The sequence below is a fragment of the Nomascus leucogenys genome, chromosome 23 (assembly GCF_006542625.1).
Source record: "Nomascus leucogenys isolate Asia chromosome 23, Asia_NLE_v1, whole genome shotgun sequence".
NCBI lineage: Eukaryota > Metazoa > Chordata > Mammalia > Primates > Hylobatidae > Nomascus > Nomascus leucogenys.
The window spans coordinates 12,908,889-13,124,305 of NC_044403.1; the positions used below are offsets into that span (position 1 = coordinate 12,908,889).

A 215,417-nucleotide genomic window follows, 5' to 3' on the forward strand; every position below is an offset into this window, starting at 1 on the left:
TCAAAAATCTCTCCATTATCAACTTCATGAATTCTGAACATGTCTGGCACACAGAAAGAGATCTGGCATCTCCTCTTCTATCTTAGCTATTAATCTTCTATTCCAGTGGCCTTCAATGTGAGATATTCACTCAGAAATATGAGAAGGCTTTCCAAAGGATGGGAAAGCACAGATAATGGTTTTCAAAAAATTCAATTTTATTTTTTCAAAGAACCAGGTTTTTGTTTCATTTATCTTTTGTATATTTTTTGTTTCAATTTCATTTAGTTCTGCTCTGGTCTTTGTTATTGCTTTTCTTCCACTGGTCTTGGGTTTGGTTTATCCTTGTTTCTCTAGTATCTTGAGGTGTGATGTTATATTGTCTATTCGTGCTCTTTCAGACTTTTTGATGTAGGCATTTAATGATATGTGCTTTCTTCTCAACACCACTTTTGCTGTATTCCAGAGGTTTTGTTAGGTTGCATCACTATTATTATTCAGTTCAAAGAATCTTTAAATTTCCATCTTAACTTCATTGTTGACCCAAAGATTATTCAGGAGCAGATTATTTAATTTCCGTGTATGTGCATGGCTTTGAGAGTTCATTTTGGAGTTGATTTAGAATTGTATTCCACTGTGACCTGAGAGAGTACTTGATATAATTTTGATTTTTCTAAATTTATTGAGACTTTGTGTCCTATCATATTGTCTATTTTGGAGAATGTTCCATGTGCAGATGAGTAAAACGTATATTCTGCAGTTGTGTAGAATGTTCTCTAAATGTCTGTTAAGTCCAGTTTTTAGGTTTGGTCATTTGACATAAATATTTGTTCTAGGGTATAGTTTAAGTCCTTTTTTTTTTTGTTGATTTTCTGTCTTGATGACCTTTCTAGTGCTGTCAGAGAAGTACTGAAGTCTCCCAATATTATTGTATTGCTGTCCATCTCATTTCTTAGGTCTAGTAGTAATTCTTTTATAATTTTGGAAGTTCCAGTGTTAGGTGAATACATACTTCTGATTGTAATATTTTCCTGTTGGACTATTTCTTTTATCATTATATAATGTCCCTCTTTGTCTTTTTTAACTGCAGCTGCTTTAAAGTCTGTTTTGTCTGATATAAGAATAGGTACCTCTGCTCACTTTTGGGGTCCATTTGCATGGAACATCTCTTTTTACCCTTTTACCTTAAGTTTATGTGAGTCTTTATGTGTTAGGTGAGTCTCTTGAAGACAGCAGATGCTTGGTTGGTGAATTGTTATCCATCCTGCCATTTTGCATCTTTTAAGTAGAGCATTTAGGCCATTTACATTCAACATTAGTATTAAGATGTGAGTTATTATTCTATTCATCATGCTAGTTGCTGCCTGAATACCTTATTTTTTTCTTTATTGTGTATTGTTGTATAGACCCTGTGAGATTTATGCTTTAGATAGGTTCTATTTTGATGTATTTTGAGGTTTTGTTTCAAGATTTAAAATGTCTTATTGACATTTCTTGTAGAAATGTCTCGGTAGTAGCAGATTCTCTCAGCATTTGTTTGTCTAGATAAGACTTTATCTTTTCTTTATTTGTAGAGCTTAGTTTTGCTGGATACAAAATTCTAGGCTGATAATTATTTTGTTTAAAGAAGCTGAAGATAGAATCCCAATCCCTTCTAGCTTGTAGGGCTTCTGCTAAGAAATACGCCATTAATCTGATAGGTCTTCCATGATAGGTTACCTGATGCTTTTACCTCACAGTTCCTGAGATTCTTTCCTCTGTCTTCACTTTATGTAACCTGATGACTGTGTGCCTAGGTAATGATGTTTTTGTGATACATTTCCAAGGTGTTCTTTGAGCTTTTTGTATTTGGATGTCTGGATCTCTATCAAGGCCAGGAAAGTTTTCCACAATTAATTCCTCAAATAAATTTTCAAAACATTTAGATTTTCCTTCTTCCTCAGGAACACTTACTATTTTTAGGTTTGGTCATTTAACATAGTCCCAAACTTCTTGAGGGCTGTTCATTTTTTAAAATTCTTTTTTGTCTTTATCAGATTGGGTTAATTCAAAAGTCTTATTTTCAAGCTCTAAAGTTCCTTCTTTTACTTGTTTAGTTATATTGTTGAAACTTTCCAGTGTATTTTGCATTTCTCTGTGTCTTTAATTTTCAGAAGTTGAGACTGTTCTTTAATTTATGTTATCTATTTCTCTAGAGAGTTTTTCATCCATATCTTATAATATTTTAATTTTTTAAAGTTGATTTACATCTTTCTCTGGTGCCTCCTTGAGTAGCTTAATAATCAACCTTCTGAATTCTTTTTCTGGCAATTCACATTTGCTTGCTTTGGATGCTAGTGAGCTAATATAATCTTTTGGGTTGTTATAAAAACTTGTTTTTTATATTTAATGTGTTATAAAAATTATTAGGCAGCTATAGATATCCAGTGTGTCCAAGAGGATATCAGAAGGCTTACAGTCCACAGAACAGGGAACACATTTTTAGAGGTCTAAGGCAGATGAGCAAGATGATCCAAGCAGGTCACAACTGAATTTCAGGAGACACTTAATTAGCAGGAGTTGAGGACAGGAGAATGCTGTTGCTCCAAAGAAAATCTGAGGTATTGTGATTGGTCTTTGTTATATCATGTGAGAATATATGACTTTAGAATTCTATGAGAAAGTTGAAATTTTCAGAAAACAATCTATCTTGTTTTCTATATTATTGAGCATATATCAGAAAACTGAGCACTAATTAGAATTTCTATTAGAGTAAACCAATGTCACACTGGTGCTATTCAAGAGGACACACACTTTTTAGCCATTGAGTATAAAAAATATTATTCCAGACTTGAGCCCAAGAGAACTAGAAAGAGTTAAGAAAAGTTTCTATCATGCAAAATATTTTAGAGGACTCTGTCATAAATTCCTGCCGAATTAGCATAAATGCCATCTATAATCAGATATATAAAAAATGAATAAACAATGAGATACCACTTTGGAATAAAGTATTGAATACTGAAAAAACCCTATGTCTGATAAATATGAATAAGCAGGGGCAATCTGTATGGAAAAACTATTTTTGGTAAAATCTTTTTGAAAAGAAACTTGAAAAGTGAACTTCAAAAAGTTTAAATTCTTTGATTCAGTAATTTTGGTTCCAAGATGATTTACTGTAGAAAACTACAGATGTATTCAAATAATTACATAAAAAGTTTATTACAGTATTGTCTATACCTTGATAAAAACTATTATGACAGACACAATGCATTGAATGATTATAATGTTTCTGACATTGTGCTTAGTGATTGAACCTGAGAAGGGGAAATAAAGGGGGGGGAAATAAAGGGGAGAGAAAAGAGGGGAAAAAGATAATATAACAGAACAGAAGTAATAGAGCATTGCCTACTCCCTCTATTTCCTAAAAGCCTGATGATTTGGTACTTCAGGATTTGAAAAAAGCTAGTTTAAAAGTGAAAGAGGCCGGGCACGGAGGCTCACACCTGTAATCCCCGCACTTTGAGAGGCTGAGATGGGCAGATCACGAGGTCAAGAGTTCGAGACCAGCCTTGCCAGTATGATGAAACCTTGTCACTACTAAAAATACAAAAATTATCTGTCTGTGGTGGCGATGCCTGTAGTCCCAGCTACTCGAGAGGCTGAGGCAGAAGAATCGCTTGAAACCAAGAGTCGGAGGTTGCAGTGAGCCAAGATCATGCCACGGCACTCCAGCCTGGGTGACAGAGCGAGACTGTCTCAAAAAAAAAAAAAAAAAGGTAGAACAACCGGATAAATAATTCAATAATTACATATTGAAATATTTTCTATCTCAAATAAGAATAATTGGTACAATATGTTTTTAAAATTCCACAGGGACATATCTATGTTCAAAGACAATATAAACATTGTCCTTGACATCTGGTTTTCCAGAAATTAAACAGAAACATAAAGGAGTAAACAGAACAGAATTCACAGGCTGAATTCACAGGCTCTAAGTCTATAAATGGGCAATGGTTTCTGGGATATCAGTTTCCAAAGGGAAAATAACGTGTCTATATGGAATGAAGAGATTAATCCAGATTCATAATTTCAATCTAATTAATGAGATAGAACACCTTGTACTGTGTTGAGTCGTGTTCCTCAAAATATTCATATTCATTCAGAAGTTCACAATATTACCTTATTTGAAAACAAGGTCTTTGCAAATGGAATTAGTTAAAAGTTAAAATGAGGTTATGTTGGATTATAGTATGACTTAACTCTAATCATCAATGTCTTTTCTATATTACAGAAATGATTCATAATAAAATAAAATTTTAAAAATAAAAAGCAGAATTTAATAAATAGATTATGTACAACAGAGGTAACAAAAAATAAAACACTATGTTTTTGAAAAGGTAAAACATAATAACAATAAAAAAAATCTAGAAAGGCAAGTAAAGAAAGAGAGGAAGCACAAATAAACTCTATTAAAATTAAAAAGGCAGGGAGGGGCCAAGATGGCCGAATAGAAATAGCTTCGGTCTGCAGCTCCCAGTGAGATCAGTGCAGAAAGCAGGTGATCTCTGCATTTCCAACCAAGGTACCCAGTTCATCTCATTGCAACTGGTTGGGCAGTGGATGCAACTCACGGAGAGAGAGCTGAAGCAGGGTGGGGTGTCGCTTCACTGGGAAGTGCACAGAACTGGGGACCTCTCTCTCCCAGCCAAGGAAGCAGTTAGGGACAGTGCTACCCACCCTGGATAATAGGCTTTTCCCATGGATTTTTGCAATCCGCAGATCAGGAGATTCCCTCATGAGCCTACACCACTAGGGCCCTGAGTTTCAAGCACAAAACTGGGTGGCTGTTTGGACAAGCACTGAGCTGTGGGAGTTTTTTTGTACTCCAGGGGCACTTGGAACTCCAGTGAGACAGGAGAACCATCCACTATCTTGGAAAGAGGGCTGCAGCCAGGGAGCCAAGTGGTCTCACTCAGCGGGTTCCACTCCCATGGAGTCCAGCAAGCTAAGAACCACTAGCTTGAAATTCTCACTTCCAGCACAGCAGTCTGGAGACACCTGGGATGATAGAGCTTGGTTGGGGGTGGGGCGACCGTCATTACTGTGGGTTTAGTAGGCAGTTTTTCCCGGACAGTGCTAAGGAAACAGGGAGGTTTGGACTGGGCAGAATTTACTACAGCGTAGCAAAGCAGCGGTGGCCAGACTGCTTATTTAGCTTCCTCCTCACAGGGCAGGGCATTGCTACAAGAAACGCAGCAGCTGCTGTGAGGGGCTTACAGATAAAATTAATCATTCCTGCCTGCCAGCTCTGATCCTGACAAGGGGAATTCTCCCAGCACAGTGCACCACTGTGCTAACAGACAGACAGCCTCCTCCACTGGGTCCCTGATGTCCGTGTCCCCTGAATGGGAGAGACCTACCAACAGGGATTGCCAGACACCTCATATAGGAGAGTTCTGGCTGGCATCAGGCCAGTGCCCCTCTAGGATGAAGCTTCTGGAGGAAGCAGCAGGCAACAATCTTTGCCATTCTGCATCCTCCGCTGGTGATACCCACGTGAACAGGGTCTGGAGTGGACCTCCAGCAAACTTCAGCAGATCTGTATAAGAGGGGCCTGACTGTTAGAAGAAAAACTAAAAAACAGAAAGCAACAACAACAACATCTACAAAAAAGACCTGCCCACAAAAACCCCATCTTTGGATGGTCAACAGCCTCAAAGATCAAAGCTAAATAAATCCATGAAGATGAGGAAAAACCATTGAAAAAACCCTGAAAATTCCAAAAGCCAGATGCTTCTTCTCCAAAGGATCACAACACTGCTGCAGCAAGGACACAAATCTGGATGAAGAATGAGATTGATGAATTGACAGAAGCAGGCCACAGAAGGTGGATAATAAAAAACTCTTCTGAGCTAAAGGAGTATGTTCTAATCCCATTCAAGAAAGCTAAGAGCCTTAATAAAAAGTTACACTAAATTCCAACTAGAATAACCAGTTTAGAGGGGAATATAAATGACCTGATCTAGCTGAAAAGCACAGCAAGAGAGCTTCGTGAAGCATACGCAAGCATCAACAGCTGAATTGAACAAGCAGAAGAAAGGATATCTGAGATTGAAGACTGCCTTGCAGAAATAAGGCACACAGAGGAGATTAAAGAAGAAAGAATGAAAAGGAATGAGCAAAGCCTCCAAGAAATATGAGACTATGTGAAAAGACCAAACCTATGATTGATTGGTATACCTGAAAGTGACGGGGAGAATGGAACCAAGCTGGAAAACACACTTCAGGATATTATCTAGAAGAACTTCCCCAAGCTAGAAAGACAGGCCAACATTCAAATTCAGGAAAGACAGAGAACACCACTAAGATACTCCACGAGAAGATCAAACCCAAGACACATAATCACCAGATTCTCCAAGGTCAAAATAAAGGAAAAAATGTTAAGGGCAGCCAGAGAGAAAGGTCAGGTGACCTACAAAGGGAAGCCCATCAGACTAACAGTAAATGTCTCAGCAGAAACCTTACAAGCCAGAAGATAGTGGGGGCCAATATTCAACATTCTTAAAGAAAAGAATTTTCTACCCATAATTTCATATAAAGCCAAACTAAGCTTCATAAGCAAAGGAGAAATAAAATCCTTTCTACACAAGCAAGTGCTAAGGAATTTTGTCACAACCTGGTCTGCCTTGCAAGAGCTCTTGAAAGAAGCACTAAATATAGAAAAGAAACTGGTACCAGCCACTGCAAAAACACACCAAACATAAGGACTAATGACACCATGAATAAACTGCATCAACTAGTGTGCAAAATAACCAGCTACCATCATGATGACAGGATCAGATTCACACATAACAACATTAACCTTAAATGTAAATGGGCTAAATGTCCCAATTAAAAGACACAGACTGGCAAATTGGATGAACAGTCAAGATCAATCTGTATGCTGTGTTCAGAAGGCCCATCTCATGTGCAAAGACATAGGCTCAAAATAAAGGGATTGAAAAATATTTACCAAGCAAATAAAAAGCAAAAAGCAAAAAGCAAAAAAAAAAAAAAAAAAAGAAAGCAGGGGTTACAATCCTAGTCTCTGGAAAAGCAGACTTTAAACCAACAAAGATCAAAAAAGACAAAGAAAGGCATTACATGAAGGTAAAGGGATCAACTGAACAAGAAGAGCTAACTATTCTAAATATATATGTACCCAATACAGGAGCACCCAGATTCATAAATCAAGTTCTTAGAAACCTACAAAGAGACTTAGACAACACACAATAATAGTGAGAGACTTTAACACCCCACTGTCAATATTAGACAAATTAACAAAACAGAAAATTAACAACAATATTCAGGACTTGAACTCAGCTCTGGAGCAAGTGGATCTAGTAGAGATCTACAGAACTCTCCAACCCAAATCAACAGAATATATATTCTTCTCAGAACCATGTGGTACTTATTCTAAAATCGGCCCCATAATTGGAAGTAAAACACTCCTTAGCAAATGAAAAAGAACTGAAATCATAACAAACAGTCTCTCAAAATACGAGGTAATCAAATTAGAACTCAGGATTAAGAAGGTCCCTCAAAACTGCACAACTGCATGGAAATTGAACTCCTGCTTCTGAATGACTCCTGGCTAAATAACATAATTAAGGCGGAAATAAAAAAGTTCTTTGAAACCAATGAGAACAAAGAGACAACAAACCAGGATCTCTGAGACACAGCTAAAGCAATGTTAAGAGGGAAATTTATAGCACTAAATGCCCACATCAGAAAGCTGGAAAGATCTCAAATCAACACCCTAACATCACAATTAAAAGAACTAGAGAAGTGAGAGTGAGAGCAAACAAATTCAAAAGCTAGCAGAAGACAAGAAATAACTGAGATCAGAGTAGAACTGAAGGAAATAGAGGCACAAAAATCCCCTTCAAAAATCATTGAATACAGGAGCTAGTTTTTTGAAAAAATTAACAAAATAGACCTCTAGCTAGTCTACCAAAAGAAGAAAAGAGAGAGGAATCAAATGGGCACAATAAAAAATGATAAAGGGGATATCACCACTGACCACACAGAAATACACACTACCATCAGAGAATACTATAAAGACAGAAATCTAGAAAGAATGGATGAATTCCTCAACACATACACTTTCCCAAGATTGTATCAGGAAGAAATTGAATCTCTGAATAGACCAACAACAAGTTCTGAAATTGAGGCAGTAATTAATAGCCTACTAACCAAAAAAAGCCCCAAACCAGACAGATTCACAGCCGAATTCTACCAGAGGTACAGAGGAGCTGGACCCATTCCTTCTGAAACTAAACAATGGAAAAAGAAGGACTCCCCCCTAATTCATTTTACAAGGCCTTTACCATCTTGATGCCAAAAACTGGCAGAGACACAAGAAAAAAAGAAAACTTCAGGCCAGTATCCCTGATGAACACTGGATGTGAAAATACCAATAAAATACTGGCAAACTGAATCCAGCAGCACATCAAAAGCTTATCCACCATGATCCACCATGATCAAGTTGGCTTCATCCCTGGGATGTAAGGCTGGTTCAACATAGGCAAATCAATAAATGTATTCCATCACATAAACAACCAATGTCAAAAACCACATGATTATCTCAATAGATGCAGAAAAGGCCTTTGATAATGTTCAACATCCCTTCATGTTAAAAACTTTCAATAAACTAGGTATTGATGGGATATATCTCAAAATAATAAGAGCTATTTATGACAAACCCATAGCCAGTATCATACTGATATTTCTCATGGATACATAGAATCAGTATCGTGAAAATTGCCACTTTGCCCAAAGTAGTTTATAGATTCAATGTTATTCCTATCAAACTAACCTTGATTTTCTTTACAGAATTAGAAAAAACTACTTTAAATTTTATGTGGAAACAAAAAGAGCCCATATAGTCAAGACAATGCTAAACAAAATGAACAGAGCTGGAAGCATCATGCTATCTGACTTCACACTATACTGCAAGGCTACAATAACCAAAACAGCATGGTACTGGTGCGAAGACAGACATACAGACCAATGGAACAGAATAGAGACCTCAGAAATAACACCACACATCTACAACCATCTGATCTTTGACAAACCTGACAAAAAACAAGCAATGGGGAAAAGATTCCCTATTTGATAAATGGTGCTGGGAAAGCTGGCTAGCCATATGCAGAAAACTGAAACTGGACCCTTTCCTTACACCTTATACAAAAACTGAATCAAGATGGATTAAAGACTTAACTGTAAAACCCAAAACCCTAGAAAAAAAACCTAGGCCATGCCATTCAGGACATAGGCATGGGCAAAGACTTGGTGACCCAAACACCAAAAGTAATTACAACAAAAGCCAAAGTTGACAAATGGGATCTAATTAAACTAAAATATACTGCTGTATATTTACAAAGTTTTAGCCAGACTAAGAAAAAGAAAAGACACAAACAAAATCAGAGATGAAAAAGGAGACATTACATCTGATACTACAGAAAGCCAAAAGATCATTAGAGGCTGCTATGAGCAAATATATGGCAATAAATTGGAAAATCTAAAATAAACAAATGCATTTCTAGACACATACAACCTACCAAGACGGAACCTTGAAAAAATCCAAAATCCAAAGAGATCAATAAGAAGTAATGAGATTGAAGCCATAAATAGTCTCCCAGCAAAAAAAAGCCTAAGACTCAATGGCTTCGCTGATGGATTTTTACCAAACTTTTTTTTTAAATCACTCCTATTCAAACTACTCCAAAATATACAGCAGCAGGGAATATTTTCAAAATCATGTGAAGCAAGTATTATCCTGATAACCAAACCAGACAAAGACACATTAAAAAAGGAAACTATAAGCCAATATCTCTCATGATCATTGATGTAAAAATGCTCACCCAAGTAATAAGAAATTGAATTCAACAATACATTAAAAATATTCATCACAACCAAGTGGGATTTACTTCAGGGATGCAAGGATGGTTTGACATATGCAAATTAATCAATGTGATGTATCACATCAATAGAATGAAGAACAGAAACCATATGATCATTTCAATACATGCTGAAAAAGCATGTGATAAAATTCAACATCCCTTCATGATAAAAACTTTAAAAAGTAAGAGTATAGTTCAACACAATAAAATTTGAATATCACAGACTCACAGCTAATATCATACCAAATTGGGCAAAACTGAAAGCCTTTTCTCTGAGATATGAAACATGAGAAGGATAATCACTTTCACCACTGCTATTAAACATAATATTGGAAATCATATCTAGAACAATCAGACAAGAGAAAGTAATAAAGGTCATGACAATTGGAAAAGAAGAAATCGAATTATCATTGCTTGCAGATGATATTATCTACTTTGAAAAACCTGAAGACTCAACCAGAAAAACTATTAGAACAGATAAACAAATTCAGTGAAGTTTCAGGATACAAAATCAACATGCAAACATCAGTATTATTTTTACAACCCAACAATAAAAATCTGTAAAAGAAATTTTAAAAATCTCATTTACAATAGCTATAAGTAACATTAAATATCTAGGAATTAACTTGACCAAGTAAGTGAAGTATCTTTACAATTGAAACTATATGACATTGATGAAAACAATTGAAGAGGATACCAAAAAAAAAATGAAAAAAATCAAGGATTGGATGGATCAATATTGTTAAAATTTCTATACTACCGAAAGCAATCTATAGATTCAGTGTAATCCTTATGAAAATACCAATGACATTCTTCACCAAAATAGGAAAAACAATCCTAAAATTTATATGAAACCACCAAAGACCCAGAAGAGCCAAAGATATTCTGAGTAAAAAGAATGAAACTGAAGGAATCACATTACCTGACTTCAAATTATACTACAGCTATAGTAACCAAAACAGCATGATACTGGCATAAAAACATACATATAGACCAATGCCACAAAATAGGGAACCCAGAAACAAATCCATACATCTTCAGTGAACTCATTTTCAACAAAGTTTCCAAGAACATATATTGGAAAGGAAAGGACAGTCTCTTCAGTAAATGGTGCTGGGAAAACTAGATATCCATATGCAGAAGTGTGAAACTAGACTCCTGTCTCTTGACGTCTACAAAAATGAAATAAAAAATACATTAGGAACTTAAATCTAAGACCTCTAACTATGAAGTTACTACAAGAAAACATCATGGAAACTCTCCAGGACATTGGAGTGGTCAAAGATTTTTTTGAATAGTACCCCAAAGGTACAGCCAATCAAAGTTAAAGTGGACAAATGGGATCACATTAAGTTAAAGGACTTCTGTACAGAAAAAAAAAAACCTGTAGAAACAACCAATAAAAAAGAAGAAAGTATTTGCAAACTATCCATCTGAAAAGGGATTAATAACAAGAATATATGAAGACCTTAAATAACTCTACAGGAAAAAAATGTAACAACCTAATTAAATAATGGGCAAAATATCTGAATAGACGTTTCTCAAAAGAAGACATAAAAATGGCAAACAAAAAAGTGCTCAACCTCACTGATCATCAGAGAAATGCACATCAAAAGTACAATGAGATGTCATCTCACCATGGTGAAAATGGCCGTTATCCAAAAGAAAGCAATAACAAATGCTGGCAAAGATGTGGAGAAAAGGTAACCTTCATATAGTGGTGGGAATGTAAATTATTAATACAATCACCATGGAGAACAGTTTGGAGAGTCTTCATAAAACTAAAAATTGAACTACCACAAAATCCAGCAATTCCACTACTGAGTATATACCCAAAAGAAAGCAAATCTGTATATTGAAGAGATATCTAAACTCCCATGCTTGTTGCAGCACTATTTACAACAGCTAAGATTTGAGAGCAACCTAAGTGTCCAGCAACAGACTAATGGTTAAAGAAAATCTGGTAGTTATATGCAATAGAGTACTATTCAACCATATAAAAGAATGAGATCCTGTCTTTTGCAACAAAATGGATGGAACCGGAGGTCATCATGTTAAGTTAAATAAATGAGGCACAGAAAGACAAACTTTGTTTGTTCTTACTTATTTGTGGGAGGGGAAAATAAAAACAAATTGAACTCATAGAGAGTAGAGGATACTTACCAAAAGCTTGAGAGGTTAGTGAGGTGGCACTAAGGGGATGTGGGGATGGTTATTCGTCACAAAAAGATAGAAGGAATAAGACCTAGCACTTGGTAGCAGAATGGAGTTACCATAATAAGCAGTAATTTATTGTACCTTTAGAAATAACTAAAAGAGTAAACCTGGGTTGTTTATAACACAAAAAGGATAAATGCTTGAAGTGATGTCTACCCCACATTCTCTGATGTGATTATTATGTGTAGTACGCCTGTATCAAAATATCTCATGTACTCCATAAATATGTATACACCTAACATGTACACAAGAAAATTTAACATAAAAATGTTTATTTTTAAAATAGACAGGTGACTACATCAAAGTATATAAGAACAATATTAGAAAAACTGTAGTATTTAAAGGCTGTTTGTAGTGTCAGATATTGCCAAAGGACTACTTTCCTGGGTTTAGGAGAGGCCTTAAGACCAATGTTTACACCACCCATTGTGTCTTAATTTAGAACACAAACATTACATTTCCAAAAATAATCTCAGAGAATGAAACTTTTAAAAAGTAGCTTCTATGATAAAACTGGGTTTAATAAAGGTCGAGGTACATATTAAAAACTAAATCTACTCATATTATTTAGTAACATATGGATAAAATAAAAAAGCAAAGGATTTTAGAGCTAGAAGAAGACTTACTGATTGATACAGGGCTTCTGGTACAAGAGGGTAGAATGAACAGACATATTTATATTTACTCCTGCTTCTCCCTCCTATTGAAATGACAGTCAATGTATACAAATGATATAAATCCCTAATGCTGAAGAGAATGGAGGAAGGAAGGGTGGGAAGGAGGGTGTCAATACCCTATGTTTATTTATGTGTTCTATAAGCAGGGGTCCCCAAAGGCCGCAGACTGGTACTGGTGGGTGGCCCGTTAGGAACTTGGCCACACAGCAGGAAGTGAGTGGCCTGTGAGCAAGAATTACCTCCTGAGCTCTGCTCCTGTCAGATCAGTGGCAGCATTAGATTCTCATAGGAGCACGAAACCTATTGTGAACTGCACGTGTGAGCGATCTAGGTTGTGCGCTCCTTAGTAGAATATATCTAATGCCTGATGAACTGAGGTGTAACAGTTTAAACTCGAAACCATCCCCCCAACCACCCATGGTGTGTGGAAAAATTGGTGCCAAAAAGGTTGGGGACTGCTGCTATAATAAAGGGAGTGAGAGTGTCTGCAGGGATACAACAGAGTGGAGGAAGCTGTAACACAGAATGCGCTTAGAAGGAGCCTGGATTGGAGGTGGAAAACTGAGTTGCCAGTCCAGAGTGTGAGTTGGTAGCTGGGTAGAAAGCGGGCCAGTTAATTGAAGGACTTTGTACAGATTCTTTATAGGCTAATATGATTTCCCAAATGATTGGATGCATTATATAAAAAAGAAAGCAACTGAAATGAAAAAGAACGTGTAGAACAGGTTTAGGGGGAAGAATTATGGGTTAAGTTTTAGGTTCATGAAGTTTGAAACTTTATCTCTGAGGGTATTAAAAATAACCAAGATTCAAGATGAGGGTAGCCTTGAAACAAGAGAGAGGAGCTCAAATCATTGGAAAAGAGGAATGCAACTTTGACATAGGTATCGTGTTAAGGTCTAAGGACATGAAATGTGAAGCTGCTCTTTGTGGGGGACAAGGAGAGAGCGAGAATAATGTTCTGGAAGCTAAAATGAGAAGCAAGGTCTTCCCTTTATCCACAGAGTTGTAAGACAAAGTAAACACCCATTGTATGATAAGGTTTTGGAGGAAGCAGATTTTGCTGAGTGTGCAGTGGTGAACAGAATACTGATTTATGAACTGGAAACTGGGAGAAAAGGTGGAGCATAGGGTACATGGAGGTTAGAGTTATGGAAATTATAAAAGAATGAAAACTAACTTGCAGTTCTGGAGCTTTTCAGGTGACTGACATAAATGGGAGCAAATGACATAATGAGATTAATTCTTATGGATTCAAGGCAGACAGTATTGGTGAGACAGTGAGTGTCAGTATTAGGGTAAGTATGCCTGGACTACTTGGCAACCCCTTGCCATGGAGGCAAATTGGAGAAGTAGTAACTCATTCAAGCATCTGTGGCCCCTTTTTTGACCACTATTGATAGGTTTGAGGTGATTGGAGAAAGCTGAGTCTTTCTCTGCGCACAATTCACCCACTTAAACTCCTCCCTCAATGCAGCAATGTAGGCCCAGAGGGATGTGATTGTGGACTTAGTACCGTGGGCTCACTCTTACTCCCTTATGGAGGAGATGGCATTTTAGTCTGAAAGCATAGGTTTCTCCTTTGACACTTCTTGGTGGGGGAAATATTTTCTACAGGACAGATCATATGTTAGTCTACCAAAAAAGTCTTAACAAATTCAAAAAATTAAAATCATATCAACTATTATTTTTCATGAAAATGAATTAAACGAGGAATCAACTATAGGAGGAGCTCTGAAATGCTACAAATACATGGAAATTAAACACCATGCTTCTAAACAAGCAATAAATTGATGAATAAGTCAAAGGAAAAATTTAAAAAATTTCTAGAGACAAAAGAAAATAAAAACAAAATACTAAAACTTATGAAATACAGCAAAATCAGCCATTAGGAGGAGGTCTATAGCAATAGATATCTACATCAAAAAAAGTAAAAAGCTCTCAAATGAACCACCAAATGAAGGATCTCAAGGATAGAAAAGCAAGAATAGACCACACTCACAATTAGGAGAAGAAAAGATATAATAAAGATCAGAGTACAATAGAGACTTAAAAACAATAGAAAAGATAAATAGAAAGCTGATTTTATGAAAAGATAAATGAAATTGACAAACTTTTAGCAAGACTAACCAAGAAAAAAAGAGAGGAGTAAAATAAATAAAAGCAGAAATAAAAAAGAAGGCATTACATCTGATACCACAGAAATACAAAAGATCGTAAGAAACTACTATGATATGTCAACAATATGAGTAATCTAGAAGAAATGAATAAGTTCCTAATCGCAAAAACCTACCAAGGGTGGGGCAGGTTGGGAGGAGGGGTGAGAGATAAAGACTACATATTGCATACAGTATATACCACTCAGGTGACAGGTACATGAAAATCTCAGAAATCATCACTAAAGAAATTATCCATGTAACCAAAACTGTCTGTAACCCAAAAACTATAGAAATACAAACAATTTATCAAGCCTGCCAAGATTGTATTAAGAAGTAGAAAATATGAACCAACAAATAATGAGATTTGAAGCAGTAATAAACTCTTCCATTAAAAGAAAGTCCAGGACACGATGGCATCATTGATGAATTCTAGAAAATATTTTTAAAAGAACTAATACAATTTTTCACAAACTATTCCAAAAAAATTGAAAAGGAGGGAACTCTTTCAAACTTATTATATGAAGCCATAATTACACTGATTCCAAAACCAGAGAAAGACATAGCAGCAATACAAGTACTTGAGGTCAATATCCCTGATGAACTTAAATGTAGAAATTGTCAAAAAAATACTAGTAAACCAAGTTTAACAACATATTAAAAAAATTCAGTGGGATTCATATCAGGGATGCCATGATATTTCAACATATGTAAATCAATAAGCATGATACATTACATCAATAGAATCAGATAAAAATTATATGATCATTTCAATAAATGCAGATGCATTTGACAAAATTTAACACCTCTTCATAATAAAAACTCTCAACCAATTAGGTATAGAAATAACATACTTCAACACAGCAAAGGCCATATGTGACAAATCCACAGGCAGCATAATGCTGAATGAGGAATTGTTGAAAGCTTTTCCTCTAAGATCAGGAACAATATGAAGCTCCCCACTCTTACCAGACCTATTCAACATATTACTGGAGGTCCACAAAGGACTCTGAATAGCTAAAGTAATTCTGAGCAAAAGGACAAAGCTAGAGACATCACAGTACTTGCCTTAAAAATATACTACAAAGCTATAGTAATCAAAACAGCATTGTATTGGCCAAAAAAATATTAGAAAAGACAAAAAGATCAGTGGAACCAAACAGAGATCCCAGAAATAAATTAATGCATTTACAACGAAAAGATTCAAAAAAGATGCCAAGAACACAAATTGAAGAAAGCTCGTTCTCTTCAATAAATGGTGTTAGGAAAACTGAATATCCACATACAATAGAATAAAGCTAGACTTCTATTTCTCACCACATACAAAATTCCATTCAAAACAGACTAAAGAGTTAAATGTAAGATCTGAAACTATGAAGGTACTAGAATAATGCAAGAAGAAATGCTACATAACTTTGGTCTGGGCAAGGATTTATTAGGCGAGATCTCAAAAACACAGGCAACAAAAGCAAAAATAGAGTAATTACATCAAACTAAAAAATTTCTGCATGGCAAAAGAAGCAGTCAACAGACTAAGGAGAAATCCTACAGAATGGGAGAAAATATTTGCAAATTTACATCTGACAAGAGATTAATATCAAGAATTTATAAGGAACTCAAACAATAGGAAAAACCTAATTTAAAAATGGGCAAAGACATTTCTCCAGGGAAGATATAGAAATGGCCAACAGTTATATGAAAAAAATGCTCAATATTATTAACAATCAGCGAAATGCAAATAGAAGCCAAAATGGGATCTCACCTCACCCCAGATAGAATGGATATCATGAAAAAGGCAAAAAAAAAAAAAAAAAATGCTGGCAATACTGTGGAGAATGGGAAAGTTTTATACACTGTTGGTAATGTAAATTAGTACAGGGGTTATGAAAAACAGTATGGAAGTTCCTCAAAAATTTAAAAATAGATCTATCATATGATCCAGCAATCCCACTACTGGGTATAGGGCCAAAGGAAATGAAATAAATATGTTGAAGAGTCATTCTGCACTTTCATGTTTATTGCAGCACTATTCATATTATCCAAGGCATGGAATCAACCTAAATGCCATCAACAGAGAAAAGGATAAAGAAAATGTGATGTAGATATACATAATGAACTCCATTCGGCCACAAAAATAGATGAAATCCTGTCATTTTCAATAAAATAGTTGAGCCTGGAGAACATTATGTCAAGGGAAATAAGCTAGGTACAGAAAGAAAAATACTGCATGATATCATTCATGTGAAGAATCTAAACAAATTGATCTCAAAGACATTGAGAATGGAATAGTGGTTACCAAAGATGGGAAAAACAGGGGAAGTGGAAGATGGGGAGAGGTTAACGGGTAAAAAGTTACAGTTAGGTAGGAGGAATAAGTTGCTGTATATAGTAGTGTGACTATAGCTAACAATAATGTATCTTTCAAAAAGCTAGAAGAGAGGATTTTGAACATACTCACAATAAAGAAATGATAAATGTGTAAGGTGATCAATAAGCTAATAACCATGATTTGATCATTACACAATGTATACATGTACTAAAACATCACATTGTATTCCACAAATATGTAAGATTATATGTGTATGTGTGTTTATGTGTGTGTGTGTGTATGATCCCATCAGATTTGTTATATGACACCTACAAACCTGGCAAATGTGTGGTTTTCCCCAAGTTTCTGTTTGTGTGATTAACGTATCTTTTCTCTAGTTTACAGACTGGGGAAACATTAATACATATATTAATTATGTATATTAAGACTTTTTATATATGTGTGTATGTATATGTGTGCGTGTATATATACATATACACACACACTGGAAGTTACATATATATGTGTGTGTGTATATATATGAAGTTACATATGTGTGTGTGTATATATATATAGGAAATTACATATATACGTATTTGTGTGTGTGTGTGTATATATATACATACATATATACATATATATATGTATATATATATAAAATTTTCAGGCCATTTCCCAGATTCTAGTAATATTTATTTTGTGTAATTTTGCTACACTCAGGTATACCTTGTTTTATCACATGGCTTTCTGTCTATCAAGGAATACTAACATCATGCGGAATTTTTTAAAGATATCCAAGCTATATCACAAGTGCTTGAATTCAGAATCTCTGAAGTAGGTCTATAATTATATTTGTTGAAAATATATTTTTACACTTGGCTCTGATACAAAAAAATTTTTTAAATCAATTAAGAAAAAGAAACTACAACCTCTAGCATTCATTACAGTAGAGTTGTTCCTACTAGAAGATTCAATATTTAAATATTTAATCTCATTTTCCCTATTTCTTGCCTGGCTTGTAGAAATGTAGAAGATATCTTTTTGTGTATGATGAACCAACAAACAAGTATGCAAGAGAGTGACACAGATTTTATTTCTCCCAGAGAATAGACAGATGCAATGAAGACACATCTTATCAATGGGTTTTGTTTCTCAAGTCAAAGTCAGCTTTTCTTAAACCATTTCCTTATGCAAGAAGATGGGGAGCTGAATGTGGAAAAATGCTATTCAAACAAATAATTCGATAATCGCCAATGAAGAGTGTTCTTTCTTCTCACTACAGATGAAATACAAGAGATGTATCTAAGACCAGAGCTTTTACTTTCTCTAACTGGAGTGAAATTAAAATTGATGGATATTTTATTTTTATTTTTTCTTCTTTTTTTTCTTCTGATTGTCCTTTTTATTTTAGCCATTTAAGTACATCAAAAAAAAAAAAAACAGGCAACACTTCCTCAAAGTGAATAAAAATGGAATCAAAAATCAAAATTAAAAAAAAACATTTCCATAGGCCTAGCAGAAACTTAACACATGCTGTAATATGTTGCCTGACAATTGCACCTTGCAAATATTTGACTATTTCTATTTTTTCAGTAGTATCTTAATGGGAGGTTGGAAGAAAATACATCAAGGTGGCTAGCAAACACAATTTCAAATTATAAAGTAATAATATTTATAATTTCTGAGTAATGTATAATTAAACATGAAAAATAGATATCATTATAGCATAAATCCAGGCTAGATTTTAGGCCTAAGTAAAATGTCTAAACGGTTTTGTTTTGTTTTAAAAAAAGGCATAAGGCTTTTCTCCTTATTTAGGCTATTAATCTATCTCCGCCTTTTTACTTCCACTTGTATTCTAGTCATTGGTTTTATTAAGAGTTACAACTACCTGAGCAAGTACTTTTTCTTCTATTACATATTAACTATTCCTCTCACTTTAAATTTTTATGAATTATATATTCTAAACTACAAATGCTTGTGTAGCTATGTCCTAACCATGGGTACCATTTTTTATAGTTTGTTTCATTATAAATTCATAGGCTTATTCATTGTTGCATCATAAGTGAAGAATGTGGGAATTCTCAGTGAAAAGACCCAGAACACCACAAAAATAACATCTTACTGAATCAATACATTAGTTGGAAACAGCAGCAAAATTATTTTTTTTCCTCCTCTTAATTACATGCTTTACTGTTCTTCAGCAGAAGGTACAAAATGTTCACTGTTATTTAAGAATTCTAAGTTTGCTTCATCCATTACTCGTCTTTCATTTTCTGATACTTTGGTATCCTTTCCATGGAATTTTTTCTTTACAACAAAAATAAATACAGTAAGTAAAACAAGTACTGGGAATAGTAGGGCTACCTTCAAGCCGAAGAAGGCTCTTCTGTGAAAACAGAATAAAGAAAGTAGATTATTAAATTGTGTAAAATATTTTATATTTTTTTCTCCCCAGTATGCAGACCTTAAAAGAAAAAAATAAACAGAAGTTATATATACAAATATCAAGAAAGCAATTCTGTTTATTCTTTTCATTGGGGAATAAAAAACTTTCCTATTGTTATTTTTTCTTTTTAAATATGATGCTACAGAAACTAAACTTTGGCTTTCTCTAGCCTTCCTCTGGGAGGGAGAAAAATATGCATCTCCAGCCGCCTCAAACCATCTCATTCTACCTAAGGGTGGAAGAGAGAAACTGAGAAGCAAGTTTTAAGTTCACAATCCACAGGTACAGGCTCGCTAAAAGATTGAGACCTTATCATAGAACTGTTGAATGCTACTTTTTCTCCAGCACCTTATACCACATTAATAAACCCTTATATACAACCGTTCCTTTTACCCAGTACATTTTGTCTGGCTATCATGAAAAAATTGCAAGTCTCATACTAAAAGGCAAGAAACACAGTCTGAAAAGAATAAGACTTAAAGCCAGATCCAGGTATATAAGGGATGTTGGAATTATCAAAATGGAAATTTAAAACAACTATATTATTAATTTGCTAAGGGCTCTAATGAATAATGTAGACAGCATGCAAGAACAGGTGAGCAATGTAAGCAAGGAGATAAAAATTCTAAGAACCAAAAAGAATCACTAAATATTAAAAAATACTGTAACAGATATGACAAATACCTTAATTTTTTTGTTATTAGATGGAGCACAGCTGAGGAAACTATCTCTAAGTATATCCCAATACAAACCTCCAAAATTAAAAGCAAAGAAAAGTAAGACTAGAGGAAAAAAAAAAAAGGATAGCCAAGAACTTTGTGATAACTACATATGTATAATGGAAATACTTGAAGCGGAGAAAGAAAGGAACAAAAGAAATATTTGAACTAACAAGCAGTGAAAATTTTTCTTGAATGAATGTCAGACACTAAACAACAGACCCAGGAAGCTCAGAAAACACCAAGAAGGGAAATTGCTGGAAAAACTATGCATAGGTTTGTTATTTTCAGATTGTAGAAAATCAAAGAAGAAGAAAACATCCTGTAAGAAGCCAGAAAAAAAAAAAAACAAAAAACATGTATAGAGGAGCAAAAGATTACATCAGACTTCTCTGCAGAAACCATGCACTCCAGAAGAGAGTGGACTGAAATATTTAAAGTGCTAAGAGAAAAACACCTCCAACTTAAAATTCTGTACCCTGTGCAATTATCTCTCAAAAGTTAAGTTGAAATAAAGACATTGTCACACAATAAAAAACTGAGGGACTGTTTTGCCAGTACATCTGTCTTTCAAGAAATGTTAAAAGAAGTTTGTAAGAGAGAAGGAAAAGGATATAGGCCAGCAACTTGGTTATACATAAAGAAGGAAGAAGATCAGAGAAGAAATCAGTTAAGGTCAAATAAAAATATTTTTATTCTAAATTGATTTAATAGAAAATAGTTTGTTCCAAACAATAATGGCAACAATGTGTTTAATAGTATTTAATTTACATGCTTATTCATATGTTTATGTATGATTACACATAAGTGGAGTAAATGACAGCAATGACACAATGGATAGGAAGGAAGAATGAGGGTTATTTTGGTATTATTAGGTACTCTTATTATCTGTGAATTTATAAAGTGTTATTTAAATGTAAACTTGAATTTGTTCTAAATGTATATTGCAAACTCTAGGAAAACCACTAAATGTTTTAATTAAAATGGTACAACTAATAAACTAAGAAATAAGACAAAATAAAATTATATAAAATGCTCAAAACAACAGGAAGACAAAAAGTGGAAGAAAAAAATAGGATCAATTAACAAGGGCAGCAAATAGAAAATAGTAACAAATATGATAATATTCATTCAATTGCACTGGTAATCACTTTTAATGTCAATGATCAAAATGCATCAATTAAAAGACCAAAATTAGCTGGGCATGTGGCTGATGTCTGTAATCCTAGCATTTTGGGAGGCCAAGAAAGGAAGATTGTATGAGTCCAGGAATTTGAAACCAGACTGCGCAACAAAGTCAGACCCCATCTCTACAAAAATTCAAGTATTAGCCAGGCATGGCGGTGCACACCTGTGGTCCCAGCTACATGGGAGGCTGAGGCAGGAGGATCCCTTCAGCCCAACAGGTTGAGGCTACAGTGAGTCATGTTCAAGCCACTGCTCTCCAGCCTGGGTGGCAGAGTGAGACCCTGTCTCAAAAAATATTAATAATAAGATTGTTGGTGGATTAAAACAAGGGACCAAATGATATAGTTCATAAAAAAACTCACTTTAAATATGAGAACATATAGATTAAAAATAATTAAACTGTACTATATAGTTCATAAAAAACTCACTTTAAATATGAGGACATATAGGTTAAAAATAATTAGACTGAGGAATTAATGCTAACATTAATCAAAAGAAAGTGGGAGTTACTATATTAATTTAAAAAAAGAGCACTCTTCAAAGCAAGAAAATTGATCAAGGATTTTAAAAAGGCATTACGTAATAACAAAGGGATCAATTCTCTCATTGTCCCTTGAAAAACATAACAATTCTTAATATGTAAGCTTGTAAGAATGGAGTGTCAAAATATGTTAGGAAAAAATAATAGAACTACAAAAAGAAATGAAGTCCTCAACATCGTCAACAGGTTCCTGGAAACTAGTAAATTTAAGTGAAATTTTGTATTGTATAATGAAACCAATTTTACCACAGATAATTGGTGTAAACAAGAGTTAAGTTCCTATGGCACACAGTATATTGTTTTGCTTAATGTCAGTTTCTAGGAACCTGTTGATAATAAGTAGAGAATTAATGTAAATGAATCCATAATTGTGTTTGGAGACTTCAAAATGCCTCTATCAGAAATGGACAGATCTAGCAGGCAAAAATCAGTAAGGACATAGTTTAACTCAATGACACTATCAATCAACAGCATATAATGAACATCTGTAGACTACTCCATCAAACAGCAACAGACTACAAAGCCTTCCCAAGCTCACATAGATTATTCATTGAGATAGACCACATTCTGAGCTATAAAACATGTCTTACAAAATTTAAAAGAATGGAAATCACGCAATGTCTTTCCTCAGACCACAATGGAATTAAACCAGGGATCAGTAACAGAAAGGTAACTGGAAAATCTTAATATATGTGAAGATTAAACAATACACTTCGAAGAAACATATGAGTCAAGGTGAAATCTCATGAGAAATTTAAAAATATTTGAAATAAGAGAAAATAAAGTTATAGTATCAAAAGTTATGGGATGCCACAAAGCAGGCTTAGAGAAAAATTGGTAGCATTAATGTGTACATTTAAAATATCTGAAATCTATGGCTTAATCTTTTACCTTAACAAAGTAGAAAAAGAAGAATAAATTAAATTCAAAGTAAGCAGAAGAAAAGAAATAATAAAAAGCAGAGCACATATCAATGAAATTTAAAACAGAACACGAACAGAGAAAAATCAACAGAAACAAAAGCTATTCCACTGAAAAAAAAAAAGTAGTAAAATTGATGAGCCCCTTGCCAGGCTAATTGAGATAGGAAGGAAAACAAGATTTACTAATCAGAATTGAAAGAGGGAACATCACTGGAGATCACATTTACCTTGAAAGGAATATCATGAACAGCACTATAGCCCTAATTTTAATAACCTCAGTGAAATGGACCAATTCCTTGATAGATACGATCTACCTAAATTCACACAAGAAGAAACAGACCATCTGAATAGGCCTATATATGTTAAAGAAATGAATCAATAATTAATAACCTTCTAAAACAGAAATCACCAAACCAAGATGGGCTCATGGGTGAGTTCTATCAAACAGTCACATAAGAATTTATACCAATTCATTATAATCTCCTTCACAGAATAGAAGCAGCAGGAATAGTTCCTGTCTCATCCCATGAGGTCAGCATTATCCTAATACAGAAAGCAGACAAACGTATTACAAGAAAAGAAAACTACAGAGCAATACATCTCACAAATATAGATGCAAAGAGTCTCAAAAATAGCTAATTGAATCCAACATTATATAAAAAATTATATGCAACAACAAAGTGGAATGAATCTCAGGTTTACAAGCTTCAAAAACGAATTATATAATTCGTTATAGCAACGGGCTAAAGATGAAAAAAATCACATGATCACATGAGAAAATGCAGAAATGCATTTGACAAAACCAAACATACATTAGTGACTAAAACTCTCATTAAACTAGGAATAGAGAACTTTATCAACCTGATTAAAAGAAAATCTGCCAAAATCCTACACTTATCATACTTAATGTCAAAGAACCCAAAGATTTCCTGCCAAGGTCAGGAACAAGGCAAGGATGTCGCCTCCCACGACTGATTTTCAACATGGTACCGGAAATCCTAGCTAATGTGATTAAAAAAAAATGAAAAGGGAATGAAATGTATACAGGTTGAAAGGAAATGTATACAGGTTGAAATGTATACTAGTACTGGAAATCCTAGCTAATGTGATTTAAAAAAAATTGAAAAGGGAATGAAATGTATACAAGTTGAAGGGAAGAAACAAAACTGTCTTTTTTTTTTACATATGTGTATGTAGGAAAGTCTCAAATAATAGACAAAAATGCTCCTGGAACTAATTAAGCTATTATAGTAAGGTTGCAGGATACAAGATTAATATAACAAAATGAAAAGTTTTCCTATATATTATCAATGACCCAGTGGAATTTGAAATTAAAAACACATTACCATTTAAATTGGCACCCCTGAATATGAAACATGAGATAAAAATTTAATAAAATATATATAAAAGCTGCATGCAGAACACTATAAAATTCTGATTAAATAAATCAAAGAAGAACTAAAAAAAGTGATATTCCATGTTCATGTACAGTACAGACTCAATATTGTCAAGATGTCAGTTCATCCCAGCTTGATATACAGATTCAATGCAATCCCAATCAAAATCTTCATTAATTATGTTGTGGATATTGACAAACTAATTCTAAAGTTTATATGAAGAGGTAAAAGATACTGAACAGCCAAGACAATACTCAAGGAGAAGAACAAAATAATAGTGTTGATACTACCTGACCTTAAGACTCATTATAAAGCTGCAGTAATCAAGACAGTGTAATTTTGGTAAAATAATACGCAAATATATCAGTGGAAAGAACAAACAGCCCAGAAATAGACCCACTTAAATATAGTCAACTGATCTTTAATAAAGAACAAAGGCAATACAATGGAGAAAGGGTTAATATTTTCAATAAATTGTGCAGGAATAACTAGATATCCACATGCAAAATAGTGAATTTATGCTTCACAAAAATTAACTCAAAATGACAAATGTAAAATGTAAAACTATAAAAATGTAAAATGTAAAACTATAAAACTTCTATGAGATAACACAGGAGAAAACAACCTAGGATTGGTTTATGACTTTTTAGATGCAACAGCAAAAGCACAATTCATTAAATAAATCATTGATAAGCAGGGCTTCATTAAAATTAAAACCTTCTGAATAGAACAGTTATCCAGGCATGTATCTCAGGTTTGCAAGACTGGTTCAACATTTAAATATCAATTTGTCTTGGCTATTCAGTATTCAACTGTCTTGGCTATTCAGTATTCAAATATCAATCGTATAATTCATTATATTAATATACTAAATAAGATAAACAATCACATAATTACATCAATAGGAGGCTAAAGCAGGAGGATCGCTTGAGCCCAGGAGTTCAAGACTACAGTGAGCTAAGAAGGTACCACTGCACTCTTGTTTGGGCAATAGAGCAAGACCCATTTCTGAAAAAAACAAAACACAAAAAACAAATTTTTCTCTGAGTAAGTGAGAAATACACTGTCAAGATGATAAAATGAGAGTCAGGGGACACAGACTGAGAGAAAATATTCACAAAAGACATCCAAATAAATGTTTTCTAAAATATACAAAGAATTCTTAAAACCAAACAATTTTAAAAAACCCAGTTAAAAAATGGGCCAAAGACCTTAACAGATACTTCTCCAAAGAAAATATAGAGGTGGTAAATAAGCATTTAAGAAGATGCTTCACATCTGTCATCGAGGAAATGCAAATTTAATGCAAATTTAAACAACAATGAGATACTACTATATACCTATTAGAATGGCCAAAATACAGAACATTAAATGTGGATAAGGAAGTGGAGCAACAGAAACTCTCATTCATTGTTGGTGAAAATGCAAAATGATACTGACAATTTTGAAGCCAGTCTGCCTTTTTTTTTATAAAATATACATATTTTTGCCATATGATTAAGTAATTGCACTTTGCTGTTGATCCAAAGGAGTTGATATCTGTATCTACACAAAAACCTATACACACATATCTATAAAACTTTTAATTATAATTGCCAAATCCTGGAAGCAATCAAGATGTCCCTCAGTAGACAAAACTGTGGTATATCTAGACAACAAATTATTGTTCAATGCTAAAAAGAAATAACCTATCAAGTAAACACCTAGATGAAACTTCAATGCATATTACTGAGTAAAGAAGCTACTCCAAAAAGGCTACATAATGTATGATTACTACTATGTGATCTGAAACAGACAAAACTATGGAAGCAGTGAAAAGACTAGTGGTTTCCAGGGATTAGAGGGAAAGGAGGGATGAATTGGCAGAGCAAAGAGGGTTTTTTAGGGCAGCAAGACTAGTTTTTATGATAGTGTAATAGTGGATTATATATCATTATACAGTCATGCAAACCCATTGAAAGTTCCACAACAAAAGTGAAACCTGATGTAAACTATGGATCATGACTGATAAAGATATGTCAATATGGGTTGTCAATTGTAACAAATCTACCACCCTGATGGGAGATGTTGATAATGGGGAAGGCTATGCATGTGTGGGAGCAGGCAGGATATGGGAAATCTCTGTGCTTTCTCCTCAATTGTACTGCGACTCTAAAACTATTCTAAAAAATAAAGTCCTTTAATAATCATGATAATCATTTAATTGTGTATTAATTGGCAAATAACTGCTCTTTTAAAAATTTCCACTTTAAACAATCCAGCAGTGAACACAGGTGACTAAAATAAAAGTAGTAAGGGCCATGTGTGAGCTACAATATGCCAGGAGAGTTGTAAAGAGGGATGGTTATTTCTAGCTGGCTGAAGTGGTGCAAACTTTTGAAGAAAGGGTGTATGAGATAAGCTGGAAGCATGCACTGGATGTTAGAAGCCTAACACTTGCCTTAAATGGCTAAAATCAAGGTATTGGTAGAGCTGCATCTTTTTATTTTATTTTATTGTTTATTTATTTTTGAGATGGAGTCTCACTCTGTTGCCCATGCTAGAGTACAGTAGCAAGATCTCGGCTCACTGCTACGTCCACTTCCAAGGTTCCAGTGATTCTTCTACCTGAAGGCCTCCTGAGTAGTTGGGATTACAGGCACCTGCCACCACGCCAGGCTAATTTTTGTATTTTTTAGTAGAGACGGGGTCTCACCATGTTGGCCAAGCTGGTCTCTAACTCCTGACCTCAAATGATCCACCTTCCTTGGCCTCCAAAAGTGCTGGGATTACAGGCATAAGCCACCGCCCTGGCCCTGCATTATTTTTCTGTAAGCTCTAGAATCTGTTTCCTTGTCTTTTCCCACTTCTAGAGGCGACCTACATTCCTTGGCTTCTGGGCCCTTTCCTCCAACTTCAAAACCGGCAACAATATTGCATAGTCGTTCTCACATCACATCCCTCTGACTTATTGATCATTGCTTTGGGGAGATTCTGAGGAGCATCTTGCCAGTTGTCCTTAAAATGAGTTATAATTCCAATTAAAAATAAATACTTTTGGCTGGGCGCGGTGGCTCACGCCTGTAATTCCAGCACTTTGGGAGGCCGAGGCAGGTGGATCACGAGGTCAGGAGATCAAGACCATCCTGGCTAACACAGTGAAACCCTGTCTCTACTAAAAATACAAAAAATCAGCCAGGTGTGGTGGCGGGCGCCTGTAGTCCCAGCTACTCGGGAGGCTGAGGTAGGAGAATGGCATGAACCCGGGAGGCGGAGCTAGCAGTGAGCTGAGATCGCACCACTGCACTCCAGCCTGGGCAACAGAGCAAGACTCCGTCTCAAAAAACAAACAAACTTTCTTAAAATAATGTCATTAAAGTAAATTTAGTAAGTGTCGCTTTTTTATTTCTTTCCATACTTTTATTCATGGAAATAAAATCTACCAATTAGGAAGACATTTTGTATAATAAGACTTAAAGTTAGTGAATGCTGCTTTACTAGAATTCCAGGAAAAGCTGGATCATTACTTGTTGGGAATGTTGGATAGTGAATTTACACATTAAGTGAGAGAAAGTTCTAGTAAATTTGACCCAGGGAGTTTTCTCCAGAGATTTAACCTGAACTAAGAAACATTCCCCACTTTACATAAATAATAGCATGCTCCACGTATTCTTCATGCTTTCTCTTTTTTTAATGTAACAATATATTGTGAATAGGGTCCATATTAGAAAATACATATCTTCTTTCTTCTTTTTTTAAGAACTCAGAATATTCATTTGCCTGCATGTGTCATTTTATTTGATACCTTATTGATTGATATTTACATTGTTTTCAGTATTTTGGGAATATAGCTTGCTAGAGGATAAATTCCTAGAAGTACTCCCACTTGGCTCAAAGTCATTTACTTTGCAAACACAATCTGCAATCAACACCTTTGTTAACAATCTGGGTGACTTTTAATTGCAATTCTGTTATTGTCAATGAATAAAAAAGAGATGTTCATCTTTTCATGTTTCAAAACCTCTAGTGACTTTTTTGGAAAATGTTTGATGATTTTTTTTCTTTACTAGTTCCTATATTTTATAGCAATTTTAGTTTTACAGAAAAACTGTACAGAAAGTATGGAGGGCTCCTTGCCCAGCATACGCACAGTTTCTCCTATCATTAACCCCTTATATCAGTACAGCACATTTGTTCCAAATGATGAAAGAATACCGATACATTATTAAGTCCATATTTTACATTAGAGTTCGCTTTTTATGTTGTAAATTTCCAAAGGTTTGGCAAATGCATATTATGATGCAACATTATAATACCATATAGAATAGTTTCACTAGCCCCAAAAATGTCTTGTGTCAGACCTATTCATCCATCCCTTCTCCCCACTGAGCCCCAAGAAACAACTGGTCTTTTCATTGCCCATTGTTTTGCCTTTTCTACAAAGTTATACAGTTAAAATTATACAATCTGAAGCTTTGTAGGCTGCCTTCTTTTATTTACACATTTAATTTTCCTTTCTTTTTGTAGATTGATAGCTCATTTTTTTAATTGATTGATATGATTAGGATTTGTGTCTCTGCCCAAATATCCTGTCAAATTGGAGGAGGGGCCTGGTGGGAGATGATTGGATTATGGGGGTGGATTTCCCCCTTTCTGGTCTCAAGATAGTGAGTGAGTTTTGAGATCTGATGGTTTAGAAGTGTGTGGTACTTCCACCTTTGCGCTCTCTCCCTCTCTCTCTCCTGTTGCCATGAGAAGATATGCTTTGTTTCCCCTTTGCCTTCTGCCATGATTGTAAGTTTCCTGAGGCCTCCCAGTCATGCTTCCTCTAAAGCCTGTTGAAGTGTGAATGAATTAATCCTGTTTTCTTCATAAATTACCCAGTCTCAGGTAGTTCTTTATAGCATCCTGAGAATGGACTCATACATTGATGACTAATATTCCATTGTATGAATGTACCACAGTTCAATTATTTGTTTAACTATTAAAGGACATCTTAAATGCTTCCACTTTTTAACATTCAAATGCAGGTTTTTTTTGTGGACATGTTTCCAATTAATTTAGGTAAATATCTGGGAGCATGATTGCTTAATCATACAGTAAATCTATCCTTTGCTTTGTAAAAAACTTTGACTCTGTCTTCCAACATGGCTGTCCCATTTTATATTACCTCCAGCAATGAAAGAAAATTCCTGTTATCTCATTCTTGCCAGCATTTGGTGGTGTTTTTGTTAATTTTTAAGAGCTTTTTATATACATAGGACATTTGCCTGTGTCTGTGTCTGACTTAGAAATTCTTCTAATTTATCTTTTGTTGTTGAATTTCACTTAAAATAAGCTCTGGTGATGTAGTTTTTAAAATATTTTATTATTTGTTCCTTTTCTTTATCTTCTTTGTTTTAACATTTATTTTAGGTTCATGGGTACATGTGCAGGTTTGTTATATAGGTAAATTGTATGCTATGCAGGTTTGGTGTACAGACTTTTTGTCACCCAGGTAACAATCATAGTCACTTATAGGTAGCTTTGTATCTTCACCCTCCTCTCACCCTCCACCCACAAGTAGACCCCAGTGTCTCTTGTTCCCTTATTTGTGTCCGTATGTACTCAATGTTTAGCTCCCACTTAAAAGGGAGAACATGTGGTATTTGATTTTCTGTTCCATAGGCTCACTTATGAGTCAACATCACTAATTATTAGAGAAATACAAATCAAAACTACAATGAGATACCATCTCACACCAGTTAGAATGGCTATTGTTAACAAGTAAAAAAATAACAGATACTGACAAGGTGGTGAAGAAAAGGGAACACTTATACATTACTGGTGGGATTGTAAATTAGTTCTGCCATTGTAGAAAGCAGTCTGGTGATTTATCAGAGAATGTAAAACAAAATTACCATTCAGCCCATTAATTGTATTACTGGGTATAAACCCAAAGCAATAAAAATCCTCCCACCATTTTTTTTTTTAAATTATCATTTGGGGAATTTGGATCATACTTAGTGTTATGGTTTCTTTGTGTCCCCATCCAAATCTCATCTTAAACTATAGTTCCCATCATCCCCAAATGTCGTGGAAGGGACCGACCCAGTGAGAAGTAACTGAATTATGGGGATGGTTACCTCCATACTGTTCTCGTAGGGAGTGAGTTCTCTTGAGATCTGATGGTTTTATAAGGTGCTTTTCTCCCTCTGCCTGGCACTTCTTCTTGCTGCTGCCATGTTAAGAAGGATGTGTTTGCTTCCCCTTCTGCTATGATTTTAAGTTTCCTGAGGCCTCCCCAGCCCTCCAGAACTATGAGTCAATTAAACCTCTTTCCTTTATAAATTACCCAGTCTTGAGTATGTCTTTGTTAGCAGTGTGAGAATGGACTACTACAGTAAATAGGTACCAGGTAAGGGGGCACTGCTATAAAGATATCCCAAAATGGGGAAGCACCCTTGGAATTTGGTAACAGGCAGAGGTTGGAATTGTTTGTACGGCTCAGAAGAAGACAGAAAAATGTGGGAAACTTTGGAACTTCCTAGAGACTTGGAGGGCTCAGAAAATAGGAAGATGTGGGAAAGTTTGAAACTTCCAAGAGTCTTGTTGAATAGCTTTGAACAAAATGCTGATAGTGATATGGATGATAAAGTCCAGGCTGACGTGGTCTCAGATGGAGATGAGGAACTTGTTGGGAGCTGGAGTAAAGGTCACTGTTGCTATGCAAAGAGTGGGGTGACATTTTGCCCCTACCTGGAGATCTGTGGAACTTTGAACTTGAGAAAGATAATTTAGGGCATCTGGTGGAAGAAATTTCTAAGCGGCAAAGTGTTCAAGAAGAAGCGGAGCATAAAAGTTTGAAAAATTTGCAGCCTGATGATGCAGTAGAAAAGAAACCCATATTCTGGGGAGAAATTCAAGCCAGCTGCAGAAATTTACATAAGTAATAAGAAGACAAACGTTAATTGCCAAGATAATGCGGAGAATGTCTCCAGGGCATGTCAGAGACCTTTGCGGCAGCCCCTCCCATCACAAAATAAAAGGCCTAAGAGAAGTACTGGTTTTGCGGGCTAGGCCCAGGGACCCGTGCTGTGTGTAGCCCAGAAACTTGGTGCTACAAGTCCCAGCCACTCCAGCCATTTTTAAAAGAGGCCATGGTACAGTTTGGCCCATGGCTTTAGAGGTTGCAAGCCCCAAGCCTTGGCAGCTTCCATGTGGTGTTGAACCTGTAGATGCACAGAAGTCAAGAATTGAGGTTTGGGAACCTCCACTAAGATTTCAGAACATGTATGGAACTGCCTGGATTTCTAGGCAGAAGCTTGCTGCAGGGATGGGGACCTTATGTAGAACCTCTGCTAGGACAGTGTGGAAGGGAAATGTGGGGTTGGAACCCTCACACAGAGTCCCCACTGGGGCACTGCCTAGTGTGGCTGTTAGAAGATACCCACCATCCTCTATACCCCAGAATGGTAGACCTAGCAACACCTTGCTCTGTGTGCCTGAAAAAGCTGCAGACACAATGCCAGCCCATAAAAGCAGCTGAAGGAAAGCTGTACCCTGCAAAGCCACGGTGGTAGAGCTGCCCAAGACCATGGGAGCCCACCTCTTGCATCTGTGTAACCTGGACGTGAGACATGGAGCCAAAGGAGGTCATTTTGGAACAATAAGGTTTAATGACTGCCCTATTAGATTTTAGGCTTGCATGGGGCCTGCAGCCCCTTTGTTTTGGCCAATTTCTCCCATTTGGAATGGGTGTACTAACCCAATGCCTGTACTCCTCATTGTACCTAGGAAGCAACTTATTTGCTTTGATCTTACCAGCTCATAGGCAGAAGGTACTTGCTTTGTCTCAGATGAGACTTTGGACTTGGACTTTTGAGTTAATGCTGAAATGAGTTAAGACTTTGGGGGCCTGGTGGGAAGGCATAATTCTGTTTTGAAATGTGAGGACATGAGATTTGAGAGGGGCCAGGGACAGAATGATATGGTTTGGCTGTGTCCTCACCCAAATCTCATCTTGAACTGCATTTCCTATAGTCCCCATGTGTCATGGCAGGGACCCAGTGGGAGGTAATTGAATCATGGAGATGGTTACCTCCATGCTTTTCTCATGAAAGTGAATGAGTTCTCATGAGATCTGATGGTTTTATAAGCGGCTCTTCTTTTCCTTCACTCTGCACTTCTCTTTGCTGCTGCCATGTAAAGAAAGATGTATTGGCTTCCCTTTCTGCCATAATTGTAAGTTTCCTGAGGCCTCCCCAGACCTGAAGAACTGTCAGTCAATTAAACCTCTTTCCTTTATAAATTATCCAGTATCGGGTATGTCTTTATTAGCAGTGTGAAAATCAACTAATACACTTAGAAACACATTTTTTTCTTCCTAGATAATTAAAAGAAATCCTGTGTGAGTAAGTCTAATACTTACAAGTTCACATGAAAAATTTGTGTATTTGGTCAATATATAAATTTCAAATTAATGTTTCTATAATTGGTAAGGTAAAATTGCAGCAGCTTCTTTTCTTACAGATGATCATCCAGTTATCTTAATGTCACTAAGAGAATACCTTTGCCTATGAAGAGTAATGAAACATTTTTTTCCCACATTTTCCTCAATGACCATATAACCAGGAGCCCAGCTGGTCATTCTCTGTCTTCCTGGAGAAGCCAGAGGAGGAGAATTTTGTAATAAAAAGGGATTCAAGTACAGATCCCAGCTGTATTTCTTTCAGTTGTGCTATTTTGGACAAGTTATTTATTATTCTTGAAACTTATTTTCTTCATATTTAAAGAAGGAGAAAATAGCGATTTTCTACAATTTCTGTAATTATTAAAATGAGATACCAGAATGCCTGATACAATACTAAATACAAAGCAAGTGTTCACTATATGGTAGCTATCATTACTAATATTATAATTGTCAGGCCTCTGAGCCCAAGCCAAGCCATTGCATCCCCTGTGACTTGCACGTATACATCCAGATGGCCTGAAGTAACTGAAGATCCACAAAAGAAGTAAAAATAGCCTTAACTGATGACATTCCACCATTGTGATTTGTTTCTGCCCCACCCTAACTGATCAATGTACTTTGTAATCTCCCCCACCCTTAAGAAGGTACTTTGTAATCTCCCCCACCCTTAAGAAGGCTCTTTGTAATTCTCCTTACCCCTGAGAATGTACTTTGCAAGATCCACCCCCTGCCCCCAAAACATTGCTCTTAACTTCACCACCTATCCCAAAACCTATAAGAACTAATGATAATCCATCCCTTCACTGACTCTCTTTTCAGACTCAGCCCGCCTGCACCCAGGTGATTAAAAGCTTTATTGCTCACACAAAGCCTGTTTGGTGGTCTCTTCACACGGACGCGCATGAAAATAATCACACTAAAATGATAGACTTATGAATTAACATAGTCAAAGAAAAAACCTATTAATAAAATATATTTATGACAACTTACCCCAAAACTGTGGAATTATATATCCTACAAGCCCCTCGTGCTCCACAGCTGTTGGTGGACCACTTCATACATGTTGTATCAATCACAGCCCCAAAATATATTGGAACTAGAATACCTCCTGCAACATGAGATAAGAAGATATCAATCCAAGGAAAATGTTTCAAATGTAACTGGGTGATATTCTACATGGATACATTTTGAGTTAAAAAAGTTTAAAATTTTGGAAAATTATTCCATTGTTTTCGCCTACATCCACCCAGGAATCAAAATTATTAGGAATCTCAAAGTCTTAAATCATAATGGTAACGTTATAGACATATTTGATCTATCTTCTCTCCTATACTCATAAGGAAGAAGGAGGATTATATAAATGTATACTCTGTTCTTCCTATAACATCAATTAACTTAAACCAAAGGGGAATGTAATTAGTAAAACATGGAAATCTTGTTGATTCATATAAAATTTTTCTTAGTCAAGAAAGACTGGATTACTGGGAGTCAATTTACAACCTTATGGGAAAAGAAAAAAGCTCTCACCTCAACTGCTGTAAAGTCAAAGATTTTTAATACTATTTTAAGAAAATTAAAAAGTGAATGCTTACATCAGGACTCCCTCCCCCAGAGACGTTCAGGCCCGGTTTCGAAGAGTGCTCAGCAATTGGCGAGTTTTACTTCTTTCTGGGCTCAGAACCCCACTTCTTCCTTCTTGGTGCTCTTAAAGACTACAGTCCACATTTTCTTTCCATTGGTTTAATGCTTTTCTTAATATCTCCTAAAGCAGCCTAGGCTGTACAGGTTAGGGTCGCTGCTAAATTTTGTTTCTATTAGTGGTCTTATCACAATGGTGCATACATTTCAGTGGTCTGTCCCTAAGTTAATTTTTATTTGTAGTGCATGATTTCACAGAAGGTACAGCATTCCAGGAATACATACATTGGTTATAGGAGAAGTATACATTCTGAGATTAACTCCTAGTTTTAAGCATAGGTAATTTGGTCAAAATTTTGAAGGACATCATAGTAGAGAGCTATCCTTCAGATGTTAGAACTGAAGCATACAAGATTTTACTTTGTTCTTGTTCTTTTTTGTGACTCACATTTTTCAGATTTTATTTCATCACAAAACATGACAGTGATTTATATATGACAGTTTACTGATTCTGCTTATTTTTAATCATCCTCAATTTTCTGAGAGTAAGAAATATTAGAATCACAAGGGAATGGTGTCTGAGGCCAATGTATCTGAAGCAATCTAGTGCTGACAAAATGGGTGAGAAATTTGCAGATTTCAAAAACTCAGGAGCACCTTTGAAAAATAAAAAATAGATGCCAACAATTTATTTTCTTCACATTATGCCACTGGTTTAAACAAACTTTATGAAGTAAATGTGTTAACTAACAAACTAGGACTTAATTACTGGAATTAAAAGCCTCTGATGACCTATTTTCTAAATAACTTTTTCAGTTTAATACACTATATATTATAATAGGCCTTCCACAATTTACACACATATCATATTTAAGACGATTGTTTGTGAATTGGAAGTTTGGTACTAAGTGTGGATTTTTCTCATAGAGGCATTTGAGCTTCACTGTGGCATATGGTGGACACATGGAAATTGGATGTTCACAATTAGGATGGCCAGATTTATTTATTTCTATTTTACGTTGTTAAAATAATTTCTATTTTCATAGTCTCATTTCAACATATCAGAAGAAATACTAACTACCCAGGACTATTTTCAGCCTCTGTGTTCAGGTTCCAGGAGTGAGGTATCTTCACTGAATCTGAAGGTAGAGAACTGCCAAGATTACAGAGGCTGGAAGATTAGGGACACAGAAAGGGAATACTGGGAGGAGAACCGATGTAACCCTGCAGCATCTCCATCTTCTCTCTCCTATTCTCTTTGCACTTCTTTTTACCTTTCAGGATCAGTGACCTTCTCGCCAAATACACTTCATGACAACTCCATTGTAATTTGGCCATACTTTTTCCTTTGCTTGCAAGGGTCCCAGAAACTGACCCCTCCCACTTCCTTTTCCTTTTGCCATCAGTGGTTACCTATGGGCCATAATCAGTCCTCTGCACCAATCCCTAGATGAATGATGCCCTTTTGCTACTTCCCAGGAATAAGTATATAAGGTTTACAGTTCTCACGAAGGAGCACTCACAGAGGTTAGGCTAGACATTGTTTAACAACAGGCATCTGTGCAGTAAAAAAGGCAAATGGCAACAAGGGAGACAGGGTAATTTTCTAAATCTTTTCTAATCAACTTTGAATATTTAAAATATAGGCCTCTAAAAGGTGGCAGATAGGAGGCAGGACTAGCTTGCAACTCTCACTTGGACAAACAGAACAGCATGTGGAGACTCACACTGTGAACTTTTTCTGCAAGAACTACCACATCAAAATAGTGGGAAAGCTGAGAGAATCCACAAACCCTCTGAAGAAACTGAATCACCAGCTGCAGGCTCCCTGAGATGCCAAAAAACTGAGTCAGCTTCCTTTCTCTGCAGGGAGGCTGGTGGTTAGGGGCAAGTTTTTAGCCTTCATCACCAAATACCTGGTAATAGACTCAGTGCTGTTGGGGGTCACAGTGGCAGTGAGATCAGCCTGTAGGACTGCATGCTAGATAGAAGCAGAGTAAGGCCTGTTACTGCCAGTCCTCCCACACCCCTCTGCTGCTCACCTGGCCCCCCACCACTTCTTTTGAAATCTGTGTGACTCAGCAGAGGCAGCCATAATTCCCTTGGGAACATAACTTCATTAGCCTGGGAACCACACCCTCATCCCCCACAGCAGCCACAGCAAGCCCTACCCAACGAGAGTCTGAGCTCAGACATGTCTATCTCTGCCCCCACCTGATGATCTTTCTCTGCCTACTCTGGTTGCCGATGACAAGAACATAATCTCTTAGGAGCTCTATGGCCCTGCCCACCAACTAAGAAACCTGAATACTTAACCAGGTGATCCTAGGGCAAGTTTGCTTCCTCTCTATAGTACTGCAGCTGATGTACTCTTGAAGGCACCACCGCCTGGCTGGAGGCCAACCAACACAAAACCAGTGAACTAAACAAAAATACAACCAAGGACCCTCACACAGTCCACTTCACTCTCCTGCTACCTCCGCCAGAGCAAATGCTGGTATCTATGGCTGAAAGACCTGAAGATGGATCACATCACAGGGACTCTTTGCAGACACTCCCTAGTACCAATCCAGAGCCCAGTAGCTCCACTGGGTGGCTGGACCCAAAAGAGTAAAAACAACCACTGCAGTTCAACTATCAGGAAGCCCCACCCCTAGGGGAATGGGGAGAATGCACATCAAAGGAGCACCCTATGGGAAAAAAAAATCTGAACAGCAGCCCTTGAGCCCCAGATCTTCCCTCTGCCATAATCTACAAAATGAGCAGGAACAATAAAAACAATTCTGATAATATAACAAAACAAAGTTCTTTAACACCCTCAAGAGTCACACCAGTTAACTAGCAGTGGATCTAAACCAAGACAAAACCTCTGAATTCCCAAGAAAATAATTCAGAAGGTCCATTATTAAGCTAGTCAATGAGGCGCCAGAGAAAGGTGAAGTCCAACTTAAGGAAATAAAAAACATGATACAAGATATGAAGGGAAAATTTCTCAGTGAAATAGATAAGATAAATCAAAAACAATCACAACTTCTGGAAGTCAAGGACACACTTAGAGAAATGCAAAATGTACTGGAAAGTCTGAGCAATAGAATCAAACAAGCAGAAGAAAGACCTTCAGAGCTGGAAGACAAGGTTTTCAAACCAAATCAATTCATCAAAGAGAAAGAAAAAAGAATTTTTAAAAAGCCTCCAGAAAGTTTGAGACTAGGTTAAGCATCCAAACCTAAGAATAATTGGTGTTCCCAAGGAAGAAGAGAAATCTAAAAATCTGGAAAGCATATTTAAGGGAATAATCAGGGAAAACTTTCCCAGACTTGCTACAGATCCAGACATCCAAATACAAGAAGCTCAAAGAACACCTGGGAAATTCATCACAAAAAGATTATGACCTAGGCACATATTCATCAAGTTATTTAAAGTCAAGATGAAGGAAAGAATCTTAGGAGCTATGAGGCAAAAACATCAGCATCAGGTAACCTACAAAGGAAAACCTATCAGAATACCAGCAGATTTCTCAGCAGAAACTGTACAGGCCAGGAGGGACTGAGTTCCTATTTTTAGCCTCCTTAAACAAGAAAGTTATCAGGGAAGAATTTTGTCTCCAGCAAAACTAAGCTTCATAAATGAAGGAAAGATACAGTATTTTCCAGACAAACAAATGCTGAGAGAATTTGCCACTACCAAGCCAGCACTACAAAGACTGCTAAAAGAGCTTTAAATCTTGAAACAAATCCTCAAAAGACACCAAAATGGAACTTCCTTAAAGCATAAATCTCACAGGACCTGTATAACAATAACACACACACACACACACACACACACACACACACACACACACACACACACACCCCAAGGTATTCTGGCAGCTAGCACGATGAATAGAATAGTACCTCACATCTCAATACTAACATTGAATGTAACTGACCTAAATGCCCCACTTAAAATATATAGAATGGCAGAATGGATAAGAACTCACCAACCAAGTTTCTGCTGTCTTCAGGAGAGACTCACCTAACACAAAAGGATTCACATAAACTTAAAGGAGTGGAAATAGATATTCCACATAAATGGACACTGGAAGTGAGCAAGAGTAGCTATTCTTATATTAGACAAAACAAACTTTAAAGCAACAGCAGTTTAAAAAGACAAAGGGGCACATTATATAATGATAAAAGAACTAGTCCTATAGGAACATATCAGAGTCTTAAATATATATGCACCTAACACTGGAGCTCCCAAATTTATAAAAAAAAATTACTACTAGACCTAAGAAATGAGATAGATGGCAACTGAATAATAGTGGGGGACTTTAATACGCCACTCGCAGTGCTAGACAGGTCATCAAGACAGAAAGTCAGCAAAGAAACAATAGACTTAAACTATACCCTAGAATAAATGAGCTTAACAGATACTTACCGAACATTCTGCCCAATGACTGCAGAATATACATTCTATTCATCAGCACATGGAACATTGTCCAAGATAGACCATATGATAGGCCACAAAACATGTTTCAATGAATTTAAGAAAGTGGAAATTATATCAAGTACTCTCTCAGACCACAGTGAAAGAAAATTGGAAATTAACAGAAAAAGGAACACCAAAAACCATGCAAACACATGGAAATTATATAACCGTCTCCTGAATGATTGTTGGGTCAACAATGAAATCAAAATGGAAATTTAAAAAAGTTTTGAATGGAACAAAAATAGTGACAAAACTTATCAAAACTTCTTGGATACAGCAAAAGTGGTGCTAAGAGGAAAGTTCATAGCTTTGAATGCCTACATCAAAAGGTCTGAAAGAGCACAAATAGACAACATAAGGTCACATCTTATGGAACTGGAGAAACAAGAGCAATCCAAACCCAAAACCAATTGAAGAAAATAAATAACAAAGATTAGGGCAGAACTAAGTGAAATTGAAACAACAGCAACAAAAAAATACAAAATATAAATGAAACAAAAATCTGGTTCTTTGAAATGATAAATGAAATTAATAGACCATTAGCAAGCTTAACCAAGAAAAAAAGAGAGAAGATCAAAATAAGCTCAGTTGAAAACTAAATGGGAGATATTACTACTGATACCACAGAAATACAAAAGATTATTCGAGGCTACTATGGACAGCTTTAAGTGCATAAACTAGAAAATCTAAAGGTGATGGATAAATTCCTGGAAATAAAAAACCAGGAATAAATAGAAACTCTGAACAGACCAATAAAAACCAGTGAGATTGAAATGGTAATCTAAAAACTGTCAACAAAAAAAAAAGTCCAGAACCAGACAGATTCACAGCTGAATTCTATCAGGAATTCAAACAAGAATTGTTACCAATCCTATTGACACTATTCCACAGGATAGAGAAGGAAGGTGTTCCTACTAAATTTTCTATAGAACCAGCATCACCCTAATATCCAAACCAAGAAAGGACATAACAGAAAAGAAAACTACAGACTGATATCCCTGATGAACATAGAAGCAAAAACCCTCAACAAAATACTAGCTAACTCAATCTAACAGAAGATCAAAAAGATAATACACCATGATCAAGTGGGTTTCATACCAGGGATGTAGGGATGATTTAACATCCACAAGTCAATACACCATGATACACCACAAAAACAGAATTAAAAACAAAAATCACATGATCATCTCAATAGATGCAGAAAAAGCATTTGACAAAATCAGGCATCATTTTATGATTAAAACCCTCAGTAACATTGGCATAGAAGAGACATGCCTTAAGGTAACAAAAGCCATCTATGGCAAACCCACAGCTAACATTTTATTGAATGAAGAAAAGTTGAAAGCATTCCCCCTGAAAACTGAAACAAGATAAGGACGCCTACTTTCACCACTTCCATTAAACATAGTACTGGAAGTCCTAGCCAGAGAAATCAGACAAGAAAAAAAAAATCAACGGCATCCAAATTGGTAAAAAGGAAGCCAAACTGTCACTGGTGATGGTATGATTGTAAACATAGAAAGCCCTAAGGACTCATCCAAAAAGCCCCTAGAGCTGGTGAATGAATTCAGCAAAGTTTCAGGATACAAAAATCAATGTATACAAATCAGTAGCTCTGCTATACACCAACAGTGACTAAGTGGAGAATCAAATCAAGAACTCAACCCCTTTCACAATAGCTGCAAAAATATAAAATAATTCTTAGGAATATACCTAACAAAGGAGGTGAAAGACCTCTAAAAGAAAAACTACAAAATACTGCTGAAAGAAATCATAGATGACAAAAATAAATTGAAACACATCCCATGCTCATGGATGGGTAGAATCAATATTGTGAAAATGGCCATACTGCCACAAGCAACCTACAAATTCAATGCAATTCCTGTCAAAATTCCACCATGATTCTTCATAGAACTAGAAAAAATAATCTTAAAATTCACATGGAACCACGTAAGAGCCTGCATAGCCAAAGCAAGAGTACGTAAAATGAAAAAATCTGGAGGCATCACATTATCTGACTTCAAACTATACTATAAGGCCATAGTCACTAAAACAGCATGGTACTGGTATAAAAATAGGCACATAGATCAATAGAACAAAATACAGAACCCAGATATAAAGCCAAATACTAACAGCCAACTGATCTTTGACAAAGCAAACAAAAATATAAAGTGGAGAAAGAATACCCTAGTCAACAAATTGTGCTGGGATAATTGGCAAGTCACATGTAGAAGAATGAAACTGGATCCTCATCTCTCACCTTATATGAAAATCAACTCAAGATGAATCAAAGACTTAAATACAAGACCTGAAATCATAAAAGTTCTGGAAGATAACATCAGAAAAACCATTCTAGACATTGGCTTCGGCAAAGACTTCATGACCAAGAACCCGAAAGCAAATACAACAAAAACAAAGATAAATAGATGGGACTTAATTAAACTTAAAAGCTTTTGCACAGCAAAAGAAATAATCAGCAGAGTTAATAGCCAATCCACAGAATAGCAGAAAATCTTCACAATCTATACATCTGACAAAGGACAAATATTCTGAACCTACAAACAACTCAAACAAATCAGCAGGACAAAAACCAAACAATCTCATCAAAAAGTGGGCTAAGGGCATGCATAGACAATTCTCAAAAGAAGATACACAAATGGCCAACAAGCATATGAAAAAATGCTCAACATCACTAATTATCAGGGAAATGAAAATCAAAACCACAATGTGATACCACCTCACTCCTCCAAGAATGGCCATAATCAAAAAATTAAATAAATGTTGATGTGGATATGGTGAAAAGGTAACACTTTTACACTGTTTGAGGGAAGGTACACTAGTACAACCACTATGGAAAACAGGGTGGAGATTTCTTAAAGAAATAAAAGTAGATCTACCATTTGATCCAGCAACCCCATGCTAGGTATATAGCCAGAGAAAAAGAAGTAATTATATGAAAAAGATATTTGCACATGCATGTTTATAGTAGCACAATTTGCAATTGCAAAAATATGGAGCCAGCCCAAATGCCCATTAATCAATGAGTGGCTAAAGGAAATGTGGTCTGTATATATCATGGAACACTACCCAGCCATAAAAATGAATGAAATAATGGTATTCACAGCAACCTGGATGGAATTGGACACTACTATGCTAAGAGAAGTAACTCAGGAATGGAAAACCAAATATCACATGATCACACTCATAATTGGGAGATATGTTATGAGGATGCAAAGGCATAAGAATGATACAATAGTCTTAGGGGACTCAGGGGAAAGGGTGGGATGTGGGTAAAGGATAAACAACTACACACTGGGTACAGTGCACACTTTGGTTGATGGGTGCACCAAAATCTCAGAAATCACTACTGAGAATTTATTCATGTAAGTAAACATCGCCTATTTTCCAACAACCTACTGAAATAACAAAAAATAAATTTAAAAACAATTTAAAAAGGCCTTTAGCCTCTGGAGTCTATAATCTTACTCTTCGCCAATAATAAACCACAATTTTCTGATCTTTCTTTTACTCAGAGCATGCTCTTAATCTAAGATGCCCAGTTCTAGAGTCTGAATTCTCATTCCCTTTTGCATTAACTTCTGCTAGTGGTTAGCTGCTCAGCCTTACAGGACCAGGTAGTAGGAAGTGGCACAGTTAATGTTATCTCCTGTTGTTTTATGCAACTTCAGCCTGACCAGATTCCTAGGGCTCCTAAGCTAATTGAGGCCTGTCCTAAATAATGCCTCCATTTAGAAGGAAGACTCTCCACTCTGCCTATACCTAGAAGAAATATTCTTATTTTTCTGAAAGAAGGAAGATTTCAAGTACTACCTATCTTTCTGTTAGAAAAAGTATAATAAATATGATGATTCTTTGCTCTTAACAGATTGGCTTTAACAAGAATTAACAATCAAATTCTCTGCTAGGCCACTCAATTTTCCTCTTATTATTTTCATTTATCACAACAATGGAAATGATTCTCACTTATTCCTTTTTTATACATTCTCATAGTTGAAAATTAATTACATTGTCTTTAAGCCTTAACATGAATATTTACATGTTAAATTTCTAATCTGTATATTTATCATACCTAGCAATCGCATAATCATTGAATGGAAGCCGATTGCAAGTGCTTTCAATTCAGGTTGAACAATCCTGTAATATGATTAAAGCAAAGAAACAATACACATCATTAAAATATCAAACTAATATCAAAACATTTATCAGTATCATTTTTCTTCATGATAGAATGAGAACCCTTAAGTGAATGGCCCACAATAAATATGGTTATAGCTTCAATTGTTTTAAAAGGCAAACACCTGGGTGGTAATAATAATTATTTTTATTTCTTATTTATTCTATGCTTTATGATTTCAGGACAGTCTAACAAATATTTTCATATTTGATCCTTATGAAAATCCTATAAAAAGGTGATGAACAGACTTGTTATGTTTATGAGGAAAATGATTTTGTGTGGACTATTTAGTTAAGGTAGCTCACATGAAAATATTATATACCTTTATCCAAAAGTAATTCTTAGCAGTCCTCTTTTTGCCATCTTATTTCTGTCATCAGTGTTAACAGAGTAGTTTACTAATATGATTCATAAATTATATAATACAACCAGAAGGGTCAAAAAACCTTTCTGTATTCTAGTGTCTTGTGTATTTAACTGTCATATTAAAGGTAAAGACTATACTTGTATCCTCACTTAGAAACTAACTCACTCTTACATTTCCCCAATTCCATTTTTCTGTGTTCAATAAACTGATTACACTACCAACCCTGTGATAACTTAGTATATACCAAGTGAAATAAAATTATTTTGCATTAGTGGAGGGGGTGGATTGGGATAAGGGAGGGTGACTGCGGCTCAAAAAACCCAGTTTTGCTGAAAGAGTAAATTAACTGATGAAAAAGGTGTTTTTTTCTTGAACTCTTGGATGGTTATTCTTTCAGAGACCTATGTAGCTGTCATCAATCAACAAACATTCACTGAGCACCTAATAACAGATACTATGCTAGTTAATGTTCTTGGGAGTAAATAGACAAATTATGCTTCTTCTCATCTAAGTGACTTGGAGAAGTATATCACTTAATTTCTCTTAGCCTTAGTTTCCTTGTTGGTTAAGTGAGGATAATAATGCTTATCTCATAAGAATCCAATAAAATGAGCTAGCACTCTAAACTTCAATTTAATTTACACATAATCACCTCTATACTTTACAGAACAGCTACCACTTATTGAGATTCTGAAAAGAATTCAACAGAATTTATAAACTTTTAAAAGGCAAAAGTTAAATTAAACACAATATATTAAAAGTTAAACATAAGATAGTTATATATTAGGAGAGACAATAAATGGAAAGTGTGTTTTGGCTCTCCTTTCACCAAGTACAGCAGTACTTTGCTAGCCCAGTTGAGGGCACAACACCACACTGAGGACAATGAATCCATGTCTGCTATATAAGGAGGAAATTTATTTCATAAAGAGATGGTCAGGAGAAAATCACCAGGAAGGGTAGGTTAGCTTTTCTGTGGAGATGTTACTCTCAAATATCAGATTTCTCAAAGGAGATTTGGGGAAGGGAGAGATTGCACTTCACCCCTGGTTGAGTTCTCTGACAATTGCCTGACAGGCATTTTTCACTGTAACTCATTTTCAAAAGTTGCAGTTTGTATACTATACGCACAAGGCAAACTGACATTTGTTATCAACGTGTATTTTCCCAGGGAAAGGGTTAGCATGCAGGAGAATTGGGGGACTTGCAGATAGGGTGAATATTTTCCTAAGAGTGGGCCTGAAATCTTCAACTCAGTGGAAATGATGGATGCGTGTGATATAGTAACATACATATACAATAACAATCATACACATTCACTCCTACATTTACATGCATGCACACTCACACTACTCCTTGCATGCTCATACTCACATGCTCACTTGCATGTACACACTCACACACTGTTATCATGAAAGATATTTTTCACTGTAGATTAATGCTTTGTTTGTCATCAGCTTACATCACGCCTCACACCGTTGTCACCAGCAGAATGCCAAGATTTTTAGATCTTCTCTGGGTACCAAGACTCTCATTCCACATGGTTTAATATACATTCCTTAATCCAACTCACTCTCCTACTCTTTTCCCATCACTCAAACCCTGTTATTTTGCCCATGGAAACTCTTGTTTCTTACCAGCAAAATGTTTACTTTTTTCTTTTTTTTTTTTTTTTCAGACGGATTCTCACTCTGTGGCCCAGGGTGGAGTGCAGTGCTGTGACATCAGCTCACTGCACCCTCCACCTCCTGGGTTCAAGCAATTCTCCTGCCTCAGCCTCCCCAGTAGCTGGGATTACAGGCGCCTACCACCACGACTAGCTAATTTGTTTGTATTTTTAGTAGAGATGGGGCTTCACCATGTTGGCCAGGCTGGTTTTGAACTCCTGACCTCAAGTGATCCGCCTGCCTCGGCTTCCCAAAGTGTTAGAATCATAGGCGTGAGCCACCGTGACTGGCCAACTTCCTACGTTCTTTTTAGCTCTTTTACTTTCTTGTTCTAAATGAAATCTAACTCCCATTAACACTCTTTCCTTGCAACTCTATCAAGTTTTCCTTCCACCGCCTCCCTATCAATGGGGCTGAAATGTAGAAGTCCTTATTGATCTTTTGTTTTTACCACTTCCATACCTGAGTCTCTCCTCTGAAAGACCTCTAGATCCCAGTAAGAGGTGCACCACCCTAATATACTATTTTCTAACCTCCTTGTTGAAGTTAGCTGTAGACTGGCACACCACAACTCTCATCATTTCTTGACAATTTTCATTCTAGGCTCTCTGTCGTTTTCGTCAAAATGATTTCTGCCCCTTTTCCTAGTTATTTTAATATTCATATAGATTATGCTTCCAATGCTCTGCCCTTCCAGTTTCTTGGCCTTTTCTCTGGAAAGTCGTATTTCTTTCACCCACAACCAGTTCATCAGTACCCACTTTTAAAATTCTCCATTTTGAGCATCCCACTCCTCATGACCACTTCTCAAATTTTAAAATTACTCCCTTTCATACATCTGCTGCAATATGCCCCAGCCCTAGCTCTTTAGGCTTATGACTCTGACCTCTTCACAGGCCATCTCTAGTTTCACCTCTTCATGTCCTCTCTCATCATGATCTTTTGTTATAATGAATCCTTTGCATATATCTTGAACATTTTGTCTATCTCATCCTTTATTGTATTGGACAAGCAAAAATGCTTTTATCTAAACCTCTGCCTTCTCTACACATATGTACAGTGTGCTGCATGGCTGGAGGAAATAATTCAACCATGCTGGTTAGGCTCACTTTAAATTCTTAAGCCAAAATATTCAGGAGACCTGCAGTGCAATTGTCCAATATTTTACCAGTCCATTTTGCCAGTCAGTATATTTCTCCAATCTTCAAGATTACTAGGTAACATTTTCTGATATGAATACTCTTTCTTTTCTTTATCTTCCTTCTCATCTGATTACATTGCTTTTTTATAACAAAGAAAGTAGAAGCAATTAGATAAAAAAACGTTTAATACTATTCATCACTACAGGTACACATTTACCGGCTTTTTACCCACATAGACAATTTTCCCTTCTACAGAGAAAAACTCTGTCCTTGTTAACGTCTCTTTTCACCTTCCCCTGTAATTACTTTCCCTCTCTTCTGCATTATCAGTTTCCTTCATCTGTACTGCTAATTCTCATTAGTATGCAAGCATGGTATGATTTCTAGCACTGAACATAAACAGAACTCTTGATGACAGAATCATGCTAACTACCACATCTTTTCTCTGCTTCTTCTTATAACACTTCTCCTGAAAAGAACTTTCCATACTGACTGTTTAACACTTTCCTTTCTAGCATTTTTTCTTGATCCTCTTCAATACAGCCTTTCAGATTCTACGCAGCACACATTATAGTCACATTTTCAAAGGGAGAAAAATCCTGTTAAAACAAAATAAATTCAAAATAAGGAGAGATAGCTTATCTAAATGAGGAAGAACCAGATAAACGATTTTGGAAGTATAAAGAAGAAAGAGTGTTACAACATCTCCAAAGGACCACACTAACCTCCAGCAGTGGATTCTAAGCAAACTAAAATCTTTAATATAGTCAAAGAATGCACACCTGTAGTCCCAGCTACTCAGGAGGCTGAGGTAGGAGAATCGCTTGAAGCCAGGAGGTGGAGGTTGCAGTGAGCCGAGATTGTGCCACTGCACTCCAGCCTGGTGACAGAGTGAGACTCCAACTCAAAAAAAAAAAAAAAAAATCCAAAATATTGATTCTAAAGAAGCCTCCAAGAAATAAGGGCTTCAAGAAATACAGGATTATGTAAAGGTTGAGATCCAAAGTTGAAAGCCATCACAAATACACCAGAAAAATGATGTAGCGTATAAAAGAAAATATAGATTTTATCAAGAAAAACAGACACAACTTCTGAAAATGAAAAATATTTTGATGGAATTGCAAAATGGTTTTGAAAGCTTCAACAATGGGCTGAACAAGCAGCATAAACCATTTAAGAGCTGGAAAACAGGTCTTTTAAGTAAACCCAGTAAGACAAATATAGAAAAATAAATCGCGAAACTTAACAAAGCCTTCAAGCACTAGGTTATCATGTAAAGCATCCAAACCTATGAATTATAGGCGTTCCATGGGGAGAAGAAGAGAAAGTAAAAAGTGTGGGTAACTTGTTTGAATAAATAACTCAGGAAAACTTCCCTGGTCTTGCTGCAGACCTAGACATCCAGATATAAAAATCTCAGATGATTCCTGGGATATGTATTTCAAGAATAACCTAAGAAAAACATATAGTCCTCAGACTATCCAAAGTCAACATAAAAGAGGCAAGAGAGAAGTGTCTAATCATCTATAAAAGAAATCTCATCAAAGTCATACCAGAGTTTGCAGGAACCTTGTAAGCAGGAACCTTAACAAGCCAAAAGAAACTGGGGTCCTATTTTGGGTCTTCTTAACAAAATAAGGCCAGACAATAATTTTTTTTTATCCCCCTCAACTAAGATTCATAATTCAAAGATAAATAAGGTATTTACTAGATAACAAGTATCTCTGATGAATATTGATTCAGAAGTCCTCAGCATAATATTAGCAAACCAAATTAAGTAATACATTAAAAAGATCACTCATCATAACCAAGTTGGATTTATCCCAGGGATGTAAGAATGGTTTAACACATGCAAATCAATCATGACACAGATATCAACAGAATGAAGGATAAAATCCATATAATCATTTCAATTAAAGCTAAAAAATTTTTTGATAAAATTCAACAATGCTTCATGGTAAAAGCCATCAAAAAGCTGAGTATACAAGGAATATACCCAAATGTAATAAAAGCCACATATAACAGGCCCACAGAGCTAGTAGCATACTGAGTGGGCAAAAACTGAAATCTTTTTTCTAATATCTGGAATATGACCAGGACACCCAGTTTCACCACTGTTATTCAACATAGTAGTGGAAGACCTAGCTAGAGCAATTAGACAAGTGAAAGATATAAAGGGCATCCAAAAGGAAAGGAAGTCAAATTCACCTTGTAATCATATATTCAGAAAAACCTAAGACCCCACCAAAAAAAAGAAAACTATTAGAACTGTTAAAAAAATTTAGTCAAATTGCAGGATACAAAATCAACATATAAAAATTAGTACCATTTCTATATGTCAGTAGTGAACAATCTGAATAAAATAATTAAATCCCATTTACAATGGCCACAAAAAAATTAAATGTGTGGAGGTGAACTTAACTAAAGGGAAAGATCTCAATAATGAAAACTTTAAAAACATTGAGGATAGAAATGGAAATCAAGACACAAAAATGGAATTATATTCCATGTTCATGGATTGGAAGATTCAATGTGGTTAAAATGTCCATACTACCCAAAACAATCTACAGATTCAATGCAATCTCTATTATAATGTCGATGACATTCTTCACAGAAACAGAAAGAAAAATCTTAAAATTTGCATGGAATCACAAAAGACACAGAATAGGCAAAGCTATCCTGAGCAGAAAAGAACAAAACTGAAGGAATCACATTATCTCACTTCAAATTATTCTACAGAGCTACACTAACCAAAACAGCACGGTACTGGCCATAAAAGCAGATACATGGACCAATGGAAAAGAATAGATAACCCAGAAACAAATCCAGACACATAGAGCAAACTCATTTTTGACAAAGGTGCCAAAGAACATACACTGGGGGAAAAGATAGGCTCTTCAATAATGGTGCTAGGAAAACTGCATATCTATATGCAGAAGAATGAAACTAAACCCCTATCTCTTGCCACATAAAAAAATCAAACCAAAATGCATTAAAGATGTAAATCTAAGACCTCAAACTGTGAAACCATTATAAGAAAATCTTAAGGACAATCTTCAGAACATTAGGCTGGGCAAAGCATTTTTGAGTAATACTTCGCAAGCACAGGAAATACAAGCAAAAATGGCCAAATGGGATTCTATCTAGTTAAAAGCAACTGTAAAGCAAAGGAAACTATCAATTAAGTAAAGGGACAACCCACAGAGTAAGAAAAAATATTTGTATACTACCCATCTGGCAAGAGATTAATCACCAGAATATATAAGAAGTTCAAACAATGCTATAGGAAAAAATCTAATAATCCATTTAAAAAATGGGCCAATGGTTTGAATGGACATCTCTCAAAAGAAGGCATACAAATGATAAGCAAACATACGAAAAGGTACTCAACATCATTGATCATCAGATAAATGAAAATTAAAACTACAATAAGATATCTTACCAAAGTTAAAATGGCTTATATCCAAAAGAAAGGCAATAACAAATGCTGATGAGCATGTGGAAAAAAGGCACACTGTTGGTGGGAATGTAAATTAGTACAACCATGCTGGAGAAGTGTTTGGAGGTTCCTCAAGAAACTAAAAAGAAAGCTACCATACAATCCAGCAATTCTACTGCTTAGAATAAACCCCAAAGAAAATAAATCAATATATTGGAGAGATATCTGCACTCCTACATTTGATTTAGCACGATTTACAATAGCCAAGATTTGGAAGCAACCTGCGTCTAACACCAGATGAAGTGAAAATATTATACATATACACAATGGAGTGCTATTCAGCCATAAATATGAATGAGATCCAGTCATTTGCAACACAATGGATGGAACTAGAGATCATTACATTAATGTAATTTCTGTGCTTCTGGGAGCACTTCCAGCATCACTAGTGGCACTTCATATGGCTCACACAGTGTTATTTAAGGTTGATGGTATTGCACTAAACGAAATGAAAAATACACAGAAACCACAGGAGTTCACTTTTTAAAGTGATTCATCACTTGACAGTGATGAAAACCACTCACATGGAGATGATGAATGACACGTGGCATTTTAAGTAAATACTCTCAACACTTGAGCTAACTGCAGTAATAACAGGAGATGGTTACATAATTTTTACAGCAGTAAAGTATGCACTACAGTTAATTTTATTCAGTTATGACTTAATACTGTATCGTTATGTTTGGTTGCATTTCTCTTGACTGCAAGTGGCATCATGTAAAATCTATAAGAGTTTTTCTGTGTAAAGTTTGACAAATTTTAACTTTTAATAATAGATTTGTGAATATTTTATTGTAGTAAATTATAAAGTAGTTTAGCATCTATATATATTTTATTTATTCATGATATATTTGTATCTTAACATTTTCTAATTTCTAAGCTGTGTAGTTTATCTGCAGGTTTCTTCATATTGTCACAAATCTCAAAAACTGTTTCCAATACATTTATTGAAAGATCTATGTATAAGTGGATCTGCACAGTTCAAACCTGTGCTGTTCAAAGGTCAACTCTACTTTTAAAAATCTGTTAAGAAGGTAGATTTTAATTTAGTTTTTCTTACCACAATAAAATAATAAAATAATAAGAATTGAGAAAACACACAAACGGAAAAACACAAACCATAGAAATTCGAAGCACAATTGAATGATGCCATTACTCTGATCTATAAGGAAACTCATTGACATAAGATAGTATTGACATAATAAAATATTGACTTGATTTAAAACTATTTACAAATAAATTATTTTCCATGATGAATCTGTCTTTAAAATTGATTTGTGTGACATATGTATCCATGTGCCATGTTGGTTTGCTGCACCCATTAACTCATGGATACATATGTAACAAACCTGCACATTGTGCACATGTACCCTAAAACCTAAAGTATAATAATAAAAAAAAAGAATTGTTTCAAATTAGATAAAATAAAGTTAAAATTTCAAACAAAAAAAATAAAATAAAAAAGAAAATTGATTTATGTGATCATATTGTTTTATAATCATATTGTTTTATAATTAACAACACAGACTGAATTCAGGAAATGATTGGTTAAATCAATAACTCCATATACATGCCAAGTATTTATTTACGCCTATCAGAAATGTAATTTTGAGGACTTTTTTGGTTCTTTCATTGGTCTTTGTATAGGAACTAAAGAACATAACCTAGCTAGATACTGTCTGACAGTGTTTCCCTTGGGTAACATACCGTGTTAAAAGGTGGAAAATTCTACCAAAAAAAAAAAAAAAAGTCTTAGTTTCTGGATGTTCTAGAAAACCAACCAGAAGGTCTTTCCAATGCTGGGTACAAAATTCTGCATGAAAAGTACAGGCCAGAGCTGGGCGGCACCCGAGCTTTTGGGTGTGTGGTGATAGCAGTTTACCAACAACAACCCTTCCCATTCTAACCATCAAACCCTAATTTCCGGTCTTTGACCCTCTTTACTCATTTGTATTATCTCTTTGGCTTGTGTAGGAATTGGAGTTTGCCAAAGTATACTTTATAATAAGTGCACTTCATGCTTCTCACTGAGTAGAGAAGATGTGATAATATTTGAAGAGCCAGGAGTAGAAACTGAATAACCATGAATTCTAAAATGCTGTAATTATTTCTGAATAGAGTAGAGAGACCGCAAAACTATTACCCTAAAGACCTAAAGCCCTTCACCACTTATTTTGCACTCAGTGATAAAAGCAATTAGGAAACTGGAATCAAATGACTAAATATAATATATAATGTGTAGCTACAGTAAGTCACATTTCTAAAATGGAAGATATAAATCATCATCAAGTATTTGCTTTCGTTTTATATTAGAAAGCACTTTCAAATTTGTTGGCCTACTGTGATGTCTATTCCTCCCAGAATGAATCCTTTGGTCTCATTGGAGTGATCTATTTAAGTCCTGGTGAGATAGAAAATCATATTCATTTATTCACAAACACTAATCAGTTATTATTTATTAAGACAGACACCATTCTGTCATGTTCTCAAAGAGATGGTGGGTAAGTACACACATATTTACAGATTGTTGTGAGAAGGTTTACAATAAAGACATGCTCTTGGTCATTAATAGGGGCACGGAATTTGAGACCAATGGAAAATGATTAAGTAAGGGTTATCTGAGGAAAGCTACAGGTTGAAAGAGACTTTAAGAACTATGAAAATAAAAGAGAGAAAAGATTTTCCAATTTTAAATAAAGGGGAGTGTGAGATTACAGGGTACAGAAATTCAGTCAATCATTGAATTAAGGTACAGATACTCAGCAAGAGAGGGAATATAGGGAACAAAGTGGGTTTGGAAATAAAATGAGACCAGCATTTGACAGGTTGAGTTTTAGGTAGTTATTTTAAAAAATCGAAGAAAAAAATGAATAAATAGTAGAAACATATATTTAAACAAATTATAGGCCGGGTGCGGTGGCTCACACTTGTAATCCCAGCACTTTGGGAGGCCGAGGCGGGCGGATCACGAGGTCGGGAGATCGAGACCACGGTGAAACCCCGTCTCTACTAAAAATACAGAAAAAAAAATTAGCCGGGCGTGGTGGCTGGCGCCTGTAGTCCCAGCTACTCGGAGAGGCTGAGGCAGGAGAATGGCGTGAACCCAGGAGGCGGAGCTTGCAGTGAGCCGAGATCGCGCCACTGCACTCCAGCCTGGGCGACAGAGCGAGACTCCGTCTCAAAAAAAAAAAAAAAAAAAAAAAAAAAAAACAAGATAAATATTGATATAGTACAGGTACATCTGTAGGAAGGAGGGCATGAAGTCGAGGCAGATATTACAACATGGGCTCTCATTCTTCTATGAGAGGAGAAATAAAGCCTCCGAGAGTGAAGATAAAAGTCATAAATTTTATTTATGTATCCTCTCCTTCATTCATTTGTTCTACAAGCACTCATTAAATGTTGCCATAGGCCAAGGCCTCAGTGAGAGCCAGGAAAAATGACCATAACCAAAGCGCACTCTGTCGTCTCTTAAACCACCCACACCATAAGCCAATGAAGCAGCCACAAGGGGATGTTGGCAAAGCAAACTCTGAATTCTCCACATCCACCAAGTCATCATCAACTGAAAAATAAAATGTACTGGACTTGGCAGTCAGTTTTCAGAGAGGGACATTTTAAGTAATCTAAAATAAGTTTGTTAAAAATCTCTATTTACACGTAGTTTTATAAGCAAAGTATAAAAAGGAGCTGAATTTCATTTTTATTCTGATTATTAATGCATTTATTTCCTACCTGTAACTTTTGGAAAATAGTAAGCAAAGTACTATTGAAAAAGTAAATTTAATTATTTGGAAGAATGGTGTCCTGCACTTAAAAGGCACTATCACGGTACCTTGTTCCGATTGTACTTACTCAGATCCACATACCCGATATCCACATACATTTTAGCAAACAGAGATCCCAGCATAAAGGCAAAAACTAGACCAGTCATTCCCATTGCATTCACAGTACCTGTCGGTATTACAAAACAATTTAATCAGATACCGCAAATACTTGGTTTTTAGTCAACATGTTTTTAAAAGTAATATTACACAATACATTTCTCCAAATATTTTTTCTAATAAAGAATACAATTAATGATACTATTATTTCAAAGGTAGACCTAGGGATTAACCATGCAATTTAATATTTTCTGTTTATTACCTAAATACAAGGAAGAATGTCCTTCTTTTGCAAAATCATCAATGTAAGAAATCCCCAGTGGTACTATGGGGGTTTCCCCTATCCCACGAAGCATATTACCCATGAAGACATAGATCCACATGTGTGACCCAGATTCCTTCACACAACCTATCGAGACAAGAGAGTGTTTTATTTTAAACATTATTTTTAACATTCTTATTAGAAATTTAACTACTTTAAACCCTTTGCTATTCTATTTTTTTTCTAATTACAAGTGATTCATATTCACTTTGCAAAGTTTGCAAATAAGGAAGGGCACAAAGAAAACAAGTAAAAAATATCTATAATCACACTACACACAGAAGATCATTGCAAATGTTACTCTAGATCTTCTACATTTTTGGTGCACAAAATATGCATAATATTCATTATGTACAATATATAATTAAATATCTAGGTTATTTTTAAGCTGCATACATAGTTATCGTTATATTATCACAATTTACCCATGTTGTTAAGATTTCTTCTATGTGAAAATGTTAATGACTATATAGCAGTGTGTTGAATAACAGTTCCCTCATTTGTTTAAACCATCTCTTCTTTTTTAGTTACAAAATCCATTTTTTATTCTGTTAAACACAGATGTCATGGCTATAATTGTAAATAAGTCCTTGTGCATATTCCTGATTATTTTCTTAAGATTTATCACTAAAGTAGGTAAGTATATTTTTGTTCTTTAACATATATTAAAAATTAATCTCCAGAAAAAGTTACAAATTTACACACCTCCAGAAGTATATAAAATGTGAAATCTTATATTTCCTCCTTTCCATTTCTTTTCATTAAACTTTTGGGTCATAATTATAATTTATTATTTGTGTTATGATGGGCACAAAATCATCAAATGCTATAATATTTTGCATTTTTTATGAAGAGCAAAGTTACATTATTCACATATTTCTGCCACTTCCTGCTCTTTAAATTTTAAATGTGTACATTTTTTGCGAGTTACCGACTAAATTTGTTCTCTTTCCTCATCTACTTATAAATATCCTTCATATATATTACAGTCATCTCTTGACATATATAGTAGGATATTTGTTCCAGGACAACTTATGTGTACCCAAATTCATGCATACTTAATTCCTCTGGTTGGCCCTGTGGAAACTACCTGTAGAAGTAAGATCTCCATATGGGGGGGTTTCTCCTTCTGTTTGGTTGGACAAAAGCCACATATAAGTGAACAGATGCAACTACTATCTACGTTGTTCATGGGTCAACTGTGTATATTAACAGTATGATTTTGTCTGTATGTAAGGGTTAAAAATTTTTCCTATTTGTTCTTAAATCAATTTTGCTAAAAAATCACATTTTATAGATGTAATTAGATATACAAATTTTATACTTTTTAACGGTCAGTATTAATTCTTACCTCTTTCTATTATCTCAGATGGTGTTCTATTGAGTGTTAACATTTGATTAATTAAACAGTTTGATAAGTTTGATGTTGAACTTTCTGATGGATCAATACTGGTTTCTTTAGAATACCTGTAACTATAAGAGTAACACTGGATTGAACATTTTGCTTATCTGCTGAATATTTTCACCTTTCCCAAAAATGCAGAAAAATTTTCCCCTTTATTGACACTGTCTTCGAATTACCAGACTTCTCTTTGTCAATTTCCCAGCATGTATGTCAGAAGAGGTGATAAGTGGGGGTGGGGGTGGGGTGGGAATGGGAGCATCTACTAAGACAGATAATTCAACACACCATGGATAAAGTGGGTTATCACTTTTCTATAATCCTAGGAGTGTTTATATTCTGCTCAAGATGTAAAATATCCTGTTTCGCCTGTTTTTTTTTTTTAAATCTGTTAACTATATCTATTTATCCCTTTGAGTTATCGCCAAAGATAGTAAGTCTGTCTGATTTTCTTTCATGGACACACACGCACTAATGCTTGACTCTTCAAAACTCAATTAAAAATTTCTAACCTATTTTAACTTTATGAGGGAGAACTTAATAAGAACAAAAGAGATGGTGCTGAATTAGGGACAGATACTGATATCCAAAAGTACTAAGGAGCTCTGGTGAGTTCTGAGGGCAGCACATAGTGTGCCAGGTATTATGTTCAGCTACAATGAACTAGAAATAAAGCTCAATTTTTGTACTTTAGAGATTTCACACTCTCTGAGATAAAAGCATATGATCAAAGACACAATAAGTTTAATATGCAAGGTCCCAAGTTGTCACATACACACACAAAAGAGATGATCAGCTGTGCTTGGAGGTGGTGGTAGATCAAAGAAGACTTCGCAATGTGAGTGACAGATAAAATGAATATTGAAGATGGATAGAAGTTTAACTGGTAGACAAAGGAAGAAAAGCATTCAAGGCTGTAGAAACAACAGGTCCAAAGAGATGACATACTCTGGCACATTTAGAGAACGTAAGCCTGGAATGTGGTCCTCAAATGTGGAGAGCAATGGAAGATGAAGCTGTTTTGGTTGCATCTAAGCATGTTCTCCATAAAAATCATGAAGAAGAAGATAGTAAGAAGATTAGAAGGAATTATGGGACACTGAAATTATGGTGTCAGAAGTAGAGAAAAAGGACGGGCATGATGAAGAGGCCACAAAGGTAGAAAAATGAATCAAGATTATGGACTATGATGAGTATTAGAGCAGTACCATTAAGAAAAAAAATTCTTATAAGTGTCAAATATAGGAAAAGAACAGAATTAATATGATGACCAAAAGACATGATTGCTGGATATGGCAATGAGTAGTAATTGGCGTCTCTAACAGGGACTGCTCATTGTCTCTCGGTATCCTTTTTTCTCTCCTTCCATAGTAAAAGAAGTTGGCGGCTGGGTGCGGTGGCTCAAGCCTGTAATCCCAGCACTTTGGGAGGCCGAGGCGGGCAGATCACCAGGTCAGGAGATCGAGACCATCCTGGCTAACACGGTGAAACCCCGTCTCTACTAAGAATACAAAAAAAAAAATTAGCCGGGCGTGTTGGCGGGCGCCTGTAGTCCCAGCTACTCGGGAGGCTGAGGCAGGAGAATGGCGTGAACCCGGGAGGCGGAGCTTGCAGTGAGCTGAGATTGCGCCACTGCACTCCAGCCTGGGGCACAGAGAAAGATTCCGTCTCAAAAAAGAAGTTGGGATTTTTAGCTGGAAACTGCGTCCTGGAATAAAGCCTTTCCCCCTCCAATATCTATATATCTATGTGTAAAATGTAACCAATTTCTGGTAAATGTGAAGCCAGTGGAAACATTTTGCTTCCGAAAATGCTCCTTTAAGCCTCAGTCTGTGTGCATTTTTGGTTCTTCTCCTTGTTCTTCTTCCCTTCTTCTATCCTGCTGCCAGAAAATACATTGCCACAATTTGTACCATGAGGCCAAGGCCATGCAAGGCATAGCACTATGATGAAAAGAATAGAATCATATCATCCTTGGACTAACTACATTAACTTTTATGTAAAAAATAAGCTTCTGTCTTATTTAAGTTTTAGCTATTTCCAGTTTTCTCTTATGAATACCTTACTCTAATCATAACTACACAGTTACCTTAGAAAGAACAACTTTGGTGAAATGCTGTTAGGAAAACTTATATACAGCTGGTGAAGCTGTGAAGTCTTACTATTATTAAAATCTTACAGGCAAAGACATGAAGTACACGTGTTATACTAAAATGTAATAAATAGCTTATTTATTTCATTTGAAACTTTACACCTTATGTAATATTATTCTTATTTCAAAGTCTATGAAAGCCATGATGAATAAAGCAATACATTAACTATCATATAAAAGAAATATACTCAATTTCTAGACATACTTAGTGAATATTCTCAAAAGATAACTATTTAAAGGATAAAAATAAAATTCTACTGCTAATTTACAAGTTGCTGATAATGAATGGCTCAGTGCTGTTTAACACTTACTATCCCATGAAGAAATGTGGTAAAGCCATCAAAATACTTCCAGTTCCCATAAGAAAACAACCAATTCCAATTAACTTCGGTCTGTGTAGTTTAGATCCAAAGTAACTTACAAATACAATCACAAGCAAATTTCCTAGAAAGAGAACAAAATTATGTTGACATGACTTAGTTCAATTTTGTATCTAGTAGAACTGAATGCCCCAGAATGACTGCAAATAAAGCCCAAGACATCATACCTTCCCTCAAAGACCATGTAATTTAATTGTGAAGATGAGCTCTCCTGCATTAAACCACTAATTGAAATGTATACAGTACTAATGATAAGTAGAATAGGTTTTATACGCAAACAAAACACTTAAGTAATTTGGCAATATGAGAGAAGCAAAATATTATTGAAAGTTTGGAGTTTACCACATTGCATTGGGATGGAAAAATGTCTTCCTAATCTGAGAAATCTTGTGATCATCATTCATGCATTATTAAAATTTATTTCCAGCATTCTTTAAATTTATACTATGTACCTACCATGGTGCTCAGGGTCAGAAATATAAAAAAAGAATAAACCACGGTACCTGTTCTCTGGAAACACATTAGTAATAAAGTAAAACAGATGAATAGAGGTACTATTAGGTTACGGAAATAGCTTAAATTAGGGGCTTTGTGAAAATCTCCTGGAGGAGACATCATTTGAGATTTAATGTTGAGTATAAATTATTTAGATTAAAAAGTGGAAGAAGAGCAATCAGAGCAGACCAATTCGGATTTATCTGTAGCCTGATATATAACAATTAACAGACAACAATCAATAATTATTGAACATTGATGGAAAATAGTAGCATGAAAGAAGAGCATCAAAACAGACCAGCAGATAAAGCAACATAAGAATAAGTACTTAAACAAGATTAAACTAAAAACAGTAAAAACATTTTTAAAAAAATTCTGTTAGCATATTTAGAGTTACAAGGGCATGTAGTATCCATAAACTCAGAATGGCAGACTAAAAGTAACAAAAAAATGGGCCGGGCGCGGTGGCTCACGCTTGTAATCCCAGCACTTTGGGAGGCAGAGGCGGGCGGATCACGAGGTCAGGAGATCGAGACCACGGCGAAACTCCGTCTCTACTAAAAAAAAATACAAAAAATTAGCCGGGCATGGTGGCGGGCACCTGTAGTCCCAGCTAATCAGAGAGGCTGAGGCAGGAGAATGGCGTGAACCCGGGAGGCGGAGCTTGCAGTGAGCCGAGATTGCGCCACTGCACTCCAGCCTGGGTGACAGAGCGAGACTCCGTCTCAAAAAAAAAAAAAAAAAAAAAAAAAAAAAAAAAAAAAAAAGATAAAGTATTGTTATAAATTTAAAATATTATTAAAAATTTACAAATTAGAACTTGATATAATAAGATGGCATCAGAGAAGATTGATGAAACATAAGGAAACTAGGCAGAAATTTAGAAGAAAAAAATTTAAAAGCAAAAATACCCAGAAAATATATTATTTGTATTATATATGTTACAGAATACAATAGAAAAAAACAAATAGTAAACAGAAAATAAACTCGCTGGCCAGGTGAGATGGCTAACACCTATAATCCCAGCACTTTGGGAGGCCAAGGTGGGTGGATAATCTGAGGTCAGGAGTTTGAGACCACCCTGGACAATATGGTGAAACCCGGTCTCTACTAAAAATACAAAATTAACCGGGCATGCTAGTGCATGCCTGTAATCCCAGCTACTTGGGAGACTGAGGCAGGAGAATCTCTTGAACCCGGGAGGCGGAGGTTGTAGTGAGCTGAGATCATGCCATTGATCTGCAGCCTGGGTAGCAAGAGAGAAAAACTGTTTCCCCTCCTCCCCCCGCAAAAAAAGAAAATATTGGGAGGCCGAGGAGGGTGGATCACGAGATCAGGAGGTCGAGACCACGGTGTAACCCCGTCTCTACTAAAAATACAACAACAACAACAACAACAAAATTAGCCGGGCGTGGTGGCGGGCGACTGTAGTCCCAGCTACTCGGGAGGCTGAGGCAGGAGAATGGCGTGAACCAGGGAGGCGAGCTTGCAGTAAGCCGAGATTGCGCCACTGCACTCCAGCCTGGGCGACAGAGCGAGACTCCGTCTCAAAAAAAGGAAGAAAAAAAAAGAAAAGAAAAGAAAGAAAAAGAAAATAAATTCCCTGTGTTAGAGGAAGACTTCAGATGAAAGTTTCTGCTTTTGTCCAGCAGAATTAATATAGAAAGAGACAGTCTCAGATATATGCTGGTATATTTTCAGAGATTTAGAGATAAAAAAAATCAGTGCATAAAAATTACAATGGCATTAATTTCTTATATACAACACTGAATGTTATAAAACAGTAGATAAATAATGTAAACGTTTTGAGAGAAAGGGTTTTTGAATGTTTAATTCCATATCCAGACAAATTATCACTTAAATATGATAGTCAAATAAGCACATTTTCCAAAAGGCAAGGGCTTAGAAAATATGCTATATTTTAAATTCTTCCTAAAAAAAAATTACAGTCATCCCTTAGTGTCCATGGGTTATTGCTTCTAGGATGCTCTGTAGATACCAAGGTTTGTGGATGTTCAAGTATTCAAGTTCCTTAAGTAAAAAGGTGTAATATTGCATATAACCTATCCCCTATCCATACCCTCTTGTATACTTTATATCATATCTAGATAATGTCTAATACTTAATATAATGTAAATACTATGTAAATAGTTGTTATTCTGTGTTGCTTTTATTTGTATTATTTTTACAATTGTATTGCTACTTTTTAATTTTTATATTTTTTGAATATATCTTGCATCCACCATTGGTTGAATCCATGGATGTGGGAACTGTGTATACAGAAGGTCATCTGTACATGAAGATATATTCCAGAAAGACTAAAGATGAGATTTGAAATCACAAGATGCAAGAAACAGAGGTAAGCAAAGAAACAAAACTGATAATGATGTTCAAATAAGTGCTGTTAAACAGCTGCAAAGTTTAACAAAAATATGAAGGATCAATTTCTTAACAAAAGGAGACATTCAGTGAATTAAATTTTAAAACTAATAACATTCTAATTCTAAAATCCTTGATGATTTCATTGAACCTGAGAGGTAAAAGAGTGAAGGACATGTAGAGTGTAATATCTTTGAATCACAAATATTTTGAATCGATTTAAAGAGATGTCTTCCTTTGACAATTACTTTTTAAATATTATTTAGTTAAGCATATTGTAAATACAGTTACATGAGAAAGAAAAATCGTATAAAATATTTGCAGTTCATATAATAGACAATTGGGAGGTCCCTCTAAATAATTAGAAAGTGAAAAGAAGAGGGAAATTTAGCAGAGACTGGGAGCTAGCAATACATAAGAGAAAAATTTCAATTATTATTTAAAACTTCACTATTGTTGCAGAAATACAAATTAAAATGAAGGCAACAAAGCAATATCTTCAATGTTCCCCCAAAAAGACTTTAACCCCTCAATTGTGTACCCCGTTAAACACTAGAATCTAGTGTAGGTTGCTCCTATACAGTCCCTCCCTCCTAAAACCATAAGAATTATAGTCCTCCCTCAGCCTTTCTTCACACTGGGGCACCTTGAGACAAGGAAGGTAAAGCTTCACAAGGCATTAATTTGCAAACAATGAGTTTGTGTAGGATTAGAGTTTTTCAACATCATCACTATAGACATTTTGGGAAGGATTGTTCTTTGTTGGTAAGTCTGTTCTGTGCATTGCACAATGTTTAGCAGCATCCCTGGCCTCTACCCTGGGTACCAGTAGCATCCTCCCTTCCTCAGCTTATTTATGGCAACTAAAAATGTCTTCAGATATTGCCAAATTGCTCATGAGGGACAAATTTAGAACTGGCTGAGAGCCAAGCGTTAAAAACAGTTTGTTTTTTTAACATATGCAAGTATGGTTATTAAAATAGAAAAGAAAAGCTACCTATTTCGAAGCTTCCATCAATTAAACCAGCAAGAGAAGAGGATATTTCAAATCTCCTTTCTATTTGAGTGCTTGGTATTTTCATAAAAATTCCAGCTAGTGCTTTAGCAACATAGCTGAATGACAGGAGTGTCAAGAAGATCTGAAAAACAGCAGAAAGAAAAGAGAAAATTGATTAAAGAACTATGTAATGTTTATAGGTACGTGGAATTAAAATAGTTTTTTTCTTTACTTACAAACATTATTTTTATCTTAAAAAGCATACTCATCTTTTTTCCTACACAAGTTGGAACTTGTCAGCCCTGTAACTTTTTTTTTAGTGATTTTTTTTTATTTCATGAGTTTTGGGGGTACAGGTGGTTTTGGTTACATGGAGAGAGAGGTTCTTTAGTGGTGATTTCTGAGATTTTAGTACACTGTCACCCAAGCAGTGTACACTGTACCCCATATGTAGTCTCACCCTCATATCCCTCCCAACCATTCCCCCGAGTCCCCAGAGTCCATTATACCACTGTTATGCCTTTGCATCCTCATTGCTTAGCTCCCTCTTATAAGTGAGAACATACAATATTTGGTTTCCCATTCCTGAGTTACTTCACTTAGAATAATGGTCTCCAGTTCCATCTAAGTTGCTGCAAAAGACATTATGTCATTCCTTTTTATGGCTGAGTAGTATTCCAAGGTGTATATATGCCACATTTTCTTGTTTTTATTTTTTATTATTTATTTTTTATTTTACTTTAAGTTCCAGGATACACGTGCGGAAAATGCAGGTTTGTTACATAGGTATATGTGTTCCATGGTGGTTTGCTGCACCTACTGACCCATCCTCTCTGTTCTCTCCCGTCGCCCCCCAACTGCCAACAGGCCCTGGTATGTGTTGTTCCCCTCACTGTGTCCATGTGTTCTCACTGCTCACCTCCCACTTATGAGTGAGAATATGCGGTGTTTGGTTTTCTGTTCCTGTGTTAGTTTGCTGAGGATGATGGCTTCCAGCTTCATCCATGTCCTTGCAAAGGGCATGATCTCATTCCTTTTTATGGCTGTGTAGTATTCCATGATGTATATGTACCACATTTTCTTTATCCAGTCTAACATTGATGGGCATTTAGGTCGGTTCCATGACTTTGCCATTGTAAATAGTGTTGTAATAAACATACTTGTGCATGTGTCTTTAGAGTAGAATGATTTATAATCCTTTGGGTATATACTCAGTAATGGGATTGCTGGGTCAAATGGTATTTCTGATTCTAGATCCTTGAGGAATTGTCATACTGTCTCCCACAATGATAGAAGTAATTTACTTTCCTATCAACAGTGTAAAAGCGTTCCTATTTCTCCACAGCCTCACCAGCATCTTTTGTTTCTTGACTTTTTAATAATCGCCATTCTGACTGGCATGAAATGGTATCTCATTGTGGTTTTGATATACATTTCTCTAACAATCAGTGATGTTGAGCTTTTTATCATGTTTGTTGGCCATATAAATGTTTTCTTTTGAGAAGTGTCTTTCATATTCTTTGCTCACTTTTTGATGAGTTTTTTATTTTTTTCTTGTACATTTTTGGAATCTACCCATCTGACAAAGGTCTAATATCCTATAACAGTATTATCACTGCAGTAGTAAAGCATGATTTTCTAACTTGCTTACAATATTCGATTGTTAGAGGAGTATAATCAGGGTTATTTTAAAATTAATATTGTTAACTGATTTATAGGAAGCTAGACACTGTTCTCAGATAGCCACAATGGTGAGCTATTTTTTATTTCCACGTGAATAGCATAGGCTAACTGGGAGGGGGTGGTGGTACATTCGCAAAGGTAGCATTTCCAGGAGCAAGCTAAAATACTGAACTTTGTGGAGGCAAAGAGGAATTTTATGACCAACAGAAGTGACTATATCAATGTGAGATGTAGTGGTTATAGATGTTTTAATTTCCAATTTTATTTTAACAAAATGTATTGATTCATCCTTTCTCTTAAAGCTCACATCTACATTCTTAACCCCACTATTAAAATATTACCCGCTTCTTTCTCTTAAAGCTCACATCTACATTCTTAACCCCACTATTAAAATATTACCTGCTTCTGAACTGCAGGTTTGTGTTTCCCCCCAAATTTCTATGTTGAAACCCAAATTTCCAGTGTGGTGATAATTGGAGATGGAGCCTTTTAGGGGTACTTGGTCACAAGGGTAGAACACCCTAATAAGAGAAATAAGAGATTCTCGCCCTCTCTCTATGCCATATGAGGACACAGTGAGAAGATAGCCATCTGCAAACCAGAAAGAAGCCCTCATCAGAACTCAGTTATGCTGGCACCCTGATCTCAGACTTCCCAGCCTTCAGAAATGTGAGAAATAAAGTTCTGTTCTTTAGTTACCAATCTTTTCTATTCTACCATTCTAAACCAAGAGACCCCTTCTTATCACCTTCTATATTCCCAGTGGTTTGCACCACCACGTCTTGCCTCAATTACTACAATAGCCTCTTGATACATCTTTCCAGTTCTGCACAAGTCTGCCCAATGGCATCTTCTCAAAACAGTAGCTAGAGAAATCCTTTCAAAATAATTTAAAACTAAATAGATCATGCTGCCACTCAGTGTCTTCCCATGTGCCTTATAGCAATATCAAGCCTTTCCAATGACCTACAAGACCATGAATAATCTATCTTCTCATCTGAGAGGAGTCAACTCTGACAGCTTGTACATACAGAAGTACATACAGTCTTTGTGTCAGAGAATAGTAATGAAAATTTTTCAATCGTAATCATTTCAGAGACTATTATGGGCACCTCTTTTCACACAAACTAGAAAACCAAAACAAAACAAAACAAAAACAAAAACAAAAAACAGATGGATTCCTGGAAATGTACAACCTCCCAACATTAAACCAGAAATAAATTGAAATCCTTTTTTTTTTTTTTTGAGATGGGGGTCTCACTCTGTTGCCCAGGCTGGAGTGCAATGGCGTGATCTCAGCTCCTGAAACCTCCACCTCCTGGGTTCGAGCAATTCTCCTGCCTCAGCCTCCTGAGTAGCTGGGATTATAGGCATGCACCACCACTCCCGTCTAGCTTTTGTATTTTTAGTAGAGACGGGGTTTCACCTTATTGGGCAGGCTGGTCTCGAACGTCTGACCTCGTGATCCGCCTGCCTCGGCCTCCCAAAGTACTGGGATTACAGGCATGAGCCACCGCGCCTGGCCCTGAAATATTAAATAAGACTGATAGACAACTAGCTAGATTAATAAAAAAAAAATAAGAGGGAAGATCCAAATAAACACAATAGGAAATGACAAATGACACCAACCCCAGAGAAAAACAAAAAAGCCTCAGAGACTATTATGAGCATCTCTTTTCACACAAACTAGAAAACCAAAAAAAAAAAAAAAAAAAAAGGATGGATTCCTGGAAATACACAACCTCCCAACATTAAACCAGGAGAAATCCTAAATAGACCAATAACATGGCAAATATTAAATTATTAATAAAAATCCTGCAATCTAAAATAAAAACTGGACCAGAGAGATTCACAGTCAATTTCTATCAAATGTATAAAAAAGAGCAGGTACCAATCCTACTAAAATTATTCCAAAAAGTTGAGGAGCAGGGACTCCTTCCTAACCTATGCCATGACAAAATGGATGTTCGCTAGGTTGTCAAGAAAAGGGAACATTTAAACACTGTTGGTGAGTATGTAAATTAGTTCTTCCACTGTGGAATACGGTTTAGAGATTTCTCAAACAACTTAAAACAGTACTACCATTTGACTCAGCAATCCCACGATTGGGTATATACCCAGAGAAATACGAATTATTCTCCTGAAATGATATACATATTTGTATGTTCATTGCAGCTTTATTCACAATAGTAAATATATAGGAGCTAGATGTCCATCAAGGGTGGACTGGATAAAGAAAATACGTTACATACATACTGTGAAATACTGTGTAGCCATAATAAATAAAACAATGTTATTTGCAGCAATGTGGATTGAACTGGAGGTCATTATCCTAAGCAAATTAATGCAGCAACAAAAAAACAAATGCTGCATGCCCTTACTTACAAGTGGTGCTAAACATTAAGTACACATGGATGCAAAGAGGGAAACCATAGTCACCAGGGCCTACTTGAGGCTGGAGGCTGGGAGGAGAGTAAGGGTTAAAAGCTACCACCTATGGAGTACTGTGCTCTCTACCTGGGTAATGAAATCATTTGTATATCAAACCCCAGGAACATGTAATTTACCCGTGAAAGTAAGCTGTGCATGTACACACGAACTTAGTATAAACATTAAAAAAAAACTTATAAAAAAAAAGAAAAAATGTAGGAGGGAGTGATTTCAGCCAAATGACAGAATAAGAAGCCTGGGACCCTCATTCTCCCGTAAGACAGATTTAACAACAAATAAACTAAATGCCTTTGTGGGAACTCCAGAAACCAATTACAAGGTTTCTGCACCAATAAGCATAAATACAACATGGAAAGAAACATCATGATTCTCATTATTCTGTCTCACTAGAGACCCTCCCATCCCACACTGTGCCATGCAGTGGGGAGGAAGCATCTAAATTCCCTATGTCCAATGTTTCCACCTTTAGGGTGACTGTGACTGCCAAAGGTCTAGTCTCTGTCTTGCCTATATTCAAGTACTGATAGAAATGAAGAAGCAGGATGGGTATCTCTCAGAACAAAGACAATAAATGTGCATCAGAATCTGCACTACTACAGAAAGACTAGGTGCAATGCCAGTACCATAATTTACTGTGATGCTAGAGAGGTCACAGTATCACAGAAATGAGAGAGATGAGAGAAGGTTTTTTTTGTTTTGTTTATTGTTTTATTGTTTTTGTTTTTTTAAGACGGAGTCTCGCTCTGTCGCCCAGGTTGGAGTGCAGTGGCGCGATCTTGGCTCACTGCAAGATCTGCCTCACGGGTTCACACCATTCTCCTGCCTCAGCCTCCCGAGTAGCTGGGACTACAGGCATCTGCCACCACGCCCGGCTTTACTTTGTGTTTTTTTAGTAGAGACGGGCTTTCACCATATTGGCCAGGCTGGTCTTGAACTCCTAACCTCAGGTGATCTGCCAGCCTTGGCCTCCGGAAGTGCTGGGATTATAGGCGTGAGCCACCTCTCCCGGCCAGAGAGAGGGTCTTGAGTAGAAACCAGAAAATATTTTCAAATAGAAGATTACACATGAGCCAAAGCACAGAAAGAGGAATGCATACCCAGAAAAGCCTGAAAGGGCTCCAGAATCTCTCTAGCCATGTAGAATGGAAAAAGTTCTCCCTATGGAAAACTGGACTACAAAGTCTGAAAAGTTGTTGGATTTATCAAATGCAGACTTTTTTTCATGAAAAAATAACAAGGCATATAAAGAAAAAGAGGACCCCCCCCAACAAATTCAAGGTAGTAAATTAAATCTTCAGAAAATGACCTGAAAGAAATGAAGATACAGAAATTGCCATATGACAAATTCAAAATTACTGTCAAGTATGCTCAATAAATTACAAGAGAGCACATATAGACAACTAAATGAAGTTAGAAAAATAACCAGTAAACAAAATGAGAATATCAACAAAGATAGGGTAACTATGAAGAACCAAACAGAAACTCTGGAATCAAAAATAAAATAACTGAATTAAAAAATCTACTAGAGGCTTAACAAAAGACTTGACCAAATGTAAGAATCAGTGAAACCAAAGAAAAAACTTTGAAAATTACTGTGGCAGAGATGAAAAAGAAAAAAAACAATGTGAAGAACTAAAGGAATGATGAAACACCATTGATCAGAACAACACGTGCATTATGAGAATACTAGAGGAGAAGAAAAAAAAAGGTGCAGAGAATTTATTTGAATAAATTATATCCCCCAATTTTTCCAATCTGCGGAAAGTAATGAACCTAAAAATTTAAGAATCTCAAAAAATTCCAAATAGAATAAACCTAATGAGATCCACACCAAGACATTTTGTTGTCAAACTGTCGAAAGTCACAGACAAACAGAATCTTAAAACCAGCAACAGAAAAGCTACCTATGAAATATAAGAAGCTTCTTGCCGGGCGCGGTGGCTCTCGCCTGTAATCCCAGCACTTTGGGAGGCCGAGGCGGGCAGATCAAGAGGTCAGGAGATCAAGACCATCCTGGCTAACATGGTGAAACCCCGTCTCTACTAAAAAAATACAAAAAAATTAGCTGGGCCTGCTGGCAGGCGCCTGTAGTCCCAGCTACTCGGGAGGCTGAGGCAGGAGAATGGCGTGAACCAGGGAGGCGGAGCTTGCAGTGAGCCAAGATCGCACCACTGCACTCCAGCCTGGGTGACAGAGCGAGACTCCATCTCAAAAAAAAAGAGCTTCTTATAGAGTATCAGCAGATTTCTTACAATAATTCTTTCAGGATACAAGGGAATGAGATAATATATTTAGTGAACTGTCGGGGGAAAATCCTACAGACCAAGAATACATATTTTTGTTTATTTTTTGTTTGCTGTTTATCATCCTTTTCCTTCAACTTTTAGTACCCACTTCAGCATTCCATTTTTCAAATATTAGTTCCCTGTCTACTCTCTATTCTTCTGGAATTCCTAGAATTTGTGTGTTAGTTCACTTGATGGTATATCACAGGTGCTTAAGTTTTGTTTATTTTTCTTCATATATTTCTTTTTCTACTTACCAGACTGAAATGTTCAGTTGGCCTATCTTAAAGTTTGATGATTCTGTGTTCTGCCTGCTTAAATTTTCCACTGAACTCTTGTCTTGGTCAGTTCAGGCTGCTATAACAAATTACCACAGACTGGATGGCTTGAAAAACAAACACATATTTCTCATAGTTTTGAAAGCTGGGATGTCGCAGATCAGGGTGCAAACATAATTGAGTTCCGATGAAGGCCCTCTTTTAGGTTACAGGCAGCTAACTTCTCCTTGTATCTTCACAGGGAGGAAAAAATTTAGTTAGCTCTCTGGCAGTTTCTGTTTTTATTGTTATTAAATGTTAAGTTCAGGGATACATGTGCAGAATGTACAGATTTGTTACATAGGTATACACGTGCCATGGTGGTTTGCTGCACCCATCAACCCATCATCTACATTAGGTATTTCTCCTAATGCTATCCCTCCCCTAGTCCCCCACCCCCCAACAGGCACCAGTGTGTGGTGTTCCACTACCTCTGTCCATGTGTTCTCACTGTTTAACTCCCACTTATGAGTGAGAACGTGTGGTGTTTGGTTTTCTGTTCCTGTGTTAGTTTACTGAGAATGACGGTTTCTAGATTCATCCATGTCCCTGCAAAGGACATGAACTCATCCTTTTTTATGGCTGCATAGTATTCCATTGTGTATATGTGTCACATTTTCTTTATCCAGTCTATCATTGATGGGCATTTGGGTTGGTTCCACGTCTCTGGTATTGTGAATAGTGCTGCAATAAACATGCATGTGCAGTGTCTTTCAGTGGAATTATTTATAATCCTTTGAGTATATACCCAGTAATGGGATTGCTGGGTCAAATGGTATTTCTGGTTCTAGATCCTTGAGGAATCACCACACTATCTCCCACAATGGTTGAACTAATTTACACTCCCACCAACATATAAAAGTGTTTCCATTCTCCACATCCTCTCCAGCATCTGTTGTTTCCTGACTTTTTAATGATTGTCATTCTAACTGGCATGAAATGGTATCTCACTGTGCTTTTGATTTGCATTTCTCTAATGACCAGTATGATGAGCATTTTTTCATGTTTTTTGGCAACATAAAATGTCTTCTTTTGAGACATGTCTGTACATATCCTTCACCAGATTTTTGATAGGGTTGTTTCTTTTTTTCTTGTAAATTTGTTTAAGTTCTTTGTAGATTCTGGATATTAGCCCTTTGTCGGATGAATACATTGCAAAAATTTTCTCCCATTCTGTAGGTTGCCGGTTCACTCTGATGATAGTTTCTTTTGCTGTGCAGAAGCTCTTTAGTTTAATTAGATCCCATTTGTCAATTTTGGCTTTTGTTGCTATTGCTTTTGTATTTTAGTCATAAAGTCTATGCTCATGCCTATGTCCTGAATGGTATTGCCTAGGTTTTCTTCTAGGGTTTTTATGGTTTTAGGTCTTATATTTAGGTCTTAAATCAATCTTGAGTTAATTTTTGTATAAGGTGTAAGGAAGGAGTCTAGTTTCAGTTTTCTGCACATGGCTAGCCAGTTTTGTCAACGCCATTTATTAAACAGGGAATTCTTTCCCCATTGCTTGTTTCTGTCAGGTTTGTCAAAGATCAGACGGTTGTAGATATGTGACATTATTTCTGAGGCCTCTGTTCTGTTCCATTGGTCTATACATCTGTTTTGGTACCAGTACCATGCTGTTTTTGGTTACTGTAACTTTGTAGTATAATTTGAAGTCAGGTAGCATGATGCCTCCAGCTTTGCTCTTTTTGCTTTGTTTTTCTTGGCTATACAAGCTCTTTTTTGGTTCTATATGAAATTTAAAGTAGTGTTTTCTAATTCTGTGAAGAAAGTGAAAGGTAGCTTGATGGAGATAGCATTGAATCCACAGATTACTTTCTTCAGTATGGCCATTTTCACAATATTGATTCTTCCTATCCATGAACATGAAATGTTTTTCCATTTGTTTGTGTCCTTTCTTATTTCCTTAAGCAGTGGTTTGTAGTTCTTCTTGAAGAGGTCCTTCACATCCCTTGTAAGTTGTACTCCTACGTATTTTATTCTCTTCGTAGCAACTGTGAATGGAAGTTCACTCATGATTTGGCTCTCTCTTTGTCTACTATTGCTGTGTAGGAATGCTTGTGATTTTTGCACATTGATTTGGTATCCTGAGACTTTGCTGAAGTTGCTTATCAGCTTAAGGAGATTTTGGGCTGAGACGATGGGGTTTTCTAAATATTCAATCATGTCATCTGCAAACATAGACAATTTGACTTCCTCTCTTTATATTTGAATACACTTTATTTCTTTCTCTTGCCAGATTGCCATGACAAGAACTTCCAATACTGTGTTGAATAGGAATGGTGAGAGAGGACATGCTTGTCTTGTGCCAGTTTTCAAAGAGAATGCTTCCAGTTTTTGCCCATTCAGTATGACATTGGCTGTAGGTTTGTCATAAATATGTCTTATTATTTTGAGATATGTTCCATCGATACCTAGTTTATTGAAAGCTTTTAGCATGAAGCAGTGTTGAATTTTATTGAAGGCCTTTTCTGCATCTATTGAGATAATCATATGTTTTTTGTCGTTGGTTCCATTTATGTGATGGATTATGTTTATTGATTCACGTATGTTGAATCAGCCTTGCATCCCAGGAATGAAGCCGACTTGATCATGGTGGATAAGCTTTTTGATGTGCTGCTGGATTCAGTTTGCCAGTATTTTATTGAGGATTTTCATATCAACGTTTGTCAGGGATATTGGCCTGAAATTTTCTTTTTTTGTTGTGTCTCTGCCAGTTTTGGTATCAACATGATGCTGGCCTCATAAAATGAGTTAGGAAGGATTCCCTCTTTTTCTATTGTTTGGAATAGTTTCAGAAGAAATAGTACCAGCTCCTCTTTGTACCTCTGGTAGAATTTAGCTGTGAATCTGTTCTGGTCCTGGGCTTTTTTTGGTTGGTAGGCTATTAATTACTTCCTCAATTTCAGAACTTGTTATTGTTCTATTCAGGGATTCAACTTCTTCCTGGCTTAGTCTTGAGAGGGTTTATGTGCCAGGAACTTATCCACTTTGTCTAGATTTTCTAGTTTATTTGCATAGAGGTGTTTATAGTGTTCTCTGATGATAGTTTCTATTTCTGTGGGATCAGTGGTGATATCCCATTTATCATTTTTTATTATGTCCGTTTGATTCTTCTCTTTTTTCTTCTTTATTAGTCTGACTAGCAGTCTATCTATTTTGTCAATCCTTTCAAAAAACCAGCTCCTGGATTCATTGATTTTTTGAAGGGTTTTTTTTGTGTGTGTTTCTATCTCCTTCAGTTCTGCTCTGATCTTAGTTATTTCTTGTCTTCTGCTAAGTTTTGAATTTGTTTGCTCTTGCTTCTCTAGTACTTTTAATTGTGATTTTAGGATGTTGATTTTAGAGCTTTCCTGCTTTCTCCTGTGGATATTTAGTGCTATAAATTTCCCTCTACACACTGCTCTAGCTGTGTCCCAGAGATTCTGGTACATTGTGTCTTTTTTCTCATTGGCTTCAAAGAAATTATTCCTGCTTTCATTTTGTTATTTACACAGTAGTCATTCAGGAGCAGGTTGTTCAGTTTCCATGTAGTTGTGGAGTTTTGAGTGATTTTCTCAATCCTGAGTTCTAATTTGATTGCACTGTGGTCTGAGAGACTGTTTGTTATGAATTCTGTTCTTTTGCATTTGCCGAGGAGTGTTTTACTTCTTATGTGGTCAGTTTTAGAATAAGTGTGATGTGGTGTTGAGAAGAATGTATATTCTGTTGATTTGGGGTGAAGAGTTCTGTAGATGTTTATTAGGTCTGCTTGGTCCAGAGATGAGTTCAAGTCCTGAATATCTTTGTTAATTTTCTGTCTCATTGATCTGTCTAATATTGACAGTGGGGTGTTAAAGTCTACCACTATTATTGTGTGGGAGACTAAGTCTCTTTGTAGGTCTCTAAGAATTTGCTTTATGAATGTGGGTGCTCCTGTACTAGGTACATGTATATTGAGGTTAGTTAGCTCTTCTTGTTGCATTGATTCCCTCACCAATATGTAATGCCCTCCTTTGTCTCTTTTGATCTTTGTTGGTTTAAAGTCTGTTTTATCAGAGACTAGGATTGTAACTCCTGCTTTCCATTAGTTGGTAAATATTCCTCCATCCCTTTATTTTGAGCCTATGTGTGTCTTTGCACATGAGATGGGTTGACTGAATCCAGCACACTAATGAATCTTGACTCTTCAACCAATTTGCCAGTCTGTGTCTTTCACTGGGGCATTTAGCCTGTTTACATTTAAGGTTAATTTTGTTATGTGTGAATTTGATCCTTTCATTATGATGATAGCTGGTTAATTTGCCCTTTAGTTGATGCAGTTTCTTCATAGTGTCGATGGTCTTTACAATTCGGTAATTTTTGTTGTTGTTGTTGTTGTTTTTTTGCAGTGGCTGGTACCAGTTTTTCCTTTCCATATTTAGTGCTTCCTTCAGGAGCTCTTGTAAGGCAGGCCTGGTGATTACAAAATCTCTCAGCATTTGCTGGTCTGTAAAGGATTTTGTTTCTCCTTTGCTTATGAAGCTTAGTTTGGCTGGATATGAAATTTTGGGTTGAAAATTCTTTTATTTAAGAAAGTTGAATATTGGCTCCCACTCTCTTCTGGCTTATAAGGTTTCTGCCAAGAGATACTAATTTATGATATAGACTGAAACAATTTTAAAAGAAAATATGTGGTAAAAAAAATTGAGTTTAGAAAATTTTTTGAAGTATTTGTTCATCAATTAATTGAACCCTATTCACACTCTCCATTTACACATTTTTTTTCTTGTCATTTCAGGAAGAGCAGTAACAGAATTAAGGGCCAAGGCCCTTCCCACTATTTCTGTAAGATACATTAAGGCTGAGTTTAAGGTATGCATTATAGAGTGAAATATTATAAATCTTGGATTGGGTACCCTTACACAAAGATTTAAATCTGTGTTAACTATCAGCCTTGTGCCTTAAAAAATAAAGTTCTTGTGTTTGTAAATCTACATCGGTTTTATTTAATTTTACTTTACATCATTTTATTACATTATGACAACCACTTATAAAATTTTTGATGTTGTTTTTTTTCTGTATTAGCTAATGACAAACAATTATATGCTTGTCAGTAGTCACTCTGGCATAATAAATTTCTTATGTTTAATTCCTCTTACATTTTTACAGAGTTTGTCATTTGTATTTTCTGTGCTTTTTAATTTGATTAGGATCAAATTTACTGTCATAATCCCATCCTTTTGTGATATCCTAGCAGTTGTCTGTGTCATTAGATTTAGTTGCTGACAAAGTTTAAAGTGCTTTATTTAAAAAACACACTCTTTGTTTATAAGTTGTTTTCTTAAATTATTATAATACATTGTTTTAAAGTACACTAGAGTTTTCAAAATGGTAGACTTTGACATAATTTTTAAATCACTCACCTGTACTGTGTTTAAAGACATGAGGTGTAAGCTCCTAGCACTCAAAGCACTCTGACCTGAAATCTTCACAAACATGTCTTCAACTTTACTTTTGTCTCTTGGAACCAATACTTCTGGTATTAGTCTTGGTATCCCTCTTCAGCTATTATATACTCATTCTATTAAAATTCACATTTTTTCCCCAAAGCTTTTTTTCTTCCCCAAGATGGCAGATTAAAGGCAGTGTTAGCATGCCTCTACCACTTGGAAAGAAAAAATAGTGTACGGAGATTCACATTGCGATTTTTTTTTCCCAAAAAGCAACGCAGGAACTTAACAGGAAAATGAAATCCACAGAACCTTTGAAAGCAGCAGCAGGCTGCAGCATACAGCCTGAGCCAGGTAAAAAACTGTAAGTCCCTAGAGTGACACTACCTGTAGTGTATATACTCCCACTGGGGAACCTAGAAATTCAGGGCATGCAGGAAGATCATAACCCTACACAGCACTGGAATTGATTTGGGGAGCAATGAGAAATAGAAAAGTAGGAGTGGCAGCGGGAAGTGCCTTGCATGCATTCCCAGTATCCAGTGTGTACTAAGGAAGCCATCCCATATTGTGCCTCACAGGGGCCCCTGTGGAAGTCTCTTAACTAATCCAGCCAGTGGTCACAGGTTGAAAGAAGCTCCCAATTGAATTTTGTGATATACCCTCAAGCGGAGAACTCCCTGGGCTGGAATTGGGCGGCAGGGGTGGGGGCAAGTTGGAAGTGTGATGCAGCCATGAGCAAAGGAGCTGGGCTCCCTAGCTGTGTGGACAGACTGGGAGGGGCGTGGCCTGAAAGCTTCAGTTGCTATCTCTGTGGGGAAAGTTTATGGTTGGAGGCAGTTTTGACAAGATGGCCTTAATTTCTGCTATCAGCAGAAAACTTTTGGTGTGAAATCTGCCTTACCAAGTGCCTGGAAGCAGGGTGGAGATTGCTGCTGCCTTGCCTGCTACTTCCTGCTAGCTTTGCAAACTCTTCCGTGCAGCAGAGGCAGCTACACTCCTCTCTGGAACATTACCCGAGTGGCCAAGGAACCACCCTCTTACTCTTACAATGGCTGCTGTTTGCCTAACACACCAAGAGCCGTAGTGTTAACCTGCCCCAATCAGCCCCTACCTTGCGTGGCCCCTCCACTCACCTTGGTAGCTTAACACAAAGAATAGGCACTTTTGAGAGCTTTATGGCCTCACCTATCACATAAGAAACCACAGTACCTCCCTTCAGTAACATAAGGCAAGTACAAATCCCACCACTACTAGCATAGCTAGTGCTTGTTTCTAAGTGCCACCTCCTGACTGGAAGCCAACCAACATAGTCCCTTACAGCATCTCCAGGCAGAATAGCACCGCACCCAGGAAGGAGAAAACTTGTGCATGACCTCAGCTATCACCATTTTCTGCACCACCCTGGCTAACCAAGAGGGTGAGTCTGTCCATGTGGCCAGCTTTTTACTACTACAACCTGCATTTGAGAAAGCCAACACAGTGAGACTACTTATAACCAAGGAGTCTATGTTATTTCCCTGCACTCCCATCAGAGCTGGTGCTGGGATCCACTGCTGAGAGGCAGGTCATATTGCTGGTTCCCTTGCAGACATTCCGCAGCATCAGCCTGGAGTATAAGAGCCCCACTGGGTGGCTAGACCCAGAGGAGTTACAGCATTCACCCTAGTCTGTCTCTCAAGCACTCCTCCTAGGGGAGGGGAAGTGCACCACATCAAGGGAACACCCCATGGGACAAAAGAACCCAGACAGCAGGCCTTGAGTCCCAGATCTTTCAACTGTTGGGAAGTTTCTTTCAGCAGCAGAACAGTTGCAGTGCAGGGCTCAGCAGAGAAAGTCTGCAGCTCTAACCTAACAGTCAGGCAGTCCTGGTACTTATGAAGAATCTTGGAGAAGGGGCTTCTTTTGCCTCTCATCCACTACTGCAGATATAGCTAGGGCTGTTACCACAGGAGCTTGGTATGGATACACCTATAGACAGCCTTTCTGGAACACTTCAGGGTGATTGCATCCCCACAGGAGGAATACCTCCAGGCACAGGTTTGCAGAAGAGGTAGAGTCACAATTATTCTCTATGTAGAATATCAACATTCTTGCAGATGAGAAGAGGTAACTGTCTGATATAAATAGCCAGAACACTGAGTCAAGGGTGTGTCTGGAATGGGAATGGCTTTCCTGTAGACCTGACAGAGCTGCTGAGGTGGATATGGTCCTTCTCTCTGTTAAGACCTCAGTGAGTTTCACTGAGATCACCCTCACCCACCTTTGTCAAGAATAGGACCTCTGCCCACCATCAGGTATTGCAATTACCCACCCAATTTAGCCACAGCTGGTTTTTAAACATGGACACCTCCCACACTGGACTGAAGCCTGAACTATTTAACCCAGTAACTAAAATACATAGAAAAAAATAAACAAAAAAGTGCACACCAGAGTGGAATGAGATAAGCTTCAAGAGACCTCTGTCATTCCAACTCTATAGGAGATTGTGAACTTGCTTACACACTGAGCACATTACTACTACAAGTAGCATCAGAGAAAGCCATCATACAAAGACTCTCTATAACCAAGGAATTCATACAGAGTTTTTACCCATTAAAGTACAAAGAGCCAAATTAAGCTATAATAAACTACAAACATTAAAGTCACATACTTAGGGGAGGGGAAAGAAATTTAAAAAAAAACACAGTCAAATTAAAAATAAATTTAATAATAATTAGGCCATGTGCAGTGGCTCACACCTGTACTCCCAGCACTTGGGAGGCCGAGGCGAGTGGATCATGAGGTCAGGAAATTGAAATCATCCTGGCCAACATGGTGAAACCCCGCCTCTGCTGAAAATAGAAAAATTAGCTGGGCGTGGTGGCGAGCACCTGTAATCCCAGCTACTCGGGAGGCTGAGGTAGGAGAATCGCTTGAACCCAGGAGGCAGAGGTTGTAGTGAGCCGACATCATGCCACTGCACTCTAGCTTGGCGACAGAGCAAAACTCCAAAAAAAAAAAAAAAAAAAAAAAAAAAGAATAATTAGAAGAAATACTCTACCCAAATGAGAGAAAAACAAACAGAAAGACAATTTTGTTAATATGACAAAATAGGGTTCTGTAACACCCCAAGAGATTATACTAGCACTCCAGCAATTGATTCAAACCTAGATGAAATCTTTGGAATACAAAATAAAGAATTTAATAGGTTGATTGTAAAGCTACTCAAAGAGATACCTGAAAAAGGTGAAAACCTACATTAAGAAATGAAAAAAGCAATTCAGGATATGAAGGAAACATTTTATAAAGTGATAGATATCTTAAAGATAAACCAATCAGAACTTTTGGAAATGAAAGACAAATTTAGAAATTATAAAATGCAGTGAAAAGTTTCCACAATAGACTAGAACAAGTAGAAGAAAAAAAATCAAAGCTCAAAGACTAGGCTTTTAAATTTACCCAAACAGACAAAAATAAAGAAAAAGAATAAAAATAAATGAAGTTTTCAAGATCTATGGGATTATGGAAAAGGGCCAAACCTAAGAATAATTGGTGTTCCTGAGGGAGAAAACAAAAAGTCTTGGAAGCATATTCCAGGGAACAATTGAGGAAAACTTCCCTGGCCTTGCAATAAATTTAGATATTCAAATATGAGAAGCTCAAACAATTCCTGGAGATTCACTGCAAAAAGGTCATCACCAAGGTCATCAGGCTACATAAAGTCTGTATGAAAAAAAGACTTCTGAGAGCACTAAGTCAAAAGCATTAGGTAACTTATAAAGGAAAACCTATAAGACTAACAGCAGACTTCTCAGCACAAACCTTACTAGCCAGAAGGGATTAGGGTCCTATCTTCAGGTTCCTTAAACAGAATAACTGTCAGACAGAAATTTTGTATCCAGTAAAACTAAGTTATATAAATGAAGGAGAAATAAAGTCATTTTCAGACAAACAAATGACAAGGGAATTTGTTACTACCAGACCAGCCTTACAAAAAATTCTGAAAAGGGTTTTAAATCTTGAAACAAAAGCTTGATACGCACCAAAACAGAATTTTGAAAGCATAAAACTCAAAGGCCTCTAAAAAAATTAGATGATTTAAAAAAATATCTAAGTAACAATTAAAATGATGAGCGGGAAAATACCTTACATCTAAATATTAATGTTGAATGTAAGTATCCAAAATGCTTCACTTAAGAGATACTGATCAACAGAACGTATAAAGAATCACAAACCAAATGTCAACTTTCTTCACATGACTCACACAATACATAAGCATTCATAAAACTCAAGGTAAAGGGGTGAAAAAAGATATTGCATGGAAATGGAAATCAAAAGTCAGCAGAAGTAGCTATTCTTACATCAAATAAATCAGACTTTAAAGCAACAGCAGTAAAAAAAAAAAAGACACAGAAGATTATTATATAATGAAAGAAGGACCAATCCAACAAGAAGATATTAAATTTATATGCACCAAACAATGGAGCACCTAGATTCATAAAACAACTACTGGACTTAAGAAATGAGATAAACGGCAATACAATAATAGTGGATGACTTGAAAACATCACTGACAGCACTAGACAGATTATCTAGCCAGAAAAGCAATAAAAAATGGACTTAAACTACATTCTAGAACAAATGAACCAAATAGATACATATGAATCTTACAAAACATTTTGTCCAAGAACTGCGGACTAACATTCTTGTCGTCAGCACTTGGAAACATTCTCCAACATAGATAATACAGTAAAACAGAAAACAAGTCTCAGTAAATATTTGGAAACTCAAAATTATATCAAATATTTTCTCAGACCACAGCGGAATAAAACTAGAAATTAACTCCATAAGGAATCCCCCAAATTATGCAAATACATGAAAATTAGACAATATGTTCTGGAATAATTTTTGGGTTAACAATGAAATCAAGGTGGAAATTAAGCTTCTTTGAAATAAATGATAATACTGACACAAGTTATCAAAACCCCTTGGATACAGCAAAAGAAGCTCTAACAGAAAAGTTTATAATACTACATTCCTACATTAAAAGTCTGAAAGATCACAAATTGGCTGAGCACAGTGACTCTCCCCTGTTAATCCCAGCACTATGGGAGGTTGAGGTGGGTGGATCACTTGAGACCGGGAGTTTGAGACCAGCCTGGCCAACGTGGTAAAACCCTGTATCTACTCAAAATACAAAAGTTAGTCCAGTGAGGTGGCAGGTGCCTGTAATCCCAGGTAATCAGGAGGCTGAGGCAGGAGAATTGCTTGAATCAAACAGGCGTACATTGCAGTCAGCCAAGATGGCGCCACTGCACTCCAGCCTGAGCAACACAGCAAGTCTCTAACTCAATAAATAAATAAGAATAAAAATAAAAATAAAAAAATCACAAAAAGATAACCTAAAGTCACACCTCAAGGAACTACAGAAACAAGAACAAACTGAACCCAAAGCTAGCAGAAGAAAAAAACAAACAAAAACAAAGATAAAAGCAGGACTAAATAAAATGGAAACAAAAAAATATAAAAAAATCAGTGAAACAAAAGGATGGTTCTTTGAAAAGATAAACAAATTTGATAGAACATTAACTGGATTAAATAAGAAAGGAAGACAGAAGATTCAAATTAGCTCAATTAGAAGTGAAACTGGAGACATTACAATCAATACCACAGAAATACAAAAGATCATGCAAGGCTACTATAAGCACCTGCATGCACACAAACTAGAAAATCTAGAGAAAATGGATAAATTCCAGAAAAAATACAACCATCCTAGATTAAATCAGGATAAAATACAAACCCTGAACATATTAATAACAAGCAGCAAGACTGAATCAGTAATTTAAAAAATTATCAACGAAGAAAAGACCAGGGCCAGATAAATTCACAGCTGAATGCAACCAGATATTCAAATAAGGACTGGTATAAACCCTACTGAAACAATTCCAAAAGATCAAGAAAGAAGAAATTCTCCTTAAATCATTCTATGAAGCCAGTGTCACCCTTACACCAAAATCAGGAAATTATATAATGAAAAAAGAAAACTACATACCAGTATCCCTGATGAATATAGATGTAAAAATCCTCAACAAAATACTAGCTAACTGGATGCAACAGAAGATCAAAAAGATAATACACCATGATTATGTGGGTTTCATCCCAGAAATGCAGGGATGATTTAACATACCAAGTCAATAAATGTGATACATCACATTAACTGAATTAAAAATAAATATCATATAATTTATCTCAATAGATGCAGAAAGAGCATTTCATAAAATTCACCATTCCTTTATGATAAAAACCCATAGACAAACTACGTGTAGAAGGGACTTGCCTCAAAATAATAAAATCCATACATCACAAACCAATAGCCAACATTGTATTGAATGGGGAAAATTCAAAAGCTTTCCCCCTAACAAGAGAAAGACGACAAGGATGCCCACAATCACCAATCCTATATGACATATTTCTGAAAGTCCTAGCCAGAGCAATTAGGCCAGAGAAAGAAATAAAAGACAACCAAGTTGGAAAAGAGGAAGTCAAAGTATCGCTCTTCACTGATGATATGATTGTATACCTAGGAAAACTCTACAGACTCATCCAAAAAACTCCCAGACTTGATAAAACAATTCAGTCAAGTCTGAGGTTACAAAATCAATGTACGCAAACCAGTAGCAGTGCTATACACCAACAAGGACTAAGCTGAGAATCAAAGCAAGAAATTAATCATTTTTACAACAGCTGCAAATATATATACACACACACACACACACACACACACACACATATATATATATATATATATATATATATATATATATATATAAAATCTAAGAATATACTTAACCAAGGAAGTAAAGATCTCTACAAGGAGAACTACAAAACACTTCTGAAAGAAATCACAGATGACACATATATATTCCATGCTCATGGAACGGAAGAATCAGTATTCTAAAAATGACCTTACTACCCAAAGCAATCTGCAGATTCAGCGCAGTTCCCAACAAAATGCCAGCATCATTTTTCACAGAATTAGAAAAAGCAATCTCAAAATTCATATGGAACCAAAAAAGAGCTCAAATAGCCAAGGCAATCCTAAGCAAACAGAAGAAATCTGGAGGCATCATATTACCAGACTTCAAGTTATACTGCAAGGCGGTAATTACCAAAACAGCTTGATACTGGTATAAAAGTAAGCCTACAGAAAATGGAACAGAATAGAGAACCCAGAAATAAAGTCAAATATTTAATATCAACTGATCTTAAAGCATACAAACACATACGTTGGTGAAAGTACACCCTATTTAATAAATGATGCTAGGAAAACTGGCCAGGCACATGTAGAAGAATAAAACCAGATCCCTATTCCTTACCCCATATGAACATCAAGTCAAGAAAAATTAAAGACTTAAATCTAAGACCTGACTCCATAAAAATTCTGGAAGACAACTTTAGGAAACTCTTCCAGACATTGATTTAAGCAAAGAATTCATGACTAAAACCCCTAAAGTAAATGCAACAAAAACAATAAATAAATGAGACCTAATTAAACTAAAATGTTTCTGCACAAGAAAAAAAATTCATCAGAGTAAACAGACAACCTACCAAAATGGAAGAAAATATTTACAAACTTTGCATCTGACAAAGGACTAGTATTCACAATCCATAAGGAACTCAAACAAATAAGTAAGAAAACATCAAATAATCCCATTGAAAAGTGGGAAAATGACATGAATAGGCATTTCTCAAAAAAATGCAAATGGAGAACAAACATGAAAAAATGCTCAAAACCACTAATCCTGAGGGAAATGCAAATTAAATCCACAATGAAATACAACCTTACTACTGCAAAAATGTGACGCATGCACGAGCTTCAATAGCTGATTCAATCAAGTGGAAGAACAGGTATCAATGATTGAAGATCAAATTAATAAAATAAAGTGAGAAGACAGGTTAGAGAAAAAACGAGTAAAAAGAAATGAACAAAGCCTCCAAGAAATATGGGACTATGTGAGAAGACCAAATCTACATTTGATTAGTGTACCTGAAAGTGATGAGGAGGATGGAACCAAGTTAGAAAACACTCTTCAGGATATTATCCAGGAGAACTTCCCCAATCTACAAATGCAGGCCAACATTCAAATTCAGGAAATACAGAGAACACCAAAAAGATACTCCTTGAGAAGAGCAACCCCAAGACACATAATTGTCAGATTCACCAAGGTTGAAATGAAGGAAAAAATGTTAAGGGCAGCCAGAGAGAAAGGTCGAGTCACCCACAAAAGGAAGCCCATCAGACTAATAGCAGATCTCTCTGCAGAAACCCTTCAAGCTAGAAGAGAGTGGGGGCCAATATTCAACATTCTTAAAGAAAAGAATTTTCAACCCAGAATTTCATATCCAGCCAAACTAAGCTTCATAAGTGAAGGAGAAATAAAATCCTTTACAGACAAGCAAATGCTGAGAGATTTTTGTCACCACCAGGCCTGCCTTACAAGAGCTCCTGAAGGAAGCACTAAACATGGAAAGAAACAACAAGTACCAGCCACTGCAAAAACATGCCAAATTGTAAAGACCATCAATGCTATGAAGAAATTGCATCAATTAACAGGGAAAATAACCAGCTAACATTATAATGACAGGATCATATTCACACATAATTATATTAACCTTAAATGTAAATGGGCTAAATTCCCCAATTGAAAGACACAGACTGGCAGATTGGATAAAGAGTCAAGACCCATCAGTGTGCTATATTCAGGAGACCCATCTCATGTGCAAAGACGCACATAGGCCCAAAATAAAGGGATGGAAGAAAATCTGCTAAGCAAATGGAAAGCAAAAAAAGGCAGGGGTTGCAATCCTAGTCTCTGAAAAAAACAGACTTTAAACCAACAAAGATCAAAAGAGACAAAGAAGGCCATTACATAATGGTAAAGGGATCAATTCAACAAGAAGAGCTAACTATCCTAAATATATGTGCACCTAATACAGGAGCACCCAGATTCATAAAGCAAGTCCTTAGAGACCTACAAAGAGACTTAGACTCCTACATACTAATAATGGGAGAATTTAACACCACACTGTCAATGTTAGATCAATGAGACAGAAAGTTAACAAGGACATCCAGGACTTGAACTCAGCTCTGCACCAAGCAGACCTAATAGACATCTACAGAACCCTCCACCCCAAATCAACAGAATATACATTCTTCTCAGCACCACATTGCACTTATTCTAAAATTGACCACATAATTGGAAGTAAAGCACTGCTCAGCAAATGTAAAACAACAGATACCACATCAAACAGTCTCTCAGACCACAGTGCAATCAAATTAGAACTCAGGATTAAGAAACCCACTCAAAACCACACAACTACATGGAAACTGAACAACCTGCTCCTGAATGACTACTGCGTAAATAACAAAACGAAGGCAGAAATAAAGATGTTCTTTGAAACCAATGAGAACAAAGACACAATGTATCAGAATTTCTAGAGCTAGAGCAGTGTGTAGAGGGAAATTTATAGCACTAAATGCCCACAAGAGAAAGCAGCAAACATCTAAAATTGACACTCTAACATCACAATTAAAAGAACTAAAGAAAACACAAGCAAACAAATTCAAAAGCTAGCAGAAGGCAAGAAATAACTAAGATCAGAGCAGAACTGAAAGAGATAGAGACACAAAAAACCCTTCAAAAAAAAATCAGTGAATCCAAGAGCTGGTTTTTTTTTTTTTTTTTTTTTTTTTTTTTTTTTTTTTTTTGATCAACAAAATTGGTAGACCACTAGCAAGACTAACAAACAAGAAAAGGGAAAAGAATGAATCAAATAGATGCAATAAAAAATGATAAAGGTGATATCACCACCGATCCCACAGAAATACAAACTATCATTAGAGCATACTATAAACACCTCTATGTGAATAAACTAGAAGATCTAGACAAAGTGGATAAATTCCTGGACACATACACCCTCCCAAGACTAATCCAAGAAGAAGTTGAATCTCAGAGTAGACCAATAATGGCTCTGAAATTGAGGCAATAGTTAATAGCCTAGTAACCAAAAAAAATCCAGGAACAGACAGATTCACAGCCCAATTCTACCAGAGGAAGAAAGAGGAGCTGGTACCATTCCTTCTCAAACTATTCTAATTAATAGAAAAAGAGGGACTCTTCCCAAACTCATTTTATGCGGCCAACATCAACTTGATACCAAAGCCAGGCAGAGACACAACAGAAAGAGAGAATTTTTGACCAATATCCCTGATGAACATCAATATGAAAATCTTCAATAAAATACTGGCAAACTGAATCCAGCAGCTTATCCACCATGATCAAGTCAGCTTCATCCCTGGGATGCAAAGCTCGTTCAACATATGCAAAACAATAAATGTAATCAGTCACATAAACAGAACCAAAGACAAAAACCACATGATTATCTCAACAGATGCAGAAACGGCCTTTGACATAATTCAACAGCCACTCATGCTAAAAACTCTCAATAAACTAGGTATTGATGGAACATATCTCAAATTAATAAGAGCTATTTATGACAAACCCACAGCCAATATCATACTCAATGGGCAAAAACTGGAAGCATTCCCTTTGAAAACCAGCAGAAGACAAGGATGCCCTCTCTCATCAATCCTATTTAACATAGTGTTGGAAGTTCTGGCCAGGGCAATCAGGCAAGAGAAAGAAATAAAGGGTATTCAATTAGGAAATGAGGAAGTCAAATTGTCCCTGTTTGCAGATGACATGATTGTATATCTAGAAAACCCCATCATCTGAGCCCAAAATCTCCTTAAACTGATAAGTAACTTCAGCAAAGTCTCAGGATACAAAATCAATGTGCAAAAATCATGAGCATTCCTATACACCAATAACAGACAGAGAGCCAAATCATGAGTGAACTCCCATTCACAACTGCTACAACGAGAATAAAATATCTAAGAATCCAACTTACAAGGGATGTGAAGGACCTCTTCAAGGAGGACTACAAACCACTGCTCAACAAAATAAAGGAGGACACAAACAAATGGAAGAATATTCCATCCTCATGGATAGGAAGAATCAACATTGTGAAAATGGCCATACTGCCCAAAATAATTTATAGATTCAATGCCATCCCCATCAAGCTACCAATGACTTTCTTCACAGAATTGGAAAAACCTACTTTAAATTTCAGATGGAACCAAAAAAGAGCCTGCATTGCCAAGACAATCCTAAGCAAAAAGAACAAGGCTGGAGGCATCACGCTACCTGACTTCAAACTATGCTACAAGGCTACAGTAACCACAACAACATGGTACTGGTAGCAAAACAGATATATAGACCAATGGAACAGAACAGAGGCCTCAGAAATAACATCACACATCTACAACCATCTGAACCTCGACAAACCTGACAAAAATAAGCAATGGGGAAAGGATTCCCTATTTAATAAAAGGTGCTGGGAAAACTAGCTAGCCATATGTAGAAAGCAGAAACAGGATCCCTTCCTTACACCTATGACAAAAATTAATTCAAGATGTATTAAAGACTTAAATATTAGACCTAAATCCATAAAAACCCTAGCAGAAAACCTAGGCAATACCGTTCAGGACATAGTCTCCACCTAGGACTTATTTATTTTTTGTTATACTTTAAGTTCTAGGGTACATGTGCACAACGTGCAGGTTTGATAAATAGGTAAACATGTGTCATGTTGGTTTGCTGCACCCATCAACTCGTCATTTACATTAGGTATTTCTCCTAATGCTATCTGCCCTACCATTTGCTTCATTAGGACTTCATGACTAAAACACTAAAAGCAATGGCAACAAAAGTCAAAATAAACAAATGGGATCTAATTAAACTAAAGAGCTTCTGCATGGTAAAAGAAACTACCATCAGAGTGAACAGGTAACCTACAAAATGGGAGAAAATTCTTGCAATCTACCCATCTGACAAAGGGCTAATATCCAGAATCTAGAAGAACTCAAACAAACAACCCCATCAAAAAATGGACAAAGGATATGAACGACACTTCTCAAAAGAAGACATCTATGCAGCCAACAAACACATGAAATAATGCTCATCATCACTGGTCATCAGAGAAATGCAAATCAAAACCAAAATGAGATGCCATCTCACACCAGTTAGAATGGCAATCATTAAAATGTCAGGAAACAATAGGTGCTGGAGAGGATGTGGAGAAATAGGAACACTTTTACACTGTTGGTGGGAGTATAAATTAGTTCAACCATTGTAGAAGACAGTGTGGCAATTCCTCAAGGATCTAGAACTAGAAATACCATTTGACCCAGCCATCCCATTACTGGGTATATACCCAAAGGATTATAAATGATGCTGCTATAAAGACATATGCACGCATATGTTTATTGCGGCACTATTCACAATAGCAAAGACTTGGAACCAACCCAAATATCCATCAATGATAGACTGGATTAAGAAAATGTGGCACGTATACACCATGGAATACTATGCAACCATAAAAAAGGATGAGTTCATGTCCTTTGCAGGGACATGGATGAAGCTGGAAACCATCATTCTCAGCAAACTATCACAAGGATAGAAAACCAAACACCGCATGTTCTCACTCATGGATGGGAACTGAACAATGACAACACTTGGACACAGGGCAGGGAACATCACACACCGGAGTCTGTTGGGGGGTGCGGGGCTGGGGGGGATAGCATTAGGAGAAATACCTAATGTAAATGATGAGTTGATGGGTGCAGCAAACCAACATGACACGTGTATATCTATGTATCAAACCTGCACGTTGTGCACGTGTACCTTAGAACTTAAAGTATAATAAAAAATAAATAAATAAAAATAATATATTTGCCAGGTGCAGTGGCTCACACCTGTAATCTCAGCACTTTGGGAGGCCGAGGTGGGTGCATCACGAGGTCAGGAGATCGAGACCATCCTGGCCAACATGGTGAAACCCTATCTCTACTAAAAATACAAAAAATTAGCTGGGCATGGTGACACGTGCCTGTAATCCCAGTTACGAGGCTGAGGCAGGACAATCACTTGAACTAGGGAGTCAGAGGATGCAGTTAGCCAAGATCACATCACTGCACTCCAGCCTGGTAACAGAGCAAGCCTCTGTCTCAAAAAGAAAAGAAAAAAAAAAAGAATGCATTATTTACAATAGTCTTAAATAACATCAAGTATTTAGAAATAAATCTAACAAAACATATAAAATCTTTACATGGATAATTCTAAACCATTTTTAGTGACATTTTATAAAATCCAAATAACTGGAGAGTTATATTCATGGGCAGTAGACTTAATATTTGAAATTTTTTAATTATTTCCAAATCAATCTATGAATTCAATGAGTTTAATCAAAATCTTAACAAGGTTTTCATCAAACTTAATAAGCTTATTTGAAAAGTCTATTAAAAAGCTTAAAAACACCAAGAATACTGAAGTCATATCTGAAGAAAAGTAAAAACAGATTATCTACTCTACCAAACATAATGCTTAATATGAAGCTTTAGGCAATATTAGGCAATATCTATCCCTGCCACAGGAATAAGTTAATGGCCAAATGAATAGGTAATAGAGCTCCAAACAGACTGATACAAACAAACAGATTCATGCCACTTCGATATAGAACAGAAGGCTCAACAGATAAATTGGAAAAATAGGGGCTAGTCAACAAACAGAGCTTAAAATAGTTATCCATAAGGGGGAATACTGGAATTAAATTTCTGCTTCATATTCCACATAAAAATTAATTTCATATGAATCAAAGATTTTAATTTCAAAAGCAACATGTGTAGATATAAATCTTTCTCACTTTGGAAGAACAAGGTATTCATTAAAAAAACTTTTATTACTTGTGTAAGTGCTCAATTATAAAATTATAGATAGGCTCAAATATGTTAAAATTAAAGACTTTTTTGTCAAAAGTTCATTAAGAAAGTGAAAAACCATTTAAAAGCCTACAAGATGTTCTTCTCGCATATAATAATGAATTCATATTACAATATTTTCTTGGTATAAATAACTCATATAAATAAAAAAGACAAATAATCTAATATAAACATAGGCAAATATATGCACAGGTTTTCACAGAAGAGAAAACATATATGGATAATAAACATATGGAATGATGTTCAAACTCATTAGATATCAAGGAATACAAACCAAGACAAAAATGAAAAGTCATTGCTTATTTAAATTGCAAAAATCAAGAAGTCAGAAAACACAAAGTGTTGGAGAGCACATACACTTAGATTTTCACTTCTATGTTGCTGGTAATCAAGTAAATCCACATAGCCACTTTAAAAAGAAACAGCATTATCTTCTAAAATTGAACATTTATACATTCCATGTTCTAGCAATTTTGATTCTAAGTATTATCAAGAAAAGCTGGGTAGAAGGTAAAACAATGCATTAGTCCATTTAAAAGAAAAGAGGTTAATTAACTTATGGTTCTGTGAGTTGTACAGGCTTCTGCTTCTGGGGAGACGTCAGAAAACTTACAATCATGGTGGAAGGTGAAGGGGAAGCAGGCATGTATTCCTACGGCTGGCAGAAGAGAGAACAAGAGAGTAAGGACGTACTACACACTTTTAAACAAACAGATCACAGGAGAACACTGTCAAGTAACAGCAAGGAAGAAGTCCGCCCACATGATTTAAACATCTCTCACCAGGCCTTTCCTCCAACATTGAAGATTACTTGAGATTCTGGCAGACACCAGAGAGCCAAACCATATCATTCCACCCTGGAATCTTCCAAATCTCATGACTTTCTCAAATTTCAAAACACAATCATGCCTTCCCAGCAGTCTCCCAAAGTTTTAACTCATTACAGCATTAACTCAAATGTCCAAATCCAAAGTTTTATCTGAAACAAGGCAAGTCCCTTCCACCTATGAGCCTGTAAAATAAAAAACAAGTTATTTATTTCCAAAATACATTGGGGGTACAGGTAAACACTCCCATTCTAAAAGGGAGAGATTGGCCAAAACAAAAGGGTGTGGTTTAGACATGTAGAGAAACATCTTTGTAACAAAGTGCACTGTAAAAGCATTATATGGCCTACTCTTAGGATACCTCTGTCTTTCTGGAGACCCAGGGTACAGTGTGGGCTCTGTGCAGAGCTCAGAGATCCAGTTAAAAGATAGAAACTAAATTTAAAACTACCTATCTAAATACAATTGGTCTCCTAAACAATTCTAAGGTACATTTCTACAATTTTGTGTTTGACTTGGCATCCATTTTTAATCTTCCTCTAGCACACCAGACTCTCTCTTTGTACCTTGAGATGTAAATTTTGCTATCTGATTTTCACTTGAGTTGTTCCTTTAGTATGCAAATTTAAGGCTATCTAGCTAACAATTGCCTAGGGTAATGAAACAGTTTATAAGAAATTGAAAGTCTAAAATATCTAAATTGGAAGTTTAAAATATCTAAAATATGAATCTGTAAGTTCTACTTTTATCTGCATGACTAATATGTCTATTTATTTGTTATGTGTATAATGCTTGCTATTGTTAACTACTGAAAATATATGAGTTCCAATAATAAGATTTTAAAAAGCACTTAAATCAAATACTTTATCAGAAAACTAGAAAATAGAAAAGCCCAAACACTTTTTCCAAGTTCACGTGACTTCAGCAAATCCTTAATAAATAATGTGTTTTTAAATTGTTGGTAAAATAATATTAGAAATGTGTTAGAATTGTCAACACACATTATTGTTTTGATTTCTTGGCCATGCAGTTTAATATTTATCTCTGCTAGATATTATAAGGTGGCCAAATTTGGCATGAGGTTTATAAAGCTTGCAGCCCAAAAGAAAATTATCTTTGTTTGTATAATTTTTTGTATACATAAGGCTTTGAATATTGTTGGTTTAATAAAATGGCTAACTTTTGAGTTATTGGCAAAACAAACAAAAACATTTATCTAACCTTAAGGTTCTTTCTTACATAAACACCAGAGATCACAGCCTACAAAAATGATTAACAGATAAATAACATTAAATGTTGACTATCGCAGTTTTCTTGAGTAAACTAGGTAAACTATACTTTTAAAAAATTAGTGAATTAGGTAAATGTAATGGAATAAATGCTTATAAATAAACTTGTCATATGATTTGTAATCTAAAGTTATGATATTAAATAATAAATATTAATTAAATATCTAAATCATTCCTAATTTTTTTTTAATTTTAGGAAAATATTTTTCTAGAAAATGTGTTCTTATTTAAAGGAAAGTTATTTTTGTCTAACGCAAAGGTTATTTAAAGTTTACAAAACCAAGTAGTAGGATCTAGAGAAATGTTTAAAAAGTTGTGGATACAAAGAGGTATTTTTGATAAGAAAACTTAAAGAGAAAATAATTTTATATGAGAAATAATCGCATGGTTTTTTTTAAATAAAATGAGAGAGATGTTTAAGAAAAAACAGAGAGGGATGTTTAAAATAAAATAAAATAAAATAAAATAAAATAAAATAAAATAGAGGGATGTTTAAGATAAACAGAAAGTCCAAGCATGTCATAAATTATTTGTATAAGTTGTAATAAAATTTGTAAAAAGAGGATTTATGAGAAAAAAAACTACATGTTATCATGTTTTCTGTAATTCAAAGGCAATTATTTATAAAGTGATTCTAGAGATTGGGCTTTAATATAAAAAATTAATACACTAAAGAATTGGTTAGAACAACAAATTTTTCTTAAGGTTTTGATTTACCCAATAAAATTGTGAGATATTTTACTTTTTAAACCCAAAAGTTTGACTTTTATTTTGTCTCACTGTTTTCAGTTTTCTCTTCCTTTGAGAAGGACTGAGATAACTGTTTTCTTCAAATTTTATCAGCTTCTGTAATTTTTTTCCCTCAGATTCTACTGCTATTGTGGCCCAATGATAAAAAACATGTAAATGAAATGTTTTCTTCTAATCTAACATTCTGTGCTCTTGGCTTTAAATTGTTCTATGAAACAAAAAGTTTCCATTTATGACACAGGACACATTCTTTCTATGCCTAAGTAATTCAAGTGCAGTTTACATTGGTTTTGACTTGCAGGTTTTATAAATGGACTCCTCACAGGGAAAAGCAAGCATACTGCAGAAGGTCTTTCATTTATTTATTTATTTACTTACTTTTTGTCTTTTGGTAACTGACCTAACAAACAGATTTTACATTTTATTTAAAAAAATGCCTATGTCATTAAGTTTTGACTTGCTTAGAAAAACAGATTTTTTTTCTTAATTAAGGTGGTTACATCCATGTAACTTCCTGTATGTTTTTAAAGTCCTTATTCTGTTAAGCAGCAGGGCTTTTAATTCTGGGTCTAAAAGGGACACCAAGTCCTGCTAAATTTTAAACCCTAACAGCAGTTAAACCTTCATCTTCTGATGCAGGAAAAGATGACAATCAAAATTAACTGCATTCATTAGACACGGGGCCAGAAATTAAAGCTGTTAAACACCTCTGGGCTCAGGAACTGTCACAGAAGACATGGGTCTGTGAGATTGTAAGGGTCAATTTTGAGAGAGATAAACTTAGTTCAGAGTTTCTCTATAAATTAAACATTGATATTACAGGCACACTGATGAAAGACCAGCATCAGGGCCCATGTGTCTGATTTGCTATAACAAGTTTCTTGGGGCATTAATCCATTTTTTAATATAAAAAAAAGAACACCATGAAAAAGTGTATGAAAACTATTTCCTATGGTCAACATGATTAAAATTTAATAGATTTGTTTATAAGACTTGAGAAACACATTTAATTGGTCTTATGCTGTCTTTAATAGGTCTTATTGTTTGGGAAATTCAGTCTTCTTAGTTAAACAATAAAGATTTTTGCCTTTATTTTTTAGATCTTTGAGTTACCACTTTGGCTAAATGAATGACTCATTTTGCAATAACTTGCAATCCTATTTTGTGATATTAAGTATTTTAAACTTTTGATATTTGACAGACTTTCCAAAATCAAATTCTAAAATTAGTACTTTTGACTTCATTAATTTGTTGATATTAGGTCTCCTGAAGTCCAGAAGAGATGTATTTGGCTTGTTTGATATAATAAAGTTATACAGAAAATATCGTCAAATAAAAAATGGTGTTTAACCTTCTTTGAATTATACTATACTTATATAAATGTGTTATGAGAATGTGTTCCAAAAATGTGTGATATTCCTGTGATTCTGATATGTCTTAGTGTTATCAGTAGTCATTATGATTATTATGTAAAACTGCTGTATGCCACAAAGGTAATCAAATTTGTCAATTTTGTCTTTAACCATGGCTGTTCTAAGACTTTTGTCATCCACAACTGTTTTATTTTCATTCTTTTATAGGACAGTTTATAATCAGCTATAGAATTCTGAGGACTATTCTTAAATATAGATTTCTAATAAATTTAGATATTGTGCCATTCAAATAGAAAAATTTCCAGGACTTTCATGGAGTACTGATGTATTCATAAAGTTTGGTGATCCGATATTGAATGGAACATGGAGTTAACTGCATGAACAAAAATAATAGAAGACTGAAATAATCCTTTATGATTTTTGTTTAAAATATTTGCTGATTGTTTTTGTTTTCTTTTTCAGAGTCAAGAAAACTTTCCTTTTAAGCTACTTACAGCTTTAACAGTTTAGTAAAGTATACTCTTAAGAACAAAATTTAGAATGTAATTCATTTCTGTAAACTTGGTTACTCCAAAACTTGGAAACTATTTTGTAAGTATCCTTAATTTATGAGGATATTTGCATACATTTACTGAGAATCTGTTTTCTTTTATTACTGGGAATAACTGAAGACACTGGTTATTTTATCAAGGCTTTCACTGAAATAAAATTTTCAGATTGCCTTGAGAAAATGAGGCTGATCTGTGGAGCCAATGAAAGCCCCTTGTATAAACCAGCCCTGTGTCTTGTTCTTTACAGGGTCATGACCTGTGGTAATTAAAGAATGTAACTTTCTGACAGGCCCAGGAACCCCAAGTTTCCTTGAGACCTCAGAAAGAGAAGAATTCACACAGCTATTTGTAGGCACAGATAAATCCTTGGCTAGGTTTCAAGACTTTACGAAAGTCTAATTTTAGATTCCTTGTGAAAAAGATTCCAGCAAAGCCAATTTTACAACAAAAGAGAGACAGCCTATATGCCAAATGATTATTCTTGTTGCACTTTATCAAATAATCAAACCAAGTGTAATAGTACTAAAAATTATTTTACAAATAAATTGGTCTTACTATAATTTTGTTTTTAATAAAACTGGAGAATTGAAGGAGAAAAATTATTTTTTTATAAACTATAGTATGTCTGATATTCAATTCTATTCTTCCCTGAGGTTTATCTATTTTTATTTTCTACAATTTGGACTAAATTTTAAAATTATTTCTTGCTACAAGTCTCCAAAATAATGTTTTTAATTGTTTTCCCTCTTTTTCTTTTTTCTCTCATGTTTCCAATTCAAAATTACTAAATATTAAGCTGTGATTTCTATTAAAGCCCTGTGGATGCAAACTAGACAACTTAAACTTCAGAAGAAAATAACAAGACCCTGTTTATAGACATAAATCACCTTCTAACTGCCTACTGACAATAGACTTCAGAGTAATATTGCCTATATCAGTTTACCAAGATTGTTCTCCATTTTGCTATTTGTTTGTTGTTTTTTTCTCTCTTCCTCCTATTTTTTCTTCTAAAATGCTTTTTTTTATATTTGTTTACAGAAAAGGGAGCAGAAACATAAAGAAAATAAAAACTTGGGACTCCAATTCACTACGCCCACAGAAACAAAATTAAGCTAAAAGCTGAGTCCTGCAAGAAGCAGTCTTTCCTTTTGTTCCTAAGCATATAGCAACAGATAAAAGGTTAAATATTTCCACAGGTAGCTACTCTGTGTTCACCTTATTTTGTGTAAAGTGCCAATTTACTGAGCCTAAGGCAAGTAAATGATTGACTATTCCCTTACCTGCTCCTTTTTCTGTGGCAACACGTGGATTCAGTAATGTGCCCATACATTCCCACTTTTCCATCCAGCCTGCTTTTCTCCTTTAAATATTGAAGCCCTCAAAATCATCTTTGGAGAAATGCCCAGGTCTGCCTCTCAGGTGCATCCTTAACCTGGGTAAGGTAAATTTCTAAATTGATTGAGACTCGGCCTCAGGTACTTTTTGGTTTACAATCCAATCTCTGTGGTCTTTATTAAACTAGATACGACTACAAATTTGACTAAATAAAAATATGTATCTGAGGAAATCAACTAATTTCTTGATTTCCTCAAGACTCCCCTATGGAGATTTAAAGGCTTTGACTTGGGTTCCAGAGTTTTCAATTCACAATGTAGGTTACTTCAGGCAAATTTGTCAAATTGGCTGAGTCTTGGCTTCCCCATTTAGCACTGTACTTAGGAGTACTTGCTCCTGTTTCTAAAATTAGCAGTATAATTTAATACCTCACAGTTTTGTGTCAAAAGCAAAAGGCAGAATTACTACATTTACCAACTTGTAAATGGAAAAACTAAGTGGCTTTTCTACGTTATCAACTAGATTTTTGTCCCAGGTCTTTTGACTATTATTATAGATCTCTCTTTCATCAGCCTAAATTACTTAACGGAGTTATTTAAAATACTGGGTTTTTTTTTTAAGGAATATTTAAATAGGTCAGTATCACAATGTAATTTTGGCAAAATATTAATATTCTATGTTTATAGGTTAATTCTATTTTTTAACATATTATTCATTGCACATTTTTTATTTTAATCACATTCATAAGTCTCTTTTGATCTATCCAAAAACCAAAGAGAAGCTATCAAAATATTTCTAAATTTTTCACATTGATAAACTACAAAGCATCAAAAATTTCACCAAATAAATTCTTTATCAGATTAAAAGACTGATTTAATTCAAGACATAGATAATTTCATTAATATTTGAATATATGCTTCCATTAAAAACTATAATTTGAAATATAATGTTCTAACAACTTGCCTATCTATAAAGTTCCCCATCTACTTATTTTATTTCAAAAACACAAAACTTTTCACCTTGAACCCATCACAGTGTCTTGTTTTCTTATTCTCTCAAGATCGTGCCTCTGCTGTCTTATTCAAATGTTGACTTTAGTCCATGTTTGAACTACAGATATCAGTGTTTTTAATTGTTTTTGTTGCTTACTTTGAAACAATCACTTATTCAGCATGAAAAACTATAATTTATTTTATTTTTACAATATATAATTTAGAAATAAGAAAAGCCAAAATGTCATCATCAATCAACCACTCACTAATATTAATTCAGGGTCTACTATGTTCTGACTATTGGGCTAGGTCAATGCTGGACATAAAAGGAGAAAAGAGAGACACAAACTCTGAGCCTAAGCGCATTATAATTAAATGGAGAAATAAATTTATGGAGATAAGTTTGAACAAGTAAGTAACATAGAATCACACACTAGATTACATGAACAAACATTTAATAGTTTTAAAAAGTGCCAATTAGTCCCTTGCACAAATTAGATACTCAAAATAGGTAGAAAAATAGTGTAAATAATTAAATTAGAATAACCTCAGAGAGTTTTATAAAGGAAATACCTCTGGAATAAGACTAAAAAGATAGAATTTGGATTTGTTAAAGCAGGCAAAGTCTGCTCCAAGTACCTCTCAGAGCAATTCTGGTGATGCCTGACCTTGACACCATGATGCTCTTGCTTTATTTTAATCTTGTTCATTTCTTTTTCAAGAGAAAATGCATGTAGTTGAAATATAAATTTAAAAAAAGCAAAGATTTTTTCTTTAACCATTGTCCCCTTATCCAGAAACATAATATGTATTTTATTAATTAAGTACATAATATTGTCTTTTTTTTAACACAAATAGCATACTATTAACACTATTCTCTATCTTTGTATTAACAAAAGTCCTCCTTATTTTTCTTATGGTAGCAGGATATTAATTTGTCCATAATATATGTTACTAGTTCTATATTGGTAAGCATTTAGGTTGTATCTATTTCATATTAGAAAATGTTTTTTTAATTATTTTAAGTTCTGAGATACATGTGCAGGACATGCAGTTTTTTTGCGTAAACAAACATGCCATGTGGGTTGCTACACCTATCAACCCATCACCTAGGTATTACACCCCACATGGATTAGCTATTTGTCCTGATGCTCTCTCTTCTCCTGTTCCCTGACAGATCCCAGGGTGTGTTGTTCTCCTCTGTGCGCCCATGCATTCTTATTGTTCGGGTCCCACTTACAGTGAGAACGTGTGGGATTTGGTTTTCTGTTCCTATTTCAGTTTGCTGAGGATTATGGCTTCCAGCTCCATTCATGTCCCTTCAAATGACATAATCTCATTCATTTTTATGGTGGCATAGTATTCCGTGGTATATATCCACCACATTTTCTTTATCCAATCTATCTTTTGTGGGCATTGGGGTTGATTACATCTTTGCTATTATGAACAGTGCTGCAGTGAACATACATGAGCATGTGTCTTTGTAATAGAATGATTTATATTCCTTTGGGTATATACCCAGTAATGGGACTGCTGGATCAAATGGTATTTCTGGTTCTAGGTCTTTGAGGAATTGCCACACAGTCTTTCACAATGGTTGAACTAATTTACATTCTCATCAACAGGGTTTAACTATTCCTATTTCTCCACAGCCTCGTCAGCCTCTGTTGTTTCTCAGCTTTTTAATAATTGCCATTCTGACTGGTGTGAGATGGTATCTCATTGTGGTTTTGATTTGCATATCTCTAATGGTCAGTGATATTGGGATTTTTTTCATGTTTGTTGGCTGCATAAAGTCTTCTTTTGAGAAGTGTCTGTTCATGTCCTTTGCCCAATTTTTTTTTTTTTTTTTTTTGTCTCACTCTGTTGCCCAGGCTGGAGTGGAGCACGGTGGTGAGATCTCGGCTCACTGCAAGCTCCGCCTCCCAGGTTCACGCCATTCTCCTGCCTCAGCCTCCTGAGTAGCTGGGACTACAGGTGCCCACCACCACACCCGGCTAACTTTATTTTTTTAGTAGAGACAGGGTTTCACCATGTTAGCCAGGGTGGTCTCAATCTCCTGACCTCGTGATCCACCCACCTCAGCTTCCCAAAGTGCTGGGATTACAGGTGTGAGCCACTGCACCCAGCCTCCTTTGCCCAATTTTTAATGGGGTTGTTTTTTTCTTTTAAATTTGTTTAAGTTCCTTGTCAATTCTGGATATTTGACTTTTGTCAGATGGATAGATTGCAAAAATTTTCTCCCATTCTGTAGATTGTCTCTTCACTCTGATGATAGTTTCTTTTCTTGTGCAGAAGTTCTTTAGTTTAATTAGATTCCATTTGTCAATGTTTGCTTTTGTTGCAACTACTTTTAATGTTTTTTTTTGTCCTGAAACCTTTGCCCATGCCCATTGCCTGAATTGTATTGCCTAGATTTTCTTCTAGGGTTTTTATAGCTTTGGGTTTTACATTTAAGTCTTTATCTTGAGTTAATTTTTGTATAAGGTTTAAGGAAGATGTCCAGTTTCAATATTCTGCATATGACTAGCTAGTTCTCCCAACACAATTTATTAAATAGGGAATCCTTTCCCCATTTCTTGGTTTTGTCAGGTTTGTCGAAAATTAGATGGTCATAGATGTGTGGTCTTATATCTGAGATCTCTATTCTGTTCTACTGGTCTGTGTTTCTGTTTTTGTACCAGTACCATGCTGTTTGGGTTACTGTAGCCTTGATATACTTTGACATCAGATAGTGTGTTGCCTCTAGTTTTGTTTTTTTGCTTAGGATTGTCTTGGCTATATGGACTCTTTCTTTGGTTTCATATGAATTTTAAAGTAGTTTTTTTCTAATTCTGTGAACAATGTCAATGGTAGTTTAACAGGAATAGCATTAAATCTCCAAATTACCTTGGGCAGTATGGCCATTTTCATGCTATTGATTCTTCCTGTCTGTGAGTATAGAATGTTTTTCCATTTGTTTGTGTCCTCTATTATTTCCTTGTGCAATGGTTTGTAGTTATCCTTGAAGTGATCCTTCACTTCCCTTGTTAGCTGTATTCCTAGGTATTTTATTCTCTTTATAGCAATTCTGAATGAGGGTTTATTTATGATTTTGCTCTCTGCTTGTCTATTCTTGGTGTATAGGAATGCTTGTGATTTTTGCACATTGATTTTGTATCCTGAGACCTTGCTAAATTGCCTATCAGCTTAAGGAGGTTTTGGGCTAAAAGGATGGGGTTTTTCAGATATAGGATTATGTCATCTGCAAACAGACAGTTTGACTTCCTCTCTTCCTATTTGAATACATCTTGTTCATTTCTCTTGCCTGATTGGGCCAGAACTTCCCATACGATGTTAAATAGGAGTGGTGAGAGAAGGCATACTTGTGCTGGTTCAAAAGAAGTGCTTCTAGATTTCACCCATTCAGTATGATATTGGCTGTTTTTCATAAATGGCTGTTATTATTTTGACATATGTTCCATCAATACCTAGTTTATTGAGAGTTTTTAACATGAAGGGATGTTGAATTTTATAAAGGCCTTTTTTTGCATCTAGTGAGATAATCATGTGGTTTTTGTCTTTAGATCTCTTTATGTGATGACTTACATTTATTGATGTTCATATGTAGAAACAGACTTTCACCCCAGGGATGAAGCCATCTTGACCATGGAGGATAGGCTGTGTGTGTGTGTGTGCGTCTGTGTGTGTGTGTGTAAAAAGCTTTATTTCCTTCTAGTGTTTAAAAAAAGTCACTGTTAATAAAAGATAAATACCATTTCCACAATTTACAGTACTTGGCTTCTGGATTCACTTTGCCTATATTTTACTGATGATTTTTGCATCAATATTTGTCAGAAATATTAGCCTGAGATTTTGTTGTTGTTGTTGTGTCTCTGCCAGGTTTTGGTATCAGGATGATTCTGGCCTCATTAAATGAGTCAGGGAGGAGACTCTCTTTCCAATTGCTTGGAATAGTTTGAATTCAGCTTTAAATGCATCTGTTCTTCGGGTTTTGTTTGTTTGTAGGCTATTTATTACTGCCTCAAATTCAGAACTTGTTATTGGTCTACTCAGGGATTCAACTTCTTTCAGATTTAGTCTTAGGAGGGTGTATGTGCCCAGGAATTCATCCATTTCTTCTAGAATTTCTAGTTTATTTTCATAGAGGTGTTTATAGTATTCTCTGATGGTTTTTTGTATTACTGTGCGGTCACTGGTGATATACCCTTATTATTCCCTCTTCTTTATTAGTCTATCTAACGACCTATCTAGTTTATTATTTTTTCTCAAAAAACACCTCCTGGATTTATTAACTTTTTGAACTATTTTTGGTGTTTCTATCTCCATTTCTGTGATCTTGGATATTTCTTGTCCTCTGCTAGCTTTTGGGTTTGTTTGCTCTCAGTTCTGTGGTTCTTTAGTTGTGATATTAGAGTGTCAATTTGAGATCTTTCTAGCTTTTTGATGTGGGCATTTGGTACTGTAAATTTCCCTTTTAACATTGCTTTAGCTGCATCCCAGAGATTCTGGTACCTTGCCTCTTTGTTCTCATTGGTTTCAAAGAACTTCTTGATTTCTGCCTTAATTTCATTATTTACTCAGGAGTTCTTCAGAAGTAGGTTGTTCAATTTCCATGTAGTCGTGTGGTTTTGAGTGAGTTTCTTAATCTTGAGTTCTAATTTGATTGCACTGTGGTCTGAGAGAATTTGGTATGATTTCAGTGTTTTTGCATTTACTGAGGAGTGTTTTAGTTCCAATTATGATATTGATTTTAGAGTAAGTGTCTTGTGGTGCTGAGAAGAATGTATATTCTGTTATTTTGGGGTGAAGAGTTCTGTAGATATCAATTCATGTCCACTTGATCCTGAATATCCATGTTAATTTTCTGTCTCAAAGATCTGTCTAATATTGATAGTTGAGTGTTAAAATCTCTATTATTGTGTGGAATTTTAAGTCTGTTTGTAGGTCTCTAATAATTTGTCATATGAATATGCGTGCTCCTGCATTGGGTGCATAGATATTTAGGATAGTTAACTCTTCTTGTTGAATTGATCCCTTTCCCATTATGTAATGCCCATTTTTTTGTCTTTTTGACTTCTGTTGATTTAAAGTCTGTCTTGTAAGAAACCAGGATTGAAACCCCTGCTGTTTTCTATTCTTCATTTGCTTGATAACTTTTCCTCTATTTCTTTATTTTGAGCTTACTTCTGTCTTTGCATGTGAGATGTATCTCTTGAATACAGGACACCAATGGGCTTCACTCTTTATCCAGTTTTTCATTCTGTCTTTTAATTGGGGTATTTAGCCCATTTACATTTAAGGTTAACATCCTTATGTGTTAATTTAATCCTGTCATCATGATGCTAGCTGATTATTTTGCAGACTTGTTGGTGTAGTTGCTTCATACTATCATTGGTCTTTGCACTTCAGTGTGTTTTGGCAGTGGCTGGTAAACTTTTTTTTAACACATATAGACCTTTGTGTTTTATGTCTAATAAAACCACATGATGTTAGAATTAGAGAGCTAATCTCATATAGCCCCATAAGTCATATTTTTAAAATCAATTTTTAAAAATATATAGCATTTTTTATTGTACTTTAAGTTCTAGGATAAATATGCAGAATGTGCAGGTTTGTTACATAGGTATACACGCACAATGGTGGTTTGCTGCACCCATTAACCCGTCATCTACATTAGGTATTTCTCCTAATACTGTCCCTCCCCTAGCCCCTCACCCCCCAACAGGCCCCAGTGTATGATGGCCCCCTCCCTGTGTCCATGTGTTCTCATTGTTCAACTCCCACTTATGAGTGAGAACATGTGATGTTTGGTTTTCTGTTCTTGTGTTAGTTTGCTGAGAATGATGGTTTCCAGTTTCATCCATGTCCCTGCAAAGGACATGAACTCATCATTTTGCATAGTACTCCATGGTGTATATGTGCCACATTTTCTTCATGCAGTCTATCATTGATAGGCATTTGAGTTGGCTCCAAGTCTTTGCTATTGTAAACAGTGCTGCAGTAAACATACACGTGCATGTGTCTTTATAGTAGAATGATTTATAATCCTTTGGGTATATACCCAGTAATGGGATTGATGGGTCAAATGGTATTTCTGTTTCTAGATCCCTGAGGAAATGATGACACACTGTCTTCCACAATGGTTGAACTAATTTACACTCCCAACAGTGTAAAAGCATTCTTATTTCTCCACATCCTCTCCAGCATCTGTTGTTTCCTGACTTTTTAATGATCACCATTCTAACTGGCATGAGATGGTATCTCATTGTGCTTTTGATTTGCATTTCTCTAACGACCAGTGATGATGAGCTCTTTTTCATGTTTGTTGGGTGCATAAATGTCTTCTTTTGAGAAGTGTCTGTTCATATCCTGCATCCACTTTTTGATAGGGTTGTTTGTTTTTGTCTTGTAAATTTGTTAAAGTTCTTTGTAGATTCTAGATATTAGCCCTTTGTCAGATGGATAGATTGCAAAAATTTTCTCCCATTCGGTAGATTTCCTGTTCACTCTGATGATAGTTTCTTTTGCTGTGCAGAAGCTCTTTAGTTTAATTAGATCCCATTTGTCAATTTTGGCTTTTGTTGCCATTGCTTTTAGTGTTTTAGTCATGAAATCTTTGCCCATGGCTATGTCCTGAATGGTATTGCCTAGGTTGTCTTCTAGGGTTTTTATGGTTTTAGGTCTAACATTTAAGTCTTAAATCAATCCTAAGTTAATTTTTGTATAAGGTGTAAGGAAGGGGTCAAGTTTCCATTCTCTGCATATGGCTAGCCAGTTTTCCCAACGCCACTTATTAAATAGGGAATCTTTTCCCTATTGCTTGTTTTTGTCAGGCTTGTCAAAGATCAGATGGCTGTAGATGTGTGATGCTATTTCTGAGGCCTTTGTTCAGTTCCATTGGTCTATATATCTGTTTTGGTACCAGTACCATGCTGTTTTGGTTACTGTAGCCTTGTAGTATAGTTTGAAGTCAGATAGCATGATGCCCCCAGCTTTGTTCTTTTTGCTTTATTCTTCTTGGCTATATGGGCTCTTTTTTGGTCCCATATGAAATTTAAAGTAGTTTTTTCTAATTGTGTGAAGAAAGTCAATGGTGGCTTGATGGGGATAGCATTGAATCTATAAATTACTTTGGGGAGTATGGCCATTTTCATGATATTGATTCTTCTTATCCATGAGCATGGAATGTTTTTCCATTTCTTTGTGTCCTCTCTTATTGCCTTGAGCAGTGGTTTGTAGTTCTCCTTGAAGTGGTCCTTCATATCCCTTGCAAGTTGTATTCCTAGGTATTTTATTATCTTTGTAGCAATTGTGAGTGGAAGTTACTCATGATTTGGCTCTCCATCTATTACTGGTGTATAAGATTGCTTGTAATTTTTGCACAATGATGTTTTATCCTGAGAGTTTGCTGAAGTTGCTTATCAGCTTAAGGAGATTTTGGGCTGAGACAAGGGGGTTTGCTAAATATAAAATCATGTCATCTGCAAATACAGACAATTTGACTTTCTCTCTTCCTATTTGAATACGCTTTATTTCTTTCTCTTGTCTGATTACCCTGGCGAGAACTTCCAATACTATGTTGAATAGGAGTGGTGAGAGAGGTCATCCTTGTCTTGTGCTGGTTTTCAAAGGGAATGCTTCTAGCTTTTGTTCATTCAGTATGATATTGGCTGTGGGTTTGTCATAAATAGCTCTTATTATTTTGAGATGCATTCTACCAATACCTAGCTTACTGACAGTTTTTAGCATGAAGGGGCGTTGAATTTTGTCAATGGCCTTTTCTGCCTCTATTGAGATAATCATGTGGTTTTGTCATTGGTTCTGTTTATGTGATGGGTTACATTTAGTGATGTGCATATATTGAACAGCCTTGCATCCCAGGGATGAAGCCGACTTGATCATGGTGGATAAGCTTTTTGATATGCTGCTGGATTTGGTTTGCCAGTATTTTATTGAGGAGTTTTGCACCAATATTCATCAGGGATATTGGCCTGAAATTTTTTTTTTTGTTGTGTCTCTGCCAGGTTTTCATATCAGGATGATGCTGGCCTCATAAAATGAGTTAGGGAGGAGTCCCTCTTTTCTATTGTTTAGAATAGTTTCCGAAGGAATGGTACCAGCTCCTTTTTGTACCTCTGGTAGAATTTGGTTGTGAATCCATCTGGTCCTGGGCTTTTTTTGGTTGGTAGGCTATTAATTACTTCTTCAATTTCAGAACATGTTACTGTTCTATTCAGAGATTTGACTTCTTCCTGGTTTAGACTTGGGAGGGTGCCTGTGTCCAGGAATATATCCATTTCTTCTAGATTTTCTAGTTTATTTGTGTAGAGGTATTTATAGTATTCTCTCATGGTAGTTTGTATTTCTGTGAGATCAGTGGTGATATCCCCTTTATCATTTTTTATTGTGCCTATTTGATTCTTCTCTTTTTTCATGTTTATTAGTCTGGCTACTGGTCTATCTATTTTGCTGATCTTTTCAAAAACCAACTCCTGGATTCACTGATTTTTTGAAGGGTTTTTCATGTTTCTATCTTCTTCAGTTTTGCTCTGATCTTAATTATTTCTTGTCTTCTGCTAGCTTTTGAATTTGTCTGCTCTTGCTTCTGTAGTTCTTTTAATTGTGGTGTTACGGTGTGAACTTTAGCTCTTTCCTGCTTTCCCTTGTGGGCATTTAGTGTGATTAATTTTCCTCTAAACACTGCTTTAGCTGTGTCCCACGGGTTCTGGTACATTGTATCTTTCTTCTTCTTGGTTTCAAATAACTTATTTATTTCTGCATTCATTTTGTTATTTTCCCCAAAGTCATTCAGGAACATGTTGTTCAGTTTCCATGTAGTTGTGTGCTTTTGAGTGAGTTTCTTAATACTGAGTTCTAATTTGTTTGCACTGTGGTCTGAGAGACTGTTTGTTATGATTTCCATTCTTTTGCATTTGCTAAGGTGTGTTTTACTTCCAATTATGTGGTCAATTTTAGACTAAGTGCAATGTGGTGCTTAGAAGAATGTACATTCTGTTGATTTGGGGTGGAGAGTTCTGTAGATGTCTATTAGGTCCACTTGGTCCAGAGCTGAGTTCAAGTCCTGAATATCCTTGTTAATTTTCTGTCTCGTTGATCTAATACTGACAGCGGGGTGTTAATGTCTCCCAGTATTATTGTGTGGGAGTCTAAGTCTGTTTGTAGTTCTCTAAGAACTTGCTTTATGAATCTGGTTGCTCCCGTATTGGGTGCATATATATATTTAGGATAGTTAGCTCTTCTTTTTGCATTGATTCCTTTAACATTATGTAATGCCCTTCTTTGTCTCTTTTGATCTTTCTTGGTTTAAAGTCTATTTTATCAGAAATTAGGATTGCAACCCCTGCTTTTTTGCTTTCCATTTGCTTGGTAGATCTTCCTCCATCCCTTTATTTTGGGCCCATGTGTGTCTTTGTATGTGAGATGGTTCTCTTGAATACAGCACACCAATGGGTCTTGACTCTTTATCCAATTTGCCAGTCTCTTTTAATTGGGGCATTTAGCCAATTTACATTTAAGGTTAATATTGTTATATGTGAATTTGATTCTCTCATTATGATGCTAGCTTGTTCTTTTGCCTGTTAGTTGATGCAGTTTCTTCATAGTGTTGATGGTTTTTACAATTTGGTATGTTTTTTCAGTGGCTGGTACTGGTTTTCCTTTAAATACTTAGTGCTTCCTTCAAGAGCTCTTCTAAGGCAGGCCTGGTGGTAACAAAATCTCTCAGCATTTGCTTGTCTGTAAAGAATTTTATTTCTTCCTTGCTTCTGAAGCTTAGTCTGGATATGAAATTCTGGGTTGAAAATTCTTTTCTTTAAAAATGTTGAATAGTGGCCCCCACTCTCTTCTGGCTTGTAGGGTTTCTGCAGAAAGATCCACTGTTAGTCTGATGGGCTTCCTTTGTGGGTAACCCGACCTTTCTCTCTGGCTGCCCGTAACATTTTTTCCTTCATTTCAATCTTGGTGAATCTCAAGATTATATGTCTTGGGGTTGTTCTTCTCAAGGAGTATCTTTGTCATGTTCCCTGTATTTCCTGAATTTGAATGTTGGCCTGTCTTGCTAGATTGGGGAAATTCTCCTGGATAATATCCTGAAGAGTGTTTTCCAACTTGGTTCTATTCTCCCAATCACTTTCAGGTGCACCAATCAAATGTAGGTTTGGTCTTTTCACATAGTCCCATATTTCTTGGAGGCTTTGTTCATTCTTTTTTATTCTTTTATCTCTAATCTTGTCTTCATGCTTTATTTCATTGTTGATCTTCAATCTCTGATATCCTTTCTGCCACTTGATTGATTCAGCTGTTGATACTTGTGTATGCTTCACAAAGTTCTCGTGCTGTGTTTTTCAGCTCCATCTGGTCATTTATGTTCTGTAAACTGGCTATTCTAGTTAGCAATTCCTCTAACCTTTTTTTCAAGGTCTTAGCTTTTTTGCCATGGGTTAGAACATGCTCCTTTAGCTCAGAGGAGTTTGTTATCACCAAACTTCTGAAGCCTAATTCTGTCAATTTGTCAAACTTATTCATTAGTAAGCATTACTAATCCCACCACTTAGTTCATCAAGATCCATGGCTGAGGATCATGCCTGCATCCATGGGCAACATCTTTAACGGATGCGAGGGCTCAGGGAACCAAGGAGAGAAAACAGTTGGGGGTATATCCCCACTATCTTGCCCTCTACACTGGGCTATTCCAATGGAAAGTAAGGAGACAAAAAGGATGCCTTATTCTCACTTCTCTTTCTAGATGAGTAACAGATCATCTTTGTCCTCCACTCCTCTGGAGTGCATTTGAAGGACTGGGATTCCTTTAACCCTGAGACTTTGAATAAAAAGTGACTCATTTTCTTTTGTACATGGGTTTGGCCTTCTTACCATCTTAAACAAATCTGGCCTGCGTAGGGAAGCCTTGGTTTAAATACTATCCAACAATTAGATTTTTTTCTGTAGATAGGAGGGTAGCTGGTCTGAGGCCTCTTATATACAGGCTTTCTTTGTCCTGTGAGACAAACTAGACCTTTGCAAGTATTGCACAATTAACCCAGGCCTTTTAGGAGTCATATCAGGCAGGTCCAAATGGAACAATTCCACAAAACTAGAACAGTAACTTCCAGGGGTACCATCTGATGCAGCAATTGAGGGTCCTGGCCCTTCTTTTCCTTCTTATTTGGGGCTTCCTCCAACTACATCATCAACTCCTCCAGTTCCACTGTCTCTAAAACTTTCCACTTACCCAGTTTCACTCTTACACTACAGGAAATGCCCAATGGAGATGATGCCACTAGGGTTCAAGTTTCCTTCTCATTATAGGACCTTATGCAAATAAAGGGAGACTTGGGTCAATATTCTGATGACCCCTATAGGGATATATAAGCTTTCTAAAATTTAACTCAGGTGTTTTACCTCACATGGAGGGATGTTATGCTCTGTCTAAGCCAAACGCTAACAGCTGGTGAAAAAAAAAAGGAGCTGGGCAGGCAGCAGAGAAGTTTGGAGATGAGCAATATGTCTTCTAGAGCAGGCCAAAAATGAAAAGAGAAAATAGGAAAGGCAAAGAAATAGAGGAATCACCATTTCCAATAAGAAAAGAGGTGGTACCTCTTGGCAACCCCAATTGGAACTCCAGTGACTCCACGAGTGAATGGAAAAACAAAACAAAAAAAAACCCTTTTTAATGTGCATATTAAAGGGCCTATGATGAACTAGGGCCAAACCTCTTAATTACTCTAAACCGTCTATGGTAGACCAGAAGCCAAATGAGAATCCCTTAGCCTTTATGGGAAGACTGAGAGAGGCACTAATAAAAACACTGCTGTTTGTCTCTTGATTAATTCAAGGAATGCTCATCCTAAAGGACTTTTATTACACGGGCATGTTGTAATACTAGAAAGAAACTACAGAAGCAGGCTACAGGATTAGACAGCACCTTGGGAAACCTCTTGAAGGTGGCCACCTTGGTCTTTTATAATAGAGACCAGGAGGAGACCCAAGAGATTAAAAAGGAAACACAAGAGAGGGACAGAGGCTCCAGTAGCTGCTTTCAAGCTTGCAAATTCCAGTATCTCCAAGGTGCATCTGCTAGTTGATATGAATATGGCAACTCAGGGCACTTTAAAAAAGATTGCACAGGGAGCAAGAGGAAGCCACCTTTATCCTGTCCAGCCTGTGGGGGCAGAAAACGAGATCAGACTGCCCCTGGAGATGGAGGTCACCAAGTCCAGAACTGATCATCTGACAGATGGTCCAACAGGACTGATGAGGTCGTGTGGCTCAAAACCCTGGCTCCAGTTGCTCAAACTGCTATTACAGCTCAAGAGCCCTGGGTGATTTTGGAAATTGAAGGAATAAGGGTGGACCTCCTTCTGAACACTGGAACCAGTTTCACTCTTCTCTCAAATCCAGACCTCCCATCTTCCCATAGCATGACTGTGATGGGCATCTCAGAAAAGTTTCTAAATCAATATTTTTCTCAACCATGTAGTTGTAGTTTGAGGGCCCTATTATTTACACATTCCTTTTAAATCATGTCTGAAAGTCCCACTCCTTTATTAGGTAGAGATATTTTAGCTCACATAAAGGCCAGTATCCTTATTGCTCTGGGACAATCTCTTTGTCTCCCTCTGGTGGAAGCTAATATTGGTATTGTCAGACAAACGAAAAATAATTTTTAATTCAAGTGACTCAAAGACATATTTTTGTAGCGAATATAAACAATATAATCTTCACTGATAAGATCAGTCCTAAACAAACTGATGAATAGACAATTTTGTTTGTACTTATACTCTCACTTTTCCACGATCTTTTCTGTTTATAAATATCTTATATTCTCTATTTTCACTACTATCAAAAGCCTGCTTCTTAAAAAAGAAGTGTATTGCTTACAATGTAGTGAAGGAAAAAATTCCTCTTCCAATTTTGCTGGAGATCAAGTCTTAATTCACAGGCATAAACATATTGATAGAAGTTAGGACAAGTTCAAATTATACAGTGGAGATTTGTCGGTGGTTAGAGTTGTGTATAGGGATATTAAGAAGATGATGTCTCCATGTAGACAGAGCTCTCTTTGGGATTCTGAAATCATGTCACTTTCAGGCCTTCACTAGTGGGCAAAGTGGGACCATGGATTAAATGAGGCATCCTTACTTTCCTGGAAACACACAACCTCCCAAGTTTGAACCAGGAAGAAATCAAAACCCTAAATAGATTGATATCAAATTCGTGAATCAGTGCTAGAAACCCATCCAACCAAAAAATTCCTTGAGCTGGATGGATTCACAGCCAAACTGTAACAGATATACAGAGAAGAGCTCGCAGCAATTCTATTAAAACTATTCAAAGCAAAGTCAAAGAGGAAGGACTCCTCCCTAATTCATCTATGAAACAAGCATCACCCTGATAACCAGAATCTGACAAAGACACAGTGAACACAGAGAACTACAAGCCAGTATCTCTAATAAACATACAGGCAAAAATCCTCAACAAAACGCTGGCAAATCAATTCTTACAGCACATCAAAAGTTAGTTCACCATGATAAAGTGGGCTTTATTCCTGGGATGCAAGGATGGTTCAACATGCACTAACCAATAAAGGTAATTCAGCACATAAACAAAAGTAAAAACAAAACCCATATGATCATCTCAATAGATTCAGAAAAAGCAGTTGATAAAATATACAACATCCCTTCGTGATAAAAACCCTCAAGAAACTAGGCACTGAAAAAACTTACCTCAAAATAATAAGTGCCATCTATGACAAACCCACAGGTAACATCATACTGAATGGGCAAAAGCTGAAAACATTCCCTTTAATAACTGGAAGAAGACAAGAATGTCTAACTTTCACCAACCTTATTAAAGACAGTACTTGAAGCTGTAGCCAGAGAAATCAGGCAAGAGAAAGAAAGAAAAGTCATCCAAATAGGAAAACAGGGAGTAAAGTTATCTCTTTTGCTGATTATATGATTGTATACCTTGAAAACCCTAAAATTTCTGCCAAAAGACACTTTACCTTGATAAACGACTTCAGCAAACTCTCAGGATACAAAATCAACATGCAAAAATTATTGACATTTCTATATACCAATAATATTCAAGCTCAGAACCAAATCAAGAACTCTCAATCCCACTTACAATAAGCATATAAAAATACCTAGAAATAAACCTAATCAAGGAGGTGCAAGATCTGTATAAGAAGAACAATAAAACAATGTTGAAATAAATAAAAGCTGGCACAAACAAATGAAAAAACATTTGGTGCTCATAGATGGAAAGAATCAATATTATTAAAGTGCTTATTCTGCCCAAGGCAACCTGTAGATTCAATGCCATTCCTATCGAACTGCCAATGTTATTTTTCACATAATTAGTAAAAACACTATTCCAAAATTCATATGCAATGAAAAAAAGAGCCCAAATGGTTAATGCAATCCTGAGCAAAACAACAAAGAAAGAGACATCACTCTAAATGACTTCAAATTGTAAGAATACAGTAATCAAAAAGCATGGTACTGCTAAATATTAGACACATAGACCAATAGAATGGAACAGAGAACCCTGAAATAAAGCTGTACATTTACAACAAACTCATCTTTGAAAAAATTAACCAAAATAAACAATGGGAAAAGGACACTATACTCAACAAACGGTGCTGGGAAAATTGGCTAACCATATGCAAAAGAACAAAATTGGAAACTTACCTCTCACAATGTGTAAAAATTAACTCAAGATAGATTAAAGTCTTAAATGTAAGATCTCAAACCACAAATATTCTTGATAAAACCTAGGAAGTAGTCATCTAGACACTGGCCTAGGAAAAGAATTTATGATGAAGATCCCAAAAGCAAATGCAACAAAATGAAAAATAGACAATTAGAACTTGAGTAAACTAAAGAGCTTCTACACAATAAAAGAAACTGTGATCAAAACAGACAACCTACAAGATGTGAAAAAAAAATTGCAAACTATGGAATTTTGGATTGCATCGTTTGGATGCAAACTATGCATCCAACAAGCGACTAACATTCAGTGTCTATTAAGAACTTAAATAAATCAAGAGTAAGCAACAACCCAAGTGAAATGTGAGCAAAGGACATGAGCAAACATTTTTCAAAAGAAGACATACAAGCAGCCAATATAAATTAAAAGATTTCTCAGCATAGCTAATCATCAGAGAAGTGAAAATCACAACCACAAGGAGATACCATCATCTCACACCCACCAGAATGGTTACTATTAAATAGTCAAAAAATAACAGATGTTGATGAGGTTATGGAGAAAAGGGAATTCTTATACACTGTTTGTAGGATCGCAAATTCCTGCAGTGTCTGTGGAAAGCAGTTAGAACATTTCTTGAAGAATTAAAAACAGAACCACCAATTGACCCCGTAATCCCATTAATACGTGGATACTCAAAGACGAATAAATCATTCTATCAAAAAGTCACATGCATTTGTATGTTTATGGCAGAACTATTCACAGTAGCAGAGAATGGAATCAACTTAGGTGCCCATCAATGGTTGATTGTATAAAGAAAATGTGGTGCATATACACCATGGAATACTACACAGCCATAAGAAAAAATAAAATCACGTCTTTTGCAGCAACATGGATGCACCTGGAGGCCATTATCCTAAGCAAACTACGTAAGAAACAGAAAGCCTAATATCACATGTTTTCACTTGTAAGTGGGAGCTAAATCTTGCATTACCATAGATGTAACAATGAGAACAATAGATACTGGAAACTCCAAACAAAGGGAAAGAGAGATGAAAACAAGGGACTAAAAAAAGTCTTATTGGATATTATTTTTACTATCTGGGTGACAGGATGAATAGAAGCCCAACACTCAGCACTATGCAATACACCCTTATAATAAACTACACATGTACCCTCTGAATCTAAAGTTTAAAAAAGGAAATCAAAATAAAAACCTTCACTACAGATGAAGCGGACCTAATGGATATTTAAGGAACACTTCACCCAACAGTTGCTGAATGCACATACTTTTCATTAGCATGTGGAACAATCGCCAGGATAGACCATATGTTAGGACACAAAACAGGTCTCAAAAATTATTTAAAAAAAATCAAATACATGTCAGGTATCTTAACTGGCCACACGAAATAAAACTAGACATAATAACAAGAGTAACATTCAAAACTATACAAATACACGGAAATTAAACAACATATTCTTAAATAACCAATGAGTGAAGAAAGACATTAAGAATAAAATTTAAAAAATTATCTGAAAAACATGAAAATACAAATGCAATATGCCAAAACCTATGAGACACAGCAAAAGAAGTATTAAGAAGCAAGTTTATAGCAATAGAGGCCTATATCAAAAAAACCTAGAAAATTTAAAAATAAACAACCTGAACATGTACATCAATTAACACATAAAAATTTTCAAACCTAATCCAAAATTAGTAGATAAAAGAAATAAGATCATGGCAAAACTAAATGACAAAGAGTAAAAAAAAAAAAATACAAAAGATCAACAAACCAAAATGCTAGTTTTTTGAAAAGATTAACAAAATTGACAAACCATTAGCTAGACTAAGAAAAAAAAAAAGACCCAACTAAATAAAATCAGAAATTAACAAGGAAATTTCACAACAGCTACTACAGAAATACAAAGGATCATTAGGAGATACTCTGAACACTATTTTAAATTTGAAAACCTAGAGAAAATTGATAAATTCCTGACACACAATCTATCATGATTGAATAAAGAAGAAATACAAAATCTGACAGACCAATAACAAGTAACATGGTTGAATCAGTAACAAAAAGTCTTCCAACAAATACAAGCTGAGGACTATATGGCTTCACTGTTGAATTCTATGGGTATTAATTCTACTGGTACAATTCTTTTTAACAAGAATTAAAACTCATTATTCTGAAATGATTCTAAAAATGTGAAACCAAGGGAATTTTCTTAACTCATTCTACAAGGCCAGCAAAACACTGCAATTAAAACCCAATTAGAACATCAGGAAATAAAAAGAAAAAACTACAGGCAAGTATTTCTGATATATATAGACACAAAAATAACCAACAAAATAATAGCAAACTAATCCAACAACATACCAAGAAATAATACCATGATTGAGTGAGATTTATCCAAGGAATGCAAGAATGGTTCAAAATACGTGAATCAGTAGGGTCATGCATCACATCAGTAGAATAAAAGTTATGTGACCATCTTAGTAGACACAGGAAATGCTTTTGAATAAATTCGAATATCTCTTCCTGATAAAAACTTTCAGTAAATTAGGTATAAAAGAAAACTGCATCAACATATTAAAGGTCATATATGAAAAACACACATCTAACTATTTTCTGAATGGGGAAAATCAGAGAGCTTTTACCCTAAGAAACAGAACAAGTTTGTCTAATCTCGCCATTCCTAATCAACATAGTTCTGAATTTCTAGCCAGGGCAACTAAGAAAGAGAAATAAAGAAGAGCATTTAAATTGGAAAGGAGAAAGTCAATTTGTCCATTTTTGCAGATGACCTGATCTTATATATAGAAAAATCTAGAGACTTACAAAACAAAACAAAAACATTAGAAATGGTAAATGATTTCAATAAAGATGCTGGATGCAAAATTAATATACAAAAATCAGTAGTGTTTCTATAAATAAACAATGAATTAGCTAAAAAAAATCACAAGGACAAACCTATTTACAAGAGCTCCAAAAAAAAAAAAAAAGACCTAGGAATAAATTTTGCCAAGGAGGTAAAAAGTTCTCCAAGAAAATGTACAAAATGCTGATGAAAAATATTGAAGAGGATACAAATATGTAGAAAGAAATCCTATGTTTATGAATCAGAAAAATCAATATTGTTTAAATGACACTACTATCCAAATCAATCCACAAATTCATGCAATTCATATCAAAATACCAATGACACTCTTCACTGAAATAGAAAATATTAGAAAATTTCTACAGAACCACAAAAGTCCTCAAATCACCAGAGCAGTTCTTATCAAAAAGACCAAAGCCAGATTCATTACACTACCAGAGGTCAGAATATACTGCAAAGCTACAGTAACCAAAACAGCATGATACTAGCATAAAAACAGACACACAGACTAGCTGAACAGAATAGAAAACCCAGAAATTAATCCACATATGTATAGCCACTGTTTTTTTTTTTTTTGACAAAAATACCAAAAAGTCTCCCTGGGGCAAGGACAACCTGTTCAATAATTGTGCTGAAAAAAATGAATATACACATGCAGAATAATGAAAAAGAGCTCCCACCTCTTATGCTATTAAAAAAAACTCAAAATGGATCAAAGACCTAAATGTTATACCAGAAACAATAAAACTACTCTAAGAAATTATAGGGAAAATATTACAGGACATTGGTCTGCAAAAAGATTTTATGAATAAGACCTTAAAAACACAGGCAACAAAAGCAAAAATGAATAAATGAGATAATAACCAATAAAATGCTCTGTATGGCAATAGAAATAATCAACAGGGTGAAGAGCCAATCTACAGAATGTGAGAAAATATTTCCAAGCTACTCAATCAACAGAAGATTAATATTCAGAGCATACAAGGAACTCAAACAGTTCAACAGCAAAAAGATCAGCAAGTTAATTTTTAAAAGACTGGGCAAATAGTCTGAATAGACATTGCTCAAAAGAAGACATACAATTGGCTAACAAATATATGAAAAAAATTGTCAACATCACTAATTAAAAGAGATATGCAAATAAAAACCACAATGAGGTATCCTCTCACCCCAGTTAGAATGGCTATCATAAAAAAAGACAAACTATAAATGCTTGCAAGGATGCAGACTACAGAGAATTCTTACAGACAGTTCGTGGTAATGTAAACTAGTATGGCCACAAAGGGAAGAGTAAAGAGGTTCCTCAACAAACTACAATGGAAATACCTTACAATCTAGTAATCGCACTATTGAGAATTTATCCAAAGGAAATAAAATCACTAAATAAATATATGTTTGCACCTGGATGTTTATCGCATCCCTGTTCACAGGAGCCAAAATATAGCATTAATATCCGTGTCCAACAACAAATAAATGGATAAAGTAAACATCAGATAGATGGATAGATAGACATATATCTGTATGTTTAGAGAGATACATAGAATACTAATTAGCTATAAAAAAGAATTAAATCTTGTCATTTGCAGCAACATGAATAGAATTCAGCAACATTATGATAAATGAAATAAGCCAGGAGCAGAATATTTTGCACTATGTGTTTTCACTCATATGTGGAACCTTAAAAGAGTTGATCTCATAGAAGTAAAAAGTCAAACAGAGGATACTAGACAAGGAAGGATAAGGAGAAGAAGAGATAGGAAGATTTTTTTTAAAAGATACAAAATCACAGCTCAAAAAAGAGCAGCAAAAAGGCAGAGGTAAGTTCTTACTTTCAAGAATCACACTGAATGTATATAAACTCAATTCTCCAGTTAAAAGATATAAAGTTGAATGAACAGATAAAATAACAAGACTCAACTATACATTGCCAACAAGAGACTTACTTCACCTATACAGACATGCATAGACTGAGAGTGAATGAGTGGAAAAAGATACTCCATACAAATAAAAACCAAAACAAAACAAGAGTAGCTATACTCTCTCAGATAAACATAAATTTCAAGTTAAAACATGAAGAGACAAGGCCATTATATAATGATAAAAGGGTCAATACAACAAGAGCATATAGCAATCATGAATACCTATGCACCCAACATCAAAGCATCTAAATACATAAAGGAAACATTAATAGATTTACAGGGAGAGATACATAGTAATACAATAACAGTAGGAGATTTCAACACCCTGCTTCCTGCAATGGACAGATTATTTACAGAAAACCAAGAAAAAAAATCAGATTTAAATTGCACTCTAGACCAAATGGACCTAACAGACATTTACAGAACATTCTAACCAACAGCTGCAGAATGCACGTTCTTCTATACTACACATGGTATGCTCTCCAGGATAGACTATATGTTAGTTTACCAAAAAAGTCTTTAAAAATTCAAAAGAACTAAAATCATATCAAGTATCATTTTTCACCATAATGAAATAAAACTAGAATTCAACAAAAGGAGGAGTTCTGAAATGCTGCAAGTACATGGAAATTAAACAGCATGTTTCTAAACAGCCTGTAAGCCATTGAAGAAATTAAAAGATAAATTTTAAAACTTTCTAAAGACAAATGAAGATGAAAACACAACATACTAAAACTTATGGAACACAGCAAAAGTGGTCCTTAGAAGGAGGTTTATAGCAATAGATGTCTACATCAAAAAAAGCTCTCAAATGAACCACCAAATGATGGATCTCAAGGACAGAAAAGCAAGAATAAAATAAAGTCACATTAGAAGGAAAATAATAAAATCAGAGTACAGTAGAGACCTAACAAACACCACAAAAGATAAGTGAAATGCAGAGCTGATTTTATAAAAACATAAACAAAAATGGCAAACCTTTAGCAAGACTAACCAAGAAAAAAAAGAGAGGAGTCAAATAAATAAAATCAGATTAAAAAGGAGGCATTGCAACTGATGCAACCGAAATACAAAAGTTCATAAGAAACTACTATGCACAATTAATGATATGCCAACAATATGAAAAATCTAGAAGAAATGGATCAGTTCCTGAACATAAGGGTGAAGTTTGGGAGGGTGGTGAAGGATATAATGGATATAATACTACATACTGCATACAGTGTACACTTCTTAGGTGACAGGTACACAAAAGTCTCAGACATCACCAAAGAACTTACCCATGTAACCAAAAGCTGCCTGTACCCCAAAATCTATTGAAATAAAAATATTAAAAATCTGCCAAGACTGAATTAAGAAGAAATAGAAAATGTGAATCAACAAATAATGAGTAATGAGATCTTAAGCAGTAATAAAATGTATTTCATTAACGGAATGTCCAAGACATGATGACTTCATGGCTAAATTCTACAAAATAACTTTAAAAGAATGAACACAATTGTTTACAAACTATTTTAATAAATTGAAAAGGAGGGAACTCTTTCAAATTTATTTCGTGAAGCCATCATCACACTGATTCTAAAACTAGAGAAAGACAACAACAGCAACAAAAATACTTCAGGCCAATATCCTTGATGAACTTAGATGAAAAAAATGTCAACAAAATACCAGCAAACCAAATTCAACAATAAATTTTAAAAATCAAGTGGGATTCATCCCAGGGATGCAAGCATATTTCAACATATGTAAATCAATAAACATGATACATCACATCAATAGAGTCAGACAAAAATTATATGATCATTTTAATAGATGCAGATCCATTTGACAAAATTCAACACCTCTACATAATAAAAGCTCTCAACAATTAGGTATAGAAGGAACATACTCCAACATAACAAAGTCCATATATGACAAATCCATAGGCAGTGTAATGCTGAATGAGGAATAGTTGAAAGCTTTTCCTCTAAGATCTGGAACAAGATAAAATTTCTCACATTTACCAGTCCTATTCAACACATTACTGGAAGTCCACAACAGACTGAATAACTAAAGCAATTCTGAGCAAACAGACAAAGCTAGAGACATTACACAACTTGGCTTAAAAATATGCTACAAAGCTATAGTAACCAAAACTGCATTGTATTGGCTAAAAATATAGAAAAGACAAAAAGACAAATGGAACAAAACAGAAATGCCAGAAATAAATTCATGCATTTACAACCAACTGATTTGAAAAAGATGCCAAGAACACAAATCAAGGAAAGGTCACTCTTTTCAATAAATGATGATGAAAAAACTGAATATCTGCATGCAACAGAATAAAACTAGACCTCTATTTCTCACCATATACAAAATTCAATTCAAAATAGATTAAAGATTTAAATGTAAAACCCAAAACTATGAAACTAGAATAATACAAGGAGAAATGCTACATAACTTCAGTCTGGGCAAGGATTTATTAGACAAGATCTCAATAACTCAGGCAACAATAGCAAAAATACAGTAATGACATCAAATTAAAAATCTTCTGTATAGAAAAGGAAACAATCAACAGACTAAGGAGAATAGCTACAGAATAAGAGAAAATATTTACAAATTATACATCTGACAAGAGGTTATTATCTAGAATTTATAAAAAATTCAAACAATTCAATAGAAAAATAATGTAATTTAAAAATGGACAAAATACCTGAATAGATATTTCTCCAAGAAAGATATACAAATGGACAACAGTTATATGAAAAAAATGCTCAATATCACTAATAATCAGGGAAATGCAAATAAAAAGCAGAATGAGATTATCACCTCACCCCAGTTAGAAAGGCTGTCATAAAAGACCAAAAACAAAACAAAAAAAAAGAAAAGAAAAAATGCTGGCAATACTGTGGAAAAAAGGAAAGTCTTATACACTGTTGGGAATGGAAATTACTACAGCCATTATGAAAAACAGCATGGATATTCCTCAAAAAATTAAAAATAGATATATCATATGATCCAGCAATCCCACTACTGGGTATATATTCACAGAAAATAAAATGAGTATGCTGAAGAGTCATTTTGCACTCCCATGTTAATTGCAGCGCTGTTGATTTTAGCCAAAACATGGAATCAACCTAAATGCCATCAACAGAGAAATGGATCAAGAAAATGTGGCATATATACAAAATTGACTACCATTCTGCCACAAAAAAGGATGAAATCCTGTCATTTACAAAAAAATAGTGGAGCCTGGAGAACACTATGTTAAGGGAAATAAGTCAGGTACAGAAAGAAAAATACTGCATGATGTCATTTGTGTGAAGAATCTAAACAAATTGATCTTGTAGACATTAAGAGTAAAATTGTGCTTACCAAAGACAGGAAAAACAGGGGAAGGGGAAGATGGGGAGGAGTTGGTTAATGAGTACAATGTTCCAGTTAGATAGGAGGAATAAGTTGCTGGTACTTACTGCATAGTAGGGTGACTATAGGTAACAATAATGCATTAAATATTTCAAAAAGCTAGAAGAGAGGACTTAAACCCCGTCTCTACTAAAAATACAAAAAAAATTAGCCGGGCGTGGTGGCGGGCGCCTGTAGTCCCAGCTACTCGGAGAGGCTGAGGCAGGAGAATGGCGTGAACCCGGGAGGCGGAGCTTGCAGTGAGCGGAGATCGCGCCACTGCACTCCAGCCTGGGCGACAGAGCGAGACTCCGCCTCAAAAAAAAAAAAAAAAAAAAAAGAAATTATAAATGTATAAGGTGATGGATATGCTAATAACCATGATTTGATTATTACACAATGTATACATGTATTGAAATATCACATTGTATTCAATAAATATGTATGATTATGTGTGTGTGTGTGTGATCACATTAGATTTGTTATATGATACCTACAAACCTAGCATGTATGTGGGTTTCCTCAAATTTCTGTTTCTGTGATTATTTTTTTTTCCTCAGGATTACAGGCTGAGAACAGGTATAAAGATATATATGTATACATATATATATATACACACACACATATATATATATACACATATATATATACACACATATATATGTTACAGGCCAGTTCCCATATTCTAGTAATAATTTCTTGTGATTTTGCTACACTCAGGTATACCTTCTCCTATACATGGCGGTCTAGCAAGGAATCCTAGCATCATGTGGAATGTTTTAAAGATATCCAAGCTATATCACACATGTTTGAATTTGGAATCTCTAAAGTACATACATAATTATATTTCCTTTAAAATATATTTTTACAGTTGATTTTGATACAAAACATCTTTTAACCAATTGAGAATTATAAACTACAACCTCTAGCATTCACTAAGTAGAGATGTTGCTCCTGATAGTGACAGCAGACAGCCAAATGCCTAGGCAGATAGGGGCAGGTTCCCGGTGAAACCCCACCTCCAAGCTGAAGACAGTTTAAAGTCCAGAAGCCAGGCTACAAGTTAAAGCCTTAGACCAGATTGAGAAGTTGTCTTCTTATTTGGCAGGCTTTCCTCTGACTGATCCCACCCTCCACCTATTTTAGATAGAACTACTCTTTCTTAATTGGTTTTCTATACTGTCATGCCCACCTTTGAGTGGTGCCTTCACTTTAACCTTTTTTGCATACTCAGAAACCAATCAGCACACACTCCCCATCCTGTGCCTATAAAGACTCCAGACTCAGCTGGTGGACTGGGGGAGATGGCTTGAATTTGAGGAAGAGACAGCAGGACTTCGGGGAAGACAACCTGCCTTTCCCATCCCCTCTCCAGCTCCCCTCACCACTGAGAGTTGTCTTCATCACTCATTAAAATTCTCCACCTTCACCACCCTTCAACTGTCAATGTGACCTCATTCTTCCTGGACACCAGACATGGGCCTGGAACCCACCGAATGCAGGTACCCAGAAAAGGCTGTCACACTGGCCTTTGCCCTCACTGGCAGAGGGTAGCCACCCAAGGTAAAGAGACAAGGGGCCAGCTGAGCTGCTAACATGCTGCCATCTGTCAGACTGTAGATGGTGGAACTAAAGGAGCACCATAACAACCCCTCTGGGGCTTCAGGATCATGAGCACCCTTGCACCTTGTCTGGTTGCCAGCCCTGCATGTAACTCACTCCTGTTTCGATGCCTGGAGTGGTTGCCCAGGTCCAGCATTCACTCGCTTGCACCTGGTCTGGCCATGGGAAACTCACAGAGCTTGTTTCTGTATCAATGACCAGAATGGCCCACATGGTCCTGCACTTGGTCACTCACACTCTCCCTCCCACAAGTGGCCGAGCATGGCAGACCAAATGAACAGGGCACCTCTATTGTGAGTCCGGTGAAGAGGCCAAGAAATATCCTGCATCACTACTAGAAAATGCAATATTTAAATATTTGATATCATTTTCTCTATTTCTTGTCCAGCTTGTGGAGATGTGGAAGATATTTTTGTGTACAATGAATAAACAAACAAGTATGCAAGAAAGTAACACAGATTTTGCTTCTCCCAGAGAACAGACAGATGCAATGAAGACGCACCTTATCAATGGGTTTTGCTTTCTCAAGCTAAAGTCAGTTTTTCTTAATCCACTTCCATGGGTCCAGTAGAAACTTAACACGTATTATAATATGTTGTCTCACAATTATACCTCGCAAATATTTGAATATTTCTATTTCTTCTGCAGGATCTTAACGGGACGTTGGAAGAAGATCCATCGAGGTTGTTAGTCAAACACAAATTCAAATTTTAAATTAATAATATTTATAATTTCTGAAAAATATACAACTTAACATGAAAAGTATATATTATAGCATAAATCCAGGCTAGATTTTGGACTAAGTAATACATCCAAAGTGTTTCATTTTTTTTTAAAGGCATCAGGCTTTTCTCTTTATTTAGGCTATTAATCTATCTTTTCCCTTTTACTTCCCTTATATTCTAGTCACTGGTTTTATTAGCAGTTACAACTACCAAACAATTACTTTTTATTGTATTACATACTAACCATGCTTCTCACTTTAAATTTTTATGGATCATATATTCTAATCTTAACCATAAAGGCATAGCTATATCCTAACCATGGGTACTCCCATTTTTTATAGTTTATTATAGATGCGTAGGCTTATCCATTGGTCCACTGTAAGTAAAGAATGTTGGAATTGTCAGTGAAAAGACCAGGAACACCTCAAAAATAACATATTAATGAATCAATACAATGTTAGTTGGCAGCAGCATTGTCTTGCATGTCCAAATTACATGTTTTACTATCTGTTCCAGCAGAAGGTACAAAATGTTCACCATTATTTAAGAATTCTAAGTTTGCTTCATCCATTACTTTTCTTTCATTGTCCAATGCCTTGGTATCTTTTCCTTGAAATTTTTTCTTCATAGCAAAAATGAATACAATATATAAAATAAGTGCTGGGAATCTTAAAGCTATAGACAAGCCCAAGTAAACCCTTCTGTGAAAAGAGAAAAAAGAGAGTAGATTATTATTTTAAATATGTAAAATATTTTACATTTTTTTCTGTCCAGTATGCATACCTTAAAAGAAAGAAAAACAAGTTACGCATACAAATATTAAGAGAACAATTCTATTTATTATTTTCATTGGGGGCATAAAATATTTTTCTATTATTAAAAAAAATATATGAAGCTACAGAAACTAAACCCCAGCTGTCTCTAGCCTTCCTTTGGGAGGGAGGAAAATATATAACTCCAGCCCCCTCAAGCCATCTCATTCTACCTAAGGGGTGGGAGACAGAAACTGAGAAGCAAGTTTGAAGTTCACAGTCCAAAGGTACAGGCTCACAAAAAGATTGAGGCCTTATCATAGATTTACAGGATGCTACTTTGTCTTATCACCTTACACCACATTAATAAAGGCTTATATACAGCAATTCCTTTTACCCAATACATTTTGTCTGCCTGTCAAGAAAAATTTGCAAGTCACATACTAAAAGACAATAAACATAGTCTGAAAAGAATAAGACTTAAAACCAGACCCAGACACGTCAGGGAATATCAGGGATGGAAATTTAAAACAACTATTATTAATTTGTTAAGCGGTCTAATGGATAATGTAGACAGCATGTAAGAAAGGTTAGCAATGTCAGTAAAGAGATAAAAATTCTAAGAACCAAAATGAAAGAATACAGATAAGAAAACTGTAACAGAAATGATAAATGCCTTGATGGATTTATTATTAGATAGAGCACTGCTGAGGAAACAATCTCTAAGTTTATCTCAATAAAAAAAGCAAAGAAAAATAAGACAAAAGAAAGAAAAAACAGAATAACCAATAACATTGGAAGGACTACATAAGTGTTTATAATGGAAATACTTGAAGGGGAAAATGAAAGGAACAAAATAAATATTTCAAATAATAAGTACAGAGAATTTTTATTGAATTAATGTCAGACACCAAACCACAGATCCAGGAAGCTCAGAAAACACCAAGAAGGATAAAAGCCAGAAAAACTATGCATAGCTTTCTTATTTTCAAGCTATAGAAAATCAAAGATGAAGAAAACATCCTGAAAGAAACCAAAAGGAAAAGCAAACCTTATTTATAGAGTAGAAAAGATCACATCAGACTTCTCTTCAGAAACCATGCACGCAAGAAGAGAGCGAAGTGAAATATTTAACTGTTAAGAAAAATAAAACACCAACTTAAAAATTCTGTACCATATGAAATTATCTTTCAAAAGTTAAGTCGAAATAAAGACACTGTCATACAAACAAAAATTGAGGGACTGTTTTGCCAGTAGACTCTCCTTGCAAGAAATGTTAAAAGAAGTTTCTTAGAGAGAAGGAAAATGATATAGGTCATAAACTTGGATATACATAAAGAAGGAAGAACATCAGAGAAGAAATCAGTTAAGGTAAAATAAATTATTCTAAATTGATTTAATAGAAATCAATTTGTTCAAATTAATAATAGAAACAATATGTTTAATTATATATAATATACATGCTTATTCATATGTGTATGTATGCTTACCGATAAGTGGAGTAAATGACAGCAATGATACAATGAGTAGGAAAGAAGAATTAAGGTTATTTTGGTATTATAAGGGTACTCATAATCTGTGAACTAATAAAGTGTTATTAAAATATAAACTTGGATTAGTTCTAAATGTATACTGCAAATTCTAGGAAAACCACTGAAATTTTTATTTAAAAAGTACAACTAATAAACTGACAAATGAGAAAATGAAATTATATAAAATGCTCAGTTAAAACAAAACGGGAAGACAGAGTGGAATACAAAAATAGGATCAAAGAACAAAGAGAGCAAATAGAAAATAGTAACAAATATCATCAGTATTCTTTCAATTATATCAGTAATCACTTTGAATGTCAATGATATAAATACACCAATTAAAAGACCAAAATAAGCCAAGCATGGTGGCTCGTGCCTGTAATCCCAGCACTCTGGGGGGCCAAGATGGGACAATCAAGTGAGTCCAGGAGTTTGAGACCAGACTGGGTAACAGAGTTGCCCATCTCTAAAAAAATAAAAAATTCAAAAAATTAGCTAGGCATGTTAGTTCATGCCTGTGTTCCCAGCTACATGGGAGGCTGAGGCAGAAGGATCTCTTGAGCCCAGGAGGGTGAGGCTGCAGTGAGCCATGTTCAAGCCACTGCTCTACAGCCTGGGTAGCAGAGTGAGACTCCATCTCAAAAGATAATAATAAGATTGTTAGAGGATTAAAACCAAGAACCAAACTATATGTAGTCTACAAGAAACTCACTTTAAATATGAACACATACAGATTAAAAGTAATTAGACTGAGGAAGATATACACTGATAACATTAATCAAAAGAAAATGGGAGTACCTATTTTAATTTCAAACAGAGCAGACTTCAAAGCAAGGACATTTATGAAGGATAAAAAAGTCTTTACATAATAACAAAGAAATCAGTTATCCTATTATCCTTTTACAAAACAGAACAATACTTAACATGTAAGCATGTAAAAATGGAGTGTCCAAATATGTGAGGAGAAAATGATAGAGCTGCAAAGAGAAATGCCTTAAGTCTTCAGTTAACATTGTCTACAGGTTCTTGGAAATTATAATTTTAAAAGTGAAATTATGTTTTGTATAATGAAACCAATTTCGCCATAGATAATTGGTATAAAAATAGTTACTATGGTACATAGTATATTGTTTTGCTTAAAATCAGTTTCTAAGAACCTATGGACAATGTTAAGTGGATACTTAACGTAAATGAACCCACAATTATGTTGGAGACTTCAATATGCCTCTATCAGAAATGCACGGATTCACCAGGCAAAATTCAATCAGACATAGTTGAACTCAACAACATTATCAACCAACAGTGTAACAGATGTAACCTACTACATCAAACAGCAACAGACTACAAAGTCTTCCCAAGCTCATATAGAATATTGACCAAGATAGACCACATTCTGGGCTATAAAAGATATCTTAAGAAATTTAAGGCCAGGTGTGGTGGCTCAGGCCTGTAATCCCAGCACTTTGGGAGGCCACGGCAGGCAGATCACTTGAGGTCAAGAATTTGACACAAGACTGATCAACATGGTGAACAACATGGTGAAACCCCATCTCTACAAAAATACAAAAAAAAAGGCTGGGCGCAGTGGCTCACGCCTGTAATCCCAGCACTCTGGGAGGCCGAGATGGGTGGATCACGAGGTCAAGAGATTGAGACCACCCTGGCAACATGGTGAAACCCCATCTCTACTAAAAATACAGAAATTAGCTGGGTGTGGGGATGTGCGCCTGTAATCCCAGCTATTCAGGAGGCTAAGGTAGGAGAATCACTTGAACCTGGGAGGCGGAGGTTGCAGTGAACTGAGATTGCGCCATTGCACTCCAGCCTGGGTGACAGCAGTGAAACTCCATCTAAAAGAAAAGAAAAGAAAAGAAAAAATACCAAAAAAAAAAAAAAAAATTAGCCAGGCGTGATAGCACACCCCTGTAATCCCTGCTACTCAGAAGGCCAAGATACAAGAATTGTTTGAACCCAGGAAGCAGAGGTTGCAGTGAGATTGTACTGCTGCACTCCAGCCTTGGTAACAGAGCAAGACTGTCGTAAATAAATAAATAAATATAAAATAGAAGAAATTTGAAAGAATGAAAATCATGCAATATCTGTCCTTAAACCACAATGGAATTAAACTAGAAGCCAATAACAGAAAGATCATTGGAAAGTCTCAAAATCTGTGAAGATTAAGCAATACACTTCTAAGAAATATATGGGTCAAGATGAAATCTCATGAGAAATTTAAAAGTATTTTGAAATAAGTGAAAATAAAATTATAACATCAAATGTTATGGATTCAGTGAAAGCAGGATTAGAGATAAATGAAGAATATCTTAAATCAATCATTTAATCTTTTACCTTAGCAAACTAGAAAAAGAAGAGCAAATTAAATTCAAAGTAATCCGAAGATAATAAATGGTAAAAGTAGGGCACAAAGAAATTTAAAATGGGACACGAAGAGAGAAAATCAACAAAAACAAAAGCTGTTTCTCAGAAAAAAAATGGTAAAATTGATGAGTCCCTTGCCAGGCTAATTTAGATAAAAAGGAGGACACGATTTACTAATATCAGAAATCAAAGATGGAACATCACTGTTGACCCCATTGACCTTAAAAGGATCAAAAGGGAATACCATAAACAACACCATGCCCCCAATTTTAATAATCTGAAAGAAATGGACCAATTCCTTGAAAGATATAATCTACCTAAATTCACACAAGAAGAAACAGACCATCTGAACAGGTCTATATCTGTTAAAGAAATGAATTGATAATAACCTTCTAAAGCAGAAAACATCAAACCAAGACGGGTTCATGGGTGAATTCTATAAAACACTTAAGTAAGAATTTATACCAATTCATTGCAATTTCCTACAGAGGAATAGAAGCAGCAGGACTACTTCCTGTCTCCTATGAGGTCAGCATCATCCTAATACCTAAAGCAGACAAACATTACAAGAAAAGAAAACTACAGGGCAATACATCTCACAAATACAGGTGCAGAAGTTCTCAAAAATAGCTAATTGAATTTAACCTTGCATTAACAATTTAGGCACCACAACCAAGTGGAATGTATTTCAGGTTTACAAGACTGGTTCGACATTCAAAAATCAATTATATAATTTATTATATTAACAGGCTAAAGAAAAAAATCACATGATCACATCAATAGATGCAGAAAATGTATTTGACAAAACCAAACATCCATCGGTGAACAAAAACTTTCATTAAACTAAGAATAGAGGAGAATTTTATCAACCTGATTAAAAACATATACACCAAAAATTCTACACATTTTTTACTTGATGAAGAACTCAGAGCTTTCCTGATAAGGTCGGAACAAGCCAAGAATGTCCCTTTTCACCATTAATTTTCAACATGGTACACAGAATGTCCATATGATTAAAAAAAAAAAGTGAAAAGGGAATGGTATGTATACAGATCGAAAGGCAGGAATAAAACTACCTTTGTTTGCATATGTATATGTAGAAAATCTCAAATAATAGACAAAAACACTACTAGAACTAATAAGCAATTATAACAAGTTTGTAGGATATAAGATTAATATGCCAAAGTGAAAAGTTTTCCTATAAATCAGCAATGAACAAGTGGAATTTGAAATTAAAAACACATTACTATTTACGTTAGCACCCCCAAAAATGAAACATTGGGTATAAATTTAGCAAAATATATACAAAAGGTATAGGCAGAAAACTATAAAACTGATGAAAGAAATCAAAGAAGCACTAAAAAATGAAGTGATATTCCATGTTCATGTACAGTATCAGAAGACTCAATATTGTCAAGATGTCAGTTTGTCCCAACTTGATACACAGATTCAATGCAACCCCAATCAAAATCTCTATAAGTTATTTTGTGGATATTGACAAACTAATTCTAAAGTTTATGTGAATACGTGAAAGAGGCTAAGTAGCCAAGACAATACTTAAGTATAAGAACCCAATAATTGGACTGATAATACCTGACCTCAAGACTTACTATGAAGCTATAGCAACCAAGACAGTGTGACTTTGGTAAAATAATATACAAATAGGTAAGTGGAAAGAATAAATAGCCCAGAAATAGACCCACTTAAATAGTCAATGGATCTTTAGAAAAAAATAAAGGCACTACAATGGAGAAAATATAGTATTTTCAACAAATGGTGCTGGAACAACTAGATATCAACATGCAAAATAATGAATTTAGGCTTCACAAAAATTAACTCAAAATGAATCACAAACCAAAATGTAAAATGCAAAGCTATATAAAACTCCTAGGAGGTAACACAGGAGAAAGCAGCCTAGGAGTCGGTTATGACTTTTCAGATGCAACAGCAAAAGCACAATCCATGAAAGAACTTATTGATAAGGAGGACTTCATTACAATTTAAAAGTTCTGAATAGAACAGTTATCCAGGCATATATCCCAGGTTTGCAAGACTGGTTCAACATTCACAAATCACTTATATAATTCATCATATTAAGGACTAACTAAGAAAAATAATCACATGATCACATCAATAAGAGGCTGAGGTGAGAGGATCACTTGAGCCCAGGAGTGCAAGGCTACAGTGAGCTAAGAAGGTGCCACTGAACTCCTGTTTGGGCAACAGAGTGAGATCCATTTCCAAAAACAAAACAAAACAAAACAAAAATTCTGCTCTGAGAAAGTAAGAGACACTGTCAAAAGGATAAGATGAGAGTCAGAGGCCACAGACTGACAGAAAATATTTTCAAAAGGCATATTCAATAACTGTTTTCAAAAATACTAAGAACTCTCAAAATTCAACAATAATAAAAAAAAAACAGTTAAAAAGTGGGCCAAAGACTTTAACATACACCTCCCCGCAAAAAATATAGAGGTGGCAAATAAGCATATAAGAAGATGCTTCATGACCAGGCACGGTGGCTCACGCCTGTAATCCCAGCACTTTGGGAGGCCGAGGCGGGCGGATCACAAGGTCAGGAGATCGAGACCATCCTGGCTAACATGGTGAAACCCCGTCTCTACTAAACATACAAAAATACACACACACACACACACACACACACACACACACACACACACACACACAAAATTAGCCAGGCATGGTAGTGGGCACCTGTAGTCCCAGCTACTCAGGAGTCTGAGGTGGGAGAATGGCGTGAACCCGGGAGGCATAGCTTGCAGTGAGCCGAGATTGCGCCACTGCACTCCAGCCTGGGCGACAGAGTGAGACTCCATCTCAAAAAAAAAAAAAAAAGAAAGATCCTTCACATCTTATGTCATCAAGGAAATGCAAATTTAAACCAAAATGAGATACCACTACATAGCTATTAGAATGGCCAAAATCCAGAACACTAGACATTAGATGTGGATAAGGAAGTGGAGCAACAGAAACTCTCATTCATTGTTGGTCAAAATGCAAAATAATACAGCCACTTTTGAAGCCAATCTGACAATTTCTTATAAAACTGTACATATTTTTACCACATGATCAAGTAAGTGCACTTTGGTGTTGACACAAAGAAGTTGAAACCTGTATCTATACAAAAATTGGCACACAGATATCTTTTTTTTTTTTTTTTTTTTTTGAGACGGAGCCTCGCTGTCACCCAGGCTAGAGTGCAGTGGCGTGATCTCGGCTCACTGCAGGCTCCGCCCCCTGGGGTTCATGCCATTCTCCTGCCTCAGCCTCCTGCGTAGCTGGGACTACAGGTGCCCGCCATCTCGCCCGGCTAATTTTTTGTACTTTTAGTAGAGACGGGGTTTCACCATGTTAGCCAGGATGGTCTCGATCTGACCTCGTGATCCGCCCGCCTTGGCCTCCCAAAGTGCTGGGATTACAGGCATGAGCCACCACGCCCGGCTGGATATCTTTTATCATTAACTTTTATTTATAATTGCCAAAACCTAGAAGCAATCAAGATGTCCTTCAGTAGGCAAATGTATAAACTGTGGTGTATTGAGACAATCAATTATTGTTCAGTGCTAAAAAGAAATAACCCATCAAGCAATACAAACAACTAGAGGAAACTTAAATGCACATTACTGAGTTAAAGAAGCTACTCTGAAAAGGCTACAAAATGTATAATTCCAACTATATGATCTGAAACAGACAAAATTGTGGAAGTAGTAAAAAGACTATTGGTTTCTAGGGATCCAGGGATTACTGGGAAAGGAGGGATGAACAGGCAGAGCACAGAGGATTTTTAGGGCAGCAAGACTACTTTTTATGATAGTTCAGGGGTGGATATGTATCATTTTACATTCATCTAAACCCATAGAAAGTTGAACACTAAGTGTGAAACCTGATGTAAACTGTGGATCCTGAGTGATAAGGATGTGTCAATCTGGTTTGTCAATTGTAACAAATGTACCATCCTGATGGGAGATGTTGATAATGGGGAAGGCCATGCATGTGTGGGAGCAGGCAGGATATGGGAAATCTCTGTGCTTTCTCCTCAATTTTACTGTGATTCTGAAACTATTCTAAAAAATAAAATCTATTAAAAATCATAAGATAATCATTTAACTTTCAGTGTATTAACTAGCAAATGAACTGCCCTTTTTTAAAATTCCACTTTTCATTTCCTTTTACTTTTACCTAAACCTTCACTGAAGGAAAAGGAACTAGTACAGTTTTTAAAACAATGTTTTAGTGGTCTTTTCATACTGAAACTAACGTAACTAAAGTATCACCATTTCAAAATGTTATGTTAATGCTTGGATTTGGTGATTATTGCTTCGGGGAGATTCTGGGGAGCATCTTGCCAGTTGTCCTTAAAATGAATTATGATCTCAATTAAAATATTTTCTTAAAGTAAATTTATTAAGTTTTGCTTTTTTTTCCCCATGCTTTTATAAATAGAAATAAAATCTCCCAGCCGGGAGCGGTGGCTCACACCTGTAATCCCAGCACACTGGGAGGCTGAGGTGGGCGGATCACTTGACGTCAGGAGTTTGAGACTAGCCTGGCCAACAGGGCGAAACCCCATCTAGTAGAGATACAAAAAAATTAGCCCAGCGTAATGGCGGGCGCCTGTAATCCCAGATGCTCAGGAGGCTGAGGCAAAAGAATTGCTTGAACCCAGGAGTCAGAGGTTGCAGTGAGCTGAGATTTCGCTCCTGCACTCCAGCCTGGATGACAGAGTGGGGCTCCATCTCAAAAAAAAAAAAAAGAAAAAGAAGGAAAGGGAAGGGGAGGGGAGGGAAAAGCAAGGGGAAGGGAGGGGAAGGGAAGGGGAGGAAGGAAGGGAAGGAAGGAAGGAAAGAAGGAAGGGGAGGGAGGGAGGAAATAAATCTCCCATTTATGGAAAGATTTTCTATAATTATTTTAAATTTAAGAGAATGTCTGTGGGCTGGTGAATGCTGCTTTACTATAATTCCAGAAAAAGCTGGATCATTACTTGTTGGGGATGTTAGACAGTGAATTTACACATTAAGTAGAAAAAAGTTCTTTCAGTAAATTTGATCCAGGGAGTTTTCACCAGAGATCTAACCTGAACTAAGAAACATTCCCCACCTTTCATAAATAATAGCATATTCCGCACACATTTTTCATGTAATGCCTCCTTTTTTCACATAATATATATGTGAATATACCAATATATTGCGAATAGGCTTCCATATTAGTAAGTAAAAAGATTTTTCCTTTAAGAACTCAGAATATTCATTTGTCTGCATGCACATTATTAATTTAATTGATATCTTCTTGATTGGTTCTTACTTTGTTTTCAGTATTTTGGGAGTATAGATATCTTTAGGATAAATTCCTAGAAGTATCGTTGCTGGCTCAAAGTTATAAACTTTGCCAACGCAGTCCTCAAGTACATTTTTGATTGTTGACAATCTGGGTGATTTTTAATTATAATTCTTTTATTATCAAGATGATGTTCATGTTCTTATTCATTGATAATAACAGAACTGCAATTATAACATAATTGATAATAACAGAACTGCAATCTTTTTATATGTTTCATAACCATTAGTGACTTCTTTGAAAACTGTTTCATGATTTTTTTGTCTTTATATTTTATAGCAATTCTAGTTTTACCAGAAAACTGTATGGAGATCTCCCTGCCCAACATATACACAGTTGTTTCTCCTATCATTAATATCTTGTATTAGTATAGCACATTTGTTAAAATTGATGAAATATTGATACATTATTAAATGCACATTTTACATTAGAGTTCACTTCACTGCCCTAAAAATCCCTCGTGCTAGGCCTACTCATCCCAGCCTTCTCCACACTGAGCCCCAAAAACTACTGATTTTGTGGCCCATTGTTTTGCTTTTCTACAAGACCACATAGTTAAAATTAAACAATCTGAAGCTTCTTTGGACTGCCTTCTTTTATTTAGCTATATAAGTTTCATTTTTTTCTTTTTTAGGCTGATAGTTCATTTCTTTTTATTGATTGATGTAGTTTGGATTTGGGTCCCTGCCCAAATCCCATGATATATTCTGCTGTAGAAATTTGCATAAGAGGATCCAAATGCTTAATAGCCAAGACAGTGGGGAAAATATCTCCAGAACATTTTAGAGACCTTCATGGAGGCCCCTCCCATCACCAGCCTGGTGGCCTAGGAGGGTTAAATGGTTTTGTGGGTCAGGCCCAGGGCCCTGCTGCCCTGTGCAACCTTGGGAGATGGCACCTTATTTCCCACTAATTCCAGCTCCAGCCATGGCTAAGAGGAGTCAAGGTACAGCTTGGGCCATGACTTCAGAGGGTGCAAGCCCCAAGCTTTGGTGCCTTTCACATGGTGTTGGGCTGATGAGTGTGCAGAAAGCAAGAGTTGAGGTTTGGGAACCTATTCCTAGTATGTATCAAAATGCCTGGATGGCCAGCCTGGCCAACATGATGAGATCCCATCTCTACTAAAGACATGAAAATTAGTCAGGTGTGGTGGTACATGCCTGTGGTCCCACCTACTCAGGAGGCTGAGGCACAAGAATTGATTGAACCCAGGAAGCAGTGGTTATGGGAAGCTGAGATCATGCCACTGCACTCCAGCCTGGGCATCAGAGCAAGACACTGTCTCAAAAAAAAAAAAAAAAAAAAAAAAAATGCCTGGATGTCCAGGCAGAAGTCTGCTGCAGGGGTGGAGCACTCATGAAGAACCTATACTAGGGCAGTACAGAGAGAAAATGTGGGGTTGGACATCCCACACAGAGTTCCCACTGAGGCACTACCTATGGAGCTATGAGAAGAGGGCCACTGTCCTCCAGACTCCAGAATGGTAGATCCACCAACAGCTTGCACTGTGTGCCTGGAAAAGCTGCAGGCACTCAGCATCAGCTCATGAAAGCAGCCATGGGGACTGTACCTGCAGAGCCACAGAAGTAGAGCTGCCCAAAGCCTTGGGCACAAATCTTCTGCATCAGAGTGCCCTAGATGTGTGACATGGAGTTAAAGGAGATCATTTTGGAGCTTTAAGATTTAATGACTGCCCTGTTGGGTTTTGAACTTGCATGGGGCTTGTAACCCCTTTGTTTTGGCCAATTTCTCCCATTTGGAATAAGAGTATTTACCAAATGCCTGTACCCCCATTGTATCTTGGAAGTAACTAATTTTTTTTTTTTTAAAACAGAGTCTCGCTCTGTCACTCAGGCTGGAATGCAGTGCTGTGATCTCAGCTCACTGCAAGCTCCACCTCCTGGGTTCATGCCATTCTCCTGCCTCAGCCTCCCAAGTAGCTGGGACTACAGGCACCCACTACCATGCCCGGCTAATTTTTTGGTATTTTTAGTAGAGATGGGGTTTCACCATGTTAACCAGGATAGTCTCAATCTCCTGACATCGTGATCCACCTGCCTTGATCTCCCAAAGTGCTGGGATTACAGGCATGAGCCACCGCACCTGGCTGGAAGTAACTAACTTTTTAAAATTTAATAGGCTCATAGGTGGAAGGGACTTACCTTGTCTCAGAAGAGACTTTGGACTGTGGGCTTTTGAGTTAATGCTGAAATGAGTTAAGACACAGGGACTGCTGAGAAGGGTAACTGTATTTTGCAATGTGAGAAGAACATGAGATTTGGGAACGACCAGGGGTTGAATGATATGGTTTGGGTTTGTGTCTCTGCCCAAATTTCATGTTGAATTGGAGAAGGAACCTGGTGGGAAGTGACTGGATCTTGGATTTCTCCCTTTCTGTTCTCAAGATAGTGAGTGAGTACTCATGAGGTCTGATGGTTTAGAAGTGTGTGGCACTTCCCCCTTTGCTCTCTCCCTCTCTATCTCCTGTCACTAGGAGAAGACATGCCTTGCTTCCTTTTAGGCTTCTGCCATGATTGTGAGTTTTCTGAGGCCTCCCAGTCATGCTTCTTGTTAAGCCTGTGGAACTAGGAGTTAATTAAACCTCTTTTCTTCATGAATTACCCAGTCTCAGGTAGCTCTTCATAGCAGTGTGAGAATAGACTAATACACTGATTACTAATATTCCGCTATATGAATGTAACATAGTTAACTTATCCATTTACCTACTGAAGGACATCTTCAATGCTTCCACTTTTTTATATTCAAGTACAGGCTTTTTTGTGGACATGTCTCCAACTAATTTATGTAAATACCTGGGAGCATGATTGCTTAATCATACAATAACTCTATTTGCTTTGTAAGAAAATTTCACTCTGTCTTCCAGCACTTCAGTACCATTTTACATCACCTCCAGCAATGACAGGAAACTCCTGTTGTTTCCCATTCTTGCTAGCATTTGATGTTTGCGTTGATTTTTTTTTTTTTTTTTTTTTGAGATGGAATCCTGCTCTGTCACCCAGGCTGGAGTGTGCAGTTGGTGATCTCAGCTCACTGCCACCTCCACCTCCCAGGTTCAAGCAATTGTCCCACCTCAGCCTCCCAAGTAACTAAGATTACAGGCATGTACCACAATGCCTGGCTAATTTTTTTTTTTTTGTATTTTTACTAGAGATAAGGTTTCACCATGATTGTCAGGCTGGTCTCGAACTCCTGGTCTCAAGTGATCTGCCTGCCTCAGCCTCCCAAAGTGCTAGGATTACAGTTGTGAGCCACTGCACCTGGTCTGTTTTTGTAGATTTTTAAGAGATCCTTATATACATAGGACATTTGGCTATGTCTATGTCTGAATTATAAATTATTCTAATTTATCCCTTGCTGTTGAACTTTGCTTAAAATACGTTGTGTGATGCAGTTTTAAAAATATTTTATTATCTGTTCTTGTTCTCTTTCTTCCTTTTTCAATAAGCATAGTCACTTACAGGTAGTTTTGTTTCTTTACCCTCCTCTCACTCTCCACCCACAAGTAGGCTCCAGTGTCTGTTGTTCCCTTCTTTGTGTCCATATGTACTTAATGTTTAGCTCCCACTTAAAAGGGAGAACATGCGATATTTGGTGTTCTGTTCATGCATTAGTTCACTTAGGATTCAACATCACTAATTATTAGAGAATTACAAACCAAAACTACAATCAGATACCATCCCACACCAGTCAGAATGGCTATTTTTAATGGGTTAAAAAATAACAGATACTGAAGACACAGTGGAGAAAAGGGAACGCTTATACACTACTAGTGGGAATGTAAATTAGTTCTGTCATTGTAGAAAGCAGTCTGACGATTTCTCAAAAAGAACATAAAACAGAATTACCATTCAACCCATCAGTCCTATTATTGGGTATATACGCAAAGCAATATAAATCCTTTCACCATTATTTTTCTATTATACTTTGAGGCATTTGGGTCATACTTACAGACACATTTATTCTTCCTAGATAATTAAAAGAAATTCTACTATGAGTAGTTCTAATACTTATAGTTTCAGAAATCAAATTTATATGTTTGGTCAACATATAAATTACAAATTAATGCTTCTATAAGAGATAAGGTACAATTGCAGCAGCTTTTTTTTTCTTCCAGATAATCTAGTTGTCTTAATGTCACTTGCAGGATACTTCTGCCTATGAATAGAAGAGTAATGAAACTTTTTTTTCCATTTTTTTCCTCAATTACCATATAATCAGAGCTGCAGCTGGTCATTCTGTGTCTTCCTGGAGAAGCCAGTGGGAGAGAGCTTTGTAATCAAAAGAGATTCAAGTACAAACCCTAGCTGTATTTCTTTTAGTTGTGTAATTTTGGACAAGTTACTCATTATTCTTCAATCTTGTTTTCTTCATATTTAAGGAAAAAGGAGGAATATATACATTTCCTACAGTTTCTATGAGTATTAAAATGAGATACCAGAATGCTTGATACAATAGTGAATACAAAGTAATTGTTCACTAAATGGTAGCTATCATTAATATTATGATCACATTAAAAATGCTATATCTTAGACATTAACATAGACAAATAAAAAATCTATTAATGAAATGTGTTTATGACAACTTACCCAAAAAATACGGAATTATATATCCTACAAGCCCCTTGTGCTCCACAGCTGTTGGTGGACCACTTCATACATGTTTTATCAATCAGAGCCCCAAAATATATTGGAGCTAGAATTCCTCCTGCAACATGAGATAAAAAGATATCAATCCAAATGAAATGCTTCAAATGTAACTGAGTGATAGTCTATATTGATACATTTTGGATTAATACAAGTTTAAAGTTTTGGAAAATTATTCCATTGGTTTGGCCTACATCCACCCAGGAATCAAAATTATTAGAAATCGCAAAGGCTTAAATCATATGGTAATGTCACAGATGTATTTGATCTACTGTTCTCTCCCTATATACAGTGGGAAGAAAGAGTATTATATGCCTATATACTCTGTTCTTCCTACAATACCTATTAACTTAAGCCTGATTGGTAAAAAGGGGAATGTTGTTAGTAAAACATGAAAGTTATGTTGGTTCATATGGAATTTTTCTTAGGCAAGAATGGCTGGATTACTGACAGTTAAATTATAACTTTATGAGAAAAGGAAAAGCTCTCATCTAAACTGCTGTAAAGGCAGATTTTAATACTATTTTAAGATAATTAAAAAGTAAATGCCTACACCAGGATTCCCTCCCCAGAGAAGTTCAGGCCCAGCTTCAAGGAGTGCTCAGCTATTGGCCAGTTTTACTTCCTTCTAGGGCTCAGAGCCCAATTCTCTCTTTCTTAGTGCCATTAGAGCCCACAATCCAGCATTTCCTCTCCATTGATTTCATGCACTTTTTAATACCTCCTAAAGCAGCCTAGGCTGCAGGTTAGGGTCTCTGTTGCTAAATTTTGTTTCTGTTAGTGGTCTGTTAGTGCACAATGGTGCACATATTTTCAGTGGTCTGTCTCAAAGTCAATTTTTATTCGTAGTGCCTGATTTCGATGAATGTGCGGCATTCCAGGGATACATATGTTGTTTATAGGAGAAGTATAAATTCTGAAATTAACTCCTAGTTTTAAGAATAGGTAATTTGTTCAAAATTTTGAGGGACATCATAGTAGAGAGCTATCATTCAGATGGTAGAACTGAAGCATACAAGATTTTACTTTGTTCTTGTTCTGTTTTGTGATTCATACTTTTCAGATTTTATTTTGTCACAAAAAATGACAGTGATTTATACATGAATGTTTTACCGATTTTTTTTACTTTTAATCATTCTCAATTTTCTGAGACTGAGAAATAGTAGAATCACAAGGGAATGTTGTCTGAGGTCAATGCATCTGAAGCAAACTGGTACTGAGATAATGGGTGAGAAATTTGCAGATTTCAAAAAATCACAGCGACCCTTTGAAAAATTAAAAAAAAAAATAGATGCCAACAATTTATTTTCTTCACGTTATGCCACTGGTTTAAACAAACTTTTTGAAGTAAATGTTTTAAGTAACAAACTTGGTCTTATTAGAATTGTAAATCTTCTGATAACCTATTTTCTAAATATCTCTTTTAGTTTAATACACTATATAGGTCTTCTACCATTTACACATATATCATATTTAAGACAATTGTTCACGAATTGGAAGCTTGCTACTAAGTGTGGATGTTTCCCACAGAAGCATTTAGGGTCCATTGTGCCATATATTGGACATAACAAAATTGGATGTTCACAATTAGAATGGCAAAATTCATTTTTTTTTCTATTTTATGTTGCTGAAACAATGTCTTCTATTGTCATAGTCTCATTTCAACATATCAGAAGGCGTCCTAATTACCCAGATGCTATTTTCAGCCTCTGTGGCCCAGGTTCTGGGAGTGAGGTATCTTCTCTGAATCTGGAGGTAGAGAACTGCCAACATTACAGAGGCTGGAAGATTAGGGACACAGAAAGGGACGGCTAGGATGGAGGCAATGGAATCCTGCAGCATCTTCATCTTCTCTCTCCTATTCCTTTTATATTTCCTTTTACCTTTCAGGATCTGTGACCTTCTCACCAAACACACTTCATGTACAACTTCTTCACAGTAATTTGGCCATAGGGTTATACTTTTCTTGTAAGGGTCCCAGAAACTGACCCTTCCCACTTCCTTTTCCTTCTGCCATCAGTGGTTACCTATGGGCCATAATCAGTCCTCTGCACCAATCCCTACATGAATGATGCCCTTTTCCTTCTTCCCAGGAATAAGCACATAATGTTTACAATTCTTACAAAGGACCACTCACAGAGGTTAGACTAGACATTATTTAACAACAAGTATCTTTGCAGTAAAAAAGGCAATGGCAATAAGGGACAAAGGTTCATTTCCTAAATCTTTTCTCATCACTTTTGAATATTTAGAAATAGGCCTTTAGCCTCTGGAGTCTACAATCCTACCCTTGCCACCATAAACCACAATTTTCTGAGCTTTCTTTTACTCAGGAAATCCTCATAATCCAACAAGCCTAGTTCCAGAGTATGAATTTTCATTCACTTTTGCATTAACTCCTGCTAATGGTTAGCTGCCCAGCCATACAGGACCAGGCAGTGAGAAATGGCACAGCAATTGTCAGCTTCTGTTGTTTTAGAAAACCTCAGCCTGACCAGATTCCCAGGGCTCCCAAGCTACTTTAGGGCTGTCCTAAGTAATGTCTCCATTTGGAAGGAAGATCCTCTACTCCGCCTATACCTGGGAGAAATATTCTTATTTTCCTGAAAGAAGGAAAACCTCAGAGGCCACCTATCTTTCTGTTTCTGTTAGAAAGAGTATAATATAAATATGATGATTCCTTGCTCTTAACAGATTGACTCTAACTAGAATTAACAATCAAATTATCTTTTAGGCCACTCAATTTTCCTGTTCCTTTTTATTTTCATTTATCACAAAATAGAAATGATTCTTACTTATTCCTTTTTATACAGTCTTACAGTTGAAAATTAATTGCATTCAGTCTTTAAGGCTTAAAGTTAATATTTATATGTTAAAATGTGTAATCTATATATTTGTCATACCTAGTGTTCTTATAACCATTGAATGGAAACCCATTGCAAGTGCTTTCAGTTCAGGTTGAACAATCCTGAAATATGATAAAGACAAAGAAATAATACATGTCATTAAAAAATCAAACTGAGTCGATATCAAAACATTTATCAGTATCATTCCTCTCCCTGGTAGAATGAATACTCTTAAGTGAATTTCCCACATTATATAAAGTTACATTTTCAACTGTTTTAAAAGGCAAACACCGAGTGATAATAATAATAATAATTTCCTTATTTATTAAATGCTTTATGATTTCAAGACAGTTTAACAAATATGTTCACATTTGATCCTTATGAAGATCCTATAAGAAAGTGGTTGGAATAGACTTTATTATGCTTATGAAGAAAATGATTTTGTGTGGACTATTTAGTCAAGGTAGCTCATATTAAAAGATTATGTACTTTTATCCAGGAGTAATTCTTAGCAGACCTCTTTTTACCACCTTATTTCTGTCATCAATGTTAACAGAATAGCTTACTAATATGATTCATAAATTATATTATACAACCAGAAGGGTCAAAAAATTTTCTGTGTTGTAGTGTCTAATGTATTTAACTGTCATATTAAAGATACAGAGCATATTTATATCCTCACGTGGAAATTCACTCACTCTTACATTTCTACAATTCCATTTTTCTGTGTTCAATAAACTGATCACACTATCATCCCTGTGATAATTCATTTTGGCCATCCCAGTCCTCATAACTACCTCCTAAGTTTTAAATTTACTCCCTTTAATATATCTGTTATAAGAAGCTCCAGCCCAAGCTCTTTAGGCTATGATTCCCCTGACCTCTTCACAGGTTTTACCTCTTCACTTCCTTTCTCATCATGATCTTTTGTTATAATCGCTCTTCTGCATATATTCTGTACATTTTTGTCCATCTTATCCTTTACTGTACTAGACAAGCAAAAACGCTTTCATCTAATCCTCTGCCTTCTCTGAACCTATATACAAAGAGCTGCATCCCTGGAGGAAATAATTCAAACATCTCACTGTGCTCACTTTAAATTCATAAGCCCAGACATTTGGGGGCCTCCAGGGCAACTGTCCAATATTCTACTAGTCCATTTTCCCTGTCAGTATGTTTCTTTAATCTTCAAGATTACTACTTCACATTTTCTGATCTAAAGACTCTTTCTTTTCTTCCTCCGCTTTCTCATCTGATTACATTCCTTTTTTATAACAAAGAAAGTAGAAGCGGCAGAAAAAAGTTCAATATTCTTCATCACTACAGGTACACATTTACCTGCCTTTTACCCACATAGAAAATTTTCCTTCTTGTACAGAGAAAAACTGTGTGTCCTGGTTAATCTCTTTTCATCTTCCTCTGTAATTGCTTTCCCTCTTTTCTGCATTGTCAGTTTTCTTCATCTCTACTGATGATTCTCATCAGTATGTAAGCATGCTATTATGTCTAGCATTGAACATAAACAGAAGTTTTATTCCACAACTTTGCTATCAAGCACAACTTTTGTCTGTTTCTTTTATAGCACTACTCCTGAAAATAACTTGCTGTGCTGACTGTTGCATTTCCCTTTCTGGCATTTTCTCTCGATCCTCTTCAATATAGCCTGTTAGATCCTACATAACACACATTATAGCCACATTTTCAAATGGAAAAAACCTAGTTCAAACAAAATAAATTCAAAATAATGAGAGATAGCCTATCTAAGTTAGAAAGAACCAGATAAAGAATTATGGAAATATAAAAAAGATAGATTGTTAAAGGTCCAAAGGACCACAATGACTCTTGAGCAATTAATCCAAACCAAAATAAAATCGATATGCTGATAAAGAATCCAAAATATTGATTCTAAATAAGTCTTCAAGAAATAAGACCTTCAATTAATATGGGATTATGTAAAGCTTGAGATCCAAAAGAAAGTTAAAAATTATCTAAAATAAATGAGAAAAATAATGTAGGGTATAAAAGAAGAGATATATTTTATTAAGAGAAGCAGACACAACTTCTAAAAATAAAAAATGTATTGAAGGGACTGCAAAATACTTCTGAAAGCTTTAACAATAAGCCAGACCAAGCAGAATAAACAATTTCAGGGACTGCAAAATACTTCTGAAAGCTTTAACAATAAGTCAGACCAAGCAGAATTAACAATTTCAGAGCTGGGAGACAGGTCTTTCAAATAAACTTAGTAGGAAAAATATATAGAAAAGTGAATTGATAAACCTAACAGAGCCTTCAGGACATATGGGATTATGTAATGAATCCAAACTTATGAATCACTGGTATTCCAGAGGGAGAAGAAGAAAAAGTTAAAAGTGTGGGAAACTTGTATGAAAGAAGAACTCCCCAAAACTTCCCTGACTTACTACAGATATAGACATCCAAATATAAAAAGCTCAGGTGATTCCTGGGAGATGCATTGCAAGAATAACCAGCACAAGACATACAGTCATCAGACTACTCCAAGTCAACATAAATTTAAAAATCTTAAACGTCGCAAGAGAGAAGTATCTAATTACTTGTAAAAAGAATCCTATCAGACTAACAACAGGCTTCTCAGCAGGAATCTTACAAGCCAAAAGAAATTAGGGTCTTATTATCAGTCTCTTAAAGAAAAAAAAAATGCCAGCCAAGAATTTTCTATCCTGCTCAACTAAGACTTATAATTCAAGAAGAAAAATAGTACTTCCCAAATAAGCAAACACTAAGGGAATTTGTCACAAACGGACTGACTCTACAAGAAAGGCTTCAAGGAGTTCTAACATACAGAAATGAAAGAGCAATACTTATCATTATGGAAACACACAAAGTATAAAACTTATAGATCTTTATTTTAAAATTACCTAATTGAGACTGCAAAGCAATTAAGAAATAATTAACAATATTATAGAAACAACCCCTCAAAAATCAATACTGACCTTATATATAAATAGATTAAACACTCTTCTTAAAAAATATAGTCTGGCAGAAAGAATTTTTAAAAATCCAACTATATGCTGCATACAAGAAACCCATCTAACTCAAGTAACTGGTAAAGACCTTTTCAGACTCAAACCAAAGGGGTGCAAAAAGACATTCTATGAAAATACAAACCAAATCTGAGCAGAAGTAGTTATACTTGCATTAGATAAAACAAATTTCAAATCAAAAACCATAAATAATGACAAAGAAGGTTATTATATAAAGGATCAATTAAACAAGAAGATATAACAATTCCAAACATATGCACCCAACACTGGAGCGCCCCAATTCATAAAACAAACACTACTGGGCCTAAGGAAAACAAAATAGATAGCAATACAGTAGTAGTGGGGTCTTTCAATAATCCACTGACAGCACTAGGCAGATCATGGCAGCCAAAAATCGACAAAGAAACTTTTACAATGAACATTAGACCCAATGGATCTGACGAACCTTTTACAGAACATTTTACCCTACAACCTCAGAATATACATTCTTCTCATGCACACATGCAACATTTTCAAAAACTGACCACATGCTAGGCCAAAAGGCAATACTCAATGATTTTTTTAAAAAATCAAAATAATATCAAGTACTTTTTCAGAATACAGTGGAATAAAAATAGAAATTAGTACCTAGAAGAATTCTCAACACTACACAAATACATGAAAATTAAATAGCCTGTTCCTGAACAATTACTTGGTCAATGATGAAATCAAGGCAGATTTTTTTTTTTTAATTGAAATAAGGCTGGGTATGGTGGCTCACACCTGTAATCCTAGCACTTTGGGAGGCTGAGGTGGGTGGATCACTTGAGATCAGGAGCTTGAGACCAGCCTGGCTAACATGGTGAAACCCCATCTCTACTACAAATAAGAAAAATTAGCTGGGTGTCGTGGCACGTCTTTAATCCCAGCAACTAGGGAGGCTGAGGCAGGAGAACTGCTTGAACCCAAGAGGTAGAGGTTGCAGTAAGTGAAGATTACACCATTTCACTCCAGCCTGGGTGACAGAGTGAGATTCTGTCCCCAAAAACAAAAAAAATTTAAGAAATTGAAATGAATGAAAATAAAGACACAACATACCAAAACCGCTGAGATACAACAAATCAGTGCCAAGAGGGAAGTTTGTAGCATTAAATGCCCACAACCAACAGACAGAAAGATATAAAATTAACAATCTAATGTCACATCTCACAGAACTAGTAAAACAAGAATAAACTGCACCCAAAGCTAGCAGAATATAGTAAATATCAAAGAACAAATCTAAATGAAATTAGGGCCAAAAAATTATAAAGGATCAGTGAAATAAAAAGTTGTAATTTGAAAATATAAGTAAGATAGATAGCTTACTAGTAGCTTAACCAAAAAGAAAGAAGATTCAAATAAGGACAATCAGAAATATTAATAGTGTCATTAAAACTATTACCACAGAAATATAAAAGATCATCAGAGACTACCATGACCATCTGTACATACACAAACTAGAAAACCTAGAGGAAATGGATAAATTCCTGGAAACATACAACCTCACACGTTTGAACCAGGAAGAAAGAGAAATCCTTAACAGACCAATAATGAGTAATTAAATTGAATTAGTAATAATAAAAAAATCTCCTGACGACAACAACAAAAAGATGAACTTACTGCCAGATTCTACCAAGCCGAAGAGGAAGAAATGATACCAATTCTACTAAAACTATTCCAAAAAAATCAAGGGGGAAGGAATCCTCTTCAACTAATTCTATGAAGTCAGCATCATGCTGATACAAAAGCCAGGCAAGTACATAACAAATAAAAGAGAAAACTACACATCGATATCCCTGATGAACACAGAACCAAATATCCTCAAAAAAACAAACTCTAGAAAATAAAATTCAGCAGCACATCAAAAGGTTCATCACAATGAAAAGTGGACTTTTTCCTGAAAGGCAAGATGGTTCAACATATGTGAATCAAAAATGTGATTCACAAAATTAACAGAAATTTCTTTTTCAAAAAGCATATGATAAAATAAATTGATGCAGAAAAACATTTGATAAAATCCAGCATCCCTTTATGATAAAAACACATACCAAACTAGGCATAGAAGAAACATACTTTAAAATAATAAAAACCATGTATATGACAAACCACAGTCAATAACATACTGAATGGGGGAAAATTGTAAGCATTACTTCTAAGAATGGACCCAAGATGAGGATGCCCACTTTCACTACTCCTATTCAACATAGTATTGGAAGTCCTATCAGGAACAATCAGGTAAGATAAAGGAATAAAAGGTCTCCAAATGGGAAAAGAAGAATTTAAATTATTCCTCTTCACTTATGATATAATCTTACACCTAGAAAACCCTAAAAACTCCTCTGAAAGCCTCTTAGACTTGATAAACTACCTCAGTAAAGTTTCAGGATACACAACCAATCTACAAAAATCAGTATCATTTCCATACAACAATAATGATCAAGCTCAAAACCAAATGAACAACTTAATCCCATTTACAACAGATATAAAAAAATAGTAATACATTTAAACTAAGAGGTAAAAAAGTCTCTAAGAGGAGAACTACAAAACACTGATGAAAAAAGTCATATATGTCACAAAAAAATAGAAAAAACATCCTACGCTCATGAACTGGAATAATGAATATTGTGTAAAATGACCATCCTGCCCAAAACAATCTACAGATTCAACACAATTTTTATGAAATTACCAATGTAAATCCTAGAATTCATACGGAACTAAAAAAGTCTGACTAGCAAATCCATCGTAAGTAAAAAATAAAGCTGAAGGTATCACATTACCTGACTTCAAATTATACTACACGGCTATAAGCCAAAACAAAAGGGTACTAGTATAAAAATAGACACATAGATCAATGGAGCAGAATGGAGAAGCCAGAAATAAAGCCACATACCTACAACATACTGATTTTTGACAAAGCAACAAATATATATACAGTGAGGAAAGGACACCCTATTCAATAAATGGTGCTGGGAAAACTGGAGAGCCATATACACAGACATAAAATTGAACCCGTATCTCTCACCACATATAAAAATTAACTGAAAAAGGATGAAAGACTTAGTGGTAAGGCCTGAAACTATAAAAATCCTAGGGGAAAACCTAGGAAAAACTTTTCTGGACAACGGTCTAGGCAAAGAAATTATGACTACACCCTCAAAAGAAAATGCAACAAAATAATACACCAATGGAACTTAATTAAACTACAAAACTTTTGTTCAGTAAAAAAAATAACAATAATAATAATCAACAGAGTATACAGACAAACCACAGAATGGGAGGAAATATTTGCAAACAATGCATCTGACAAAGGGCTAATATCCAGAATCTACAAGAACTCAAACAACTCAATAAAAAAAAGAAAAAGTCATTAAAAAGTGGGTAAAGGACATGAACAGAAATTTTTCAAAAGAAGACATATAAATGGCCAATAAATATATAAAAATGCCCAACATCACTAATCATCAGAGAAATGAAAATTAAAATCATAATGAGATATCATCTTACACTCATCAAGATAGCTATTATTATAAGGTCAAAAGTCAAGAGATGTTGGTGAAGATGAGAAAAAAAATGAATGCTTATACACTGTTGGTGGGAATGTAAATTAGTAAAACATCTATGGAAAACAGTATAGAGATTTCCCAATGACCTAAAAATTGAACTACCATTTAATCCAGCAATCCCACCATAGGGTGTCTACCTAAAGAAAAAGAAATCATTTTATTAAAAAGACAACTGACTTGTATGCTTATCACAGCACTAGTGACAAAAGCAAAGTCATGGAATCACTCTAAATTTCCATTCACTGATAATTAGATGAAAAATTTTGTATATATGTATACACTATGGAATATAAGTGAGCAATAAAAAATGAAATCATGTCTTTTTATAGCAATGTGGATAGAAATGGAGGCCATTATCCTGAGTGAAATGAGTCAGAAACAGAAAGTAAAAAATGCATGTACTTACTTTGATGTGGGAGCTAAACAATGGACACACAAGGACATACAGAGTGGAATAATCGACATAGGAGACCCTAAAGTGTGGGAGGGTGGGAGTGGGAGGGAAGAAATACTACCTATTGAATATAAGGTACACTATTCAGGTGACAGGAACATTAAACCCTAGACTTAACCACTGCACAATATAATCCATGTTTCACAACTACACTTGTATCTCTAAATCCATAAGAATGAAAAAATTGAAAACAACAAAAACAGCCTTTTTTTTCACCTCCCACCTTCATGCACTAGTTTTGTTTAGGTTAATAGTTGATAATAGATAATAGTTGTTAATAGATGAGCATATAATGAAATCCAATGGTCACTTTCTAGTCCATAACTCCTATGAACTCTCAGCAGGCCTTGACACAGTTTCTTTATTCGCTACTTCTTCAGATATTCTTCACTGTGCTTCAAGGACATGATCCTTTCCCAGTTTTCCTCATAACTCATGGGACCTCCTCAGTTTCCTTTAGTGTCTTCTCCTTCTATTATTAATCTCTAAAGTTAGAGTGCCTGTTGTTCCTAGGATGTAGTTTCTATCTGTACCCAGTCCCTAGAAAATCTCAATGTGGCATTGGATTTAAATAGCATCTGTACATTGCTAACTCTAAGATTTGTGTCTATGGCTTTAATGATTTTCCTAAATGGTGGATTCTACATATGGCATTGTTGGTAGATACCTAACAGGCAGCTCAGTTTTACAGGGATATAAGAAATTTTGCTTTTCCACTTCATCCAATCTACCCTTCCTTAGTACTTCCCCTTTTGTTCAATAGTATCATCATCTTTCCAGAGCTCAGGCCAGAACCTTGGGATCATCCTTAAATTATCTTTCTCATATGCCACATTCAATCAACCAGCAAATCATATTGGCTTTGCCTTAGAAAACAAAACAGAACAAAGACTGAAGCACAAATATCTTCCCACTTCCTTTATCATAACCATGTTCCATAATACCTCATTGTGAAGAATGATCATAGCCTTCTGTTTTCCCTGATTTCATTCTTGTCTTCCAAAAACACACGCCATGCACAGTCTGAGTGATCTTCTCATTAGGTAAGACTTAAGCATTAGGTAATACTAATGCTTAAACCCTCTGAGGCTTCTGAACACACTTAGAATAAGCTCCAAAGCCTTTCCTGTGAACAATATAATCCGGATCACGCTAACTCTGTCATTGTACTTCGTACCTCTCTCTTCCTCACACACTTTTTTCTAACCTTGTCTGTATCAAGTATGCTCCACACAAGGGCCTTTGTCTTTGCTCTACCTTGCCTAGCTTGTTCCTTTCCTGTCCTCATTTAGCATGGCTTGTAGCTTCTCTCTTCATCTCTTCATTTAGGTCTCTTGTCATATAACTTTCACAACATCTGAACTAGTGTCTGTCAGGCCTCTGAGCCCAAGCCAAGCCATCGCATACCCTGTGACTTGCACGTATACATCCACATGGCCTGAAGTAACTGCAGATCCACAAAAGAAGTAAAAATAGCCTTAACTGATGACATTCCACCATTGTGATTTGTTTCTGCCCCACCCTAACTGATCAATGTACTTTGTAATCTCCCCCACCCTTAAGAAGGTTCTTCGTTAATTCTCCCTACCCTTGAGAATGTACCTTGCGAGATCCACCCCCTGCCCCCAAAATACTGCTCTTAACTTCACCGCCTATCCTAAAACCTATAAGAACTAATGATAATCCACCACCCTATGCTGACTCTCTTTTCAGACTCAGCCTGCCTGCACCCAGGTGAAATAAACAGCCATGTTGCTCACACAAAGCCTGTTTGGTGGTCTCTTCACAGGGACACGCATGAAATTTGGTGCCGTGACTTGGATCAGGGGACCTCCATTAGGAGATAATCCCCTGTCCTCCTGCTCTTTGCTCCGTAAGAAAGATCCACCTACGACCTCAGGTCCTCAGACCGACCAGCCCAAGAAACATCCCACCAATTTCAAATCCAGTAAGTGGCCTCTTTTTACTCTCTTCTCCAACTTCCCTCACTATCCCTCAACCTCTTTTTCTTTTCAATCTTAGCACCACACTTCAATCTCTCCCTTCTCTTAATTTCAATTCCTTTCATTTTCTAGTAAAGACAAAGGAGACAGGTTTTATCTGTAGACCCAGACTAGGAAGGCAGCCTTCCCTTGGTGTTTAATAATTGCAAGGACGCCTCTCTGATTATTCACCCACGTTTCAAAGGTGTAAGTCCCGCTTTTCTAGAGGAAAGGCAAGTACCCCAACCCCTTCTCCATGTCTCTACCCCTTCTCTGCTTTTCTGTACCCCCCCCAACCCCTTCTCCTTCACCCTTAGCAGCAAGTCCCGCTTTTCTAGGAGGGCAAGTACCCCAACCTTGTATCTCTGTGCCCCAATCCCTTATTTCCATGCCCCAACCCCTTTCCCACTTTTCTGGAAGGTAAGAACCCCCAAACCCCTTCCTTCCATGTCTATACCCTCTCTTTTCTCTGGGCTTGCCTCCTTCACTATAGGCGACCTTCCACCCTCCATTCCTCCTTCTTCTCCCTTAGCCTGTGTTCTCAAGAACTTAAAACCTCTTCAACTCACACCTGACCTAAAACCTAAATGCCTTATTTTCTTCTGCAATGCTGCTTGACCCCAGTACAAACTCGACAGTAGTTCCAAATGGCCAGAAAACAGCACTTTGAATTTTTCCATCCTGCAAGATCTAAATAATTCTTGTCGTAAAATAGGCAAACGATCTGAGGTGCCTGACGTCCAGGCATTCTTTTACACATCAGTCCCTTCATAGTCTCTGTGCCCAATGCAACTCGTCCCAAATCTTCCTTCTTTCCCTCCTGCCTGTCCCCTCAGTTCCAAATCCAAGTGTCGCTGAGTCTTTCTAATCTTCCTTTTCTGCAGACTCATCTGACCTCTCCCCTCCTCGCCAGGTGGAGCTGAGTCCCAATTCTTCCTCAGCCTCCGCTCCTCCACCCTATAATCCTTTTATCACCTCCCCTCCTCACACCTGGTCAGGCTTACAGTTTCCTTCTGTGACTAGCCCTCCCCCACCTGCCCAGCAATTTATTCTTAAAAAGGTGGCTGGAGCTAAAGGCATAGTCAAGGTTAATGCTCCTTTTTCTTTATCCCAAATCAGATAGCATTTAGGCTTTTTCATCAAATATAAAAATCCAGCCCAGTTCATGGCTTGTTTGGCAGCAACCCTGAGACGCTTTACAGCTGTAGACCCTGAAAGGTCAAAAGGCCGTCTTATTCTCAACATACATTTTATTGCCCAATCTGCTCCCAACATTAAATAAAACTCCAAAAATTAGAATCTGGCCCTCAAACCCCATAACAAGACTTAATTAACCTCACCTTCAAGGTGTACAATCATAGAAAACAGTTACAATTCCTTGCCTCCACTGTGAGACAAACCCCAGCCACATCTCCAGCACACAAGAACTTCCAAACGCCTGAACCGCAGCAGCCAGGCATTCCTCCAGAACCTCCTCCCCCAGGAGCTTGCTACAAGTGTCAGAAATCTGGCCACCAGGCCAAGGAATGCCTGCAGCCCAGGATTCCTCCTAAGCTACGTCCCATCTGTGCAGGACCCCACTGGAAATAGGACTGTTCAACTCACCTGGTAGCCACTCCCAGAGCCCCTGGAACTCTGGCCCAAGGCTCTCTGACTCCTTCTCGGCTTAGTGGCTGAAGACTGATGCTGCCTGATCGCCTCGGAAGCCCTGTAGACCATCACGGACACCAAGCTTTAAGTAACTCTCACAGTGGAGGGTAAGTCCGTCCCCTTCTTGATCAATATGGAGCCTACCCAGTCCACATTACCGTCTTTTCAAAGGCCTATTTCCCTTGCCTCTGTAACTATTGTAGGTATTGATGGCCAGGCTTCTAAACCTCTTAAAACTCCCCAACTCTGGTGCCAACTTAGACAATACTCTTTTAAGCACTCCTTTTTAGTTATCCCCACCTGCCCAGTTCCCTTATTAGGCTGAGAGACTTTAACTAAATTATCTGCTGCCCTGACTATTCCTAAACTACAGCCACATCTCATTGCCACCCTTCTCCCCAACCCAAAGCCTCCTTCCTGTCTTCCTTTCATATCCCCCCACCTTAACCCACAAGTATAAGACATCTCTACTCCTCCCCTGGCAACCGATCACATGCCCATTACCATCGCATTAAAACCTAATCACCCTTACCCCGCTCAATGCCAATATCCCATCCCACAGCACGCTTTAAAAGGATTAAAGCCCTTTATCACTCACCTGCTACAGCATAAGCTTCTAAAACCTATAAGCTCTCCTTACAATTCCCCCATTTTACCTGTCCAAAAACCAGACAAAGCTTACAAGTTAGTTCAGAATCTGCGCCTTATCAACCAAATTGTTTTGCCTATCCACCCTGTGGTGCCAAACCCATATACTCTCCTATCCTCAATACTTCCCTCTACTACCCATTATTCTGTTCTGGATCTCAAACATGCTTTTTTTACTATTCCTTTGCACCCTTCATCCCAGCCTCTCTTTGCTTTCACTTAGACTGACCCTGACACCCATTAGGCTCAGCAAATTACCTAGGCTGTACTGCCGCAAGGCTTCACAGACAGAACCCATTACTTCAGTCAAGCCCAAATTTCATCCTCATCTGTTACCTATCTCGGCATAATTCTCGTAAAAACACACGTGCTGTCCCTGCTGATCATGTCTGATTAATCTCCCAAACCTCAATCCCTTACAAAACAACAACTCCTTTCCTTCCTAGGCATGGTTAGTGCAGTCAGAATTCTTACACAAGAGCCAGGACCGCAACCTGTAGCCTTTCTGTCCAAACAACTTGACCTTACTGTTTTAGCCTAGCCCTCATGTCTGCGTGCAGTGGCTGCCACTGCTTTAATACCTTTAGAGGCCCTCAAAATCACAAACTATGCTCAACTCACTCTCTACATTTCTCATAACTTCCAAAAATCTATTTTCTTCCTCATACCTTACGCATATACTTTCTGCTCCCTGGCTCCTCCAGCTGTACTCACTCTTTATTAAGTCCCACAATTACCATTGTTCCTGGCCCAGACTTCAATCTGGCCTCCCACATTATTGCTGATACCACACCTGACCCCCATGACGGTATCTCTCTGATCCACCTGACGTTCACCCCATTTCCCCGTATTTCCTTCTTTACTGTTCCTCACCCTGATCACGCTTGATTTATTGATGGCAGTTCCACCAGGCCTAATCGCCACACACCAGCAAAGGCAGGCTATGCTATAGTACAAGCCACTAGCACACCTCTTAGAACCTCTCATTTCCTTTCCATCGTGGAAATCTATCCTCAAGGAAATAACTTCTCAGTGTTTCCATCTGCTATTCTGCTACTCCTCAGGGATTATTCAGGCCCCCTCCCTTCCCCACCACATCAAGCTTGAAGATTTGCCCCTACCCAGGAATGGCAAATTAGCTTTACTCAACATGCCCTGAGATAACTAAAATATCTCTTAGTCTAAGTAGACACTTTCACTAGATAAGTAAGGCCTTTCCTACAGGGTCTGAGAAGGCCACCACAGTCATTTCTTTCCTTCTGTCAGACATAATTCCTCAGTTTAGCCTTCCCACCTCTATACAGTCTGATAACAGACCAGCCTCTATTAGTCAAATCAGCCAAACAGTTTTTCAGGCTCTCAGTATTCAGTGAAACTTGTATATCCCTTACGGTCCTCTGTCTTCAAGAAAAGTAGAATGGACTAAAGGTTTTTTAAAAACACACCTCACCAAGCTCTGCCACCAACTTAAAAAGGACTGGACAATACTTTTACCATTTTCGCTTCTCAGAATTCAGGCCTGTCCTCGGAATGCTACAAGGTACAGCTCATTTGAGCTCCTTTTTATTAGGCCCCAGTCTCATTCCAGACACCAGACCAACTTAGACTGTGCCCCCAAAAAACTTGTCATCCCTACTATTCTCTGTCTAGTCATACTCCTATTCTCTGTTCTCAACTACTCATACATGCCCTGCTCTTGTTTACACTGCCAGTTTACACTGTTTCTCCAAGCCATCACAGCTGATATCTCCTGGTGCTATCCCCAAACTGCAACTCTTAACTCTTGAAGTAAATAATCTTTGCTGGCAGGACTATGCTGAATCTCCTTAGGCACTCTCTAATCAGATGTCCTAGGTCCTCCCAATTCTTAGACCTTTTATACCTGTTTTTCTCCTTCTCTCATTCCATTTAGTTTTTCAATTCATACAAAACTGTATCCAGGCCATCACCAATAATTCTATACGACAAATGTTTCTTCTAACAACCCCACAATATCACCCCTTACCACAAAATCTTCTTTCAGCTTAATCTCTCCCACTCTAGGTTCCCATGCCGCCCCTAATCCTGCTTGAAGCAGCCCTGAGAAACATGGCCCATTCTCTCTCTCTATACTACCCCCTAAAAAATTTTCGCCCCAACACTTCAACACTATTTTGTTTTATTTTTCTTATTAATATAAGAAGGCAGGAATGTCAGGCCTCTGAGCCCAAGCCAAGCCATCGCATCCCCTGTGACTTGCACATATACATCCAGATGACCTGAAGTAACTGAAGATCCACAAAAGAAGTAAAAATAGCCTTAACTGATGACATTCCACCATTGTGATTTGTTTCTGCCCCACCCTAACTGACCAATGTGCTTTGTAATCTCCCCCACCCGTAAGAAGGTTCTTTGTAATTCTCCCTACCCTTGAGAATGTACTTTGCGAGATCCACCCCCTGCCCCCAAAATATTGCTCTTAACTTCACCACCTATCCCAAAACCTGTAAGAACTAATGATAATCCACCACCCTTTGCTGACTCTCTTTTCGGACTCAGCCTGCCTGCACCCAGGTGAAATAAACAGTCATGTTGCTCACACCAAGCCTGTTTGGTGGTCTTTTCACATGGACATGCATGAAAGTGTCTCTTACCTATCCCCACTTTTTCTATTTTCTGACTCTGATTTATTTTCCTTTCTAGTGCTTCACATTTACCGTTTTACATATTTACTTGCTTATTTATTAGTTCTTCTATATACATTCATTCCCCATTCCCTATCCCCACTGGATGCTAATGAAGTTTTATCATTTTCGTTCACATTTGCATCCTCAGTGCATGGATCTGTGGCTGACACACATAATGAATATGTACTGGATGAGTAAATGCCTACACTCCTGCTTAGTCTAGTTTTAGCAATAGCCTTATGATGTAAGCATTAGAAAATCATTAATAAAATGAAGTTTATATTTTTATTCTCCAGTCAGCTTCAGAAAACTTTTCTTCAAAGGAAATCAAAGGCAGGTGAGCAATTAATAAATGCTTTGATAAGTGGTAATGTTGATTTAATCACTTTTTATTCAGATAAAATATAACTATCATCAAGGATGGAACAGTGTTTTTAAAACTCTCCTTTTCTCATGAAAAGGTTTCAATTAAGAAGCTAAAACATGTTGAGATGTAAACTAGTATGAAATTCTGAAGTGAATTTTTATAAGTTAATGAATCTGTGCTTTGGAAATATAGGCTTCTCCTTCTGAATTGACATTTTATATTAAGATGAAGCTATGCTTGTGGAATATTTACGGTACGAAATTTAATAAAATTTGCAGGCAGGGTGAAAATTTAACAACTGTAAACTGATTTAGTTTACAGGTTTATATTCATGTTAACAAAAGTTAAAACACATTGTTGGTTGCTTTTTTTTTTCTACCATGTCATGCTGTTGGCTGGCCATGAACTTACGATCAACTAGTAGGTTTTAAAAGTACAATCAGGTGTTACCCCAGGTCACTCTACTTATCATGTATATTTTTAAGATCTACATGCATGTCTTTCCATGTTTCCCGTTTTAGATGATTGAGTGCTTATTTTGGCCAGTAGGGCACACATTATCTGCTTCCCGCCTAACTCTCCAAACATCATCTGCCATACCCCTCTCACTCAGTGTGTTCCAATAAACTGGCTTCTTTTCATTCCTCAAAAATTCTAGCTCTTTCCTGTCTTAAGGAAACAGCACCTAGACCTTCTCCCTGAAAGCCCTTCATTTGGCTTTTTCTTTACATCCTTAGATATAATGTCACTTCTTTTGAGATGTACTCTGGGAGTCTTTCCCCTCACATCCCCTTACTTTAATCCTAAGTTTAGTTTCTCTTTTTATTCCTTTAATTGGCAGTCTTTTTCCTTATTAAGATAAACAGCAAGTTGTAATTATGTGTTTATTTTTATACTTATTTGTCTCGCATCAGTCTTGTCATTTTCTAAGCTGTGAGATAACAGGTACCTTATTGGTTTTACTTACTAGGAAATATTCTTCATCGAACATCATATCCTGTCTAAATAACTGTCTAATAAGTGAAAAAAGGAATGAATTATTTACACATATTTTTCTTATGCCCTACAAGGGTATCATGAGATACCAGGTCAAAAGCCATGCTGTGGGTGAACTGAAAACATTAGAATTTCATTACAAATTGAAGTTTATATTTATACCTGGTTGCTAAATGTTTTCTTTCAATGAAATCAACAGATAATTTACTCTAACTGGCTCATTAGGATGCAACGCAACTCAAAATTAAAAGTTCTTTTACAATCACACAAAGATTCTGCTACAATCAAGGCAATTGTCAATCAGTGTGTGCCTTAAGATTTTTATTAAAGAGAAGAAAGTATAGAGCCTAGATTTGACAATGGAAGTATTAGAGACAAAAATTATTAATGATGGCATTGAAAGATAAAAGTAATTCTAAGAAAATGCACTCTCAAGGAATTAAAAATTGACAAAATATGAATTTGAGCTCAAAATACAGAAAAATATGCCTATCATTAGGTGTGTTTTAGTCTAATATACATGACAATGTTTTACAGCATCATACTTACTTCACAGTCAACAAGATAAATGCAGTACCTCCTGTTGCAGAGAACAAAGAGTTTATGACTTGAATTGCAACATAGATGAAAAATTTCCTTGTACAAGCATTATCTCTTGGGCATTCACCCAAGTGTGCTGAGTAATTTCTGTTCTGGAGACCAGTTACTTCCACACAACTACAGTTATAAAACACCTAAAAATAGTTTTTGAAATATTAACAAATACATTTGCCAAATACAACAGGGCTATGAATACATTCCATTATATTTAAAGAAGTCTCAAACTGAAATACTTACAGTTTAAAAAATGTTATAAAAATATAGTTGCTTAATAGTGAAAGGCAAAATAGCTCCCTGAATTTAGGAATTTAAGAAATTAGTGTATGAAATTCTGTATATAACTTTTTCGTTAATATACATTATTTAAAATATTTCTCTTCCACCCACATTTTCTTTCCAAAATACACATTCTTACTCTCTTTGGCAGGTTCTAAGTATTAGGGACTTATTCTGGGAAAAAACTACCAAAAGAATCCAGAAAATATAGCAGTTTGAAAAGGGACAAAATCTAGCCACTCATGAAAATGGGACAGAGTGCAGGGGAAATAGACCCAGGCAGGGATGCCAGAATTCTATTTAAGCAGGCAAAAGCAACATTCAGGACCATAATGACAGCTGATAAGATATAGTATATTATTACCAGAAAGGTTTAACACAAAAGAATGTGCTGGCTAATGGTTAGAATACAGAAGAGGAATATTAGGAACAAGTGATTTTAGAGATTTCATCAGGCAGGCAGTGTATGTGGTTAGGTGGCTTTAATAAATTCTGCTCTGATTCTAGGCTAAAGATTGAAGTTTATCTTGAACCTACTACTGCTAAAGACTATTTACTGAAGGAGAACTTGTAAAAGAATTGGCCAGGCGTGGTCACTCGCACCTGTAATCCCAGCACTTTGGGAGGCTGAGGCAGGTGGGTCACGAGGTCAGGAGTTTGAGACCAGTCTGGTCAACAAGGTGAAACCCCGTCTCTACTAAAGATAAAAAAAAAATAGCCGGGTTTGGTGGTGTGCACCTGTAATCCCAGCTACTTGAGAGGCTGAGGCAGGAGAATTGCTTGAACCCAGGAGGTGGAGGTTGCAGTGAGCCGAGACTATGCCATTGCACTCCAGCCTGGGTGACCGGGCGAGACTCCCATCTCCAAAAAAAAAAAAAAAAAAGAATTTAAATCCATACTTGTATCGTTCAAGAAAGATTCCTTTTCTCCTTTTATTTTTTTCAATAGGAATAATATGGAGGAATCTTTTATGGAGCAAGCACATTGGCCAATGAAACCCAACTTTGAAACAGAGAGCATTATTTTAACAATTTTACTGAGGATTTAGTAAAGGAAATTTGCAGTAGCCCCCACATGGTATAGCCATTGCCAATATTAAGATGATGTCTCCATGCAGACAGAGCTCTCTTTAGGATACTAATATCATGTCTCTTTCAGGTCTTCACTACTGGATAACACAGGACCAGGGATTAAATGGGGTACCCTTACTGAAAGATACTATAGCCGATGAATATGAGATGTGGGCTTTTAAGTATAATCTTTGGGCCACAAATGTGCAAGTTTATTAAAGTTGTAGCCTATCTTCAAGGAAACTAGGATGCTTTATTCTTCAAATTTCTCCATGCCGTTTAATAATACATTGGTAGGATATTGGGCAAGGGAAAGATAGAAAATGTTTAGAATTGAAGCATGGAAGAGTGTGGTAGAGAGTCATAATCGCAGCTGACTATATTGCTAATGTTGGTAATAGGGAAAGGGCCTGAAAAATAGTTATGCAACTTGTGAGATTTTGAATTGATTGTAGGTATGGGGAACAGCATACCTAATTTCCAATCATTGGGAGTTACCCAGGATATTGGGAAAAACAGGATATGTGTCACATGGAAAAAAAAAAAAAGCCTTTGAGTTAAGAAAGAAATGGAATTTCCAATGGACATGTTGGCAATCAGTGAGTAGGATACTAAATTATACTGAGTAAAAGAAGTGCCAGCTTTGGGAACATCAAAATAGGAAATCAAGAATAGGGAATTCAACTGAACATGAAGCCTTGACTCATTTCTTGGAAAGTCCAAGGCCACAGTGAGTCCCTAGCTAAACTTATCAGGATGTATATATTAAAATGCAAATAGATTGTTGTTCCTGTAAAGCAGGTAGTGCTGACTACAGGCTAACTCTGAACTTTCCCCTAACTTCCGAAGGGTAAAGTAATTCCAAATAATAAAAATCATGTGCTTTAGTCAAATGAGATGCTTCTTAGAGACCCTAAATGCATTCAAATTCTAACAGGTCATATTCTTTCATTTATTTATTTATTTATTTATTTATTTATTTTATTATTATACTTTAGGTTTTAGGGTACATGTGCACAATATTCTTAAAATCTCAAGAAAAAAAGTGGGTAATATCTAATTAGAATTCAAGTAACAGAGAAGTCTGATTGTGTCCTAAGCAGAGTTTTATATGAAGCTTTGTTTATACTTCACAGCTATCACGAGGACAGATAATACTGGAATCTTTTTGTTTTATCTTTTTATTGGAGACCTTAGTTATAGGAAGATTTGATAAGTAATTATTAAATCAAATCTGTGACTTTGATTAAGGAGAGGAGAAAATGCAAAAACTAATACTCACTGTATGCTTTTTAATACCACTTGAGGATTTGCATCCTGCTAGACAAGGTGACAGGTAAGTTATTCCATTGTTCCCACAGACTGGTTCCCACTGACTTTCATCACAATTGCACTCTGAGTTGCAATAAGAAAGTGGTACATCTACATGAGATGCCACTGAATTATTTCTGAAAATATATGATAGAAATATATCAAAAAAAGAGAAAGAGGAAGTAGAGAAGGAGCAGAAGAGGGAGACAAGGGGATAAGGAGAGGGGAAATAGAGGAGGAGGAAGAGAAGAGGAAAAGAGAAGAGAAATAAGAGAAAGGTTTTCCTTTAACTAGATAGAGAAATTTGATTTGCTGATGTCAAAATGGCAATTTTTGTAATGCTTATTGACTTTTAACTCTCCTTCTTTACCAAGACATGACTTATGACCTAGAATAAGTAAAACTTAAAAAAGAAATAAAAGAGGTCAGATAAGAAGACTTAGACAAGAGGTCTTTATCATTCTATCAATGAAACTTTACATTATATAAGTAAATTCATTTTTCTGAGACTCAGTTTCTCTTCAGGGAGGTAATGGCATTAGATTAAGGTTCCTCTGAGCTCACTTTAAAACCCTCTGAATCTATGCATATTAGTTAACATTGTTGAATTTTACAATCTATATTTTAACTACATAAAAAAAGATTTCAATGTAGTTAAAACCGAACCTCTGAGGAATAAAAAATCAAGAATAATAGAATTAGTTGAAAAAGGATAAAAAATCTCTGCATATTTTCTGAATAAAACTATAATATTGTTTATACTGATTTACTTTATAATATAGTTATAAATTATAAGATATAATTTTATATTATGACAAATAAAATGTTATTTGTATAATGTTTAAGCTTGAAGATTTTAAGTTATTTGTTTTGTAAAGATATGATAATTATTAAGGATTTATAAAATATCTTCAAATGAATATAGAATTTAAATTAAAAATAAGTAGATTGACAATTTAGAAAATACATTATGAATAATTTTATTTAATGACATCTGATACCTCTAATACCTCAAATTTGTGTCTTAACACTGCTAGCCATATAGTGTGTGTGTTTCTCTAAATCTCACTTTCCCATCTATAAAATTGGGGTAAAAGTGTCTACCACGCATTTTAATTACCCAGAAATTATAGGTATTATTATTTCAACCTATGTTGCTTTTCCTTAAGGAATAAAACAAATTTTTATTGTCTTAGGAAATGGACATTTTAATAATTTGAAAATTGAAATTTCTCTCAGTTAAAATAAAGTTTAATTACAATTGTTTTCTACCTTATTTTACTTGCACATAATCTTTTAATTCGATGGTTAACATGTTACCCAATTTATATAGCAATATATACAAACCCATCATAGGTCAAGGTTAGGCCGGCAACTGATTTGCTTTCACAGATTAGAGGGAAATATAGAAGTTGAAACAAGAAGGATATTATCGAAGTAAGAAATGAAAATTTGGCAATTCCAACTAAAGGCAATTTGAATTTTTTAATGATATATCCTCCTAAAAGCATTCCAGTTGCAATCATAGGAATGGTTATGGTTCCTGGAAATAAAAGAAGAGAAAAAAGCTATAATTATACGAATATGGTTTTTCTGATATGTCTTTATATACAAAACACAGTGTATATCAACCAAATTCACCCATTCTTATTTCTTTAAGAGAAGGGTGGTGAACCTGGGAGGCGGAGCTTGCAGTGAGCCGAGATCACACCACTGCACTCCAGCCTGGGCAACAGAGCGAGACTCCATCTTAAAAAAAAAAAAAAAAGAGAGAAGGGTGGCACACTAGGGTGGACGTAAGGGACAAGTATACCCACATGAGAGACAAAAATAATTTATTTTGGCCAATTATGAGGGCTTGGCTTCCTCACAAGCGAAAGGCAGTGGCTAAGAATATTTATGTGTCTAAAAAGGTTATTTCTATGAGGAGCTTTCTTTTTTTCTGGCAATCAACAACAACAAACAAAATCTTTCTTCCTCTGAGATTTCTATCCTACCATCTAAAAACTCCTTTACATCTCTCAAAACAGAGTTTCAATCCTCAATAACTCACTCCAATTTTGCCCAAGGCTTTAGAATTAAATTCTTGAATTAATATCTCTTTATTATTCATAAAAGACATATATACCGTGATATGATAAAAATGTCTACATACAGGATTAAAAATGACTGATCCCTGTTACATTTTTTCCATTTCACAGTCCTGTGTTATTAAAGGTGAAGATTCCTCTAACAAAAAATTCAAGCCAGGTTATTGGGAGTCAAAACTGAATCTTTTAAGTTTAAATCTGTCAGTTCAACAGGGAGATCATCCAGAAGCCTGTTCCAGTGCTTCAGTACATTCATTTTCTAATTATTACTTTCCTATGTACATATGACCTAGATACATACCATTTGATACATTGTTTAACTCATCAAATACTTATCAAATTTCTACAAGGTTTCTACAATACTGGAGTTGTGGGAAAAGGGATACAAGATAACCTTTCCTTAATGAGAAGGTCTCAATATGACTTTGAAAATAGGGATTGTAGCAAAATAAACCTCTCTAAAATATGATATTTGTTTTGAATCATGCATATTTTGTAATGTATTTAAATTGATTCTCCTTCTGAAAACATTAATATTATGTCTTTTGTAAGTAGCTGAGGGCTTATTTCAGTCCATGAATTATAGGATTATAATGGTTATACTATAAAAGGGTTTGTCTCAGGATCTCAGTACTATATTATAAGATCCAATTATGCAGATACCACGTCTAAATCTTTTATTCACAAGCAATTTTTTTCTTTAGAATTTCACCTATAGAATTAAATTCACCTAACATGAGATGCAACTTCAAATGCAGAACAACGATGATATCACAAGATAGAGAAATTTGAGACATAATAAGATTACATTTAGTAAAATATAAAATCACCTTCATAATAAAATGTGACTTGGAACACAAGTACTCAATAGTGTTTCATTTATCAAGCAAACAGGTAAAAAATATGTCTTACCCAACAAAAAGTTAGCCTGAGATGCAGACTGACCATACTGTTGCTCCATATATTTAAAGACGTAAGTAAAAGAACCAATAAAGCTGCTTACTTGTAACAATGTCAAAAGCAGAAATATAACATACAGAGGATTGGTAAGGATGCTTTTCAAAGACTGGAAAAAACCTACAGAATTATAAAAACATATTTCAATAATAAAATATATATTAATATCTAAATTTTGTAAATATAAGTTACATAAGACTTAAAGTTACAAATGATTCGTGAGGCTTTCTAAGAGTCGTGACCTTTGCTCAAAATAAATGGAACATGTGAATTAACCAAATTGTTAAATTTTTGAGGTAAATAGGAACTCAGATGTCATCTAAACTGAACATCTATACAATCATAACTCACTATAATGTTGATCCATTAAAAAAAATGGATCAATAAACCATTCAAGTGACATTACGCTACTTGAGAGCAATTTGCTCAACTTTTGAACAGTTCTCATTGTTTATGTGTTGTCTTTGTAATGAACTGGTATTTTCTTTGCTTTCTAATCAACTAGTCTTAGTTCTACTCAAGAATATATAGAATAAATCTAATTTTTTTTTCTGACTATAGGTAGTTAGTATTTTAACCATTCCTAATGGGCACCTAATTAAAATTCGCTTTACTATTCATGTCACTACCCTTAAAACAAAAAAAACAGTTCATAATATAGAAAATGTTTACAGTTGCCCCCTTTTTTGCACCTTATTATCTTCTTTATTCTTTTTGGGTCACAGTCAACCCTGGTCCTTATAGGTTTAGAAAATCCATTAATTGGCCGGGCGTGGTGGCTCATGCCTGTAATCCCAGCACTTTGGGAGGCCGAGGCAGGTGGATTGTCTCAGCTCAGGAGTTCCAGAGCAGCCTGGCCAACACGGTGAAACCCCGTCTCTACTAAATACAAAAAATTAGCTGGGCATGGCGGCGTGTGCCTGTAGTCCCAGCTACTCAGGAGACTGAGGCAGGAGAATTGCTTGAACCTGGGAGGCGGAGATTGCAGTGAGCCGAGATCGCGCCACTGCACTTCAGCCTAGGTGACAGAGCGAGAGACTCTGTCTCAAAAAAAAAAAAATAATAATAATAATAAAATTCATCGATAGTTATGGATTTGATTAAAGTAGAAACATAGCATAGACAAAATAAAAATCCTTGAAACGCTATTTTTAGTATGCATGTTAAACTACAAAAACTTATCAATGATGTGCTGGTAAACGTTTAACAACAGATTCATTGGGAAACAAACCCGATTTGTGATATTTTTCAATTTCCATGGTAATACATTATGGTAAATTCTCCTACCATGGACAATTTCAAGCTACCAACACAGCTGAAATTGAGCAATCTACTCTCATGAGGCTCCAGCATCCATCCCATTGCTCTTGGGTTAGTGTGGTGGAGAGGAGAAAATAACAACAACAACAACAACAACAACAACAAAAGGTACGTGAAAGAACTGATGAGAGAAAGAACATGGGTTACTTTGGAAAGTTTATAAGTTTACTTCAATGAAAACTTTAAAAAGTGCCAAGGGTTTAGGTGTTGGTTGCACTGCTTCAGGTTTTACTACTTCACCATTTCTCCCTAATCTGAAAACTGCTGTCAATACCTTACCATTTGATATATCTTGCTCTGACGCCTGCCAGATCATTCTCTTGATTACTGCTTCTCATGCTTCTCCATTAGCCCATATGGCTTATATTCAAAAGAGGCACCACTATCAAGTGGCAAAGAATCCTAATTCACATTATTGACTCCAAATATCTTAATTACTGATGTTGCTTTTCACTTCATTTTTGAACACTTAGGTAAGATTATATATGTATATATATAACATTTTAATTCATATATATATAAATTAATTTAATGAGATATAATTTTAATTACCAAGAAAAATAATCTTACTCTAATTACCTAGACCGACTCCTCTCCTGACTTCCTTCTCCTTATTTCATCTCTACATCTGAGAATAGTTAAATATAACCTATCATAGTACTTAAGATACTTTATTACAGTGATCTATATACTTCTTAATATCATCCACTAGGTTCTCAAAAAATAAAGGCAATGTTCTATTACCAGGGAATAGTATGATGGCTGGTATCATTTGTTAAATAAATAAATGAATGAAATATTATAATCCTTTAAACCCTCACAGTTTATACTATATTAAAATGAATATGTACTCTTCAGCTTATAAGCAGCAGATGTTTGTAGCCTTCGATTGGTTTTTCTCTTCTAAAGAGCAGAAACCTAATCCTCTTCCCCTTTTTATGTACTCAAGACATATTTGTTGATTTTCATAGGAGTTTTAGAAAAAATAATTCAGCTAAATTTAGCAGAGAAGAAAGCTAACTCTAGATGATTTGAGTATGCTTTATTTTTTTTTTTTTACTCACTTTTCCGTTTCATTGAGATTAACAATTCCAAGTTGACAATGAATGTTAAATACTTACCAGTCACATTTTTTGTAACATTTTTTCCTTGGTTGGTCAAATTAGCTGTTTGATTTCTATCATCATTTGTTTTCAGCACATGCAAAGATAGTGAAATTTTTCTTTCTTTTTGTGGTTTATTTGGATTTTGGGGCAAGAAAAAAAATGGTATGGAAGAAATAATGGAAAATAGTCCAGACACAAGGAAACCAAGCCACCAAGCTCCAACCCAACGAGAGTCTTTAGGAGTTATTCTGATAGTGCCTAGGAGAAACAGAAGAAACCAGTCAAAAATCGTTCTGAAATACAGCAGGTTCTGGGAAATAATGATAATGATTGCAGTCCTCCACAGATGAAGAAAGTAAACCAAATGTTTACTTTCAATTCTAAAACACTATTTTCTTCTGTTCATATTTTCTTATCTCTGAAACTAGGTTGATGACATCTTGCAATTGCTATTGTCCAGGAATCAGTCATGACACTGTTCACATTGCCTGATCTTGTGTGCACTTGGTGGCTTTTCAGATTTCGTGACTGGACAGCTGCCATCATTGGACATTTAACTCCTGAGACCATTTAATAACTATTCATGGAAGAAATATGAATCCTCACTGTTGTCTGAAAATGTTGGAATCATCTGATGAGGTCAAGAAAGCATCAGTAATAAAATTTAAGCAGCTGGCAAAAAATACTTAGAGACAATAAAGGAGCTTCCATCCACACCACCCTAACTACCCAGAACCTGCATTTGCAATTATCCAGACAGCACAGAAGATGAAAAACTATGCAAAATGAAAATCTGAGTTTAAGAGTAACCCAGAAATATTGGACTCTAAATGTTAGAAATCATTTAACCATTTTATTTCAACTATATTTCCCTTAAAGTATGTATAAGAGTAATGTGTAAATGCTAAATCTCAAGGGTAAATGAGTTATTTTAGTAGGTAGAAAATATACAGTTTAAGTAATAGGAATGCATCCATGAGATATCAGCAAGATACCAGAATAGGAAGCACTAGATACCTTTTTCTCCATGAGCATACTGATTCAACAGTAATATTCAGATCAATTTCATTTGTGAGAAATACAGAAACTAACTGAGAGACTGCTATACAACAGGAAAGTACAAAACCAGATACACAAAAACCAGTAAGATAATTGGAGACATCCTCTTGCCATTCTCCTCCTCAGTATTATACCACACAACTGGGAAAAACTAGCAGTTTAAACTGGCATGTGAACACTTGACACAGCTCTTCCCTCTGGCTTAACAGAGAGTGAATGTGTGAGAGAAAAAGAAAAAAACAAAAAACATGTGGCAATTCCTCAACGATCTAGAACCAGAAATGCCATTTGATCCAGCAACCCCTTTACTGGGTATATACCCAAAGGAATATAAATCATTCTATTATAAAGATACATACACATGTATGTTTATTGCAGCATTATTCACAATAGCAAAATCATGGAACCAACCCAAATACCCATCAATGATAAACTGTATAAAGAAAATGTGGTACATGTACACCATGGAATACTATGCAGCCATAAAAAGGAAGGAGATAATGTCCTTTGCAGGGACATGTATGAAGCTGAAAGCCATTATCCTCAGCAAACTAACACAGGAACAGAAAATCAAACATTGCATGTTCTCACTTATAAGTAGGAGCTGAACACTGAGAAGACATAAACACAAAGAGGGAAACAACACACACTGGGGCCTGTCATGGGGGCAGAAGGAGGGAGAACATCAGGACAAATAGCTAATGCATGTGGGGCTTAATACCTAGGTGATGGGTTGATAGGTGCAGCAAACCACCATTGCACATGTTTACCTATGTAACAAACCTGTACATTCTGCACATGTATCCTGGAACTTAAAGTAAAATAAAATTTTAAAAAATGGTCCCAGCTCATCCTTGGGGAGAGAAAGGGTTGGACTGCACACTCAACATTTCAACCTTTCCAAGTGCTACCCAATGGATTGGCTTCTATCTCATCTGTCTCGAAGTACTGACAGGACCCAGCATATGCCAGACACCTGGGAACTACCGAGAATAAAGATGAGCCAGTATGTGGACATTTATCACAGATCCTGCCCCCTAGGTTAGTGCAGAGTGAGCAGGCAAAAACAAACAAAAACAAAAACAACATCCCAGCTCTTAGCTACTCCATGGAGAAGCAAAGATTTGGACCACATATATAACATTTCATCTTTTCTGAGTTCTATTAAGGAAAGGTATTTTGTCCTCCTTGTCTTTAGGTTAGACATACACTTGGCCCCTGGGTGCTACAAAGAACACAAAAATGATTATTTAAACTAGCACATGGGCACTTGCCAAGTTCTTCCTGCCCCTAGATTTAAGCAGTGATGAGGTAAGAAATCTCAGCTTCCAAATTCTCCATGGGAAGGGAAAGAGTTGCACAGCATGCCCAATATTCAAACTTTCCTAAGAGTTGACTAAGGACTGTCTTCGGTCTCAAATGTGTAAAGGTGCTGAAAAGATCCTGCATACTCTAGATGCCTGGCGGATCCTAAGACAAAGATAGAAGTTTGGACGACCATGAAAATTTGAGAGGCCCAAGAAGATACGGCTGGGCTGATTGATGAAGGTTTTCTCTTACAATAAGGCCAGTCCATGAAGAGTTGGAGAGGTGATTCTTTTTTTCTAATGCATAGATTGCAAAATATTTTTTCTAATACCAGCTCAGCCACAGTAAAATAGGGCACCAGGCAGAGTTTTGAGGCCCTAACTCATGGACAACATTTCTAGGCACATCCTGGGCCAAAAAGGAATCCACTGCCTTGAAGGGAAGGACCCACTCCTGGCAGCATTTATCATCAGTTGACTAAAGGGCCCTCAGGCCCTAAATAACCAGCAGTGGTACCAAAGTAATGCACTGCGGGCCTTGGGCTCTGAGATTTGCTGACTTCAGGTGTGACCAAGCACAATCCCAGCTGTGGTGGTTATGGTGAAAGACTCCTTCTGTTTAAGAGAAGTGGTAGAAAAATAAAGGCGACTTTGTCTTGCACCTTAGCTACCAGCTCAGCTACAGTAGAACAGAGCAACAAGAAGGCTTTTGGGGTCCCTGAGTCCAGGGATAGTGGTTACAGCAGACCTTGGGCAAAAGCTCTTAGAAAGCATTTCTAGACCTGCCCTGGGCCAGAGGCAAGTCTAGAAATGCTGTCCAATAGCCTAGTCCTGGACTAAGAGACCCACTGCCCTGAAGGATGAGTCTCTGAGACCTGGCAGCATTCATAATAAACTGACTGAAGAGCCCTAGAGCTTTAATTGAACATGGGTGGTGGCCTGGCAGAATCTTCCTTGGGCCTGTGGTGGCGGTGGACACAGGGAGAAGCTCCTCTGCCTGTGGCAAGGGGAGAGAAGAGCAAGAAGAACTTTGTGCTGTGGTTTGGGTGCCAGTGTAGCCACAGTAGAATAGAATATCTATTATAGGTAAATTGCTAAGGTTTTTTGCTCCAATCCTTGGCTCTCAGACAGCATTTGTAGGCCAGCCTGAGGCCTAGGGGAACTCACTGCATTGAAGGGAAGGGCACAAACCTGGCTGGCTTGGCCAACTACTGCTTGTAGAACCCTTCAGCTTGAGTTAACATAGATGGTAGCCCGACAGTAGTTAAAGAGGGCCTTGGGCAAGACCCAGTGCTGTGCTGGCTTCCGATAGTGGTTACAGCGGACCTTGGGCAAGACCCAGTGCTGTGCTGGCTTCAGGTCTTACCCAGGACAGTCTCAGTGGTGGGGGGGCCACAGGGATGCTTGCTTGCATCAGTGAACCCCCAGTTCCTGGCAGCTCAGCACAGAAAGAGCAAGACTACATTTGCTTTGGAGAAAGTAGGGGAAAAGAACAAGAGTCTCTGCCTAATAATCCAGAGAATTCTTCCATATACTTTCCAAGGCCACCAAGGCAGTACCTCTCTAAGACTGTAAAAACCACAGTATTATTGAGGTTGTGGCCAAAGTCCCTTCATATACCTAAAAAGCCTAGTAAAGAAGGATGGGTAAAAACAAACCTGGACAACAAAGACTACAATAAATGCCTAAGTCATCAATGCCCAGACATTGATGAATAACATAAGCACTAAGATGAGCCAGGAAAACATGACCTTACCAAACAAATTAAATAAGGCACCAGGGAACAATCCTGGTGAAACAGACATATGTAATCTTCAAACAGAGAATTCAACATAGCTGTTCTGAAGAAACTCACAGAAATTCTAGATAACATAGAGAAGGAATTCAGAAACTATCAGATAATTTAACAAAGAGACTGAAATAATTAATGCCAATACTATTTAAACCATTCCAAAAAATGGAGGAGTAGGGAATATTTCCAAACTCATTCTGTGAGGCCAATATTACCCCGATACCAAAATCAAACAAACACACATCAAAAAAAGAAAACTACAGGCCAATTTCTCTGATGAATATCGATGCAAATATCCTCAACAAAATAGTGACAAACCAAATTCAACAATATATTAGAATGATCCTTCATCATGACCAAGTGGGATTTATCCTGGGATCCAAGGTTAGTTCAACATATGCAAATCAATAAATCTGATACATTATATAAACAGATGAAAGGTAAAAATCATATGATCATTTCAATTGATGCTAAAAAAGCGCTTGATAAAATTCAACATCCCTTCATAATAAAAGCCCTCAAAAATCTGGGAATAGAAGGAACATACCTACCCAAATACATCCACAGATTCAAATTCATATAAAACCAACAAATGACCTCAAATAGCCAAAGCAACCTTGAGAAAGAACAAAGGTGATGGCTCACACTTCCTGATTACAAATATATGTTAAAGCTAAAGTAATTAATACATTACAGTACTGGCATAAAGATAGATATATAGACCAATAGAATGGAATACAGAGCCCAGAGAAATCTGTGTGTATACAGTCATCTGATCTTTGACAAGGGTCCACGATAGTGAAATAACTGTTTCTCTGATAAATGGTGTTGAGAAAACTGGATATTCACATACAAGAAAATGATGTTATGCCCTTATCTTATATATACTGAAAAAATAAACTCAGACTATGTTGAAGACTAAAATTTAAAACTAGAAACTATAAAATTCTTAGAATAAAACTTAAAGAATTTCATTACATTTGTCTTGACAATAATTTCATGGATGTACCACCAAAAGCACAGGCAATAAAAGCAAAATTAGACAAATGGAACTGGTCAAACTAAAAAGCTTCTGCCCAGCAAAAGAAATAATCAACAGATTGAAAAGGCAACATATGGAATAAGAGAAAATATCCATAAAGCATATATGTGATAAGGTGTTAATTTCTAAAATGTACAAAACATTCCTACAACTCCATAGCAAAAAAATAATTGCCTGTTTTAAAAATAGGTGAAAGACCTGAATAGAAATTTCTCCAAAGAAGATATAGAAATGAACAACAGGTATAGGAAAAGGTATCCAACATCACTTATTATCATAATAGTGCAAGTCAAAAGCACAATTACATATCACCATACACCCATTAGGATGGCTATTATCAAAAATAAAGAATGAGAAAAGTGTTGGCATAGATGTGGAGATATTTGAACACTTATACACTGTTGGTAGAATGCAAAATCGTGCAGCCGGTATAAAAAAATTGTATGAAGTTTCCTCAAAAAATTAAATATAGAACTACCATATGATGGAGCAATCTCACTTCTAGGTGTATATCCCAAATAATCGAAATCAGGATCTCACAGAGATATTTGCATTTGCATGTTCATTGCAGCACTCTTCACAACAGTCTAAATGTGAAAACAACCTAATATCTACAGAGAGATGAATAAATAAAGAAAATGTGATATATACATATAATGGAATACTATTCACCCTTAAACAGAAAGGACATCCTGCAATATGTGATAACATGGATGAACTTTGCCAACATTGTGCTAAGTGAAATAAGCCAGTCACAGAAGAACAAATACTGAGTGACTACATTTATGTGAGTCATACCAAAGAGTCAAACTCATGAAAGCAGAAAGTAGAATGGTGATTTCCAGTGGTTGCGGGAAAGGAGAAATAGGGAGTTCCCAGTCAATGGGTATAAAAAGTTTCATTTATACAAGATGAGTAAGCTCTAGAGATCTGCTGTACAACATTGTGCCTGTAGTTAACAATACTGTATTGTACAGTTGACCTTTGAATAACATGGGATTTAGGGTGGCTGACCCCCCAACACAGTTGACAATCTGTGTATAACTTTTGGTTCCCCAAAAACTTAACTTGAATCTGTAGGTATATTTGGGTAGGTATGTTCCTTCTATCCCCAGATTTTTGAGGACTTTTACTATGAAGGGATGTTGAATTTTATCAAGTGCTTTTTTAGCACTAACAGTTGGCCAGAATTCTTACCAATAGCATAAACAGTCAATATATATTTTGCATGCTGTATGTATTATAAACTGTATTCTTTCTATAAAGTAAGCAGGAGAAAATGACGTTTAGAAAATCACAAGGAAATGTGTTTACTATTCATTAAGTGGAAGTGGGTCATCATAAAGCTTTTCATCCTTATCTCTTCACATTGAATAGGTGGAGGAGGAGGAAGGGGAGGCATTGTTCTTGCTTTCTCTAGGGTAGTAGAGGCAGAGGCAGTGGAGGAAGTAAAAAGAAAGACAGGAAAGGCAGGTACACACAGTGTGGCTTTACAGAAATACATCATAATTTCTACAGGAAAGGCAGGTACACACAGTGTGGCTTTACAGAAATAACATCGTAATTTCTATTTGACTCTGTTGCTTTATCATTTCTCTAAAAATGTTTCTATATGATACCAATCCTTCTTCCACTGTTTGCTTTCATTTCAGTGCCCACATTACAGAAGCTTCCATGTTGTAGAATACATCAAAACAGTCTTGAATAATCAGAACGCTTCTGCCAGACTGTCTGATGTCAATTTGTTTCTGTCACTGCTTCTTCTATGTCTTCATCATCTGACATTGGTTCAAAAGCACTTATCTCCATCAAGTTGTCTTCTGTTGATTCCTCTGATGTGCCTGTTACCTCTTGAATGTCTCCAAGATTCATGTCTTGAAATTCTTCACTCCACACCTTTTTTTTTGGCCATATCCACAATCTCTTCATAATTTTCTTGAATGGTTATGATTTCCATGAAGCTATGCACAACATTTGGACAGTTTTCTCCAGTAGAAATTTGTTTCCTGTTAGATGGCTTTTGTGGCTTTTTACATTAACAATGATGGCAACTTCAATGGTGTAATCCTTTCAGACTTTTATAATGTTCTCTCTATTGGGGTTCTCTTCCACAGTATTTACAATCCTTTCTATAGGGTAACATCTATAATGAGCCTTAAATGTCCTTAGGACCCCACATCTAGAGGGTGAATTAGAGACATTGAGTTTGGGATAAAGCAGACCACTTCAGCACCTTCAGTATTCAACTCATGAGGTTCTGGATGACCAAGAGCATTGCGAATTATCAAAAGGACTTTAAAAGGTCAACCCTTCCTGTCAAGGTACTTCCTGTCTTCAGGAACAAAGCATGGAAGGAAACTGTCATAACTTTTCAGAAAAAAAGTTATTGTTCAGGCCTTCTTTTCCTACAACCAAAAGACTAACAACTGTTTTTTATTATTTCCCCTTCAAGGCTTAGGGATTAGCAGTTGTATAGGTAAGAACAGTTCTGATCATAAACCCCACTGCATTTGCACAGAACATCAGAGTTAGCCTATCCCTTCCTGCCTTAAATACTGGGGCTCACTTATCTTCCTTATTAGTAAGTGTACTTTGTGGTATTTTTTTTTTCAGAATAGGGCACTTTCATCTGATTAAAAACCTGCTCAGGTAGATGTCCTTTCTCCTCAATGACTTTCTTTATGCCATTTAGAACTTTTCTGTTATCTCCTAAGTGGCAGAAGCTGCTTCTCCTGTTATATGGACACTTTTTTGAGGCAAACCTCTTTCGAAAATTTTCAAATTATCCATTAGTGGCATGAAGTTCTCCAGCTTTAAATCATTCACTTTCCTTTTGCTTCAAGTTGTCATGTAATGTCTTCATGTTTTCTTAAATCACGTTTCGAGTCTACAGGTATGCCTTTCTGATAGCAATCTTGCATCTACATAAAAGTTGAATTTTCAATATGATATAAAAAGCTATTTCACTAAAAGGACAGGTTTATGTGCCCAATGTTGTAGCTGCAGTGAGGCTTCATGTTGATCCATTTTTCTGTGAGTGTGGGTTTTTGTTTTTGTTTTACAATGGTCCTTGTACTGCATACATTTATATTGAAACAGTGGCCAGCTGCAGAGCTCTTCTACAGTATATATTAAACAATTCAACTTTTTCTTATAATGTGATGACTTTTCTTTGCTTCTGGGAGCACTTCCAGCATCACTAGTGGTACTTCACATGGCTCACACAGTGTTACTTAAGGTTGATGTTACAGCACTAAACAGGATGAAAAATACACAGAAAACACAAGGGTTCACTTTTTACTGTGATTCATCACTTACTGGAGAGTGATGAAAACTACTCACATGGAGATGATGAATGACACGTGGCATTTTAAATAAATACTCTCAACACTTGAGCTTACTGCAATAGCAACAGGAGATGGTTACAGAATTTTTACAGCAGTGAAGTAGGCACTACAGTTAATTTTATGCACTTATGATTTAATACTGTGACTGGGAATGGCATCGTGTAAGGTCTATAAGAGTTTCTCTGTGTAAAGTTTAACAAATTTTAACTTTTAATAAGAGATTTGTGCATATTTTATTGTAGTAAATTATAAAATAATATTTACATATATTTTATATATTCACAATATAACTAATTTTAACTTAACTTTTTCTACATTTCTAAGCTGCCTAGTTTATCTGCAAGGTTTTTCATGTCGTCACAAATCTCGAAAAATGTTTCCAATACATTTACCAAAAAAACTATGTATAAGTGGACCTGCACAGTTCAAACCTGTGCTGTTCAAGGTTCAATTGTATTTTTGGGAGGTAGAATCCATTTTAATTGTTCTTATCTCAGTAAAATAAAAATAATAAAAATTAAGAAAGTGTACACACACAGAAACACACACACCATAGAAGTTTGTAGCAAACTTAACTGATGCCATTACTCTTATCTATAAGAAAAATCATTGACATGAAAAAATATTGATTTAAAACTATTTAGAAATATATTATTTTCTAGTATGGACTGATCTGGTTTTAAAATTGATTTATGTGATCATATTGTTTCATAATCAACAACTCAGGCAGACTTCAGGAAATGACTAGTTAAATCAGTAACTCCATTATACATGCTAAGTGTTTATCACCTGTCAGAAATGTAATTTTGATGACTGTTTTTGGTTCTTTCACTGGTCTATATATAGGAACTAAAGGTCATAACCAAGCTAGATATGTCCTGCTAGTGTTTCCTGTGGCTCACACACAATCTTAAAAATTGGAAAATTCTACATTAAAATCTTGGTTCCTGGATTCTCCGGAAAACCAATCAGAAACTTATTAATGCTGGTCCCAAAATTCTGTATGAAAAGTATAGACCAGAGCTGGGGAGCACATGAGTTTCGGGGTATATGGGGAGAGTAGTGCACCAGCAACAACTCTCCCCGTTCTAACCATCATACCCTAATTTCCTGCCCTTGATACTCTTTACTCATTTATGTTATGTCTTTGGCTCCTGTAGGAATTAAAATTTACCGAAGTATACTTTATCATAAGTTCACTTCATGCTTCTCACAGAATAAGAGAAGATGTGATAAGGTCTGAACAGTCAGGGGTAGAAGTTGAATCACCATGAATTCTAAAATGGTGTGCTTATTTCTGAGTAGAGAGGCTACAAAACTACTATCCTAAAGACCTTCAACACTTATTTTGTACTCAGTGTTAAAAGCAATGATTAAAGTAGAGCAAATGAGTAAAAATAGTGTACATAATGTGTAGCTACACTAAGCCACATGTCTAACATGGAAGATATAAAACATATCATCAGGTACTTGCTTTAGTTTTATAATAGAAAACACTTTATGGTTTGTTGGCCTACAATAATGGCTATTCTATCTTGGAATGAATCCTTTGGTCTCTTTGGAGTGATCTATTTAAGTCCTCAAGAGACAGAAAATCATATTTGTTTATTCACAAACCCTGATGAGTTATTATATGCTAACACAGACACAATTCTGTCATGTCCTCAAAGAGATGGTGGGTAGGTAGGCAAATATTTACGGATTGTTGTGAGAAGGGCTACAATAAAGTCATGCTCTTGATGATTAATAGAAGCACCGAATTTGAGACCAATGGAAATGATGAAGTAAGGGTTACATGAGAAAAGTCACATGTTGAAAGAGACTTTGAGAACTATAAAAATAAAAAAGAGAGAAAAGTTTTTCCAATTTTAAATAAAGAGAAGTGTGAGATTACAGGGCATAGTAATTCAGTCAGTCATTGAATTAAGGTACAGATATTCATCAAGAGAGGGAATACAGGAAACAAAGTGGGTTTGGAAATCAGACGATGAGACCAGCTTTTGACAGGTTGAGTTTTAGGTACTTATTTAAAAAAAAATCTAAGAAGAAAAAAATGGAACAAGTAGTAGAACCATCCACTAAAACAAATTATAGAAAAATATCCATTACAATTAGTAAATTACATAGAAATTGATTTGTGTTTTATTAGTGTAAAGCAGATTATAGTGGATGAGAAGTACATGGGAGGTGAGAAGGTGAGACATTTATGTTAGATGATGTTTTTCTAGGTACTTGGCTTTGAAGATAAATTGAGAAACAGTTAATCAATTGGAAAGTTGTTTGGGGATATAAAAATGTATACGTGTACATAGATGGGAGAGACTTGAGTGTGTTTGCTGAGGAAAAGAGAGGGTGCAGATGGAGGAGAGGCAGAAGGAGGAAAGCTAAACCCCAGCTGGATCTACTAATATTAGCTAAAGATAAATACTTTTTCATAAGTATGGGTTAACAAAAGATAAATATGGATATGGTGAAGGTATATCTGTAGGAAGGAGGGCCTGAAGTCGAGGCAGATATTACAGCATTGACTCTCATTCTTCTATGAAAGGAGAAATAAAGCATGCTCTGAGAGTAAAGACAAAAGTCATAAATTTTATTTATGCATCCTCTCCTTCATTCATTTGTTCTATAAGCACTCATTAAATGTTCCCATAGGCCAAGCCCTCAGTGAGAACCAGGAAAAATGACCACAACCAAAGTGAACTGTGGCCTCTCTTAACCCACCCCCGCCGTTAAGTCAATGCAGCAGCCACAAGGAGGCTTTCGCAAAGCAAACATCAACATCTGAGTTCTACACATCAACATCCAAGTCACCATCAACTGAAAAATAACATTTACTTGACTTGGCCAGTCAGTTTTGGGAAAGGGACACTTCAAGTTTGGTTATTTTGGATCAAGTAATCTAAAATAAATTTGTTAAAAATCTCTTTTTACACTTAGTTGTAAAAGCGAAGTATAAATAGGAGCTAAATTTCTTTTTTATTCTGACTATTAATGGATTTATTTCCTACTTGTAACTCTTGAAAAATAGTAAACAGGTGGGGGGAGGGGGGAGGGATAGCATGAGGAGATATCCTAATGCTAAATGACGAGTTAATGGGTGCAGGAAATCAACATGGCACATGGATTCATATGTAACAAACCTGCACATTGTGCACATGTACCCTAAAACCTAAAGTATAATAAAAAAAAAAAAGAAAAATAGTAAACAAAGAACTATTGAAAGACTGAATTTAATTCTTTGGAAGAATGGTGTCCTGCACTTAAAAGACACTATCATTGTACCTTGTTCTGATTGTACTTACTCAGATCTACATATCCAATATCCACGTACATTTTAGCAAACAGAGATCCCAGTGCAAAGCCAATGACTGGACCAATCATTCCTATTGCATTCAAACTACCTGTAAGTATTACAAAACAATTTAATCAGATGTCACAAATACTTGGTTTTCATTTAACATGTTTTTAAAAGTCATATTACACAATACACTTCTGCAAATATTTTTCTAATAGGTAAAAGAAAAAACTAATGACATTATTATTTCAAGGGTAGATCCAGGGAATGTAATCATGAAATTTAATATATTCTGTACGTTACCTACATACAAGGAAGAATGTCCTTCTTTTGCAAAATCATCAATGTATGAAATCCCCAATGGTACTATGGGGGTTTCCCCTATACCACGAAGCATATTCCCCATGAAGACATAGATCCACATGTGTGACCCAGATTCCTTTACACAATCTATCAAGACAAGAAAGTGTTTTACTTTAAACATTAATTTTAACATTCCTATTAGAAATTTAACTACTTTAAATCCTTCATTTTTCCATTTTTTGTTTGTTTCTTTCCTAATTACAAGTGATTCATATTCACTTTACAAAGTTTGAAAATAAGGAAGGGCACAAAGAAAACAAGTAAAAATTTTCTATAATTACACTACACACAGAAGATCATTGCAAATGTTATTCTAGATCTTCTGCATTTTTAGTGCACAAAATATGCATAATATTCATTATGTACATTACATATTTAAAAATCCAGGTTATTTTTAAGGTGCATATACAATTATCACTATATTGTCACAATTTCCCCATGTTGTTAAGAGTTCTTCTATATTAAAATTTTAATTACTGGCATAGTAGTGTGTTGAATAATAGTTTCCTAATTTGGTTAAACAATCTCTTCTTTTGTCGTTACAAAATACTTTTATTTTTATTCTGTTAAACACGGATGTCATGGCTGTGATTATGAAATGTCCTCATGAACATTACTGATGATTTCCTTAAGATTAATCAAGAAAGTAGGCAAGTATATTTTTGTTCTTTAATATATACTGAAAATTAATCTCCAGAAAGATTTTCAAATTTATACTCTCCCAGCAATACAGAAAACTTGAAATCATTTTTTTCCTCCACTTCATTTATTTTTATTAAATTTTGGAGTTAAAATTATAATTATATTATTGTGTTAAAATAGTTACAAAGTCTTCAAATGCTATAACATTTTGTATCTTTATAAAGAGAAAGTTATATTATTCACATATTTCTACCACTTTCTGCCTTTTTATTTTAAATGTGTATGTTCTTTGCAAATTTCCTACTAAATTTGTTCTTTTGTCTTATCTACTTCTAAATGCCCTCTGTATACAATAATCCATTTGTACACTAGGAGATTTGTTCTAGGACAGCTCATATGTATACAAATTTATGCAGACTTAAGTCCTCTCATTTGCCCTGTGGAAACCGCCTATAGAAGTCAGACCTCCACATGGGTGGTGGGTTTCTCCTTTTGTTTGGTTGGACAAAAGCTGCATATAAAGTGAACACGTGCAGTTCAAACCTGTGTTGTTTAAGAATCGACTGTATATATTAACAGTATGATTTTGTCTGTATGTAAGGGATAAACGTTCTTCCTATTTGTTCTTAAATCAATTTTGCTAAAGAATATCACAAACTTTATAGATGTGATTAAATCTATCAATCTAGAATTTGTTTTACTGTCACCATTAATTCTTACCTTTTTCTACTATCTCAGGTGATGTTCCATTGAATGATAAGGTTTGATTAATTAAACAGGTTGATAAACTTGATGTTGAATTTTCTGATGGATTAATATGGGTTTCTTTAGAATACCTGTAACTATAAAAGCAACATTAGATTGAACATTTTGCTTATCTACTGAATATTTTCAGTTTTCCTAGAAATACAAAGAAATTTTCTCCTTTATTTGAACCACTGTCTTCTCCAAATTACCAGAATCTTGTTTGTCAACTTCCCAGCATGTATTTCAGAACAGGTGATAAGAGGGGGTGAAATGGGAGTGTCTACTAAGAAAGATACTTCAATACACCATGAACAAAGTGAGTTATCACCTTGCTATTATCCTAAGGGTGCTTATAATCTGGTCAAGATATGAAATATTCTGGTTTCGCCTGTTGTTTTTTTATCTGTTAACTATGTCTATTTATCCCTTTGAGTTATCGTCAAAGATGGTCAATCTGTCTGATTTTCTTTCATGTACATACACACACACACACACACACACACACACACACACAAAATGCTTGACTTTTCAAAACTCAATAAAAACAAATTTCTAATTCATTTCAACTTTATGAGGAAAAACTTAATAAGAACAACAGAGATGGAGCTGGAATAGGGACAGATGCTGATGCTCAAAAATACTAAGTGCTCTGTGAGCTCTAAGGCCAACATATAGTGTGCCAGGCATTTTGCTCAACTTCAAAGAACAAGAAATAAAACAGGAAGATTAAGAAATAAAACACACAGTGTTTGTACTTTGGAAATTTCACTCTCTCTAAGATAAATGTATATGATCAAAGATATAGTAAATTTAATATACAAGGTCCTGAGCTGTCACACACCCACAAAAAAGAAATGATCAGTGGCTGGGCGCGGTGGCTCACGCCTGTAATTCCAACACTTTGGGAGGCCGAGGGGGCGGATCACGAGGTCAGGAGATCGAGACCATCCTGGCTAACATGGTGAAATCCCATCTCTACTAAAAATACAAAAAATTAGCCAGGCATGGTAGCGGGCGCCTGTAGTCCCAGCTACTCGGGAAGCTGAGGCAAGAAAATGGTGTGAACCTGGGAGGTGGAGCTTGCAGTGAGCCGAGATCGCGCCACTGCACTCCAGCCTGGGCGACTAGTGAGACCCCGTCTCAAAAAAAAAAAAAAAAAAGAAATGATCAGCTTTTCCTGGAGGTGAAGGCAGATCAAAGAAAACTTCACAATGTGAAGGACAGATTAAATGAATATTGAAGATGGGTAGAATTCTAATTGGTAGACAAAGGAAGAAAAGTATTCAAGTCTGTAGAAATAACAGATGCAAAGATACGACATATTATGGCACATTAGAGAACTGTAAGCCTAGAATGTGGTCCTCAAATGTGGGGAGCAATGGAAGATGAAGCTGGGATAGTTGCATTTAAGGCATAACCTCCATAAAAATCATGAAGAATAAGATATTAAGAAGATTAGAGGGAATTATGGGACACAGAAATTATGGTGTCAGAAGCAAAGGAAAAAGATGGGCATGATGAAGAAGCCACAAAAATAGAAAAATGAATCAAGATTGTGGAATACGATGAGCATTAGAGCAGTACCATTAAGAAGAAAGTTCTTAAAAGGGCCAAATGGCCAAATGTAGGGGGAAAAAAACAGAATATGGTGACCAAAAGGCATGATTGCTGGATTTGGCATTAAGGAATTGGTGTCTCTAACAAACTGCTCATTGTCTCTCGGTATCCTTTCTTCTCTCCTTCCACAGTAACAGAAGTTGGGTTTTTTAGCAGGAAATATGGAAGCCTGGAATAAAGTATATTTTTTCCAGCATCTATATATCTATGTGTAAAATGTAACTGACTTCTGGTAAATGTGGAATCAGTGAAAGTGTTTTGCTTCTGAAAATGCTCCTGGAGCTCAGCCTGTGGGCACTCTTTGTTCTTGTTCTTCTCTTCTATCCTGTTGCCTGGAAATACATTGCCACAATTTGTAACATGAGGACACGGCCATGCAAGGCATAGCACTATGATGAAAAGTAGAATCATATCATCCTTGGACTAGTTACATTAAAAAATGTAAAAAATAAACTTCTATCTTATTTAAGTTATTGCTATTTTCAGTTTTCTCATATGAACTTCTTACTCTAATCATAACTACACAGTTACCTTAGAAAGAGCAGCTTCAGTGAAATGCTGATGGGAAAACCTGTACAGCAGCAGGTGAAGTTGTGAAGCCTTACTGAGGATAATCAAAATCTTACAGGCAAAAACATAAAATACATATGTTCTACAAAAATTGGTAAATAACATATTTATTTCATATAAAACTGCATACCTTATATAATATTATTCTTATTTAAAAGTGTATAAAAGCCATGATAAAGAAATACATGATGAATAAAGCAATACATGAACTATTATATAGGAAATATACTCCATTTCTCTAGGCATACCTATAGGTATTCCTCTCAAAAGGTAACTGCCTACTTAAAAGTATAAAAATAAAATTCTACTGCTAATTTACAAGTAGCTGATAATAAATGGCTCAGAGCTGTTTAACACTTACTATCCCATGAAGAAATGTGGTAAAGCTGTCAAAATACTTCCAGTTCCCATAAGGAGACAACCAATTCCAATTAACTTCGGTCTGTGTAGTTTAGATCCAAAGTAACTTACAAATACAATCACAAGCAAATTTCCTAGAAAAAGAACAAAATTATGTTGATATGACTTAGTGTAATTTTGTATCTAGTAGAACTGAATGCCCCAAATGAATGCAAATATGCCCAAGACATTGTACCTTCCCTCAAAGACCATGTAATTTAATTGTGAAAGTGAACTCTCCTACACTAAACTACTCATTGAAAAGTTGTATAGTATTAATAAGTAGAATAGGTTTTATATGCAAAGAAAGCACTTAGGTAATTTGGCTATATGAGAGAAGCACAGTTTTTTTGAAAATTTGGAGTTTACTGGATTGCATTGGAATGGAAAATGTCTTCCTAATCTGAGGGAAAGATAATCATTCATGCATATTTTAAACTTATTCTAGGCATTCTTTAAATTTATACTATGTACCTACCACAGTGCTCAGAGTCAGAAATAAAAAAAAAAAAATCATGGTACTTGTTCTATAGAAACACACTAGTAATAAAATAAAACAGATGGATAGATGTGCTATTAGATTATGGAAATAGCGAGCTTAAATTAATTAGGGGCTTTGTGAAAGTTTCCTGGAGGATACATTATTTGAGATGTAATGTTCAGTATAAATTATTTAGATTAAAACATGGAAGAAGAGCAATAAGAGTAGACCAATTCAGATTTATCTGTAGCCTTATATATAACATTGAACAGACAATAATCAAGAATTATTGAACACTGATGGAAAATAGTTTCACGAAAGAAAGCACTAGAATGGACCAGCAGATAAAGCAACACAAGAATAAATACTTAAAACAATATTGAACTAAAAAGAGTAGAAACTTTTTAAAAAAAAAATCCTGTTAGTATATTTAAAGGTAAAATGGCATGTCACAGCCATAGAATCAGAACTGGCAGACTAAAAATAATAAGACAACAATAAAGTGTTGTTATAAATTTAAAATATAATTAAAAATTTACAAATTAGAACTTGATATAAAAGATGACATCACACATAAGAGAAAATTGATGAAACATAAAGAAAAGAGGTAGAAATTTGGAGGAAAAAATTTTAAAGGAAAAATATCCAGAAAATATATTATTTATCTCATACATGTTTCAGAAGAAAAGAAAGAATAAAATACAGGAAGAAACAAATAGGAAACAGAAAATAAAGTTTTTGTGTTAGAGGAAGACGTAAGCTTTCATATGAAAGTTCCTACATTTGTCCAGCAAAAATAATGTAGAAAGAGAGAGAGTCTCGGATACATGCTGGTAAGTTTTTGGATATTTAAAGATAAAAAAGAGATGCATATCAGTGCATGAAAACTACAGTGGTAATAATTTCTCATATACAACACTGAATGTTATAAAACAGTAGATGAATATTTTTAATGTTTTGAGAAAAAGGGATTTAGAAATTTTAATTCCATACCCAGACAAATTATCAATTAAATATGATATTAAAATAAATATTCCAACAGGCAAGGGCTTAGAAAATATGCCACATTTTCAATTCTTCCTAAAAAAAATAATTACAGTCATCCCTCGTGTCCATGGGTTATTGGTTCTAAAATGCTCTGTAGACACCAAGATTTGTGGATGCTCAAGTCCTTTAGGTAAGTGTAGTATTGCCTGGATGTGGAGGGTCACGTCTGTAATCCCAGCACTCTGAAAGGCTGAGGCTAGCAGATTACTTGAGGCTAGGAGTTTGAGATCAGCCTGGCCAAATGGTGAAAACTCATCTCCACTTAAAAATACGAAAATTAGCCAGATGTGGTGGCACACGCCTCTAATCCCAGCTATTCAGGAGGCTGAGGCAGGAGAATCGCTTAAACCCAGGTGGTGGAGGTTGCTGTGAGCTGACATCAGGGCACTGCACCAGCCTGGGTGACAGAGCAAGACTCTGCCTCAAAAAAGAAAAACAAACAAACAAAAGATGTAGTATTTCATAAAACCTATCAACATCCTCCTGTATGCTTTATATCATCCCTAGATAACTTCTAATACTTCTAATACAATGTAAATACTATGTAAATAGTTGCTATTCTATGTTGTTTTTATTTGTATCATTTTTATTAATATATGGCCATTTTTTAGTTTTATATTTTTTGAATATGACTTGCATCCGTGAGTGTGGAACCTGTGGATACAGAGGGTCATCTATACATGAAGGTATACTCCAGAAAGAGTAAAGATGAGATTTGAAGTCACAGGATTCAAGAAACAGAGGTAAGAAACCAACTGATAATGATGTTCAAATGATTACTGTTAAATAGCTGCAAAGTTTAACAAAAATGTTAAGGATTAATTTCATAATAAAAATAGACATACAGTGAATTAAACGTTAAAACTAATAACATTCCAATTCTAAAATTCTAGATGATTTCATTGAGCCTGGGAGGTAAACAAGTGAAGGACATGTAGAGTGTCATATCTTTGAATCACAAACATTCTGAATTTATGTAAAGAGATAAATCTTCCTTTGACAATTACATTTTAGTCATTAGTTAAGCATTGTGTAAATACATTTAAAATAGAAACATGAAATGTAGAAAATATTTGCAGTCTATATAATAGACTATTTGGTGGTCCCTCCAAATAATTAGAAAGTGAAAAGAAAAAGGGAAAATTAGCAGAGGCTATGAGCTAGCAGTTCGTAAAATAAGAAAAATTTTAATTTTTCTTTGAAAAATTATTATATTGAAAATATATTATTTTCAATTATATAGTATAATATTTTCAATTATTATATAAAATCTCACTATTGTTGGAGAAATCCAAATTAAAATGGTGACATCAAAGCAATATCTTCAATGTTCAAAAAAAAAAAAAAAGACTTTAAACTCCCAATGTTGTACACAGTTAAAACAGTAGAATCTAGTGTAGGTTGCTCCTATGCAGTCCCTCCACCTAAAATCATAAGAATTATAGTCCTCCCTCAACCTTTCTTCACGCTGGGGCACCTTGAGACAAGGGAGATAAAGTTTCCTAAAAAATTAATTTGCAGACCATGAGTCTGTGTAGGATCAGAGTTTTTCAACATCCTCACTATAGACATTTTGGGAAGGATAGTTCTTTGTCGGTAAGTCTGTCTTGTGCATTGCACAGTGTTTAGCAGCATCCCTGACCTCTACCCCTAGGTACCAGTGGCATCCTCCCCGCCCCAGCCCATTTATAGCAACAAAAATGTCCTAACATATTGCCAAATTGCCCATGAGAGACAAATGTACACCTAGTCCAGACCCAGTGATATAAAGCATGCATGAACAGTTTGTTTTTTAACTTATGCAAGTATGGTTATCAAATAGAAAAAAAAAAGTTACCAATTTCAAAGCTTCCATCAATTAAACCAGCAAGAGAAGAGGATATATCAAATCTCCTTTCTATCTGAGTGATGGAAATTTTCATAATGATTCCACCTAGTGCTTTAGCAATATAGCTGAATGACAGGGCTGCCAAGAACATCTAAAAACAATAGAAGAAAAAAGGAAAATTGGTTAATCAAAGAACTATATAATGTTTATAGGTACATGGAACTAAAACAGTTTTTCTTCTTTACTTGAAAACATTATTTTTATCATAAAAAACATACCATTTTTCCCTATACAAGTTGAAACTTCTCAGCCCTATAATATTATCATCAGTACACTACTAAAGCATGATTTTCTAACTTGGTTACAACATTCGATTGCTAGAGGAGTATAGTTAAGGTTGCTATTTTTAAACTAATTTCATTAACTGATTTATAGGAAGCTAGACACTGTTCTCAGATGGCCATGATGGTGAGCTATTCTTTATTTCCATGTGAATAGCACTGGCTAACTGGGAGGGGAATGGCAGTGCATGCAGAGGTAGCACTTTCAGGCAGCCAGCTGAAAAATAGAACTTTGTGGAGGCAAAGAGGAATTTTATGACCAACACAAGTGACTGTATCAAGACAGACAAAGGTATCCAATGCAAACTGGAACCTAAAGAGAGCAGGTATGTCCATAATTATATCAGAAAAACTAGATTTTATGACAAAATCTGTCTCAGGAGACAAAGGACATTATAGTAGCATAAAATTATCAATTCACCAGGAAGAGCCAACAATTATAAATAGATCTGCACCTAAAACTAAAGCAAAGAGATACATGAAACAAACATAGATACAACGGAAGGAAAAATGGACAGTAACATAATAATATAACAATAATAATGAACTTCAATATCCTGCATTCATTTATATACAGAACAACCAGGGGGACTATCATAGGAATCAAATGACTTGAACATGATAGACCAATTAACCTAACAGACAAATAGAGCACTCTCTGTCAAATAACAACAGAATACATCTTTTCTCCAGCAGAAATGGAACATTCTCCAAGATAGACCACCGTGGCCCACACAACAAATCTTAACAAATTAAAAATGTTGTAATTATATTAAGTATCTTTTCTGCTACAGTGCAATGAAACTAGTATTTAAAAGCAGGAATAAAACAAGAAAATCCACAGATATGTGAAATTAAAAAATTCATTCTTACACAACCAATGGGTCAAAGGAGGAATAACAAGAATTAATAAAATATCTGAGGAAAAATGAAAATGAAAACAGAAGAAACCAAAACTTATGTGATGCAGTGGAAGCAGCACTAAAGGGAAAGTTTATAAATTGATATTAAGAAAAGAAAAATCTCAAATAAATAACATAACTGTATCCATCAAGGAACCAGGAAAACAAAAACAAACCCAAAATTAAGAGAGGAAGAAAATATTAAACATTAGAGTAGAAAAAATAAAATAGAAAATAAACAAAAACAACAGAAAAAAATTAATGAACCCAAGTTGGTCTTCTGAATATATCAACAAAACTGAGAGACCTTTAGCTAAAATAAAAAAGAGAGAGAGACTTAAATAGCTAAAATTAGAACTGAAAGAGCAGGCATTACAACGGCTGTCTCAGAAATTAAAAAGAATTATAAGAGATGACTATGAACAATTATAAGCCAACAAACTGGAAAACATAAAATAAATGAATACATTCCTAGAAACACACAACCTACTAAAATTGAATTATGATTCAATTTTAAAAATCTGAACAGAACTATAATTAGGACATTGAAGCAGTATCAAATACTTCCAAAAAAGATAAAACCAGTAACCAATGTCTTCACTAGAGAATTTTACCAAACTCCTAAAGAATAAGTAACACCAATACTTTTGAAAGAAACTCCAAAATTCATTTAATGTGGCCATAATTACCCTAATACCAAAATAACATAAAGACAGAAAAAAAGAAAACTACAGAAAAATATTCCTGGTGAATATTGTTACAAAAATCCTAAATGTAATACCAGCAGACTGAATTCAACAGCATATTAAAAAAAGATCACATCATGATCCAGCAAAATATATACCTGGAATACAAGGATGGTTTAACATACAAAATTAAATCAGCATAATACATCACATTCACAAAATGAAGGACAAAACCACATGATCATCTCAATTAATGCAGAAAAAACATTTGACAAGATGCCCACTCCTAACATTAATATTAATTCAACCTACTGCTGGAAGTTCTAGGAAGAGAAATTAAACAAGAAAAAGAAATAAAATGCATTCAAATTGGAAAATAAATAAAATTATCTCTGTTCACAGATGACATCATCTTATATGTAAAGATTCTACCAAAAAAAATTTAGAAAAAATAAACACATTTAGCAAAGTTGCAGGAAACAAATCAACATTCAAAATTAAGAAGTGGTTCTAGGCACTACCAATGAACATTTCAAAAGGAAATTAAGAAAATCTCACTAGATCATAAAAAAGATAAAACAGGAATAAACTTAAATGACAAAGTGAAGATTTTTACACTGAAACCTATTAAATATTACCAAAATAAATAAAATGCAAATAAATGGGAAACATTCAATTCTCATAGACTGGAAGATTTAGTATTGTTAAAACATCCATACTATCCAAACTCATCTACAGATTTTAATTTCAATGCCATTTAATTTTTTGAATTTTGAATTTTGAATTTTTTTACAGAGTCTCTGTTGCCCAGTCTAGAGTACAATGGAGTGATCATGGCTCACTGCAGTCCCAACCTCCTGGGCTCCATCAATCCTCTCACCTCAGCGTCCTGAATAGCTGGTACTAGAGCTGTGCACCACTATGCCTAATTTTTTTTTTTTAAAGATGTGGCGTCTTGCATGTTGCTTGGCCTAGAGCTAGTCTCAAACTTCTGGCATCAAGTGATCCTCCAGCCTCAGACTTCCAAAGCCCTGGGGATACAGGTATGAACCACCATACCTAGCCAGAATTTGTATAGAAATAGAAAAAACAAATATAAAACTTACAGACAATCCAAAGGCACCCTGCATAGCTAAAATAATCTTGAAGAATAACACAGTTGGATGCTCCATATTTCCTGTTTTCAAAATATACTTCAGAGCAACTGTATTTAAGATGGTGTGTACTGAAACAAAGATAGTCATATGAAACAATGGAATAGAATAGAGTTCAGAAATGAACTGTTGCCTATATGGACAAGTGATTTTCAACAAGAGTGCCAACACTGCATGACAGGGAGAGAACAGTCTCTTCAACAATCGATGTTGAGAAAACTGGATATCCACATACAAAGGAATGAAGTTGACCCATTGTCTTACACCATATGCGAAAACTAACTCAAAATGGATTAAATGCCTAAATGTGAGACCTTACACTTTTAGAAGAAAATACAGAGAAAATGCTTCAGAGCATTCGATTTGACAATAATTTCTTGAGTATGATACCCAAAGCACAGGCAACAAAATAAAAAATAGACAAATGTGACTACATCAAACTTAAAGACCTCTGCACATAAAAAGAAACAACAAGATGAAAATTTAACCTATAGAATGGCAGAAAATAATTGCAAATCCTATATTTAATAAGGAGCTAATACCCAGAATATATAAGGAACTTCTGCAACTTAACAACAACAGAAAACAAACAATGCAATTAAAAAATGGACAAAGGACTTGAATAAACATTTCTCCAAACAAGATGTATAAATGGCCAATAAACATATGAAAAGATGCTCAACATCACTAATCATAAGGGAAATGTAAATCAAAACCGCCATGAGCTATCACCCCACACTCATCAGAATACTCACTATTCAAAGAAAAATAACAAATATTAATAAGTATGTGAAAAAGTTGGATTCACTGTGTTTGTTGTTTGAAATGTGAAATAGTGCTGCCATCATGAAAACTGGTTTGGAGTTTCCACAAAAAAGTCACAAGCAGAATTACCATAGAAGCCATCAATCCTTCTTCTATGTATATATTCAAAGAAATTCAAACTGGGATCTTGAAGACATTTTCACACACCCATGTTCATCACAGCATTATTTACAATAGCCAAGAGGTAGAAGCAACTAAAATGTTCATTGACAAATGAATAGACAAATAAAATATGGTAACGCAAATCAAAACCACAATGAGATATCATCTCACACTAGTCAGAATGGCTATTATCAACAAGTCAAAAAATAACAGATGCTGGTGAGGTTGTGAAGAAAAGGGACCACTTATACCTTGATGGTAGGAATGTAAATTAGCTCAACCATTGTGAAAAGCACTTTGGCAATTTCTCAAATAACTTAAAATAGAATTATCATTCAACCCAGCAATTGTATTCCAGCAACATGGATGAAGCTGGTGGCCATTATCCTAAGCAAACTAACACAGGAACAGAAAATCAAATATTGCATGTTCTCACTTATAAGTGTGAACAAAAAATTAAGTACATATGTATACAAAGAAGGGAACAATAGACACTGGGCCTACCTGAGGGTGGAGGTTAGGAGAATACAGAGAATAGAAAAACTACCTATCAAGTACTATGCTTATTATTTGGCTGATAAAATAATCTGTACATTGGCTGGGCGTTGTGGCTTATGCCTGTAATCCCAGCACTTTGGGAGGCCGAGGCGGGTGGATCACAAGGTCAGGAGATCAAGACCATCCTGGCTAACGCAGTGAAACCTCATCTCTACTAAAAATACAAAAAAAAAAAAAAATTAGCAGGGCGTGGCAGTGGGTGCCTGTAGTCCCAGCTACTCAGGAGGCTGAGGCAGGAGAATGGCATGAACCCGGGAGGCGGAGCTTGCAGTGAGCCGAGATCGCGCCATGGCACTCCAGCCTTGGCAACAGAGCGAGACTCTGTCTCCAAAAAATAATAATAATAATAATAATAATAATAATAATAATAATAATAATCTGTACATCAAACATCTGCAACACACAATTTACCTATATAACTAAGTTGTACATGTACCCCTGAAGTTAAAATAAAAGTTTAAAAATGTTTTTTTCCAACTTTATTTTTTCAATATTATTTTGGTTATTTGGGGACCCTTGCCATTTCATATGACTGTCAGTATTGATTTTTCCATGTCTGCAAGAAAAAAAAAAGGCTGTTGGGATTTAGATAGAATTTGTGGTAAATCTGTAGAGAAATCTGGGTAGTATTGTCATTTCAAAAATACTAAATTTTATAATCTATAAACACTGGATGTTTTTCCATTTATGTGGGTCTTTAATTTTTTAAGCAATGTTTTATAGTTTACAGTGTGTGACTTTTTTAACCTTTTTGTTTAAATTTGTTCCTATATATATTTTTGAGATGCTATGACAAATGGATTTACTCCTTTGATTATTTTTCAACGCTCATCCCTGGTGTACAGAAACACAAGTAATGTGTGTGTGTGTGTGTGTGTGTGTGTGATTTTCTACTATGTAATTTTTCTTTATTTATTAGCTCTAGTAGATTTCTTGTGGATTCTTTGGGCTTTTCTATTTACAGATAACATATAATTATGTTATCTGTAAATAAAGACAGTTTTCCTTCTTTCTAATTTGAATGCCTTTTCTTTCTTTTTCTTGTCTAATGGATCTGGCTAGAACTTCCAGAACAATCTTGAATAGCGTTAGTAAAAATGAGTATTCATGTTTTTAATTACAGGGAGAAAACTTCCAGTCTTTCAATGTCAAATATGATGCCAGCTGAAGATTTTTCATAAATGCCCTTATCATGTTGAGAGAGGTCCCTTATATTACTAGTTTTCTGGGTGTTTGTATTGAGAAAGGGTATTGGATTTTTGTCAAATGCATCTAGTAAGATGGTCATCTGGCTTTTTTCTTTGCTTAATGTATCGCATTACTTTGAGTTTCGTGTATTTAATCATGCTTAAATTTCCAGGATGAATCCATCTTTGTTATGGTGTACAATCTTTTAAATGTGCTGTTGGAATTAATTGGCTAGTACTTTCTTGAAAATTTTTTAATACACTTAATAGACTTTATTTTTTAGAGCAATTTAGATTTACAAAAAAAAAATTGACCATAAATTACAGAGAGCTTCCACATATTCCCTCTATCCACACATAGTTTCCCCTACTATTATGTTTACCTTCTATTGGTGTGGTACATTTGTTTATACTGATGAACCAATTTTGATGCATTATTATTAAGTGAAGAGCATATTTTACATTAGAGTTCACTTCGTGTGTTGTACAGTCTATCGACTTTGATAAATGTATATTGATAGGTCTTCATTACTGTATCATGAACAATAGTCTCCCTAAAAATCCTCTGCACTGTGTTTCTTTCTCTCTTCCTCTCTTCCTCAAACACTTGGCAACTACTGAGCACATTCCTCTCTTTAGATTTTTCTTTTCCAGAATCTCATATATTTGAAATCTTACAATATATAACATTTTAAGATTTGCTTCTTTGCTTACAATTATGTTTTGGATGTCTTTCCATGTATTTTTATGACTTGATGTCCCATTTCTTTTTAATCACTAAAAAAAATTCTATTGTTTGACTGTATCACAGTTTGTTTACCTATTCACCTATTGAAAGATATCTTGGTTGCTTTTAAGTCATGACAATCATAAATAAATCTGCTATAACACTTGTGTGCAGGCTTTTATGTGGATATAAGCTTTCAAGTCATTTGGGTAAATACTGAGGTCTATGACTGCAGGATTGTACAGTAAGCCTGTCTTTAGATTCATAAGAAACTATCAGATTGTTTTACAAAGTGGTTCTACCATTTTGCATTCCCACCAGCAATAAATGAGAATTCCGGTTGCTCCTCATATTTGCCAGCATCTGGCATTTTTTGTGTTTGGAATGTTACTCACTATAATAAGTATGTAATGAAAGCTCATTGTTTGAACTGGCAATTCACTATTGACATATTATGTTGACCATGTTTTCTTTTCTTTTTTTTTTGAGACGGAGTCTTGCTCTGTCACCCAGGCTGGAGTGCAGTGGCACGACCTCGGCTCACTGCAAACTCCGCCTCCCGGGTTCACGCCATTCTCCTGCCTCAGCCTCCCGCGTAGCTGGGACTACAGGCGCCTGCCATCACGCCCGGCTAATTTTTTTTTTTGTATTTTTAATAGAGACGGGGTTTCACCATGTTAGCCAGGATGGTCTCGATCTCCTGACCTTGTGATCTGCCCACCTCAGCCTCCCAAAGTGCTGGGATTACAGGCTTGAGCCACCGCGCCCGGCGACCATGTTTTCATATAGTTGTTTACCATCTGTATATGTCCATCAGTAAGGTATCTGTTCAGATCTTTTTTCCCATTTTATAATTGGCTGTTTTCTTATGATTGAGTTTTAAGTGTTCTTTGTAGATTTTGAATATCAGCCCCTTATTAGATATATAATCCACTGGTCTCCATAGTTTCTGATAAGAAATCAGTTATTAATCTTATGGGACAGCACTTGTACATGATGATTCCCATTCTAGTTGCTTCCAAGATTCTGTATTATTATTTTGACTTTTAATGGTTTGATTACAAAATATCTCAAAGTGAATTTCCTTCAGTTTTTTTACTTGGAGTTCCTTAAGCTTCTAGGCTATTGAGATTTATGTCTTTCCTCAAATTTGTCGTGTTCTCAGCCAGCCCATTTTTCAAATATTCTTTTTTCCCTTTTCTCTATTCTCCTTCTGAAATCCCTGTAATTTGTATGCTGGTTCACCTGATGGTGTATGACAGGTCTTTAGGTTTTGTTCACTTTTCTTCATATATATATATTTTTTCTGCTTCTCAGACTGAAATTTTCAATTGACCTACCTTAAAATTTGATGATTCTGTCTTCTGCCTGCTTAAGGTTGCCACTGAACTTTGCTTTTAGTTCAGGCTGCTATAATAAATTACTATAGACTAAATGGGTTGAAAAATAAACATGTATATTTCATAATTCTGAAAGCTGGGTTGTCTGAGATCAAGGGGCCAACACAGTTGAATTCTGGTGAAGGCTCTCTTTTAGGATGAAGACAGCTAACTTCTACTTGTACCCTCACAGGGAGGGAAAAATTTAGTTGGCTCTCTCACATTATCTAAGGGCACAAATCCCATCATGAAGGGTTCCTCTCTCATGATCTGTTTACTGCCAAAAGCCTCAAATACTAACACCTTGGGATCAGGGTTTCCATATGTAATTGGCAAGAAGGGCACAAATATTCAGTCCATAACTCTTTCCGTATAAATTTTTATTTTAGCTATTTTTTTTTTATTCTTCCACCTTTGGTTAGCCTTGGGCTGAGCCTGAGGATCAGCCTTAGGTAAAAGCTTATGGTCTTCTCAGTTGTTTTACAAGTGAGTCTACCACCCTGGGCATATGTGAGGCTTTCTAAATACCTCCAGGAACATGAAGTGCTAGCTTCACAGTAAGCTTGATAAATTTCTATTTTTATTAAAATTGTGAACTACCAACCTCCAGCTCTCTGCTTTAAGTTTATTCAAATAAAAACAAAACAGAGATACAAATGTACATAATTGTCAGATAAATTTTAATGTGTCACTGACAGGAAGAGACAACTGGCATCGAGATAAGAGGTAAAGTCTCTATCTCCCTGCAGTCACGGCAAGCTGTTCATTAGTGTAAAACGGTAAAATTTCTGGACTTACAGTCAGAAGACAGTTCTAAGCTTCTACAGTTTATTTTATTTTAAAAAATAACTCCCCTGCCCCACTGAACCTTCTCTTTCCCATAACTCTCCCTTGTGTCCTTTCCAGTAGAAGCTTAGAGTTGACTATGCTTGCATGACTCAAATCCTATTTTTTTCGTCATTCCTCCCAAGTATCCATCGATTATGTTATTCTGGTTATCCCCTGTTCTTCCAGGGATTTGTTTCAGACACTCTTCTCTTTTTACTTTATATACTTTTTCTGGGAAAATTCACTCATTGTCATTGTTTATATTACCATCTGTTAAGGACTGAATGTTTGCATATCCTTCAAATATATATGTTGATAGTTTTTGTTTTAGCAGCCTGAGCTGTTTAAAACACCAAGACATAGTTTGCAATTCCAAGTCAGCAAAGTTAAATACCTTATAAAACAAAGAAACTAACTAACTAACTAAAGAATAACACTCTTTGGAAGAATATAACAATGTTCAAAATTATCTACATATGAAGGTCCAGGAAAATGTGAGATATTCTCATGAGAAATGACAATCAACAAAAACCAATCCATAGATGGCACATATGTTGGAATCACTGACCAGAATTTTGAAAGAACGATTCTAACTATTCTCTTTGATATAAAGGAAACCAATGTCATATTAAACAAAAATATACTGAATGTTACCAAAAGAAGTAAGCTATGAAAATGAAAAAATATTGGAATATGTGAAATAAATACGTGTAACTGTTGTTGCTTTAAAGTCTGTTTTATCTGATATAAGAATAGCTCCTGCTCACTTTTTGATTTCCATTTCCACAGAATGGAACACCAGTTAAAAAAAAAAGACAAGGAAGATCATTATATAATGATAGAAGAATCAATCCAACTAAAAGAGATTAAATTTTTATGTACCTAACAATGGAGCTCCCAGATTCATAAAATAATTACTACTAGACCTAAGAAATCAGTAGACAGCAACACAATTATAGTGGAGAACTTGAAAACTTCACTGACCGCACTAGCCACATGATCTAGAGAGAAAGTCAACAAAAACAATGTACTTAAACTACACTCTAGAACAAATGAGCCTAACAGATATTATGGGACATTCTACCCAAAAACTGCAGAATATACATTCTTGTCATCAACACACGGAACACTCTCAAATGTAGATCATATGATACATCACAAAACAAATCTCAATTTTTTTTTTCATATTCAGGCACCTCTAAACATATTTTCTTTATTTCCTCCAGAGAACAGGCTTTAGTTCTGAGGTCCTTGTAAACATTTAACACAAAAGAACAAACTGAAGCATCTATATCCTTGCCCTGTATTGCTGGGGTGAGTTTACACAAGGAGAAGTTGAGATAAATGCAGTAGTCACAGGTGAGCTTCTTACTCAGTTCAAAGTCGGTCTTGGGATGAGAGTCCCACATAGCCAGGACAGCTGACTTTCTGTGATTTCCAAGGGGCACACAAGACATTAAGGACTGATGATGTTTCTACTCATTGTTGATCAGGGTCAAACCTTTTCACTAACTGGGGCTGCTCTTTCCAAGAGGTCAGAGGTCAGAAAGCTGGTAGAATTGTACAAGACCATCTTGACAGTATCTGTAGATCTGCTTTTCCCATGTGGCTACCTTGTACATAGGGTCACAATCAGCCTGGTGAGCTCAATGACATAGTCTAAGTCTTGCTGGACAATAAAATGGCTAGCAATGAATCCATCTCTGAAACTCAGCAGGGATAGAACTGGTGTTTTTTTTTTTTTAGACAGTCTCACTCTTTCACACAGACTAAAGTGCAGTGACACAATCTCGGCTCACTGCAACTTCTGCCTCCCGGGTTCAAGCAATTCTCCTGCCTCAGCCTCCCGAGTAGCTGGGATTACAGGCATGCACCACCACACCTGGCTAATTTTTGTATTTTTAATAGAGATGTGGTTTCACCACGTTGGCCACGCTGGTCTCGAATTCCTGACCTCAGGTGATTCACCCACCTTGGCCTCCCAAAGTGCTGGGATTCCAGGCATGAGCTACCGCGCCCAGCCGAATAATTTTTCTTTAACTGAAATCATATCAACTATTTTTTCAGAGCATAGTGGAATAAAACTAAAAATCAACTCCAGAAGGAACCCCTAAAACTACACAAATACACGGAAAATAAACAATCTGCTCCTGAATGATTTGGGGGTTATCAATTAATGCAAGATGGAATTTTTTTTTTTTCTTTGAGACAGATGCTTGCTCTGTCAACCAGGCTGGAGTGCAATGGTGTAATCTCGGCTCACTGCAACCACTGCCTCCTATGTTCAAGTGATCCTCCTGTCTCAGCTTCCCAAGTAACTGGTACTACAGGGGTATATGCCACCATGCCTGGCTAATTTTTGTATTTTAGTAGAGAGGGGGTTTCACAACCTTGGCCAGGCTGGTCCTGAACTCCCAACCTCAAGTGATCCGCCCACCTCAGCCTTCCAAAGTGCTGTGATTACACGGGGGAGCCACTGCGCCTGGGCAGAAATTTTATTTAAAAATTTGGAAATACATACATATATATATGTAAGTAAGGTATCTTTATATACCTTAAACATATGTATATATAAATATCTTTAAGTTTAAGGTATATAAAGTTTAAGGTATATATAGACACACACACACATACATATATACACACGTTATATACCATATATATGTTTAAAGTGTACAAAGATTTTAATTAAAATTAACAATAACTTAATAATGAATTCCTTAAAAGGAGGATAATAAGTTGAAGAGGAGAACATTTAAAAATAAAAAATACATGCAAATTTTCCAATATTCAACAAAAATGTGAAAACCTCAGATTGAGAGTGCCTGTTGAACACCCAGCAAAAGACATAAGGACATATATATATATGGAGAAAGTTTAGTAAAACATAAGAATATCAATGACAAAAAAAAAATTTGAAGTCTTTCAGAAAAGAAAGCTATCAATTTTAAACAGTAAGTGTGGATACACAAAAGATTAATAATACTTTTTTTTTTTTCTTTTTGAGACAGAGTCTCACTCTGTTGCCCAGGCTGGAGTGCAGTGACGTGATCTCGGCTCACTGCAAGCTCCGCCTCCAGGGTTCCTGCCATTCTCCTGCCTCAGCCTCCTGAGTAGCCGGGACTACAGGTGCCCACCACCACACCCAGCTAATTTTTTTGTATTTTTAGTAGAGACAGGGTTTCACCATGTTAGCCAGGATGGTCTCTATCTCCTGATCTCATGATCCACCCAACTCGGCCTCCCAAAGTGCTGGGATTATAGGCATGAGCCCTGCGGATGAATAATACTTTTGAAGTATGGAGGTAAGAGAACATTAAAACTGTAATTTTATATTTAGCCACATAGTCATTCAACTATAAGGAAATATATTATTGAGCATATAAGTTCTCAAAAGTGTGGCATGTAAAGATTCACACTGAAATCAAATTCAGAAGATATACGTCAATAAAACAAGAATCAAATACTGAAGATATTGTGTGAGATTTGTAAAATAAGGTGAATAAAATACTTGATAATTTTGTAATTGTCTTTTAAAAAATGAGACCAAAAATAGAAAAGGAAAGAAAATAGATATAATATCTAAAATTTAAAATTTTAAATGGAAAATCGAGATGTATCAACAGTATAAAGGTTAAAGAGGCATATCAAAGAACATGAGAACATGTTTTTTAGTATGTTTGGGGCTTCTATTAAAAATATAGCAAAATATAGCATATAACAAAACTGAGTACCTTATAAACAACAGAAATTTGTCACAGTTCCAGAGGTTGAAAAGTCTGAGATTAGGACAGCAGCAGGAAGAGGGTCATCTTCTCACAGTAATCTCACAGTGGGAAGGGCAAAATAGCTCTCTGAGGTCTCTTTTATAAAAACACTAAGCCCATTCATGAGGGGTCTGCTTTCATGACCTAATCACTTCTCAAAGTCTCTACCTTTGGATCAGAGACAGTACAAATATTCAGACCACAGCAATATGCTACAGTATTTGCCTTGTTGTAAGAGAGATAAATATATCAATTCAAAAAGTATAAGAAAACATTAAAAGGCAACAGGGAAGGGAGTCAATTGGCATAATATTCTAAGATAGTAGAAACAAGTTTGACTATATAAAATAACAATAAACGTAAGTGGACAAAATTGCTAGTTTAAAGGCAGAGATTTTTCAGTTTGGATATTTTTTGAAAAATCTAAATATGAGATCTTGATAACAGGTATTCCTAATTCATGAGGAAGTGTTAATGATGGTAAAAGAATAAGAAGCAATTTAAAAAAATCTTGTAGCTGTATAAATAATAGCCCAAATAGATTTACACAAACATCATTATGGATAGAGTTTTCTACATATTGATATATCAACCTAAAAGATACAATGATTATAAAATAATGGATTTAATAGGTATAAAATATATAAACAAAAGTCAGTAGAATTATTGTCACTAGAGGAAATTTCAACATATCTTTGTTTCTCAATTATGATAGGTCAAGTAGTCAAAATATGAGCAAGGACATAAAAGATCTGAATAACACAATTAACAAGACTGACCTCTTAGACACATATGAAATTCATATAAAATTCTACATCTGGTTGGGCATGGTGGCTCATGCCTGTAATCCCAGCAGTTTGTGGGGCCAAGGCAGGTGTATCACGAGGTCAGGAGTTCAAGACCAGCCTGACCAATACAGTGAAACCCTGTCTCTACTAAAAATACAAAAATTAGCCAGGCGTGGTGTCATGTGCTTGTAATCCCAGCTACTCAGGAGGCTGAGGAAGGAGAATCACTTGAATCTGGTTGGCAGAGGTGACAGTGAGCCGAGATTGCTCCACTGCATTCTAGCCTGGGTGAAAGAGTGAGACTCTCTCTCAAAAAAAAAAAAAAAAAATCCACATCAAACAATTCAAAGAATATGCATTTTTCTCAAGTACATGAGGGAGAATTACAAAAATTGATGATACTTTTGGACATAAAAAAGTCCCAACAGTACACATGGACACAAAGAAGTGAACAATAGATGCTGAGGCCTACTTGAGGGTAGAAGGTAGGAGGAGGGTGAAGTCTAAAAAAGTACCTGTTGGTAATGTGATTATTATCTGAGTGCTGAAATAATCTGTACACCAAACTCCCATGACACACAATTTACCTATGTAACAAACCTGCATATGTACCCCCTGAACCTATAATAAAAGTTGAAAAGAAAAAGAGAACTCAACAAGTTTCAAAAAGTTAGGTATCATACAGACAATATCTGCCACAGTGCAATTATGGCAGGCACTGGTAGAAAACATTTTTAAATAAGAATCCCCATATATTTGGGGCAAATCTTATTTTAAATAACTTGTGTATTAATTAAGAAATTATAGTGGAATTTTAAGTAGAAGTTTAGAACTGGTAAGACACGAGATAAGTGAATACGATTTAAAAAAATATACTGGGACTTTTGGGTGCTACTTTTGCAGAAAAGAAAGTTGGAGGGCATCATTTTTTTTCTAACATCAAGTAAAACACTAAACCGACTGAAAAAGCAACAATTCTTGGATCCCTAAAAGAGATGAGGACATGTGGCAAACCACTGTCTCCAAGATTGGAGATGGAGAGACAAAGTAAATATAAGGAGTAACAGCTTCTTGGAGCAGAAACTCATCAACAGAAACCAGAAAGGAAATAGTGCTAGGGTAAAAAAGAAAAAAAAATGTACTATAATTGAATTGCTAGAGCCTCAGGTTGGACAAGTCTGAGGGCTAATAACTCCAGGGGGACCAATTTGAGGACCCCATTTTTTGATGATTTTCTCTTCAGGAGCTCGACCTGCATCTTATAGTAAATGTTGGAGAAAAATCTTCTCATTCTAGCAGAGTGAAAGAGAAAGCAATCATTTTGAAATAGGCCAGAGCACTTTGTTTTTAATAGGGATTATGAGACTTGCCCTCAGGAAAAACTAATTAATTGGAGCCTCATAAACTCTGGTGTTATCTGAGCTTAACTGACCTGAGGTAAAGGAAATACCCAACTTCAGCCAGTTCTAGCCTATCATATTACAGAGGGAAATATTCAATTCCAGCCCACTCTAGCAATCCTATCCTGCCTAGGGAGAAAAACATTTTTTAAAAAATTGACACTTTGGGAAGACGAAGCGGGTGGATTGCGAGGTCAGGAGTTCAAGACCAGCCTGGCCAAGATGGTGAAACCCTGTCTCTACTAAAAAATACAAAAAAATTAGCTGGGTGTGGTGTCGGGTGCCTGTAATCTCAGCTACTGGGAGGCTGAGGCAGAGAATTGCTTGAACCAGGGAGGGAGAGGCTGCAGTGAGCTGAGATCACACCACTGCATTCCAGCCTGGGCAACAGAGTGAGACTCCATTTCAAAAAAAAAAAAATTGAGAAGCATTTGTGAAATTTATGGTCCAGAGTCAGAGGTTCATTCAAAGACTGATACCTAAGCTTAGAACTGTAGGATGCCTCTTCTCCGGACTGTGCCTTACCAACACATTATTGAAGGCATATGTATAGTAGGTTTTTACCCAATACAGCCTCCCTTGCTATCAAGGAAATATTACAAGTCACCTAAAAGGCAAATAACACAATTAGAAGAGACAGAGCAAGAATCAGGACCAAACTCAGATATGGCAGAGATGTTGGAATTATCAGACTGGGAATTTAAAATGACTATGAGCAATATACTAAGGGCTGTAGCAGTAAAAGAGACAGTATGCAAGAAGAGATGAGCAATTTAAGCCAAGATAAAAATTTTAAGAAAGAACCAAAAACAAATGCTAGAGATCAAAATATTGTAGCAGAAATAAATAATTCCTTTGACAAGCATATTAGTATTCTTGGCATACCTGAGAAAAGGATATATGAGCTTCAGAATATACCAATTAAAATCTGCAAAAGTAAAAAGCAAAATGAACAAAGACAGAAAAATATCAGAAGAAAATACCCAAAAGCTAAGGGATAACTACAACAGTAGCAGCATGCACATAATAGGGACACCCTAAAAAGAGAATATGAAACAGAAGAAATATTTGAAACAATAATAACTGAGAATTTCCCCAAATTTATGTCAGACAACATACCACAGATCTTGGAAGTTCATAGAAAAACAAGCAGAATAAATGCTTTAAAGAATCCACCTAGGAATATCATTTTCAAACTACACAAAATCAAAGACAAGGGGAAAAAAGTCCCAAAAGAAATCATAGGGAAAATAAAATACCTATCTTTACTTATATAGGAACAAAGATAAGAATTGCATTTGACTTCTCAGAAACCATACCAGCACAAAAAGAGTGGAATAAAAATATGTAAAGCATTGATAGAAAACAACAACCCAAAATTATGAAACCTGTGCAATTATCTTCTAACATGAAAGAAAAATAAGGATTTCTCAGATAAACAAAAATTAAAGGAATTTCTTGTCAGACTTGCCTTGCAAGATGTTAAGAGCAGTTTTTTAGAGAAAGAGGAAATAATATAGATCAGAAGCTCAAAACTTCATAAAAACAGGGAGACACTGCAGAAAATAAGTGAAGGTAAATTAAAAAGTTTTTTTTAATTAATTGATCTAAGAAATAACAGTTATTCAAAATAATAATCTCTACAATATATTTGATTATGTATGCTTACACTAAAATAAAAAGAATGACACAATGATGCAATAAATGGGAGAGAAGAATAAAAATAATTTGTTTTGCAAGTTACACTACCCATGAAGCAGTATGGTGTAATTTGAAAGTAAACTTGAAATAGTTGTAAATATATCTTACAAGCACCAGGGCAACTACTATATAAGTCAAAGAAGAAATATAACAAATATGCTAAGAAAGGAGAAAAAATATTAATGGTATTATATAAAATGCTCATTTGAAACCACAAAAAGCACAAAAAGAGTGGAATACAAACATAGAAACAAAGAACAGATAGAAATACAGTAAGAAGTATGGTAGATATTAATTCAACTAAAGTCATGTACCACATAATGACATTTTAGTTATCAGTGGACTGCATATATGATAGTTGTCCCATTAGATTATAGCACCATATTTTACTGTAGTTTCTCTATGTTTAGATACAAATTTACTTATTGTGTTACAATTCCTGCAGTATTTAGTACAATAACAGGCTGTAAAGGTTTGTAGCCTCAAAGCAATAGGCTATAACATATAGCCTAGGTGTATAGCAGGCTAATCTATCTAGGCTTGTGTAAGTACAGTCTATGATGTTTGCAAAATTAAAAAATTCGTCTGACAATGCACTTCTCAGAATGCATCCCTGTCATTTAATGTTCCACGACTGTATATTAATAATGAACTTTAACATCAATGATCTAAATGCACCAAATAAAAGATACAAGGTGACAGTAAATCAAGTAACAAAGCCAGCTATATACATGTATACATGACACCCACTTTAAATATAAAAACACATATAGATTAAAAGTAAATGGATGGAGAAAAATATTCTATGCTAACAATAATCAAAAGAAGTCAGGAATAGCTAAATTAATTTCAGACACAGCAAACTTCAAAGCAAGGAAAGTTATCAGAGGTTAAAAATAGGTGAGAGGAGGCATTACAGAATAATAAGGACATCAGTTCTCAAAAAAGATATAATACTCCTTAACATATATGCACCCAACAACAGAGCATCAAATTCTATGAAGTAAAAACTGCTAGAACTGCAAGGAGAAATAGATGAATACACTATCATAGTTGGAGACATCAATACTCCTCTGTGGGAAGGGAACAAATCCAGCAGGCAGAAACAGATAGAAAATAGTTGACCTTAATAACACCATTAATCAACTGGATATAATTAACATCTATATATTACTTTATAACTTCATGTATTATATCCAACAACAGTAGAATAGACATTCTTAAGCTCACATGGAACATTCACCAAGAGAGACCACATTCTAAGACATAAAATATATCTTATCCAATTTATTTTCAAAAAGAAGTGATAGCATTTGTTCTCAGACAACAATAGAATTAAAGTAGAATCAATAACAGAAATAACTGGAAAAATCTCCAAATATGTAGAGACTAAATAACACATTTTTAAGTAACACTTAGGTCAAAGGAAATCTCAAGATGAATTTTTAAATATTTTGACTAAATAAAAATAAAAATACAATTCATCAAAATTTGTGGGAGGTAGCAAAAGCAATGCTTAGAGGAAAGTTTATTGCACTGAATATATATGTGAGAAAAGAGGAAAGATTTAAAATCAGTATTTAAGTTCCTACCTTAGGAAACTCGGAAAAAAACAGCAAATGAAATTCAAAGCAAAAAGAAGAAAGTTAATAATAAAAATTAAAACATAAGTCAATGACATTAAAAATAGGAACTCAATAGAGAAAATATACATGACCAAAGACTTGTTCTTTAGAAAGATCCATAAAATTTACAGGCTTCTAACCAGGTTAACTAACAGAAAAAAAAAGAGAGTGAATACTAACTACCAATATCAGAAATAACAGAGAGGATACCACTACAAATCCCACAGACATTAAAAGGATAATAATGAAATACTATGAAAAAACTATACCTGCAATTATAATAACCTAAATTAAATCGACCAATTTCCCAAAATGAACAATCTACTCAAACTCTTACAAGAAAAAATTGATGATCTGAATTAGGCCTTTATCTGTTTAAGAAATTAGATTGTCAAGTAATAACCTTCAAAAACAGACAGAATGGGCCAAGCGCGGTGGCTCATGCCTGTAATCCCAGCACTTTGGGAGGCCAAAGCAGGCGGATCCCGAGGTCAGGAGATCGAGACCATCCTGGCTAACACAGTGAAACCCCATCTCTAGTAAAAATACAAAAAATTAGCAAGGCGTGGTGGCGGGTGCCTGTAGTCCCAGCTACTCAGGAGGCTGAGGCAGGAGAATGGAATGAACCAGGGAGGCAGAGGTTGCAGTGAGCTGAGATAGCACCACTGCACTCCAGCCTGGGTAACGGAGCAAGACTCCATCTCAAAAAAAACAAAACAAAACAAAAAACAGAAAGAATGAGGCCCAGATAGTTTCACTGGTGAATTATACCACACATTTAAGAAACATGTTATACTAATTGTATACAACCTTCTTCACAGGATAAAAGCATCGGAAATACTTTCTATCTTATTCCATGAGGCCAGCATTACCCTGATACTAAAATCCAAGATATTACAATAACAAAAAAATGTAGACTGATATCACTCATGAACATAGATGTAAAAATCCTCAACAAATATTAGTAAAAAAAATTCAATAACATGTGAAACATAAAATAATTAAATACTATGATCAAATGGGATTTATTCCAGGTATGCATGGCTGGTTCAATGTATGAAAATCAATTCATGCAATCTATCACATAAACTTAATTTGAAAAGAAGCTATCATTTATAATAGTGATATGTTTTGGCTGTGTCCCCACTGAAATCTCATCTTAACTTGTAGCTCCCATAACCCCCATGTATCATGGGAGGGACCCAGTGGGAGCTAACTTTATCATGGGGATGGGTTTTTCCTATGCTGTTCTTGTGATAGTGAATAAGTCTCACAAGATCTGATTATTTTATAAAGCGCAGTTCTCCTGTACACACCCTTTTGCCTGCTGCCATGTAAGACGTACCTTTGCTCCTCTGCCTTTCACCATGATTGTGAGGCCTCCCTTGCCATTTGAAATTGTGAGTCCATTAAACTTCTTTTTCTTTATAAATTACCCAGTCTTCAGTATTTCTTCCTAGCAGCATGAGAATGGAATAATACAGTAAATTGGTACTGAGGTAGTGGGGCATTGCTACAGGATACCTGATAATGGGGAAGCAGCTTTGGAACTGGGTAATGGGCAGAAGTTGGAACAGTTTGGAGGACTCAGAAGAAGACAGGAAAATGTGGGAAAGTTTGAACTTCCTAGAGAATTTTTGAATGGCTTTTATCAAAACACTGATACTGATACAGACAATAAAGTCCAGGCTGAAGTGGTACCAGATAAAGGTGAGAAACTTTTCGGAAACTAGAGCAAATGTGATTCTTGTTATTCTGTAGCAAAGAGACTGGCAGAATTTTGCTCCTGCCCTAGAGATCTGTGGAACTTTGACCTTGAGAGAGATGATTTAGGGTATCTGGTGGAAGAAATTTCTAAGCAGCAAAGTGTTCAAGAGGAAGCACAGCATAAAAGTGTGAAAGATTTGCAGCCTGGTAATGCAGTAGGAAAGAAAAACCCATTTTCTGGGGGGATATTCAAGCAGGCAGCAGAAATTTGAATAAGTAATGAGGAGACAAATGTTAATTGCCAAGACAATGGGGAAAATGTCTCCAGGGCACATCAGAGACCTTGGGAGCAGCCACGCCCATCACAGGTCTGGAGGTCTAGAAGGGAAAAATGGTTTCCTGAGCCTGGTCCAGGGCCCCCCTGCTGTGTGCAGTCTCATGACTTGGTGCCCTGCATTCCAGCCACTCCAGCCATGGCTAAAAGGGGCCAAGATACAGCTTGGACTGTGGCTTCAGAGGGTAAAAGCCCCATGCCTTGGCAGCTTCCACATGGTGTTGAGCTTACAGGTGCACAGAAGTCAAGAAGTGAAGTTTGGGAACCTCCACCTAGATTTCAGAGGATGTATGGAAATGCTTGGATGTCAGGCAGAGGTGTGCTTCAAGGGTGAAGCCCTCATGGAGAAATTTCACTATGGCAGTCAGAAGGGAAATGTGGGGCGAGAGCTCCTACAAACTGTCCCCACTGGGGCACTGCTTAGTGGAGCTGGGAGAAGAGGGCCACGATCCTCCAGACCCCAGAATGGTAGATCCACTGACACTGTGGATTGCACTGTGCACATGGAAAAGCCACAGACACCCAATGCCAGCTGATGAAAGCAGGTGGGAGGAGGGTTGTTCCCTGAAAAGCCACAGGGGTGGAGCTGCCCAAGACTGAGGGACCCACCTCTTGCATCAGTCATTCAGCTTATACACACTGAGCACTGATGTTTGCCAGAGAGAACAGTGAATCAAACACCTATGTTTTCATGGAGCTTAATTTATGGTATAGAGAGATAGATGATAAATAAATTACATATATATTATATATATAATATAGGATACATATGTTATATATCATAATATATATTATGATATATATACATATATAATCATTACCCTACCTAAGGTTATATTATATATAACCTGTTACTCTACCAAAAGTTATATTATATACAACCTATATATAATTATATATATATTCTCCATGTATATGAAGACTATATATATAGTTTACAACCTATATATGTATATATACAACCTATATATAATTATATATATACTCCATGTGTATGAAGACTACACATATAGTTTATATATATGTTTACTATATATACACACTTTCTCCATGTATATGAATAAATATATAGTTTATATGTTTACTATATACACACATATATAGTTTGATATATAAATACATATATTTTATATGTGTATATATGTATTATATCTATGTATGCATTTATATATTATATATGTGTATATATATTTGTATATTTTTATATGCACATATATAATATATAAATATATAAATATAATACATATACACATATACACACATATAGACATATGTTTACTATGTATGTATATACATATATAGCTTATATATGTATATATGTACATATGTATATGTGTACACATATATGTTTACTATATATACATGAATATATACATATATTGTATACATACATTATATATAGTATATAAAATAGAGTATATAAACTTATTTAAACACAAACTGTGTGTGTGAATATATATATACACACACACACTTTATGATATAGAGATAGATGATAAACTACATATATGTAATACATATTACATATGTAAATATATGTAATATACATGTAATTTATTTATCATCTATCTCTCTATACCATAAAGTGTATGTATATATATGCACACACAGTTTGTGTGTATATAATAGTTTACATACTCTATTTTATATACTATATATAGTGTATATATGCAATATATGTATATATTCATGTATATACAGTAAACATATATGTGCACAATATACATACATAAACTATATATGTATATACATCATAAACTATATATGTATATACATACATAAACTATATCTGTATATACATACATAGTAAACGTATGTATATATGTGTGTATATGTCTATGTGTGTATATATATTTATATATCAAACTATATATGTGTGTATATATAGTAAACATATATAAACTATATATATATATTCTTCATATACACGGAGAATATATACATGTAATGTTATATATAATATAACCTTAGGTAGAATAATGACCCTTAAAGACATCCAGGTCCTAATCTCCAGAACTTGTAAATATGTTAGGTAACATGGCAAGGAGATATTAAAATTGCACATGGAATTAAGGTTGCTAAACAGATGACTTAAAATAAAGAGATTGACTTGACCTGGCCTAGTGAATCCATTGTAATCACAAGGCTCCTTTAAATGTGAAAGAAGTATCCATGTGATGTGGACATCACTAGCTTTGAACACGGGAAAGGGCCATGAGCCAAGGAATTCAGACAGACTCTAGAAACTGGAGAAGACAAAGAAGTGTATTGTCCCTAGAATTTTCAGAAACATGGTCTTGCCAACACCCTGAGTTTAGTTCACTGACACTCATTTCTGATTTCTGGATTTTAGATCTCTAAGATAATAATTTTTTTTTTTGTTTTACGCCATTAAACACACATGTGCGCAAACACGCACTTCTACACAAGTGCGTTTTGGGGTCTTAGTGTCAGCTGGTGATAAATACCATAAAAATCAAGCTGGTTAAAGAGTTATGGATAGGGAATGCTATTTTATATGGGGTGTTCAGGAGTAAAGAACTCTTTAAACAGAGATCTGAATGACATGAAAGCACAAGACATCTGGAAGAAGAACGTTTTAGAAGAGGAACAAGGAAGTGCAAAATTCCCCAAGTCAGAAGTGTGCTTGGCATGTTTGAGAAATAGCAAAAAGGCCACTATGGCCGGAGAAAAGAGACCCAGAATAAAACCTGTGGGATATGGATCTTGGTGGCAGTTACATATGCGGAGTGATTATTCCAGAAAGGGAGTGAAGATGAAGGCAGAAAGGGGAGACTTTTTTTTTCGCTCTATTTTTTTTTTAATAATCATTACTTTTTTGTTGTTAAAGATTTTCATTACAATATAGGGGTACAGGTAATTTGAAGAGCAGAAAAGACAAGTGTAATGAAGAAGTATACACTGGCAGATTCTATGTAACATAGTTGGTTCAATACAAAAAACTGAGGGAAAATAATCAAATAATGGTAGAAAATAAAGTATGTCATTTTATTTAAATGGGTTTGTAATCTACTTGTGCTTTTTTACATTTCCATCCACTGAGTCTGTATATGCAAGTCAGTAACAACATGTGTATTAGTGTGCACACATGCAGGTAAACCAAGTCCCATGGTTGTTTGATGCTGAATAATATGGAATAAGGCATATCATTAAATAGGCCGCACCGCTTAAGGGTACTAATAGTACGAAAGTCCACAGTTACTTTAGCAATGTGAAACAGAGTTGAGAGCATGGAATTTGGAATCAGACTGCCTGAATTCAGACCTTGGCTCCATCTTTTACCAGCTGTGACAACTAGGGAAATTCATTTGCCTTTCTATACCTAGGTTTTTTTCATCTGCAAAGGGAGATAATAGCATCTGGTTGATGGAACTGTGGTAGGAAGAAAATCTATTAACACAAACAAAACACTAGCACAATATCTCATATATAGTAAGTTCTCAACAAATGTTAGCCACTATTATTGTTCCTCTCACCATCTCTTTTCATGTTGCTGAATTAGATCTATTTTTACCATTGTTTTAATTATCTCTGTCTGTATGTGCGCATACTCCTAATTCACAAGATTTCAAAATTATTAAGATTTTTGGTAATTATTTTTACTGAAACAGTACTTTGTTGATAGTCTGATGTCCCAAACTTCATAAAAAATTAAAATACTGATTATTTAAAAATTTTATCGCATCACATTTTTGTTCCTCATGAATACAAAGTAGGCACAGAAATGCAACTAAATTCAACTGCAGACACACAAGTCTTTACAAAATTGTTGTAATGTGATTGTTGAGGTTAATATTCTTTCAATGTTAATAATTTAACTTAGTGAAAAGATTCCTTTAAACATCACTTGTAGATATGATTAATCAATTTAGCAATGTTTTCGATGATGTTAACCTTATTCAAATATTTTCCCCTAGCATTGGCTTTTTTTTTTTTTTTTTTTTTTTTGATATGGCATCTCGCTCTGTCACCCAGCCTGGAGTGGAGTGGCAGGATCTCGGCTCACTTCAACCTCTGCCTCCCGGGTACAAGTGACTCTTCTGCCTCAGCCTCCTAAGTAGCTGGAACTACAGGCGTGTGCCACCATGACCGGATAATTTTTGTATTTTTAGTAGAGACAGGGTTTCATCATATTGGCCAGGCTGGTCTCGAACTCCTAACCTTGTGATCTGCCAGCCTCGACCTCCCAAAGTGCTGGGATTACAGGCGTGAGCCACCGCACCCGGCCTGGCTTCTTTATTGGACTGCAGGTAATGTGCCTTACATACACTGCTATCTTCCTAACTCCTAGCTTCTATTCCAAATATGCTTTAAGGGATTATTCTGGAAATCTTATTTCTTCTGCCAGTTTGTCGTCACTTTGCTATGCACATGAAAGTGAAATCACTGTAACACTCAGTATTTAAAAGTAAAAATAATTAAGCCCATTATATTACCCTTAGACAATAGAAGGTAATTCACTTGCATTAGCCAATACTTTTTCCTTATGATTGCCATTCTGCTGAAATATTATTCAAATATTTCATCACAATAGACTTTACCAGATATCTCAGAAAACAAACAAACTCTATGTTCCCTGGACAAAGTTAAAAGGAACCTTGTTTAACATTATTGCAAGTGAATTCTGTGAAAGGAAATAAATACTTGGGACCCCAATTTACTATGCCAAAAGAAACAAAATTAAGCTGAGTCACCAAAAGCGGCTTTTTCTTTTGTTCCTAAGCAGACAGCTACAGGTAAAAGGTTAAATATCTCCAGGAGTAGGTATTCTATGTTCACTTTATCTTGTTTAAAGTGTCAGTTTACTAAGTGCAAGATGAATACATAGTTGACTATTTACCTACCTGCTCATTTTTCTCTGGCAACCTGTGGATTCAGAATTGTGACCATACCCTCACCTCTCTTTCCCCTTCAACCTATTTTTCCCCTTTAAATATTGAAGCCGTCAAAATCGTCTTTTGAGAAAGGCACAGGTCTGTCTCCCCCGTGCATCCTTAACCTTTGCAAAATAAACTTCTAAAGTGATTAAGACCTGTCTCTCATACCTTTTGATCTACAAATTTGTAAATTGGTGACCAAGGGAAGGACTCTTAGTGGAGATGGCCCTAACCTTTGACAAGGCTCCTGTGGGTGCCAGGTACAAGCTTGAGCTATCTTCATTGCTCACACTGTCAGAGACATGTGAACCAGAGCAACTCCATCCTGAATAGAGGCTGGATAAAATGAGGCTGAAACCTACTGGGCTGCAGTCCCCGACAATTAAGGCATTCTAAGTCACAGGATGAGACAGAAGTTCAGCACAGAATAAAGGTCACAAAGACCTTGCTGATAAAACAGGTTGCAGTAAAGGAGCTGGCCAAAACCCACCAAAACCAAATGGCGACAGAGTGACTTCTGGTCATCCTCACTGCTACACCCCCACCAGCGCCATTACAGTTTATAAATGCCATGACAACATCAGCAAATTACTCTATACGGTCTACAAAGGGGAGGCATGAATAATCCACCCCTTGTTTAGCATATCATCAAGAAATAACCATAAAAATGGGTAACCAGCAGCCCTGGGGGCTGCTCTGTCTGTGGAATAGCCATTCCTTTATTCCTTTACTTTCTTAATAAACTTGCTTTCACTTTTCACTGTGGACTTGCCCTGAATTCCTTCTTGAGCAAGATCCAAGAACCCTCTCTTGCAGTCTGGATTGGGACCCCTTTCCTGTAACAAAACCAATTGCACATTTTGCCAAGGTCAGGGGGCTCCCACTGCAGAGAGAATGCCTGATCTCTCAAAATTTGGTTAAGATCTAAGATTTATTTTGTTGTGCAACACCTTTTCTGGAGTTTCACTTGCTTCGAACAAAGAAGGAGAGTTTTCCTGCTCCATGATGATGAAGGAGACCAACAACTCCTTTCTGAAGTTTCAGCCCACTTCCCACAGGGAAGGTGAGTTTGAGTGTTTCCCTGCTTCTAGGATGGTAGAGAGCAGTGTTGAGCCTGGGCCCCATTCCTAGGCAGTAGCTGAATTGTAGTTTTTGTCTTGCAAATTCTCCTTAATTACTAAAAGTTAAGATTAGCAACTAGCTGGCCTTAATTTCTCCTTACCATTAGAGCACTCAGTGATCCTATAAATTGTACAATTGTTTGTTTGTTTGACTTAACTGATTTTTGTTTGTTTGTTTTTGTTGTTTCAGTCTTTTTCCCATTAGGTTTGACCAACTCTACCCGACATGGTCAAACCCAAAGAAAAGTTCCAAATTATGGGGAAAAAGTCTACTGAGTTGATTAAATTCCTGCCTCTGTAAAAGGAAAGAAAAATTTTAAAACAACCAGCAAAAGGAAAAAAACACATTGATTACCTGAGGGACTTTTATGTACATAACAGGGCCATTTATTCCTAGCCAAGCCAAGATGAAAGAGCAATGGTGGTTACCCCATGCTGTAGTTCAGTAGCTAAGATTCTGCCCTTTTTTCACCATGACAGCCTGGGTTTGGTTCCTAAATCCAATCTTTTCTGGGTTGATACTTGTGTTACTTTTGAAATATCAGCAGTTTGTCACAGCTAAAATATGGTAATGAAATTTAAAAGGATGTATTTAGTTCCATGGTTAAAAATCAGCTTAATTAAATGCTAATATCCAAGATGTGTGGCTTTAATTGTTCTATGAAACCAAGAATTTTCATTTATCACCAGGAACACACTCTTTCTATATCTAACTAATTCAAGTACGGTTTACATTAGTTTTGATTGCATGTTATCTAAATGTACTCCTCATAGGAAAAAGCAAACATAATGTAGAAGACCTTTTTTATTCTTTTTGTTAATTTGTCTAACAGATTTTACATTTATCAAAATAATTCCTATGTTATTCTTATTAAGTTTTTATTTGCTTAGAAAAGTTGAGATTTACAAATTTTAAAAATTAAGGTTATTACGTCCATTTTACTTTCTGTATTGCTTTTAAAGTCCTAATTCTATTAAGTTTTCATGGTTTTTCTTTTCTTTCTTTCTTCCTGTTTTTTTTTTTTTTTTTTTTTTTTTTTTTGAGACAGAGTCTTGCTCTGTCACCCAGGCTGGAGTGCAGTGCCAGAATCTCGACTCACTGCAACCTCTGCCTCCCAAATCCAAGCAATTCTCCTGTCTCAGCTTTCTGAGCAGCTGGGATTACAGATGCATACCACCACGTCTGGCTAATTTTTGTATATTTATTAATAGAGTCTGGGTTTCACCATGTTGGCCAGGCTGGTCTTGAAGTCCAGCCCACAAGTGATCTGCCTGCCTTGGCCTCCCAAAGTACTTGAATTACAAGCATGAGCCACCGTGCCCAGCCTATTCTGTTAAATTAAAGGGCTTTTACTTCTGGGTCTAAAAAGCACACCAAGTCCTGCTAAATCTTAAACCGTAACACCAGTCAAACCCTCATCTTCAGACCCAGGAAAAGATGATAATCAAAATAAACTGCATTCATGAGACACAGCACCAGAAATTAAAACTGCTGAACCCCTCTAATCCCAGGGACTGTCACAGAAGACATGCATCTGTTAAATTATAAGGGCCAATTTTGAGAGATAAACTTAGTTCAGAGTTTCCACATAAATTACACATTAATATTACAGGTTGATGAAAGACCAGCATCAGGGCCCCTGTGGTAGCTAAACAAGGTTCTTATAGCATTAACCCATTTTTTTAATTTAAGAAAACATTAAAAGGTTATTTAAAGGTTTATGGAAATTATAGCTTATGATCAAAATGATTAAAATTTAATAGATTTGTTTATAAGATTTGAGAGACAGATTTAATTGGCCTCATGCAGTCTCTCTTAGGGCTCATTGTTTGGGAAATTAAGTCTCCTCTCTCAAAAAATAAAGATTTTTGGCTTTTTAAAAAAAACTTTGAGTTATCACTTTGACTAAATGAATGATTTATTTTACAATGACCTATGAGCCTATATTATCATATTAAGTATTTTAAACTTCTGACATTTGACATACTTTCCAAATTTTGTAAAATTAGTACTTTGACTTCATATATTTATTAATAATAGATCTCTGGAAGTCCAAAAGAGACATATTTGACTTATTTGGTATAGTAAAGTCATACAGGAAGCACTGTCAAATAAACAATGACATTTAACCTTCTTTGGATTATATTATATTTATGTGAATGTGTTATTATTATGTGTTCCAAAAATATATGCCATTCCTGTGATTCTAATATGTCTTAGTAGATGTTGTCAGTAGTAATTATGATTATTATGTAAAATTGCTGTATGCCACAGAAGAAAACAAATTTACTTGTCAATGGCGTCTTTAACCATGGCTGTTCTAAGATTTTGTCATTCACAATTTTTTTTTACTTTAATCCTTTCATATGACAGTTTGTAATCGGCTATAGAACTCTGAGGAGTACTCCTAAAAAATAAGTTTTTGATAAATTTAGATATAGCATCATTGGGATAGGAAAATTTCTATACATAAAAATTTTCCATTAACTTATTTTAGTTTGAAAATATAAAACCCATTCTACCTTGAATCCATTGCAGCGTCTTGTTTTCTTTTTCTCTGAAGATTCTGACTCTGCTGTTTTATTCAAATGTTGATGTTGGTCCATGATTAAACTACAGATACCACGTGAATGTTTTTAATTGTTGCTGATGCTTGGTTTGAAATGATCACCTGTTAAAAAAGAAAAAGTATAATTTATTTTACTTTAACAATATACAATTTAAAATAGGAAAAGCCACAAGCTCAATACCAATCAATCAATCATTCTCTAATATTCACTCAAGGCCTGCTATTTCCTGACCACAGGACTGGGTCAATGCTGGACACAGAGGAGGAAAGACAGACACAAACTCCTAGCCTAAAGAGATTATAATTTACTTAGAAAAACAATTTTCATAGAGAGAAATTTGAAACAAGTAAATAATATAAAACCACACACTAGATTGTATGCACAACAACTTTAAATTATAGAAATTAAAATTTTTATATTTTCTACATATCCAGATTACAAGATTTATGAAAGGAGATTTGTTTATGTTATCCTTATAGGTTTATAAAATGCCAAATGATGACTTGCACATACTTGATACTCAAAATGGGTTGAAAAATAATGTAAAAAATAGTAATTAGGATAGCCTCAGTCAGTTTCATAGAGGAGATGCCTATGGAACAAGGCTGAAAAAGCAGATAAAGTTTGGATTTGTTTAAAAGAGCAAAATGTATTCCAAGTATCTCTCAGAGAGACTCTGATCATGCTTGACCTTACCATCATCATGATCTTACTGTATTTAGGGTTTATCCATTTATTTTTCCAGAGAAAATACATGCATGTAGTTGAAAATGCAAAAAAAAAAAAAAAAGAAAAGGCAAACATTCTTCTTATAACCTTTGTCCCCTTATCCAGAAATCTGGTATGCATTTTTTTTTTTTTTTTTTTTTTTTTTGAGACGGAGTCTTGCTCTGTCTCCCAGGCTGGAGTGCAGTAGCATGATCTCGGCTCACTGTAAGCTCTGCCTCCCAGGTTCACGCCATTCTCCTGCCTGAGCCTCCCGAGTAGCTGGGACCACAGGCGCAGGTGCGTGCCACAACGCCCAGCTAATTTTTTTGTATTTTTAGTAGAGACGGGGTTTCACCATGTTAGCCAGCATGGTCTCGATCTCCTGACCTCCTGATCCACCCACCTCGGCCTCCGAAAGTGCTGGGATTACAGGCGTGAACCACCGCACCCGGCCTTAATATGCATTTTTAATTAAATACATAATATTTTCCCTTTTAATACAAATGTAAGCATACCAGTACCACTGCACGCTACCTTTTTATCTTCTGTATATACTTCATATTAATAAAAGTCCTCCTCATTTTGCTTATGGTAGCAGCATATTCTGTTGTTCATAATATATGTAATTAGTTCTATATTGATAACTATTTAGCTTATATCTAATTATTTCATATTAGAAAATGTTCTTAATATGTTATATGTCATTTTATTTATGTGTGGTCATATCTGTAAGATAAATTCCTACAAGTGAAGTTTTGAAGTCAAAGAGAAATCATAAGTTTGAGAGTTATTAAGCCCCTATTTTAAAGACCAGTAAAATGAGTCAACTTTTTACATCAGTTGACTCTTTTATATAGAACAGTGGAATATTCATAAGGTTTAGAGATGTATTCTTGTTCATACATATTTGAATAACACATATTTATGCATATAAAGTATATAAGCAGATACATAACATAGATATAGGTATATGTTATGTATATAGCATATATACGTAGATATATGCTATGTAGATATATGCTATGTAGCTGCTTATATAGATACCTTAGATATGTAAATATCTAAGTATATAAATATCAAAGCTATCTATATAAGCATCCGATTTGTAATAGGATACTGATTATATAATATGTGTGATATAGGTTATATGTACAATTGATTCTCACTTTTTGCAATAATTACATTCCATAAAGTTGCTGGGAAAACTGAATTTGCAAATATTAATCCATCATTCCTAGAAGAGATACAGCGTTAGGTGACTGTGCAGCTTTGGTCACAATATTTTCATCAACGGATCAATACATAATATATAATGTTTTACGTATGTTTTTGTTTAAAGACACTTAATATATACTGTTGATTCATTAACATTGAATTAGTGGCCAATAGTACTGTAGTTCATGCCTGAAGGAAACGTACATAACATATGTACCTCTTCTGTCAGGCACTCTTGGAGGTGGGAACACGGGACAACACTTCAGGGCTATGCTTGAAGTCCATTTAAAACAGTAAACTCAGCATCGCAAAGCACAACTATGGAAACAATGTGGCGATAAATACACCGTGAAGTTTATAGTATGGGAGCTGAGACAGGAAGGCAGAGCTTCACTTTGTTCCACTTCAATCCAAAACAGAGCAACTCAAATTTTTCACCACTCTGCTCATGCGTGCCAATGGTCACAAAAGCCCAGCAGTATTAATTTTGGTGTCACAAATAAATTTTAGTGTTTAGACAAATTTTCTAATACAGAATCTGTGAATAATGAAGATCTACTGCATATTTTATGCATTAATTTACTCAACAAGGGTTTATTGATTCTGTATATTATAAATGTATAAAACCATAAGTATATATCATGCATATTTAGTGGATAATGCATGAATATGGAAAAATCAACATCTGAAGATATTATCACTTATGTATATGCGAGTGTATATAAATACACTCATGAATGGAGAAACCCATACCTATGTATCTCTAAGAGAAGTTCGATTATTCCACTTTTTGTATGTGTTTTGTTGGTGAGGTGAGGAAAAAAATCAATAATTTGGTGGTCTCAAGGTAATAAGCAGCCCCTTAATAAATTTACACCACTTTTTCCACGAGTATCTCTTTCTGTTTCTTCATAAAAGTTGGAAAATATTTTTTACCAATTAATTCTATAATTGCAAATCTTTTTGAATGACTTGCAAGGTAGATAGTCTTCCTTCAGCTTTAGTTTTCTTTTTCTTTATACTAAACAAATATTCTTGAAGGCTTGAAGACTATTATCTCACCAATCAAGCCTTGTTTCTTTCAATTGATTAACTTCTAGTTGTCCTGTCTTCCAGCTTGCTTTCTTTCCTATGCATATCATGTCCATTCTTGGAATCATTCAAAGATCCCTCTTACAACAAAAATAAAACTTACACTTCCTATTTGAGGCTCTTCACAGCCTAAATCAATCCATGTTTTTAGTCCCATTTCCCAATACAACCATAAGCACTTGCAGACGTATGGAACCACTGTCCCAAGAGAAAAGCTCTCTACCTTCATGTATATGTCTTCCATTCCTGGAATGTCCTTCCCTATCTCTTGGCTGTAATGCAGCTTCAAATCACACCACTTTAATGTTTCCCTATTTACCTCTAGTTGAAATAAACTCTCTCATCCTTCTGTAACACTGGAGAACATACCTGAATAATCGTTACTTTTTTCTGTTATTTCCCCTACTTTCCAAGACAACTATTCCACACCTCTCTATGTTCAGATAAAATACCCATCCAGAAAAATAAGAAATGTGGGCACTTGGTTCCTCATCTCTCAGAAAGGTTACATTGTATCAAGTAGGCTGGGCGCAGTGACTCATGCCTGTAACCCCAGCACTTTGGGAGGCCGAGGCGGGCAGATCACCTGAGGTCGGGAGTTCGAGACCAGCCTGACCAACACAGAGAAACTCCGTTTCTACTAAAAATACAAAATTAGCCGGGTGTGGTGGCGCAGGCCTGTAATCTCAGCTACTCTGGAAGCTCAGGCAGGAGAATCACTTGAACCCAGGAGGCTGAGGTTGTGGTGAGCTGAGATCGTGCCATTGCACTCCAGCCTGGGCAACAAGAGCAAAACTCCTTCTCAAAAAAAAATGTGTCAAGTAAGTACAAAGTACCTAGAAAACTTGAATATCAATTTAGTCTTGAATAAATACCACACTTTTTACTTCATTGTGGCATTTTAAGCCTTATTTAGAAGCATTTAATATATTTTACTCTGAACATATTATTTCTGAGTTCCAAATTAATGACATAAATAAATTTTGAGGACACAATATGTTTATAGACAGAGCCACAGGCATTTGTATGTAGCATTGCAACTCTTCCCTAAACAGAACAGGTCAGTTCTTCACAGTGTGGGTGGGCTGAAGTAGAGGGCAGAATCTTACCAGCCTCTGCTTATATTTCTGTTAAGCTTTTCATATTTAAGGGGTTATAGAAAACCAGTGCAGGCCAAGTGACCCAGTTTCTAGCATGTACCTATGGAACTGAGGAGGATAAAAGGGAAAACGGCATTTCCTAACTTCTTAGATTGTTCAGAGGAGAGACTTTCTGCATCCCCACCTTACTTTCACAATAAAAACAATTGTCTTATCAGGGAAGCCACCTTCCTGAATGGGTGAAGGGGACCATTATTTATTGAGCTGTTAATTCTTTCCAAGAGCTGTGCCCAGAATATTTTTTTCTCTTATTTGAACAGAGATAAAAAAGTTATCTAGAAAATCTCTTTCCCCTCACCCTAAATCAAACTTGAGTTGAATGGAGGAAAGTGAGGTGATTGACTTTGAAACATATTTTCCACCCCTCCACCACCCACTCCTACTTATCCAGGTAAAGTGAAATCAAAGAAATAGGGAGCCTGGTATAGTAATTCTATACAGTTTATACAAATAATTATCTTACAGTATATTTTAAGAGAGTAACTAGAAGTCCATCCTTTCAGACTTCATGTTTCATTTGTTTAGAAAGCAGTAGAAATAGGACTTCAAACTTTATTTTTCACTTTATAAAGGTATGATTTACTCCAATTTATTTTTGAGTATATAAATTTGAGGCTCTTCTACTTCTAGAAGGGATATTTACTAGGCTTTTAGGGCTCAGAACACAAGTGTGGAGAAGATGCAGAGCATAAAATTTGTAATATTTATCATAACTATCAAAAACATTTTGACTGAAATTTATTAAAATTTCTTACATAAAAGAAATGTTTTAATTAGACAACCTCGACGGTTCTTACCTGGACTTTGAATGCTACAGCAACTGCAACAAGTCCATCCTTTTTCTGATGTTAAAGTCTCACTTTAAATGGTTAGTTGGCTTTTTGTTTGTTTGTTTTTATGAGTTCAATGATGATTAACCATCTTATTAGGTCATTGTCCTAGGCAAATAGAAAAAACATACCTAGCTAATTCTAGGAGTTCACCGTACATGGACACTGGATATTTCACATAGAATACTAAATTGCCAATTAATTACAAGACTAGTCTTCTAAATGACAGAAATCAAGACTAGTTTGTATGATATATTCCTTACATCAAAGTGTAAAGGAAGAATGATCTCCTTCTATTGACTTGCTTTTTAGAGAACAGAAGACCTTCACTCAGTTGA

General features: G+C 35.7%; 1 protein-coding gene across 3 annotated transcripts; it reads right to left on the bottom strand.

Annotated features, from left to right (window-relative positions):
- Positions 1 to 18,329: 18,329 nt before the first annotated feature.
- On the bottom strand, positions 18,330 to 215,133 carry SLCO1B3 (solute carrier organic anion transporter family member 1B3). 3 transcript variants are annotated; one of them, XM_030804741.1, is made up of 17 exons: positions 215,047 to 215,133; positions 210,027 to 210,175; positions 181,483 to 181,624; positions 178,080 to 178,212; positions 175,505 to 175,626; positions 174,083 to 174,229; positions 173,787 to 173,885; positions 161,950 to 162,192; positions 159,464 to 159,628; positions 157,809 to 158,004; positions 156,433 to 156,598; positions 153,754 to 153,938; positions 137,892 to 137,956; positions 134,932 to 135,049; positions 43,107 to 43,171; positions 33,899 to 34,016; positions 18,330 to 19,649 (listed from the first exon to the last, which is right to left on the bottom strand). In XM_030804741.1, exons 2-17 carry the CDS (start codon positions 210,108 to 210,110, stop codon positions 19,451 to 19,453), a joined length of 2,247 nt encoding a protein of 748 aa, XP_030660601.1. In that variant the 5' UTR covers positions 210,111 to 210,175; positions 215,047 to 215,133; the 3' UTR covers positions 18,330 to 19,450. The 3 variants fall into 3 exon arrangements, with proteins under 3 accessions (XP_030660601.1, XP_030660602.1, XP_003265629.1); XM_003265581.4 differs by lacking the exons at positions 18,330 to 19,649; positions 33,899 to 34,016; positions 43,107 to 43,171 and adding exons at positions 120,288 to 121,007; positions 212,202 to 212,315 and having other exon boundaries at positions 215,047 to 215,106; XM_030804742.1 differs by lacking the exons at positions 18,330 to 19,649; positions 33,899 to 34,016; positions 43,107 to 43,171; positions 210,027 to 210,175; positions 215,047 to 215,133 and adding exons at positions 120,096 to 121,007; positions 206,350 to 206,397.
- Between the last annotated feature and the right edge of the window lie 284 nt (positions 215,134 to 215,417).

Coding starts and splice junctions, on each gene's coding strand:
- SLCO1B3 (XM_030804741.1), bottom strand. CDS start 210,110: ATGGACCAACATCAACATTTGAATAAAACAGCAGAGTCAGAATCTTCA. Junction 162,193..173,786: donor TATTGGATATGTAGATCTGA/GTAAGTACAATC, acceptor TGTTTCTCCTAG/GCACTATCAGAATAACTCCT. Junction 34,017..43,106: donor AATGATTATGCGATTGCTAG/GTATGATAAATA, acceptor CTCATGTTGCAG/GAGGTATTCTAGTTCCAATA.